General features: G+C 42.6%; 10 protein-coding genes and 1 pseudogene across 22 annotated transcripts in view; 3 read left to right on the forward strand and 8 right to left on the reverse strand.

The window, feature by feature from the left end:
• Window positions 1-19,614: 19,614 nt before the first annotated feature.
• On the reverse strand, window positions 19,615-57,870 carry mfsd3 (major facilitator superfamily domain containing 3). Of its 7 annotated transcripts, none has more exons than XM_035735571.2 (6): window positions 57,337-57,870; window positions 52,711-53,476; window positions 35,865-36,012; window positions 30,887-30,987; window positions 29,245-29,354; window positions 19,615-21,070 (listed from the first exon to the last, which is right to left on the reverse strand). In XM_035735571.2, the coding sequence occupies exons 2-6, from the start codon at window positions 53,399-53,401 to the stop codon at window positions 20,801-20,803; spliced, it is 1,320 nt and encodes a 439-aa protein (XP_035591464.1). In that variant the 5' UTR covers window positions 53,402-53,476; window positions 57,337-57,870; the 3' UTR covers window positions 19,615-20,800. The 7 variants fall into 7 exon arrangements, with proteins under 7 accessions (XP_035591464.1, XP_035591465.1, XP_035591466.1 ...); XM_035735572.2 differs by lacking the exon at window positions 57,337-57,870 and adding an exon at window positions 55,749-55,900; XM_035735573.2 differs by lacking the exon at window positions 57,337-57,870 and adding an exon at window positions 54,440-54,576.
• A 1,519-nt stretch (window positions 57,871-59,389) lies between these two features.
• LOC118358105 (annexin A1-like) lies at window positions 59,390-67,754 on the reverse strand. The gene is made up of 13 exons (XM_035735574.2): window positions 67,561-67,754; window positions 66,800-66,871; window positions 66,240-66,330; window positions 65,334-65,428; window positions 65,057-65,170; window positions 63,907-63,997; window positions 63,741-63,820; window positions 63,591-63,647; window positions 63,380-63,473; window positions 62,606-62,701; window positions 60,571-60,629; window positions 60,139-60,261; window positions 59,390-59,771 (listed from the first exon to the last, which is right to left on the reverse strand). Exons 2-13 carry the CDS (start codon window positions 66,857-66,859, stop codon window positions 59,712-59,714), a joined length of 1,020 nt encoding a protein of 339 aa, XP_035591467.1. The 5' UTR covers window positions 66,860-66,871; window positions 67,561-67,754; the 3' UTR covers window positions 59,390-59,711.
• A 26,040-nt stretch (window positions 67,755-93,794) lies between these two features.
• Window positions 93,795-96,912, reverse strand: LOC127911667 (annexin A1-like). The gene is made up of 5 exons (XM_052478588.1): window positions 96,894-96,912; window positions 96,746-96,802; window positions 96,535-96,628; window positions 95,729-95,824; window positions 93,795-93,841 (listed from the first exon to the last, which is right to left on the reverse strand). Exons 2-5 carry the CDS (start codon window positions 96,779-96,781, stop codon window positions 93,810-93,812), a joined length of 258 nt encoding a protein of 85 aa, XP_052334548.1. The 5' UTR covers window positions 96,782-96,802; window positions 96,894-96,912; the 3' UTR covers window positions 93,795-93,809.
• A 13,061-nt stretch (window positions 96,913-109,973) lies between these two features.
• si:dkey-96l17.6 (uncharacterized) lies at window positions 109,974-135,504 on the forward strand. Its single transcript, XM_052479974.1, has 7 exons — window positions 109,974-110,122; window positions 115,767-115,961; window positions 130,223-130,415; window positions 132,001-132,181; window positions 133,964-134,174; window positions 134,567-134,727; window positions 135,045-135,504. The coding sequence occupies exons 1-7, from the start codon at window positions 110,020-110,022 to the stop codon at window positions 135,249-135,251; spliced, it is 1,251 nt and encodes a 416-aa protein (XP_052335934.1). The 5' UTR covers window positions 109,974-110,019; the 3' UTR covers window positions 135,252-135,504.
• A 9,533-nt stretch (window positions 135,505-145,037) lies between these two features.
• On the reverse strand, window positions 145,038-169,141 carry LOC118357829 (cytochrome P450 1A1-like; annotated as a pseudogene).
• A 4,298-nt stretch (window positions 169,142-173,439) lies between these two features.
• On the forward strand, window positions 173,440-181,273 carry LOC118358107 (aldehyde dehydrogenase 1A1-like). Of its 2 annotated transcripts, none has more exons than XM_052478589.1 (14): window positions 173,440-173,547; window positions 175,055-175,194; window positions 176,557-176,661; window positions 176,863-177,003; window positions 177,145-177,274; window positions 177,816-177,877; window positions 178,131-178,259; window positions 179,201-179,314; window positions 179,549-179,651; window positions 179,796-179,980; window positions 180,176-180,340; window positions 180,478-180,635; window positions 180,949-181,023; window positions 181,130-181,273. In XM_052478589.1, exons 1-14 carry the CDS (start codon window positions 173,490-173,492, stop codon window positions 181,200-181,202), a joined length of 1,638 nt encoding a protein of 545 aa, XP_052334549.1. In that variant the 5' UTR covers window positions 173,440-173,489; the 3' UTR covers window positions 181,203-181,273. The 2 variants fall into 2 exon arrangements, with proteins under 2 accessions (XP_052334549.1, XP_052334550.1); XM_052478590.1 differs by having other exon boundaries at window positions 173,445-173,547; window positions 175,058-175,194.
• A 1,456-nt stretch (window positions 181,274-182,729) lies between these two features.
• On the reverse strand, window positions 182,730-204,709 carry LOC118357830 (transmembrane channel-like protein 2-B). The gene is made up of 17 exons (XM_052479985.1): window positions 204,691-204,709; window positions 202,709-203,138; window positions 200,073-200,222; window positions 196,132-196,222; window positions 195,317-195,415; window positions 194,171-194,313; window positions 193,660-193,807; window positions 192,759-192,953; window positions 188,599-188,778; window positions 188,055-188,213; window positions 187,744-187,872; window positions 184,672-184,739; window positions 184,324-184,563; window positions 184,089-184,214; window positions 183,796-183,874; window positions 183,509-183,638; window positions 182,730-183,076 (listed from the first exon to the last, which is right to left on the reverse strand). Exons 1-17 carry the CDS (start codon window positions 204,707-204,709, stop codon window positions 182,847-182,849), a joined length of 2,616 nt encoding a protein of 871 aa, XP_052335945.1. The 3' UTR covers window positions 182,730-182,846.
• Window positions 204,710-208,556: 3,847 nt separating this feature from the next.
• On the reverse strand, window positions 208,557-223,190 carry tmc1 (transmembrane channel-like 1). The gene is made up of 19 exons (XM_052479986.1): window positions 223,169-223,190; window positions 221,943-222,390; window positions 221,195-221,377; window positions 220,245-220,335; window positions 219,979-220,060; window positions 219,567-219,673; window positions 218,980-219,078; window positions 218,677-218,819; window positions 218,219-218,363; window positions 216,605-216,799; window positions 215,732-215,911; window positions 215,259-215,411; window positions 214,940-215,068; window positions 214,276-214,343; window positions 212,696-212,935; window positions 212,463-212,588; window positions 210,678-210,756; window positions 210,007-210,142; window positions 208,557-209,882 (listed from the first exon to the last, which is right to left on the reverse strand). Exons 1-19 carry the CDS (start codon window positions 223,188-223,190, stop codon window positions 209,704-209,706), a joined length of 2,805 nt encoding a protein of 934 aa, XP_052335946.1. The 3' UTR covers window positions 208,557-209,703.
• Window positions 223,191-255,342: 32,152 nt separating this feature from the next.
• Window positions 255,343-263,434, forward strand: LOC118358108 (AN1-type zinc finger protein 5-like). 2 transcript variants are annotated; one of them, XM_035735578.2, is made up of 6 exons: window positions 255,343-255,511; window positions 260,000-260,164; window positions 260,616-260,718; window positions 260,824-260,909; window positions 261,183-261,302; window positions 261,716-263,434. In XM_035735578.2, the coding sequence occupies exons 2-6, from the start codon at window positions 260,002-260,004 to the stop codon at window positions 261,862-261,864; spliced, it is 621 nt and encodes a 206-aa protein (XP_035591471.1). In that variant the 5' UTR covers window positions 255,343-255,511; window positions 260,000-260,001; the 3' UTR covers window positions 261,865-263,434. The 2 variants fall into 2 exon arrangements, with proteins under 2 accessions (XP_035591471.1, XP_035591470.1); XM_035735577.2 differs by having other exon boundaries at window positions 255,351-255,613.
• A 2,083-nt stretch (window positions 263,435-265,517) lies between these two features.
• si:ch211-214j8.12 (uncharacterized protein LOC100000539 homolog) lies at window positions 265,518-270,280 on the reverse strand. Of its 4 annotated transcripts, none has more exons than XM_035735582.2 (6): window positions 270,100-270,280; window positions 269,763-269,873; window positions 269,204-269,557; window positions 268,890-269,056; window positions 266,978-268,131; window positions 265,518-266,667 (listed from the first exon to the last, which is right to left on the reverse strand). In XM_035735582.2, exons 3-6 carry the CDS (start codon window positions 269,436-269,438, stop codon window positions 266,286-266,288), a joined length of 1,938 nt encoding a protein of 645 aa, XP_035591475.1. In that variant the 5' UTR covers window positions 269,439-269,557; window positions 269,763-269,873; window positions 270,100-270,280; the 3' UTR covers window positions 265,518-266,285. The 4 variants fall into 4 exon arrangements, with proteins under 4 accessions (XP_035591475.1, XP_035591474.1, XP_035591473.1 ...); XM_035735581.2 differs by having other exon boundaries at window positions 269,763-269,879; XM_035735580.2 differs by having other exon boundaries at window positions 269,204-269,534; window positions 270,100-270,279.
• Window positions 270,281-273,108: 2,828 nt separating this feature from the next.
• Window positions 273,109-288,358, reverse strand: part of LOC118358111 (guanine deaminase) — a 20,521-nt gene continuing 5,271 nt past the window's right edge. For both annotated transcript variants that reach the window (XM_035735584.2, XM_035735583.2), the window contains 13 exons: window positions 285,277-285,365; window positions 285,019-285,190; window positions 284,249-284,336; window positions 281,798-281,903; window positions 280,105-280,132; window positions 279,812-279,919; window positions 279,554-279,661; window positions 279,097-279,194; window positions 278,692-278,759; window positions 277,999-278,145; window positions 277,471-277,592; window positions 276,995-277,022; window positions 273,109-276,741 (listed from right to left, as the gene is read on the reverse strand). In XM_035735584.2, the coding sequence (XP_035591477.1) occupies window positions 276,671-276,741; window positions 276,995-277,022; window positions 277,471-277,592; window positions 277,999-278,145; window positions 278,692-278,759; window positions 279,097-279,194; window positions 279,554-279,661; window positions 279,812-279,919; window positions 280,105-280,132; window positions 281,798-281,903; window positions 284,249-284,336; window positions 285,019-285,190; window positions 285,277-285,365 (1,233 nt within the window). In that variant the 3' untranslated portion in view covers window positions 273,109-276,670. The remainder of the gene's footprint in view (window positions 276,742-276,994; window positions 277,023-277,470; window positions 277,593-277,998; window positions 278,146-278,691; window positions 278,760-279,096; window positions 279,195-279,553; window positions 279,662-279,811; window positions 279,920-280,104; window positions 280,133-281,797; window positions 281,904-284,248; window positions 284,337-285,018; window positions 285,191-285,276; window positions 285,366-288,358) is intronic.

A 288,358-nucleotide genomic window follows, 5' to 3' on the forward strand; every position in this document is an offset into this window, starting at 1 on the left:
TTTGGGGTACTTCAGATGATCACAGGTGTCTGTAATTATCTCTGGCCCTCTCTCTGGCCTTATCACATGTAAAATATCTGAAATAATTAAAGATAATAGATCAGCTGTTAACCTGTTGCGACGAGCAATCCTGTACCCGGGAGCGTAATTATAGCCTCAAGCTCATTACCATAACGCAACGTAAACTATTCATGAAAATCGCAAATGAAATGAAATAAATATATTGGCTCACAAGCTTGGCCTTTTGTTAACAACACTGTCATCTCAGATTTTCAAAAAATGCTTTTAAACCAAAGCTACACAAGCATTTGTGTAAGAGTATTTTCACAAAAACAAGAAAAGCATTCAAATAAAATAATTTACCTTTGAAGAAATTCGGATGTTTTCAATGAGGAGACTCTCATTTAGATAGCAAATGTTTAGTTTTCCAAAAAGATGATTTGTGTAGGAGAAATCGCTCCGTTTTTTTCATCACGTCTGGCTAAGAAAAAACCCCGTATCCGGGAGCGTAATTATAGCCTCAAGCTCATTACCATAACGCAACGTTAACTATTCATGAAAATCGCAAATGAAATTAAATAAACATATTGGCTCACAAGCTTAGCCTTTTATTAACAACACTGTCATCTCAGATTTTCAAAAAATGCTTTTCAACCATAGCTACACAAGCATTTGTGTAAGAGTATTGATAGCTAGCATAGCATTAAGCCTAGCATTCAGCAAGCAACATTTTCACAAAAACAAGAAAAGCATTCAAATAAAATAATTTACCTTTGAAGAACTTCGGATGTTTTCAATGAGGAGACTCTCAGTTAGATAGCAAATGTTCAGTTTTCCAAAAAGATTATTTGTGTAGGAGAAATCGCTCCGTTTTGTTCATCACGTTTGGCTGAGAAAACCCCCCGAAAATTCAGTCATTAAAACGCGAACTTTTTTCCAAATTAACTCCATAATATTGACAGAAACATGGCAAAACGTTGTTTAGAATCAATCCTCAAGGTGTTTTTCACATATCTATTCGACGATAAGTCACTCGTGGCAGTTTGGTTTCTCCTCTGTTCAAAATGGAAACATGCATGCACATGGAGATTACGCAATAGTTTCGACGGAGGACACCGAGCGGACACCTGGTAAATGTAGTCTCTTAGGGTAAATTTTCCAATGATATGCCTACAAATACGTCACAATGTTGCAAACACCTTGGGGAAACGACAGAAAGTGTAGTCTCTCTCCTTGCGCATTCACAGCCATATAAGGAGACATTGGAACACAGCGCCTCAAAAATCTGGCTCACTTCCTGTATGAAATTTCATCTTGGTTTCGCCTGTAGCATTAGTTCTGTGGCACTCACAGACAATATCTTTGCAGTTTTGGAAATGTCAGAGTGTTGTCTTTCCAAAGCTGTCAATTATATGCATAGTCAAGCATCTTTTCGTGACAAAATATATTGTTTAAAATGGGAAAATTTTTCATCCAAAAATGAAATACTGCCCCCAGAGGTTCAAGAGGTTAAACATTATCCTAAATACAAAACCATCAATTTAGTGAATACCATTGGTATTTAATATGAGGGTTTCAGCATGAAATATTCTTCATTTTATTTTATTACACAATTTTTTTTACACAATTTCAATAATATTTAAATAAATAATTTTACTATGTCAATATATATTTGTTGTCAATGTGTTGGACGAGTTGCAGAGATAATTGAAAATTGTGCCATTGTTAATTAGAAGCATTCTTTTTTCATTAATTAAGCTATTTTCTTTTGAACCAAATGGTCTATCTACTAGAAACTCATGAACAACATGGACACAGATATAAACTAAATTATACTATACTGTATATGAATACGTTTAAAAAAAGTTATTCAAGTATAAATGATCAAAGTTACGATAGTTTGTCATTGATTTTCTGTTAACAAATTTACTGAAGATTCATGCCTCTTTAGTAAATTACTGGTAGCTTTGCAACCCTAATTGTGGGCAGTAATATAGTGTGGTGGTGGTGCGACAGACAGGGGCTCTATCCAGTGAAGTCAGGTTAAAGTGATGTCATATTTCTTAGAGATATCCTCGTACTGTTTTATTATCTGTCAAACGGTCACCATTAATATTACTATCCCCCCAAAGAGTTCAGCAGCTTAGCTGAATGACAAAAAAAACAAAAACAGGGCGTAACAGAGGGTGTTACATTATCTGCAGCATAGTGATAAAGGGCATTTTCATGCTTGCCCATGCTATGTCTAGCACACTCTGAAGTCTGCGTTTTTAAAACAATACCGCCCAATTATGGTTTAATGTATGTGGGCAGAGGAGGGTTGTTTCGGGGGGGGGCTCTCTCCATCTCTCTGTGAAATGACAACACTGCAGCAATCCCAGACAACAGAGAGGAACAGCACAGCCATTTCCTGGTTTCCCAATGTGGTGATGTGATTGAGAGAAACTCGTGCACAGCTCCGCTCGTGCTTAATTAGACGTTTTGATAACATGTGTAACATTGACTTCAATCATGGCTTTTGAAAGAACGCATAAAAATACAGTACCTGTTAAAAGTTTGGACACACGCACTCATTCAAGGGTTTTTCTTTATTTTTACAATTTTTCTACATTGTAGAATAATAGCGAATATATCAAAACTATGAAATAACATCTATGAAATCATGTAGAAACCAAAGAACTGCTAAACAAAAAGATTCTTAAAAGTAGCCACCCTTTGCCTTGACAGCTTTGCACACTCTTGCACATTCTCTCAACCAGCTTCATGGTGTAGTCACCTGCAATGCATTTCAATTAACAGGTGTGCCTTGTTAAAAGTTCATTTGTGGAATTTCTTTCCTTCTTAATGCGTTTGAGCCAGTCAGTTGTGTTGTGACAATGTAGGGGTGGTATACAGAAGATAGCCCTGTTTGGTAAAAGACCAAGTCCATATTAATGGCAATAACAGCTCAAATAAGCAAAGAGAAGCAACAGTTCATCATTACTTTAAGACATGAAGGTCAGTCAATGTGGAACATTTCAAGAATTTTGAAAGTTTCTTCAAGTGCAGTCACAAAAAGCATCAAGAGCTATGATGAAACTGGCTCTCATGAGGACCGCCACAGGAAAGTAAGACGCAGAGTTACCTCTGCTGCAGAGGATAAGTTCATTAGAGTTACTGCACCTCAGATTGCAGCCCAAATAAATGCTTCACATAGTTCAAGTAACAGACATCTCAACATCAAGTGTTCAGAGGAGACTGCTTGAATCATGGTTGAATTGCTGCAAAGAAACCACTACTAAAGGTCACAAATAATAAGAAGAGACTTGCTTGGGCCAAGGAACACGAGCAATGGACATTAGACCGGTGGAAATCTGTCCTTTGGTCTGATAAATCCAAATGTGAGATTCTTGGTTCCAACCACGGTGTCTTTGTGAGACGCAGAGTAGGTGAACGGATTATCTCTGCATGTGTGGTTCCCTCCGTGAAACATGGAGGAGGTGGTGTGATGGTGTGGGGGTTCTTTGCTGGTGACAATGTCAGTGATTTATTTAGAATTCAACGCACATTTAACCAGCATGGCTACCACAGCATTCTTCAGCGATTCTCCATCCCATCTGGTTTGCACTTAGTCCCACTATCATTTGTTTTTCAACAAGCCGTGTAAGGGCTACACCTCCAGGCTGTGTTAGGGCTATTTGACCAATAAGGAGAGTGATGGAGTGCCTGCATCAAATGACCCGGCCTCCACAATCACCCGACCTCAACCCAATTGAGACGGTTTAGGATGAGTTGGACCGCAGAGTGAAGGAAAAGCAGCCAACGAAGGCTGGAGCCAGGGATTTAAAACCCAACCCGTGTCTCCGCACTATCACTTAACCAAACGACAGCACGATAAAGAAGCCAGTTCTTTCCATCACAGAGAGATTGTTAGCACTCAAAGTCACCAGATGAATATCATTTGGAGTGGGAGACATTAAGCTTTGTGAAACATCGTTAATGTTACTATAGGACATCCCTGCCAAACTCAGACCTGACGCGTGAGACTCCGGGATGGAGTCTCGTTGGACACGGAGAGGCGCGGGGAGAGACGAGGCTGTCGCTTCAGCTGTTTGTCTGTCCCTTGCGAGGGAAGCGAGAAGGGCGAAACTGGGTGCCCCTAACGAGCAGGTCCCTGAAGGCCCGCCGATTACCCTAATTAAGCCGTGTCTAATTCAGTTTACGAGGCCCACACTGACACGCCCACTGCACATCACATCACCCCCTCCCAACATAGATACCCCGCACCTTCACACATGTACATACACATTCCCCCTCAGACACACACCCTAGTTCCATTGCAACCCCCACCCTCCAATAGATACAGAACATACACTCGCCCCCTCACCCCCGCCGCCTCCCTAAAGCTCACACAAACACGCCCAACCCTGTTACTCCTCCCATGAAGCAACTCAACTCATTAGAGGTATTGATTTAATGCACCAGGCCTGTCGTTTTGTCTGAAGGACATCATCACACACATAGCCTATACAGTAACCGTGAGGACACACACATACACACATACAGCGTGCTCCTCTAGTCCGTCCTGTCGTCTGGCTGTCACAACCCCATGGCTGGGCCTGCTGCTCAGTCAGACAAGCCCTCTCTGGGCAGATCAAGTTTAGCCAGATTAGAGAACCCACGTCCAGCTGTCTACAAAACACTGCCTCTGTGATCTTTTAACCCGATACGACCCTTTCTCTCTGTCTCCCTCTCTTTCGCTCTCTGTCATCACATCCTGTCTTTATTTTGTGTTGGCTTTACAATAAGAATGTAATTTGGTGCTGGATGTTTGTCGACTGCTGTCAGAGAGGATTTTGCTGCTGAATTAGATGAAGTTAAGGGACTCCCAGAGATCAGTAGGTTTTTCTGTGCACGGCTGTGTAAGCCTTTTTTCCTCTTTCAAAAAGCATTGAAGAACACATACCGTTTTTCATGTAAAGAGAGAGAGATTGATGATCTAAACCTATTTCCCTGTTATGGTAAATAACAGCGTTTGTGCATCTGTGTGTGTGTGTGTGTGTGTGTGTGTGTGTGTGTGTGTGTGTGTGTGTGTGTGTGTGTGTGTGTGTGTGTGTGTGTGTGTGTGTGTGTGTGTGTGTGTGTGTGTGTGTGTGTGTGTGTGTGTGTGTGTGTGTGTGTGTGTGTGTGTGTGTGTGCTTATGCATGTACCTGAGCATGTTTGTGTCAGTATGTGTGTGTTGGTGTATGCCTCATGCTTGCCTATAATAAAACGTTTTTCCCAACCCACAAACTGTAAATGTACCATAAATATCTAATTATCTCTGCTTGTTTCTGTTTACATAAGACCACTTCCCCGTTGGAGCCAGAATTAAATCATTTTTTAACAGGTTACTATCCTCGGGTACTGCCGAATGGGAATGAGCCTCCTGTCAAAAGCCAAAAAGGCTGCCGTCTGTGCTGGTGAATGAAACAGATCCCCCCTGTCAGGGAAGTGTGTGATGGCTGAGGGCTATTCTAGTAAATGGAGCGAATCCCCCTTGCTTAAACCTTTGTCACAGTACCCCTCCTCCATAGAGTTCTAATGGCACAACAAGCGCTCTAAAGGGGGATTAGAGGTGCTTATAGTACATGGGCGCTCAATAGACCTCCACTTTGCACCCCCCTGTCGTTATCTGCCTGTATGTATAGCAGGTGAAGAGATGGGGGAGGAGGGAAGCTTATAGGCCCCATGCTCCCTCCTCAGAGAGGAAGAGAGTGACAGAGTGCAGAGCGACAGGTCTGTGCAGGTTGAGCCCATTGAAAAGACGACGACATGAATAAAACACAGCCCTATGTAAGGCAGCATATGCATTTCTCTGCTGGAAATGTATGTTGGTAGTTTGTTTTCTCTCTTACTGTGTTGTTATTTACCTCACATGACTAGTAGGCATATCCAAGATGACACAACTTACTTTTCATGAGGCAGAACATGGCACACACACACACACACACACACACACACACACACACACACACACACACACACACACACACACACACACACACACACACACACACACACACACACACACACACACACACACACACACACACACACACACACACACACACACACACACACACACACACACAAGCCTCCCAGGCTTTCTCAGAAAGAATGTTTTGATTTTCAGCCTGAAGTGAGAGGGAGTGAATGTGGTGAGAGAAGCAGAGGAGGGAAGGAGAGAAAAAAAAGGTATGGACGAGTGGTCTGCACCCTCCAGTGCTGTTGAGAGAGAGACCTCCCACTGCGGGCGCCAGATTGGCAGGATATTCCCTGCAGAGGGGAGTGCCTCTACGGAGAGACACTCCTGCCACGGTTACCATTGTTGTGACTAATGTATGGATCTCTATCTCCTTGTCCTGACACACTTAGTCACACTTAAATACAGTGCATTCGGAAAGTATTCATACCCCTTCTCCACATTTTGTTACATTACAGCCTTATTCTAAAATGGATTTTTTTTAAACAACTCATCAATCTACACACAATACCCCATAAAGACACTCTAGAGTTCCTCTGTGGAGATGGGGGAACCTTGCAGAAGGACAACCATCTCTGCAGCACTCCACCAATCAGGCCTTTATGGTGGTGGCCAGACGGAAACCACTCCTCAGTAAAAGGCACATGACAGCCCGCTTGGAGTTTGCCAAAGGGCACCTAAAGGACTCTCAGACCATGAGAAACATCATGGCCTCCAGGTCACCCTGAGCCTCCACACACATACAGTACTTCAGATAGAGAACAACATCATGGCCTCCTGGTCACCCTGAGCCTCCACACACATACAGTACTTCAGATAGAGAACGACATCATGGCCTCCAGGTCACCCTGAGCCTGCACACACATACAGTACTTCAGATAGAGAACGACATCATGGCCTCCTGGTCACCCTGAGCCTCCACACACATACAGTACTTCAGATAGAGAACGACATCATGGCCTCCTGGTCACCCTGAGCCTCCACACACATACAGTACTTCAGATAGAGAACAACATCATGGCCTCCTGGTCACCCTGAGCCTCCACACACATACAGTACTACAGATAGAGAACAACATCATGGCCTCCTGGTCACCCTGAGCCTCCACACACATACAGTACTTCAGATAGAGAACAACATCATGGCCTCCTGGTCACCCTGAGCCTCCACACACATACAGTACTACAGATAGAGAACAACATCATGGCCTCCTGGTCTCCCTGAGCCTCCACGCACATACAGTACTTCAGATAGAGAAAGGCATCATGGCCTCCTGGTCACCCTGAGCCTCCACACACATACAGTACTACAGATAGAGAACAACATCATGGCCTCCTGGTCACCCTGAGCCTCCACACACATACAGTACTTCAGATAGAGAACGACATCATGGCCTCCAGGTCACCCTGAGCCTCCACACACATACAGTACTTCAGATAGAGAACGGCATCATGGCCTCCAGGTCACCCTGAGCCTCTACACACATACAGTACTTCAGATAGAGAACGACATCATGGCCATCAGGTCACCCTGAGCCTCCACACACATACAGTACTTCAGATAGAAAACAACATCATGGCCTCCTGGTCACCCTGAGCCTCCACACACATACAGTACTTCAGATAGAGAACAACATCATGGCCTCCAGGTCACCCTGAGCCTCCACACACATACAGTGCTTCAGATAGAGAACAACATCATGGCCTCCAGGTCACCCTGAGCCTCTACACACATACAGTACTTCAGATAGAGAACGACATCATGGCCTCCAGGTCACCCTGAGCCTCCACACACATACAGTACTTCAGATAGAGAACAACATCATGGCCTCCAGGTCACCCTGAGCCTGCACACACATACAGTACTTCAGATAGAGAACGACATCATGGCCTCCTGGTCACCCTGAGCCCGCACACACATACAGTACTTCAGATAGAGAACAACATCATGGCCTCCAGGTCACCCTGAGCCTCCACACACATACAGTACTTCAGATAGAGAACCGCATCATGGCCTCCAGGTCACCCTGAGCCTCTACACACATACAGTACTTCAGATAGAGAACGACATCATGGCCATCAGGTCACCCTGAGCCCGCACACACATACAGTGCTTCAGATAGAGAATGGCATCATGGCCATCAGGTCACCCTGAGCCTCTACACACATACAGTACTTCAGATAGAGAACGGCATCATGGCCTCCTGGTCACCCTGAGCCTCCACACACATACAGTACTACAGATAGAGAACGACATCATGGCCTCCTGGTCACCCTGAGCCTCCACACACATACAGTACTACAGATAGAGAACAACATCATGGCCTCCAGGTCACCCTGAGCCTCCACACACATACAGTACTTCAGATAGAGAACGACATCATGGCCTCCAGGTCACCCTGAGCCTCTACACACATACAGTACTTCAGATAGAGAACAACATCATGGCCTCCTGGTCACCCTGAGCCTCTACACACATACAGTGCTTCAGATAGAGAACGGCATCATGGCCTCCAGGTCACCCTGAGCCTCTACACACATACAGTACTTCAGATAGAGAACAACATCATGGCCTCCTGGTCACCCTGAGCCTCTACACACATACAGTGCTTCAGATAGAGAACGGCATCATGGCCTCCTGGTCACCCTGAGCCTCCACACACATACAGTACTTCAGATAGAGAACGACATCATGGCCTCCAGGTCACCCTGAGCCCGCACACACATACAGTGCTTCAGATAGAGAACAACATCATGGCCTCCAGGTCACCCTGAGCCCGCACACACATACAGGTGCTTCAGATAGAGAACGACATCATGGCCATCAGGTCACCCTGAGCCTCTACACACATACAGTGCTTCAGATAGAGAACAACATCATGGCCTCCAGGTCACCCTGAGCCTCTACACACATACAGTGCTTCAGATAGAGAACAACATCATGGCCTCCTGGTCACCCTGAGCCTCTACACACATACAGTACTTCAGATAGAGAACGGCATCATGGCCATCAGGTCACCCTGAGCCCGCACACACATACAGTGCTTCAGATAGAGAACGACATCATGGCCATCAGGTCACCCTGAGCCTCTACACACATACAGTACTTCAGATAGAGAACAACATCATGGCCTCCAGGTCACCCTGAGCCCGCACACACATACAGTGCTTCAGATAGAGAACAACATCATGGCCTCCTGGTCACCCTGAGCCCGCACACACATACAGTGCTTCAGATAGAGAACAACATCATGGCCTCCTGGTCACCCTGAGCCTCCACACACATACAGTGCTTCAGATAGAGAACGACATCATGGCCTCCTGGTCACCCTGAGCCTCTACACACATACAGTACTTCAGATAGAGAACGATATCATGGCCTCCAGGTCACCCTGAGCCCGCACACACATACAGTACTTCAGATAGAGAACGGCATCATGGCCTCCAGGTCACCCTGAGCCTCCACACATATACAGTACTTCAGATAGAGAACAACATCATGGCCTCCTGGTCACCCTGAGCCTCCACGCACATACAGTACTTCAGATAGAGAACAACATCATGGCCTCCAGGTCACCCTGAGCCTCTACACACATACAGTACTTCAGATAGAGAACGGCATCATGGCCTCCAGGTCACCCTGAGCCTCTACACACATACAGTACTTCAGATAGAGAACAACATCATGGCCTCCTGGTCACCCTGAGCCTCCACACACATACAGTACTTCAGATAGAGAACAACATCATGGCCTCCTGGTCACCCTGAGCCTCCACACACATACAGTACTTCAGATAGAGAACAACATCATGGCCTCCTGGTCACCCTGAGCCTCTACACACATACAGTGCTTCAGATAGAGAACAACATCATGGCCTCCTGGTCACCCTGAGCCTCCACACACATACAGTACTTCAGATAGAGAACCGCATCATGGCCTCCAGGTCACCCTGAGCCTCTACACACATACAGTACTTCAGATAGAGAACGACATCATGGCCATCAGGTCACCCTGAGCCCGCACACACATACAGTGCTTCAGATAGAGAATGGCATCATGGCCTCCAGGTCACCCTGAGCCTCCACACACATACAGTGCTTCAGATAGAGAACGACATCATGGCCTCCAGGTCACCCTGAGCCTCTACACACATACAGTACTTCAGATAGAGAACAACATCATGGCCTCCTGGTCACCCTGAGCCTCTACACACATACAGTGCTTCAGATAGAGAACGGCATCATGGCCTCCAGGTCACCCTGAGCCTCTACACACATACAGTACTTCAGATAGAGAACAACATCATGGCCTCCTGGTCACCCTGAGCCTCTACACACATACAGTGCTTCAGATAGAGAACGACATCATGGCCATCAGGTCACCCTGAGCCTCTACACACATACAGTGCTTCAGATAGAGAACAACATCATGGCCATCAGGTCACCCTGAGCCCGCACACACATACAGTGCTTCAGATAGAGAACGGCATCATGGCCTCCAGGTCACCCTGAGCCTCTACACACATACAGTACTTCAGATAGAGAACAACATCATGGCCTCCTGGTCACCCTGAGCCTCTACACACATACAGTGCTTCAGATAGAGAACGGCATCATGGCCTCCTGGTCACCCTGAGCCTCCACACACATACAGTACTTCAGATAGAGAACGACATCATGGCCTCCAGGTCACCCTGAGCCTCCACACACATACAGTACTTCAGATAGAGAACAACATCATGGCCTCCAGGTCACCCTGAGCCTCCACACACATACAGTACTTCAGATAGAGAACGACATCATGGCCTCCAGGTCACCCTGAGCCTCCACACACATACAGTACTTCAGATAGAGAACGACATCATGGCCTCCAGGTCACCCTGAGCCTCCACACACATACAGTACTTCAGATAGAGAACGACATCATGGCCTCCAGGTCACCCTGAGCCTCCACACACATACAGTACTTCAGATAGAGAACGACATCATGGCCTCCTGGTCACCCTGAGCCTCTACACACATACAGTACTTCAGATAGAGAACAACATCATGGCCTCCTGGTCACCCTGAGCCTCCACGCACATACAGTACTTCAGATAGAGAACAACATCATGGCCTCCAGGTCACCCTGAGCCTCTACACACATACAGTACTTCAGATAGAGAACGACATCATGGCCTCCAGGTCACCCTGAGCCTCTACACACATACAGTACTTCAGATAGAGAACGGCATCATGGCCTCCAGGTCACCCTGAGCCTCCACACACATACAGTACTTCAGATAGAGAACGACATCATGGCCTCCAGGTCACCCTGAGCCTCCACACACATACAGTCGTTCAGATAGAGAACGACATCATGGCCTCCAGGTCACCCTGAGCCTCTACACACATACAGTACTTCAGATAGAGAACGACATCATGGCCATCAGGTCACCCTGAGCCTCTACACACATACAGTACTTCAGATAGAGAACGGCATCATGGCCTCCAGGTCACCCTGAGCCTCTACACACATACAGTACTTCAGATAGAGAACAACATCATGGCCTCCTGGTCACCCTGAGCCTCCACGCACATACAGTACTTCAGATAGAGAACGGCATCATGGCCTCCAGGTCACCCTGAGCCTCTACACACATACAGTACTTCAGATAGAGAACAACATCATGGCCTCCTGGTCACCCTGAGCCTCCACACACATACAGTACTTCAGATAGAGAACAACATCATGGCCTCCTGGTCACCCTGAGCCTCTACACACATACAGTACTTCAGATAGAGAACAACATCATGGCCTCCTGGTCACCCTGAGCCTCCACACACATACAGTACTTCAGATAGAGAACAACATTATGGCCTCCTGGTCACCCTGAGCCTCCACACACATACAGTACTACAGATAGAGAACGGCATCATGGCCTCCAGGTCACCCTGAGCCTCCACACACATACAGTGCTTCAGATAGAGAACGACATCATGGCCTCCTGGTCACCCTGAGCCTCTACACACATACAGTACTTCAGATAGAGAACGACATCATGGCCTCCAGGTCACCCTGAGCCTCTACACACATACAGTACTTCAGATAGAGAACGATATCATGGCCTCCAGGTCACCCTGAGCCCGCACACACATACAGTACTTCAGATAGAGAACGGCATCATGGCCTCCAGGTCACCCTGAGCCTCTACACACATACAGTACTTGCTCACACACAAACACAAAGAAAATGTATCATACAGTCACATGGCCTCCACGTCATTGACTTCCTCAAGTCATTACCATCTCCTGCTAAGAGTTATTAAATAGTCCCCCGCCATCCCAGCTGAGCCTCCTTGACATAACCTTAACCAAGGCTGTCGCATAAATAATAGAGAAATGAACCGGCAATGCAATCCAAAGCTGAGTAACTCCTTTTAATATAAAGGACATGGATCGGCACCGACGTGTATGTCCTAACACCTTTCGTAGTTCCTAAAGGGAAACCTAAAGATAGAATGTTCCCATTGGGAAAGTTTTTCCTTTATTAATCAGAAGAATTACATCTCAACTTGGGAAGGAGGAAGAAGATGATGGTGAGGATGAGGGGGAAGAGGAGTAAAACAAAGCAGGAGACAGAGTACAGGATACAGTAGTGCAGTAGCTATAGCGTGTGGAAGACGTATCAGATCGGGAGAGGTATCCATGTCTCTTATTATTCTACAAACAAACATAAAGTCATCACCGGGAGAGGAAACACTCCAACACCTGATGCTCTGGCTCGTCCCTTACCTCCCAGCTTAGGTTACCCAGCAGGCCATTCTGCTGTCCGCGAGACAATAGCCGCGCAAAAAGACGACACCTCTTCCCCCTCTGGGTGTTCCGAGGTGCCAAAAAAAGAAGAAGCAACACTATTGTTTGCGGAGATTAAAACATGTCGCAGTCTCTACCTCCCTGTTCTTTCCCCGGTGGTAACTGGATCTGGCGAGAGATGAAAAACAGTCGGTGAACTCGCTCTCTCTCTTTCTGTTCATGCTTTTTTTATTTTTTATGAATGTGATTTTTTTTTATTTATCCCGTTGACTTTTGTTTTGGGGTGTTATTGTGTCCGTGTGTCTCGCGACGGTACGCTTAGCGGCTTAGTGCCTTAGTAGCTTGGCTCAGGCTGAATGGGGTAGCCTGTCCTTTCCCTGCATGTCTATGTAATACAGGTATAAGGTTGGTGTTATGACCACCTCTGTGTCCCATCTCGATTGTTACTGTGTGAAAAGAAATAGCTTCAAGTTATAAAAGAATCACGGGTGTCCCTTCCTTGTGAACCTACACTGGGAAACCTTATGTGGACGATATCATGCTGTGGGGATGTTTTTCAGCTGCAGGGACTGGGAGACTAGTCAGGTTTGAGGGAAAGATGAACGCAGCAAAGTACAGAGAGATCCTTGATGAAAACCTGCTCCAGAGAGCTCAGGACCTCAGACTGGTGTGAAGGTTCACCTTCCAACAGGACAATGATCCTAAGCACACAGCCAAAACAACACAGGATTGGCTTCGGGACAAGTCTCAGAATGTCATTGAGTGGCCCAGCCAGAGCCCGGACTTGAACCCGATCTAATATCTCGATAGAGACCTGAAAATATTTGTGCTGCAACACTCTCCATCCAACCTGACAGAGCTTGAGAGGATCTGCAGAGAAGAATTCGAAAAACTCCCCAAATACAGGTGTGCCAAACTTGTAGCATCATACCCAAGAAGACTCGAGGCTGTAATCGCTGCTAAAGGTGCTTCAACAAAGTACTGAGTAAAGGGTGAAAATACTTATGTAAATGTGATATTTCGGTTCTAAAAATGTTTTTGCTTTGTCATTCTGGGATATTGTGTGTATATTGATGAAGGAAAAAAAACATTTTAAGCAATTTTAGAATAAGGCTGTAACGTAACAAAATGTGGAAAAACTGAAGGTGTCTGAATACTTTCTGAATGCACTGTATAATACTAAAAGCATAACAACTGGTTATAAAGTGGCAGAATTGTCCTTAAATCAGCCCATCTCTATTTCACATCAGTTTCTTCTGGGTCCACTGGCCCTGACTGCTGTCTCCTACAGAATCTAGATGTACAGATTCAGGCCTAGATTCAATCAGATCAAGCGTTAACCTTCGATAGTCGACTCCCACATAGCTGATGTTTTGGCGATGTTGGATGTATAACTGAGTTGGAGCTGTCAAATTGGTGAGCAACTATTCTTGACCATTGTCACAAAGCCACACCCGTAACACTTGCGTTAGAAGTCGATAAAAAGAAAGTGTAGGCTATATAGAAACAATGATGCTCAAATTTAAAATGATTGAATAAATTAATGAGGATTTCTATCAGCCTAATCGAGGTGTAGATTAAGTCTCACATTCCAGTCTTTGAACTTGTAAACAAGGCTGCATGGGACTTCTCTTAGGGCGCTAATTCAGTCTGTAACGCTGAAGAGTTCCAGATTCCGTTATAGAACGTTTAAAGGTAATTTCTGATTGAGCCGACATATTACCGGAAATGCAGTCTACGCCAAAGCGGGAACATTGCCTTTAAATTTCAATAACACTGTAAACATGAACTTCCGCGATGCGGATTGACTAGGAACCTTAATGCAGGAGCCGCTTCCAGGAGCCGCTTGTGGATTTGACAGCTCTAACCCAGTTCCCACCCGACACTGCGGCTAAAGAGGATCTGATTGAATAGAGCCCCTAAAAATCCAGAGACAGGACTGTCACAGGTGTGACTTATTTTCATGTTTAACCTATCTAACAGTCCTATTGGTTCATTTTTGTCTTCTAGGCAGCTGCCCACAGGAAGTGAATGCAGTCCGGAGGCATGGCACTTCTGCTCGGATGTTGCATGCATCAACTAATGGTTGCGTGCCATGTCATCGACAGTGCCGCCGGATTGATAACATATGATGTGCATTAATACCTATCCAGGCGTTGTAAGATCTGGCATGTGTCAGCAACGCCTGGGCACAGGAAGGCATCCTTTTTCTGAGCATGCAGCGGCTTCGCTTGGTGAGAGCAAATGGCGTTTGTGCTAAATGGAGATCTTGAAAAAACGGAAGCCTGCCCCCTGGGCTGCACCACTTCCGGTGCCACGTTTCTTTCATTTTAACTATGATGGTTTTTAAAGTTACAAATGTACCCACCATAAATTCATGCCCTATTAAAATATGTTGTTTGTTGAAAGTGTTGTCTTCGTCTACTTCACTAAGCCTTCTCAATCCAGATCACTTTTCCACCTCGTGACAGGTCCGCCACAAACTTGAGGTACAGCATACAGAGAATGTGAGCACACCAGGGCAGATGATGGCCAATTAGGCTTCAACGCTGCAACCACTGGTTGTATTTGTTTCCCATTCATCATGAACAAGATCACGGCTTACTGTACACATCATTACAATGAGTGGGGGCTTGAGGTGCCTGGATAAACCTTTTATATCCCTCAAATTCAAATCTGGACCTCGGCAGACCTGGGACACCAGGTGGGTGCAATTAATTATCAGGTAAAATAGAAAACCAGTACTCCGGACCTCATATTGTAAAAAGGGCAGCAGGTAGCATAGCGGTTAGAGAGTTGGGCCAATAACAGAAAGGTCTCTAGTTCAAATCCCTGAGCTGACTAGGTGAAAAATCTGTTGATGTGCCCTTGAGGAAAGCACTTAACCCTAATTGCTCCAGGGTTGCTGTTGATAATGGCTGGCAGTGACCCCACTCTCTCTTTTTACCTTTATTTAACTATTTAAGTCAGTGAAGAACAAATTCTTATTTTCAAGGACAGCCTAGGAACAGTGGGTTAAATGCCATGTTCGGGGACAGAACGACAGATTTTTACCTTGTCAGCTCAGGGATTCAATCTAGCAACCTTTCGGTTACTAGTCCAACACTCTAACCACTGGGCTACCTGCCACCCCACAAAAAATTCACACGTGTAGAAAACACACTTGTGAAATAGTCCAAATATAAGCACCCACCAAATCATTATAAGACTTAAATACCCCTGCTTTATATAACACATTTTATGGACCCTGCTATTGACTTTCGAAAGCGAGAAAAGTTTCACATTTACCTTTTAAGGTGTATTCATTTGAAAAACAATAGTTATACTGAAATGAAGAGGGACCTGGACAAAACAATGTCTGCAAAGTGAGTAACAATAACTTGTTACCACACTATTACCAAGTTAGTATCGTGCTGTAGCGTAAAGTGCTACCATTTTAAGAATGCAGAATGCCACCGTGGCTGTTACCTTATCTTGACGAACAATCACTGCACTCCTATGCGCTAATCAGTGGAACCCATGCACTCAGGAAACCTTGACAGTGTATAGAGCTGAGACGGCAGATACTGTGACTGTGAGAACCAGAATCACAATGGCTGATCGGGATGTAATAGGGTTGGAGCCTGCCTTGCAGAACAGAGGCAGGAGCCACAGCAGGGCTCAGATTCTCATTAGCTAAGGCCTGAGGAGTAACCCTAGCCGTGGGGATGGATAAATACTGTAGCAGCAGTGGTGTCTTCCCTTCCCTCTGAGTTGGCTCTCTTACCATGTGGATGACAGTACATACAGTATGCAGCACAGATCACATGACTGTAGCGCCGATCTCAACATCATGTACATTCCGTTACTCGCCTCTCCAGCTAGGGTGATATCTCTTCTGGTGAGAGACAAGTGGTCCATGGAGGTCATCGAAGACAGACATCTCAGAATTGGGAGCATCACAGGATGGTCTAGTTCTACTGTTCACTGCTCACCCTCATTTTGGTAGCGCAGGCCTAGCCAACGCTTTCTTCTTCTTATTATATCTGACCATGTTCCATTTCAACTCTGCTACTTTACTGGAGGAATTTAAAGAGATTGATGCACAAAGTAAACAGCAGTATCGCTCCGACTTCCGCAACAACTAAGGGATGGATTCAATCGGTATCGCAGATCCGAAGATCCGGGTTATACCTCTATTGAAAAATAAAGGCAATGGCCCTGCGTTCCATGGAGACTGGATTCACGGCAAATGCTGCATATGTCGGCTCAATGGGAATTGACCCTACATTTGAATGCATTTCAGAGACACGGACTGAATCCAGCCCGAAGAGCACAAAACGAAACTTCTTGGCTTTTGTTGACTTGCAGTTATCACGTTGCAGCAGAGGTGAACCTGTGCACACGCGCAAATACTCTGTGTGAGTCAGTGGAGGCTGGTGGGAGGAGCTATAGGAGGACGGGCTCATTGTAGTGGCTGGAATGCAAGAAATGGAACGGAGTGAAACGTGGTTTGATATCGTTCCATGAATTCCATTCCAGCCACTGCGATGAGACCGTCCTCCTATAGCTCCTCCCACCAGCCTTCACTAGTGTGAGTGCATCGTCGTGCATCGTCGTGCATCGCGCTCACCTGCAATATCTTTGGTTCCTCCTGATGATTGTAGCAACATCATCACGCTGAGTTTCAGTTTAATCTTCAATTCACAAATTGGAATTGACCCATATTGGTTTCAATGAGTTGAAATCAGATTGTACAGACCCCGGTATCTGTCCAGTAAGTACAGCTGAACATATGCATTCAAGTAGAGTCCTAAATTCCATAGTCATTCCACTTGAACAGTAGTAATTTTCATAAATAATCTGTACTCCCTGACAACATAATCAGTAAACTGTTTTTAGAGGCTGACTCTAATGTGGCATGAATATCCCATTGAGAGACAAAATATAGCAGTGTGTCGACGATAGCACCATACCTTCAAGTGTGCGTTTGTGTGCGACTCGTCATTCCACCAATGCACTTACGAAACAATACAAAAGGGAGACATGCTTGGTCTATGGTGATGTGTTCAGTACTGGGAGCTAGTACGTATAGTGAAGTACTACTGTAAAAAGTGATGGAAGCTGGTCTGTAGGGACAAATCCAATAAAGAGGGGCCTATAGAGTCCTTTCTGATGGGTGGAGATGTGACAAGCTGCCAGCTCATATGCTGTTGTGGTTGAGTCACTTCACTGTGGGTCGCGGGTCCCTCTCGCCCCCATCCCTGGCCTCACCCCACTTCGCTCACAGCCTCGTTTGAGCCATTAGGGCCATGGCAGAAGACGCCCCATGTTTCATCCCACTGCTCCACTCGCCCAAACCCCCACCCGCCTCTTCCCTCTGCGTCTTATAGACAACCTGCCATGACACGTTGGCTGAGGGTTAACTGCACCACGCCACGGTGTTTAGGGTGTGTTGTGAAGAGCCCTCCCTGACAATGTCATGATTACATGTCTGTCCATCAGCCAGCGCGGTAGCAGCTCCACGGCTCTACGAAGACACACCAGGAATTTGAAGGGGTTCGCTGCATTTGCACGAGTGATTGAACTGAAGTGATTCATCAGGAAACTCAGCCTCACATTGATAAAGCTCAAGGGAGTCGAATGAATAAGCGTCTGTGAGTCGTGTCTTTGTGTTGTGCAACTTTGATGTATCCGTTTCAGTTTCAATACTTCCCAGAGAATCTAATATTTGATGGTGTTATGCCATGCCCTTTAAGCTGGCAAGGAAACAACATTTCTTGGCTGGTAGGACTGTTTTGTCTGGACTTTCTGCCTGCTTACCTACAATGCAGAGGCAGACAAGTGTTGGGTTCCCCCCATATCTGGTAAATAACACCTGCAGGAAATACAAGGATTACAACTGGTTTGAAACAGCCAAATTAGGCCTTGTAACGCTCCAACAGTGTTGTAATCCTGCAGGAAACCTGAACACGGCACATGTAGTGATACCATTGCTCAAAGTTGAGTTTGACTTTAAAAGGGTATTTTGTTTAGATGGTCATTCACTTAGTTCTTGTTCTCAACACCTGTGTTTTCATTCTTCGACAGCGAGAGCCCAACAGAATCAATGTGGGTTGTCTATACCACCTGTGCTTTCTGAGAAATATCAATGCTGTAGCTAGAATGTGATGAGTGTGTTTCATGAAACAAGGGGAGCGGTATAGGAGAAGAGAGATGCAGGTTGACTTGGCGGAGGATTCACCCTTAGGGCAGATGTGCTAATGGGAGACGATGGAGTCTCTCTCTCGAACACACACACACACACACACCAGAGCTATGGTTATCAGGAGGGCCCAGATGTAATGAGATCGTGATCCAAAGTGATATAGGGTGGATATATGGGAGGCGTGTGTAAGGAATTCATAATTGTGTCCCAAGATTTGGCATGGTGAAATGGTTAGCCTAAATCCCATTCAGTCACTGGATATAAATGGGTATGATATACCGGTGTTACGTTGATATTAAAGCTAGACTCGGCAAGGCGATGCCGCACGCGCAAAGTAACAGTGTCAATTTGTTGAAGCAGAGCTAAGCGCCGCAGCTGTTTTGGCCCCACAGCTACGTTGTAGCAGCGTGAAACACACCCATGCACATCGCGGTCATCTAAACGGCATAGTCTACCTTAAATGTTATGCTTCCATCTTTACAGTTTACAGGTATTGACTGTGATTTCTTTTTAGACTGATGCCAAAGTAATGGTATTAAAAATGGGTAGGTTCAGGTAGAATATATATATTTTTTTCACAGGATATGACATTACTACAGTGACAAGCAGACACACACGGCGGCACGTAGACATTTGGGTAGCAGCTTTATTTTTGTGCAAGTCTCTCAGCACGTGTCAGAGACGGGGGTGTGCTTTGCAACAAATGCTTTACATTAGAGTGGGCTTGGCTGCATTGGTCAAAGTGACCATCGCTATTCATGCCAATTCATAACATGGCTGCTCTGGTTCTATGTCCCCATCTGAAACTGCCTAGGTCCCGTGTCACCTCCCTGACCTCTCATCCCTGTGACTATCTGTTATTTATCATTCAGCCATCACAATGAGAGATATGGTCATCAAAAGACAGACGGTATTCGAACGGTGTGAGGCATTGGCTGAGTATTTGCGTTGCTTTCCCAGTAGATGCCTCTCGCCAGTCCAATGAACCGTTCGTAAACAAAAAGCAGGCACCACAATGTAAGTTGCTTCAGCAGGTGTATGTTTCAAGCCCACTAAAAAGTGATTCGATAAGGTGTGTGTAATTTTTTATAACTTTACACATAACAGAAACAAGTACTATCAGCAGGTAGTTGAAAAACAAGCAGCAGTAGTCTATGTAACATTAACAAAAAATGTGTTTTTCCCCCTCAAGAATCCATAAAAACAATACCCGAATCCATAAAAATAAAAAAATCCATCCAATCCTTAATAACTTGCCACCATGCATTATGTAAGGCTTTAGTTCCCTAATTGCGCTAACAAACCTAGACTAGATGACGCTGTGTAATGGTTTAAGCTAGCTATCTCTAATCAAAATCGTACTCAAGCTAGCAAATGTTGTACTATACAGCTCACTAGGCTTCTGCATGTCTTACAGTGTTAAACAGAGGTAGTAGGGATTGGTAAACGTCGCCACAGAACTAGTGCAATGGCAAAGTATTACTGCTGGCTTAAGTTTTATTGGTGGCTTGGCATATATGAAAACGGCTCAGATGGTATGTCCTCCAATAACCCCTGAACAGCTTTCCCCTATATTGCTCTCCCTATCCCTTATGCTACTGATCCAATCCTCCAACTCCATACAACTACTCATCGGTGTCCTGGAAAAATCTCCAAACCCACACCCACCTTGTTAAATGACTCAACTGATCATCGACACCTTGAATAGCTTGATCAGACATGTTAGCACTGGGCAATTAAAAATGCACACAGTATTACTCTCAAAGACCAGGGGGTTGGGGACCACTGAGTGAGAGGGATTGTGTTGGCATGGATCATCGCTGGTTTGGATGGGGGGGTGCTAAAGCAGTTACATAAGGGATGGTTGAGCTGTTGGGGAAGAGCTTGGGCTGTTCTTTCCGCTGTTCCCTGAGGGCCCCGGTATCCGTGGCCCTCCAGACGTGGAGGGCTGTACCGGCCGAGAGAACCAGGAAGAGGAGGAAGGCGGTGGGGTAACCCACCCAGTCCACCAGACCCCCCGCCAGGGCACTGAACATCAGCTTCCCCAGTACCTCCAGGGTGGACAAGAAACTGTAGTGGGTGGCCTGTCGGGAGAAGAGGAGAGGGTTAAGTAGGGGTGAGGGCAGAGAGAGAGAGAAGAAAAAAAACTGGACTCGGGTGATATTTCTGTCTCGGGGTTATGTGGTCATCGCTTGTCTTTTAACTGGTGTTTGCAAGAAAAATCAGTGGGGAGACAAACTCCCCCCAAAAAAGGAGGGGGGACAGGAGACAGAGAAAATGAAGGAAATACTACAGAAGAAGGAACCAAAAGAAGAATTGAAGAGGGAGCCAGAATGATAAAGCTTGAGATTTGTGTCTCCAATGTGTGGATGGAGGCCAGCTGGTGAGGGGTATCTGGGTTCAGGCCTGCAGGCTCTTAGAGGGACAGAGGAGAAAGAGAGAAATAGTGCGAGAAAGAGCAAGAGAGAGAGACAAGACCAACACAGATTACCTAACATCCCAGACTCTACCTCTCAGGCCCACTAACACAGATTCGTGGGTCTCCACCCTCTACTGACACCTACACACGGTGCAACCCTATTCCATACACTCATGTGTTTACGCCAACAGACATACAGACTTCAAGTGTGCCAATGTTGGTATTTCAAACCATTATTAGTATTTTCAAAAGTGTAAAAAAAAGAAAGAATTTTAACCACTTTAAAAGTGGACATACAGCAACAATTGCAAAGCTTACAACATTAAATTACACAATTTAAAAAGCCCATTTCATTGAGAATGTCACAAACTGGACTATCTTTAGCAACTTACTTGGAGGAGATGGTGATTGGGTCTAAATAGCTGTATGTTGTTTGGTAGTCTAGAGGTTAAGAGCATTGGGCCAGTAACCAAAAGGTTGATGGTTCGAATCCCTAGCAGACGAGGTGAAAAATCTGTTGATCTGCCCTTGAGCAAGGCACTTAAACCCTAATTACTCCTATAAGTCGCTCTGGATAAGAGTGTGTACTACAATATAAATTCAGTAAATTCAGTGGAATTTCTCCCAAAAGTCAGACTCTTTTCACGTACAAAGACAATTTTCTCAGATACATCTGCATTCACCACATTTAGCGTGGTTATCCTTAGATATATTCTCCGTAATTGTTGATATTTTGTCAATTTTTTATTCTAGATAACATTTTCTTTGAAAACATGCACTTCAGCATTAAACAGATAGAAAGATGAAAAAAGTATTTTTGGACAGGTGTTAACAGAATGAAACAAAAATATTTAGGCATACTTCATCCAATGTCCAAATGTTTTTTTTTTTGTGCGATATGCAAATATGTGCATATTTAATGAGACATTGCCTCATTTGCATATCTTAATAAAATATTTCAGAAAAAATGCAAATACAAAAAAAGTATTGGTGTTTGTACATTCAACCGGTAAAAGTTGATTGTGATATCATTAAGGGTAAACAAGTACCCTACGAGTGTGGTGCCTGGCCTTAAACCACCTCCACAAACGAAACTATGCAAACTACTAACCACTTAACAAAATTGATTTATTTCAGCACAAAAACACTAAAGCATCTGCTGTGGCATGCAGTGCCAGCTACGCCTAAATCCACATGATCAAAGTGAAAGGAACCTAACTCAATGAGAGGAGTAGGTTCCCGTGGAAAACATTGTTGAATGATTACGGTGAGCAGATGACTTAGATTATTAAAACTTTGTGCGGTGAAAAGGCCTTCGTTCGTTGTGCCTTTGACGCTGTGTAATATAGCTCCTGTGTGGCTATGAGAAACTTAGCCAGTTACCCGACTCGGAGAAATGTCACTGGTGGCAAAATGGGAGAGCTGTAAAGGAGACATTTCCCAGGCATCTTTGCTGGGTCTCAGTAGAGTCCAGTGCTGGGTTGAACCGGGTTCACACAGCCGGAGCGCCTGTAGACCCAAGTTAAGTGAAGTGCTTTTATTCGAGCAAACTTGTTTAAGGGATTCCGTTTCTCTCTCCTGGGCCCTCGACAAGCACTCATGGTATCAGCTTTCCGTCACTGGATATGACCTTAAAATAACAGGCAGCTATATGTGTCATGAGAACATTTCAAATTAACCCCGGAGGTTATCGCCTGCCTTTATCATCAAGGATTTGTGATGAGCTTTGTTTCATTAGCTTTTTCTTCCTTAATTGCTCAGACACAGCCCTGTATCCTCCTTGGTGTAGCTTTCCTAGTCGCCGACTCCTTGGTAGAACCGAGGCAACTCATCACCTTCAGAATTGATTGAGTGATGTTTGAGAGGCTGCAAACGGATCACCTCCAGGCAGCGATGGCCCAGTTTGAGTGGGACAAAAAAAAAGTTATGTCAAAGAAGAGGGGGAGAGAGAGAGATGGAAAAAGGAGAGAATGAGACAGAAAAAGGGAGAGAGGGAGTGAAAAAGAAAAGGGCTTGTCAGTCCCAGATGACAGGTGGGTGTTGTTGCTTTGAGGAGGGCTACCTGTCCTGCCTGTTGACACCACAGGATGTGACCTAACTCCATAGAAGGAGCACTTTAAAAAAGAGAACAGTGGGGAAAGCAGAGAGGGAACAGAACAGAGCAGGTTAGCCTGGTCTCTTTGTTGCGTTTGTTCACAGCCAGGAGTTTCTGTTTCGATGGCTTACATAACAGAGCACCCCTGTGGCCGCGACGGGGTTCGGACAAACCCTCGTCTTCTTAGTTAGAAGCCTCTCCTCCAAGCTGAGGTAAATGGCTGAGAGCTCCACTCTGTAAATGTGTGCATGACCTTCAAAATGTGGGGCACCAACAAAAATGTAAACAATGGAGCAAATGCATCCCTACGACATTTAAAAATTCCATGAGAATATCTTTATGTATTAAAACATGATGTCAAGCTGAATATAATTTGTTTCTCACACCTAGGACCTGACTTGGCCATGGGAAATGATGTTCTAGGTGTTACTTTTCTTTACATCTGAACGGTGTAGCTGGGAACAAACGCGTTACATTCATTTCTGGAACATGGGGATCTTTTATGCATTTTCTTTAAAGATTCCACCTACGCCTCTGTGAAAATGTCACCTTTCATCTAAACCAGGTTTGGCAAGGACTAAAGCATGAATATTCTATTGTTGTCCAACACCAAACTTGTCCTTGTCGTTATGAAAAAGTATAAACACAAAAACGACAGTCTGCATGACATCGCAGCAGCCTGGTCCAAATAGCATAGCTACCGGCTCCATCTTTTCACCCCCCCAAAAAAACAACTTGAGTTTAAAAATGTCAATCTACCAAGCAAGGCAACTAAAAATAGGCAGAGCAAACCTGTTTTGGTTATTTCTGGTACACTATATGACCAAAAGCATGTAGACACTTGCTTGTCGAACATCTCATTGCAAAATCATTGGCATTAATATGGAGTTGGTCCCCCCTTTGTTGCTATAACAGCCTCCACTCGTCTGGGAAGACTTTCCACTAGATGTTGGAAAACTGCTGCGGGGACTTGCTTCTATATAGCCACAAGAACGTTATGCTTGGTTCGCAGTCGGCGTTCCAATTCATCCAAAGGGTGTTTGATGGGGTGGAGGTCAGGGCTCTGTGCAGGCCAGTCAAGTTCTTCCACACCGATCTCGACCAACCATTTCTTTATGAACCTTGCACATGGGAGTATTGTCATGCTGAAACAAGAAAGGTCCTTCCACAAACTGTTGCCACAAAGTTGGAAGCACAGAATCTTCGAGAATGTATGCTGTAGCGTTAAGATTTTCCTTCACTGGAACTAAGGGGCCTAGCCAGAACCATGAAAAGCAGTCCCATAGCACTATTCCTCCTCCACCAAACTTTACAGTTGGCACTACGCATTGGGGCAGATCTTGTTCTGTGGCATCCACCAGAACCCAGATTAGTCCGTCAGACTGCCAGATGGTAAAGCTTGATTCATCACTCAAGAGAACGCATTTCCACTGCTCCAGAGTCCAATGGCGGCGAGCTTTACACCACTCCAGCGTCGCTCGGCATTGCGCATGGTGATCTTAGGCTTGTGTGCGGCTGCTCGGACATGGAAACCCATTTCATGAAGCTCCCGCCGAACAGTTCTTGTGCTGACGTTGCTTCTCGAGACAGTTTGGAACTCTGTAGTGAGTGTTGCAACGGAGGACAGACGATTGTTACACGTGTTTCAGTACTCGGTGGTCCGTTCTGTGAGCTTGTGTGGCATATCACTTCGCAGCTGTACGGTTGTTGCTCCTAGATGTTTCCACTTCACAATAACAGCACTTAAATTTGACCGGGGCAGCTCTAGCAGGGAAGAAATTTGACAAACTGACCTGTTGGAAAGGTAGCATCCTATTACGGTGCCACATTTAAAGTCACTGAGCTCTTCAGTAAGGCCATTCTAATGCCAATGTTTGTCTATGGAGATTTGCATGGCTGTGTGTTCAATTGTATATACCTGTCAGCAACGGGTGTGGCTGAAATAGCCATAGGATATCACCAGTGTCAACGGTTGGCTCCTATTTAAGTGAGAGTTTAACTGTCAAGTCCGCTTATTGGTGTGTGGTCAGCGACTTTTATGGAGAGATCGTCCCAAATTACACGTACCGGGGCCTCCCGGGTGGTGCAGTGGTTAAGGGCGCTGTACTGCAGCACCAGCTGTGCCATCAGAGTCCCTGGCCCATGCTCTGTCGTAACCTGCCGCGACGGGGAGGTCCGTGGGGCGACGCACAATTGGCCTAGCGTCGCTCGGGTTAGGGAGGGCTTGGTCGGTAGGGGTGTCCTTGTCTCATCGCGCACCACAGACTCCTGTGGCGGGCTGGGCGCAGTGTGCGCTAGCCAAGGTGGCCAGGTGCACGGTGTTTCCTCCGACACATTGGTGCAGCTGGCTTCCGGGTTGGATGCGCGCTGTGTTAAGAAGCAGTGCGGCTTGGTTGGGTTGTGTATCGGAGGACGCATGACTTTCAACCTTCGTCTCTCCCGAGCCCGTATGGGAGTTGTAGCGATGAGACAAGATAGTAGCTACTACAACAATTGGATACCATGAAATTGGGGAGAAAAAGGGGTAAAAAAATAAAAATAAAAATTACACGTACAGTTTGTGAAAGAAAAGGAAAAGTCCTGTGACCCCCAGCTAATATGACAGAAATCAGCATTACAAAACCAAAGATATTGGTCTGTTTTAAGCTACGGAACTTGTGTCATCGTGCTGACTATAAACTTTTATACTAACATGACCAATCTGAGGTAAAAAGGATGTGGTTAAGACGTCAGCTTGTGTAATGTAGTAACACATACTGTCCACATGGAAAGCAGCGTCATTTACATGAATTAGACATGGCCAAATATTTCAATGTCTTAATTTAAGATCGTAAATTAAGCAAATTCACATTTGTTCACTGATCAAAGATTTCTCACTAGTTTAACCATTGAGAGAAAAAAAAAATACTCACAACTAAACCAGGCGCTCTAGACTAGAGCATCCATAGGATCTGTGCAGCAGCCAGAACCTTTGACGTCCCTACTACATTTTAAGCAACTTTCTATCTAGACAATGTTTTGGTTCGGATTAAATGGATTAAATTGCGATTTTGTGCCACTGGTCTACACACAATACCGGACAATGTCAAAGTATTTAGGCATTTCTTACAAATATATATATATAAAAAAAGCTGAAATGTCTTGAGTCAAGAAGTATTCAAACCCTTTGTTATGGCAATCCTAAATACATTCAGGAGAAAATTACTGTGCATTCGGGAAAGCATTCAGACCCGTTGACTTTTTTCACATTTTGTTACGTTACAGCCTTATTCTAAAATTGATTATTTTTAAATACACCCTTCTGAATCTACACACAACACTCCATAATGACAAAGCAAAACCTGGCTAAGAAATATTTGTAAATGTACAACAAATATTACATTTACTCAGTACTTTGTTGAAGCATCTTTGGCAGTGATTAGTGCCTTGAGTCTTCTTGGGTATGACGCTACAAACGTGGCACACGTGTATTTGGGGAGTTTCTCACATTCTTCTCTGCAGATCCTTTCAAGCTCTGTCAGGTTGGATGGGGAGCGTCGCTGCACAGCTATTTTAAGTCTCTCCAGAGATGTTTGATCGCGTTCAAGTCCAGGCTTTGGCTGGGCCACTCAAGGACATTCAGAGACATGTCCCAAAGCCACTCCTGCATTGTCTTGGTTCGGTGCTTTGGGTCGTTGTCCTGTTGGAAGGTTAACCTTCGCCCCAGTATGAGATCCTGAGCGCTCTGGAGCAGGTTTTCATCAAGGATCTCTGTACTTTGCTCCGTTCATCTTTCCCTTGACCCTGACTAGTCTCCCAGTCCACGCTTCACTGTAAGGACGGTATTGGCCAGGTGATGAGCAGTGCCTGGTTTCCTCCAGACGTGACGCTTGGCATTCAGTCCAAAGAGTTCAATCTTGGTTTCATCAGACCAGATAATCTTGTTTCTCATGGTCTGAGAATCCTTTAGGTGCTCTTTGGCAAACTCCAAGCGGGCTGTCATGTGCCTTTTATTGAGGAGTGGCTTCTGTCTGGCCACTACCATAAAGGCCTGATTGATGGAGTGCTGTAGAAATGGTTGTCCTTCTGGAAGTTTCCTCACCTCCCTGACCAAGGCCCTTCTGCCACGATTGCTCAGTTTGGCTGGGCAGCCAGCTATTGGAAAAGTCTTGGTGGTTCCAAACTTCTTCCATTTAAGGATTATGGAAGCCACTGTGTTCTTGGGGACTTTCAATGCTGCAGACATTTTTTGTACCCTTCCCTAGATCTGTGCCATGGTACAATCCTGTCTCAGAGAATTCCTTCGACCTCACAGCTTGGTTTTCGCTCTGACATGCACTGTCCACTGTGGGGCCTTACATAGACAGGTAGATGTCTTTCAAAATCATGTCCAATCAATTGAATTGACCACAGGTAGACTCCAATCCAGTTGTAGAAACATCAAGGATGTTCAATGTCTCAAAGCAAAGGGTCTGAATACTTTAAAAAAAAGGTATCTGTTTTTAATACATTTGCTAACATCTCTAAAAACCTGTTTTCGCTTTGTTATTACGGGGTATTGTGTGTAGATTGATGAGGATTTTTAAAAATGTATTCCATTTTAGAAAAAGGCTGTAACGTAACAAAATGTGGAAGTCAATGGGTCTGAATATCCCTTTGAGCATGGTGAAGTTATTACACTTTGGATGGTGTCTCAATACACCCAGTCTCTACAAAGATGCAGGCGTCCTTCCTAACTCAGTTGCCAGAGAGGAAGGAAACCGCTCCAGGATTTCATCATGAGGCCAATGGTAACTTTAATACAGTTACAGAGTTTAATGTCTGTGATAGGAGAAAACTGAGACTGGATCAACAACATTGTTGTTACTCCACAATACTAACCTAAATAACAGTGAAAAGAAGGAAGCCTGTACAGAATAAAAATATTCCAAAACATGCATCCCGTTTGCAATAAGGCACTAAAGTAAAACTGTAGTAAATGTGGCAAAAAGATGAATTTTATGTCCTGAATACAAAGCATTATGTTTAGGGCAAATCCAACAGAACTAAATCACCGAGTACCACTCTTCATATTTCCAAGCATGGTGGGGGCTGCATCATGTTATGGGTATGCTTGTCATCGGCAAGGACGGGAGTTTTTTTAGGATAAAAGGAAACAGACAAGCACAGGCAAAAATCCTAGAGGAAAACCTGGTTCAGTTGGCTTTCCAACAGACACTGGAAGACAAAATTACCTTTCCACAGGACAATAACCTAAAACACAAGGCCAAATATACACTGGAGTTGCTTACCAAGATGACATTGAATGTTCCGGAGTGGCCTAGTTACAGTTTTGACTAAAAATTGTCTTGAAAATCTATGGCAAGATTTGAAAACGGCTGTCTACCAGTGATCAACACCCAACTTGATGTGAAATTACCATATTGTACAATCCAGGTTAGAAAATCTCTTAAGAGATTTACCCAGAAAGACTCACAGCTGTAATCGCTGCCATGTATTGACTCAGGGATGTGAATACTTATGTAAATGAGATATTTCTGTATTACATTTTTCAATAAATTTGCAAAAAAACTAATAAAAACGTGTTTACACTTTGTCATGGGGTATTGTGTGTAGATAGAATAGATTATATATGTTTTTTAACCTATCCATTTTGAATTCAATCTAACAACAAATTTTTGTGGAATAAGTCAAGGGGTATGATGAATACTTTCTGAAGGCACTGTAGGTACTGTATTGACAGGTGTGTAGAGAGTGGCTCTTACCTGTACACTCTCCTCCGCTCTCTGTGTGCAGTGCATCATGGTCGTGAAGGTGAGCGTGGTGATGAGGCCGCCCAGGAAGTGCTGAACGCTCAAACTCAACACAGCCATAACTGAGGGGCACAAACACAGCCTGAGAAACTTGACACGTCTCAATGTGAACACCGTAGCACAATGCTGGGAGACATTACGGCACATCCGGTTCTACGTTAGCGCCATTTAAAATCTCCCTTTTCGCTCAGAAATTGGATGGTGTGAGGAGACTGATTTGTTGCTGAACAAAGGTAGAAGTGGGGGGGCGTCTCCTCGCGTTCCCCCAATCAAGTCGTTCCCTCTCAGGAGAAGAGAGCAGAACGCAGGCAAAACAGAGCATCTCTCAGCTCCCACTGACGGTGAATTATTCACCACAGATGACGAGTTTTGCTGAATAAGACTTCTCCATTTCATAAGATTCAGAGAGCGAGACACCAAACTCAGCTCATCAGAGTGAGAGAAGGGGGCACTCATGTAATATTAAGAATTTTGCAGCAAAACATTGTCACATTTTTGGATCTTTGACATCACAAGTGGGAGGCCTCCACTTCGAGGTTTCCAGAGTGAACAGCTCAACAAAGGTTCAAACAGGTCACACAGACAGCTTCTGTTCTTCATTCAGCTTTCCTTCATTTGCATGAAATTAAAACGGAGAGAGCAGAGAGGGGGGGATCTGAGATTTGTAGATCTACAAAGATATTCTAGTGTATCCTAGCAGTGAATCCCTTTCATTCTTTTTTGACAACAATAATTATTTGAACCCCCTTTCTGCTTGGCTGGGGAGCACGCATGGCTTATGCAACATACTGAATGGACTTTGGGATGGCAGGTAGCCTAGTGGTTAGAGCGTTGGGCCAGTAACCGAAAGGTTGCTGGATCGAATCCCCGAGCTGACAAGGTAAAAATCTGTTGTTCTGCCCCTGAACAAGGCAGAGCTCTGGAACACCCGATAGTCCGGCATTGTAAATAATCATTTGTTCTTAACTGACTTGCCTAGTTAAATAAAGGTTCAATAAAAAACAATATATAAAAAAAATTGAGTATCAAATTTGATGGTCGCACATGACACAACGTGTTATTTGTTTCGCCATGGGGACAGGGGGCATGTGGGGTTAGGAGGACGCAACCTGGACATCCATGAATCGACAAAACAACGGTCGGACATCTTGGACGCAGTCCCCAGTTCTGTATACCCCGGTGGGTTAGAAGTGTCGCAGTTGTGGACGCATGTATGGGTATCCGGTAAAGTCCACCCAGTGCAGCTTTCATGTCCAAAAGCGGATCGATTTGGGAGCCCTGTGGGTCTGTATATTCTGTGGGTCTAATATCTAATATGTATATTGTGTGGGTCTAATATTCATAGCTACCTGTATGAGTCAGTGAGGCCTTCATTCATCAGTCCCACAGTCACCTGCTCCCACATCATAAAAGATATCGAGCTACGGATGGACAAATAGATGTGGCTAGAGGGGGACTAGGGACGCGCGTAAGTCGAGATTAGTGGCTAAGGACAGGCTGGTTAGAGTCAATGATGTACTTGTATGTCCATGGTTAAGTGGGTGAACTGATGCCTATGCTGCCTAGTAAAGAGTGCGGTCAGGTCTTCTCTCACCTTTCATGAGTGGGGAGGGTTCCAACACAGTCAGGAGGGAGCTCTGGAACACCATGCTGACCGTCCGCATTACAAACACCCGCCTCATCAGAGAGCCAATACTGTGGAGACACACAAGACAAACAACGAGTCACACTCTTAAAAATAAAAAGGTTCCAAAAGGGTTATTTGGATGTCCCCAAAGAGGAAACCTTTTTGTTTCCTGGTAAAAAAAAAACATTTTTGGCTTTGTGTGTGGAAAGGGTTGTACATGGAACCAACAAGGGGTCTCCTATGGGGACAGCTGGAGAACCCTCTTATGTTCTAGATAAAAACAATTGTGCTAAGAGGAGACAAATGCAATTTGACACACACACGGATAAAGAATACTGTGAAGTATGTGCATGCTAACAAAAACAAACACAATATTTCCCCTCTACAGTTGCTCACACGAGTGAGCGCATGCACACACACGGCGTGTCGCCAGACGCTAATCGATTCCCTGATAGTCTAAGAGCTTTGTCTCCCGGTGGGCATGGCTCATGTGGTAATCAATAACCTAAGAACCTCCCCAGCGTGGAAGTGAATTAATGACCATCAGGACACTCTTAGAGCAGTGTGCGTTGTGTGTGTGTGTGTGTGTCACCTAGGGATTACCACTGTGGCAATCATTCTCCAAAAAGGTCCCTGTCAATCAGACGAACCTGGCCCGTGTCACTGTCTGATATCTGAAATCTATTCAACCCATCTGACATTGACCTTACCACAGCTTAGTTTGAACTCAGGCTAATGTGAGCATACAGTCGGTTTCATAAGAATTCACCCCCCTTGGATTACAAAGTGGGATTAAAATGGATTTAAATTGTCTTTTTTTTGTCTACAAAAATACTTTGAAACTAACATGTCGTAAAAATGTAGGTAAAATGAAACACTAATATAGTTTGATGAGATAAGTATTCACACCCCTGCGTCAATACAAGTTAGAATCACCTTTGGCAGTGATTACAGCTGTGAGTCTTCTTGGGTAAAGACTAAGAGCTGTCCACACCTGGACTGTGCAATATTAGCCTATTATTATTTACAAAACTCTTCAAGCTCTGTCAAGGTGTTGGGTGTCACGGCTAGAAAGTCACTTTCACGTCAAGCCATGGATCTTCAAGCAGATTTACGTCAAAACTGTAACTTGGCCACTCAGGAACATTCGTTATGTTATAGGTTATTGTCCTGCTGAATGGTGTATTCCTCTACCAATGTCTGATTAAAAGTAGGTTTTCCTTGAGGATCTTGCCTGTGCTTAGCGCCATCTTGGTTTATTTTTGTCTAGCATCTACCAATCACTATCCTTCTTCATGAGGCTTTCGAAATGCTCCCTGTTTTTTTTGTTTGTTGAATCTGTGCTGTATGTATGGGGGACAGAGGAAGGGGTAGTCATTAAAAATCATGTTATTTCACACAAAGTGAGTCCATGTAACTTATGTGATTAGTTAGGCAAAATGTTACTCCTGAACTAGTTTAGGCTTGCCTAAACAAAGGGTATGAATAATTATACTATATTACAGTCATTTCATTTTTATTAAATTTGTAAACGTTTTGTAGAATTTTCTTTTCACTTTGACATCATGGAGTATTTTTCTGTAGATCAACGGGGGGAAGCACAATTAAATCAATTTCTATACCACTTCGTAATGCAACAAAATGTTAAAAAAGAAAGAAAAAAAGGGACAGACCTACAAACTATCCCAAAATGGTATATCAAATAGAATCTGTCTCCTTCTGTCCATTCTCAGTCTGTAAGCCTACAGGACCTACAGGGTCCTTCCAACCTGAAAAACAATCTGCTATCATTCACATGCTAAAGACATTCTTTCCCTTCGTTCATTATTCCCTCCCTTCTCAATGACACTCTTTGAAATCTGGCTCTCTGGGGAGTTGCCGTAGTGATGGGGCGAGAGAGGAGAACCTGCCTCGCCACTGACACCTCACACTGGCTAGGCCCCGATACCATATAGGCTCTCAGGTTGCCGATGGCGATCTGTGTAAGGGGGTCAGTCTCTGGCCACTCAAGCGTTTCTGATGGGGCCCAGGATAAGCGTCCAAATGAGCTTTTAGAGCATTGAAACGGCCTGGTGGATAGGCTTTGTGTAATATGTGTGTGTGTGTGTGTGTGTGTGTGTGTGTGTGTGTGTGTGTGTGTGTGTGTGTGTGTGTGTGTGTGTGTGTGTGTGTGTGTGTGTGTGTGTGTGTGTGTGTGTGTGTGTGTGTGTGTGTGTGTGTGTGTGTGTGTGTGTGTGTGTGTGTGTGTTGGGACATGGGGGGAGAGGGATGGGAATTACTCTGTGGGAATCTGGACTGAGTGTACAGTGTCAGGTGAACGCACCTCCGTTTGTGAAAATGTGACAATTCTGCCGGAGTCCTTTACAAGAAAGAAAGGCCGAGGGAGAAAGACAGACAGAAAAGAAGTACCCTCAAAAATATGAGAGAACTTTGGTGAAAGAGATTTCAAACAAAAAGTATTTGGACTTATTTTACAGGTAGTAAAGGTTAAAAAAAAAACTCAGAGCAAGCTGTGCAGACTTCTTAATACAAAGACAATATATTGGTATTCTCTTCATATAGGGCATATTTCAGATCGACGCTAATGGTAGTATTAAGCAATAAGGCCAGAGGAGGTGTGGTATAGGGCCAATATACCACAGCCAAGGGCTGTTCTTAGGCACGACACAACGAGCAATGTTCACTGGAGTGATGAATCACGCTTCACCATCTGGCAGTCTGATGGACGAATCTAGGTTTGGCAGATGCCAGGAGAACGCTACCTGCCCCAATGCAGTGCCAACTGTAAAGTTTGGTGGAGGAGGTATATTGGTCTGGGTCTGTTTTTCATAGTTCAGGGGAGGCCCTTAAGTTCCAATGAAGGAAAATCTTAAAAACTACAGCATACAATGACATTCTAGACGATTCTGTGCTTCCAACTTTGTGGCAAAAGTTTTGGGAAATCCCTTTCTTTTTTCAGCATGACAATACCCCCCGTGCACAAAGTGAGGTCTGTATACAAATTGTTTGTTGAGATCAGTGTGGAAGAACTCTGGCCTGCACAGAGCCCTGACCTCAACCCCATCGGACACCTTTGAGATGAATTGGAACACAGACTGCGACCCAAGCGCAACACCTAAGCTCGCAACATCAGTGCCCGACCTCACTAATGCTGTTGCGGCTGCATGGAAACAAGTCCCAGCAGCAATGTTCCAACATCTAGTAGAAAACCTTCCCAGATGTAGAATGATAGTGAAGACATCACAACGATGAAATAACACATATGGAATAATGTAGTAACCAAAAAAAAGTGCTAAACATTTCAAAATATATCTTATTTTTGAGATTTTTTGCCTTGATGACAGCTTTGCACACTCTTGGCATTCTCTCAACCAGCTTCACCTGGAATGCTTCTCCAATAGTCTTGAAGGAGTTCCCACATATGCTGAGCACTTGTTGGCTGCTTTTCCTTCACTCCACGATCCAACTCATCCCAAACCATCTCAAATGGGTTGAGGTCGGGTGATTGTGGAGGCAAGGTCATCTGATGCAGCACTCCATCACTCTCCTTCTTGGTCAAATAGCCCTTACACAGCCTGGAGGTGTGTTGAGTCATCGTCCTCTTGAAAAACAAATGATAGTCCCACTAAGAGCAAACCAGATGGGGTGGCGTATCGCTGCAGAATAATGTGGTAGCCATGCTGGTTAAGTGTGCCTTGAATACTAAATAAATCACAGACAGTGTCAAAAGCAAAGCACCTCTCCTCCATGCTTCACAGTGGGAACCACACATCTGGAACCAAAAATCTCACATTTGGACTCATCAGAACAAAGGACAGATTTCCACCGGTCTAATGTCCATTTGCTTGTGTTTCTTGACCTAAGCAAGTCTCTTCTTATTATTGGTGTCCTTTAGTAGTGGTTTCTTTGCAGGAATTTGATCAGAATCCTGGAAAGTTTTGTAGTCTAGTCAGATCTGCTTGTGTGGAATCAGAACCTTAGGTCCTGCGGTATGTGGACTGCTATACAGGGCATTCTGCCTGATTCATGCAGTCTTCTCTGAATAGTTCATGTTGAGATGTGTTTGTTACTTGAACTCTGTGAAGCATTTATTTGGGCTGCAATTTCTGAGGTGCAGTTAACTCAAGGCAAATGGTTGCTACTTTGAAGAATCTAAAATATATTTTGATTTATTTCATAGTTTTGATGTCTTCACTATTATTCTACAATGTAGATCAAATAAAATAAATAAATAATAATAAATCCTTGAATGAGTAGGTGTGTCCAAACTTGTGACTGAACTTCAAGCTATTGGGAGAAAAAAAAAGATGAGGCCAAAGAGAGTTCAACTTACACTGAGTGACATTTTGCACAGTATAAAAAACAAAAATCTATGAGTTTTTGATCTATGATCTCTTTAAATAAAAAAAATAAAAAAGACAATTTCTATTGACCTAAACAGAAGTTGTTGATTATTGTTGGATGGTTTTGCATTATCAGATGTAGAAGTTACAGGGCCTAGTGTTTCTGTTGGGGCCTGTCTCCTTACCTCTCTAAGAAATATTGGAGGCTACACAGCATCTCCCCATGCTGCCATCATACCACACATCTCACACTGGGGGGCCACACACAGAGACAGAGAGAGAAAGAGAACGAGAGAGAGGGGCTACACAGCTCTGAGGGCTGTGTTCACTTCCATTGAAACACACATATACATCCCAGTGTGTGAAGTGGAGGTGATGCGATATCTGTGCCACAGAAAGGGATGCTTCTGAGACATGTGAAGCTGAAATGGGCACTGTAGATAACAGACAGATGATTTGAAAACAGCTGGTGAGTATTTCAAATGAGTTACAAAACAAGTCATGGAAGCATGTGAGTTAGGTAAAGCTGAAATCAGAGTGTTGCCTCTGAACGCTACCTGAACTGGAAACGCCTCCAGGGGCGTGTTGCCCCTGAACACTACCTGAACTGGGAGAGCAGCAGGCCGCCGAGGGAGGAGCCACAGATGGAGAAGCCCATGGCGATCACGCCGTTCCAGAACCCCAGCTCGCGTGCAGTCATGTGATTGTCTAACAGGAAAAGAGGGAACATGGTCACCGCTCCCTGCTCACCTATGGGTGGAGAGAGAGAAAGAGAGAGAGGGGACACCAGTTAGAGTTAAGGTTAGACAAGCGAGAGGCTTGTCGCAAATCAGTTCATCTGTAATTCTATCTACAACACAGTCCTGTGTCAACTACAATGGATTAGCCATTGTAGGGGGGGAAAAAAACACACACAAACATCTACAATCCACCTTCCTGTGACAGAGCTATTCAAACGATAAGAGGAAGAAGACAATGGTGTATTCCTTCCATGTGAATGTAAGACAACTCCAATGTTCTTGAACACGGTGACAGTGCACAAAGTAGTTAACCTGCTTAATAGACTGACTGGACACTGTTATAGTAGTGCTAATGTCTTTTCTAAATGAAACAGCACACACTATTCCTAGATAGTGTCAATAATAGATGTTCAACAGGAAAAATAATATCCTCTGCCTTTTCTAGGGGGCGACGACAGAAAAATGTAAAACTTCCTCACACAACACAAGTCTCAGTCACAAGAGCTCTCGGTTGAAATAAAAGTTTTGCCAGGCAGACAATTGTCTTTCTGTCGCTGTGTGGCGTCAAAGATGGGATAATGTACTGCCGAGCGACAGCGTAAAATATTCAGCAACACCGCCATTATTAATGGAGAGTGACTTCACAGAGACAGGAAGACAGAGCGCTGAGTGACAGCTCAGAGACTACTGTCAAAGAGACGACACACACAGCCACAACTTGGCCAGGAGAAAAACAAAAATAGACAGACAGACAGACAGACAGAGAGAGAGAGAGAGAGAGAGAGAGAGAGAGAGAGAGAGAGAAAGCCCATCACATGAAATGGAGAAGGAAATCAAAGAGTTCAGAGAAGCTGCTGAAAACCTCCCGGCGCGCGGGAACGCTGCGACGACGCACGCGTAAACGTTCTGACAATGCTGTGTGACAGCCCAGCTAAATGTGTGTCAGGAGAATGAGTGGGATAAACAGAGGTTGCGAAGATGACATATTCATCACATTCAGCATCTACATCTCCTGTGTCTGTCTCTACGAGGCAGATCTAAGATCAACAGCTATTCATCTACATCTCCTGTGTCTGTCTCTACGAGGCAGATCTAACATCAACAGCTATTCATCTACATCTCCTGTGTCTGTCTCTACGAGGCAGATCTAACAACAGCTATTCATCTACATCTCCTATGTGTCTCTACGAGGCAGATCTAACAACAGCTATTCATCTACATCTCCTGTGTGTCTCTACGAGGCAGATCTAACATCAACAGCTATTCATCTACATCTCCTGTGTCTGTCTCTACGAGGCAGATCTAAGATCAACAGCTATTCATCTACATCTCCTATGTGTCTCTACGAGGCAGATCTAACATCAACAGCTATTCATCTACATCTCCTGTGTGTCTCTACGAGGCAGATCTAAGATCAACAGCTATTGATCTACATCTCCTGTGTGTCTCTACGAGGCAGATCTAACATCAACAGCTATTCATCTACATCTCCTGTGTGTCTCTACGAGGCAGATCTAAGATCAACAGCTATTCATCTACATCTCCTGTGTGTCTCTACGAGGCAGATCTAAGATCAACAGCTATTCATCTACATCTCCTGTGTGTCTCTACAAGGCAGATCTAACATCAACAGCTATTCACCTCCACCTCTACGCAGACGACACCATTCTGTATACTTCTGGCCCTTCCTTGGACACTGTGCTATCTAACCTCCAAACGAGCTTCAATGCCATACAACACTCCTTCCGTGGCCTCCAACTGCTCTTAAACACTAGTAAAAACAAATGCATACTTTCAACCGTTCGCTGCCTGCACCCGCACGCCCGACGAGCATCACCACCCTGGATGGTGCCGACCTAGAATATGTGGACATCTAGAAGTACCTAGGTGTCTGGCTAGACTGCAAACTCTTCTTCCAGACTCATATCAAACATCTCCAATCTAAAATCAAATCTAGAGTCGGCTTTCTATTCCGCAACAAAGCCTCCTTCACTCACGCCGCCAAACTTACCCTAGTAAAACTGACTATCCTACCGATCCTCGACTTCGGCGATGTCATCTACAAAATAGCTTCCAATACTCTACACAGCAAACTGGATGCAGTTTATCACAGTGCCATCCGTTTTGTTACTAAAGCACCTTATACCACCCACCACTGATGACCTGTATGCTCTAGTCGGCTGGTCCTCGCTACATATTCGTCGCCAGACCCACTGACTACAGGTCATCTACAAGTCCATGCTAGGTAAAGCTCCGCCTTATCTCAGTTCACTGGTCACGATGGCAACACCCACCCGTAGCATGCGCTCCAGCAGGTGTATCTCACTGACCATCCCTAAAGCCAATACCTCATTTGTCTTCCTTTCCTTCCAGTTCTCTGCTGCCTGTGACTGGAACGAATTGCAAAAATCTCTCAAGTTGGAGACTTTTATCTCCCTCACCAACTTTAAACATATGCTATCTGAGCAGCTAACCGATCGCTGCAGCTGTACATAGTCCATCGGTAAATAGCCCACCCAATTTACCTACCTCATCACCACTGTTTTTATTTATTTACTTTTCTGCTCTTTTGCACACCAGTATCTCTACCTGCACATGACCATTTGATCATTTCACTCCAGTGTTAATTTGCTAAATTGTAATTATTCGCCTACCTCCTCATGCCTTTTGCACACAATGAATATAGACTTTTTTTTTTCCTACTGTGCTATTGACTTGTTTATTGTTTACTCCATGTGTAACTCTGTGTTGTTGTCTGTTCACACTGCTATGCTTTATCTTGGCCAGGTCACAGTTGTAAATGAGAACTTGTTCTCAACTAGCCTACCTGGTTAAATAAAGGTGAAATAAATAAATACAATTTTAAAAGAATCTACATCTCCTATGTCTGGTCTCTACGAGGCAGCTCTAACAACAACAGCTATTCATCTACATCTCCTGTCTGTCTCTACGAGACAGATCTAACATCAACAGCTATTCATCTACATCTCCTATGTCTGTCTCTACGAGACAGCTCTAACATCAACAGCTATTCATCTACATCTCCTATGTCTGTCTCTATGAGACAGCTCTAACATCAACAGCTATTCATCTACATCTCCTATGTCTGTCTCTACGAGACAGCTCTAACATCAACAGCTATTCATCTACATCTCCTATGTCGGTCTCTACGATGCAGATCTAACATCAACAGCTATTCATCTACATCTCCTATGTCGGTCTCTACGATGCAGATCTAACATCAACAGCTATTCATCTACATCTCCTATGTCTGTCTCTACGAGACAGATCTAACATCAACAGCTATTCATCTACATCTCCTATGTCTGTCTCTACGAGACAGATCTAACATCAACAGCTATTCATCTACATCTCCTATGTCGGTCTCTACGAGACAGATCTAACATCAACAGCTATTCATCTACATCTCCTATGTCTGTCTCTACGAGGCAGCTCTAACATCAACAGCTATTCATCTACATCTCCTATGTCTGTCTCTACGAGGCAGCTCTAACATCAACAGCTATTCATCTACTCTACTACTCACCATCATCAGTTTAAACCTGGGAAACGTTTTAACATCCAACGGTGTAGGTAGTTTGACCATTTGTAATTACGGCAAGACTTCACATAAAATGGTCAGTCTGTGATTTCCACATTCATTTTTTGACTTGTAAATGATTGATATACACCCATTGATTGCTGAAGAATATAATTTATAACTCATGGGCTTAGTTCAATTGTCGTACCCCATCAGATCCCAAAATATAAGCTTGATTGACTTCTTTGTTTGTAGGCAATGTAGGTCTTCAACACTGTTTAGCCTCAAAATATGGTTATAATTATAAATGTGGAACTCATGGATGGTCAGTCCTTGTAATTCTATACATTTGAGAGCGACTACATTTCGCCAACCCCATCGCTCAGCTATTTAACAAAACACTGACGGGGTGAACGCTTTACTGTTAATGGAACTGCAGATTGCCCTTCAAGAGCCTGCAGGTATAATGGTTTAAAAACCCATTATAAGCACTATAAGCCTTTATAATGTCTAATAAACCACAGACTACTGTTGCAGTTCATACTTCCTACACCCATGTCTTGATTCTGTGGTTCGGTCTTCACAGTGTTCAGTGCTGAAAATCCATGCAGACAAACACAACAAGGCTGATTATTCATTTATATAAATACTCTCAAAGCAACAATTGTCATTTTCAGAGGATATTTCATTAGGCATCCACAAAGAAGAAACTAGTTGAGAGGGGGACAGACAGACAGACGGACAGACGGACAGACGGACGGACGGACGGACGGACGAGACCAGACAGACAGAGAAAGAGCAAGAGAGAGGGTAAGGGAGAAAGGGGGTAAGGGAGAAACATGGACAAACAGAGAGAAGGGGTAAGGGAGAGAAACAGACGTGGTTTGAGAAAGGAAAGGGAGAAATAAAGAGCGAGAGAGGGTGAGGAATTTGGTGCAGGGGGGCAGGCAGAGGAGGGCTGACAAGTTGCTGATGGAAAATGAGAGGTGTTTGTGTGTGTACGAGCGAGCGAGAGAGAGAGAGAGAGAGAGAGAGGAGAGGAAACTGAGCTGCACTTCCTAACCTCCTGCCCAATGTATGACCATATTAGAGAGACATATTTCCCTCAGATTACACAGATCCACAAATAATTTGAAAACAAATCCAATTTTGATAAACTCCCACATCTACTGGGTGAAATTCCAGTGTTCCATCACAGCAGCAACATTTGTGACCTGTTGCCACAAGAAAAGAGCAACCAGTGAAGAACAAACACCATTGTAAATACAACCCATATTTATACTTATTTATTTTCCCTTGTTTACTTGAACCATTTGTACATTGTTACAACACACACACACATATATATATATATGACATTTGTAATGTCTTTATTGTTTTGAAACTTCTGTGTGTAATGTTTACTGTTCATTTTTATTGTTTATTTCACTTTTGTATATTATCTTCCTCACATGCTTTGGCAATGTTAACACATGTTTCCCATGCAAATAAAGCCCCTTGATTTGAATTGAGAGAAGAGGAGGGGGATCAGCATGAGAGGGGAGGGGGGTTGAAGGGTCAATGAGGACACAGAAGGATCACAGAGTGGTCACATGAAGCTCAGACAGAAGAGGCCAGGATCAGAGGGGATCACAGACACTTGGGAGAAAACAAGACACAACACACCCTGGGGACACGATACAGATAGAACCAGTAAACACACAAAATCTACAGTACATAAACCATCCATAGGGAAGAGAGACCACACACACTCGCCTGAACAGCCCTACTGACACACTAACAGCTATCCCTACAGGTGTGCAGGGTGTCAGAGTTTGTTGACCCCCTAAAGGACTAGGGTGAAGCATGGGGAAAAAATACTGTGTGTGTGGCTATTGACCAAGGGTAAAAGCAAGGCAACTTGAACCCCAACCCCCAGATGGGTCACTTTGCTGCAATGCTCTTATGTTACCAACTATGTTTTACTCCCATAACTACATGAACTATAACCAAATGTTCCCTCTCATTTTCTTCAGCACGGGGCCAAATTTCAGGTCTGCTGAAAGCAAACTTGAACTTCATGAAAATGTTGTGCCACTTCCGGTGGGCATTTACTGTGAACACTGAGGCTGTACCCGCTTTAAGTTATACGTTTTAACAGTGGCCAAGTAGGCTATTGATCATAATGTAGGCCGACCAGAGAGGCCTACCATAAAAAAACAAGAGAAAATGCATCCCATAACATTTTAACCTGGAAATAGCTGTTCTATCATTCAGCCTACAGTAATATAATAATAATAATATATGCCATTTAGCAGACGCTTTTATCCAAAGCGACTTACAGTCATGTGTGCATACATTCTACGTATGGGTGGTCCCGGGAATCGAACCCACTACCCTGGCGTTACAAGCGCCATGCTCTACCAACTGAGCTACAGAAGTAGCAGCCAATGTGTGTTGTTCAATGTAGGCCTACAATCTACTTAGGGCTTGACAATTGCCAGTTCGCAGTTGTAAATGAGAACTTGTTCTCAACTAGCCTACCTGGTTAAATAAAGGTCAAATTAAATGTAAAAAAAAAAAAACCTGTTTATCCACTTAAGTTTCAGACAAGGTGACTGGAAATGTGTTTGATGCAAAACACCACTTTACAAAATAAAATGCATTATTATTCCCGTACCATTGTTACAGAGAATCAGACAAATGACAAAGAAAAAACAGGTTTTTAGCATTTTTGCAAATGTATTAAATAGAAAAATTAAATATCACATTTACAAAAGTATTCAGACCCTTGACTTAGTACTTTGTTGAAGCACATTTGGCAGTGATTAAAGCCTTGGGTCTTCTTGGGTATGACGCTACAAGCCTGGCACACCTGTATTTGGGGAGTTTCTCCCATTCTTCTCTGCAGATCCTCTCAAGCGCTGTCAGGTTGGATTCAAGCCCGGGCTCTGGCTGGGCCACTCAAGGACATTGAGACTTGTCTCAAAGTCACTCCTGCATTGTTTTGGCTGTGTGCTTATGGTTGTTGTCCTGTTGAAAGTTGAACCTTCGCCCCAGTGTGAGGTCCTGAGCGCTCTGGAGCAGGTTTTCATCAAAGATCTCTGTACTTTGCTCCATTCATCTTTCCCTCAATCCTGACTAGTCTCCCAGTCCCTGCCGCTGAAAAACATCCCCACAGCATGATGCTGCCACCACCATGCTTCACCGTAGGGATGGTGACAGGTTTCCTCCAGATGTGACGCTTGGCATTCAGGCCAAAGAGTTCAATCCTGACCAGAAAATATTTCTCTCCATGGTCGGAGTACTTTAGATGGAGTTTGGCAAACTCCAAGTGGGCTGTCATGTGCATTTTACTGAGGAGTGGCTTCCGTCGGGCCACTCTACAATTAAAAGGCCTGATTGGTGGAGTGCTGCAGAAATGGTTGTCCTTCTGGAAGGTTCTCCCATCTCCACAGAGGAAGTCTGGAGCTCTTGTCAAAGTGACCAACAGGTTGTCGTCACCTCCCTGACCAGGCCCTTCTCCCCTGATTGCTCAGTTTGGCCGGGCGGCCAGCTCTAGAAATAGTCTTGGTGGTTCCAAACTTCTTCCCTTTAAGAATGGAGGAGGGCACTGTGTTCTTGGGGACCTTGAATACTGCAGAAATATTTTGGTATAATTCCCCAGATCTTTGCCTCGACCCAATCCTGTCTCGGAGCTCCGTGGACAATTCCGTCGATCGCCATGGCTTGGTTTTTACTCTGACATGCACTGTCAACTGTGGGACCTTATATAGACAGGTGTGTGCCTTTCCAAATCATGTCCAATCAATTGAATTTACCACAAGTGAACTCCAATCAAGTTGTAGAAACATCTCAAGGATGATCAAAGGAAACAGGATGCACTAAATTTCGAGTCTCACAGCAAAGGGTCTGAATACTTATGCAAATAAGGTATTAGTTTTTAATACATTTGAAAAAATGTCTAAAAACCTGTTTTCTTTGTCATGATGGGGTATTGTGTGTAGATGGAATTATAAAAAATAAAACGTCAATTTTAGAGTAAGGCCGCACGCAACAAAATGTGGAAAAAGTGAAGGGGTCTGAATACTTTCCAAATGCACTGTATATATGGCAATGGCTATTTACATATAGGCTTACTTGAGCTCTGATTGGTTATGGCGCACAGGTCTGTGTAGAGTACGGGTCTGAGTCATGCCTGTCGATGCAATAGAACCCTACTCCAATGTCAAATTGGGTGTCAAATGAAAGCTAAGAGACTATATTTTTGAGAAATTAAGGCATATAGTATATACATTTTTAAACCATTTTCATACCCAAAAATGTGTAATAAGCAATGGCTTTGATTTATGGTAAAACAGATGGAAAAGGGGTCTTGGACAAAATCTACCAGAAAAAGGTATTATAAATACATACATGTTTAGAACCCCTGCCAACTAATATCAACACTTAGATTTAGTTCTGTAGAAATGATTTGCTTTTGGTAAGTTTAGTTAACATTGCCATGTGCCTTGTAATTCTGTTTAAAGACGTTTTTCCTATTTCTCTCCCTCATGAGGAGGAAGTATAATGAAAGTTCACAGAAGTAAAAGGTAAACCTACCGATGAGTTGTGTTTTTACTGATAACAAGTGTGTTGATGAAGTGATTCAAAAGTAATAATTGTTAATAAAAAAACAAACCAGTAACGGAATTACTGCAATTGAATTGGCTACAATGGGACAGAGTAGTCACAAACCACAGTTGGGTCACCTGCTACAGTCCTCCCTTCCACTGGCATACTGGTATGTTCAGCTCATTACCGGTTTCTTTTCGCTTTTTGTCATCTGGTGGTCAAAGCATGTCACCACTCCCGGCTCTTACTGATACCATGACACCTACCACCCATCCTCTTTCCATTTCTTGTAACAAGCATCCTCACCCACTGAGTAGCGACTGACACGGACGTTGAAAAGTAGTTGACATTTGGTCAGTCCACCCTGGGGGACCAATCATAGACGTCGGTGTTTCACAAGTTAGGACAGCACAGTAATGTACAGTATTATACAACGGGTGGTTCTAATCCTGAATGCCGATGGGTAAAAACCGCATTCCAGCCGGTGTCTATTCCACAAGTTAATACCAGCTAAATCGATTACATTAAAAAGACTGTTTACTCGGTTTCATCTGACTGCGCAATCCATTGTCTCATCAGGCCAGCCAGACACTTTATAAAATTGGTCTCCACTATAAAAAGCATCTAGACATTATCTCTTTTCTTTTAGAGTAACATTTGGTTTTCAACAGTGGAGATTTGTATAAACGTTGCTGTCGGTCTGTCCGACGTTTGCAACATGGTTTCAAAATTCTAGATGGATCTCCAGGTGTCCCATAGTAATGAATGTTTCGGGAGTCGGGACGAGACAGGCAGGCAGATTTTCTCAGCCAGTCGGAATCAGCACAGCTAGTTTGCGGTGTTTCCAGCTTCCGTTTGATGCGATTGTGTTCGTTGTGTTGTTAGCAAGCTCCTCTTAACAAAAGTGTCCTGACGAGTAAACACATTTTCTATGCTGGGCTAACTATCTCATTATTATGGATGTATCCAAATAAATGTCACTAGAAAACAGCTTAAACAAATGCAAATATTGTTGTTATTCTGTCTGCACTGTTTGACGTGACTGTAAGTTAGCCGTAGTTGGCTAGCTAGCAACCAAGGGATAAGAACATTGCCAGCCAGCGTGGCAATGGAACATTTAGAACAAACGACTGGGTCGCGTCCACAGATACAGAACAAAAAGAAAACGACAGGGTCGCGTCTGTGGCAAACGGACAAACGACCAGTAGGCTTAGGAAGCAACCCTAGATGTGTCGGGACTATACCTTGTGGAAGGATGACATATATTTATTCATACTATCAAATGAACGTTCATTAAAATGTCTAGTCATTATTTGAACATGTTGGTAACCCGTTGTATAAAAGTGATAATAGCCTCCAAGCCGGTGTTTGGAGGAGATATTGGCAAGGTTTGCCGACCCGAGACAACCCCATTGCCAATATATCCTCCAAACACCAGCTTCTCGGGCATTGAGGCCACATGCTGCGCTTTCTCTCAAACCCCCTTCATATAAAAACAGTCATTTTATTCCATCTTGCATTGCATTAGTGAACTCTCACTCCACTTCCTACACATTGAGCCCATTTATCCCTTTGATTGGCCAACATAAGCAACAAGCTGCACACATCCACTGGTCGGCTACTGATTTTTATTTATTTAAATGGGGCGCACTGTGCACGTCATAAAAACTACAATGAAGTTTTTTTATTAAATCAAATAATTTGAAATGTCATGGTATATCTTTGTGTGTAACAATGTCACATGGATGTTTTGATTTAGAAAAAGCCTTCGCAGTGTTAAAAATAGGCCTAGAATTGTTTTTTTCTTGCAAAAATTAACTCGTAAGTATTGGAACACAAATGCCTGTTTGATATTCGACTAACCGTGCCCATCCCGTAGTATAATGTACTGTATTGTACTGTAAAGTACACATCTACTTTACTGTACTGAACTCCACTGTGATGTCCAAACTTGTGAAACACTTGTGAAACACAGTACGTCTATGATTGTTTCAGATTTGATCTGGTCCGGACCAACCAAAAGCCAGTGAGTATAATAGTCAAATATGCAAAATAAGGATATTGCCGAATTCTACCTTTGTGTACCTATTCAGGATACATCACCATGAAGAGAATGATATTCATAATTATGCATTTCTATAAAGTACAGATCAGAGACCCATGATGTAATTCCATTACCGGATGTAAATCCACTTCACCTACTGCAGTTCAATAACTAAAACAAAAAAATATCAAATTCGAAGTGTCATAGCTTATTCTTTCTGCAGGCATTTTTTCAATCTTAATTCAGAGCAGATGGATAACAGTTCTGGAAACGTGGTCGCATAAACGGAGGGAGGCATTACTGTAATTCTGTAATCAAACATTGCATCTGCAAAGTTCTTACAGTAAATGTGTAAATTGTTCAACGTAATCTTTGTGCATAGAGTTGTATGGTTTGTTAAACTTTGAAATCAATGGTTTTTGTTTGGCAGCCCTACTAATGTACTGACCAATGATGTACAGTACCAGTCAAGTTTTTTTTAATTTTTTTAAAAAAAACTATTTTCTACATTGTAGAATAATAATGAACACATCAAAACTATGAAATAACACACAAGGAATCTATGTCCCTAGAATTTCTAAGCAAACAGCTGGAGGCAGGGCTTTTCTCCTAGAGCTCAATTTTTATGGAATGGTCTGCCTACCCATGTGAGAGACGCAGACTCTGTCTCAACCTTTAAGTCTTAACTGAAGACACATCTCTTCAGTGGGTCATATGATTGAGTGTAGTCTGGCCCAGGAGTGTGAAGGTGAACGGAATGGCTCTGGAGCAACAAACTGCCGTTGCTGTCTCTGCCTGGCCAGTTCCTCTCTCTCCACTGGGATTCTCTGAGTCACTGGCTTACTGGTGCTCTTCCATGCCGTCCCTATGAGGGGTGCATCACTTGAGTGGGTTGAGTCACTGACGTGATCTTCCTGTCTGGGTTGGCGCCCCCCCTCTTACAATCTCCACCCGGCACAGCCAGAAGAGGACTGGCCACCCCTCATAGCCTGGTTCCTCTAACGGTTCCTTTCTAGAGAGTTTTTCCTAGCCACAGTGCTTCTACACCTGCATTGCTTGCTATATGGGGTTTTAGGCTGGGTTTCTGTACAGAACTTTGAGATAGCAGCTGATGTAAGAAGGGCTATATAAATACATTTGATTTGATGTAGTAACCGAAAAAAAAAAAGTTAAACAAATCAAAATATGTTTTATATTTGAGATTCTTCAAAGTAGCCACCCTTTGCCTTGATGACAGCTTTGCACACCCTTGGCATTATCAACCAGCTTCATGAGGTCGTCACTTAGAATGAATTTCAATTAACAGGTGTGCCTTGTTAAAAGTTAATTTGTGGCATTTCTTTCCTTCTTAAATGTGTTTGAGCCAATCAGTTGTGTTGTGACAAGGTAGGGGTGGTATACAAGTCCATATTATGGCAAGAACAGGTAAAATAAGCAAAGGGACATCATTACTTTAAAACATGAAGGTCAGTCAATGTGGAAAATCTCAAGAACTTTCTTCAGGTGCAGTCGCAAAAACCATCAAGCGCTATGATGAAACTGGCTCTCATGAGGACTGCCACGGGAAAGGAAGACCCAGAGTTACCTCTGCTGCAGAGGATAAGTTCATTAGAGTTAAATGCACCTAAGAAATTGCAGCCCAAATAAATGCTTCACAGGGTTCAAGTAACAAACACATCTCAACATCAACTGTTCAGAGGAGAATGTGTGAATCAGGCCTTCGCGGTCTAATTCCTGCAAAGAAACGACTACTAAAGGACACCAATAAGAAGAGACTTGCTTGGGCAAAGAAACACGAGCAATGGACATTAGATCGGTGGAAATCTGTCCTTGGTCTGATGAAACCAAATTTGTGATTTTTGGTTCCAACCGCCGTGTCTTTGTGAGACGCAAAGTAGGTGAACAGATTATCTCCACGTGTGGTTCACACAGTGAAGCATGGAGGAGGTGGTGTGGGGGTGCTTTGCTCGTGACACTGTCTATGATTTATTTAGAATTCAAGCAATATTAAACCAGCATGGCTACCACAGCATTCTGCAGCGATACACCATCCCATCTGGTTTGCTCGTAGTGGGACTATCATTTGTTTTTCAACAGGACAATGACACAACACACCTTCAGGCTGTGTAAGGGCTATTTGACCAAGAAGGAGATTGTTGGAGTGCTGCATCAGATGACCTGGCCTCCACAATTGGTTACTACATGATTCCATATGTGTTATTTCACAGTTTTGATGTATTCACTATTATTCTACAATGTTGAAAATAGTAACAATAAAGAAAAACCCTTGAATGAGTAGGTGTGTCCAAACTTTTGACTGGTATTGTCAACAAGTTGGGTTGACAAAGCAAGCGAACACTGAAAAGGCAATCCAGGGGAGCAGTGTTATGGACAACCAAACATGGCCACTGGTGGGTTTGCTTTACAAATAAAACCTCTGGGGGAACCCCACCCACAGTATTGGAAAAGTAATGTTATACCATCCTAATACTGTCCTCTCTCTTTTAGGCCTCTTTGCCTTTATCCACCCCTTTCTATGCATCTCTGGGCACCATGTGGTGGTTCTTCATTAATTCATCGCCCCCTCCAGCCTCCCTGCAGTCCTCTTTCTCTCTGGAAATTAAACCCCACACCCTGCACTACTCTCTCCCCCCACTTACCAACCTCAAACCCTCCTCTTGCCCCCTCATCACGCTCTGCCATCATCTCTCCTGTGTCACACAGGCGATCCTCCTAATCCAACCTACGGCTGTGTATGGCGGGGAGAGGACAGGACGGGGGCAGTCTCATCTAATCCCACCCCCCACCCCATCCACCCGGTCACTTCCCAGAGGAATCGCCCATGCTGTCTTCTCACAGACACACGCAAAAGACTGATTCCCTGACCTATCAATGTTTTTAATTTGCTGATTTTGATTTTGTTATACTCTTGTGAATTCTATGGTTTTTACTAGATTACTTGTAGTTTTTCATGTTGTTTGTGTGTAATTTTTGTAATGACTTGGTGCTGCCTAAATCCCAATGAGCCAATCCCGGTTAAATAAAGAAAAAACACAATATCTCCTCATGCCATCCCAACACCAGTCCTGCCTCCACACTACAACATCCATCCACAGAAAACTCACTGTGTTCATTAAGAGTGTGTGGGAGAGGGGTCTGAGAGGTGTGTGTGTGTTGGGGGGTGCATGTAGTTAGACACACGAACACACCCTTGCACATACGTAATACCATCTCACGTTCACACGCATTGTCGAGTCTCACCCGAAAGTCGCACACAAACGCAAACAGTCTGACCTTTCAGTCTGAATAGAAGAGCGAACAACTAAACTAATATGATGATTACTAGGGCTGTGACGATACCAATATCACAATATTTTTTCCACGGCTAAACATTGAAATACGAAGCAGACCAAATTCTTTGAACCTGCGTGATTTAAAATATGTGCTACAGCTTGTAAAATAAATACATGTGACTCTGGATGACAACATGATGTTTGTTTCCAACATTAGAGCTGTTTTCCTAAAGAAGTTAAATACGCTTCGTGTTTTGTTTCCATGACACGATACTAACGAGTATTGCGATGATGGTATCATCCTGGGCCTAATGATGATGTTAACGATAATGGCATTGATTGCGATGGAGAAGGTGACAGTGGTGATAACGATGATATGGAAATGATGCTGGTGAACCCTCATATGGATTAGTGTCATGGAGGGGTCCTGTCTAGGGTCTGCCTGGGCACATCTGATTACCATGACAACCCTACCACACTCTCTCAAACACACACACACACACACACACACACACAGGAAAAACAAAAATTGCACACACAAGCAAATGTAAAATAGCATGTTTTCCCACCACCCACACAAACACCAGTGTGATGCTGCGTCTTCCATTTCATTTTCCGTGAAAAAAAAAAAGAGCCACAGACACAAAGACACTCCAGGCCTAATCCTTACATAATCTCCTTCTGTTACCAAACACCAAACTCTGTTTACCATAAATATTTGTATCTTGCAAATATTAACTACAAAACAACTGGTTTAAAAAGGACAACATTCCTAACATCTCACTAGGCCTAATACATACCTGTTGATTTCTACATAAATGCTATTCACACAGCTCAAAGTGTCATATTTTCTAAGAACGGGACTTTTAGTAGGTTCTGGACTCACTACCAAATCCCTGGTAATAACCCCATTCCCTTCATTCATCAACAAGATGAGCAGGGCTCTCTAGTCTATGGTATGGAAACAGAGACATCTGGTGTTTAGAAATGAGACCACAGCCGAATGGAGAAAAGGCCTCTCTCAAGTCTTCCTTACCTCACAAAAGCGGCTATGGGACTGCGTAGTGTTCATTTAGGCACCAAACTGTAGAAAACTGACTGAAACAGCGAGGGGATTACTTGGATTGGACCAATATAAAACGCATAATTGTGTTCATCATTGCAAACCGTCTAAAAATGTGTTCTGTTGCCTGCCTTAGTAAATACTACACAGGACGGGATTATCAGAGCTTGTCCAATAAGAAATGCTTGTTCTGTTTTCAGTTGCAAAAGGCTTTGCGACGTAGTGCACTAATGAATACAACCCGGAAGGTTTTGTCATGTTCTCTCATAGAACTCAAACAGATACTGCCCAATCAATACGCTCCAATCCCCAATTACCTAGAGAATGAGTTGAGAATGTGTTAAGTCATTTAAATGAAAAAATGTCATCCTTAAATGGTATGAAACTTTGGCTATACTATATTCAGTAAAGCTTTTCAAAGTGGAGATAGATTATGACGTGACAGGACTATTCAACATAGATATAGTAAAACAATACATTCTGAACAGAAATAAATACAACATATAAAGTGTTGGTCCCATGTTTCATGAGCTGAAATAAAAGATTACAGACATTTTCCATATGCACAAAAAGTTTCTCTCTCAAATGTTGTGCAAAAATTGGTTTACATCCCTGTTAGTGAGCATCTCAAGAAGTGAGCATCTCTGATTAAGCAGCATGATTATTACACAGGTGCACCTTGTGCCGGGGACAGTAAAAAGCCACTAAAATGTCACGCAACACAATCTCACAGATGACTCAAGTTGAGGGAGTGTGCACTTGGCATGCTGACTGCAGGAGTGTTCACTAGAGCTGTTGCCAGAGAATTGAATGTTCACTTCTCTACCATAAGCCGCCTCCAACATCGTTTTAGAGAATTTGGCAGGACGCCCAACCGGCCTCACAACTGCAGACCACGTGTAACTATACCAGCCTAGGACGTCCACATCCGGCTTCTTCATCTGCGGGATCGTCTGAGACCAGCCACCTGGACAGCTGATGAAACTGGGGGTTTGCACAACTGAAGAATTTCTGCACAAACTGTCAGAAGAGGTCTCTGGGAACCTCATATGCATGCTCGTCGTCCTCACCAGGGTCTTGACCTGACTGAAGTTCGGCGTCGTACCAGACTTCAGTGGGCAAATGCTCACCTTCGATGGCCACTGGCACCCTGGAGAAGTGTGCTCTTCACAGATGAATCCCGGTTTCAACTGTACCGGGCAGATGGCGTGTGGGCGAGCGGTGTGCAGATATCAACGTGGTGAACAGAGTGCCCCATGGTAGTGGTGGGGTTATGGTATGGGTAGGCTTAAGTTATGGACAATGAATACATTTGCATTTTATCGATGCCAATTTTAATGCACAGAGATACCGTGACCTGATCCTGAGGCTCATTGTCGTGTCATTCATCCACCGCCATCACCTCATGTTTCAACATGATAATGTATTATTATTATTATTATTATTATAATGCATGGTCCCATGTTACACGGATCTGTACACAATTCCTGGGAGCTGAACATGTCCCAGTTCTTTCATGGCCTGCATACTCACCAGACGTGTCACCAATTGATCATGTTCGGGATGCTCTGGATCGACATGTAAAAGAGCGTGTTCCAGTTCCTGCCAATATCCAGCAAATTCACACAGCCATTGAAGAGGAGCGGGACAACATTCTACAGGCCACAATCAACAGCCTGATCAACTCCATGCGAAGGAGATGTGTTGCGATGCATGAGGCAAATGGTGGTCACACCAGATACTGACTGGTTCTCTCATCCACACCCCTGCCTTTTTAGGCATTTTTATTCCCAGTCATGTGAAATCCAAAGATCAGGGCCTAAAGAATTTATTTCAATTGACTGATTTCCTTATATGAACTTTAACTCAGTAAAATCATAAAAATGTTTGCATGATGCGTTTATATTTTTGTTCAATGTAGATTTATCTCTGTGCTTTTCAACACAGGCACCGCACATCAATGAGATGGTAGCCTAGATCTCTTGGACAACTACGAGAAAACATGTTTTGGCATACGGTCTAGTCATTTATGACATAGTGGGTTTCTTATGCATGTAGTAGCCTCACAGTGGATTAGGCTGAGAGTTGAGGTTTAGTGTTAGGACTTTTAGCTACTTCTCCAATTGGTACAATAGGCAAGTGTGCATGGCTGTCAGACAGACTAGCAGACTTACCCAGTTTGTATGTGAGAACATAGATTATGGTCCAGGGCGTCCCAGGTACTGACAGCAGCTTCCGCCACACCCTCCAGGGATGCACAGCGTCCGACTGGACACCCCTCCTCCCCTCTGCCTGGCCCCTCAACAGCTCATCATCCAGCACGGGGGCCCCCCACACAAACAGCGCCACACCGAAGTACACAAAGGCCAACAGCATGAACATAGGGCCCCACCCGACCACATCAATCACAGCCAGGAGCCCACCCCCGGCAAACACCGAGCCGGCCTTGTAGCCCACCACCTGGGCCGTGTTGCCCAGGCCCAGCTCGCTACGGCCCTTCAGCAGTCCCACAGCGGCCCCGTCCACTGCGATGTCCTGAACCGACGCCAGGGCATTCATGGCCAGTAGTGTCCCCGCCACGCCCCAGATGTGGGCCTCTGGGGACAGGGTGGCACTGGAGAGGCAGGTGAATGCCAGGCCTGAGACAGTAGCCACAAGCCAGAGCCGCTTGGTGCCCACACGGTCCACCAGAGGCGCCCAGAGGACTTTGAGCACCCAGGGGAAGTAGAGGATTTTGGTCAGGCCGATGCGTGTGAGGGAATGGCCCGCCCCACGGAGGTAGACGGGGAGCAGCGAGGACTGGAGCCCATAGGGGATTCCCTGGACAAAGTACAGGAGGCCCAGGAAAACCAGCTTGTCATTCATGATTCAATGGGAACAGGACAGTTCTTCAAGTCATGACGATGGTCCGGCAGGAGCTGATCGAATGGGTCGATCAGGCTAGGAGAGATGGGGAAGAGAGAGAGGGGATCATTTCACTGACAAAAAGTTCACAAACATAAGCAAATTGGTGCCGGAGTCTGGTGTAGTAGTAGAACTGCTGACTCCAGACCACACATGCCACCTGGAAATGGGGTTACAAATCCCACCTCGTTCCCTACTCTCTGTATCTCCTTCTCTACCTGTCACTATATCCTTAAAATAATACAAAAAAGATACGTATTTATTTTTAAAACATGAGCAAACGGAATTGAACTCGCAAGAAACATAGCTTGGGGCTTTATTATGCAAAGTGAAATAAACACATTATTGATTATTGTAGACTGATGCATCAGACAGCTGTCGAACGTTTGCTTTTTCACCAGCAGGAATGAACTTTAACTAGTTAATTTTCCTTTTGAACTAAATGTATGACATAATGGGACAATGTCTAGATACAACTTTACAGCCCAAACATGACCTTTAGATAGTAGCAAGCTAAAGGTAGTAGCAAGCTAATCTAACAATGTCTCGGTAAATAGGCTAGACATACCACTTACAAACAATACGCATGCATGGCCAATAATCAAGATAACGCTGTGATACCAAATCCAATTCAGAACAAGTATCAGCGCGTGCCAGTAGCTAGCAATTTCGGTCGTAATTTTTCAAATATTATAAAACGTTTGTCTCACTGCAATCTGTTTTCAACGTTGTGTTGTTACATACTGGAATAGGTGAATCTGTTAGACGAAGCCGATCCGCTTCCGCCCTGCCCTTGAAAAAATACTTCCGGGGCGTTTGGCTCTGTTGACCTAAAATAGCCGCTCATTTGACTCCCAAACGGCTAGTAGTGCTTAAAAACTATGCAATATATAACATTTCTACCGTAAAACCGAAAAGGTTGCCTACCACTATGTCCACTAGATCTTTTACATTAATACTCTCTTCTCACTATCTATTGCCCATGCAGTGCGGAATTACCTTCTTCAGAGAATGTTTTTTTTTTAAGAACTTTACTTATCTCCAGATAATCATTGTATTGAGCTCAAAAAGCAGTAGCTGCAGTATACAAATCTGGGAGCGAAATTAATGTTTTTTTCACAGATTCTTCTTCTTTGGAATATTGACGATTGCAGAATTTAGTGTGCATTCCCGCCACCTACTGTGTGGGATGGAAACAGGATTCCCCAAAATATATATAGAAAAAACGACCAAGCTACCAAAACCAAAATAAATAAACTAAATCAAACAACTTTTCTGTTATAAAAAACTATAATAAAACAGATCTGATCCCTACACATGCGCAAGGGGAACCTGGGAGGGCGGGTCTTCCGGCGGCAGTACCCCTTGTAAGTATTCACATGTAAAATCCTTAAGTCACAAACACTTTTCTGCCGCAGCCACAATGATGTCAATTGTCTTTGATTTATTTGAGACCTGTGCCGTACAATTTATAACTGTGGCAATGAACGCCACAAATCCACATGATATCTTTTGACTGGGAGCAAACATTTACTACAGGGTGCGTCCACTACCATAACTTCACTAGTTTTCTCAATTATTTGAATCGCCTCCGCATAGGAGATTCGATTGACCACTAACTTTTGCCACCTGAATCTCCTTCACCCTTACAGGGCACTCCAGGAACTCGGGATCATGATCGGCACCACAAATGCAACACTGTCGTCCTTCTACACACCATTCTTCAATATACTCTGTCCATCTGTACACACTTGAAACATGGCCAAATTCTTTTAAATTCTTACACTGCAATGGTTTCGGGACAAAAGCTCTTACAGCATATATTACATAACCAAGCTTCACATGCGTTGGTATTTGCTCTTTACCAAAAAACAACAGGACCCGACAGACTTTCTTATTTTTGCCCATTCACCCAGCGGGGCACCAACCACACCAGGAATTATATTCAGGGGTTCCATCGTCACCCCTGAGAGAACTCCTTTGACGGGTGCTCTACTCCAAAGTTCAAAACACAAGACTTATGTTGTCCAGATTCTTTTTAGGCTCACTGAAATCTTCATCTGTTCTTCAGAAATACAATTAATCAAAATAAGACCACACCTGGTCACTCTGACAGACTCCACTTTTCCCATCGCATACTTCACCATTTTCGACACATAAATAAACATGTCTCCCACATATGCATCCCAATAAGAAGTGATTCATTATCATTCATACACATATCCTCCACTCCAATTTTAGACTATTTTCTTTTTGTTCCAGTTTTCAATACTGCTGTTGCCCATTCTGAACATTCGTCTTCACCAACTTTTTTCGACGCGCTGCTGGATTCGAACTCATCATCCACTTCCGCCATCTTTCCCAAGCACCACCACAGTTGCGATTCGGCCACAACGCTTCTTCTTATATATTATTACGGCGGTCCGCAAACATTCGTTAGAGGTGCATGCCGCCACCTATTGTGTGGGCTGTGTCTACCTACTGTTCTGTAGTGTGAATTCATTACATTTTGTGACACAAAGAGGGAAAAGAAAAGAGGAGAAAAATTGCCCTACCAACTAGCCCTACACCCATTACAACCTCACCGCTATTCCACTACTTGGCCGCCGGCAGCCTCGGAGAACAGGACACTATATCGTTCAACTGCAGCTGCCACCACAACATCTATTTTCTGTGATTTCTGCGGTACAATTAATAACCATTGCTATGAATGTTAAGAAGTCAACCTTAACAAATCACAAGATTTTCCAATCACTCTCTACTGGCCTCGACCTACTTATAGGAAGCCTCTTAGGATCTCTCGCCCTGGATCCATCTTCCTCTACTACTCTCTTCACTGCCTCAGCATACGACACCTTCTGTACTACTCTGATCCTGTCAACCTCAACCTGCCATTCTCTCACCATACACTTCTGATCTCCAACACTATGGGTACCCTTACAGTTAACAAACACAGCTTTTTCCAGGGATACTGCACGTTCCTTTGTCTCATGCCCTCCTGCACACTTCTCACATTAAGGCATCTCCTTCCTACACACTGCTGCAACATGACCACAAGCTTGGCACCTAAAACACTGTAATGAGTTCGGGACAAAAGCTCTCAGACTCTGCATCAAAACTCAGCAGGACATAGTGGGCGTGTTCGAGCTGATCACTTTTGTCAAGTCAGTGACCATCATTGGTCACCACCTTTCAAAGTGTGTTGCATCATGGTGATAAAAATTGTCAGACTTGCGCCTAAATTACTTTATAAAAATCATGTGATCACAGTTAATGAAGTTTTGACTGCAGTCGATTGCAAGTTTCAGCAGTTCCTCTTCAACAATTTCGTCCTGCGGCCATCGCCTGCCTGCATTGTGGGAGGCTTTATTGTCAACCAATGATTAAGGTGTTTTTGTGTCAAACAGGAACTAACTTTGCTGTAATTCACGTAGGCCTTTACAGTGGATATGTAAAAATGAAGTGATATTTGAGGCTCTCTCACCAAATTATTGTAAAATGTACACACTTATTTTGGCCACCCCTCAGAGCCTGGTTCCTCTCTATGTTTCTTCCTAGGTTCCTGCCTTTCTAGTGAGTTTTCCTAGCCTGCGTACTTCTACATCTGCATTGCTTGCTGTTTGGTGTTTTCGGCTGGGTTTCTGTACAAGCACTTTGTGACATCTACTGATGTAAAAAGGGCTTTATAAATCAATTTGATTGATAGATTTTCAGTTTTTGATATCGAGGTTGGAGACATTTTTATTTCAACATTATAAAGAACAACTTTTATAAGCAATGGCAACACTGGCATGTTGCACTGAGCCTTGCTGTTGGAAAACCACAAGTTTTCGCAGATGCACCTCCCCCGACTTCAATCCTCAACTTTTGTCTACAGTCGGTTGCATTCGCCTTACCACTCAAACGACCTCAGTGTCTTCTCTATTTCAGCAGGCTCTCCACCAGGTCTGTGTGGCACCAAACCATGGGTGTCGCAGACACTGGGAATCTTCAATTTCAGATGATCCCTCTTAACACATAGTTCCACCCCAGTTATTACTCCTTTCAATGGCGCCCTGCTCCGGAGAGCAAAGCAAGTCACGTCTTGTCCCGAGGCGTGTGGTACGGAGCGCCCTGTCCCTCTGGGCAGAAGACACACCAAAAAAATCATCACAAGTCCACTTCGAGTGACTTTTACCGATTCAACAGTCCCCAACCTCTTCTCCACCCAACCTGACACCACATTTGGATTAGCCAGAAGGCAAGGGTCCATTCTCTCCAAAAATCTCACTCCCACTGGACGAGGCTCAAACTCGACGGTCTTCACTGCACCTGCCACCACAGGTACTGTAATTCATCCTCAGTCTCATCAGGGTACATTTCTGAACTACTGGAGTACGTTATTATTTTTTGTTGTTGTACTTAACGCCTATCTTCCTCACCACACTGCTTCCCTCTACACTCAGCTCCTTTCCTTCTTCCTAGCGGTCCATTTCCACATCTCCACGCTCTTTCCTGTCCTTCAAACGCTGTAGAAGAAAGCTGTTCAAATGATTCTTCCCATTGGGCACAAACTCTTTGAATCAATGTTTTTTCAATTTCATTTGTCAACGTATTGTGATGTGAAATCTGTGGAAAATGAATTGGATTTCAAAAAAATCATGGTCTCCCATCCAGGGTTTTAATCAACCCTAACCCCTAACCCTAACCCCAACCCCAACCCCTAACCCCTAACCCTGACCCCCAGTCCTACTTAGCTTTGATATGTCACTGACTACTACCAATGTGCTATTGTGAGAAGTCTGTTGATAACTAAATATATTCATTGTTGCTAGCGAAGTGAATCCAGGAAAATATTTACAGAAGTTTTTTTTTAAGTATATAAAAATTGGAACTCAAAATAACGAGGCTATTTACAGGGGGTACAACAGTACCGAGTCAATGTACGGGATACAGATTAGTCAAGGTAATTTGTACATGTACAGTGGGGCAAAAAATTTAGTAAGCTACCAATTGTGCAAGTTCTCCCACTTAAGATGAGGCCTGTAATTTACACTTCAACTATGACAGACAAAATGAGGGGAAAAAAATTATCCAGAAAATCACATTGTAGGATTTTTAATGAATTTGCAAATTATGGTGGAAAGTAAGTATTTGGTCAATAACGAAAGTTTCTCAATACTTTGTTATATACCCTTTGTTGGCAATGACAGAGGTCAAATGTTTTCTGTAAGTCTTCACACACCGTTGCTGGTATTTTGGCCCATTCCTCCATGCAGATCTCCTCTAGAGCAGTGATGTTTTGGGGCTGTTGCTGGCAAACACACACTTTCAACTTGAAAGGAACAATGCTTAACTGTAGTTAACAGCATACACACGTAGATGTTCCTCTTGTCCAGATGTGTTACGGCTGTGTGAAAAATCAATGTAAACAGTATATTCCATGAATCTGTTGGAGTGGGTCCAGTGTGCCTGGCCTGCTGGCCTTAATGTGGGCCATGACCAGCCTTCAAAGAGCTTCATGATGACCGAGGTGAGCACTTTATTGAAATTAGGCCTGCCTTACAATATGGTCGTATTGTAATGGATAGAATAAGTGGAACGGCGTCAAACATGTGGTTTTTGTATGCTTGATACTGTGTCCTTTATTACATTGAGCCCATCCTCCAAAAACTCCCACCCCCACCAGCCTCTTCTGCTTTACATGCACTAACATCACATGACCATCTTAGCTACTGTAAATTTAATACAATTAAAGCCATTTACAAATCGAGAGCGAGATCCTTAATTTGTATTAATCACACATATCATGTCTGCCTGTGTTTTACAATGTTGTGAATTGAGCTCACGGCATGGTCTTAAGTTGATTCTCAAATTAAACCTTAAGCTATATGCTGCATTTTGAAAATAATAAACATGCCATGTTGCAGAGACTTAAAAATACACACACACACAGATCAAGTCAGACAATTTGGAGCCACAAAACACTTTATTTGCACAAAGGACCAGTTATCCAGGCCACTGCATATTCTTGCCACACAAAATGGTGTCTGGTATATTGCACTATAGATCCTCAAGTCTGCTGAAGCTTGGCTAAATATTTGTCAATGCTGCTTACCATGTTTACTGTGCTCATTGCTGTTAGCAGGTAGAGAACAATGCATCATGACTGCCATTTCAGTTGTCATGAACCATAATATTTTGCATTTGGGAGTGGAACATTTATGTACATTATTCTCCATTGGCACTCATGCACTGTGGTAATTGGCTCCAGGTGAGATCTGAGAGAAAGTTAGTTGTCACTTCCACACAGGGCCAGTAGGATCTTCTCATAGTCTCCCTTGGTGTCATCCTAAGGAGGTAAGAGAGAACACAGAGTTACTCTGCAAAATGTAAAGGTCAATCATGTTTAGACATGTCACACCATTATACAATTTTAGTTAAATTATCTTCAGATGCCATATTTCCCAAATGGTTTGTCTTTTGTCCAAATGCCGAGTGGACCTAGTAATCAGAATGCCTTATACAATGTGATGCATTACTTAACTCGGAGGGGGTGGTGTCAGTTCCCCAGACCCAGATTAAGTGTAGTCCTGGATATAAAACATTCTCAATGGAGGATCTGTTTAATTAGATTTTTAATCCAGTACTATGCTTAATCTTTGAAAACAGTAACTTGTCTATTATTGCCACTAAAGAAAGTGGAGATGTTTGCTCACCAGAATTTCCTGGGAGAGGGTTTTCCCAAACGTCTTCTTGTACTCCTGTTTAATCCGGGCCAGGTCGACTTCAGACCTGCTCACCATGACCCGGGTCAGAATATTGGTCCTGGTTCCTTTACCCTGGGGTATGGCACAGACACACAAACTGAAGATGTATAACCGGATAGTGGAAGCTCCTTACCCTAAATCCAGATCTGTTTGTGCTGTCTTGTACAGTATGTGCATAACCAGTGTTCTTGTGTAGAATGTCACATCTTAAAACAAGTAGAAAAATGTACTAAACAGGGAGAAACTACCAGGATTTTTCCAACAAGAAATGCTCATTTTTGTTTTTAAATATGCATTTCTGTTACGTACCATAATGATCAGGACCCAGAGCAACCTCTCATCTGGTACATAAAACCTAACAATGTTTAACAGTTAACACACCTTCATTGCCAAGTTGAGCTTCTCAGCAAAGAAAGCAGGCTTGCTTCCAGCACACTTCACTGAAAGACAAAGGAAAAACAGTCAAGTGACATCATCGACAAGGGGCATTCTCCAAAACTGTCTCAAGGTAGGGACTTGCTTAAGGCCCCCAAAAGGCTAAGACTGGACAAGCGGGATAGGTAGAGGGGATTCAATCAAATGTTAATTACACATGCTTTGTAAACAGGTGTAGACAGTGAAATGTTTACTCACAGGCCCTTCCCAACGACGCAGAGAAAAATAGACAAGGAATAAAAACAATGAGTAGCAATAACTTGGCTATATACATGGGGTACAAGGACTGCGGCGATGTGCAGTGGTATGAGGTAGATATGTACATACAAGTATGGGTAAAGTGACTCGGCAACAGGATAGATATGCCTCTAATATCTATGTGAGGAGTCAGAAGAGTTTGTGCAAAAAGGGTCAATGCAGTTAACCAAATAGCTACCCCGGACTAACTATTTAGCAGGCTTACAGCTTAGGGGTAGAAGCTGCAGAGGATCCTGTTGGTTCCAGACTTTGTGCATCAGTAACGCTTTCCGTGTGGTAGCAGAGAGAACAGTCTATGACTTGGGTGTCTGATGTCATTAACAATTTGTAGAGCCTTCCTCTGACACAGCTTGGCATAGAGGTCCTGGATGGCAGGGACCTCTGCCTCAGTGATGTACTGGGCCGTACACACTACTCTGTGGCGCCTTGCGGTCAGATGCCAAGCAGTTGCCATACCAAGTCAAGACATTCGATGGTACAGCTGTAGAACTTTGAGGATCTGAGGGCCCATGCCAAATCTTTTTAGCCTCTTAAGGGGGAAGAAGCATTGTTGTGCCTTTTAACAACTGTTGGTGTGTGTGGACAATGACAATTCCTTAGCGACGTGGACATAACTTGAAGCTCTCAATCCGCTCAACTACAGCCCCGTTGATGTAGCTGGAGGCGTGCTCCGCCCTCTGTTTCCTGTAGTCCACAATCCTTTGCCTTGCTGACGTTGAGGAGAGGTTGTCCTGGCATCACACTGCCAGGCCTCTAACCTCCCTATAGGCTGTCTCATCATCGTAGGTGATCAGGCCTACCACAGTTGGGTTGTCAGCAAAGTTAACAATGGTGTTGGAGTCGTGAGCGGCCACGTAGCCGTGGGTGAACAGGGAGTACAGGAGGGAACTAAGCACGCATCCCTGAGGGGCCCCCGTGTTGAGGGTCAGTGTGGCGGATGTATCGTCTACCCTCACCACCTGGAGGCGGCCCTTCCGGAAGTCCAGGACCCAGTTGCAGAGGGAGGTGTTTAGTCCCAAGGTCCTGAGATTAGTGATGACTGTTGAGGGCACTATGGTGTTGAACACTGAGCTGTAGTCAATGAATAGCATTCTCACATAGGTGTTCCTTTTGTCCAGGTGGGAAAGGGCAGTGTTAAGTGCAAAAAAGACAGCATCTGTGGATCCTTTGGGGTGGTATGCAAATTGGAGTGGGTCCGGGGTGTCTGGGATGGTGGTGATGTGAGCCATGACCAGCCTTGCAAAGCATTTCATGGCTACAGATGCCATTTAGACGGGTTACCTTGACATTCTTGGGCACAGTGAGTATTTTGGTCTGCTTGAAACATGTAGGCATTATAGACTGGGTCAGGGAGAGGTTGAAAATGTCAGCTAAGAGACTTTCCAGCTGTTCCTATGGTCTTTTCTTAACCTCTTAGTCAGACAGAGCTCCATTGTCCACACAAAACAGAAGAGGAATGAAATGACAGGCATTTGCAATCAGTAATTGGATAATATGAAACCACATTTATATATAAAAAAAAGACAATTATTTTAGTCTCAAGACTTATTTTGCTCAGTGTGGCCTTATTTGAATGAAGAAAATGGAGCCCATGATGTAATGTTACAGGACTAAGGCCGAGTGAAGGGTGTGATGCAGCAGAAGACATGGATTGAGGGTGATGTCCTCAAATAATCTGTGTATTGGAATATTACTAGGCTTGGACCTGGCTATGTTCACTCACCTACGGCAGTCAGACAGTTCTCAATGTCTCCCTTCAGTTCCAGGTCAATAGCCTTTGCCACATCCACCTTACTGTACTTGGTGTACCTCTCAAACGCTGAGAGGAAGAGAGAGTGGGAAAGGATTATGTACTTGAAATTATTATCAACCATGTGTGCTTGTACATGCAGTGTATGAAAAAAACACATCTAGATTCTATTAGTATTTGTGGTGTTGACCAAAATTAACATTTTTTATTTTATCATTGAAGTCCACACTCAGGTATTTGCAGTGAAAAGAAATGTATGAAGTGTCTAAAATAAATTCTGGACAAATGTGTCACTTGACTTCAACAGAAGGGTGTCAGACTAATTTTGCGGGCTGCAGTCGGTCTTCACTGAGGTTCGGAGGGCCACACTTAAAATGTACTATACATCTTGGCAGTAAAAATAAGGTCCCATGTCACTTCCAATGCTCCCTGACTGTTAGCTTTCGTTTCAATGTAGGTCCATTATCATTTGTAGTTTTGATTTAGTTGGTCATTTAAAATGTTGACTGAATATATAAAATAAATAAACCCCCCACCCACCCCTACCAAAGCACCCGCAGGCAGGATTGAATGTGCTCGTGGGCCATATGTTTGACACCCCTGGTCTAACTGATGACAGAAACAAAATCACACTATAGAGCTACGACATAATGAACAGGTGGTGAGAAAATAATTAGTGTAAGGTTATTGGGCAATGTCTTCTTTACCAAATGTGTGTATACATGTGCAGTTTGTGTGTATATTCACCTTGGCGGAGCTGAGGAGCACTTCTGGTGGTCAGAATGTCAATGAAGACAGAGCAGTCTGTTCCCTTCCTCTTCTCTCCAGCCTCATACAGGGCCTAGACAGATACAGTAGGCACAGGCATCACACACACTGGGTTCGCATTACACATTGACTCTTTGAGGTGCCCAAACTTGATTCTGACACACATTCACTCTCTTCCTCTCCTCCATACCCTGGCATCACTGTCAGCAAGTTCCTGGTTCACCATGGTGTCCTCATTCCTAGTAGCCTACAGTAATCGAGTGAGAGGGTGAGTGATGTTTAAAGCTAAATATTTTGGCACAATTAACAAACTATAAAACACACAAAGAATAAAACACACCTTGCAGAGCGAGAGCAGAGCATTCCTGAAGTCTGCGCCTGTGTCAGATTTGATGTCATCCTCTAGCTCTTTTTTGTATTCTAGCAATGAAAATGCCATGATTGGTTAATTGTAAATATCACATACAGGACATTTACATAGACATATTTACATATTGCGGACACACCTCCCTTATAGACTTTCTTTATCTCTCTGATCTCCTTATTGGTCCTGGAGGCCAGAATCTCAACCAGAGTATCCTCGTCTGTGCCCAATCCCTGAGAGAGAAGTCGAGAGGGGAGAGGTGTGAACAGTCAACAAGGACAAAAGGGTCAGGTCACATCAGTCGTAAAGCTAAGAAAAGTCCAGGATCTGATAACACAAACAGAAAGTGCAGGGTAGTGTTAATTATGCCCCAAACACAAAACATGGAGGGACTACCTGCACTTGTTCAATAATAGCTCATTTTTGAGTCTACCGCTATACCAGACACATCACACATCATGAAATCTAAAGTACAGTAGATACTCGTCAGCACCATCTCCTCACATATTAAAACAGTCCCACCAGTTGTAAAAGTCACATTTTTTTGCCTCACAACAGTGTAATAATACATCAGAATGAGTCACTCTGGGCTGAATGTGAGGAAGTGAGTGGGTGTGTGTGACTAAGCAGCAGACCAAGAATACTGAATGACGACATCGCATCTCCTTCTTTAGAACAGATTCATTACTCAGTGGTGTAAAGTACTTAAGTATTACTTTGAAGTACTTTTACTGAAGTCGTTTTTGGGGGTATTTATATTTGACAACTTGTACTATTACTTCCCTAAAGAAAAATATATATTTTTTAATCCATACATTTCCCCTGACACCCAAAAGTACTCGTTACATTTTGAATGCTTAGCAGGGCAGGAAAATGGTCCAATTCACGCACTTATCAACAGAACACAAACCCTGGTCATCCCTACTGCCTTTCATCTGGCAGACTCACTAAACACAGGCTTCGTTTGTAAATTATGTCTGAATGTTAGTGTGCCCCTGGCTATCCATAAATAAAAGTGCCATCTGATTTGATTAATAAAATTATTTATACTTCAATACATTTTAAACCAAATACTTTCACTCAAGTAGAATTTCACTGGATGTCTTACTCGAGTCCTTTTCTATTGAGGTATCTTTACGGTTACTCTTCCCCACCACTGATTACTCTTTAAATATTTGTATTCTGTTACAGTCTCTAGGCTTACCCAAACAAGAGGGAATCTGCACAGTTGTTTGTAATCTAAGTAGTAGTATATTCAGAGTTAGTGAGTGACTAGCTGCGTGCACGTTTACCTTCATGGCCAGTTTGAGCTGTTGGGCGTCATATTGGGCTGGGGTCTTGAGCAGAGCCAGAACCACATCCTCCAGGTCTCCCTTTAGGGCAGACTTCAGGGCAGTCTCCAGAGGCTGCAGAGAGAGGGGTGACACGCTTCCACAGTCATACAAGTGTGTGTGTTAGGCTGGAGTTTGCACAATTTCTATCATTCCATCGGTTCTAAAGTGCAAACTCCACCCACCCGCTGCATATCCTAAACCAAACTACTGTGTTGGTAAGTGTGTCACAGCTTACCTTGCCACTAGCCTTCTCATAGGTAGCTTTGATCTGCTGTCTCTGGGCGTTGCTCCTCCTCACCAGCACATCAATGATGGTGTTCTCATCCACACCTACATCACAAGATGACCTTGTTCAATAAGAAAGGCTGTTGCGTATGTTGCCTAATCCATGAGCCTTTTTTTTACTAATACAAAATCTGAATGGCCCTGGCCAAATGGTGAAGCAACCCTGACTACTCACCAGCAAGAAACAATGAACACTGACCCGGACATGCTCACACTAGTGTTGTCATGATACTCAATTTTGTACTTTGCTACCAGGCTTAGTATCACGATATTCAATACAGAAACGATACTCGTATGGCTCAGTTGGTAGAGCATGGCGCTTGCAACGCCAGGGTTGTGAGTTTGAAAAAAATGTCACTACTGTAAGTTCTTATTTACAGAGGGTATACACATTTGTTAAGGCACACGAAAGTTCACATGTTCCAGAAGGCATTTCTACCAAAAAACAATTATAAAAAATAAAAAAAATAGTTTACATTCAAATGGCTCTCCTGTAAGTAGGTACACGAGACATACACTTAGTGTCCTAACACGAGTAACATATTTCCAACTTGACAGAGTGAATGGGGTGATTAAGGAAATGTGTGTGATTGATATATATCAATGTGTAAGGTGCTGTTAAACAAATTCTGTGCTCGTCTCAGCCAAAGCTGGAAATATCTAACAATTAATGATAGTGTTGTTTAATTATATTATTTATGTCTGCTACATGTGAATTGTTTTGTTTGACTGAAACAAAAAGGTAATAAAACTTTAAATTGAAAACAAAAAGTGCATGGAGAGACATTTGTGGTACGGGACCTAGCTAGGGGTGAAAGTAGATATGTAACAGACATATAGAATATGTCAATCTCACCTTTGGCCTTGATGGCCTTATCCAAGATGCCTACATCCCCATCGACACTGAAATGCGGGTCAGGAGTCACAGTGCCCTGATTGGGTAAGGTCTGAGAGATTCGAGAGAGAACACTTAGTTTCCATGCAGTGAATTAATGTATATCTTCACAAAATACAGAACAATGATATAGAAGCAAAGAAATGAACAGCCCATACCACATAGAGTATGTTAACAATCATACAAAGAATATGTTACTGACAGGGGAAAGTGCAGGAATTGTGCAGTTTTCCCCCGGTTTCAACTGTTTCTGAAGGGAAGGGCTCCTAAATTCCTTTTTATGAGTCACAAGTATGCTCCTCCCATTATTTTGCATCTCAGACTCTGACCCCCTTTCTTTATCTTTAACAGCCATCCCTTTTGGTCTGACTTCTCTGTCCTACCTCCCCGGTCCCCCTCCTTTCAATCCAGCTAAAAATATACAAACACTGCCTGGTAACTTTCCACACATGCATACCACAAGGGGGGGAAAAAAAAGCTGATTTGGGAAGTTCCCTCTAGAAAGTGGAGCAGAACCTTACCGAGTCATCGGGCAGGCCCAGATAGACGGTCTGCTGCAAGAAGGCTGCGATGAAGGACATGGTGGTATGGGTCTGAAGAGAGAGGACAAGGGTGATTCAATAATAACCACAGTATTAATAACATCCTTTGTATTGAACACCAAGGCCTTTTGCATTTCTGAGTGTTAAATGGAGGGATGAAAGGCTCTTTGTTTCCAGAATATGCTACAGTACAAGACCAATTTGGTCAAATTACATTTCAGTGGACTCATCCAACAACCTCGTACACTTTATGACTCATTGAATCTGGTACAAAATAAAATATTTGGCTATGACTGCCACTTAGATAGGATACATCATTACAGAGTAAAATTAAACATGCCTATAACATGTGGATATAATTCGTGTTTATGCACAAATTATGCATTTGTCACCGCAGAACAAATTGCCCCCATCTATTTCACAATGGTATGGCAAAAGTCGTGTGATGACCACGCCTAGAATTAGAATCATGTAGAACTCGCCCAAAACATTAACCGTTTCGTCAATTAGTTCAATGGTTTTCAAGAAATAACAGGATCCCCTATATAAAAGTATTCTTCAAAAATAATGAAAAAGTCACTACTACGCCAGCCACGCACACACGCCTACCTAAACGACAAACAAACAAGGATGTAGGTAAAGTACAGTAAAGTTCCTTGACAACGTAGCCGTATTTAGAATGTAGGCTAGCGGGGAAGTTACTTTCCCAGTTTAACACAGTTCAAACAAATTACTGTTACCTGGGCTCGATGTCGCGGTGTTCAAGTTCCTGGAGTAGGTTTATCGAATCAAAAATAGGATATTTTACCGGCTGCCCAAAGATAGGGACTGGAAAACTTTCTCAGACTGAGCTTGCAGAGACGTTGTGAAGTTGCGCTCATGTATTTATACAGCCACACGATAAACCCCACCTAGCAATGTGCATCCCACAATTGCGCTTCACTACCATGACTGGTACTACGGAAAAGTTTCCATGCAGTCCAATAAGGAAAATTGAAAATCCTGACACAATTTGGTTAAATGAAAACAGATGTGGAATGTTCAATTGCCCTCTTGAGTTGATGTTAACAAATTACATATTTAATATATACACTACAAATTGAGAGGTAAAAATAGATTTCTTAAACCACGTTTCCATTCCAGTTTTGTATGTGAGTAAATCAAAACAGCGCTGATGGAAACAGGAAGTTAAGGTAAAATGTTAGAAATGCCGACAAAATCAATTGTTTGTTCAACATTGTGGGATCTGTTTGTGTCAGTAAAATGAATTATGCGAGAAATGTCGGTGGAAAGGACTTGATGCGCAACTATAAATAATATCAAAATAAACTTGGAGTCACGAGATTATATGGTGTGTGGTCCTTCCACGAGGACTCGAGAAACCATGAGGTTTATTAGGCTACAAATGAAACAAGTTATGATGAACATTGGAGGCTGCTGGTGGGAGGATAATAATGGCTTGAATGCAGCAAATTGAATGGCATCCAACACGTGGAAATAATGTGTTTGATGTATGTGATACCATTCCACTTATTCCGCTCAAGCCGTTACCATGAGCCCGTCCTCCCCAATTAAGGTGCCACCAACCTCCTGGTGAAAGTGCAGAGTGATCTTAATGCGCCTTTCTAATAAACATCAATGATCTACTTCTGGTGACATGATGCTTGATTGCTGTTTGAGAAATACAAGTATTATCGCTCTTATCAATAATAATCTCATCATCTAGACTCGTCTATCCCATATGCACTACACAGGACGCACTGCAACTGCCTCTGCAACGCAATGCAGCAAGGCAAACCCAGCGTTCTATTGGAAATGTATGTACTTCGGGGCCCAGATTCACAAAACACTTCTTACGCAAAAATGTAAGAAGCTTCTTAAGAAAAAAATGAAGAAGTTCATAAAATGCTTCGTGAATCCAATTACTCAACAATATCTCAAGATTTAATGATTTTCTTCTCAAAAATCTTATTACAAATATTATTAAGATATTTGTTGCCAGGCAACCGTTTTTGCTAGCTATCTAGCTAAACATGTTCAATTGCTTTCAATTGCTTTTTCTCTCACTGACCTGAGTTCAAGACAACGGTTTAGCTGTCTTGGAATTAAGAACATTTCCAATAACTTTATTTTCAAGAATCTAATTTCTTCTTAATTTTTTGCTTAAGAAGAAACATAAGACATTTGCTTAACTTTCTTCTTTAGGAAAAATGGCAGTTAAGAAGACATTTCTTCTTAAGAAGGTTTTGTGAATCTGGTCCCAGGTGTACCAAAATGAAATAACTACAAAGATTTTTTATAACTAAACCAAGATAGACCACAACAAACAATAAATGAGTCATAGTGGGCAGAACAAGCAAGGAAGTGGGCATAGCCAAGCACGAACTAGCAAGATCCAATTGACGCGTTCTAGCGTGCATCCGCATATTTCCGTCAGGGAACGCCACATCTGTGAAGTGCACGTGTGCAATAACTCCATTCGCCTTTGTTCTCCTTCTAAACAACGTGCTTTTTAAAATATTTTGCAAAGGGTAAAGTATACAAAACGTAGTCCAGTTTGTTGATAACTGTATTGAGATCAAATGTGTCATCAGTGAGAAAATCTGCAGAATGTCTGCCCAAATTCACTCCCACAGCTGGCCAGTAGGCTTCCTCTCACTACCATGTTTGGTATATTTGGTAGTGAGTGGATGCGGTGAAATAACTGTCTCATTGTTCTATCTGCGAAGCCAATGTTTGTGTGATCGAGGCGTTAGGCTATGAAAGTTTTGCCTCTGGGAGTGTAATTGAGCCAAAAGGGGTTCCCTTAAAGGTGCAATATGCAGAAATCACTACACCATTTCCTGGTTGCTAACATAGTTAGTCTACTTTCCGTTTATTTGACAAAACAAGCAATATATTGTGTAAGTAATCATTGTCCCATCCAAACCACTGTGAAATATATTTTCAATAAACAAAAATATGGTATTTAAAGCTGGTGTACAAAACTGAAAGTAAAAGACCCAAAAAACGAAACATAAGAATGGGAAGCATAGAAATTATGCACATACAGTTGAACATATCTACTGCTTCTTAGACTTGCTTTCAATGAAAATGACATATCTATAACACACATTTCTATGTGAATTTGGTCAGATCGCCCAAAAAGTTACATATTGCAGCTTTCAGAGGTTGAAACAGCAGCTGCCATAGAGAGAGAGAGAGAGAGTCAAAAACAGCAGGTTAGCACAAACTCCCCCTGACATGTGGGAGCTGTTTCCGGATAGGTTGTTAGGGGGCCGGACATCTGCTCATCCTCTTGACCATACAGGTCACACAATACTTGCAGTCTCCCCCAAGCAGTGGTAGAAAGCAACATCTTTGTCTGCCCATCAACAACTGGACTCACTCATATCGCTGGACTTCTAGGATGGTGTGCGTGCCCAAAGTGAGTTGTGTGAAGTGTAGATTGTTCTTAACAGTTAGTTGTTACTAATGTTTTATGCTGCCTTGGTGTATAGCTGTATTGCAATATGTGCAGGTAGAAGAAGCGGGGGTCCTGGGCTACATGGTTACATGTGGTCTGCGGTTGTGAGGCCAGTTGGGCATACTGCCAAATTCTCTAGAACGACATTGGAGGCGGCTTATGGTATAGAATGGAACATTCAATTCTATGGTAACAGCTCTGGTGGACATTCCTTCAATCAGCATGTCAATTGCACGCTCCCTCAAATCTTGAGACATCTGCGGCATTGTGTTGTGTGACAAAACTGCACATTTTAGAGTTGCCTTTTATTGTCCTCAGCCCAAGGTGTACCTGTGTAGTGATAATGCTGTTTAATCAGCTAATTGATATGACACACCTGTCAAGTGGATGGATTATCTTGACAAAGGAGAACTGCTCACTAACAAATATGTAAACAAATTTGTGCCCAACATTTGAGAGAAATAGAACATTTCTGGGATCTTTTACTTCAGCTCATGAAACATGGGACCAACTGTCATGTCTAGTCCCACTCCTCCCCTCCGACATTCGACGTCGCTGGTCAACTAACCACTGGTCCTGGCAACCCATATTTACACACACCTGGCAACCCATATTTACACACACCTGGCAACCACCATTACGCATACCTGCGTCTCATCATCACTCACACCTGGACCTCATTACTCCCTGATTACTTACCCTTCTTATATCACTCTTTTATCATTAGTTTTCAGGTAGTATTGCACACTGTTTTCATGTCAGGTGCTGCTCTTGTTTTGGGCCATGTTATTGAACTCACTAACTGCGTCCTGATTACCTGTGTCTACGTTACAAAATACTACCTCACCAAATGGAATCAGCGGTTAAGTTACGCAGGACATCTCCCAGATGGTCAGCAAATAGACACTTACTTCTCCAACACCACGACCAGCTGGCACAACTGGGGATGGCTATGGAAGAGGTCCTCCTTGTTCTTTGACATTTCCAGAGGGGTGTCACCTCCAACCACCGGAGGATTCTCCACCACGGGTCGAGCCAGCACCCCAGCCTGTCCAATAGTCTGCCCATGTCAACGATGCCCGTTTGTCCCTCCCAGACAAATATGATGGGTCTCCATCCAAATCACGTGGCTTCCTACTCCAGTGCTCCCTCTTTCACTCATCAGATGAGAGCCCACACCACTGAGAGGTCTAAGGTTGCCACGGTTATTTCCCTGCAGACCAGGTGAGTGTTGGAGTGGGCTACGGTTGTCTGGCGGATCTTGGTTCCTATGAGGGGTTCAGCGGGGTCTTCGACCATCCACCAAAGGGGGGTGAGCGCCTACTCCAACTACGGCAGGAAGGCCAGACCACGGTGGCATAAGCACTCACCTTTCAGACAGTAGCAGCATCCAGCGGATGGAATGAACCGGCTTGCGCGAAGAAGTCAAGCTGCAGTTGGCATGCTGAGATGACACTTTAACCTTCGACTCACTCAATCCAATGGTCATCCGTCTGGATAACCTTTGGGAGCGTCTGTAGCCCCATTGCCTCTCTCCCTCCTTGTTGACCATTCTGAATCCGAACCTGAACCCCATGGAGGTAGGGGCAACATCTCTCCGTGGCATCGCCAGAGACAGCTGGGGCTCTGTCCCTATTGCGGCCAGGAGGGTTACCGGTGTCAGTGGTGTCCGGTACGCCCGAACCTCCATGGTTAGGGCATCCACCGGTATGTTCCACTAGTGCAGAGGGGCGGACACGTGACCTTCCATATCCCAGGGTTGGCATGAGTATTCCATTTTCATTGTTTTCTGCCAAACCCTTTACGGTTCCTATTTCGCTGGCTGTTGTATCTAGCTCTAGTGGAACTTCATTGACCAGGTCCTCGCCTCCTCCCTGAACTTAACCTCATACCCGTTCTCCTCTCCTTTTCCTATCCAAGCTCTGGACACAGAACCTTTGGGATTCAGCTCAGTGATACACATCACAGCACCCTCACGTGGGACCTATGCACCAGAAAAGCCTTCCCTCCGCACCTGTACACAAGGTAATCCTTGATCTCCCGTGGCTCCAACATCACATGGTCAAGTAGGAAAATTACCGCTCGGTGATCAGGATGTCAGAGGACCTGCTTTTCCGTATCCTGTGGTTCCATGCCGGTTGAGAGCCCTGTGAGTGTCCACCAGCCAATCAATTGGTCCTGCCATATTTTTGGCCCTGTGTGTTGGGATGTAGATGTGGACATCCGCCAGGCTCTGGAGTGAAACCCACTCCTGCCACCTGCCCTCCAGAGTGCAGCTATGTTCCCACAGGGGTGAGCGTTCGGCTGTTGGCCTGGGTACACACATCCCTCGCCACTGGACACTCTATCACCCACACTATTAATCCCTTTCTGATAAATACTAGTGGCCCACTTTGGCGCAGGACGTAGCCCACTGAGCACAATCTGAACCTGAATTGACAATCCAAATCCCCCCGCAACAGTACAACTCCTTCCTGTGCCTCAGCGTCCGTGGTCTCGTCAGTCCATTGACTTTGGTACTGATCTCCCCTCTTTTGATGGTTTTACCATAATTTTGCTGATAGTGGACAGATTCTCTAAATCATGCTGTTTCATCCCTGTCTGGGCTCCCTACCGCTCTCCAGGTCACTGAGGCACTGTTCCAGCAGGTCTTCTGGCACTATGGCCTTCTGGAGGCCCACAATTCACATCACGGGTATGGAAAGGCTTCATGGAAAAGCTGGGGGTCACAGTCAGCCTCACCTCCAGGTACTGTCCTCAGCCGAACAGGCAGGTGGAGAGAACCTGGAGCTGGGGAGGTTCCTGAGGAGTCACTGCCAGGACCGGCAGGTGGAGTGGGCCTGTCATGCCAAATAGTGTCCCCTCTGCGCCACAATGGGATTCGACGAGTTCTAGCTTCTGTTGCTAGGGCTGTTGCGAGAACATTCTGACCGGATTACAAAATGAACCAAAGCGTCCATTGCTATGCTGGTTGCTTGGCTCTATTTTACTTCATAGCGCTCGTGAAGGAAGGAGATTGCAGGCAGTTCTATTTCACCGCATAAACACTCGCGCAGTCCACGCAAAGTTATTTCCTCAGAATTGCTCTCCATGGATGGTGTCTTTGATGGTGACAACCTGACTACCTGCTGCTTCAGAGGACTGGAAAGAGAACACACTTTCCTTACCATGTCTTTATATAATAATTTCATCTGTGTTTAGATTGATGTTACTAGCTACTGTACTTATTTACCTCAGCCTGCCTAGCCATTTACAGTGGCTGTTTTATTTAACTCTAGCTAACTACTGTTATTGTAGCTTGCACTTCAATGGCATCCCTCCGATTTTTCTTTTATCTTTCCAAACAGGCGAAGTACTATGAAGAAACCACTGATCTCGACAACCATTCAGGGTAACGTTAAGCTTCTATTAGATAACTGGGCGTATGTAGCTATGTACAACCATTTTCCATCTTGCTAGCTATACCTATTGTTCAGTGGAGGCTGCTGAGGGGAGGATGGCTCATAATGTCTGGAATGGTATCCAACACGTGGTTTCCATGTGGTTGATATCATTCAATTGACTCCATTCGAATCCCCCTCAGCAGCCTCGACTGATGTTATGTCTGTCATATTGAGGTGTCTAGCTATAAGGTAAACCTGATTAATCAAATGGATAGGTGTAAGCAATTATGGTAACTCCAAATGACCTTAACTAGGTCTCTTCGCTAGACAGACAGAGGGGAGGGGAGGTGTCCCATCCACCGGAACCAGTGCGTTCAGATCACTCTGATTCTTTGTGCTCTGAGTCGGAGGGGGACCAGCCTGAGGTAAGCTATACCTTCCAAAAGTGTTAAAGTACATATCTCCCATTTCTAACACAGCACTAATCATCACATTTTCTCACAGTAAAGTGTAACCTGTGTGTTTGTCTCGGTCTCCTACCTGTTCCCTCTAAATTCTGCTCCTGTTCTCCAGGAGCTAGGGGTTCTGCCTAACACCCAGACCTGGATATACCTGATGTCCTCCATTACCAACTACATAACATCAGATACTGTTGTCATTATCTGTTAAGTTTTCTTGCTTTATCATAATGTGAGACCCAGATAAAAAATAAAACGGATTTGCATATGAATGGAGTGGAGACTTACTTACTTCGTAGAGTAAGTAACTTTAATGTGTCACGCAGATTACACTTTGTTTGCCAGTAACGTAGCGATGTTTAAGACATGGATTTCATGTTGTAATGTTAACAAGGTACCCAAAAGTAGTTTGAATTAATGTTTTAATTTGATTAGTTAAGCAACTTGTTCAAACAGTGAAATTGTGGTCGGAATGCTGCCTTGTTAGCATAGCGACGATGAAAAGAATGTAATTTAGGTGGTAATCTCAAACTCTAATCATTGGGTCATCACACCGTTGATACAGCAACTGACGCTAATAGTTTATAGAATCCCATTGTGACGCAGAGGACACTATTTGTCATGACAGGCCCGATTCTTTCCTTGGGTGGAGTATGCCCAGAATTAGTTGTCATTCATCCACTGGGCTGACTACCTTCCAGTGTGTTCTGGGTTACCAGTCAGCCCTGGCCCCATGGACTCCAAGCCAGACCGACGCGCCATCCGCCTCAAGGAGCAGGCGGTTCATCACAGCAGTGAGGTGTCGTGGATATTCTAATCCATAATGAGGAGAGACATGAACCACTAACAATCAGATATTCTTTATTCAAAAAGTATTAATAAGAGAGCAAGTCACCATACACACAGTGTGATTAGAGCGAGCTCAGAGATTCTGATTTGGGGCTTGCTTTATAAAGCCCAACCTTGTTACTTCTCCTTAATCCACCACAACTGTCTCAATGTGTCGAACGAACTGATCTCTACTGGATGAGGTGGCCAAATATTCTGAGTCCTCTGTGTTCTCTTGTGAGTTAAGAACTGGTTGGTCTTAGAATAGAGGATTTTTATTTTTTTTATTCCACCTTTATTTAACCAGGTAGGCAAGTTGAACAAGTTCTCATTTACAATTGCGACCTGGCAATAAGGATAAGGAGAGACTTTGTTCAGAACGGAGAAGCCTCATTTCGAACATGCAAGTTTCAGAATAGAGGGTGGGGTTAAGAACAGGAGCTGTGCACAGCCTTAGTGGATTCGGTACAGAGTTCGGTGAAAACAGCAATTTACACAACCAGTGTACATAACTATCATTTAAAGGGGGGGGGTTGTTGTACACTATCATGTTTCCTCCCCTTCGACATCACCGGTCTACTAACTACTGGTCCTGGCAACCCATCTTCACGCACACCTGCATCTCATCAGTCACAACTGGACCTCATTGCTCCCTGCTTATTTACCCTTCTAATAGCACTCTTTTGTTACTAGTTTTCAGGTAGTGTTGTTTGTTTCTGTGTCAGATGCTTCTCTTGTTTTGCATCATTCCAGGTTCATTGATATTAAACTCACTAACTGCACCTGCTTCCTGCGTCTACGTTACACCTTATGTTGCGTTTTATATTTTTGTTCAGTATACATTCCCATACTCATCTTCCTTGTGTGTTTAAATAAAGTTCCTTTGTAACACTACGGCTGCTTTATTCCCCTCTAACTGGGGGCGGTGTCAATTGGGCACAAACCAGTCAAATGCGTAGAGCATTTTATTTCACTCAGAAGTGTTTCCATACTTGAGGGGTGTGTCTATACACTACCGTTCAAAAGTTTGGGGTCACTTAAATGTCCTTGTTTTTTTGGGGGGAAAAAAGCTTTATTGGGCCATTAAAATAACATAATTTTGATCAGAAATACAGTGTAGACATTGTTAATGTTGTGAAATACTATCGTAGCTGGAAACGGCAGATTTTATTTATGGAATATCTAGAGGCCCATTATCAGCAACCATCCCTCCAGTGTTCCAATGGCACGTTGTGTTAGCTAATCCAAGTTTATCATGTTAAAAGGCTAATTGATCATTAGAAAACCCTTTTGCAATTATGTTAGCACAGCTGAAAACTGTTGTGGTTAATAAGCAATAAAACTGGCTTCCTTTAGACTCGTTGAGTATCTGGAGAATCAGCATTTGTAGGTTCGATTACAGGCTCAAAATGGCCAGAAACAAAGAACTTTCTTCTGAAACTCGTCAGTCTATTCTTGTTCTGAGAAATGAAGGCTATTCCATGTGAGAAATTACCAAGAAACTGAAGATCTCGTACAACGCTGTGTACTACTCCCTTCACAGAACTGTCTCTATCCAGAATAGAAAGGAGAGGGAGGCCCTGGTGCACAACTGAGCAAGAGGACAAGTACATTAGCGTGTCTAGTTTGAGAAACAGACGCCTCACAAGTCCTCAACTGGCAACTCCATTAAATAGTACACGCAAAACACCAGTCTCAATGTCAACAGTGAAGAGGTGGATGCTGGCCTTTTGTACTTTTTTTTGTAACACTTTTGTAACTGCAGTAGCCTAGTGCAGGGCCACCGTGTCCCCCCCTGCCGCCCCACAGTTTAGGAACCACTGACCTAGTGCAGTCATTTTGTAGTTCAACTGTAGTTTATTTTGCAATTACTGCGTCCAAATTAACACTCTTCATTTTTGTAAGGATAGGTAGATAACAAGGATTGCCCATGTTGTGCAATTGCAATGTGCAATGTTTTTTTTGAGTGTAGCATATTTGTTTGCTTTATAGATCAGTGAGATAGAACCTCCCTTTACACTGCTCTTGGCGGACCATAATTGAAAACACCTCACATTCCTGCGCATGATGAATGAGGGGATTGCATTCGTTTATTAGGGCTGTCACAATTACGTATAACTGCGTAACAGACTGTTATGGATGAAAATAACCTTCATAACTGTTTATATTTTTAGCAAAAATATTTTGTGGAATGAATAGCTGACTTTATGGGATGGTAGGGCAATCATGTGTTTGAGTCCTTTTCAGCTGTCACACGGACTCACAAAGTTTTTAAACCCAAAGGCGCAACATCGCAAGACTTCCTGGAACGCTTGCGAAACAGACTAAACAGTTTGAGAAGTCAATGAGAGAAGTGAAAGATTCCTCCTTAGTTGTTAATTTCCTCAAAATCTAGTCAATGTCTTAAGTAGCTGAACATGTTATTACTCACATCTTGTGAAAGTGACAAACAGTCACGTTTTCATTTTTGTCAAAAACTTCTTCATATCAAAGGACTGCCTTTGATTTGAAGGCCTGCATACGCACAGTTCGCCACGAGATGACCGTTGGACCCGATAATGTGTTTCTACACAAGCTTAGCTAGCCATTGGTTCCCAAACTGTGGGATCTAAGGGGAACTCAGTCCAGCTTTCAACTTACTCTTGAAAGCTGCAACAGTAGAATGCACAAGGTGCAATTTTGAAATGAGGTAGTGCATGATCAGTTTTCCTCTTGTCATGTCACTCATTGCAAACCTTAGAGCTATTTATAACTTGTCAGAAATGTCCAGATGAACTAGCCCATGCCAGCTAAGAATTTTTATCCCATATATTTTGTTGCAATGTTTGAGTTGCTCAAATATCACATGAATACACATTAGCCATGGTAAAATGTATAGAATTGCAATAACATTAGCTAAAAAACGGCAAAATGTTCTCTGCACCCCATGACAAAATGTGGAGAATTGCATGAAATAAGCTTTAAACCTACAACATTTTCTCTCCGCCAACAAGAGGGGTGTGAACAGTTGGTGTTACAGTGCTTGTGCCCATTGAAATAGATGTGCAGGAGGGCACGGGATGTTCCCCAATGCTGGAAGGGGGCCTGAGTGAAAAAGTTTGGGAACCCCTGAGCTAGCAATCTTCTGAACCTATCTTCATACTGTACTGTCTTTGATGAAACTGTTGCTCCCTGCTGAAACAAGCAAAAGAGTCTATGGTTCCCTAGGCAACGTCCCTCAAAATGCAGCAGCAGCACACAGAAATAGAATGAATATATAATTTTTTTAAATATAATTATTAACCTTTATTTAACTAGGCAAGTCAGCTAAGAACACATTTATATTTACAATGACGACCTACCAAAAGGCAAAAGGCCTTCTGCGGGGAGGAAAAAACACACATCACAACACTACATAAAGAGAGCCCTAAGACAACAACATAGCATGGCAGCCACACATGACAACACAGCATGGTAGCAACACAACATGACAACAACAAGATAGCAACACAACATGGTAGCAGCACAACATTGTAGCAGCACAAAACATGGCACAAACATTATTGGGCACAGACAACAGCACAAAGGGCAAGAAGGTAGAGACAACAATACATCATGTGAAGCAGCCAAAACTGTCAGTAAGAGTGTCCATGATTGAGTCTTTGAATGAAGAGATGGAGATACAACTGTCCAGTTTGACTGTTTGTTTCAGCTCGTTACAGTCACTAGCTGCAGAGACGAGCCACCCAGGGATGTGTGTGCTTTGGGGACCTTTAACAGAATGTGACTGTCAGAACGGGTGTTGTATGTGGAGGATGAGGGCTGCAGTATATATCTCAGATAGAGGGGAGTGAGGCCTAAGAGGGTTTTGTAAATAAGCATCAACCAGTGGGTCTTGCGACGGCTATACAGAGATGACCAGTTTACAGAGGAGTTTATAGAGTGCAGTGACGTGTCCTATTGATAAGGGAATTATATGCTTAACTTCTTTGTGACTAGGGGGCAGTATTGAGTAGCTTGGATTAACAAGGTGCCCAGAGTAAACTGACTGCTACTCAGCCATAAAAGCTAGAATATGCATATATAGATAGAAAACACTCTGAAGTTTCTAAAACTGTTTGAATGATGTCTGTGAGTATAACAGAACTAATATGGCAGGCCGAAAATCGGAGAAAAATCCAACCAGGAAGTGGGAAATCTGAGGTTTGTGGTTTTTCAACTCATTGCCATTCCAATATACCGTGTCTGTGGGGTCATTTTGCACTTCCTAAGGCTTCCACTAGATGTCAACAGTCTTTAGAACCTTGTTTGATGCTTCTACTGTGAAGGGGGGCCGAATGAGAGGGGATTGAGTCAGAGGTCTGGCAGATTGCCATGAGCTCGTGACGCGCGGTCATGTGAAAGTTAGCTTGCATTCCATTGCTTTTCTACAGGCAAAGGAATTCTCTGGTTGGAACATCATTGAAGATTTATGATAAAAACATCCTAAAGATTGATTCTATACTTTGTTTGACATGTTTCTGCAACCTGTAATATAACTTTTTGGATTTTTCATCCGACCTTTCCGCTGGACTTGCACGCGCGTTTAGATTTGTTTACCAAACGACCTAACACAAGGAGGTATTTGGACATAAATTATGAACTTTATCAAACAAATCAAACTTTAATTGTGGAACTGGGATTCCTGGGAGTGCATTCTGATGAAGATCCTCAAAGGTAAGTGAATATTTATAATGCTATTTCTGACTAATGTTGACTCCACAACATGGTGGATATCTTGTTGGCTGTTTTGGTCTCTGAGCGCCGTACTCAGATTATTGCATGGTATGCTTTTTCCGTAAAGTTTAAAAAAAATCTGACAGAGCGGTTGTATTAAGGAGAAGTTCATCTAAAGTTCAATGTATAATAGTTGTATCTTTTATCAATGTTTATTATGAGTATTTCTGTAAATTGATGTGGCTCTCTGCAAAATCACTGCATGTTTTGGAACTACTGAACATAACACGCCAATGAAAATGAGAGTTTTGGATATAAATATGCCCTTTATCAAACAAAACATACATGTATTGTGTAACACGAAGTCTATGAGTGTCATCTGATGAAGATCATCAAAGGTTAGTGATTCATTATATCTCTATTTGTACTTTTTGTGACACCTCTCGTTGTTTGGAAAAATTGCTGTGTTTTTCTGTGACTTGGTGGTGACCTAACACAATCGTTTGTGGTGCTTTCGCTGTAAAGCTTTTTTGAAATCAGACACCGTGGCTGGATTAACGAGAATTGTATCTTTAAAATGGTGTAAAATACTTGTATGCTTGAGGAATGTTAATTATGAGATTTTTGTTGTTTTGAATTTGGCGCCCTGCACTTTCACTGGCTGTTGGCGGGGTGGGACGCTACAGTCCCGAATATCTCAGAGGGTTTAATGATAATGACTAAAAATATTCCACCCTGAAACCATATAATTTTATGAAATATATTAGTATCATAAAACTATAATCTGATGATGTGTGTAGTTTTAGTCAGAATTAGAACAAGGGCCTTTTGTTCCTTTTTAGTATGTAAGCAGGGTGCAAGTGTGAAACAAATGATAAGAGGAGCTATTGACAGACAAGCTGGACTACCGTGTTCCTTACAGGACATTCTGTCTCCACCCTTGGAGGGGAGAAACTGTTAGGCTTGCAGAAAATTATGAAACATGTTGCAGATTAAAGAAACTATGTGTCTGTGTAGTGGAAAAACACTGACTGTCTGAGCAAGGCGTAGCTTAAGATTTGAACTTGTTTGAGTGTTATAAAGACTGTGTTTGCAGTCTTGACTTTAGAACGTTCTCGTGAATAAACTGTACTAGCCTTTTGCATAAAATGAGTCTTTGCCAAATTATTATTAAACCCATGGTCTTACAAACCTCGGGGGATGGTCAAAGCTATTGATTGTTAGTGATTATCATTGGAATTGAAAATTCTTGTGACACCTATAAGGAGCATTGGTGGCAAATCTGATGGCCGAATAGTAAAGAACAACTAGCCCCTCTATAAATTACGTCTCCGTAATCTAGCATAGGTACGATGGTCAGCTGAATCAGGGTTAGTTTGGCAGCTGAGCGATTACGATAGAGGAAATCAAGTCAAGATTTAACTTTAGCCTTCAGATTTGATATGTGCTGAGAGAAGGACAGTGTACTGTCTAGCCAAACTCTAAAACCTCAGAGGTAGTAATCCCACCTGTGGAAAGAGGGGCATTCTTCTTACCAAACCACATTAAGTTTGTTTTGGAGGTGCTCAGAACAAGGTTAAGGGCAGAGAAACCTTGTTGGATACTAAAGAAAGCTTTGTTGTAGAGCGTTTAACACAAAATCTGGGGAGGGGCCAGCTGACTATAAGGCTGTATCATCTGAATATAAATGGATGAGAGAGCTTCCTACTGCCTGAGCTATGTTGTTGATGTAAATTGAGAAGAGCTTGGGGCCTACGATTGAGCCTTGAGGTACTCCCTTGGTGACAGGCAGTGGCTGAGACAGCAAACCAGGCTAAAGACCCCTCAGAGCCACCAATACTCCTTAGCTGGCCAACAAGAATGGAATGGTCTTCTGTATCAAAAGCTTTGGCCAAATCAATAAAAATAGCGGCACAACATTGTTTAGAATCAAGTGCAATGATGACATCATTGAGGACCTTTATAGTTGCAGTGACACATCCATAACCTGAGCGGAAACCAGGTTACATACCAGAGAGAATATTATAGACATCAAGAAAGCCAGTCAGTTGATTATTGACAAAGTTTTTCCAACACTTTTGATAAACAGGGCAACATAGAAATTGGCCTATAACAGTTACTTTAGGAATCGCTTGATCTCCTCCTTTAAATAAAAGTTGCAGCGTGGCTGCCTTCCAAGCAATGGGAACCTCACCAGAGAGGAGAGACAGGTTAAAAAGATCAGAGATAGGTTTGGCAATGATAGGGGCATCAACCTTAAAGAAGAAAGGGTCTAAACCATCTGACCCAGATGTTTCTTTTGGGGTCAAGTTTAAGGAGCTCCTTTAGCACCTCGGACTCAGTGACCACCTGCAGGGAGAAACTTTGTAGCGGGGCAGGGGGAAAACAGGGACTAGGGGCTAGTCGCATTAGAATGTGTGGGAGATTAGGAAATGTTGGACGGGCAAGGAGGCATCCTTGTCAGTAACAACCACATGATCAACATTAAGGGAAATGGGCAGCTGTGAGGAGGAGGGTTTATTCTCCAGGTCTTTAACCTTTTCCAGAACTTCTTGGGGTTAGACCCACAGAGAGAGAACTGCTCCTTAAAGTAACTAACTTTAGCTTTCCGGATAGCCTGAATGCACATGAATGCACATCAAGAGCCAGTCAGCTTGAGTATGCGTGTGACGAGCCTTTCGCAAAATGGAATTCTTGAGGTGGAGTAACTCTGCTTGATCACGGTCAAACCAGAGGCTGAACCCGTCTTTAATTCTCATTTTCTTTATGGGGGTATGTTTTGTTAACAATACCACTGAAAATGTAAAAAAAGAAGGTCCAAGCGTCTTTGACAGGGATCAAGCTGATTCTATACCAATTTACCAAGGTCAGGTCATGAGGCGGCAGGGTAGCCTAGTGGTTAGAGCGTTGGACTAGTAACCGAAAGGTTGCAAGTTCAAATCCCCGAGCTGACAAGGTACAAATCTGTTGTTCTGCCCCTGAACAGGCAGTTAACCCACTGTTCCTAGGCTGTCATTGAACATAAGAATTTGTTCTTAACTCACTTGCCTGGTAAAATATATATTTTTTTTTTAAATGAAGGAAGGCTTGTTTGTTAAAGTTTTTTAGAAAGCGTCTATGACAAATCAGGACAGGTCATTTCACTGAGCAGCAATTACGAACACAGGCTGTAAAACAGTTATCACTAAAGTCATTACAGAAAACACCAGACTGATACCAATCAGGATTATTTGTGAGGATAACATTGAGGAGAGTAGCATTTTCTGGGTCTTTGGAGTCATACCTTGTGGGATTGGTAATAATTTGAGAAAGATTTAAGGAGCCCCATAAGCTTTTGGACTTGGTAAGATGGTTTAAGCATGTCCCAGTTCAGGTCACCTAGCAGGACAAGTTCAGATTTAGTTTAAGTGGCCAGGAGAAAGCTAAGGGCAGGTAGGGTACAGGCTGGTGCTGATAGAGGACGATAAAACCCAGCAACAGTCAACAAATAGCTATTTGAAAGTTTAATTCTGAAAACCAGCTAATCAAATTGTTTGGGGACAGACTTGGTGGAGACAACCGAGCACTGAAGGTGATCCTTGGTAAAGATTGCCACCACCCAAGATTGCCACCAGCTTTAGAATAGGATGGGAGGCCAATAGTCTGTGTAACCAATAGAGAGTCAGAGTCCCGAGTGTGGGAACAAACATAGTCTGTCCCACGGTTGGGTGAACAAGAAAGTTCATAGTCAACAAAGCATGCAGGAGTCATGAGGCAAATAGCATAAAGCTCAATAAAAAAATATAACGACTTGTGTTTGTGCTGGAGGCGAGCGAAAGCTCGTGAGAGAGGGGGGAGTGTGGCGAGGGTATCTGTACCAGACAGGGGGGGACAGGCCAGGGAAGGACGAACAGATCACCAGGTTCAATCCAAGCAGCAGTGCAGCAGGCAACGGGAGTAGGTGTCACACCCACTTGGGAGAAACATTTTTCTGGAGGCAGACATATTGTAGAAAATGCCAGTGGATGGTTTCTGAACAGCCTTAAGGGGGCTTCAAGGGCATCTGGATTTGTGTGGGGTATGCTGTGAAACTTTCCTGCCATTGTTGGGCTCAAAGTAGATTTTAACCTACTAACAACCTATTAATTTAGGCTGTGGAGCAAATCTACTATTTCCTTGTTGTATAGTGCAAACTATTTTGTTTTGCTGGTGTTAAGATTGCGGGTCTCCCTCAACTCGGATACATTTTTCTTTCTCGCTATTTTCACTTCTTTACTTGAAGTATACCAAAGTAACCCTCTCTCTGGCTGGCCTGGGTTCTATCCTCAGCTTTCCCTCCGTGGAGTGTCTAGTCCAAGCTGCATCAACCCCCACACCGAATCTACTCACATGCGCACACACTCACATACAGACATACATACACATAGTCCCTCTCTCCCCTTACCTTTCCTTGGCCTCTATTTTTTACATCTCTCAGAGAAGATGACCATTTTTGTGGTATTGCTTTGTACACTGACTTTATGGACCTATGGAGAAATCTAACATTGTAGCTGGGTGAGTACATCTGACACTGTGCTCTCCCGTCCATTAGATATTTTTCACTCGGTCCACTCTTACAAGGGCTGATGCATTTGTGGCATGATGTGAACAGTACGAACTTGTGTCACTACCAAAGTCTAATGGTTTTAAATGACTATTTTGTATTGTCTGGAAACTCACTTGTACAATTCGCTTGCAGTAGGTCTCTTAAAAAAAGAGAAGCCGTGCAAGGTTATTAAACAAAGGTGTCTATTTTCTTCTTTTGTTGATATCAGGTAACGTGCAACCTAACCGTGGCCCTGATATGCAATGTCTCCAACACCCCCTCTGATTTTAAATCTAGATCTGTTTTTTTGTATTTTTCATTTAAATGTACGCAGCCTGTTGTCAGAAATGTATGGGGTTAGGATTTGGGCGAAATCAACTGATGCTGATGTACTTGTGTTTTCTGAAACCTGGCTCAGCAAGTCTGTTCTTGATAAGGATATTTGTATAAATGTGTATCGCACTGATTGAGTTAAGAAAGGTGGGGGTGTGGCTATATATGTCAAGTCTAAATTCCTTGTAAATGTGGCAAAGTCTGAAACTATTTGTAAACAGAATTTCTTGCTTTGAATCTTGAGGTTTCAAAGGGTCTCTCTATAACTGTGATTGGCTGTTATAGACCTCCCCCCTCTGCATTTTCTTCTCTGATGCACCTTATGTCTAAACTTCTTTACGGTGAAATGGTCTTGATTCGTGATCTCAACTGGTGTTGGTTAAAGCCGGTGTCTGATGATTTTCAAATGTTTTGTCATTCTATGAATCTTACCCAGTTGATTAACTCATCCACTCGCCCAAATCTCAAATGTCCAGAGAAATTTACCCTGATTGATTTGATATTGACAAATGTTCCACATAAATACTCTGCGGTTGGTGTTTTTTGTAATGATTTAAGTGACCATTGTGCTGTTGTTGCTGTTAGAAATACTGAAGTTCCTAAAACAAAACCATGCTTTATTCGTAAGAGAAACGTTAGGAGTTTTAATGAGCAGGCTTTCTTTCTTTCATTATTTGTTTTATTTTGACTGGAGCAAGATTGAGTTTATTCCTGATGTGGAAATGGCCTGTAAGTTCTTTCATTATGTTGTTTTCCAAATAGTAAACAAACATGCCCCATTCCACAGGTTCAGGGTTAAAGGGCGGGATAATCTATGGATTTCTGCTGAGCTGTCTTGTATTATTCACGACCGTAATCTAGCCTGGGCTAAAGCAAGGAAATCATGTTCTGATGCTGATTGGCTACGAAACAAGTGTTATTTTCTTCTCAGGAAGGCCAAGTCTGAATATTTTATGTCTGTTACCACTGATAACCTGAATGACCCTAGAAAGTTTTGGAAGGCTATTAAGTCTATGTCTGGTAACAGTAATGTTAATGAATTATCATTGTGTATTTAAGGACTCAATATGACAAAACTGAAACGCTGAATTGTTTCAATGAGCACTTGAAAAACTTGAAACCCTTGTTAGTGAACAGCTAAAAGAGTTTTTATATACTAACTTTATTTTATCAATGTACCAATCGGGCTTCAGGAAGAAGCATAGAACAATTACAGCAGCCATGAAGGTTTTAAATGATATCACTGAAGCCCTTGACAGAAAACAGCACTGTGTCTCACTTTTTATTGATCTCTCCAAGGCTTTTGATACAGCTGATCATGCTATACTAAGGCAGAGATTGTTAAGCATAGGTCTTTCGGAGCATGCAGTTGCATGGTTTGCTAACTATCTGTCTGATAGAACTCAGTGCACTCAATTTGATGTGCTCATGTCTGTTAAATTGTCTGTCTGTAATGATGTGCCCCATGGCTCTGTACTTGGTCCCCTCTTATTCACTATTTATATAAATAATTTAGACAAAAATGTGCAAAATGCGCAACTTCACTTTTATTCTGATGATACTGTTATTTATTGTTGTGCCTCGTCTCTCACAAAAGCTTTACAGAACTTGCAAATTGCTGTTCAACATACCTTGTGTCAATTGAAGCGTATCCTCAATATTGACAAAACTAAACTAATGGTGTTTTCTAAAGCAAGAAAGAGACCTCTGAACCTTTCACCTATTACAACCTGTCAGGGCAAGGAGATTTTAATCTCATATAAATATCTTGGAATTTTAATTGATGACAGCCTCTCTTTTAAACTGCATATTCAACAACTTACAACATTTTTTAAGCTGAAGTTGTTTTTCTTTTGAAGCCAGAAAGAGGCTAGTATCAGCTACAGTTTTGTTTTTACTAGACTATGGAGATATTTTATATATGAACATATATGTTTGAGATCAATTGACACCCTTTACCATGGAGCATTGAGATTTATTTTATACTGCAAAACCCTTACGCACCACTGCACTTTATATACAAGGGTTGGCTGGCCTTCTCTAGGCTCAGTCACCGGTATACTTTTATTTACAAAGCCATTTTGGGTTTACTAGCATTTTTAGTTGTGCATTTTTATTGTTCAGAAATGTGGTGGGTACTCTCTTCGTTCACAGGACTTTATCTTGCTAACTGTTCCACATGTCCAAACTGAATTTGGTAAAAGGGCTTTTATGTGCTCTGCGCCATCAGCTCTGAACACCTTACAAAATACTTTTAAACTGGAAGAACTTGATCTACCCCAGCCTACCTGGCCACAACTGTTATGTCATCTCAGGTCTATGGTGTATAGAAAACCAAACACGCCAGGTTATCTTTTCTGTATTATCCTTGACTATGTGAGCAGTGATTCCTCAATAGATCCTCCTTTGAGGCTGGCAGTAAAGACAGTAAAGAGTGCCTCTAAGCCTAGGGTGTGGTTTGCTAGTTACCTCCTGCAGTTGTCAAGGCAACATGACTGTCTGGGTCCTGACGCTACCTTTTTACTAGAATAGTATAGAATAAAAATGTATTGTCCATCCAGGATATACATTTTTCTTTGGCATCACCTTCCATTAAAATAATCACAAACACATACATTCTCACATCATACACATTTAAACTAGTCAGTCCATCATGTCGCAAACACGAAAAACAAAGAGGACGTTGCAAACACTAACAACATAGAGGACGTTAATACATTCACTCACAAATGACCACTGTCCCAACTGCACTAGATAGATACAGTTAATGTCGGAAGTTTACATACACTTAGGTTGGAGTCATTAAAACTTGTTTTTTAACCACTCCACAAATTTCTTGTTAACAAACTATAGTTTTGGCAAGTCGGTTAGGACATCTACTTTGTGCATGACACAAGTCATTTTTCCAACAATTGTTTACAGACAGATTATTTCATGTATAATTCACTGTATCACAATTCCAGTGGGTCAGAAGTTTACATACACTAAGTTTAAACAGCTTGGAAAATTCCAGAAAATTATGTCATGGCTTTAGAAGCGTCTGATAGGCCAATTGACATCATTTGAGTCAATTGGAGGTATTTCAGGGCTTACCTTCAAACTCAGTGCCTCTTTGCTTGACATCATGGGAAAATCAAAAGAAATCGACCAAGGAATCAGAAAAACAAATGTAGACCTCCACAAGTCTGGTTCATCCTTGGGAGCAATTTCCAAACGCTTGAAGGGTACCACGTTCATCTATACATACAAACAATAGTACACAAGTATTAACACCATGGGACCACGCAGCCGTCATACCACTCAGGAAGGAGTTGCGTTCTGTCTCCTAGAGATGAACGTATTTTGGTGCAAAAAGTGCAAATCAATCCCAGAACATTAGCAAAGGACCTTGTGAAGATGCTGGAGGAAACAGGTCCAAAAGTATTTATATCCACAGTAAAACAATTCCTATATCGACATAACCTGAAAGGCCGCTCAGCAAGGAAGAAGCCACTGCTCCAAAACCGCCATAAAAATCCAGACTACGGTTTGCAACTGTACATGGGGACAAAGATCGTACTTTTTGGAGAAATGTCTTCTGGTCTGATGAAACAAAAATAGAACTGTTTGGCCATAATGACCATCGTTATGTTTGGCGGGAAAAGGGTGGAGGCTTGCAAGCCGAAGAACACCATCCCAACCGTGAAGCACAGGGGTAACAGCATCATGTTGTGGGGGTGCTTTGCTGCAGGAGGGACTGGTGCACTTCACAATATACAATATACATGAGGAAGGAAAATTATATGGATATAGTGAAGCAACATCTCAAGACATCAGTCAGGAAGTTAAAGTTTGGTCGCAAATTGGTCTTCCAACTCAACAATGATGCCAAGTGTACTTCCAAATTTGTTGAAAAATGGCTTAAGGACCACAAAGTTAAGATATTGGAGCTGCCATCACAAAGCCCTGACCTCAATCCTATATTGGTGGGCAGAAATTGTGTGGGCAGAACTGAAAAAACTTGTGTGAGCAACGAGGCCTGCAAATCTGACTCAGTTACACCAGCTCTGTCAGGAGGAATGGGCCAAAATTCACCCAACTTATTGTGGGAGAAACGTTTGACCCAAGTTAAACAATTTAAAGGCAATGCTACAAAATACTAATTGAGTGTATGTAAACTTCTGACCCACTGGGAATGTGGGTCAAAAACTGAAATAAATCATTCTTTCTACTCTTATTCTACTCTTATACTCTTTCACATTCTTAAAATAAAGTGGTGATCCTAATTGACTTAAGACAGGGAATTTGTACAAGGATTAAATGTCAGGAATTGTGAAAAACTGAGTTTAAATGTATTTTGCTGTATGTAAAACCTCCGACTTCAACTGAATATTGAACACCGTCTTAACGGAGTGTGTGCACAATTTCTTAATACATAATATCAGGAGTAATACAGCCATGGAAACTATCATATTTAAATGTGGAGGGGTCAGTCACATTAATTTGCACTACGTTGGAGATCGATTTGCTCTAAACTTGGCAGGTAGTGCTGCCATTATTTAGCTTAGCTACTTCCGTTTCATTCCAGACCGTTTTATTCAGACAAGGGTTACATTTAACCCCATACCCATGTACGCATGATGAAAAATTATAACCCTTGCTGATGAGGATCTTCTCCATGAACACATCTGTGGTTTGGTTAAACCACCACACATACCCTGATTCATTCAGTCTAATAGCCTACTCCTCTAGTTTCCAACTTTCACCAAAAACATCCTTTCTAAAAGTGACGTTTACGAACGACCATAGAGGAAAAGGCGATGCGTGTCACGCCCTGGCCATAGAGAGGTTTTCATTCTCTGTTTTGGTTAGACCAGGGTGTGACTAGGGTGGGCATTCTATGTTCATTTTCTATGTTTTGGATTTCTTTGTTGTTTGGCCGGTGTGGTTCTCAATCAGAGGCAGCTGTCTATCGTTGTCTCTGATTGAGAACCATACATAGGTAGCCTTTTCCCACCTGAGTTTTGTGGGTAGTTATTTTCTGTTTTGTACCTGACGAAGTTGTTTTGGGTGCGCGGTTGTTACTGGTTGTATTTAGTGGTCAGTGTCATAAATAACATGAACACGTGCTGCGCTATGGTCCTCACCTTCTTCCACCAATGGCAGTTACAGAACCACCCACCACCAACGGACCAAGCAGATTGGTAAAAGGAGATATGGACATGGGAGAACATCCTGAACGACAAGGGATCCTACACATGGGAGGAGATCCTGGCTGGAAGGGATTGCCTCCCATGGGAACAGGTGGAGGCAGCCAGGAGAGCGGAGGCAGCAGGAGAAGGGAACCAGCGTTACGAGGGAACACAGCTGGCGAGGAAGCCCCCTAAAAAATGTTTTTGGGGGGGCACACGGGGAGTGTGGCAGTCAGGTTGGAGACCTGAGCCCGCTTACCGGGGCGAGCATGTGACTGAGCAGGCCCCCGTGCTATGGGGTGATGCGCACTGTGTCTCGGCCGAGCATTCACAGGCCGGTGTGCCTGGTGCCAGCGTCCCGCATTTGCCAGGTGGAAGCTGGCATCCAGCCAGAAAGGGTGGGGCCAGCTATGCGGTCGAGACCGCCAGTGTGCCTCCACGGCCCTGTGTAGAGGCTGCCTGTATGTCTCCCCAGCCTGGTGAGTCCTGTGCCTGTTCCCAGAACCGGGTCTCTTGTGTCTCCCTTCAGCCCGGAGCTGCCGGAGTCTCCCGCCTGTCCGGCGTCCGCTGCGAGGGTCCCCAGTCGTGAAGGCCCACCCGGACCGTCCCCTTTAAAGTCAGGTTTTGCAGCCGGGGGGTTACTGTCATGCCCTGGCCATAGAGGTTTTTATTCTCTATTTTGGTTAGACCAGGGTGTGACTAGGGTGGGCATTCTATGTTCATTTTCTATGTTTTGTGATGTCTTTGTTGTTTGGCCGGGTGTGGTCGTCAATCAGAGGCAGCTGTCTATCGTTGTCTCTGAGAACAATACTTAGGTAGCCTTTTCCCACCTGAGTTTTGTGGGTAGTTAATTCCTGTTTTGCACCTGACGGAGCTGTTTCGGTTGTTCTTTTGTTACTTGTTGTAGTTAGTATTCAGTTTAATAAATAACATGAACACGTACCACGCTGCGCTTTGGTCCTCACCTTCTTCCACCAACGGCCATTACAATGAGTGTCTACTCCGCCCACAATCTGTCTGCATGAAAATACGTATTAAGCAGACCAAGAAGTTTATTTTATTGGGGACAATAAGATAAAACTTAATTGCTATTTTGATACGTAACGCTTATTTTATCAAAGAAGTTTTATAATGCTTAGGTTTTATGAGTGTACTGATTTAGTTGTATGTACGGGATATTCATGATATACTGTACATCGTCCAACGAAATGCTTCCTTGCAGGTTCCTTCACAACAACAAGAAATAATTAAAGATAAGAATACAAAGAACGGCTGTAGAATAGTATAATACATTTTAGCATAATACAGGAAGGCACAATTTATAGTCCAGTCTTTACACTTGTATTGGGGGATGGGTGGCAAGTATGTAAATTGAGCAGTATAGAAGGCTGGTGGACAAAGTACTCAATTCTCATACTTGAGTAAAAGTAAAGATACCATAATAGAAAATGACTCAAGTGAAAGTCATCCAATAATATAATAATATAATATATGCCATTTAGCTGACGCTTTTATCCAAAGCGACTTACAGTCATGTGTGCATACATTCTACGTATGGGTGGTCCCGGGAATCGAACCCACTACCCTGGCGTTACAAGCGCCATGCTCTACCAACTGAGCCACAGAAGGACCATCCAATAAAATACTACTTGAGTAGAAGTCTAAAAGTTTGGTTTTGAAGACTTAAGTATTAAAAGTATAAATAGTTTAAAAATCCTTAGATGAAGCAAACCAGACGGCACAATTTTCTTATTTATTTTAAAAATGTATGGTTAGGCAGGGTTAGACATTTAGACATGATGTTTAATGAGTCCGCCAGATCCGAGGCAGTAGGGATGACCAGGGTCAAGCGTTCTGTTTATAAGTGCATGAATTGGACCATTTTCCTGTGCTGCTAAGCATTTTTATTTATTTAATTTAACTAGGCAATTCAGTTAAGAACAAATTCTTATTCACAATGATGGCCTACCCTGGCCAAACCTTAACCTGGACGAGGCTAGGCTAATTGTGCGCCGTGCTAAGGGACTCCCAATCACGGCCGGTTGTGATACAGCCTGGAATCGAACGAGGGTCTGTAGTGGCGCCTCTAGCACTGAGATGAAAGAAATACTTTTGGTGTCAGGGAAAATGTATGGAGTAAAAAGTACTATATTTTCTTAACGAATGTAGTTCAATAAAAGTCAAAAATATAAATAGTGAAGTTAAGTACATATAGCCCCAAAAACGACTTAAGTACTTTTACTTAAGTAGTTTACACTACTGGGTAGCAGCAGTTGTGATGTGTGTGTAGCATGTATGTATGTCTGTGTGGGTGGGTGTGTGCATGATTGAGTGCATGTGTGCTAAGGTACGGAGAATCAGAGCAGGTGGTCAGTCCAGTTCAAGTGTTCAGCAGTCTGATGGCTTGTATAGACTGTTGGTTTCAGACCTCATGCTCCGATATCGTCTGCCCAAAGGTAAGGGAAAGAACAGCTTGTGTGTGGGGTCCTTGATGATACTGTGTGCCTCCCTCAGGCACTGCTTCGAGTAGATGTACTGGATTGGTGGGAGTGTGGTCCCAGTGACGTACCTTCGGCCGTGTGAATAGCGATGTAAATGGCATCTTCCGTGGATCTGTTGGAGCAGTAGGTAAATTGGAGTGGGACCAGTGTGCCTGGCATGCTGGCCTTGATGTGTGCCATGACTGGCCTTTTGAAGCACTTCATAATGACCAAGGTGAGCGCGACGGGCCGATAGACAAGTTTTGTTGAAATTTAAATTAACTGCTTGTTCAGGGGTAGAAGGACAGCTTTGTACCTTGTTAGCTCTGGGATTTGAACTTGCAACCTTTCGGTAACTAGTCCAATGCTCTAACCACTAGGCTACCCTGGACAGGTACATTATTATGGATGGAATGGGATTAATGGAACGAAGTCAAACGTGGTTTCCATATGTTTGATACCATTTCCTTTATTCTATTACAGCCTTAACAATGAGCCCATCCTCCAATAGATCCTCCCACCAGCCTCCTCTGCCTTATATGTAGCATAGCTGAAGTCTCACATGACCATCCTTCCAAATCCCATCTAGCTACTGTAGATTTAATACAATGAAGTCCATTTAAAATTGAGGGCGAGATCCTTCATTTGCATTAATTACACATACCATGTCTGTCTGTGTTTTACAACTGAGTCTTTTGTGAATATATTTCATGACAGGTCTTAAGGGGTTCATTGTTGGCGGGTCATTCTCAAATTAGACCTCATGGGCTATAGGCAAACATGCAAACATGCAATGTTGGATAGAATAAAAAATATACACACAGATCAATAAAGACAATTTGAAGCAACATAAAAAGCTTTATTTGCACAAAGGACCAGTTATCCAGGCCACTGCATATTCTTGCCACACAAATGGTGTCTGGTATATTCCACTATAGATCCTCAAGTCTGCTGTAGCTTGGCTAAATATATGTCAATGTTGCTTACCATGTTTACTGTGCTCATTGCTGTTAGCAGGTAGAGAAAATACATCATGACTGCCATTTCACAGTTGTCATGAACCATCATGGGATGGCATCATGGAATCTGGGAAAACAGTAACTTGTCTATTATTGCCACTAAAGAAAGTGGAGATGTTTGCTCACCAGAATTTCCTGGGAGAGGGTTTTCCCAAACGTCTTCTTGTACTCCTGTTTAATCCGGGCCAGGTCGACTTCAGACCTGCTCACCATGACCCGGGTCAGAATATTGGTCCTGGTTCCTTTACCCTGGGGTATGGCACAGACACACAAACTGAAGATGTATAACCGGATAGTGGAAGCTCCTTACCCTAAATCCAGATCTGTTTGTGCTGTCTTGTACAGTATGTGCATAACCAGTGTTCTTGTGTAGAATGTCACATCTTATAACAGGGTCATATTCATTAAGCAGAAAATGGACTGAAACAGGGAAGAACTACCAGGATTTGTCCAATAAGAAATGCAAATGTTATTTTTTAAAATATCTTTGTTGTGTACCCTAATGATCAGGACCCAGAGCAACCTCTCATCTGGTACATAACATGTAACAATGTTTAACAGTTAACACACCTTCATTGCCAAGTTTAGCTTCTCAGCAAAGAAAATAGCTTCCAGCACACTTCACTGAAAGACAGAAAAGAAAAACAGTCAGGTGACAGCATCGACAAGAAGGGGGTGGGGGGGGGGGGGGGGGGGGGGATTCAATCAAATGTTATTGTGTAGACTAATTGTGTAGTGAAATGCTTACGGCTCTTCCCAATAACGCAGAGAGAGAAATTTAATTAAAAAGAACAGGAATAAATACATAATGAGTAACAATAACTTGGGTATATACACGGGGTACCAATACCAAGTCGATGTGCAGGGGTACTAGGTAGTCGAGGTAAATATGTACATATAGGCAACAGGATAGGTAATAAACAGTAGCAGTGTAGGTGATGAGTCAAAAGAGTTAGTGCAAAAAGGGTCAATGCAGATAGTCCGGGTAGCTATTTGGTTAACTATTCAGCAGTTTTATGGCTTGGCGTTAGAAGCTGTAGAGGATCCTGTTGGTTCCAGACTTGGCGTATTGGTACCGCTTTCCGTGTGAAACCAGAGAGAACAGTCTAGGACTTGGGTGTCTGAAGTCTTTGACAATTTGTAGAGCCTTCCTCTGACAACTCTTTGTAAAGAGGTCCTGGATGGCAGGGACCTCGGGGCCCCAGTGATGTACTGGGCCGTACGCACTACTCTTTGTAGCGCCTTGCGGTTGGATGCCAAGCAGTTGCCACACCAAGTGGTGATGCAGCCAGTCAAGATATGGTGCAGCTTTAGAACTTTTTGAGGATCGGAGGGCCCATGCCAAATCTTTTCAGCCTTGTGAGGGGGAAGAGGTGTTGTTGTGCCTTCTTCACGATTGTGTTCATCTGTGTGGACCATTTGAATTCCTTAGTGATGTGGACACTGAGGAATTTAAGCTCTCAACCTGCCCCACTACAGCCCTGTTGATTTAGATGGGGGGCGTGCTCGGTCCTCCTGTTTCCTGTCGTCCACGGTCAGTTCCTTTGTCTTGCTGTTGTTAAGGGAGTGGTTGTTGTTCTGGCACCATACTGCCAGGTCCCTGACCTCCTCCCTATAGGCTGTTTCTACATGTAGGTTATCGGGCCTACCAACGTCGTAAAGTCTGCAAAGTTAATGATGGTGTTGGAGTCGTGTGCGGTCATGTAGTCGTGGGTGAACAGGGAGTACATGAGGGAACTATGCATGCCCCCACGATGAGGATGTGTTGCTGCCTACCCTCTCCACCTGGAGGTGGCCGGTCCGGAAGTTCAGGATCCAGGGTACTGAGCTTAGTGATGAGCTTGGTGTTGAATGCTGAGCTATAGCTGCTGAACAGCATTCTTACATAGGTATTCCTCTTGTCCAGATGGGAGAGGGCAGTGTGGAGAGCAGTAGAGATCGAGTCATCTGTGGATCTGTTGGGGTGGTATGAGGATTGGAGTGGGTCTTGGGTGTCTGGGATGGTGGTGATGTGAGCCATGACCAGCCTTGCAAAGCATTTCATGGCTACAGATGCCGATTAGACAGGTTACCTTGGTGTTCTTGGGCAGAGGGACTATGTTGGTCTGCTTGAAACATGCAGGTATTACAGACTGGGTCAGAGAGAGGTTGAAAATGTCAGATAAGACACTTGCCAGCTGGTACCGTGGTATTTTCTTAAATCAGACATAGTGCTCCATTGTCCTCACACAAAACAAAATGTCCATGAAATGATAAACAGGCATTTGCAATCAATAATTGGATAATATGAATATGCCTTGGGTAATGTGCCATCACATCTATTTATAAAAAAAAGTGATGATTGTTTTAGTCTCGAGAGACTAATGTTATTTTGCTCAGTTACAGGACTAAGGCCGAGTGAAGGGTGTGATGCAGCAGAAGACATTTATTGAGGGTGATGCAGAGATTATTTGAGGACATTGGAACATGTGTGCAACGTTACTAAGCTTGGACCTGGCTATGTTCTCTCACCTACGGCAGTCAGACAGTTCTCAATGTCTCCCTTCAGTTCCAGGTCAATAGCCTTTGCCACATCCACCTTACTGTACTTGGTGTACCTCTCAAACGCTGAGAGGAAGAGAGAGTGGGAAAGGATTATGTACTTGAAATGATTATACAGTATCAACCATGTGTGCTTGTACATGCAGTGTATGAAAAAGGAAAAAGCCCCCACACACACATCTAGATTCTATTAGTATTTGTGGTGCGTTGACCAAAAGTAACATTCTATGATTAAAAAAGAAGGTCCACACTCAGGTATTTGCAGTGAAAAAAATGTATGAAGTGTCTAAAATAAATTCTGGACAAATGTTGCTTCGCCCGACTTCATCAAAATGTGCGGTCTTCAAATGGAATAAATGTCCTCGCAGTCCCCCAAAATATGGTCCTATCTATCACGTTTAGAATTTCCGATGCTCCCTGACTGTTATGCTTTCGTTTCAATGACTGTTAGTAAGCTGGACAGAGTGAAGGGACTATGAATGTAGGTCCATTATCATTTGTAGTTTTGATTTAGTTGGTCATTTAAAATGTTGACTGAATATATAAAATAAATAAACCCCCCCACCCACCCCTACCAAAGCACCCGCAGGCAGGATTGAATGTGCTCGTGGGCCACATGTTTGACACCCCTGGTCTAACTGATGACAGAAACAAAATCACACTATAGGGCTACAACATAATGAACAGGTGGTGAGAAAATAAATAGTGTAAGCTTATTGGGCAATGTCTTCTTTACCAAATGTGTGTATACATGTGCAGTTTGTGTGTATATTCACCTTGGCGGAGCTGAGGAGCACTTCTGGTGGTCAGAATGTCAATGAAGACAGAGCAGTCTGTTCCCTTCCTCTTCTCTCCAGCCTCATACAGGGCCTAGACAGATACAGTAGGCACGGGCATCACACACACAGGGTTCGCATTACACATTGACTCTTTGAGGTGCCCAAACTTGATTCTGACACACATTCACTCTCTTCCTCTCCTCCATACCCTGGCATCACTGTCAGCAAGTTCCTGGTTCACCATGGTGTCCTCATTCCTAGTAGCCTACAGTATGCGAGTGAGAGAGAGGGGGAGTGTTAATTGTGCCAAACTATGTATCTTTAAACATGTTTAAACAAACTGTAAATAAACACACCTTGCAGAGCGAGAGCAGAGCATTGAAGCACTGAAGTCTGCGCTTGTGTCAGATTTGATGTCATCCTCTAGCTCCTTTTTGTTTTCTAGCAAAGAAAATGCCACGATTATTGGTATGTTGGAAATATCACATACAGGACATTTACATACATATTTACATATTGCGGACACACCTCCCTTATAGACTTTCTTTAACTCTCTGATCTCCTTATTGGTCCTGGAGGCCAGAATCTCAACCAGAGTATCCTCGTCTGTGCCCAATCCCTGAGAGAGAAATCGAGAGGGGAGAGGTGTGAACAGTCAACAAGGACAAAAGGGTCAGGTCACATCAGTCGTAAAGCTAAGAAAAGTCCAGGATCGGATAACACAAACAGAAAGTGCAGGGTAGTGTTAATTATGCCCCAAACACAACAAAACATGGAGGGACTACTTGCACTTGTTCAATAATAGCTCATTTTCGAGTCTACCGCTATACCAGACACATCACACACACTGCACATCTTGAAATCTAAAGTACAGTAGATACTCGTCAGCACCGTCTCCTCACATATTAAAACAGTCCCACCAGTTGTAAAAGTCCCACCTTTTGCCTCTATTCTGAGTTATAGTGAGTGACTAGCTGCGTGCATGTTTACATTCATGGCCTGTTTGAGCTGTTGGGCGTCATATTGGGCTGGTGTCTTGAGCAGAGCCAGAACCACATCCTCCAGGTCTCCCTTTAGGGCTGACTTCAGGGCAGTCTCCAGAGGCTGCAGAGAGAGGGGTGACACACTCTTCCACAGTCATACACAAGTGTGTGTTTACACGTGTTGCATCATTCCATCGGTCCTAAAGTGCAAACTCCACCCACCCGCCGCCAGCCGCACATGCTAAACCAAACACAACTAGTGTGTTGGTAAGTGTGCATGTGTCACATCTTACCTTGCCGCTAGCCTTCTCATAGGTAGCTTTGATCTGCTGTCTCTGGGCGTTGCTCCTCCTCACCAGCACATCAAATGATGGTGTTCTCATCCACACCTACATCACAAGATGGAGGGACTTGTTCAATAAGAAACACTGTTGCGTATTTTGCCTAATCCATGTGCCCTCATCCGTTTTTTTACTAATACGTGTGACCTTACGGTGAGGCAACCCTGACTACTCACCAGCAACAAACAATGAAAAAACGGACATGTTCACACGTGTTTTTTTTACCAATACCAGGTTTAGTATCATGATACTTGATACCGAAATGATACTCAATACCAAAACGATACTCAACACCACAGATAACCGCGTGGCTCCGTTGGAAGAGCATAGCAGTCGCTACGCCAGGGATGTGTGTTCTATTCCCACAGAAGACCAGAAAGGGGGAATGAAGTTTGAAAATGTGTGCAACGTTGAATAATAAATGGTAAAACTAAAATAACAGATGGAATATCTTCTGTATGCAATGTCTTATTAAAGTAAATAACAGAAGAATATCTGGTCTTTATTTTTTGATACACAGTGTTAATTTGCTCATCTAGGCCCATAATATTGGGTCAAATGACATTCGTGAGACATATGATTCATTATAGCATAATCAATTAATGTATTAAACTAATAGTTTAGTTTAAAAATAGACATAAAAAACACCGAAGCTCATTTCGAAAGCTTCTATATTGCAATAGTCTATTACACACCACAGAAATATAATGAATTTTACACAGCAAACTACGATTCCCAGAGTGCATTTCACTTCCCATGGTGCAATACTCCGCCCAGGGTTGCTGGCTGTAGTAGTCTAAATATATTGCTGTCAATATGAGTGCGTTTCACATTACTTTTGGGTTGTAATCATATATTACAATGCTCACATGAATGCCATGCTGAATATATGTTCATGTTATTGTTACTCAAATGATTCCAATTTAGTTGCTAGTAGACTAACGTTAGAATGTAAAAGTCATGTTTAATATAGTTTTTTTAATGTTTTGGAACTAAACCTCCCTTGCACTGCAATGCTTTGTAAGACCTTTTTCTTAGTTGTTTCAGTAGGCTGGCCCTCATCTGCTCTATAAGCAAAGTCTTCCAATAGTTTGCTTCTGCAGACAGTTTTGTCAACAAACTGCAGGCGTGGAGGTATGATGTTTCTGTTATAAGTAGCCATGCTGTCAGCATTTTCTCTTTCCCCCTTGTTTTCTTCTCAAAAGTGGCTCACACTCTGTCAGCTGCATGCGCAAGTAGCCTGGTTAGCTACTGCCCCCTTGAGAAGTTTCAGACAAATTACAAGATGGACAATCTGTATATAACGTGAGACACATTTGACAGTACTGAAAGAAACAAACATTCTAGTACCAAACTAGTATCGAAAAAGTCGAGTGGTTTAAGGGGAAACATTTAAATGTCTTGGAATGGCCCAGTCAAAGCCCAGACCTCAATCCAATTGAGAATCTGTGGTATGACTTAAGGATTGCTGTACACCAGCGGAACCCATCCAAAATGATGGAGCTGGAGCAGTTTTGCCTTGAATAACGGGCATAAATCCCAGTGGCTAGAGGTGCCAAGCTTATAGAGACAAACCCCAAGAGACTTGCAGCTGTAATTGCTACAAAAGGTGTCTCTACAAAGTATTGACTTTGGGGGTGAATAGTTATGCACGCTCAAGTTTTCTGTTTTTTTTTTGGTGTTATTTCTTGTTAGTTTCACAATATTTTATTTTGCATCATCAAAGTGGTAGGCATGTTGTGTAAATCAAATGACACCCCCCCCCAAATTAATTTTAATTCCAGGTTGTAAGGCAACAAAATAGCAAAAATGCCAAGTGGGGTGAATACTTTCGCAAGCCACTGTAGTACGCAACCCAGACTTGCCAAAAGCCCTGAGTGATGTCAACGTTCATGTAGGAATCGGGTCCTTTTCAAACCTGTTTCATCAGAACACAACTACACTCAAATCCTTTCAAGAGGCTCTGCAGTGAATTCAATGTGACAAGATCAATTGCATATTCAAATTAGACACGTAATTTCCTCATTCACTTCCAAGGGGAGGTTTATAGTTCAGCTCAATGAAGCTGAGATCCTTCTTGCAACAGCACAGTCCATCAAAGGCTAAATCTCCCATATCTATAGGCTCTTATCTGAGAATGTGGGCTCCTCCTTTAATCCTTTGAAAATAATCTGGGAAAGGACCTTTGTCTGACTAACAGTGATGAATTATGGGTGGATGTTTGCGACAGGGTATACTGCTCCTCTCTAACATGAAAATTAAATAATCGAATTACACATTTTTGTACATATTATATTATACTCCAGTGAGACTCCATAGAATTAATACTTTAAAATACTTTCAATTTAAGAAAAAAAGTTTCCTGGTACGGGAACCTCCTGTCTACTTTCACCCGTAGCTATGTATCACACACATGTACTTTGTTGAGTACATGCATGTGTGTGTATGTCAATCTCACCCTTGGCCTTGATGGCCTTATCCAAGATGAGTACATCCCTATCGACATTGAAATCGGGGTCAGGAGTCACAGTCCCCTGACTGGGTAAGGTCTGAGGAAGAGACAGAGAGAGAGAGAGAGAACACTTAGCTGCCATGCAGTTAATTAATGAATATACCTTCACAAAATCCAGAACAATAGTATAGAAGCAAAGGAAGGAACAGCACATACAAAGAATATGATAACAGGAGGAAAGAGCAGGTTTCAACCGTTTCTGAAGGGAAGGGCTCCTACTCCTGAATTCCTTCTATGAGTCACAAGACTACCATTATTTTGTATCTCAGACTCTTTCTTTATCCTCAACAGCCATCACTCTTCTCTGTCCTCCCTCCCCGTCCTGTTTATCCGGCTACGAATGTACAAACACCACCTGGTAAGTTTTTACACACATTTCAATATTTTTTTTACATTTTGTATTTAACCTTTATTTAACTAGGCAAGTCAGTTAAGAACAAATTCTTATTTACGATTACGGCCTACACCAGCCAAACCCGGACGTCGCTGGGCCAATTGTGCCCTGCCCTATGGGACTCCCAATCACGGCCATTTCTGATACAGCCTGGATTCTAACAAAGGTGTCTGTAGTGACGCCTCTAGCACTGAGATGCAGTGCCTTAGACCTCTGCACTACTCGGGAGCCCATGAAATACCACAAGATGGGAAAAAAGAGCAGATTTGAGGCGTTCCCTCTAGAAAGTGGAACAGAACCCTACCGAGTCATCGGGCTGGCCCAGTGTTAGTGGAATTTCTAAATTCCTGTATGTTTTGTAGCCAAAACCAAATTTGCAATCATTCTAATTCATTAATGATTTGTAAGTTCATTAATTATGCATGAAGTAGATTGAGACCAGTCTTAAAAGCCAAAGGTAACAGTATTTACCTCCAGGAGTACTGCCATCAGGCCCATAATTCCAAACAAGGTTATAAACTGAAAATGACATCCGTTTTCTAAACGTTCTATCTATTTCACCACTGAGGAAGCTACAGTTCGCGTTATCAGCCCAGTCAAAACTGTCGTATGCTCTGGCCCCCAATGGTGGAACAAACTCCTCACGACCTGGAGATTGTACAAATGTCAATCAGGAACAGACCTTCATTGTTACTAAACACCTGAAACCCCACCTCTTTTGGGAATGGGAGCATAGGAAAAGTAATCCTTCATTATAGCATTTAAAAGATTTAGATGCACTATTGTAATTTGGCTGTTCCACTCTAATGTCAGATAGGTGAATGAATTTGAAGGACATGGTGGCACGGGTCTGAATAAAAGGTCAGGGTGATTCTAAAACCACAGTATTAATTATTTTTATTGAACATTATTTTGCATTTCTGAGTGTTAAATGGAGGGGTGAAAGACTCTTTCTTTGTTTCCAGAAAATGCTACAGTACAAGACCAGGGCACCATATTTGGTCAAATGACATTTTAGTAGACTCACCCCCAACACAACCTCATTCAATGTGGTTCAAACATTTTGTTATTTTCCTATCACTGCCACTTACACAGGATAATCATCATGACATAGAGTAAAATTAAACATGTCTAGAACAAGGGGATATGATTCCTGTTTATGATGCTGCACAGATTATTTATTTATTTAACTTGAACCGTTTCATCACTTTTGCTCAACTAGTTCACAATGGTTCTCAAGGCATGACAGGATCAGCTACATAAAATAATTAATCAAAATAATAATGAAATGTCACTACTACGCCCAGTCACACACACACATATGCTAAAGTTCCTTGGTAACTGGGCTGTATTTCAGAATGTAGGCTATTCATACAGTGGGAAGTTTAGTTTCCCAGTTTTAACAAGGTTCAAACTCCCGAAAAATAGAGAAATTAACAAATGACTGTTACCTAGGTTCCCCCGGTGCTCAATTTCCAGGAGTAGGTTCAATGAAGGGACTGGGAAACTTCTTCAGACTGAGTTTGCAGGGGCATTGTGAAGTTGCGCTCATGTATTATATAGCTACACAATAAATCCCACCTAGCAACCGTGCATCCCACACTTGCTCTATGCTACCATTTGATTGGCACTTGCCATTTGATTGGCACCCAGGGTGGTGAAAGTGCATGGTGATCTTGATGCTCGTTTCTAATAAATACCAAGGGTCTTATTCTGGTGACATGATGATCGATGCTTGACTGCCATTTGACAAATACAAATATTCTCGCTCTTATCAATAATAAGCTCATCATGTAGACTAGCCTACAGGCACAGCCTACCCCGTATGCACCACACAGAACACACTGCAACTGCCTCTGCAATGCAATGCTATGAAAGCCAAGCAGTGTTGAAACTGCAGTAAAGTGCAGTAACTGCAATTGACTGTGAAGTGTTGGAAACATGAATTGCAGGTTAACTGCAGCGTACTGCAGTTGAGCTGCAGTTATACTGCAATGACAAAGCAAAAACAGGTTTTTAGACATTTTAGTAAATGTATAAAAAAAAAGAAATATCACATTTACATTCATTAGTATTCAGACCCTTTACTCAGTACTTTGTTTAAGCACCTTTGGCAGCGTTTACAGCCTCGAGTCTTCTTCAGTATGACGCTACAAGCTTGGCACACCTGTATTTGGGGATTTTCTCCCATTTTTCTCTGCAGATCCAAGCTCTGTCAGGTTGAATGGGGAGTGTCGCTGCATAGCTATTTTCAGGTCTCTTCAGAGATGTTAGATCGGGTTCAAGTCTAGGCTCTGGCTGGGTCACTCAAGGACATTCAGAGACTTGTCCCGAAGCCACTCCAGCGTTGTCTTGGCTGTGTGCCATTGCCCTGTTGGAAGGTGAACCATCGCCCTCGCTCTAGAGCAGGTTTTCATCAAGGATCTCTCTGTACTTTGCTCTGTTCATCTTTCCCTCGATCCTGACTAGTCTCCTAGTCCCTGCCGCTAAAAAACATCCCCACAGCATGATGCTGCCACCACCATGCTTCACAGTAGGGATGGTGTCAGGTTTACTTCAGACATTTAAATAACGTTCCTGTGTGTTAACTCTTGGGCTGCTTTATTCCCCTCTAACCGGGGGCGATGTCGGTTGGTCATAAAACCAGTAAAATACGTAGAGCCAGGTCACTCTCTTTCAGAAATGTAGCCATTGTTACTTGAAGAATATAACCTAGAAATACTTCATGAGCTTAGTTCAACTGTCCTGCCTTTCAACAAACACTGTAAAGCTTTAGAGCATGGTTAAACTATCATTTTGATTTCATGGATGGTCAGGTCTTGCATTCATAGCTCTGTCTATGAATTTGAAAGTGGATACATTTATCCAGCCCCATCCTTCAGCCGTTTCCCAAAGAAGTGGCGGGGTGCCAGTTTTATTGTTGTTTAAATCCCAGATTCAAATCTTTTTAGATTGCCCCTTTAACGGAAAGAGATATTTTCAAAAAATGGCATTGGACAGAATATGGGGCACACCACCCCATGCCCATAAGCAAAAACTCAATTAACATTGTATTATTACTGCATCCTCACTTTTGTAACTGCAGTAGCCTAGTGCAGGGCCACCACGCCCCACCGAACAACGCATGCAAGCACCCACATATAAAGGGGGTTCTACAGTAACTAGTCATAAGTATAGTGATGATCCTTCTTGTAATTTGTAGTTGTTTGGATCCTTGGTGAGGAGTGTCGTGGAAATTCTACACATTAAAGTGAAAGCAAGAGAGACTGCAAGTTTCCTCAAACAACAAAGTTCTTTATTAGTAAGATTTGCGAAAATGGAGCTGGTTAGCGGAGACCCAAAATGTTGCACAGCTAAGAGCCCCCGAACGAACACATTCAGACTCTGTCATTTATAGCCATCCTCAGTGTCTGTCTTTGCCAGATAACCTACAGCTGGCAAAGATACATATGTCCTTATATGGTCACTTATGTTAGAGTTTCGCTAAGCATGTCATAGTCATCTCATACCTTGAGAAAACAGGAACCGTATCCCAGATAGGAACACTTGAAACGGGTCAGACAAGTCTGCAGAAACCAGTCGTCCCCCGCTATCTCACAGCTAAGATTAACAACAGAATCAGATTTATTCTCATATAAATCTTTAAGCATGCTATGTCAAAGTAATTGAGTATGCACAATATTTCTCCCATAGGAGGTACGTTAATATCGTAATAGACTAGAATAACTTTCTTTTTCCACGCAAGGAAATTTCTTTTTGGAGATAGTGAGGTCATGATGTCATGACTGATGTTCACAAGATGGCACTGACAGAGATGGTCTCCACGCTTCAGGTCCTTAGGAAATATGCAGTTATTATTTTTTTTCATGCATTATTTTATGTATTATTTCTTACATTGTTTGCCCAGGAAATCTCAAGGGTTATTACATACAGCCGGGAAGAACTGTTGGATATAAAAGCGATGACAACTTACCAACATTACGACCAGGAATACGTCTTTCCCGAAGTGGATCCTTTGTTCGGACCTCCACCCTGGACATGGGATCTTATCCCAGAGGCCGACCCAAAACAACACAGTTGCCACAGGAGAGACAGACAGAGCGGCCTACTGGTCAGACTCAGAAGGCGAGCACACCATCCACATATAGCATATTACTCTCCAATGTCCGATCTCTAGATAACAATGTGGACGAAATCAGAGCTTGAGTTGCCTTCCAGAGAGACATCAGAGATTGCAACATTTTCTGTTTCACGGTAACATGGCTCACTTGGGAAACGTTGTCAAAGTCGATACAGCCACCCGGTTTCTTCATGCATCGCGCCAACAGAAATAAACATCTCTCTCGTAAGAAGAAGGGCGGGGGTGTATGCCTTATGATTAACGACTCATGGTGTAATCACAACAACATACAGGAACTTAAGTTGTTTTTTCACCTGACCTAGATGCCGACCGCAATATCTTCCAAGAGAATTATCTTCGATTATAGTAACAGCCGTGTATATCCCCCCAAGCAGATACCTCGTCAGCCCTGAAAGCATTTCACTGGACTCTATGTAAACTGGAAACCATACATCCTGAGGCTGCATTTATTGTAGGCAGGGATTTTAACAGAGCTAATCCGAGAACGAGACTTCCTAAATTCTATCAGTATATCGAATGCGTGACACGGGCTGCTAGCATTCTGGATCATTGCTACTCTAACTTCCGCGATGCATACAAAGCCCTCCCCCGCCCTGCCTTCGGCAAATCTGACCGTGACTCCATTTTGTTGCTCCCAGCCTATAGACAGAAACTAAAACAGGAAACGCCCATGCTAAGATTTTTCCAACACTGGTCGACCAATCGGATTCCACGCTTCAGGATTGTTTCAATCACATGGACTGGGATATGTTCCGGATAGCCTCAGACAACAACATTGATGTATACGCTGACTCGGTGAGCGAGTTTATTAGCAAGTGCATCGGAGATGTCGTACCCACTGTGACTATTAAAACATTTTCTAACCAGAAACCATGGATTGATGGCAGCATTCACACAAAACTGAAAGCGTGAACCACCGCTTTCAATCATGGCAAGGTGACTGGAAACATGACCAAATACAAACAGTGCAGCTATTCCCTCCGCAAGGCAATCAAACAAGCAAAGCATCAGTATAGAGACAAAGTAGAGTCGCAATTCAACGGCTCAAACACGAGACGTTTGTGGCATTGTCTACAGTCAATCACGGATTACAAAATGAAAACCAGCCCAGTCGCGGACATCAACGTCTTGCTCCCAGACAAATTAAACAATTTCTTTGCTCGCTTTGATGACAAAATAGTGCCATTGACACGGCCCGGTACCAAAGCCTGTGGGCTCTCCTTCTCTGTGGCCAACGTGAGTAAAACATTTAAACGTGTTAACCCTCGCAGGGCTACCTGGGCTACCGGCCCAGACGGCATCCCTAGCCGCGTCCTCAGAGCATGCTCAGACCAGCTGGCTGGTATGTTTACTGATATATTCAATAAATCCTTATCCAAGTCTGTTGTCCCCACATGCTTCAAGATGGCCACCATTGTTCCTGTTCCCAGGAAAGCTAAGGTAACTGAACTAAATGACCATTGCACTCACTTCTATCATCATGAAGTGCTTTGAGAGACTAGTCAAGGAGCAAATCACCTCCACCCTACCTGATACCCTAGACCCATTCCAATTTGCTTAATGCCCCAATAGGTAAACTACCTGCCCTCCAGGACACCTACAACCCCCGATGTCACAGGAAGGCCAAAAATATATTTTTTTCATTTTATTTACCTTTATTCAACTAGGCAAGTCAGTTAAGAACAAATTATTTCTTTCCATTTTTATTTTCAATTACGGATACCGCTCAGCCTTTTCTCAGTTTACTGGTCACGATAACAACACCCACAAGTAGCACGCGCTCCAGCAGGAATATCTAACTGGTCATCCCCAAAGCCAACACCTCCTTTGGCCGCCTTTCCTTCCAGTTCTCCGCTGCCAGTGACTGGAACGAATTGCAAAAATCGCTGAAGCTGGAGACAGCTATCTGAGCTGGAGGCTCTCACTCTATCTCACCTGCGGGAGTGGGGCGACACGCCTCCTTCTTATAATACCATTTTTTTTTAAATGACACCTTGATTGATTATTGATTTTGCCTCTCCTCATTATTAGTTAATGGTAGAATTTCCACCACACGTTCAACATGGGCAATAGTTAGCAAACGTTGGCTAATGTTAGCTAACATTTTTCCATTTGTTTTATGTTTGCTGCGACCGTTCACTAACGTTAGCTAACAGTTTGAGAAGATAGTGTGGGGTGAACGTACATGTCTGTTTCGGGTCTAAACTGCCGCTAAAAATAATCAAGTGGCCATGTAGAATTTCTACTATATTTAGTAGGAATTGCTAAGTCATTTTCAGTTCGAATATTGTCGCTAAAAAGCCACCGTAATCCTTACAAAAGTAGCTGTTTGACGATTCACCAATGTTCATTCAAATAGTTCAGCTGAAATTGTTACTCTGGCAACATGTCCGCTGCAGACCGAAGAAGCTTGTTGAACTCGCCACTGGTATTGTGATGTAATAATTTCCATGGTAATGTAGAATGAGAATTCAAATGATGTTAACTTACGGGGCTCATGCAATGGAATGTATTTTTTGTAATGTCATTTGAGCTGAATCAACAAATCACAGCACATATTTTAGTTCCTGCTTTGCTCCTATGGGTACACTCACAATGGCCGCCAGTCCTCCCATTATGCCATCATTAACTTGAATGGGGATCCATGTTCTATTAATTATATTTCTATGGCAGCACAAGCAGTCAGGAGAAAAGGAGAGCAGTACAGATTGAACATGTTGCTATTCAAACGGCTATTAAGGTGACCCCGGTCATTTTTCTGGTGGGTGATGTGGGTTAAGCACGTGGAGTAAAGAGTAGGATTCTTTGTTTTCACATGCAAAAGTGATTGATTTTGATACAAACGCTTTATCTGTCTTCCCAATGAAAACTAGTTTGAAAATTCTAACATATGCATGTATGATGCATCATTGTTCACACTATGACCACCTGGTGCAGATTACTGTTCGCTTTGAGCAGGGTGCGCATCCCACTGGCTTCACCCGGTCACGTGACGGGCCATAGCCTAGTGCAACGCAGGGCAGCTTAATCGAATCCCCTGTTTGGCTGTCCATCATCCATGACTCTAGCCGGCAACCTTCAGACACCGCCCACTGATCTACTCCAGCCTACTGAGTAACAAGAATGCATCAGAGATAAAGTGAAATAATTTTCACAGGCAGTTAAAAAATCAAAGAGGATAAAACTAAGATTGCAGAGGCAGCCAGGCTGATGATGGCCAAACGCCACGCCCCTCAGTTGTGACCTCTTTAGCTGTAACTCGCCCGGCCCCTGGAGAGTATTGTGCCACCCTTACCTGCATGACCCTGGCATATGCATGGAATGTCAACTGTGAGTGACTTACTGACAGGTCTGTCTGTATGCCAGGCTATGGATGTCCTATGGGCAATCTGGGTTGTGGAAGCGGAAGCATGCTATTGGTCGTTTCCTGCTGAGTCAGGATGTTCATTAAAAGGCCTCAAGATGGATGTACGGGTTATAACACATGCTTTGCTGGTGCGAGCTTACCCTTTGTGCCTTCTAATTCAGATTAGTCGGAGCATGGGTGGTTTCATAAATGTTTCCTGACCATGTGACCTGACCAGAAACACTCTGGGCCCTAGGTATAGCATGTACACTTGATTAACTGAAATCTTACAGATGATGGCTTTAAAGTGATTCACTACCGATCATCTAACTTTCCTGTTAGTCTGGTTTCACTCTGTTTGTTTCTGCTCTGGATATATTCTGTTGTTGTTTGGCATGACGACCACCACAACAACAACGACAAAGCTGGCTAAAGCAGAAACCAAATGGCATCCAGGCTAGCTGAACATACTGCACAGCAGTTACTACGATCACTCTGTGTAAGGTCCCCCAATTATCCCACCACTACCTTTCTCATGCACCCTTGAATACGGGTGACCTACTGTACAATACACCCTCACCTCCACCTGAGAAGAGAAGGGTCACATTGGACAACGCTGATCATAGACCTTGGCCCGTGTTCATAAAGCATCTCAGACTGAGTAAGCTCTAGGATCAGTTTAGCCTTTTAGAGTACACTGAATGAGAATAGATGGACATGGGGGACCTGATCCTAGATCAGAACTCACTACTCTGAGGCACTTGTGAATACAAGCCCTGATCCAATCTAGACAATGGTGGTGATGTATGGGGTCTCATGGACTAGAGAGACAGCATCTAGTTGCAATCTCTATCTCACACACTGGAAACCCGATGAGTGTTTGGAGCTCTTCCTCCACAGCGAACAGGGCAAACTAATACCCAAGTGGCGAAACCCCATCTCTGAAGTTTAATATTTAAAGAGTGTTGAGAGTTTGGTTACCCTGAAAAGCAAGCAGCAATCCAGCTATTCCCTATCCGTACCTGGACAGCAGCAGGTCTCCGACATCGCTTTGCCACAGCAGGGATCGGATCTGAAAAAAGGTGCTCATTTATAATCAATCCAATATTTGATTTGATTGTTCTTTGTTTGGGGTGGGGGGCACATGTCATTGATAAGCTACACGTGTGAACGAATCTCATCCTGTAGTTGAGTGAGAGTGCAAGTTCAGATCAAACCGGTTGCTGTGTGTAGGTTATTGATAATAATGTTTGAAAATGTTCAATTCATAGTGTTACAAAGTGAATCAGTTCAAGGTCTAGACCAACCTCTGTGGAAAGTAGCTTAGGATAGCTGGTGAGATAGACGTGCACCTTCCAGAATGCTCTTTGTTTGATAAAGATGAGATGCTATTTCCGTTTTTCTGCATAGACAAACAGTTAGTGTGAAATCCTGTTTTGCAAAGCACACACACACACACACACACACACACACACACACACACACACACACACACACACACACACACACACACACACACACACACACACACACACACACACACACACACACACACACACACACACACACACATGGACAGCTGCAATGGTTATTAAGGCATGAGTGTCTCATGTGCCATCAAATGAGAAAGTCTTTATTTAAGAGTTCTGTGGTTTTGTCACTACTCTACTCTTGTCACGACTCTACATGTATCCCTGTTTTGCAGCTTTATGACCCGGTCCAAGCAGTCATACATGCACAAACACAAACACTCATCTCAGACATCATGTACGTGAGTTCCTCGGGAACTGAGAATGTGTCCCTGTCTCTTTCGTTTCTGGGGAAGACAGTAGGGAGGCACTGCTCTGTTGCCCCTTCATCAAAACAACGTGAGTATGGCACCAACTCCCAAACACTGGTGCACGCACGCATGCACGAACAACGCATGCAAGCACGCACATACAACTAGATGCTGTCACCCTGGTAACTCTACTTGCAAATCATCATCTGCACATACATCACTCCAGTATTAATGCTAAATTGTAATTATTTCTCCTCTATGGCCTATTTATTCCGTACCTCCCTACTCTTCTACATTTGCACACTGTACATAGATTTGTCTATTTTTCGTTTCTATTGTGTTATTGACTGTACGTTTGTTTATGTGTAACTCTGTGTTGTTGTTTTTGTCCCGCTGCTTTGCTTTATCTTGGCCAGGTCGCAGTTGTAAATAACAACTTGTTCTCAACTGGCCTACCTGGTTAAATAAATGTGAAATAAAATAAAATAAAAATATAGAGGAGGTTCTCACTAGTCATAAGTATAGTGCGGATCCTTCTTGTAATTTGTAGTTGTTTGGATCCTTGGTGAGGAGTGTCGTGTAAATTCTACACATTAAAGGGAAAGCAAGAGAGGCTGCAAGTTTCCTCAAACAACAAAGTTATTTATTAGTAAGATTTGCAAAAATTGAGCTGGTTAGCGGAGACCCAAACGGGTGCACAGCTAAGAGCCCCCGAACACATTCAGACTCTGTCATTTATAGCCATCCTCAGTGTCTGTCTTTGCCAGATAACCTACAGCTGGCAACGAGCCATATGTCCTTATATGGTCCCTTATGTTGGAGTTTCCAAGAACCGTATCCCAGATAGGCAAACTTGAAGTCAACATAAGGTGTTTTGTGCTTTCTCAGGGCATAGCATACAGCTAAGATTAACAACAGAAAAAGATGTATGCCTATATAAATCTTTCAGCGTTCAATGTCAAAGTAATAGAGTATTCACAACATTTCTCCCATAGGAGGTACGTTAATACCTTAATAGAATAGAATAACTTTATTGTTCCCGTTTGGAGATAGTGAGGTCATGAGGGAGGATTCTAGGTATGACCCAGACTGTGAGGTGCTGGTTTGTGTGTGTCTGGGAAGCTCCTCGGTTCTTCTCAGAGGAATGTGTTGGGTGTAGACATGTGAAGACAGAAGAGGTTTAAATATTTCAGCTGCTTGGTTGGGTCCATTTACAGGCAGCAGAGCAATCAAATCATATTGTATTTGTCACATGCTTCGTAGACAACAAGGTCTAGATTAACAGTGAAAAAATTACTTACGGGTCCTTTTCCAACAATGCAGTTAAAGTTAAAGTGAAGAGTACATTTTTTTGTGTGCATGTTATTTGTATGTGGGCTTATGAGGTGTATGTGTGTGTGTGTTTAGGTCTGTGTTGGGTACCTGTGAAATTGCCTAGGTTTCAACAGCAAATGTTATTTTTCTGGAAAATAATATTCAAGCACAATTTTTCCCCCAACAAAACATTGATTTGGAATAATAGAGATATTAAAACTTCTTAGGGCTAGGCCCCCTTTTTTTCTCCACTTCCTGCCTGATTGACGTGCCAAAGTAAACTACCTGTTGCTCAGGCCTTGAAGCCATGATATGCATATAATTGGTACAATTGGAAAGAAAACACTTTGCCATTTGTAGAAATGTTAAAATAAGGTAGGATAATATAACACAATAGATATGGAAGGAGGAAATCCAAAGATAAACCAACCAGATTTTTTTTGAGAGAGAGACCATCCTCTTAGAAATGCAAGAGAAAAGTCATTTGGAAATTAGCTCCCTGGATGCAATTCCTACGGCTTCCACAGGGTGTCAGCAGTCTATGTTCAAGGTTTCAGGCGTGTAACTTCAAAAACTAATAAGAAATAACAGTTTTAGTAAAAGGACAAAGTCTTGTAAATTTGTGTTTGCGTGCGCCATGAAGACATTACGCACCTGGTAAAATCGGTTTCCTATTGAACATATTTCTTTCCGAAGATTTAAGCGAATATTTATTAAGTAAGTGGATATTTAATCTGTATATGTGAATGTATGAAACCTGTGCCGATGGGAAAATATTTTGATGTGGGGCACCGTCCTCAAACAATCGCAGGGCATGTTTTTGCTGTAATAGCTACTGTAAATCAGACAGTGCAGTTAGATTTACAAGAATTTAAACCTTCAGCTGATATAAGGCGCTTATATGTACCTAAATGTTTAAATTCCATAATATTTATGATTATTTATTTGAATTGCGCACCCTCCAGTTTCAATGGAAGTCGTCCCGCTAGCGGGACACCGATCCTTAATGAATAGGAAACCCACTTTCAAAGACCTTTGGTTTAACAAGGGTATTCATTTTGTATTTGATTTGGTAGATGACACTGAGGAGTTTTTGCCGTTTGATGAGTTCATTAGTAAATTTCAGGTTAATATTACTCAGAGAATATATGAAGATTTGCAATGCAATTCCACATTCTTTATTTTAACTTATTAATAACACTTTGTTATATTATGAGGTTGTTCTCTCTTTTCCAAGTTGACAAAATAATGACTTGAAGCTTTTGGATAAAAAAAATACAACAATAAGTGGACACGATTGGCAGTTAATGAAGTCATTTTGTGTGATTATAATTCAATATATTGCTATGGAAGTGACCAACCCATGCTATGGTCAAAAGAAACTACATTTTATCTTACTTGTCTAGTTATCCCAAAAGGTAAAGAAACTCGTTTTAAAATATGTTATTTGATCTACCCTGTTAATGACTTCTTGCACGAAAGATTCAATTTTGACAAAATTCCTCGTGTTTTTTTCTCCCCCGATTCCGAATCAATAGAGCTTTTTTTTTCTTCATGCCGCCATTCTCGTGGATTATGGATTGAAATTCATGGATGGCTGTGTATAAAATCTCTAGAACTGCCTATGGTTACCTTTGATGATGTTAAATGGCATTATGCTTATCCTTGTAATTCCAATCATAACTATTTCATTAACATTATTATTCTCTTGGCCAAATATTATATTCACAAATGTGAATGGTGTGGAAAAATTCCTTATTTTGTAGTTTTTTTTCATTGAACTGTTACAACTGTATAAATCCCTCAAACTTGTGAAACTTAAAAAGTTGGAAAAATTATTAGAAGTCATGTCTCTGAATGTCTGTTAATGTCTCATTGCCTTGTCACATATTCATGTCCTGAATCGCCCGGGGTTCTATTATTTAATTTTTTTCATTGTATTCACAGGAATGTCCTTGTATTGATGTGTAATATTCTTTATTATTGTTGCAATAAAAAATGTCTGTGTTGGGGTGTAAGTACAGGTGGGGCAAAAAAGTATTTGGTCAGCCACCAATTGTGCAAGTTCTCCCACTTAAAAAGATGAGAGAGGCCTGTAATTTTCATCACAGGTACACTTCAACTATGACAGACAAAATGAGAAAAAACATCCAGAAAATCACATTGTAGGATTTTTTATGAATTTATTTGCAAATTATGGTGTAAAATAAGTATTTGGTCAATAACAAAACTTTATCGCAATACTTTGTTGTACCTTTTGTTGGCAATGACAGAGGTCAAACATTTTCTGTAAGTCTTCACAAGGTTTTCACACACTGTTGCTGGTATTTTGGCCCATTCCTCCATGCAAATCTCCTATAGAGCAGTGGTGTTTTGGGGCTGTTGCTGGGCAACATAGACTTTCAACTGCCTCCAAAGATTTTCTATGGGGTTGAGATCTGGAGACTGGCTAGGCCACTCCAGGACCTCGAAATGCTTCTTACGAAGCCACTCCTTCGTTGCCCGGGCGGTGTGTTTGGGATCATTGTCATGCTGAAAGATCCAGTAACGTTTCATCTTCAATGCTCTTGCTGATGGAAGGAGGTTTTCACTCAAAATCTCCCGATACATGGCCCCATTCATTCTTTCCTTTACACGGATCAGTCGTCCTGGTGCCTTTGCAGAAAAACAGCCCCAAAGCATGATGTTTCCACCCCCATGCTTCACAGTAGGTATGGTGTTCTTTGGATGCAACTCAGCATTCTTTGTCCTCCAAACACGACGAGTTGAGTTTTTACCACAAAGTTCTATTTTGGTTTCATCTGACCATATGACATTCTCCCAATATTCTTCTGGATCGTCCAAATGCTCTCTAGCAAACTTCAGACGGGCCTGGACATGTACTGGCTTAAGCAGGGGGACACGTCTGAAACTGCAGGATTTGAGTCCCTGGCGGCGTAGTGTGTTACTGTTGGTAGGCTTTGTTACTTTGGTCCCAGCTCTCTGCAGGTCATTCACTAGGACCCCCCGTGTGGTTCTGGGATTTTTGCTCACCGTTCTTGTGATCATTTTGACCCCACGGGGTGAGATCTTGCATGGAGCCCCAGATCGAGGGAGATTATCAGTGGTCTTGTATGTCTTCCATTTCCTAATAATTGCTCCCACAGTTGATTTCTTCAAACCAAGCTGCTTACCTATTGCAGATTCAGTCTTCCCAGCCTGGTGGAGGTCTACAATTTTGTTTCTGGTGTCCTTTGACAACTCTTTGGTCTTGGCCATAGTGGAGTTTGGAGTGTGACTGTTTGAGGTTGTGGACAGGTGTCTTTTATACTGATAACAAGTTCAAACAGGTGCCATTAATACAGGTAACGAGTGGAGGACAGAGGAGCCTCTTAAAGAAGAAGTTACAGGTCTGTGAGAGTCAGAAATGTTGCTTGTTTGTAGGTGACCAAATACTTATTTTCCACCATAATTTGCTAATTAATTCATTAAAAATCCTACAATGTGATTTTCTGGATTTCTTTTCTCATTTTGTCTGTCATAGTTGAAGTGTACCTATGATGAAAAGTAGGAGTAGGAGAACTTGCACAATTGGTGTCTGACTAAACACTTTTTTGCTCCACTGTATGTGTGAGTGTGTGCGTAGAGTCCAGTCTGTGTGAAAAGAATCTGTCCAAGAGAGTTAGTGCAAAAAAAGTGTCACTACAGGTAGTCCATTTAGCCATTTGATTAGCGACTGCAGTCTTGCCGGGAGCCGGGCCCGCAGTGATGTATTGGGCCGTAGGCACTACCCTCTCTAGTGCCTCGCGGTCGGATGCCAAGTAGTTTCCATACCAAGCAGTGATGCAGCCAGTCAAGATGCTCTCGATGGTGCACGTGTCAAACTTTTGAGGAACTGAGGGCCAATGCAAAATCTTTTCAGCCTCCTGAGGGGAAAGAGGCATTGTCGTGCCCACTTCATGACTGTGTTGGTGTGTTTGGACCATGGTCCTTTGTGATATGGACACAGAGGAACTTGAAGCTCTCGACCCGCTTCACTACATCCCCATCCATTTCCTGTAGTTCACAATCAACTCCTTTGCCTTACTGACATTGAATCTGTCCGTCAGTGGCATTCCTATGTTTGGACCAGAGCCATTGAGAGCCTATGTGTGTAGTGTGTGTGCGTGCATGTGCGTGTGCTTGTAAGCGTGTGTTAGCCCGTGTGCATCTATTCCTATTCTCTAGTTTAGCAAACCTGTAGGCTGTCCTCACTGCCAGACAGGCTGATGTGCTCCAGCTGCCAGCTGCACCGTCTTCTGTCCTGATGTCCTGTTTAAATCAATTACCTTCTCTGTCTGCTTTATCCCAGTCATGAGGCATCTCTCTGTCCTCACATATCTTCTTCTTCCAGTCTCTATTCTCATAGTGACGTATATCCTGTGTTGTATTTTGCTCAGGCGCTTGGGAGACGACCACCCGGTCGCCATATCCTGAGGTGACAGTGAGGTCCTCGCGGGTGGACAACGCCCCCTTGGCAGTGTCAGTTCTGGAGGAGTTACCTGGGAGTGTCCCTGACCTGAGGGAGGAGGCCAAGCACCACCAGCCATGCCCGGTAGTACACAGCACACACCTGGACCAAGAGCTGGACACAGGTCAGCACAAGCAGAAACCCTGTCATGACACCATAAACCGGAAAACTTTAGCCATAACTGTGTCAGGAGAGTAAATATTGTTCCAAATCCATTATAACGCTAAAGCCTAAATAACTATAAACTTGAACAACAGTCTCCAACAATAACCATGAATCCTACCTAAACACAGGCCCTAACACATGTAGGCCAAATGGACTATGATTAATCACAGAATGCAGCAAGCTTGTATACTGACTCTTAACCTTTCAGAGAAATAATTATTTACCCTGATTCATAACATAATTTCTCTCCACAAAAAGGTGTTTCTGGGAAGAGAGTTACCGGTCATAACCATTCTTCTTCGGTGTAAAAGAGGCAGGAAGAGAGAAGGGGCGGGGATGAAAGACAGAATGAAGAAAGTATTCAAAGGCGACCATCTCAAGCAATGAACTGTGTTGCTGGTTCTTTAGCCATGTTGCTGATATCGTTTCCTAAATCATGATAATAACGAACTAACCTTTACATAAATACTGCATAGAAATAGAAAATATATTGTGGAAAACATACACCGTTAAACATATATGTTCTGTAGAATACACCTTTAAAAATATATGTTCTGTAGATCATCGTAATAACAAAACATAAGTGCATCTGTGTAACTATACAAAGTGTTAAACTATTATTATGAGAGCAACGTGGTCTCAGAGCATTTCATATTATTCTGTACGTAAATCCGAGACACTCCATTTAGTATGATATTTAAAGTATTTAAAGTATCTTATGGTATTAATTTGTGGATGTCCATAATCCATTTCGTACAATACGTTACAAATTGCAATTTGTACAATATGTTACGAATTTGCAATTGTATTACAAATTCCAATTTGTTGTGGCTAATGTTAGCTAGGTGGCTAGGTTGCTAACGCTAACTTTAAGGTTAGGGTTAAGGTTAGGAGTTAGGTTAAAGGGTTAAGGCTAGGAGTTAGGTTAAAGGGTTAAGGCTTGGGTTAGAGTTAGGAGAAGGGGAGTATTTGGGGTTAGTATTTGGGGAAGGGTTAGCCAACATGTTAAGTAGTTGCATAGTAGCTAAAAAGTAGTAAGTAGTTACAAAGCTGCGAATTAGCTAAAATGTTAGTTGTTTGTGATGACATTCGAACATACAACCTTTGGGCTGCTAGATGTTTGCGTTATCTGCCCACCCATCCACCCCATGTTATACGCACACACATCCACCCCGACCAACCACCCTTCTTTAGTTTTTGCCCTAAGTAACCTTCTATCTCATGTAACAATACCAAACGTAACATATCATACTAATTTGAATGTCTCTGATTTACATGTAATATGTTACACCTAGTCTATGAGACCAGTCTGATCAGAAACATGTAAACCGTGTTTTAAACTAAATGAATAAAAGATAAACTTGACTCAAAACAATGCTGTAGTGTGTGTGTGTGTGTGCGCGTGCGTAAAAATATCCAGGCCAGCACAGTACAAATCAGTTCGGCCCTATGTTTGTTCGACAATGATAAAATTGCAGTTCTCAACAGACAAATCTTGGCCATATATCTCTAACCTTCAGCCATGACCTCAATCTGAACCGCAACCATTTTTTACTTTTTAAGTGGTGGTTGAACACAAAGCATTGTGGTTGAAGAGGTGGGCTGCATTTCGACGCTGGATTGGAGCTGACCACAGAAAAGAGCCTGGAGGCGGGTCCGTGGAGCAAGGTGCTGTATACAGACAGGAGAGAAGGATGGGAGATTCAGATTTTTGTCGGGATGGCAGATAGTTCAAGCAGGGTGGTTGGTAAATAAATCAGATTGCCGAAAACATCGGACGCCGTTTCGGGTCACGAAGCCTCAGCCTAAATAAAATGACTGAAACAGAAATTGTTTAATTGTTAAGCACAATATTTGCTGCTGAACTTCCTGCTTTTCCTTCCTTGCATGGGTACACTCAATATGGCAGCAGGTTCATCCATCACAGAATATGACTTGAATGGAAATGTCCATTGGAGTCACTCTATATGGGAGTGGCAAAGGGAGCGTGTTAGTATTGGACAGAAGAGAGAGATTGGTATGTTTGGGCGATTCAGTGCAACGATAATTAGGGAGCGTGTGGGTGGAACTTAAACTATGCCATTATCTAGAATGGTTAGGAAAGGCTTGACTTAGGGTCAGGAAGAGGAAGAGAATGGGTTCCCACTGGGCACAAACTGGTTAAATCAACGTTGTTTCCACATCATTTCAACAACAAAAATCAATATGATGATGTCGAATCAATTTGGGAAACTGATTGGATTTGCAAAAAGTCATCAACTTAAAGGAATTCCGTGAATATTTGACTTTTTTTCCACCCAGCTTTGAACCTAAATCTAATTAAATTGTTGTTTTGGCACTGTACTCCAACACTTTGGGTTTGAAATGATACAATGACTATAAGGTTTAAGTGCAGACTGCGAGCTTACATTTGAGGGTATTTTCATCCATATCAGGGGAACAGATTAAAATGTCAGCACTTTTTGTACGTAGTCCCTCCATTTTAAGGGACCAAAAGTATTGGGACAAATTCACTTGAATGTTTATTAAAGTAGCAGAAAGTTAAGTATTTGGTCCCATATTCATAGCACGCAATGATTACATTAAGCTTCTGACACCACAAATTTGTTGGATGCATTTTCTGTTTGTTTTTGTTTATTTTTCAAATTATTTTGTGCCCAATAGAAATGAATGGTAAATAATGTATTGTGTCACTTGGAGTCACTTTTGTTGTAAATAAGAATAGAATATGTTTCTAAACACTTCTAAATAAATGTAGATGCTACCACGGTTACAGATAATCCTGAATGGATCGTGAATGATGATGAGTGAGAAAAATATATATTGTTATTGCAATAGCAATGTAATGGTGAGAGGTTAGCATGTCTTGGGGTGTGATATTTGTGTGTAACTTTTTCACGAATCATTGTTCACGATTCATTCAGGTTTATCCGTAATCATGGTAGCATCTACATTCATCTGGAAATGTTTAGAAACGTCTTCTATTCTTAGTTACAATAAAAGTGACTCCAAAATGTAACAATACATTATTTACCAATTATTCAAATTTTTTTTAGATTGTGTGTGTTATCCTTACCTCCCGTAGGCATCTCTGAATCTCTGCCCTCAAATGAGAGAGGGAAGCACCAGGAGTTGAAAGTAGAGGGGGCCATGGACGTCAAGCTCTACATCCCCTACGAGTCAGCTGAACTCTACATTACGCAGGTACACATCCATAAGTCATACAAGATCTGGGAAAAGTATTTTAGAGTATTTTAGCATAGTATTCCGTGTCTTTAGAAAGTATGTTACACATTTTGTTGTGTTCCAGCCTGAATTTAAATGGATTCAATTAAGAATTTGGGTCACTGGCCTACACACAATACCCCATAATGTCGAAGGGGAATTATGTTTTTACAAATTAATGAAAACTTAAAAGATGACATTTCTTGAGTCAATAAGAATTCAACCCCTGCCTCTAGTTATGGCAAGCCTAAATAAGTTCAGGAGTAAAAATGTGCAATAATAGTGTTTAACATGATTTTTGAAGGACTACTTCATCTCTGTACCTCACACATACAATCAATTATCTGCAAGATCCCTCGGTAGAGCAGTGAATTTCAAACACAGATTCAACCACAAAGACCAGGGAGGTTTTCCAATGACTCGCAAAGAAGGGCACCTACTGGTAGATGGGTAAAAAAAGAAGCAACATTTGAATATCCCGTTGAGCACGGTGAAGTTATTAATGACATTGTGGATGGTGTAACAATACACCCAGTCACCTCAAACTTAGGTACTGGAGGGGAAGGAAACTGCTCAGGGATTTCACCATGAGGCCAATGGTGACTTTGAAACAGTTACATAGTTTAATGGCTGTGATAAGAGAAAACTGAAGATTGCAGTTACTCCACAATACTAACCTTAATGACAGAGTGAAAAGCTGGAAGCTTGCACAGAAAAAATTATATGGAAAATAAATAAATAAATAAATATTTGCAACAAGGCACTACAGTACACTGAGTACTGAGTACCATCCTTCATATTTTCAAGCATGGAGGTGGTGCATCATGTTATGGGTATGCTTGTCATTGATAAGGATCTAAAAGAAATAGATATAAAAAGAAAGGAAAATCCTGGAGGACAACCTTGTTCAGTCTTCTTTCCAACAGACACTCAGCAGGACAATAACCTAAAACACAAGGCCAAATATACACTGGAATTGCTTACCAAGATGACATTGAATGTTCCTGGGTGGCCTAGTTACAGTCTTCACTTAAATCTACTTGAACATCTATGACAAGACTTGAAAATGGCTGGCTAGCAAGGATCAACAACAAACCTGACAGAGCTTGAATAATTTTTTATTTTGCAAATATTCTACAATCGGTGTGAGCAAAATTCTTAGAGACTTACCCAGAAAGACTCACAGCTGTAATCGCTGCCAAAGGTGATTCTAACATGTATTGACTCAGGAGTGTGAATACTTATGTCAATTAGTTATTTATGTATTTCATTTTCAATACATTTTCAAAAATGTATAAAAACATTTTTTTCATTATGGGGTATTGTGTGCAGATGGGTGAGAGAAAAAAAACTATATTTAAGCCATTTTGAATTCAGTCTGTAAGACAGCAAAACGTGGAATAAGTCAAGGGTTATGAATGCTTTCTGAAGTGACTGTACGTTTAGAGTTTCTGTGAAGTCACATAGTACTCATTATGAAATGTACAGAGAAGGAATGGGTTAAGATAGTCAGACGTGTGACTAAGGGACAAACCCGATGTTGATCGTTGTGAAAAGAAGCACACAGTGAGCTCATTGTTAGAGATCATGTTGTGTTTTCCTCTTTACTCACATGTCTGCCATTCCTTCTGCCTGGAATAGGCTTTATTGTGTGTGTCTGTGTGTGTGTGTGTGTGTGTGTGCGCATGCCTGCGCTTGTGTCTGTGCAGGATCAGAAGACCAGAGGCCTTTGATTTTTCAGTCTTTATCTCTATTTAATTGTTAGGCTATCACGCTGCTGTGCATTCTGTGTGTGTATAGTATATGAGTCATTAACCTCTGTCATGGCATGTTATCAGCTGACTGACTGATGATCTTTTTAAGCAGTCACTGTGAATTTATTGTGTCAATATTAAGACGCCATTGCATCATTTCTTGTGGCAACAGATAGCTGAGGACATGCAGACTATGAAAAGTAGACATCTGGAGATGGTGCAAGAGCTAGAGGAAAACTTTCAGATCGCATCACGAGAGAACCAGGTGATCTGTGTGTGCGTGCGTGTGTGTCATTGATCAGGTGTCACTACAAGTTGAATTCAACACTTATCTGTGCTAGTAGGAGAGGACAATACAGAAGATCCGATCTCACTACCAGAACAAGCTGAATGCACTGAAGAGAATCTTAGACCTTTACCAAGAGAAGGTAGAAAAGAAGAACACACACTGGGAGGAGAGAATCACAGTGAGTTCCCTCTTATACCGACCAACCATCACCACCCCTCATCTGGGGACAACTTTGTCACTATGCTATATTCTATTTAGTTCAGTAGACCTTTATTGTCCCCAGAGGCCTTGTTGAGTGTAACATAACAATAAGTAAAAACATTAAAAACATACAAAACATGAAACCATACCGTATGATACATTAAGATCGAAATTGGGTTTGCCTCTTCATCAACAAGAAATGGTGTGTTGACTCTAGCGTAGTGGAAGTCTCGCCCTTCTTGGAATGCCTGATGGACAAATGCTGACACTTCTAACCCCCGAGAAAGTTGTCAGCTGTTATCGTGACTGCTGTATACATTACAACTCAGGAAAAGAAAAATAAGAAGCTGGAACTTAACAAACTGTACGAGGCTATAAACAAACAGGAAAACTTGCACCCGGAGGCTGCTTTCCTTGTTGCCTTGCTAGTGATGATGGTAATATGTTCCGAGACTCCGCCGATAACATCAATGAGCTAACCACCTCCGTCGCCGGCTTCCTTACGAAATGCATCGGCGACGTTGTCCCCACAGTGAAGGTTCACTGCTTCTCCGATCAAAAGCCCTGGATTAACACCGAAGTTGGCGCTAAGCTAAAGGACAGGGCTACCGCACACAGTGCTATCGCAGGTAACCCCTAGGCTATGGCTGAAGACAGGAACAAGTACAAGAAGTCCCGCAAAAGGACAATATAGGGATTAGGTGGAATCATATTACACAGGCTCTGACGCCTGCCACATGTGGCAGGGGCTGTTGTCCATTACGCGTTACAAAGAAAGACCCGGCCGTGATCTGCCCAACAATGCCTCTCTACCAGACCATCTCAATGCATTATATGCAAAACTTCTAACACTGCGAGGGCCCCCACTGACCCAGAGGACTGGTTGATCTCGTACCTACGCGAGTAAGGTCTTTAATCAGATCAACACTCTCAAGGCCGCTGGGCCTGACGTTATTCCAGTGCTCGTTCTCAGACCATGCGCAGAACAGCTGGCAGGCAAATTCATGGTCATTTTCAGCCTCTCCTGGTCCCAGTCTGTGATCCCCACGTCTTACGCTGACCACCATCATTCCTGTTTCAAAGAACTCTAAGGCTTCATGTCACCCTGGAGCACTCGCATCTGTAATCATGAAGTGCTTTGAAAGGCCGGTTATGGCACATGTTAACTCCATCTTCCCAGACACCCTACATTAGACCCACTCCAATTTACATACCTCCCCAACAGATCCATAGACAACGTAATCTCAATTGCACTCCACTCTTGCCTCGCCCACCTAGATAAGAAGAATATCTATGTGAGAATGCTGTTCATTGACTACAGCTTAGCGTTCAACACCATTGTTCCCTCCAAGCTTTTCACCAAGCTTTGGAACCTGGGATTGAACACTTCCCTCTCCAACTCGATCCACGACCCCAGGAGGTGAGGGTAGGCAACATCACCTCTGCTACTCTGCCACTCAACACAGGGGCCTCACAGGGGTGTGTTCTTAGCCCCTCCTGTACTCCCTGTTCACCCACAACTTCGTGGCCCCACACGACTCCAACACCATCTTCAAGTTTGCTGACGACATGACTGTGGTAGGCCTGATCACCAGACCAAGGAGAGCTTCAAATTGCTTGTTGTCCAAATCACGAAGGACTTGAAATGGTCCACACACACAGTTGTGAAGAAGGCGCGACAGCCCATCACTGGGCCTGAACTCCCTGCCACCCAGGACCTTTATATCAGGTGGTGTGAAAGGAAGGCCCAGAAAATCATTAAAGACTCCAACCACCCAAGCCATAGAGTTTTCTCTCTGCTTCCGCATGGCAAGCGGTACTGGTGCATCAAGTCTGACACCAACAGGCTCCTGAACAGATTCTATCCCCAAGCCAATCAGACTGATATATAGCTAAAAAATGGCTACACGGACTATCTGCGTTGACCATTTAATTTAATTTAATTTCTTATTTGTAGTCTCTATGCACACTCCCAGGACTCTACACACTCACCGACACGCCAACACACACACACACACACACACACACACACACACACACATACATACATTCACTTAATTTGCTCACACACATAACATGTGCACACATTTACACTGACTCTACATACAAACACACAAACTCACATAAAATCATCATATACGCTGCGGCTACTGGTTATGATATATCCTGATGCCCCTATACATACAGTATCTACCTCTATCACAGTATCCCTGCGCATTGTTAACATGGTATTGGAACTGACCCTGTATATCGCTTACCTTCTCTTGTTCTTCTTATTTTTTATTTATCTTGTGTTTTTGTTCTACCTTATGTTATTTTTAGCACTACATTGACATTGATTACCGCATCGTTGGGTTTAGAGCTTGAACGAAAAGTATTTCACCATACTTGTGAATGTGATGGTGGCGGTCGGTGAGGGAGGATTTTTTTCTTCTTCATGATCACGGCCTTATTTCTATCACAGCATATTTGTCACGATTGTTATAAGGAGTGGACCAAAGCGCAGCGTGGAAGGCGCACATTTTCCTTTATTAAATGAACACCGAACAAAAACAACAAAATACCAAATGAAACGTGATGCTAAATAATAGTGCTAACAGGCAACTATCCATAGTCATGATCCCACAAAGCACAAAAGGGGAAATGGCTGCCTAATTATGATCCCCAATCAGAGACAACAATAAACAGCTGCCTCTGATTGGGAATCATACCAGGGCAACATAGATATATAATTTCCTAGATGACCCACCCTAGTCACACCCTGACCTAACCAGCATAGAGAATAACAGGCTCTCTATGGTCAGGGCGTGACAATATTGGATGACTGTCATTCACATTCCATTCACCCAGTTCAATGTAACAGCGATAGGTTTAGGCTACTACACTACAGGTCAAACGTTTTAGAACGCCTACTCAGTCAAGGGTTTTTCTTTATTTTTTACAATTTTCTACATTGTAGAATAATAGCGAAGACATCAAAACTATGAAGTAACACACATGGAATCATGTAGTAACCAAAAAAGTGTTGGACAAATAAAAATATAATTTATATTTGAGATTCTTCAAAGTAGCCACCCATTGCCTTGATGACAGCTTTGCACTCTCTTGGCATTCTCTCAACCAGCTTCATGAAGTAGTCACCTGGAATGCATCTCAATAAACAGGTGTGCCTTCTTAAATGTTAATTTGTGGAATTTTTTTTCTTCTTAATGTGTTTGAGCCAATCAGTTATGTTGTGACAAGGTAGGGAGGTATACAGAGGATAGCCTTACTTGGTAAAAGACAAAGTCCATATTATGGCAAGAACAGCTCAAATAAGCAAAGAGAAACGACAGTCCATCATTTCTTGAAGACGTGAAGGTCAGTCAATAAGGAAAATGTCAAGAACTTTGAAGGTTTCTTCAAGTACAGTCACAAAATCCAGTTCTGGATCCTTGCTTGACAACCATTTTCAAGTCTTGGCATAGATTTTCAAGTCGATATAAGTCAAAGCTGTAACTCGTCCACCCAGGAACATTCACAGTCTTCTTGGTAAGCAACTCCAGTGTACTGTAGATTTGGCCTTGTGTTTAAGGTTATTGTCCTGTGTCTGACGATGGATCAACAACATTGTAGTTACTCCACAATACTAACCTAATTGACAGAGTGAAAAGAAGGAAGCTTGTACAGAATACAAAATGTGGGAAGAGCCTAAATTAATTGCACAGCCTGTTCATGTTGCAAATACGATAAGGTAGTGCAATTAGGAGTTGCAGAGTTGTTATGCATAATACAAGTAAAATAGATATCAAGAGAGCAGCAAAAGCTTAACCCAACATAGCATTCACTCCACTTTTGGCCTTGGGGTTACATGACCCTTGTGCCCAAGAAGTACTCTGTACCGATGCCCTGAAGAGGGCAAGAGTTCAAATTCATACGTACAGTGGGTCAGATACATTTCCTTATCAAATATGGAGGAAATGTAAACGTTATGACATGATCCTTGTACAGTACAGAAAGGCGATCCTAGAGCAGTACCATGAACTTACACATCATAGTCTACCCTTCAATTCAGAGGTTTTCCTCATCTCAGTTGTCTCACTAACCATCCCATGTATTCATTTGACATAAGTTCAAATCACAATGTCCATCGGGGTCGCAATTTCTGTCTCATATGTTTGTCCTCTTCCATTCAGAGTGTGAGCCGGCAGAATGAGAGGCTGCAGGAAGAGCAGATCGCGGAGAGGAGGAGGAGTAGAGAGGAGGCCCTGCAGTGGCAGAGAGAGAAGGTCTGACCATACAGAGGCTAAAAGAGGTTCTGATTCTCTGCTTTGTTTGTGAGTCTCGTAGTGTGAGCCATGGTCACCCTCTTATGGCCACAGCGGCAACAGAGGCTCTGCTACAGCAGCATTGGCTATACTACTTATTGTACAGTAATACACTGTTTCTGAACTGACATTGAGTTGCATGGCGAAGACACATGACTTTTGTGACATGAAACAACATGACAGGGCAGGGATTTTTCCTCTCTCGAAATGATAGTGGAGCTCAGACTGATGATACTTGTCTCTGCTTAGATAACCTCAACATGGTTCTTCTTCCCAACAGAATAAAATGATGGAGCTTTTCTCCACCAGACTAGACCTCCTCCACAGCCACCAGGCATCCAGTGAGTTGGTGTGCTTATGTTTGTGTACATGTGTGTGTTTCTGACTGTTATAAATGGTGTACAATGGTGAATAGCACTACAGGAGCTGCAGATGGCCAGGCAGGAGGTGGGGAAAGTCCAGGAGATTCTCAGGACATCCCCACAGGAGAAGGGGCAACAGGAAGCCCCTCCTACTGATGCTGGTGACATATTAGAGAATGACAACGGTCCCGTCCAGCAAACTGAGGTGGGTGTAGGTGTGTTTTTGCCCCAAATCACGGAGACTGGGTCAGACTGCTTTCATTGCCCTAATTGCTAAGGTAAAGATTGGGGGTTAGAGTAATCTGATCCTCGTTCTGTAATTAATGGCATTTTCAGCCATGAACATTGGTCAGTGTTGTGGGGTTGTGACAGTGAGCACTGAGCAGGGCTTTGCTGTCCATAGGGGTGCAGTGGCACAGAGATGCCACTGGAGGGGGCCCAAGCTCGCCTGGAGGAGTTGAAGGAGAGTCTGTATAAAAGGGAGAGAGAGATTACTGAGCTCCTGGAGGCAGAGCAGACACCCATCCCACCTATCCCGGTGGCACAGCCCCCCTGTGCTGTCCTGCTCCGCATTGTCGTTGAGAAGGTGAGGTGTTTAAGTGTCTAATTGAAACACATTGGAACACATTGGAACTAAATGCTGAGACACCTAAACGATGCCTCACTGCAGGGCCAGCCCTTGCCTTTTGGGAGCCCTAAGCGAAATTTGGTTATGTGGCCCCCCCACCTCGCGGGCAAAACATTTTAGAGTCAGAGAGAACATTTTTAAGTTTTAACGTACATTTCCTGCAATTCTACACATTTTGCCATGGAGCAGAGAGAATATTTTCATACCAGGTCGGTCATTTGGCCATGATTAATACAAGTTTAGATAGCTGGCTAGACTAATTTACCAATCTGGACTAATTGAGTAACTGTCAGTGGCTGACATAGGAAAACTGCTGATGCACAACCACATTTCGAAATTGCACTTTGTGTATTCTACTATTCTCACTCTTGACTGAGTAAAAAATGTGCTTATGCCCAGGGCCGGCCCTGCCTAACTGAAATTGTTAAACTATTTCACAGCTATGACTCTAATGATCAGTGAATCACACCGTTCAAACAGTAAAACAGCCACATTATTGAAATAATTTGTCTTAGGCCCATGATATCTGTAGCGAAGTGATTGAGGCGAGGCTCCTTGTTGACCACATGTTCGAGGAGAACCATGTGGCCTTGGCCCAAGCAAGAGAAAAACTTATGTCACAGATGACCGCAGATGATGACAACAGCAAAGACGAGGTCAACTCTGCCCCAGAATGGTCAGTATACGAACTACAAAGCAAATTTCTTTCTGTAGCTTCCTTTTCTGCCATATAACTGGAGGGTCCCATCCTTCAGCTTTAGGTGGAGTTTTACTTATTGAATCTTGGTCTGAGGGCATCTCTGCCTCGAATCCTAATTGATTAGGGAAAGGGTTGAGGCAAGGATTAGGGTTTAACCAAATATATAGACATGAAGGTAGGGTTAGGGGTTAGGGGTTAGGGTTAGGTTTGAGGCTAGGGTTAGAGTTGAACCAGGATATGGACATGAAGCCAGGGGTTAGGGTTAGAGTTGAACCAGGATATGGACATGAAGCTAGGGGTTTAGGTTAGGTTTGAGGCTAGGGTTAGATTCGAACCAGGATATGGGCATGAAGCTAAGGGTTAGGGTAAGGAGTTAAATGTAGAAAATGTATGGGATTGGTTAGGTTCAGGATTGGGCTAAGGGTTGGGGTGAGTTTTGAACCAGCTGGCTTTTGTATGGAAGCACTGAAGAGACCATAGAGACCCTATTTTACATAGTGTCCTTTTCATATGGGTCAAACAAAATTATCACCCCTCTTGTTATTGAGTGAATAATGTTATGTACCACAGGTTGGACTCTTCCGATGAGTATGCTTCTAATGTGCTGTTGCTACAAGAGACACTGAGGGAATGTGAGATTACCCAGATGGCTCTGGACTGTATCAGAGTCGGGGCCAGGCCTTCTCTCTCTGGTAATGTAATGTTGTGTGTGTGCGGGCATGCGCGTTGCTGCTACTACGTATGTTTACCCATGTGTGTCTGTTTCTATTTGTGTGACTGAACATTGTAGTGGGATTGAGGGTCTAAATTGCATTAAATGTTGTATTGACCTGGATATGTGTTGTGTAATCACGTGACATGTACAGTGGGTATCATGAGTATCCACCACTGTCACGCCTTGGTCATTGTATTTTGTGTTTTCGTTATATTATTTGGTCAGGCCAGGGTGTGACATGGGTTTATGTTATTGTATTTTCGTATTGGGGTTTGTAGTATTTGGGATCGCAACTGATTAGGGGTGTTGTATAGGCTTGGCTGCCTGAGGCGGTTCTCAATCAGTCAGGTGATTCTCGTTGTCTCTGATTGGGAACCGTATTTAGGGAGCCTGAGTTTCGCTTTGTATTTCGTGGGTGATTGTTCCTGTCTCTGTGTAAAAAAATGTTTTTTAAATAAATGTTGAAAAAACAAATCAATTTTTATTTGGCGTACCCTCAACGGCATTGCGCGTACCGTACCACAGTTTGGGAATACCTGGTCCACATTAATGACAAAAAAATAAATAAATAATAATAAATCCCACTTTATAATTCTTTTTTTTTTACTCAACGGGAGGGGAATACTTATGATACCCACTGTTAACTGCATATCTTTCATTAGTTTGATGCACTACAGCAGGGTTGGGGTCAATTTGAATAGAAGTCTGTCAATTCAGGAAGTAATCTGAAATTCCAACTCAATAAATAAAATAAAAAAGCGTTTTATTCTCAGTAGCTATGTTTCCATTAACTTGTCCAGCAATTTCTTTTGTTGACATTTAGAAAGTTTGTATAGAAAATATATTTGACAATTGCCTGTCATGGTGCGTTTCCATTTAACTATCTTGTGTCAATAAAAACAGCTGGACGTAATGACATCACACCTTATAACCCACATTTTCCCACAAGTTTATAATATTTAGGCAAATTGCACATAATTGGCGACCGCCTGTATGCCCTCCCACCTATCTGTTTCATGTCTCAGGTAGCCCGCAAAAGCCAGCATGGATAGAATGCAGGAATTGACTCATATATGCCATATTCTAATAATTCTCACGTGCCAACATATCTCCACAGTCTGTGCCATGACAAAACTTGTAATTGGAGGGTGAAACTTGCATCCAGCCAAATTGAAAAGCAAGTCGAAGCAATTCAGCCATTCTTGAAAGTCAGGATGAGAATCCTGCAAAGAAACATTATAGTTGGAAAATAAATTTAGCAGACAGTTGGCATTTAGAGTTAAATCTATATTTGCCACTTCCATTACACGTCACAAAGAGTTTTGGGGTGACATTGCTTTTGTCGAATAAACCTGGATTAATGGAAACCTGCCTATAGACTTCTTCAAATCGACTTGACCCCAACCCTGCACCACAGTACCCATACTGTGCTTTCCTCTCCACTCTCTCAGACTGTGACACAACTCCAGAGCTGGATGAGATTTTGAGGAAAGGTGAGGGAGGGAAAAGCGTTGGCCAGCAACTTTTACTGCTGCAAGACCAGGTGAGATGTCCAAACAGGGACCTGGATGTGATGTGACTAACTAGCCTATAGCTAGCCAGCTAAGACATGAAGTATAACCTTCAGTGCGCACAATCAGCATTTCTCAATGCTAAGGGCCTTGACGGGACAACCATGTTTGTAGTTGATGTTTTCAGAGGGGTTCTCATCCACTCTACTCTTGGTTGTCTTACTGTTCGTAGTCTCAGTTGTACTGTCTCTTCTATCCCCTGTTGGCAGCTGAAACAAGTGAGAGAGGAGAATAGGAAGGTCGTAGAGAACTACACTTCAGAGAGGACCATGAGAAAGAAGTACTACAACATGGTCGAGGACATGAAAGGTAGTTATCTATCTATGTAATTGACTAGGTTTGAATGCGGGTCTTCTGCATGCCACAAGACTATTTTAGCTGAGCTAGCATAGGTGCAAATTCAGTACTGTACAGTTTGGGGTCAGTGGCGTCGCTTGACCTTTGCAGTGGTTTTGTCGTGTGGTGCAGGTAAAATTCGGGTGTTCTGCCGGATAAGGCCCATGAGCCTCACCGAGGCAGCTCAGGGAGGGGCCATCGCAGTGGGGCGTCTGGACGATTACTCTGTTACCGTGGAAACCTCAAGGGGGCCGAGAGAGTTCCAGTTCGACCGGGTATTCAGTGGCGAGAGTTCCCAGGAAGATGTGTTCCAAGACACCAACAGGTGATGCTGCCAATCTTAACATCCTTTTATTGGCTCAAATGGTTCATTTTGATTTGATTTAGGAAGCCGAAATGTTCATGTCTAAACCAAAGGAAACAGGAAAGGAGGTATCTTCCCCTTTCAAAACTTCTGCCAAAGCCCATCCTTAGACCCTATTACCCCTATGTCAGATTCAATAGGTCTGTCACGAAATACAGTACAGAGCACTGTGATTGGTTTGGTGGAGGTGGGGGAACTGGAAATGTACTCAAAGGTCTTTTGTAAATTTAGAGTTTTGTGCTTATTGTACGCAACATTGCAACTAGGGTTGCAAAGGGAGGCTATATTACTGGAAACTTTCAAAGTTTACCAGTAAACTACCAGAATTTTTGTGAACAATTATTTATTCATTTTTCTTGCATGTCTTAGGCAATTACAGTTTCAAGATATTAATATGTACAGTTCAATAGGGGCTAAATCTATCATAAATTATCTAGTGGCCCTTTTGAGTACTTCAGATTATTACAGGTGTCTGTAATTATCTCTGGCCTTATCATATGTAAAATATATGAAATAATTATAAAATATGTTTTAAAATAAAAAGCTAGAATGACAAAGCTGAAAAACATTATCCTAAATACAAACCATTAGCTTAGTGAATGCCATTGGTGTTTAATATGAGGGTGTCAGCATGAAATATCCTTTCTATTATTATTTGATACATTTATTTTACTATATCTATATGTATATATTGTAAATGTTTTGGCATCAAACTGATGAATAGTTGAACGAGTTGCAGAGGCAATTGAAAATAGTGCCATTGTTGATTAGATGCTTTTCTCATTAATTAGGCTATTTCCACTTGAACCATACGGTCTGTGTACTAGAAACTCATGGATAATATAAACAGATATACAAAAATGAATACTATACAGTGCAGTATTAAGACCCCTCCCCTTTTTCACATTTTGGTACATTACAGCCTTATTTCGAAAATGGATTAAATAAAAAAAATCCTCACCAATCTGCACACAATAACCATAATGACAAAGTGAAAACAGGTTTTTAGAAAGTTTTGCGAATGTGTGTATTTTTGTAACTTTATTTACATAAGTATTCAGACCCCTTGCTATGAGACTCAAAATTGAGCTCAGGTGCATCCTGTTTCCATTGATCATCCTTGAGATGTTTATACAACTTGATTGGAGTCCACCCGTGGTAAATTCAATTGATTGGACATGATTTGGAAAGGCAACCTGTCTATATAAAGTCCCACAGCATGGTACAGGGTGTATGAGTTGATATATAAAACAACGCAAGATTCAAGACTTCGTGCTTTTCAGCTAAAATGATTATATATAATTCTTGCCACCAACAAAATGTTGAATATTTGGGGTATAAAATAATCTAAACTCTGCAGATTTTTTTGTGAGGATACAGAATCAATAGACCATTTATTTTGGTATTGCCAAGACGTTGGTTTCACCCTCGTTAGACCCAGGATCATATCCCATGTGTTACAATGACATGCCTCAGGTTCCTGTAAAAACATTTCTGACCTCACAGTGTCTTTCAGAATCCCTGTTTGAACCAGTCTCTTTTCCAGGCTGATCCAGTCAGCCATCGACGGCTTCAACGTGTGTATCTTCGCGTACGGTCAGACAGGCTCCGGAAAGACCTTCACCATGGTGGGTGACAGAGACCAGAGAAGCCCAGGCATCATGCCTAGAGCGTTCAATGCCGTATTTGACATCCTCCAGGAGAATGCCACCAAGTTTGACTTCAAGGTGAGGGATGCGAAGACTTTCTGAGCGATAAGAAACAATTTCCTATTGTATACAGTGAGGGGGAAAAGTATTTGATCCCCTGCTGATTTTTGTACATTTGCCCACTGACAAAGAAATGATCAGTCTATAATTTTAATGGTAGGTTTATTTGGACAATGAGAGACAGAATAACAACAAAAAAATCCTGAAAAACGCATGTCAAAAATGTTATAAATTGATGTGCATTTTAATGAGGGAAATATGTATTTGACCCCCTCTGCAAAACATGACTTAGTACTTGGTGGCAAAACCCATGTTGGCAATCAGAGGTCAGACATTTCTTGTAGTTGGCCACCAGGTTTGCACACATCTCAGGAGGGATTTTGTCCCACTCCTCTCTGCAGATCTTCTCCAAGTCATTAAGGTTTCGAGGCTGACGTTTGGCAACTCGAACCTTCAGCTCCCTCCACAGATTTTCTATGGGATTAAGGTCTGGAGACTGCCTAGGCCACTCCAGGACCTTACTTTGCTTAATCTTGAGCCACTCCTTTGTTGCCTTGGCCATGTGTTTTGGATCATTGTCATGCTGGAATACCCATCCATGACCCATTTTCAATGCACTGGCTGAGGGAATGAGGTTCTCACCCAAGATTTGACGGTACATGGCCCTGTCCATCGTCCCTTTGATGTGGTGAAGTTGTCCTGTCCCCTTAACAGAAAAACACCCCCAAAGCATAATGTTTCCACCTCCATGTTTGACGGTGGGGATGGTATTCTTGGGGTCATAGGCAGCATTCCTCCTCCTCCAAACACGGCGAGTTGAGTTGATGCCAAAGAGCTCTATTTTGGTCTCATCTGACGACAACACTTTCACCCAGTTGTCCTGAATCATTCAGATGTTCATTGGCAAACTTCAGACGGGCATGTATATGTGCTTTCTTGAGCAGGGGGACCTTACTGGCACTGCAGGATTTCAGTCCTTCACGGCGTAGTGTGTTACCAATTGTTTTCTTGGTGACTATGATCCCAGCTGACTTGAGATCATTGACAAGATCCTCCCGTGTAGTTCTGGGCTGATTCCTCACCGTTCTCATGATCATTGCAACTCCAAGAGGTGAGATCTTGCATGGAGCCCCAGGCCGAGGGAGATTGACAGTTCTTTTGTGTTTCTTCCATTTGCAAATAATCGCACCAACTGTTGTCATCATCTCACCAAGCTGCTTGGCGATGGTCTTGTAGCCCATTCCAGCCTTGTGTAGGTCTACAATCTTGTCCCTGACATCCTTGGAGAGCTCTTTGGTCTTGGCCATGGTGGAGAGTTTGGAATCTGATTGATTGATTGCTTCTGTGGACAGGTGTCTTTTATATAGGTAACAAACTGAGATTAGGAGCACTACCTTTTAAGAGTGTGCCCCTAATCTCAGCTCATTACCTGTATAAAAGACAACTGGGATCCAGAAATCTTTCTGATTGAGAGGGGGTCAAATACTTATTTCCTTCATTAAAATGCAAATCAATTTATAACATTTTTGACAAGCATTTTTCTGGATTTTTTTGTTGTTATTCTGTCTCTCACTGTTCAAATAAACCTACCATTAAAATTATAGACTGATCATTTCTTTTGTCCGTGGGCAAACGTACAAAATCAGCAGGGGATCAAATACTTTTTTCCCTCACTGTATCAGCAACAAGAAGCAAATATACAGTAAACATAAAATGACTCTCCTCTCCTCCGTCCTGTCCTTTTTGCTCCTCTCATCTCTCCTTTCCTCTCATCTCTTCTCTGTGTTACTCTCTTCCTAGGTCTCGGTCTATATGTTGGAACTGTATAATGACCGGCTCCAGGACCTCTTTGTGAGCGGGGCCGAGGCCCAGAGCAGGCGGGTGGAGATTAAAAGGAACAGAAAGGGGCTTGTGTTTGCCCAGGGAGCAGAGACAAAGGAGGCCTCCAGCGCCGGGGAGCTCTTCGCCATGTTTCAGCAGGCTTGCGCCAACCGCCATAACGCAGCCACCAGTATGCCCAAACGCCCGCTCCCCATTTCAAAAGCACCCTGTTAAATGGTTTTGATTTATTGGTTTAGTCACAGTCAGATTGAGTGGATGGTAGGTACATCATTACAGAACTGGGCTCAGAGAGAGAGAGAGAGCTGCTAAGCAAGGCACATGTAAAAAGGAGATATTGAGGTCTTAACTGAATCACTGGCTCTTTCATTTACTTCAGGGGTTAACGTGACAACCATGAAACCATACTTCACAATTCTACCTCATGTCATAATGCTGTTTCTCTGACAAAATATGATACAATCAGAAAATAGGAATAAAGTAAACAGGAAATAAATCTATATACAGACATTTTAGGTGTTGATTTAAAAGGCTTACTTCTTTTCCTCTGTGTGGTTGATGCAGAGATGAACGTGGAGAGCTCTCGTTCCCACCTGATCATTGGGATCATGGTGGAGAGCAGGAATCTGACCAATGGGAGTGTGAGCTTTGGGAAGTTGAGTCTGGTGGATCTGGCAGGGAGCGAGAGAGCAGCCAAGACTGGGGCAAAAGACGACCAGCTCAAGGTTATTAGGTTACCCTGTTAGAATTCAGGCATAAAGCTTTATATATTAGTCATTTATGTGGGCGGGCTGTTTTACAACTAACAGTTTGCATTTTTTCCCATGGATATCATTGTTGAATAATCCTCCCTCTCGTTCTCTCTCTCTCTGTCAATTCAATTTGCTTTACTGGCATGACGTAACAATGTACATATTGCCAAAGCATACTTTGGATATTTACAATATGAAAATAATAAGAATCAAAATTGTCAATGGGACAACGGTAACAACAATAACCATGGCTCTCTCTCTTTCTCTCTCCCTTCCTCCTCTTTCTATAGGAGGCTAACTCCATTAACAAGTCTTTGAGTGCTCTGGGAGATGTGATCTCTGCCCTGTCCTCGGACTTGCCACATATCCCCTACAGGAACAGCAAGCTCACCCAGATCATGCAGGACTCGCTGGGCGGCAATGCCAAGACGCTCATGATCGTTAACGTCTCGCCTTCTGACTGCAACCTGGACGAGACGCTCACCTCTCTTATGTGAGAGTTTTCCCATCAAACGTACCCCATAAAACACACAACTCAAACACCTAAACACCCGGCCCCCAACCGACAAACACTTCTAACAAACTCTGCTATAAGAAGAGAAACTCATGTCCAATTGACCCATGCCTATAGTAAAACGAAATGCTGAAATCACATCCCTACATCCTTACCAGGCTGGAGCTCCAGGAAATGGTTAAAACTGTAGTACTAAGCCCCCAAGATGCACCCTCCAAAATTGCACCCTTGTGCCATTTCAGTTGCCCTTGCTTGGGTTGTTCTTGTTTGTGTGTAACGTACCATGTATGTGACACGTACCATCTCTGTAACACGTATGTAAATCGTACCATATTTTAACACACACCATCTCTGTAACACGTATGTAAATCGTACCATATTTTAACACACACCATCTCTGTAACATGTATGTATATCGTAGCATAATTTAACACGTACCATCTCTGTAACACATACCATCTCTCTGTTTCATATTATTTATCCTCTAGTTATGCCACTCGAGTGAAGACCATAACCAACATTGCACAAAGAAACCTGGAGAGTAAAGAGATAGCCCAGCTCAAAGAGGTAAGGTTAATTTTCTTCACACTACCCGGACTTTTTTGCAGAATGTAGATAAAACTCCTCTTCTTGAGGATGTGATGTCTGGGATATAAATTGACTAATGGCCCAAGATGACTAACATACAGAGCAATACATTGGCAAACTGAGGAACCTGAGGCATGCCATTGTAACACATGGGATATGATCCTGGGTCTAACGAGGGGGAAGCCAACGTCGACCATTAGACCAAGAGGAAATTCCCTCTTGGCCCAAGGGCCGACACGGATTTTGTGACCATGAGCAACCATGGCCGACTCATGTCCACTACACCATCACGCATGCACACGCACACATACACACACCAGTTTTAATCTGACAATGAGGAATTCTCTGTCAAAACAAATGTACGGAGTACAAGCCCCACTCATGACCCTTCTCTCTCGTTTACTCCTTTCTTTCTCTATTTCTGGCAGGTGATCATGAAGTTGAGGTCAGGACAGTCAGTGGAGGATGAGGAGGTCTAATTCCAGGCTGTGGGAATTGGATCTACAGTGCTTTCAGAAAGTATTCATACTCCTTGACTTATTCCACATTTTGTTGTTACAGCCTGAGTTCAAAATTGATTAAATAGATTTTATTTTATCTCAGACATCTAGACACAATACCACATAATGACAAGGTAAAAACATGTTTTAAGAAATGTTTTGAAATGTATTGAAAATGAAATACAGAAATATCTCATTTCCAGAAGTATTCACACTCCTGAGTCAATACATGATAAAATCACATTTGGCAGTGATTACAGCTGTGAGTCTTTCTGGGTAAGTCTATAAGAGCTTTGCACATCTGGGTTGTACAATATTTGAACATTATTCTGTCAAGTTGGTTGTTGATCATTACCAGACAGCCATTTCAAATCAAATCAAAGATTATTTGTCACGTGCGCTGAATACAACAGGTGTAGGTAGACCTTGCAGTGAAATGCTTATTTACAGGCTCTAACGAATAGTGCAAAAAAGGTATGTGTGTGTGTGTGTGTGTGTAAGTAAAGAAATAAAACAACAGTAAAAAGACATTTGAAAATAAGAGTAGCAAGGCTATATTCCCTCTTGGCCCAAGGGCCGACACGGCTCCCTATAGGCTGTCTCGTCGTTGTCGGTGATCAGGCCGAACACTGTTGTGTCGTCTGCAAACTTAATGATGGTGTTGGAGTCGTGCCTGGCCATGCAGTCGTGGGTGAACAGGGAGTACAGGAGGGGACTAAGCACGCACCCCTGGGGAGCTCCAGTGTTGAGGATCAGCGTGGCAGATGTGTTGCTACCAACCCTCACCACCTGGGGGCGGCCCGTCAGGAAGTCCAGGATCCAGTTGCAGAGGGGGGTGTTTAGTCCCAGGTTCCTTAGCTTAGTGATGAGCTTTGAGGGTACTATGGTTTTGAACGCTGAGCTGTAGTCAATGAATAGCATTCTCACATAGGTGTTCCTTTTGTCCAGGTGGGAAAGGGCAGTGTGGAGAGCAATAGAGATTGCATCATCTGTGGATCTGTTTGGGCGGTATGCAAATTGGAGTGGGTCTAGGGTTTCTGGGATAATGGTGTTGATGTGAGCTATTACCAGCCTTTCAAAGCACTTCATGGCTACGGACGTGAGTGCTACGGGTCTGTAGTCATTAAGGCATGTTGCCTTTGCTTTCCTGGGCACAGGGACTATGGTGGTCTGCTTGAAGCATGTTGGTATTACAGACTCAGTCAGGGACATGATGAAAATGTCAGTGAAGACACCTGCCAGTTGGTCAGCACATGCCCGGAGCACACGTCCTGGTAATCCGTCTGGCCCCCACAGCCTTGTGTATGTTGACCTGTTTAAAGGTCTTACTCATCGGCTACGGAGAGCGTGATCACACAGTCGTTCAGAAGAGCTCATGCATGCCTCAGTGTTGCTTGCCTCGTAAGCGAGCATAGAAGTGGTTTAGCTCCTCTAGTAGGCTTGTGTCACTGGGCAGCTCGCGGCTGTGCTTCCCTTTGTAGTCTGTAATAGTTTGCAAGCCCTGCCACATCCATTTTCTAGTCTTGCCATAGATTTTCAAGACGATTTAAGTCAAAACTGTAACTAGACCACTCAATAAAATACAATGTAATCTTGGTAAGCAACTCCAGTGTATATTTGGTCTTGTGTTTTAGGTTATTGCCCTGCTGAAAGGTGAATTTGTTTCCCAGTGTCTGTTGGAAAGCAGACTGAACCAGGTTTTCCTCTAGGATTTTGCCTGTGCTTAGCTCTATTCGGTACATTTTTATCCTAAAACAACTTTCTTGCCAATGACAAGCATACCTATAACATAATGCAGCCACCACCATACTTGAAAATATGAAGAGTGGTATATGAAGAGTGATGTGTTCTCTTGGATTTGCCCCAAACATAACCCTTTGTATTGAGGACATGCGGTTAATTTCTTTACCACCTTATTTTGCAGTTTTACTTTAGTGACTTATTGCAAACAAGATGTATGTTTTGGAATATTTGTTATTATGTACAGGTTTCATTCTTTTCACTCTGTTATTTAGGTTAGTATTGTGGAGTAATTACAATGTTGTTGATACATCCTCAGTTTTCCCTATCACAGACATGAACCGTTTTAAAGTCACCATTTGCCTCATAGTGAAATCCCTGAGCGGTTTCCTTCCTCTCCGGCAACTGAGTTAGGAAGGACGACTGTATCTTTGTAGTGACTGGGTGGATTGATACACCATCCACAGTGTAATTAATAACTTCACCATGTTTTTACATGTTCACCCATCTATCAATAGGTGCCCTTCTTTGTGAGGCATTGGAAAACATCCCTGGTCTTTATGGTTGAATCTATGTTTGAAATTCACTGCTCGACTGAGGGACCTTACAGATATTTGTATATGTGGGGTACAGAGGTGAGGTTGTCATTAAAAAAACATATTAAAACACTATTGCAAATAGAGGGAGTCCATGCAAATTATCATGTGACTTCTTAAGCAAATGTTTAGTAACAACCTTATTTTGGCTTACCATAACAAAGGGGTTGAATACGTATTGACTCAAGACATTTCAGCTTTTCATATTTAATTAATTTGTTGAAAAACTGGCACTTTAACTGGCACTTTCTAAAAACTGTGTCATTACTGGTGAGGTTGATTCCACTGGTTTTCCCTTCCACTTGTTTCCCTTTCAGCAATGTCTTACTTTTTCTGGTGTTAAATGTGTTGAATATACAGTACAGTGTGTCCCAGCAGGTGTCAATAAAAAATATATATTTTAAATACAAATTCAGATCCAAAATGTGCTTCTCTGCTGTTGAGTGTGAGAAGGTAATTTTGTTATGAACAATTGTTATGCTTGTATTCTATTTTGATACAGTGTGATCTTAGAGTGGACTGGGTCAATCAGGTCACTTTAGGGGTTATTCTTCTAAATTAATATTCTACTGGTGTCGTTGCTTTATTATTTTATCACTTTATTATTTTATCATCATTTTTGGTTATTGGTCTTGTTTTATTTCTCAAATAAATATAAATCTGTCGTGTCATCTGAGTTTAGCAGAGCTGGTACAAGAAAATATGACGATCAAGACTAGAATGGTTATGTCCCATGAGCCCGTTGGTGCTACGTGTTCTGTTTTCTTCTTCTCCATTCTTCTCAGTCCTCCATATGTTGTTCTGCTCCGCTAATTCTTTTAGAAGTGTTGAAAATATCACCGTATGTTCTCTATTTCAAACTGTATTAATTGAGTCAGAGTTCTGGTAGTTTTAGAATGTTTTAGAATGTTCACTGTAATGTTGAGCACGAGCTGCTAGTTCTTAGTGTCGTTTTTTTGCATTGTGCTAGGACCATTATGCTAGCTTTGTATCCTAGCTAGCATGTTAGTATTTCAACAATCGCTATTCTGTTATTTTACTATGCATTGTGCTCTCACTGTTGAGGCACAAAGCGTTATTGCTTTACTCAGTCCCTCCAGGATTGTGCAGCATTTTTTTGTGATAGTTTCATGCCATAATGATTGATTTTGCTGCAGCATAATTACATTTTGCATGGCAATTTGCAATGATATTGTCCAATTTGTCGCGATAATTCACCGACGGGGGAAAAGGTTTGTTGACATGTTGCATGATTGAACCATTTTTGTGGTTAAAGCGCGGTGATTGGTTAAAATGTGCATTCCCTCACATTATGTGTGAGTTAGTTAATTTTGCTAAAAATTTTGCTATTCAGAATAGTGAAATCCTGGGGGGACTGTTTACTGTCCAACAGGCATGGATGCAGTTGATAGATATTGAACTGAATACCTCTGTTCCTATAGCTAAATCTCTATACATGTATGGTATCTTATTATGTGAGAATGAAACATGTTTTTATAATTGTGTTTTTAAATTATAATATGCTACTGTATGGTGTATCTAAATTGTGGAGCCACGTGCATTGTATATGCGTGTGATTCTGCTACACTCTTAGAAAAAAAGGTGCTATCTAGAACCTAAAACAGTTCTTCAGCTGCCCCCATAGGAGAACTCTTTCAAAAAAAATGTTTTTGTTCCAGGTAGAACCCTTTTGGTTCCAGGTAGAACCCTTTCTAGCATCCCGGAGTCGCTACTTCATTGTTGATGTTGAGACGGGTGTTTTGCGGGTACTATTTAATGAAGCTGCCAGTTGAGGACTTGTGAGGCATCTGTTTCTCAAACTAGACACTCTAATGTACTTGTTCTCTTGCTCAGTTGTGCACCGGGGCCTCCCACTCCTCTTTCTATTCTGGTTAGAGACAGTTTTCTCTGTTCTGTGAAGGGAGTACGACACAGCGTTGTACGAGATCTTCAGTTTCTTGGCAATGTCTCGCATGGAATAGCCTTCATTTCTCAGAACAAGAGTAGACTAACAAGTTGAAGAAAGTTCTTTGTTTCTGGCCATTTTGAGCCTGTAATCAAACCCACAAATGCTGATGCTCCAGATACTCAACTAGACTAAAGGCCCGTTTTATTGCTTATTTAATCAGACAACAGTTTTCAGCTATGCTAACATAATTGTGAAAGGTTTTTTTTTTATTATAAACTTGGATTAGCTAACACAACGTGCCATTGGAGCACAGGAGTGATGGTTGCTGATAATGCGCCTCTGTAAGCCTATGTAGATATTCCATAAAAAAATGTGTCTGTTCCTAGCTACAATAGTCATTTACAACATTAACAATGTCTACACTGTATTTCTGATCAATTTGATGTTATTTTAATGGAAACATTTATTTGATTATTTTCAAAAACAAGGACATTTCTAAGTGACCCAAAACTTTTGAATGGTACTTCAGCCCCCTGTCACTCAAGGAGTGCATTTGTTATTGCTTGACCACTTTCAGTATTCAGTCTCCAAGGTCAATGCAACACAAGCAACAATCTTGATGACAACGATGCTGTTTTCACTGCTTCTTAATATAAATCAACTAGCATTCTTTAATTCCACTGTTAGTCTGTGTTTCTTACATCCGTGAAACCGCTGGTTTGTTTTTTTCTTTGCAAGTTGGACCTAAATCGTGTCAAATGCTAAACCAAATAAATGTACTGAGTCAGAGCAAACGTAACTAGCTATACAGCCTGATAATACCAGTGATGGTGTAGACCTAAATCAGCATGTTGTTTGCGCAACAGTAACTTCTACATAAAATAGGAATACACAAAGCATGAATAACACTTATCAACACTTTGGTTCCTACCCTGTCATAACTCCTCAATGGCATTTTAATTCATTGTCATGTCATGCCCACCATTATGTTCTAACTATATAATTAGAAAAATCATTATATTTTCATGATTCCATGTAACTTCCAGGGCACGTTCACAGAGCACGCGCAAAACAGCTGGCAGGCATACTCACGGTAATTGATAAAATCTCCTTGTCCCAGTCTGTAATTTCCACGTTTTAAAATGACTACCATCATTCCTGTCCCCAATAACTCCAAGGCTTCATGCCACAATGACTACCGCCCTGTAGCCCTCACTTCTGTAATCATGAAGTGCTTTGAGAGGCTGGTTATGGCGCACATTAACTCTGCCATCCCAGCCCCCCTAGACCCACCACAATTTGCCTACTGCCACAACAGATTCATAGATGACGAAATCTCAATTGTTCTCCACACTGCCCTCACCCTCCTAGATAAGAGGAATACCTATGTGAGAATGCTGTTCAATGACTACAGCTCAGCGTTCAACACCATTGTCCCCTCCAAACTCGTCACCAAGCTTAGGACTCTGTGTCTGAACACCTCCCTCTGCAACTGGATCCTGGACTTCCTGATAGGCCAACCCCAGGTAGTGAGGGTAGGCAACATCACCTCTGCCACGATGACCCTCAACACAAGGGCCCCACAGTCCCCTCCTGTAATCCCTGTTCATCCATGACTGCGTGGCCACGCATAACTCCATCACCATCGTCAAGTTTGCTGACGACACTAGGCCTGATGGTAGGCCTGATCACCGGCGACGATGAGTCAGCCTACAGGGTGTACTGGTTAGTAGTGGTTCTTTGCAGCAATTCCGACCATGAAGGCCTGATTCACGCAGCCTCCTCTGAACAGTTGATGTTGAGATGTGTCTGTTACTTGAACTCTGTGATGCATTTATTTGAGCTTCAATTTCTGAGGCGGGTAATTCTAATTAACTTATCCTCTGCAGCAGAGGTAACGTTGGGTCTCCCGTTCCTGTGGTAGTCCTCCTGAGAACAGGTTTCATGATAACGCTTGAAGATTTTTGCGACTGCACTTGAAGAAACCTTCAAAGTTCTTGAAATTTTCCGTATTGACTGACTTTCATGTCTTAAAGTAATGATGGACTGTCGTATCTCTTTGCTTATTTGAGCTGTTCTTGCCATAATATGGACTTAGGTCTTTTACCAAATAGGGATATCTTCTGTATACCACCCCTACCTTGTCAAAACACAACTGATTGGCTCAAATGCATTAAGGAAAGAAATTCACACACCTGTTAATTGAAATACATTCCATGTTACTACCTCATGAAGATAGTTTGAGAGAATTCTAAGAGTGTGCAAAGCTGTCATCAAGGCAAAGGGTGGCTACTTTGAAGAATTTCAAATATAAAATATATTTTGATTTGTTTAAACTTTTTTGGTTACTACATGATTTCATGTGTTATTTCATAGTTTTGATGTATTCACTATTATTCTACAAGAAAAAAATAATAATAAAGAAAAACCCTTGAATGAGTAGGTGTGTCCAAACTTTTAACTGGTACTGTACACTGAACAAAAATAGAAACAACATGTAAAGTGTTGGTCCCATGATTTTTATGAGCTGAAATAAAAGATCCCAGACATTTTACATACTCACAAAAACGGTATTTCTCTCAAATGTTGTGCAGAAATTACTTGACATCCCGGAAGTATTTCTTCTTTGCTAAAATAATCCATCTGCAATCTCCATAGACAAACATTGACAGTGGAATGGCCTTACTGAAGAGCTCAGTGACTTTCAACGTGGCACCGTCATAGGATGCCACCTTTCCAACAAGTCAGTTCATCAAATTTCAGCCCTGCTAGAGCTTCCCCGGTCAACTATAAGTGCTGTTATTGTGAAGTGGAAACGTCTAGGGGCAATAACGGCTCAACCATGAAGTGGTAGGCCACACAAGCTCATATAATGGGACCGCCGAGTGCTAATGCGCGCAGTGCGTAAAAATAGTCTGTCCTCGGTTGCAACTCTCACTAGCCAATTCCAAACGGCCTCTGGAAGCAACTTCAGCAAAATAACTGTTTGTCGGAAGCTTCATTAGATGGGTTTCCATGACTGAGCAGCCGCACACAAGCCTAAGATCACCATGCGCAATTCCAAGCATCGGCTGGAGTGGTGTAAAGCTCACTGCCATTGGACTGCCAGTGAAAACGCGTTCTCTGGAGTGATGAATCGCACTTCACCATCTGGCAGTCGGACGGACAAATCTGGGTTTGGCAGAAGCCAGGAGAACACTAGCTTCCTTCTGGAAGTTTCTCCCATCTACACAGAGAAACTCTAGAGCTCAGTCAGAGTGATCATCAAGTTCTTGGTCACCTCCCTGACCAAGGCCTTTCTCCCCTGATTGCTCAGTCTGGCCGAGCAACCAGCTCTAGAAGATTCTTGGTGGTTCCAAACTTCTTCTATTTAAGAATGATGGAAGCAACTGTGTTGCTGCAGACATTTTCTGGTACCCTTCCCCAGATCTTTGCCTCAACACAATCCTGTCTCTGAGCTCTACGGACTATTCCTTCGACCTCATGGCTTTGTTTTTTGCTCTGACATGCACTGTCAACTGTGGGACCTTATATAGACAGGTGTGTGCCTTTCCAAATAATGTTTAATCAATTGAATTTACCACAGGCGGAATCCAATCAATTTGTAGAAACATCTCAAGGATGATCAATGGAAACAGGTCACACCTGCTCAAAATTGAGTCTCATGGCAAAGGGTCTGAATACTTGAATATACTGAATACTATTTCTATTTTTTTGGGGGGGGGGGGGCAGTCTTGATACAACATTTTGAACATAAATACAATGGTTCATTGGATCAGTCTAAAACTGTGCACATACACTACTGCCATCTAGTGGCAAAATGTTTAATTGCAGTTGGGCTGGAATAGTACATTATGGCCTTTCTCTTGCATTTCAAAGATGATGGTACAAAAAAGTACATAAGAATGGTTGTTTTTTTCCTTTGTATTATATTTGACCAGATCTATTGTGTTATATTCTTCTACATTCCTTTCACATTTCCACAAACTTCAATTTAATCCATTTTAGAATAAGGTTGTAACTTAAAGTGTGGAAAAAGTCAAGGGGTCTGGATACTTTCCGAAGGCACTGTAAAAACATTTTTGACTGCACAGGGCCTTTAAGCATCCCTGTTCGAACCATTCTCTTTTCCAGGCTGATCCAGTCAGCCATTGACGGCTTCAAATCAAACCAAATCAAATGTTATTTGTCACATGCACCGAATACAATAGGTGTAGACCTTACAGTGAAATGCTTACTTACGAGCCCCTAAATGTGTGTATCTTTGCGTACGGTCAGATGGTCTCCGGAAAGACCTAAGGCTGTAACGTAACAAAATGTTGGAAAAAGTCAAGGGGTCTGAATACTTTCTGAATGCACTGTACCTCTCGAGCGTTTCTTTCTACACACCTTTTAACCGGCTGAAGCAATCCTCTCCTCGCATGACGATACGTTGTCTATTTCTCCATCTCTTTTTTTGCTCTTTTCTGTTCAGCCTCCATTGCTGCCACAAACAAAAATGAAAAGGACGGCACAAAATAGCCTAACTGTACCAGCACGTCTCCCTCCTCCATACTTAAAAATGCCAGTCACCAAAGATCACAACAGTGTCACTGTCAAAACATTTGCAGTTTTTCCCACATATTTAACATAGTCATGTTACCAGTTCCACGGCAAATTAAAAAACAACCAAGAACGAACAAGTCAAGTTCGTGCTGGTTGCATTTCGGCCCAGCACGGTTTGGTTCCTCTCGTAGAAATGCACAAAAACAGTCACATAAATAAAAGCTCAATGAAATAACTTGACCAATTTAAAAATGGGCAATGTTTTAAAAATAGTTACATAGCCTATATCTATATGGATATAACATGTTTACCTGTAGAATGGAATAGGTTATAAGACGTGATTCATTTCATTTTGACAGTTCTACCACCTCAACATTGCCCATTTTTTAAACACAGTTAATATCAAGTTATAGTAAAGTTCCGTTTCAGTCCACATGGGGGCCCTGTGTCACTGTTAGAAGAAGGTGCTTCAATCAGAAAAACTTTCTCTCAACTCAGCTAGCGAGCCAGCCAATAGCTACCGAAGTGGCTTCCAACCAAGCTAGCTACAGAAATGAAACCCATCAAAAACACAAACTCCCTGGAAATAAACACTTTTCCAAATATCATGACTTATATCAACATCCTTACCTTGCCCATTCAATAAATATACTATTAAATAACTCTGACTGACACCGAGTAGCATAAGGATGCTGAGCACTACCACTAGCTAGTTAGCTACCACCAACCCTGCACAAACCAGTGGCTAACTTTGCTATTGCTGCTGCACCTCGACTTTCTGGCTGTTCTGCCTTCTCCACCTCATTCACTGCGGACCGCTCATGCTCAACCTGTTCACTTTCTTCCCTCTTTTTTCGGAAGAAGTTCCAAATATCCACATTTGCTCTGTGCTATACTGAGCAGAGCGACAGGCGTTTTGCTGAATGATGATATTGACATCATTACCGTTGCTGTAGGGGTGGGGAGCGTTCAAGGGACGTGAGCAGCCCACTGAGTTTTGATATCTTGACCAATCACAGCAGCTACTGCTTCACTCCAGGGGCTTCTTGCAGTGTCTTCTATTGGGTTTCTACTAGATAACACGGCCACAAAATCAGATTGCACAGCCACAAAGGCTACGAGAATGAGCCTTTTGGTCTTAATTCAAGGTTAGGATTAGGCATAAGGTTAGCAGTGTGGTTAAGGTTAGGGTTAGGTTTAAAATCATACATTAAGAAGAGAAAGTGTAGAAATGGGTGGGTTTTAACCAGAATAATGACTTTATGGCTGTGTTAACTAGTGACAACCCTATACTGGCTAGCGCAGTAAATTGTATCAAATCAAATACAATTGTACTAGTCGCACACATATTTAGCAGATGTTATTGCAGATGTAGAGAAATTATTGTGTTCCTGGCTCCAACAGTGTAGTAGTATCTAACAATACAGAAATATACACACAAATCTAAACCTTAGAATGGAATTAATAAATATAGAAATATAGAAATGTGTGTGTGTGAGGGGATGTATAGACATTATGGACAGCATGTGGATAGAATATGTAGAATATCTGAAGAATACGTGGATAGAATAGTGTATGTGCAAGAATAGTTGAATAGGATGGCCTTGACTAGAATACAGTATAAACATATGAAATGGATAAAACAGTATCTAAGTGTAGCCGATGTGAAATGGCTAGCTAGTTAGCAGTGGTGCGCGCTAGTGGCGTTTCAATTGGTGACGTCACTTGCGCCGCAGCTTTTGTGGAGCGATGGGTAACGATGCTTCGAGGGTGACTGTTGAAGTGTGCAGAGCGTCCCTGGTTCGCGCCCATGTTGGGGCGAGGGGACGGACGTAAAGTCTATACTGTTACATAAACATTGGACGTAAAGTCTATACTGTTACATAAACATTATTAAAGTGACCAGTGTTCCATTTCTATGTACAGTACATAGGGCAGCAGCCTCTAAGGTGCAGGGATGAGTAGCCAGGTGGTAGCCGGCTCGTGACAGTGACTAAGTACAGGGCAGGGTACCGGGTGGAGGCCAGCTAGTGATGGCTATTTAACAGTCTGATGGCCTTGAGATAGAAGCTGTTTTTCAGTCTCTCAGTCCCAGCTTTGATGCACCTTGCCTTCTGGATGATAGCGGTGTGAACAGGCCATGGCTCGGGTGGCTGAGGTCCTTGATGATCTTCTTGGCCTCACTTTGACACCAGGTGCTGTAGATGTCCTGAATGGCAGGCAGTGTGCTCCCGGTGATCTGTTGAGCTGACCGCAACACCCTCTGGAGAGCTTTGCGGTTGCGGACGATGCAGTTGCTGTACCATGCGGTGATACAGCCCGACAGGATGCTCTCAATGGGGCATCTGTAACATTTTGTGAGGGTCTTATATTTTATTGTTTATTTTTGACATAAAAATATGTCTGTAAAATATGTATTTTCTATTCTGCATAGCACAAGTGAATTGTGGTTATGGAAACTCAAATCAAACAAAAACAATTGTATTTTTATTATAATTATTTGACCATCTAAAGGTTCAGGGCTGGATCAAAAACATCCGGGGCTGAAGCCCCAGAAGCCCAGGCCTAACGATGCCACTGCCTGGGCTTGCTTTAAGGTTATGTCCTGGGCAGAGCCAAAACAGCCTTATGGCTAGCGGAACCCCTCGACAACATTCCGCTATAAAGGCAGTGTGCAAAATTCAATTTTTTTTTTTTTTTTAATATGTAACTTTCATACATGAACAAGTGCAATACACCAAATGAAAGATATACTTCTTGTTAATCTACCCATCGTGTCCGATTTCAAAAAGGCTTTACAGTGAAAACACAACTTATGATTATATTAGGTCAGAGCCTAGTCACAAAAACACACACAGCCATTTTCCAGCCAAAGAGAGGAGTCACAAAAAGCAGAAATAGGGATAAAATGAATCACAAGCCTTTGATGGTCTTCATCAGATGACACTCATAGGACTTCATGTTACACAATACATGTATGTTTTGTTCGAAAAAGTGCATATTTATATCCAAAAATCTCAGTTTACATTGGCGTGTTATGTTCAGTAATGTTTTGCTTCCAAAACATCCGGTGATTTTGCAGAGAGCCACATCAATTTACAGAAATAGTGTTCATAAACCTTAAAATAAGATACAAGTGTTATTCACAGAATTAGAGATATACTTCTCCTTAATGCAACCGCTATGTCAGATTTCAAAATCACTTTACGGAAAAAAGCAAACCATGCAATAATCTGAGTATGGCGCTCAGACAACAAATTAAGCCATACAGATATCCGCCATGTTGGAGTCAACAGAACTCAGAAATAGCATTATAAATATTCAATTACCTTTGATGATCTTCATCAGAATGCACTCCCAGGAATCCCAGTTCCACAATAAAAGTATGATTTGTTCGATAAAGTTCATCTTTATGTCCAAATACATCTTTTTGTTTGCGCGTTTAGCCCAGTAATCCAAATACTCAATGCGCTTAGTTCAGACGAAAAGTCAAACATTTCCGTTACAGTCCATAGAAACATGTCAAACGAAGTATAGAATCAATCTTCAGGATGTTTTTCTCATAAATCTTCAATAATGTTCCAACCGGAGAATTCCTTTGTCTTCAGAAATTAAATGGAACTCAAGCTAACTCTCATGTGAATGCGCGTGACCAGCTCGTGGCACTTTGACAGACCACTGACTCAATCCCCTCTCAAACGCCCATCCTTTACAGTAGAAGCATCAAACGAGGCTCTAAATACTGTTAACATCTAGTGGAAGCCTTAGGAAGTGCAATATGATCCCATAGACACTGTATATTCAATAGGCCAAGAGTTGAAAAACTACACACCTCAGATTTCCCACCTCCTGGTTGGATTTTTCTCAGGTTTTCGCCTGCTATTTCTCCTGTTATACTCACAGACATCATTAAAACAGTTTTAGAAACTTCAGAGTGTTTTCTATCCAGATCTACTAACAATATGCATATATTAGCAGGCTGTTTACTCTGGGGATGCTTTTCATCCAAACGTGAAAATGCTGCCCCCTATCCCAAACAGGTTTTAAGCTAGTGCTACAGTGCTTTAGGAGGAGAGCACTAGTGCTAACACAGCCTCTATTATTACAGTGTTTATCCCTGGTCAAAACATTGCCTGAAACAGTATAGTGTAAGAAGAACATGTGGCGACCTGTCATTCCGTGCAGAGAACCACCTGATTAAGTAAAAAATATACATACAGTACCAGTATCAAAAAATGTGGACACACCTACTCATTCAAGGGCTTTTCTTCATTTTTGCTATGTTCTATATTGTAGAATAATAGTGAAGACATCCAAAATATGAAAAGACAATCATGTAGAAAATCATGTAATCATGTCAAGAACTTTGAAAGTCTCTTCGAGTGCAGTCAAAAAACCATCAAGTGCTATGATGAAACTGGCCCACATGAGGACCACCACAGGAAAGAAAGACCCAGATGTTACCTCTGTTGCAGAGGATAAGTTCATTAGAGTTACCAGCCTCAGAAATTACAGTCCAAATAAATGCTTCACAGAGTTCAAGTAACAGAGGAGACTGTGTGAATCAGGCCTTCATGGTCGAATTGCTGCAAAGAAACCACTACTAAAGGACACCAATAAGAAGAAGAGACTTGCTTGGGCCAAGAAACAGGAGCAATGGACATTAGAAAGGGGGAAATCTGTCCTTTGGTCTGAGATCTTTGGTTCCAATCGCAGTGTCTTTGTGAGACGCAGAGTAGGTGAATCTCCACACAGGTGGATCTCCACATGTGTTGTTCCCACCATGAAGCATGGAGGAGGAGGTGTGATGGTGTGGGGGTGCTTTGCTGGTGACACTGTTGGTGATTTATTTTGAATTCCAGGCACACCTAACCAGCATGGCTACCACAGCATACTGCAGCGATACGCCATCCCATCTGGTTTGCACTTATTGGGACTATCATTTGTTTTTCAGCAGGACAATGACCAAACACACCTCCAGGCTTTGTAAGGGCTAGTTGACCAATAAGGAGAGTGACGGAGTGCTGCATCAGATGACCTGGCCTCCACAATCTTCCGACCTCAACCCAATGGAGATGGTTTGGGATGAGTTGAAATGCAGAGTGAAGGAAACGCAGCCAGCAAGTGCTCAGCATATGTGGGAACTCCTTCAAGACTGTTGGAAAAGCATTCCAGGTGATGCTGGTTGAGAGAATACCAAGAGTGTGCAAAGCTGTCAAGGGAAAGGGTGGCTACATTGAATAATACATGTTTTGGTTACTACATGATTCCATGTGTGTAATTTCATAGTTCTGATGTCTTCACTTTTACAATGTAGAAATTGTAAAAATAAATAAAAACCCTTGAATGAGTAGGTGTGTCTAACCTTTTGACTGGTACTGTATATATATATATATATATATATATATCTTTGCTGGTTTTGCATGTTAATTTATATCAGTTTGTAAAAAACTTGTTGAGTTAAATAAGTGGCATACAAACTTGGTCTCTTTTTTTCTTGAGTGAGTGAGGCAGCTCCAAAACGCATGTTTCAGCCTAGTTTAGTGCTTTCTGTGGAGGTGGATCCGCCAGGTGAAAATACGGAGCGTAGAGGTTGGTAAATGTTTTCTAGTTGCACATTGATTGTCTCAGTGTTCTGTCACTCATGTGGACACTACGTCACAGCAAAATCTTGGGGGAGTGCTCGGAAATTCAAGCCCCTTGGGTGCTGCCATAGAGTTACATTAGAAGTGCCCATTCAAGAAGGCTCAAGGTCATTGGCCACAGATAAAATTACGCCAAATCACGTTGTATTTACAGTAGCTTTGATTGGACTGATCATGTCAACGTCATACTTTCAAAATCCTAGTTAGCATGCTAGGAGTCATTAACATAAATCAAGTCGACAATCTACTGGCAAATCCTTTTCAATATTTGTCATATGAAGATAAATTCTGAAGAGAAATTATTATAGATTATAGATAAAACGTATCGGTGCTCATCAACCATTGGACGTAAACATTACACAACAAGTTGGAAATCGCAAATTCAACAGAGTGGCTTGGAAGGAATCAGAGGCTAACTGCATGCATTGCAGAGCAATCACTATCCTGCTATTCAGTGGAGTGGATGTGTGGTCCAAGTCTGGGATTAAGGGTCTCTTTTCCAAAAGGGACCAATATATATATAATTTTTTTTTGCTCTGCCCCACCTGCCCTGAATGATGAGTCACCACTGCTCAGTAGCCTATTGGGCAACAGAACCACTTCTTACCTTGAAATCATCTCGCTGTTCTTGTTGAATATATGAGTCTGTCAAGCAAGCTGCTAAATCGTTAATTTTACATCTTGCCTACTGTAGGCTATCTGAAATTAGATGTAGGCCTATCCGTAGCTATAGGCTACCTGCATCTAGCTAACCATACCATGGCAAAGTTGAATTGCAATCAAGAACCCAGATTTTAGTCAGCAGGCCTCGCCTATGGCTATTGAAATGACAAGTCAATCTTGTAAATAGGCCATTTATAACGGTTTGTAGTCTTACCATCTTGTACATAATACCACATAATTTGCTCAATTACATTCTGGAAAACTCCTTTCTTGCTGTGAAAAAAAACAAGACATTTTTGGGCTGGTTTTCAGACCTTGTGGCAGGGTTTTGAGTAGTCATTGGGCTAGACATTTTAGATAGACCTGGCAACCCTGCATGAGGCCACCATTCTCAAAGTATGATAGGGCTGACTACTGCCCCCTTTGGAGGAATTGCGTGCCCATAGTAAACAGAAAAGAAATCTGTCAAAAATTGCTAATATATGCATATAATAATTATTATTGAATAGAAAACACTCTAAAGCTTCTAAAACCATTTAAATTATGTCTGTATGTAAAGCAGAACTCTCAGGGCAGCCATTCTCCCAAACTCTCTCTTGTCATCCGAAAAGTTGGCCCAACTTTGACGTCATCCCCCCACCCTTCCCAAGCAGCTACAGACCCAGGAACAGTTTCTCTGTCTTCAGCGTGATGTCTGCTTTCAATGGGGCTTCTCATTGTGAGAATCGCACGCTCACGAGACTTTTGGCGGGCTGAAACTCCAGTGCTCTCTTTCTTCCAGGATTGACTAAACGATGTGTGTGTTTCTGTTCGTGCTTAGGATTGTTGTCCACCTTTATAACATGCTAAAGCTTGATTCTGAACTAAGTTTGACCAGTTTAGTCGACATATAATATGTAATTTTGACGTTTTGGTGCGCATCCACTTGAATTTTGGCTGCATTTCAACCGAAATATGTCGCCGTTTGATAACCTAAAGACACAGACTTCAAAACTAAACACTGGTTTTGGTAAGTATAATTCCTTCCAGGTCTTCTGATGGAAGAAAATCAAAGGTAAGGGAATATTTCTGTGGTAAATTTGGGTTTCTGTGGACTCCAAGATAGAGGAGACATAATGCTAATTTCTGAGCGCCGTCTCATGTTATAGCCTAGTGAACGAATTCTGTAACGTTAAAAATAAATGTAACACAGCGATTGCATTTAGAAGAAGTGTATCTTTCTATATATATGTAGAACAAGTATATTTAGTCAAAGTTTATGATGTGTATTGCTTGTTATCTGACGTTATCTGCCGGAGCTATTGTCATTTCTCAGGACATTTGAGTAGCATTTTTTGAACAATGCGTCATTGTAAACAGAGATTTATGAATATATAGCATATTATTGAAAAAAACATAAATGTACTGTGTAACATGTTCTATTACTGTCATCTGATGAAGATTTTCAAAAGGTTAGTGCATTATTTTTCTTTTAATCCTGCGTTTGTTGATTGCATATTTTGTTCAACTTGGCTATGCAAATTAGCTGTGTCTTCGGTGGTGGTTTGACATAAATATGTGCTATGTTTTCGCCGTAAAACATTTTAGAAATCTGACTTGCTGGGTAGATGAACAAGGTGTTTATCTTTCATTTGAGCTATTGGACTTGTTAATGTGTGGAGGTTAAATATTTCTAAGAATATTTTTGCGTTCCATGCGCCACCTTCCAGCTGAACGTGGGGGGGGGGGGTCGTTCCCAAATGGGAACCCTAACCCGTCAACAGGTCATTAGTAGCCTGCCAAACTTTTGAACTGTTCCCCTTAAGGGTTTACCTTAAAAACTTATGCGGGATCGGTGTTCCTTCCACGGGATGGTTGAACTAACGTAGGCTAATGTGATTAGCATGAGGTTGTAAGTAACAATACAATTTTTTCCTTTGTATTATCTTTTCCTAGATCTATTGTGTTATATTCTCCTACATTCCTTTCACATTTCCACAGACTTCAAAGTGTTTCCTTTCAAATGGTACCAAGAATATGCATATCCTTGCTTCAGAGCAGTTAGATTTGGGTATGTCATTTTAGGCAAAAAATTGAGAGGTTTTTAAGGATTAATTTCCCTTGCCAAAGAGAATTGTTTTAAGGGTGAGTCAAACATTTCCATAGAGACAACCTGATTCACATCTCGTCAAAGAGATCGCATTTATTTTGGAGGATCACAAAATAGAACTTCTATATTCAAGAGAGGAAAAACAAATTGATTCAGAAAATAATAAAACACGTTTCTTTTAGTTACTTTTTTCTCAACTTGTTTTTATTACTTTCAAGCACGTCAAGCTAATTTACAGAGTAGGTAGCTTGTTAGCCAGCTAGCTTTGTATCCCTGAATAATGCACCTTCCATTGTTTAGCTAAGTTGCTAGCTTGCTACTAGCTAGTTGGTGGATATTTTCCTTTTGAATCCAGGGCAGAGGAAAGCAACAGTCACCTCCACAAATGCTGTTTACATTGATATCCATACTGAATGAAGCACTTAAGGGACTTCATGGGCACCCTTAACTTTTTCCACTTAATTTAAGGGGGAAATTTGCCCTAAAATGTTTTGTGAAACTTACTTAAAGGAAAGATGAGGCTCAAATTAACTTAAGATGTTTTATGCAACTGGGCCCTGGTACTCAGCACTCTCTTGTCCCTCTAATCACACTGACATCAATGCAAATGTGTATCAAATCAAACACTTCATGAGAGCCCATGAGCTCATGTTTCACTACATTTCTATAGGCTATGCTATTAAAAATAGGAGGATCCCATCAGCTTAATATAGGCTAGGCCTACTATATTTATTTCTCAACTTTCCTAATATTAAGCACATTGCTTTGCTTAAAAACAGGATTATAGGCTACGTGTCTGGCATGAAAATGAACCGTGGGAAAAGCTTCCTCTATTCGCTATTTACTGTAAGTGGATAGACATGTATTTTGTTTCCCCTGCCCCTGTTCCGAGACAGGTGCATGATCATGGTCAATTCTAAATCAAAACAAATTTCACACTTATATTATTTAGTATATGTAAAAACAAGATTAAATTAAGAATAGTCTAATATTAGTATTAGCCACTTGTGAATGATGTATTATCACTTGTGAATGATGCCCAGCTTGTGTGCAGTAAGGCAAGAAACAGTACATGCCTTTTTTAACCTGTTGTGGCGAAAACACAACATATATTTGTTAGACCACCACCAGATCAAAGGAAAAACGCAGCCATTTTTTTCCAGCCAAAGATAAAATCACAAAAGCAGAATGAGAGATAAAATGAATCACTAACCTTTTGAAAATCTTCATCAGATGACAGTCATATGACATGTTACACAGTACATTTATGTTTTGTTCGATAACATGCATTTTTATATCCACAAATCTCGGTTTACATTGACGCCATGTTCAGAAATTCCTCCAAAATATCCGGAGGAATTATAGAAAGCTATGCCAGATAACAGAAATACTCATCATAAACTTTGACTAAAGATACATGTTCTACATAAAATTAAAGATACACTGGTTCTTAATGCAACCGCTGTGTCAGATTTTTTTTTTAAACGTTACGGAAAAAGTCTAACGTTGCAATAATCTGAGACGGCACTCAGACGTAACAGTATTTCTCCGCCATGTTAGAGTCAACAGAAATACGAAATTACAACATAAATATTCCCTTACCTTTGATGATATTTCATCAGAATGTAGTGCAAGGAGTCCTAGTTCCACAATAAATTGTTGTTTTGTTCCATAATGTCCAATACTAGTGTCCATGTAGCTGCATTTGCTATCAGTTTCAGCTCACGTGCCCAAAAACTGACTGCTGGTCCAAGATAACTCGCACGAAAACTTCCAAAAGATATATTCCAGGTCGAATAAACTGGTCAAACTAAGTAGAGAATCAATCTTCAGGATGTTATTATCATATATATCCAATAACGTTCCAACCGGATCATACGTTTTCATCTGGAGCCTAATAGAACAGCGGTAGCACCCACAGAGAAATACGCCACAGGAAAATGGCTGACTATTTCCCCTCCCATTAGGTCAAAGTTCACAGCAAATGCTCCATTCCACTTTCTACTGAATGAGGACATCTAATGGAAGGCGTAGGAAGTGCTCCATATCCAGATCCATATCTTGTTGGAAAAGGAGGGGGCGATGACATCAAAGTTGTCCCAACTTTCAGAATTTCACTTCTTGTTTAGAAGATTGCCTGCCCAATGAGTTCTGTTATACTCACAAACATAATTCAAACAGTTTTAGAAACTTGTGTTGTGTTTTCTATCAAATAGTAATAATAATATGCATCTATTAGCAATCTAGGACAGAGTTTGATGCATTTCACTATGGGCACGCAATTCATCCAAAGTGAAAATACGGCCCCCTATCCTGAACAAGTTTTAAGACTTTTTGAAATCATAGTCGCAAACCTCATGTAGCCTAGGCCTTAGGTCTATATGTTTTGATAAGGTTTGTATCACAACTAAAGTGGCCCAATAACTTCTCAAAATTAAGCACATTAATCCACTTTACAACCTGTGTAGAGCCTAACTGACGTACGCGGCTCATGAGTTTCAAGTTTGGGGAAGATCATATTCACCACAAATGCACCTTTATAGTAAAGCATTACATGCATAACTGCATTCCCACTAATTGATTGCAATTTGGAACATTCACGCTTATAGCCTGCTAGCGTGTGCGCGTTTCCGCGCTTATAATGTTAAGAAATACCCTAATGGTTTTTCAGCATTTTAAGCTAAACATTCTGATCTGTTGCATCAACCTTATTGCTTTTAAAAGGTCTTTGAAGCGAGTGGTTATTTGATGCGAGTGGCATCCCACAACTGTCCCAGAGTGTGTTTGGAATATTTATTTCTCGCACAGAAGGACAAGTTCACCAATAGAATAGGTCAACTTTTGTACTAAGGGGGATAGTAGATTGACATAGGCTAGTGCTTCTGCTGTGTGTTAGTAAACATCTTGTTGACTGACGAAAAGTAAATGTGGACAGTTCTTTTAACATCTTGCTATGCGCAGTAGCATCCTCAATGTGGCTGTCTTCACTTGGCTGTCTTCACTCATACTCTACTTCAGGGCTGAGAAGGACCCAATCACATGACTGCATTGGCTAATAAGAATTGAGATATCTGAGAGAGCCATGTGAGTAAGAGGTGCTTCGGTGCACGGCTGCAGGGAGAGGGGAATTATAATTATTATACTTTGGCTGCAAAAGGCCTGGATTTTTAAGGGGGTATTATGGCCACACAAGGGGGATGCCGCAGGAAATTCGAGGCCTGGTAAGAAATGTATGAAGTGCTTGTCAAATTGTGAATGAGAGACTGATGAAGTGTGTGTAGTCTTCACAATGAAACAAAGCAGAGCTCATGCCTTTCATGCGGCTTAGAATGTATTAAAAATCAAAACACAGACCAACGTTTCTATCACAACTAAAGTTGCATAAATAACTCTAAATTAAGCATATAGGAGGACCTGCATCTTTGTTAACACAGAAAAGCCGCATTCCCTCAGGAATTGTTCTATTTTATTCAGTTAGGTTCTGTTGTATTCTTAATACTATAAAATAATTTAAGATAATGCTATGGAATTCTAAACAAATCTTGTCAGCTTAATGAACTAGTTTAGCCCACAGCCACAATGGCATAGCCAGATCAGGGCCTAACATAAGGACAACTCAGAATATACTATTCTGTTCTTCTGAAAATAGACTACTTTTTCTTCATATCATGTTTCTTTAGACCTGTGTAAAATAACTAATGGATTTATTGTGATGGTGTGGGCTATATTAAATGGATTTATTAGACTTTTTCAAATGTAGATGTTCCAAAGTGGCTTGTAGACTATGCACGGAAATCAGGAGATGCTAAATGTGTTTATGTTAATAAGTTGTTCCGATGATTAAAAATCAGAGGGTGAACATATCTTGAAAGACTTTGGTTACAAGCAGGACTAATTCCGCGTGCACATGCTAGTTCACATGCTAGGAACTCGGAAACTCTGAGAATCTGACATTTCAGAGTTTCCTAGTTCCGATTACATTGTGAGTGAGGCATAACTTAATGCCGACGTAATCTTTTAGGGAGAGGTAACCAATCATGTTTGCAATTGAGATCAACTGTGCAGGTGAATTTATTGCGTATTGATGGTTTAATATGACATCATATGGCGATAATCCAGTGCCATCTATGGTTGCAATAGGCCCATTATTATTTGATTATATTCCAATGCAAACTGTAGGCTGTAAAGTCCATGGAGAACAAGAGCACCTCCTCCCAGCTGCCCACTGCACTGAGGCTAGGTAACACGGTCACCACTGATAAATCCATGATAATCGAACATTTAAGCATTATAAGCATTATAAGCAATAACCATGCCTTCCTTCTGGCTACTCCAACCCCGGGCCAAAGGCCTGAAGCGGTCATCCACCACGTTCAATGGGGGTGACACCCTAGACCCAAACTGTTACAGACCTGCCCTGCCTATCTAAAGTCTTCGAAAGCCAAGTTAATAAACAGATCACTGACCATTTTGAATCCCACCGTACCTTCTCCGCTGTGCAATCCGGCTTCCGAGCCGGTCATGGGTGCACCTCAGCCACGTTCAAGGTACTAAACGATATCATAACCGCCATCAACAAAAGACAGTACTGTGCAGCCGTCTTCATCAACCTAGCCAAGTGTTTTGACTCTGTCAATCACCGTATTCTTATCGGCAGACTCAATAGCCTTGGTTTTTCTAATGACTGCCTCGCCTGGTTCACCAACTACTTTGCAGACAGAGTTCAGTGTGTCAAATCTATGGGGGTACCACAGGGTTCAATTCTCGGGCCGACTCTTTTCTCTGTATATATCAAAGATTTCACTCTTGCTGCGGGCGATTCCCTGATCCACCTCTACGCAGGCGACACCATTCTGTATACTTCCGGCCCTTCCTTGGACACTGTGCCCGCACCCGCCCGCCTGACTAGCATCACCACCCTGGACAGTTACGACCTAGGATATGTGGACAACTATAAATAGCTAGGTGTCTGGCTAGACTGTAAACTCTCCTTCCAGACTCATATTAAACATCTCCAATCAAAAATCTAATCTAGAATCGGCTTTCTATTTCGCAACAAAGCCTCCTTCACTCACGCCACCAAACTTACCCTAGTAAAAGTGACTATCCTACAGCGATGTCATCTGCAAATAGCTTCCAACACTCTACTCAGCAAACTGGATGCAGTCTATCACAGTACCATCCGTTTTGTTACCAAATCACCTTATTCCACCCACCACTGCGACCTGTATGCTCTAGTCGGCTGGCCCTCGCTACATATTCGTCGCCAGACCCACTGATTCCAGGTCAACTATAAGGTGGAGCTTTACCTAGCATAGACTTATCTCAGTTCACTGGTCACAATAACAACACCCACCCGTAGCACACGTTCCAGCAGGTATATCTCACTGATCATCCCCAAAACCAACACCTCATTTGGTCGCCTTTCCTTCCAGTTCTCTGCTGCCAGTGACTGGAACGTATTGCAAAAATCGCTGAAGTTACAAACCCATACCTACGCTGTTATATGTGTGCTGAGGTCAGCAGCTGTAACCGCTGTAGCACACAGGTAATGAGGCCAGCAATAATGAATTCTGCTTATTGCTTTCTTGAACATATAACAGGGTCCCCCTCCTTTGATTTAAATAAGATGTGTAGTGCTAAAGCAAAAACAAAAATGTGCACCACTTTGGGTCCCGACAGGACAAATTAATGAGTGTGGTGCCATGACTACAATGGTTCATGCCCAGGACGACACAAAACTGGGTATGGAACTGAACTGGCAGCTGGAAGGCTCCCATGTACCATCTCCTGACATTGTGTCCTTGAGCAAGGCACTTAACCCCCTCAGAATTGCTCTCCACCTAGGGTTGCTGCACTGCAGGGTGTTGGGAAAAGCAGAAGACACATTTCCTTTCTAACCCATGAACAAAAAAGTATCTATTCTCTCCATGTTCTTGTCACAAGAGGACTCTTTCCATATCTCTACACCGACACCGCTGTTAACTATATTGCACCACTGTACAAGTATTCCTGGTATTCTACTACACTGCCATTACTGTATGTAGGGCTACTATTTAATTGTGCAATTTAAACTATCCTGTACTATGCATATTTAAATATTCCACACTGTGAAAGACTAATGTCTCTCTTACTATGCCTACTTTGAATATTGTTGTGAATGACTTGTTCATGGTGAAATATCATGATATTGTGACATACTAATACGTCACATTATAACATGTTTACTTTGCCATCAAATGAGAGAGCTGAAATGAGAGGGTTAAAACCATACCTTTGAACTTGAGATGGGTTAAATGGAATAATAACTGAAATATGAACACTGACAGGACTGTAACATCTCTCATGTTACCTTATATGAAATTAACTTCTGCAGAATTAAGTATTTCTTGCAGTACAATGATACACCAAGTGTTATTTATTTGTCTCGGAAAAAGGAGTGGAGCAATATGGTAAGATGTATTTCTTTCAGTATCTCGAGCAAATGCGAATACTTCAGAGGACGTGGGCTACTTGGCCTGGAAGGTGGTGAAAAGCAGCGGGCTGTTGTAATGTGATATATTCGTTTCTCACAATATCACAATCTTTCACAATAAACAAGTCATTCACAATATACTAAAAGTATGCATTGTAATAGAGACATTGTTCTTCACAGTGTGAAATATTTAAGTAGGCATATGTGAGTGTCTTATTCAGTGATTGATCATTTTACATAACAGCTGACAATATTTCAACCACGTAAAATATGCATCAGAAACATGGATTTTCACTGGTTTTAATCTGAAAATGTTTGCAAGGGAAGAATATGTAGGCTACCCTTTTAGAGCCCATTTGTTTTCTCCCCGGGCCCATTGAGAGGAGTAACATTGAAAGAGAAAGCTTTACAGGTGTCAGCTAGATGATTGACGCGTTCATTCTAGTATTATCATTCATTTGTCTTCTAAGTCAAGAAGTTATGAGGGAAGAGAAGCTGCAGGCCTAGTGTAGGCATATTTGACTAGACAAGATGACTAAAATAGCCTGTCAAATTTTGGAATTTATAAGCAGATAAATATAAAAATGTGGCTTCGGAGTACATTTTTTCCCTACGGCCCTGTGAAAACAAATAGTACTTTGCTGCTTGTAACATGCACTTGGCAGCGAGCTAGCCGGAGGTAGAGTGGGGCCATGCATTCTAAATGAGTTTGTTATTTTTGACCTTCCCAAAAAGGTCTATAGCTTAACTCAGCTGCCCCCTGGCGGCGATTCTAAATATGAAATATTTATTAAAATCCTTCTGCTAAAGGATAATTTTCCTCCGGTGGTGAAATGGGTCAAATTTAGATCCGACATCTGTAGACCTCCCTTTGTCTTCAATGGGGCGATCCTAATGGCTCAGTATTTTAACCACACTGTACCCCTCAAGTGTTTTCTGCCACATTAGCCTTCTGATTCACTTTGTGCCTTCCTGCTGTATTGGCCCAATCAGATCAGAGCTGCTTCTACACATGCTCACCCTAGTTTGTTATTCTTAATAACTCCAGAGTTTAATAGATACTAGGAGCTCTGCTGACTAGAACTAAGTGAGAGACAAATGGGTTGATCAGAGAGCAGAGGGAACAGGCAGAGAAATTGGGTGAGAGTAGGGGGGGGTCGCGTTCCCTGGAGAGTATGGCAGCTATTTTGCTGATTAACAACTCTTATTTCACCCGCCCAAACGATCTCTATAACAGACATAGTTGGAGTCTCCTATGACAGCACAGAGGCAAATTAATTATCCTATGGCTTTAACATTTAACAGGATTTATCATGGAGAAGATAGCATGGAGCCTGAACATGAAACCAGTTCAACTTTGAGTTTCTTGAATAATATTATTTATAGATTATACAGCTGTATTGAAGCTACAGACTGGGTTTTGAAAAACAACAAAACGGCCACCCCGCCACTTGTTTTGGTAAACCAGGAACTGTAGTGATGCCTCTTGCACTGAGATGCAGTGCCACTGCGCCACTCGTGAGCCCCAAAATGGCTTCACTGCTGTGACATCCGTGAATTATTCTCTAAACATATACTGGAAATCAGATACTCATCTTATTCAAATGTATTGTCATGGCTTTTCAGTTCTAGTTTTATCTAAAAATATATATATATTAAAATAGAACATCACATGATCCAAATTTGAATTTCTCAGACGTGTGTCTTCTGTCCTCTTAACCTCCCTGGAATAAGTCTGATAGATCCAAAGACTGTGTCTAATCGGTCTGTTGGAGAGACGGGAGAGCATTTGGGAAAAAGGCGATTCTACTCTATCTATGAGTAGCCCCGGAAACTACTTCAGATGGGGATTGGGGAGAGAAAGGGAGATAGAGAGATCTCTTTAAACCCCGGAGTTACAGATGAAGAGGAGGGGAAGAGTGAGATGGGTAGGAATGAACCCTGAGTGAACGCTGCGTGGTGCCCAAGGCTCTTATCTAAAACAACACTCCCCGTCTTCCTAAGCATTTAGTTGTGATTAATAACCAGATAGGGGTTTAAATAAAAGGCATTTCTAAACTCATTCCACTTGATGAAGGTAGAAGGACCAATCACCATCCCTAATAGTGAAAATAATACTGGGGATGACCCTGTACAATACTCTTTTCCAAATCTTGGAATGCATAGATATTCTTTCATTGTATTCAGATATCATAAAAGTTATATATAGAATAGGCTGATCTTAAACCACTAAAATAGCACATAACATGCTTCTAGGTAAATATCAATATCAATCAATTGTATTACCAATGAGGAAATGACTCTGGACAAATCCTTGGATATGGCTGCTCACTGTGTATCGGCTCAACTCTGTCTTGACTCTGACAGCTTGCAACTGTGTTTGCATTACAGGGATAATGACGCCACTGCCACTGACGGTCAAAACCAGTTGGAGTAAAACGACAACCAACCAGTGATGACCACCACAAGAGAGTTGTGTTCATTAGGGCACACAACGGAAAAATGTTTTGCAACTTGGAAACAGAAATTCACATTTCTTATATTTTTATTTACTCCTTTTTCTCCCCAATTTCTTGGTATCCAATTGGTAGTTACAGTCTTGTCTCATCGCTGCAAGTGACACGCATACAGATAACACTCACGTGTCATGATCAACTTGATACGGATTGACGAAGACAAGTGTCCTTAGGAATGAAGTATGCATTGAGTGTGACGTTTTCTGTGGGAGGAAAAGAAGGACAAAAGAGACCAACTGAGTGAATAGCAACATTCCATTCCCAGAGCTAACACTTTGATCTGCACATACTAGCAGACAGGCACCATGCAGAAATATACATTACAAGTTGTTATTGTGAGTGTTATCAGAGCCTCACCCGTGTGGCATGGTGAAGAGGACGTAGGATGTGTGAGGGAACACCTTGTATATGAAGGCGTCGGGTAAAAGACATCTTGGTCTTGTCCACAAACTGTGGGAGTCTGGCAGGGCCAATGTGGTCGCCTAAACCATACAAAGGCAACATACTAAATGTCTCGGGTGAAGACAACAAGATACTGTACCTGAAAGTGAAAATGCAGAGAAAAGGATCAGATACATTGCCAAGTCGTTCAGAAAAAGTGAGACCCAAGAAGAAAGAAAGACTGTTGGATTATTGCCATCTATTCTGGAGTTCCCATCTTCAAATAAAGGGATGATTTGTGTGACTGTGATTCACGTACGGTGCAATACCCCTGTGTGTGATCCCCTTTGAGTCTGTCTGAGTAGACTGTCCAAGTATCCAAAATCTCTCTCTCTCTCTCTCTCTCTCTCTCTCTGAATGCATCGTGCCTACTGAACAGACTGGACCAGTTTTCTCAGTCCACATCAAAACTAGCTTGGGCTTTAATCAAATTAGAGTGACCTTTTACGTGTCACCCTGGCAAGCAATGGTCTCTAGCCATTGAGGACAGGACAGAAGGGGGGGGGGGGATCTGTCTATGAAAGATTAGATAATTGTATGGAACTGCACGGACGGCCCATCTACACCATCAAACTGGGCGGTACTGCAGCTCATCAGGACATGCTGTTTGTCAGGAATGACCGTTCATTCCTAGAACAGCTGAACTCCCAACCATTTTTTTATAAAACAAAGGAATGATTCTTAGCAGGTAAAGTAGCAGGTAAAGCAGACACCCAAGCAGACGTACAAAGAGACAAGGTATGAGGAGACAATAAGACCATATAGCGCTATAAGGGCATAAGGTATTCAAGTTTTCTAGAAGGAGTGCTGTTCAGTCAGGAGGAGTGAGGAGGTGGGAGGTGTGGTTCCTATACAGGAGGATCTCCTGTGTGTTGCAAACCTGGATGTCAGGAAACTTGATGTGGTAAAAGAGGCTCCACTGCAAACCAGCTATGATGGTATCGAGTCCTGAAAAGTAAAAACTGTAACATCAGTTACAATCCTCTTTATTACCATCATCGTATCCATGGTATGATGAGCGCCATCTTAACGAGATTTCCGCAGTGCTGGTCTGTTCAAAGGCATTCTTTAACTCATCCCTGCCAGGCATAGAGATCCTCCAGAAGAAAATGAACTCATCTGGATTTGAGGGAGTTGGACAGCACTGCTGTGTCCTCATCCTCCTGCCCGCCGCTCCTCACAGAGTGCAACCAGAGCATCTGTGATGTCACGGATACAGTCCTGGAAACACACATATCATCAAAACGTTACTTAACACTTTACTTTACACTCTACTTAATGCCTGCAGCTATTAAGATTCAGATGAAATGCGCAGGACGAGTCCTAACCTTGCCACGCCAGGTTATATCCGGGTCCTATATACATCCATTACATTTCCATATACACTCACAATCAAATGTAATCCTTTCAAAACTTTAGCACACGACCCACTAATCAAATGTACCCTCAAATTGTGAGAGTGAGACTGTAAGTGAGAAATCTTCCAGAAAACATGTGAGCTTCCACCAGATTAATAATTCCTAATTAAAGAGTATGCGCGGGTGTTTTAGACACTGTGCACAAGAACAAAGCCTCGTTCGTTATATATTAGCCTGGTCTGTCCTGTCCTAGAGTATAGGTCTCTTATACTGTAGCTTCGATTTCAGCTTCCAACTATTTCCATTTTTCACATATACAAGCCGAAGAGGCAAAATCACAAGCAAAAATACGCTTTCCAAAAAGTAACCTTGCTTTTTCCTCATGTACCTCTCCTCAAACTATCTCTCCCTCCCTCTCTCTCATCTCTTCCTTTCTTTTACCCCTGCGTTAGTCCTTTACTCTCTGTGTATCCCCCCCCAGCAAAATCTATCCCTCTGAAAACAAATCCCTCAATGGCTGACTGGTTTTCTGTGCCTCTGTACCAGCATCTGATAGCACTGATCATATCTCATCTAACTGTTTACTAATCTACCAAGTTCAGCCTCAAAGTCGCACATGAAAGCTGAGATGTCTCTCCAGGTTGAGATGTCTGCAAAAACTATCCTCGTCAATTTGTTTTTTTTTCACTGTATACACATGATAGATTATACGCCTCTAGCCCATAGTTTCAATAGCATATCTATCAACATTTCCTACCCCTGACTCCAGCTGTAACAGTAGAATGGCTAAATCCCGTCAGATATGTTACCATACATAAATATTGCGATATATCATACTGTCTGTGGTCAGGGTCTGTTCATCCCCAAAACGTTTATTTTAATATATAACAAGTATACTTAAATATACAAAATATTAAAATAATATACTTTAAATACGAGAGGTATTTTTGTAGTATATCTTAAGTATACTATACATTTCATATCTTTACACTTCAACACACTTATTAAAGTTAACTTTATATTTATAGTTGTTTCAGTCTTTTAGTTTACTATAAATATACTATCATCTACCTTTACTACACTTATTAAAAGTGTACTTTAAATTAATTGTTTTTCAGGCTTTAAGTTCACTATCATTAAATTATTGGGAGAAAACTGAGGATGGATCAATAACATTGTTGTGATAAAGTAATACTGCAAAAAAAACTTTTGGGGCCTAAATACAAAGCTATATGTTTGGGCCAAATCTAACACAACACATCACTGAGTAACCGCCTCCTTCTTTCAATCATAGTGGTGGCTGCATTATGGTATGGGTATGCTTTTTTCTGGGATAAAACGACACTGGATGGAGTTAAGCACAGGCAAAATCCTAGAGGAAACCCTGCTTCAGACACTGGGAGAGGAATTCACCTTTCAGCAGGACAACCTAAAACACAAGGCCAAATCTACACTGGAGTTGCTTACCAAGAAGACAGACTGTTCCTGAGTGGCCAAGTTACAGTTTTGACTTAAATTTGCATGAAAATCTATGGTAAGATTTGAAAATTGGTGTATAGCCATGAACACCAACATATTGACAGAGCTCGAATCATTAGGAAAATAATAACGGGCTAATGTTTCATCATCCAGGTGTGTAAAACTCTTAGAGACTTACCCAAAAAGACGCTGTAATTGCTGCCAACAGTGTTTCTAGCATATTAACTCATGGAGCTGAAAACTTATGCAACGACTATATTTTAGTTATTTCATTTCTATCAATCTTTTTGAAAACAAATAAATATAAATCTTCCACTTTGACATTATAGCATTTTGTGTAGATTGTTGTCAAAAAATGACCAATTACAATTACAAATCCATTTTAATCTCACTTTGTAACAACAAAATGTGAATAAATCCAAGGGGTATGAGTACTTTTACAAGGCACTGTAGTTTCAGTGCCAATAATGAGTTTTGAAGTACTTTCTGAAATTCTGTTCAGAAAAGTGCAAAGTTGACAATGATAACGATTGTTTATTGCACATGCTTCCTGAGAGTATAGTTTTTCATATTACAAAAAAATATACTTATACTTTCAAAAAGTATATTTAGCTTAAATGTCCACAAAATATATTTCAAGTATACTTTCAAAAATGCATTAACACAGAAATGTGCATATCCCCCAGCATCCTTTTCTGTTGAAATTTAGATTTATAATATGATATTGTTCCTCATATTTATCTCATTCAAATGTAACACATTACACATTTTATTTAAATGTTCATTTATTACCATTATGCGAACAACTAAAGTGTGAAATGTGAATGGTGCACAGTTCTTAAATGGGTTACAAAGCAGTTGTGTGCTCCAGCCACAGAGAGAAGATGCCTTGGTCAATCAAGGTAACCTTTACATGGCTAATTACAATAACTAATGTGGTTAATGAGTAGCAGTGTATTTGTAAAAGTAAATTATAAATACACTTTTTTGTAAAGAAAATACAGGAATTCTAATTCAAAATACCATTTTGGTATATTTATAATTTATGAGAAATATAAATAAAATATCCTTAAGGTGTATTCAACATATATTTGTTTTGCTCTTTATCTAATATACTAAAATATACTGAAGTACAAAAAAGTGTCCCAATTTAGATATCTTTACATTTATTTAATATATTTAAATGGCAATAAAAAAAATAATAAACTGGACATTAAATGTATTCAAAATTGTTCCAATTTAGATCATTTAAATGATTTAAGCATATTTACATTTAAAAAATTCCCCGCTTTTTTCTGTTTTAAACTATTTCTGTGGCGTGCTCTAATTTGCATGACCCAGGTGTGGTTCATACCTTTTCAAATGTCTACAGGTGCTCCTCGATGTTGTGTTCCACATTCTCTTGATGTGCTCGACCATCTTCCTCAGAGACGGGCTCGGCAGGTAGCGGAACACAGGAAAGAAGTAGGCCAGGATTCCTGCAGCGAAGATCCGCAACACCTCGTTGTTGATGTGCACAATAGTCAGGAAGTCAGTGTCATTGTAGTCATTCCTCTTCCCGAAACACAGGGCACACACCACATTTGCCACCGAAGTGACCAGCGGGACCACAGGGTCCAGAACTAACCCCTCGCTCCCCTCTGAGCGCTCCCAAATGACCTCCACCATACCAGCCGCCTCGGCACACGTGCTCCTTTAGCAGACAGATGGTGCCAGGGTCCCGCGGCTCTGCCTGCAAGAAGGAGCCGCTTCCTGTGAAGCGCACAGGCAGCACTGTACTCACTGAAGGTCATGCTGGTGCCATTGGCCCACGGCGGAGAAGGTGAAGAGGTCAGGGTGTCTGGCAAAAGCCTCCCCATGCCGTACCAGCGCCTGTTTAATGGTGGCATAGCCTTGCAGCACCACCACCACAAGGAAGCCCACATGCATTTGGAAGACATCTCCGTACTGCAGACGGAGAAACGTCAGTGACAGGTGGATCTGGAACAGGTTACCCACCAGGGCAACGGGGTCGGCCCTGAAGGGCAGAGTGCCTTTTGGGGCCGCTCCCGCCTTCTCGCTTTCAGCCGCTGAGAGCCACTAGGAGCAGGGTGAGGGTACAGAGAGCCAAGGTGATTCCAGTGAAGGTTATACAGGAGCCATACTTTGGGAATATCCCAAACGTCAGCCTCATATTGCAGTCTCAGAGCGCCCCAAGCCAGGATACTGTATGTTACTCACCGGATTCCAGGAGTGGAAGTTCTCTGAAGTTGGAGACTGGTCTAATGAGTGCAGTTTGACCTCCAGCTAAGCAAATTGCCGCAGGGTCTGATGACTGGATACACTCTGCGAGAAGACTGGCACTAGGCAGGTCCAAGTACCATGAGAGGCAGTGACATATCAGCCTGTTTTAGCATAGACTGCAAACCAGCGGGCGGTCGATTGAACAGCTTCATAGAGCTTGATCTAGCATTCCATTTTCTTCATGTTCTTTGCGTTGTTTTAACAGGATGAGACATTATTGTGCGTGCTCAATATGCGTATCAGGTGCTAACTGTGTGGTCCGCGGTAGCTTAATTCTCTCATCATTTTGTGTACAAGCGGCTGCAGACCGCACACATTTGGCCGTGGCCAAACATACACAATCATTGTAAATTCGTGTTTGGATTTCCTCACTCTAAAAATGTATGGACTGTCTGACTAACTGCAATCTAGCCTGCCCAACATGAAGAGAGAAAATAACATGATTCATCTAAACATCAAACTTTTGATATTTCAATTCATAACAATTTAATTCCAGAAAACAAAAAATGAATATAATTTGACAAACGAATGAATATTTTATAGCACACCATGGAACAGAGGGCCCAGGTGTTAATGAAATTCATTAAGTCACATACTGTTACTACTGTACATGCCACAAGATGGCAGACTCAAAGTACGTATTGACTAGCACTTGCATTTCACCACTCCACACTAGCTTTCCCCTCGTTTGGCTGCTTGCAAGCTAGCAAGCATGTTAGGTTCTGCTAGGTATCCCCAATCAATCCAGTAGGGTCTGGAAGCTATAGTGAGCTTTGATTGGTCAATAGCGCAGCAATGTCACAGTGTATTTGCATAAAATTCTGCTTTCCCCAACTTTGGTCACGCCCTGTTCACGTCCCTCGCCCGTGCTCACGTCCCTCGCCCGTGCTCACGTTCCTCGCCCGTGCTCACGTCCCTCGCCCGTGCTCACGTCCCTCGCCCGTGCTCACGTCCCTCGCCCGTGCTCACGTCCCTCGCCCGTGCTCACGTCCCTCGCCTGTGCTCACATTGCCCAACAGTCCCCCTGCGCACTTCACTTCTTCCATTGTAAATGAATGCTTTCCCAAGTTTCATCGCCTATGTCGTCTTCAGTTAATATGTTCTGTAAGTCAGTGAGATTCAGCTGTGTAGTAGTAGGCAATGACAGAGCCAGTAGTTTCAACCATTGGTTGGTTTCGAGCCTACATGGCCCTAAGAGCTGGTCCAGCTCATGTAACTAATCCCGTGACACTGAGCAAGTGTGCAAAGTGAGTGTTGCAATCCATCGTTTTGGATTTAAAAAAATATTTACACACAATCTCTGCCAAAATTGCATCAAGGGAGCCGCAGAACAACCCAGGAAGTTGAGCTTACATAGCTTCCTGCTCCACTGGGGGTGTAGCAAAAGAGGAGATACTATAATGACATTGCTGACCTGCAAAAAAAGACTAACCACAATCTAAACGGATCCTTACCCTAATCCTAACCTTAACCAAACCCTTAACCCTATCCCTATCCCTGACCCTTACCCTTACCCGACACCCCTAACTGTGGAAAAGGTCCCTGTTGATTGACAATGTTCTGTGTGTTGTGTAATACACAGACACATGCATACAAACACATGATAACATACGCACTATACACACAGGTACTTCCAGACTCACATCAAACATCTCCAATCGAAAACCAAATCAAGAGTCGGCTTTCTATTCCGCAACAAAGCCTCCTTCACTCACGCTGCCAAGCTTTCCCTAGTAAAACTGACTATCCTACCGATCCTCGACTTCGGCGATGTCATCTACAAAATGGCTTCCAACACTCTACTCAGCAAACTGGATGCAGTCTATCACAGTGCCATCCGTTTTGTCACTAAAGCACCTTATACCACCCACCACTGCGACTTGTATGCTCTAGTCGGCTGGCCCTCACTACATATTCGTCGCCAGACCCACTGGCTCCAGGTCATCTACAAGTCCATGCTAGGTAAAGCTCCACCTTATCTCAGTTCACTGGTCACGATGGCAACACCCATCCGTAGCACGCGCTCCAGCAGGTGTATCTCACTGATCATCCCTAAAGCCAACACCTCATTTGGCCGCCTTTCGTTCCAGTACTCTGCTGCCTGTGACTGGAACGAATTGCAAAAATCGCTGAAGTTGGAGACTTTTATCTCCCTCACCAACTTCAAACATCAGCTATCCGAGCAGCTAACCGATCGCTGCAGCTGTACATAGTCTATAGGTAAATAGCCCACCCATTTTCACCTACCTCATTCCCATACTGTTTTTATACTGTTTTTATTTATTTACTTTTCTGCTCTTTTGCACACCAATATATGCCTGTACATGACCATCTGTACATTTATCACTCCAGTGTTAATCTGCAAAATTGTATTATTCGCCTACCTCCTCATGCCTTTTGCACACATTGTACATAGACTGCCCATTTTTTCTACTGTGTTATTGACTTGCTAATTGTTTACTCCATGTGTAACTCTGTGTTGTCTGTTCACACTGCTATGCTTTATCTTGGCCAGGTCGCAGTTGCAAATGAGAACTTGTTCTCAACTAGCCTACCTGGTTAAATAACGGTGAAATAAAAAAAGGTACACATGGATTTTGTGTTGTAGATATGTGGCAGTAGAGTAGTGGCCTGGGGGCACACACTTAATCTGTTGTGAAATCTGTTGTAATGTTTAACTGCCTTAATTTGCTGAACCACAGGGAGAGTAGCTGCTACCTTGGCAAATACAAATATCTATGCTATGTGTTTTGTTTATCATACCTGCTTTTCATTGCTCTTGTAAACGGTTGTTTCCTCCTTCAGAAGTAAAACAAGAGAAATGAAATATTAACTTAGCTGGCAGATCTGTATAATGTCAACCTAAACAACAAGCTGAAAGACTAAATGGGTTAAAATGTCAAGAGTTACCATGAAAAGAGTGGGTCTGGGATCAAATGATTCAGTGACAGCAGCATATATGACCCTGGACTGAGTCTTGCAGCTTAGAAACAACTTTACATTCTTGTAGGGGTCAATACATTTTTAGTTAGGGCAAATCAAGCCTTAAATGTTTGTGGAAAGTATAAACTTTAGAAGCCTTTTTAAACCTTGAATACATTACGTTTCTATGTCCAGCTGTACAGGACATTTCCTGCAACAACAGGGTGATCAAATTAAGATCCTACATCTGTATGTTCCTCTGGTAAGTCTCAGGATCCTTGGAGTTGGAATATAATGTGTTGACCTTGAACCAAAGTTTTTGGTTCAGAAACAATAAGGAATTATCTTAGACGAACATACACTACCTTTCAAAAGTTAAGGGTCAATTAGAAATGCCATTGTTTTGAAAGAAAAACAAATTTTTTGTCCATTCAAATAACCTGAAATTGATCAGAAATACAGTGTAGACATTGTTAGTGTTGTAAATGACTATTGTAGCTGGAAACTGCTGATTTTTAATGGTATATCTACTTACATATATCTAAGGACAGTTTTATTGCTTCTTTAATCAGACAACATATTTCAGCTGGGCTAACATCATTGCAAAAAAATGTTTAATGATCAATTACCCTTTTAAAATGATAAACTTGGATTAGCTAACACAACGTGCCATTGGAACACAGGAGTGATGGTTGCTGTTAATGGGCCTCTGTACACCTATGTAGATATTCCATTAAAAATCAGCCGTTTGCAGCTACAATAGTCATTTACAACATTAACACTGTCTACACTGTATTTCTGATCAATTTGATGTTATTTGAATGGACAAAAACATTAGCTTTTCTTTCAAAAACAAGGACATTTATAAGTGACCCCAAACATTTGAACGGTAGTGTATATAATATCATACAAGGAAGCCAGCCTACACAAGATAATGCAAAGAGGAAGACTTGTACAGGATTGACTATTTTCTATTTCATGATAGAGTATCAACATTGAAAGCAGGCCACCAATCCAGACTCTCTCATTTTGTCTCTATGCTGCATGTTTACTTTAATTGTAACTCTGACTTGCCCTGCTTTCTCTATGTTTCTGGCGTCTGTGCAAATCCTCTCTCTCCATATCCCTCCATATCCCTCTCTTCCTCTCTCCAATGGGTCGTCGGTTCCACTCAGGCTCAATTGTGGGACACCCGGTGCTGTCAGGCTGCGACGCCTCCTTTGACCGACCTAGGCCCAGTCCCAGTCCCAGTCCAGGCTGAGTGATCCGGCAGTCCCGCCACTCCTCCTCCCTCCCGTCATTAGCACAGCCACTGGGGCAACACGTGTCATGGAACCATGGCGACAACCAACACAGACTAGACTCACTGGAGACACCACCAAGGACCCTCCCAGGACCCTACCATACACACAGGCACGCACACACAAACACATACATTACAACACACAGCAAATACAGATGCACACATACTCACACACACATGCATGCACTCATCACATACGGAGAGCTGATTAAATGTCTATTGGGTTGGGATGCGGTCATTAGTTGCAAATAGCACTGATGGGGCTTTTGTTCCTTCTTTCTGGCATACAGATGTTCAGTTTTATAAGACACCATCGAGCCTAATTTCCTTGACAAGGATATCATCCTCATCCTCATCCTCATCCTCATCGCCACTGCAATTGGCTCAAAGAATCAGCCTTCTAAGTGAGTCCAAAATGTGCTCTGAGTTTGCGACAAAGAGAAAAATGCATCAGCGTATGGCTCTTTTTCACGGCACATTACAAAACTCCAAAACGCAGCTCCGCTGTGCTTTTCATTATTTAACTAGGGTTAATTACGAAGGTTATGTTGTCTAAGCCCAGGGGTCATTTTCAAAGGACTTTGCGTCTTTCCAGACAGGCTACACCAAAATAGAGCCGCACCAGACACAGTTATGCGATGGTATTGTTCCTGGGAGACAGCGGGCCAGCAGGGGGCCCTTATCAAAGCTAAAATCTTCCCAATTATTACGTTCACCGCCTCCAAATCGGGCGTGCAATATCCCAAAGTGGTGTAAAACTAGTCCCTTTTTTAAATTTCCCTTTCAGCAGAGATAAGTGGTTTGGACCAATGCAAAGGTGACGGGGAAAGACAAGAGGTGGCTCTCACGTCAAAAAATGACATGCTGCATTTCACGGTCATGGAAGCTGAGCGGTATGCGTGCTTGCCTCGCGGCCAGTGTACAACAAGCGTGGTGTATAAAGTGGAAAATAGGGATTGGTTCTGTTTGAACAGTGATTAAGCGTATGGGCCCAAAGGCGTGGGTCCCTGGTGGGTGCGACAGCTACGTGATTCTCTGTTGGTCCCAGTAAGAAGTGGGTAATTTTTTTTTTTTACCAGTGAGTGCAACTATATAAGAAGGGTGGTGGGTCTGCGTTGGGTACTTTTGCCTTTCTCAAATTTGGGGCTGCAGTGAAGAGAGTTGAAGACATGCCGGTGATTGGAGTTGAGAACGTTCAATCTGCAGGTGCACCATCTGCATGCACAGGTAAGACAGCCAAACTCAGGTCCATTGCGTCCAGTCATTTATTTGTTTCTCACAGTCTGCTAATGCCATACGTCACAAGTCAAGGTTAATTAAGTTATAATAACTGTACATTATTCTTGTGTAAATAACCTGTTTTTCTTGACATACCATAATTATGTTTGGTATAAAGTTTGGATTTAGAAACTATTTGGATTTCATTTTAAAATTAAACTAAAAATACTTTTCACATCAAGTGAAGACAGTAAAATAACTTTAACTTTTTTTCTTCAGGAGTACATGAAAATGGATACATTTTCTGTAAATGTGACTTTGATTTTATAAGAATGTCAGCTGATTACGAAAACGACTGCTGTGAAATATTATCCATGAAATATAATAGGCTAATACATTTTGAATTCTGTCTTTCTCAAGTAGTGCTTCAAAATGCAGAGTCAGTTACAATCAGTCACATCAGAGTAATGTTCATGCAAACACAATGTCAATATGATGCATTGTTTCTAAAGTATTTTTTCCCAAGTAAACTTTTTTAAGACACAAATTTAACTAATTGTTCAATTGAACATGTTACACACATGACTAGCAATGAAATCCTGGGTCACTAAAATAGTCCAATTTTATTGTCATAAAAAAATGTGGGTCACAAAAAAAACAGCTCTATCAACATATTTGCCAACTACTGTCCGACAAGAAACATTTGTCATTCGTGTCCAATAACTAAACAGTTTTGTGTTCATTAGGAGACACAACAGGTAGTCCCTCCCTGTTTCAGTCCATGTGATGCCAAAAGTGACACGATAATGATGGTTGAAAAAGTGGACCGAAAACTTTTTGCAATGGAAAACAAAAATCAGCATTTTATCCAGGTAGTTCCTCCATGTTTCACTCTGTTTTGTTTAATTTAGTGCCTAATAAACATGACCCTGCTGTCCTCAGGTTCCCTCTGTAGCCTAATGAGATGAGATCAGGGCTCTGGAGCCAGCACCGCCAGCCCCGACTTTATGGTGCCAGTCGCGACCTCTGACCCCTTAGTGTGAGGCAGTAGCAGATGCCAATATCTCATTTGGCAGAATTTTCATATGGTATATTCTGTAGGAAAGACAATTATATAGGGATGACAACGTTTGCACACTTGCTCTTGCGAGTACTATGCGCGCTCACACGGGCACACACATTGCTTGTATTGCTTTTAGTAGATTTTACTGTGTTATTTTTACTTTAGTGTGTTGTCTTTCTCTTTTCGTAGTTTGGAAACTTGATTGGTCGGCTTGATTTACTTAAATGTCCACCAACCACGTCTCTTTGATAGAACCCGTCACTGTGAAGTTCTCACAGGTTCTCACCATCCCTCCAATCAGGTTGAACAATGCAAATCACCCCCTTCCACAGGTTTGCCTATTGTCCAATCAGTGCCTCTCAATGAGAGGAAGGGGCAGGAGACGGTAGGTGGGATGGGAGAGGGGCATGTGTTCAGCCCAGTGTCATACAATTTCACCTTTTGCTGTCCCAGTAGGAAAACAGGGCAACATGAGCTCCGAGCCAGGAAACTGCCAGAACCACCAGGACCATGATCCGGACCACGGAGACGCCGGGCCAGCCAAACAGACCATGCCCATGCCCGTCCCTAACCTGGAGGTCCAGTACACTAAGGTCAGCTGGAACAATCTAATGTAGTATGTCATTATGTTTGTGTAGGTTAGGTATTCTCTTTTGCTTTTTGTTTTAAGTGTTGAATTTTGTGGAGTACTAAAATCATCTATGCATCATTAGTTTTAGGAGTATTTTGTAGTATATTGGGTGGTGAAAAAGCTTTTGCTACAGTGAATATCACACAGTATGTTGTGAAGTCCAGTCTTTTTCCAGATGTCCCCTCTCTAAATCGTCAGCTACAAAATGCCGTCTAAACATCTCCATGCGCTGATGCATTTTATTCATAATTAATTTCATTAATAGTTCTTCATGATTACTTTGTGTGTGTGTGTGTGTGTGTGTGTGTGTGTGTGTTGTGTGTGTGTGTGTGTGTGTGTGTGTGTGTGTGTGTGTGTGTGTGTGTGTGTGTGTGTGTGTGTGTGTGTGTGCGTGTGTGTGTGTCTATTGGAGATGTAGTAGAATAAGTGTGGTATTTACATCCCCTTGGCAAGACGGTTCCCAGGAGCAGAGGAAGTCAGTAAACTGTTTACTGTGATCTTATCAGAAAATTTATTACAGTAGAGTTACCACGATTTATTATTTTAATATATTGACTTACCAACAACACTCAGATGCATCTAATCAAGTGAAAGGATTTAATCAAAGGTTAATCTTCCTTATACATTAAACAGAGATCTGGTCAGGACAAAGCTATAAAACATGCTCTACTGAGGATAAAAATCTAACTCATTGTTATGGAGTCTGTTCCCTGAAATGGAAAACTATGCTCTCTGCCAGAGGCCCGTGGTCATGGATGACAGGAGGGAGGGCGTTCTTTAGCCTGGTCCCAGATCTGTTTTCTCTATATAGCCAACTCCCATGGTCACTGTTTTGTTATGTTTTGGCATGTCAATTCCTATAATTGGCAAGACAATGCAAACAGATCTAGGATCAGATTAGGAGTTCATTGACACAGGAGTGTTTGTGTGTAGTGTACAGTATACACTGAGTGTACAAAACATTAAGGACACCTGCTCTTTCCGTGACATTGGCTGACCAGGTGAATCCAAGTGAAAGCTATGAGCACTTACTTATGTCACTTGTTAAATCCACTTCAATCAGTGTAGATGACGGGGAGGAGATCAGCATAAAGAATGATTTTTAAGTGTGACATGGGTCGTTTATGCGTGCCATTCAGAGGGTGAATGGACAAAGGGGAGGTGCAACTCAATATTAGGAAGGTGTCCTTAATGTTTTGTACACTCAGTGTACAGCACCAGCTTGGGGTTTGTTGGGTCTGTGTGCAAGGCCTTTTCATTAGTGAGGTTTTTACTAACGTCATCTGTTTTGCTGTTGTGTCTTTCTGTGATTTGGGGAGATCAGATATTCATTGATAACGAGTGGCATGATTCCTGCAGCGGACGGAAGATGCCAGTTCACAACCCTGCCACTGGAGACCTGCTGTGTGAGGTAGAGGAGGCAGACACCGTGAGTGACATTGTCAATTAGTCAAACAATCAATCAATACATTATTTTGAGTGTGTGGTTCTTTGAGTACGGTTGAGAAAGAGAGAGAGAGAGTAAGAGGATGTGTGTTCGTGCGCTTGTGTCTGTTTGCGTGCCTGTGTGACTTTCGTAAGTGTGCCTGTCTGTGTGGATGTGTGTGCCTAACTTTCCTTTCGTACCCAGGAGGATGTGGACAAGGCGGTCCAGAGTGCTAGGGCAGCTTTCCAGCTGGGGTCTCCATGGCGATGCATGGATGCGTCCGACAGAGGACTGTTGCTCAACAGGCTGGCTGACCTGGTGGAGAGGGATCGCCTCCGGCTGGCTGTGAGGAACACACACACACACAGTCTAACACTGCAAGTGCTCAACAACCATATGTCCCACATGTCCCATACCTGGGCTCAATATTTGTTATGCATTTGCTAGATGTTGCTGAGGAGTTCTGTTTAATGTATATGTACTCAGACGTTGGAGGCTCTTGACTCAGGGAAGATCTTCCTCATGGCGTACTTTGTGGATCTAATGGCCACTGTTAAAACCCTGCGTTATTATGGAGGATGGGCCGACAAGATACAAGGCAAAACCATTCCTGTAGGTGAGTTAATCCGCAATTTGACCATCTCCCAAATATGAGATCATATCCACCCGATTGACATGAATTTACTGTATGTATATATCTATATCTATATATCTATTGTATTAAATGATGTGTATCAACAATTGTATTTACATACCGTACCAGTCAAAAGTTTGGACACACCAACTCATTCAAGGGTGTTTCTTTATTACTATTTTCTACATTGTAGAATAATAGTGAAGACATCAAAACTATGAAATAACACATATGGAGTCATGTAATAACCAAACAAGTGATAAACAAATCAAAATATATTTTAGATTTTAGTTTCTTCAAAGTAGCCACCCTTCACCCTTTGATGACAGCTTTGCACACTTGGCATTCTCTCAACCATGTTTTCACTATTATTCTACAGTGTACAAAATAGTAAAAATAAAGAAAAATCCTTTGAGTAGGTGTGTCCAAACCTTTGACTGGTACTGTAACAATTATGAAATCGTTTCAAAGGACAGAACAGCAGACTTACTGCCCAGATTCCTTTACATGTCATTGTCTTCAGATGGAGAGTATTTTACCTACACACGACACGAGCCCATAGGGGTGTGTGGACAAATCATTCCAGTAAGTAAATCCCCTTTGTGTGTGTGTGTGTGTGTGTGTGTGTGTGTGTGTGTGTGTGTGTGTGTGTGTGTGTGTGTGTGTGTGTGTGTGTGTGTGTGTGTGTGTGTGTGTGTGTGTGTGTGTGTGTGTGTGTGTGTGTGTGTGTGTGTGTGTGCGTGTGTGTGTGTGTGTGTGTGTGTGTGTGTGCATGTGTGCGCATGCACGTGTGTCCTCAGCTCTCATATAACCCATACCTTTACTCCTCTGAACGCAGTGGAATTTCCCTGTGATGATGTTTGCCTGGAAGATCGCTCCAGCTCTGTGCTGTGGGAACACTGTAATCATCAAACCAGCTGAACAGACACCACTAACAGCCCTGCACATGGCCTGCCTTATCAAAGAGGTAGACAACACACATGTGAACACGCACATCCACCTCAAATACTTCAGAGGTATTCTCACAACACATTAGCCGCACCCTCAAGATATGTTGTGCTTAACTCAACGACTATTACTCACCCTCAACCTCAAGGACGAAGTGTGTTTTTTCCCCCCGTTTTAATCTGGCTCTGCTCTTTACCCTTTTGTGAAACCTTTGAAGTTACGCCTAACCCTAGAGGCTCCTGCGGTCATTGCGGTCATTGCCTTGACGAGCTCAGCCAGGTCCCCCATTATGTCAGTCAGTATTCGACGTCCATCCATGTCTGAGGACGTTGGGAGTTGACGTGGAAACCGGCCACTAGGGGCAACAGTGAGCTCTGTTATCTTCGAGTAGTTTTCGGCGGATGGACATAAGCATCTGCCTCTGATTCCAAAGGTTGCACGTTTCAATCAAATGATAGAAAGTTGTTTTTGATATCCCAAACCAAACCTTAAACCTTACCGTAACCATTCTGAGTTAATGCCTAACCTAAAACATTTCCAGTTCATGTCTGAACTTAACCCTAACCTTCAAAATAATGCCTAAACTTAACCTTAAACACTTTGAAATGTGACATTTGGTAGAACTTTGGAATTAGACGATTGAGAAACATGGATGAACATCTAATTCTGAAGTGAGACTATGAGAACTAGCTAATGGCATAATGTTGTTGAGGCACGTCCATAATTAATGATTCCTAAATCAAACATTTAAAAAAATATAGACCTGAGTTAATAAGATCATGTTGTGTTGGTCTCTTTCATTCTGTCTGTGTATGTGTGTGTGTGTGTGTGTGTGTGTGTGTGTGTGTGTGTGTGTGTGTGTGTGTGTGTGTGTGTGTGTGTGTGTGTGTGTGTGTGTGTGTGTGTGTGTGTGTGTGTGTGTGTGTGTGTGTGTGTGTGTGTGTGTGTCTGTGTGTCCAGGCTGGTTTTCCCCCGGGCGTGGTGAACGTGTTGCCAGGATACGGTCCAACAGCAGGCAATGCCATTGCTCATCATATGGACATTGACAAAATAGCATTCACTGGATCAACTGCTGTATGTATTCAGAGAATGACCCATTCACTTTCAATCATGACACATGTCACTGATCACCCAAACCTTAGTTCACAATATCCTTTCTGTTTGGTCCAGATTCTGACGTAATCTGCTATCTCCTAAACCAATAGCCCAGTGCCCTCCCCATTTGGTGTGAATGGTTGCCAGATAGGATGGGGGTTTTGGTATTAGTTATGTTGTAAATTGAGCATTTTTTCCTGCGGGGATTTCCAGGTAGGGAAACTCATCCAGAAGGCTGCTGGTGACAGCAACCTGAAACGTGTCACTCTGGAGCTGGGCGGCAAGAACCCCAATATTGTCTTTGCAGACTGTGACTGTAAGTGTGAGTGTGTGCGTGTGTGTGTGTGTGTTTGTGCATACGTATGCTTGTCTGTGTGTGTTTATGTGTATATGTTTTTGGGATGCGTTGAGTTTGTGTCTGTGTTCATGAACATAACATGAGTGTGTATGTGTGTTGTAGTGGAGTATGCGGTGGAGCAGGCCCACAGTGGTCTCTTCTTCAACCAGGGTCAGTGCTGTCTGGCTGGCTCCAGGGTGTTTGTGGAGGACTCCATCTATGAGGAGTTTGTTTGTCGTAGCGCGGAAAAGGCCCGTAACAAGGTCCTGGGAAACCCACTGGTACCAGGAGTGGACCAGGGACCACAGGTAAGGTATTGTGGTAGAACACACTGTTATTCCTCAAATGGATAACAATAGCAGTACAGTCGAGTGAGTTCAGGACAGTCGAGTGAGTTTTAATATCAATGTCGCAAGATGTGAGGCTTTCATATTAACACTTTTAGAATGACAGTCAAAGCTTGTGTGGTGATGATTTGTCGGATGTTCTCCTTGTTGGTGCAGATAGATCAGAAGCAGTTTGATAAGATCCTGGAGCTAATCGAGAGTGGGAAGAAGGAAGGGGCCACACTGGAGTGTGGGGGTGGGCCCTGGAACCGGAACAGCCTCTTCATCCAGCCCACTGTCTTCTCTAACGTCACTGACGACATGCGTATTGCCAGAGAAGAGGTAAACACACACACACACACAACATACTCTTTCTCGCACACACACACATACATACGTGCACGCATGAGAATGCACAAATGATCTGTCTCACTCTCTTTCTCTCCCCCTCCTCTCTTTCTCTCTCTTCTCTCGCTCAGATCTTTGGACCGGTGCAGCAGATCATGCGTTTCCGCACCGTGAATGAGGTAATTCAGAGGGCCAACGCCACCCATTACGGCCTGGCTGCCGGAGTTTTCACCAATGACATCGACAAAGCCCTCACCGTGTCCTCAGCTTTACAGGCCGGCATGGTGTGGTATGTATGGACACCGCCAAAAGCTTTTGACCATTTCGGGCAACATTTTCATCTGGCAAAAGAGCACGGATCTGTGCAAATTCTGTAAACCTCATTATAATCTGGCAGCGTGATTTCATATGAAACACCTCTTCAACACTGTAGATTATAAGGACGTGATTAGTTATGGATTATTCAGTTTACTCAAATCTAGTTCAATAATCACATCCGTATAACGCACATTGTTGAAGGAATGTTTCGAATGAATTTACGCTGCCAGATTTTGTATTTCAAAGGTATTTGAACTGGGCCTTTGATTTCCTCTTTATCATAGGGTGAACTGCTACAATGCCATGAGTACCCAATGTCCCTTCGGAGGGTTTAAGATGTCCGGGAATGGGAGAGAACTGTGAGTGATTCCAGATTTCCAGATTTCTAGAATAAGACCAACATTCATTTATTCAATTAGTTTATCTTAGTTTCCTTATTGTTTGCACCATGTGTCTGGGTTTCAGAGGGGAGTATGCCCTCCAGGAGTACACAGAGGTCAAGGCTGTAACTATCAAAATCTCCCAGAAGAACTCCTAAGATTTGCTGTATGGTACCATTCAAGTATTTCAGTAGGACTTCCACCGAAATTCTCTATGGACCGACTGGGAATTCTCAGCAACGACTCACAGACTATTGTATGCTATTAGACAAAACAGGGAGTCACTTTCTGTTTAAAACAGCTCTCACAGTGCTCAAGGTTGCCCAAAATTATCATCACCATTTAGACGGGACAGCACCTAATCCGAAACAAGTTTGCATGCACAATCGGTTAACTTTGTCATCAATTGGAATCATTGATTTATCATATAAACTGCATCCCACTGGTTATTCTAGTCTAATTCGACAGAAAGACAATGTTCTTGGTATAATCTATCATTTGTACACTGTATGTGATCTATGTGAACAGTCCAGTAGTTTGAGATCCGTTGGAATGCTAATTGTGTGGTTTATAGTACATACTGTCTTGTCGTTGTCATTGCCAATGGATAGTGACGGTGTATTTCTGTAAATGTGTGTGTTTGCTTTTGTAAATCTCCCATAGGTAAGCATATAAAACCTGATTCATCTGGCATAGAGATTCGTAGACATATGTTGTAACTCTTGTATTTTATTGGTTGTAATAGCAAAACGGTAGCTCTTTATACCTTCCAGGTTGGTGAAAACAGCCCAATAACACGGCATCCAACCCTTTTCTAACTAGCTAATGGTTTTGTATCTGGAAACAGAGATGGTAGTTTCTATGTAATAACGCTGAATCCGTGCAAGGAAAATGCCACCCATTTCTCTTTAGTTCTACTATTATATACATTCAGCGTAAACGTGTCATGTGGCCTTATTTTGTGTAAAGTGACACCAAATTGCCGACCAATAGCTCAATAACTCAGTCTTTGAGCCGTCTTTTTCCTTTTTAGTTAAGTTAGAGCACGTCACCGAATGTCACTTGTCAAATCTTGTGCATATATTTTTTATCAATAAAAGAAACCTGTGATTAAGAACTGGGCTTTGTTTTGTCACTTGAACACTTTAAGACACTTTACACTAAATAAGGCCACGTGTGAATTTCATGGGGAATGGATTCAACAGTACAGAACTAAAGACGAACAGGTAATGTGGCATTTTCCAGCACTGATTCGGCGTTCTTACATAGAAGGTTCCATCTTCCGATTAACAAACCATGGGCTAATTGGGATGACAGGAAAGGATTGGGGGGGAAACTTCATTGGTAACTACTACTGTAGTTAAAACATAGTTATTACCCTGTTATTACCGAGTGTGAATGTAAAGTGCTGGAACAAAAAAAAAGTACTACAAATGCATATCTTACAAACTATTAACATACGATTTCAGACTGAAATGAGTAGAAGTTTAGATCTCTGCTGAGACGAATATAAATAAATAAACATTCCCTAAATTGGTCACAGAAAATCTCCTCATGTTGGGATTTTGGGTGCTGTTATGTCATGATTGTGAGGGTGTTACAAATACTACCTACAGGCTTTAGATCTTTGGCCAGATTCCCAAACTTTTTCCAATGGAAAACAAGGAAATTTTCTTATTGGAGTTTCGGTCTGTTTTCTTACGTTTGGTACCTAATGAACACAACCCTGCTCTTCCCCTGCTTGTCTACAGCCTGATTTGTCAGGGTGGTATTGACATCCTAGCACCCTGGTTTTCACCTGTTTAGCGTCTAGAGGGAGGTGTCCCCCTCCCTCTGCCTCTCGCCGGCCCTGGGGGTGGTCCTCTGGTGTTTCCAGATGGCCCCCTTGGGCCTGGGGGATGGGTCACAGCTGCTTTGGGGTTTGGTGCAGCCAACGATACATCCTTCTGAATATTAACCCCCTTGCCATTGGCTGCTGCTCCTGGACGTTTTGACACTTTGGGAGATTTGCTTCCCTTCTCGCGCACTCTCTCTGAAAAGGCGAAAAACAAAAAAGAAAGTGGATGTGCATGTACACCTATATACATGTAGCTCTGCTGAGGGTCGATATTATGATACAATTCACTCAAAACAAACTGTTTCTTAAGTTATGTTCATTAAGTGGGTCCACCGTTTTTTGTGCATTCCCAAAAAACATCCAGACACTAGGTGGCACTGAGTGGAGACGGTAGGTAGGTAGGTAGGTAGGTAGGTAGGGTAGGTAGGTAGGTAGGTAGGTAGGTAGGTAGGTAGGTAGGTAGGTAGGTAGGTAGGTAGGTAGGTAGGTAGGTAGGTAGGTAGGTAGGTAGGTAGGTAGGTAGGTAGGTAGGTAGATAGATAGATAGATAGATAGGTAGGTAGGTAGGTAGGTAGGTAGGTAGGTAGGTAGGTAGGTAGGTAGGTAGAGTAGGCTATGTGAACTGACCTGGTGGGGGCTTCTCCTCCTCCGCAGCAGGTGGGAGCAGAGAGCGGTTGGGCAGGAGGTCCTCCAGGTCCTGCATCACCTGGTTGGTGTTCTCCTTGTTGTTCCTCCTGTTCTTCTCCTCATCTCTAGCCTAACCACAACACAGATAATACTGTTGCTGTTTCTGCAATCCCCACATCAGCATTGTGTGCATGCATTGACCAACACGTACTTAATAGCATTACATTGTTTACAGTAAATATTTCAAGGCTTGAGAGAGAGCAGTTTAGGTGATCATGCTCATCTACCATTTGCATCTTCTTCTTCAGTTCCAGGTTGGCATTTTGATAGTTTTTAGAGGTCGCATTCAGATAGTAGATGGCCAACCTGCCACAGGATCATAGAAAACTATTTAACCTGTTTTAAACATGGCATGTATTATGATGATTATGATATTTTAATATGACCATATCTGTGTTGCTGTAGTGTGTGTGTGTGTGTGTGTGTGTGTGTGTGTGTGTGTGTGTGTGTGTGTGTGTGTGTGTGTGTGTGTGTGTGTGTGTGTGTGTGTGTGTGTGTGTGTGTGTGTGCGTGTGCATACACCATCAGCAGCACTGCTGGTAAGATCAGCCCAGGATTAGTTGCGTAGGTGAAGATATTCCCAATGAATGCTGGTAGGTCGTTCTCTATAGTCTCCATGACGACATGATACATTTGCTCCCTTCCGCTGGTAGACAAGAGATCAGCATTAGATGTGTGCCTAGTGTGTGTGTGTGTGTGTGTGTGTGTGTGTGTGTGTGTGTGTGTGTGTGTCTGTGCGTGTGTATGAGAGACACCTGAAGGGGCCACAGTCGAAGGAGGGCGGCAGGGTCATTATGGTGTAAACCACAGGCAGAAGGCTGAGGAAGAGCACCAGGAGGAGCAGGCCCATGTAGAAGTTGTTAGATTTAGAGGCCTTGAAGACCCTCTCATGGGGAACGTTACAGCTCATCACTGCCCAGCACTGGTAATACATGGAGGTGAGGAGACGCAGGACGTTCAACCCTACCAGGCCAGGGGCGTAGAACGCACCCATCCTGAAACAAACACAAATACAGAAATGTGACTCTTATCGCAGATCAACACAACTTACAGGGTTTGTGGAAATGTGTTGCTGGTTTATGTGGTGTCTCATATTTACTCACCAAATCATTCCTTGATTGAATATTAATCCAAGCACGTTGCCACTGATGTCAAACTCTCCATACGACGGCTAGAATCACATACAAAAAATATTGCAAATCGTGTTAAATAATGTAAACGTAATTCTATTCTCTCTCCCTCTTTCTCTCCCATAGTAATTAACTTAACAGGGCAGTGTCCTGTGTCACTACGTGAAGGATCACCTATCTTGCCGGATGTCACTGTGTGGTATCACTGTTAATTTTGTCAGCATTTTTTTGTTGTTTTAGTCTTAGTCGTTTGACTAAAATAGCTTTTATTCTCAGTCCCATTTTAGCCCTTACATGCTTCATAGTTTTAGTTTATCAGTCAATTAAAACTCTGGACTATTTTAGTCTTGTTTAAGTAAAATCTTACTCTGTGCATTTTTTTCCGTTAAATAATTCATATTTACCTCTAATTTCCTTCACGTGCACAAGGCCTTGTCCAACTAGGCATAATATCCCCTCATATTGCTGTTGTGGCAGATTTTAAACAAAGCCAGCCATGATTTACTATACTGTATAGGCTACAAAGCCTTGGCTACAGGTTAAACAATTTAGGCCTATAGCTCTGATTTTCTCCCCATCATAACCTTGTGATGGGGGCAAATAACAGTGATTCCCTTAAAATGGGGAATCTAAGCTTTCCAACAATGCCAGAATTATTACTGTACTCCTCATATTCAGCAAATAACAGTAGCCTTTCCTATAGCCGACCACGAGAGCGGCAACACAGATTAACAAAAGCGCACATAGTAATTGGGCTTCTGATGTGATCAAAGCAAAAAATAGCCTATATGAAAGTAAGAAAGAGTAAACATCATTTTTTTCTAGTTGAGGTTAGTTACAATCTGCATCCGTTCAAAGGCAAGACGAGTGACTGCCTGGTAGCTTTGTGTGTGGAGGAGGGCCAGGCAGATCAGCTAATGCAGCCCGTGCAACTGAAAGACCAATGAGAGGATTGTATTATATTCTGCAAAGGCATGGTTATGATTGGACAAAACAGATCAAAAGGAGCTTCATGTGCAATTGAATGTCCATTAGTCTCACATGGAAGTCCCGTCTCGTTACATTGTCATCAACTAAAATGAAAAGTAATTTGTGTAATAGTTGTATTTTATTTCAGGGCATCTTGTCTCGTTATCGTCATTAGTTTTCATAGTTTTCAGGAAAAATAGGTTGTTGCTGAATATTTTCTGTCATAATTAGTGTTGATGAAATGAACACTGAGGTATCAAGTTTACTTGGAACCAACACATAATGTTCTCCCACTTGCAATAAGCAAAGAAAAACACTAGTATTGAGTATTTACATATGTGGTGTATAACGTTGAAACAAGAATATAATTACACACAAATGAAGGGGTAACTGTGAAGAATGATGTATTGATATTGAGTAACTCTACCCTGTTACCATACTATTACCATGTTATTACCACTTTATCCCATATTGTAATGTAAAAGGAGGCAGGTAGCCTAGCTGGTTCAAATCCCCAAGCCAACTAGTTGAAAAATCTGTCGATATGCCCTTGAGCAAGGCACTGAACCCTAATTAAGTATCTGCTAAATGACTAAAATGTAAAAAATGTAATGCTACTGTGGGATTCTGTGTTTTACATTATAGCCATTACCATATATATGATTAAATATTATCTGATGTTGGTTGTTTGAAGTATCTGCATTTGTGCACTTGAGCATCATCATGAGATTAAACAACTGCTTGCTACATCTACTTGCCTGTTTGTGTGTGTGACAAGAACTGAGTAACATGGTGTGACCTGCATGTTGCAAAACTGTAGATAACAGCCCAGCAGATGCTTTGTCCTTGTGTTTGTATGTGACAATATTGAGCACATGGTGTGACTTGCTGTATCTTACAAAGTTGTGGTTAATCAGATATAGGGAGGGGTGGTCATCACGAGGTTTAACTGAGATGGAAAAATACTGAACAACACAATAGCAGGAACTGAGCAACTGTTATAACTAGGGGGTGATACCAGAACAGTGAGAATCTATACATCGACAGAGGGTGGAAGTCCAAGAAGCGCCAAGTGGCGGGACCAGCCTGAGCGCCTGCGATAGGCTGAGCAAGTCTAAACCACGCTCAGCCTCTACTGTGATAGACATAGTTCCAACCCGTCTGTTGGCCTATCACAGTATATGAACAGCTGTCTGTTCCTAACAACAATGCAGCGCAGGTCCTAATCCAGGCACTTGTCATCTCCCGTCTGGATTACTGCAACTCGCTGTTGGCTGGGCTCCCTGCCTGTGCCATTAAACCCCTACAACTCATCCAGAACGCCGCAGCCCGTCTGGTGTTCAACCTTCCCAAGTTCTCTCACGTCACCCCGCTCCTCCGCTCTCTCCACTGGCTTCCAGTTGAAGCTCGCATCCGCTACAAGACCATGGTGCTTGCCTACGGAGCTGTGAGGGGAACGGCACCTCAGTACCTCCAGGCTCTGATCAGGCCCTACACCCAAACAAGGGCACTGCGTTCATCCACCTCTGGCCTGCTCGCCTCCCTACCACTGAGGAAGTACAGTTCCCGCTCAGCCCAGTCAAAACTGTTCGCTGCTCTGGCTCCCCAATGGTGGAACACACTCCCTCACGACGCCAGGACAGCGGAGTCAATTTGCCTTTAAGGAATACCTAGGATAGGATAAAGTAATCCTTCTCACCCCCCTTAAAAGATTTAGATGCACTATTGTAAAGTGGCTGTTCCACTGGATGTCATAAGGTGAATGCACCAATTTGTAAGTCGCTCTGGATAAGAGCGTCTGCTAAATGACTTAAATGTAAATGTAATGTAATGTAATGTTCCCTGTTCTGCCCTGCGTGGTATTACAGTGAGCCCGTATATACGAAAGTTGCATTTGCCATTTATTGCTTAGCTAATCAAATTACATAGAGTACAATCAGTGACTCAGTGTTATAACTTGTTCTGATACCAGATTCGAATTGACGCAACCCTAACACTACCAAAAATGATTACAATAAAATGGGAACACACACACACATACAGTGGTCTGTAATGCTTTGATAGCCTAGCACGTACAAATCCAGCCTCCAGGTCCCAGCACCAGCAGTAGTTGAGGAAACGCACGATCATGGCTCGCAGGAAGTCACCAATCAGGATGGTCATATACGTCACCTGGATGTCAGAGACGGTGAGCTTCACAAACTCCTAGAGATACAGCACAGAAAGAAAACTAAACAGGAAACACCCGGCATGTCACAGACAGCCTCAGTCATATCACTGATGCACAATGAAGGGAACTTTTTCCTGCTCAGGCAGGTGGAGGAAAAACCAGGATGAAAAACTCATTGACGAAGGGAAAACGGAGGAAGAACGCATGGAAGCCTCACTATGCCAACGGCGGTCTCCCAGCACGGCCCTCTGATGACATCAGCAGGGTGGATGTCTGGAGGGGGGATGTCAGTAGTGTTGTGGTAGGAGCTATAGTTGGAATAGTACTCATTCAGTCCCCAGATAGTGGCATTCCTAATAGACTTCTCCTTTTCCAACTGTACACGTGTTAACGCACAAAGACAGGTTCAGGTGAGTAAGTCAAATACACATGCATACAATATGTACTGAACACACCATCACACACACAGTGGCAGTTCTAGCTTGTATGGCTAGAACCGCCTGCCTAGCTCACAAACTAGAATCTGGGCGCCCACTCCGACAAGGTTAATTGACCCACAGTCCCACACGGTGACATGATATCATTGACGTGATGTGCAAATGAGCGATAGAAAACCAATTGCGCAAGATGCCGCCCTGGGTGGGAGCCCATGTTGCCTATTCCTAAATCCGCCACTGCACACACACACATACATATATACAGGTGAATAAACACACACATACGCATTTGCAGGTACATGCCACTGACATACTGTCTGGTACCTTTGCGTTGACTTCGTCAAAAAGGGCGAACAGAAAGGTGTAGAGGTTCCCGAGGAACAGGGCGAAGATGCGGCCCAGTTGCCACTTGAGGGCGATACGAGGGTGGTACTCCTCCAGCTCAGCGATGGTCTCAAAGAGAGGGGGGCACACCAGCCCCAGCAGTGACATCACAAACTCCACCTGGAAGGTAACACACAACCAATCACCGGGATGAAGGCTAGAAAAACAATTTATTTGTAAAGAGATATTTGCATTCATTATCATTTTAAGCTTTTAAATTCATTAACATTTATAACATAACCTATATCATTTAATGTATAAAGTATGTATAACATTTATATAAACATGTACAATCATTTCAATGGCTTATTCATGAAAGTTATTAAGTGAAACCGAAGTGTGGTAATACTTTACAGCGTAAAACTTCATTTTAAGTGGTCCTTATTTCAGTGTAATTACATGTGTAATTTGAAATGCAATGACATTTCCCTAATCCCCGCCCAGAGTGCACTCACAGATAGGTAATTAGAGCCTATTGAGCCTCCAACTTTAGTAATCTCGATCATCTAGCACATCTGTCCACGAGAGATGTACAACCTTGTGACAGTTTTTACTGAATCGGATGCAGCTGAGAAGAAGCGAAACATTGAATTGGTAAATTTAGTGGAAACGTGCACATATGTAACAAGCACAGTAACAAGCATTTGTTGTTACAGGTCTGTAATTACAGACTCCATTTACCACCAGTTAAATGTTTTTATTAGAGTGTAACTTTGATTTATTACAATTTACTACAATACTTGTTATTATAATTGCACAAATTAAATCTAGAATCGGCTTACTATTTCGCAACAAAGCATCCTTCACTCATGCTGCCAAACATACCCTCGTAAAACTGACTATCCTACCGATCCTTGACTTCGGCGATGTCATTTACAAAATAGCCTCCAGCACTCTACTCAGCAAATTGGATGCAATCTATCCCAGTGCCATCCATTTTGTCACCAAAGCCCCATATACTTCCCACCACTGCGACGTGTATGCTCTCGTTGGCTGGCCCTCGCTTCATATTCGTCGCCAGACCCACTGGCTCCAGGTCATCTATAAGTCTTTGCTAGGTAAAGTCCAGTGGGTCTGGCGTAGCAGCACCCACCTGTAGCACACGCACCAGCAGGTATATTTCAATGGTCACCCCCAAAGTCAATTCATCCTTTGGCTGCCTTTCCTTCCAGTTCTCTGCTGCCAATGACTAGAACGAATTGGAAACATGTATGAAAACATACCGCCCTCTCTAAATTTAAGCACCAGCTGTCAGAGCAGCTCACAGATCACTGCACCTGTACATAGCCCATCTGTAAATAGCCCATCCGTAAATAGCCCATCCAACTACCTCCTCCCCATAGTGTTATTTTTTTTCTCTTTTGCACCCAAGTATCTTTACTTGCACATTCATCTTCTGCACATCTATCACTCCGGTGTTTAATTGCTAAATTGTAATTATTTCACCACTACGGCCTATTTATTGCCTTACCTCCCTTATCTTACCTCATTACCACACACTGTATATATACTTTTCTATTGTGTTATTGACTGTATGTTTGTTTATTCCATGTGGAACTCTGTGATGTTGTTTGTGCCGCACTGCTTTGCTTTATCTTGGCCAGGTTGCAGTTGTAAATGAGAACTTGTTCTCAAATGGCCTAACTGGTTAAATCAAGGCGAAATTAAAAGTGTTAAAATAAAAATTACACTGTAATAAGGACCACATAAAATGAAGCGTTGCCCTTTACGTTACGATATATTTTGAATCTTGTGTTCTGAAAGGGTTTTCATCTGTTCCCATAGTTGAACCCTTTTTGGTTCCAGGTAGAACCCTGGGGTTATTCAAAGGTTTCACCAATGTGTTCTAAATAGCACTTTTTTTTCTCATACTGAAGAAAACAGGACAAACACAAATGTACATTTCCAGCTCACTACATTTGATGAGATTAACCATAACACAGCATGTACAGTGCTTGCAAATGTATTCAGATAACTTGGATTTCTTCACATTTTATAGTGTTACAAAGTGGTATAAAAATTGATTGTAATTGTTTTGTCAACAATCTACACTAAATACACTGTAATGTCAAAGTGGAAGAAAAATTCCTGTGCTTAGCTCCACCGCGTTTTCGGAAAAACTCCTTTGTGTTTGCCAATGTCAAGTACACCCATAATGCAGCCACCACCATACTTGAAAATAAGGAGGCAGTTACTCAGTGATGTGTTGTGTTGGATTTGCATTTATGACAAAAGGTGTATTCCTTTGCTTTGATATTTTGCAGTATTACTTTAGTGCCTTTTGGAATATTTGTATTCTTCTTTTCACTCATTTAGGTCATTTTTGTGGAGTCACTACAATGTTGTTGAATAATTATGCTGTGGATGATGTGGATGATGTATCTGTTTTAAAATCATCAATGCCCTCATGGTAGCATCCTCGAGCAATTTCATTCCTGTCCTGTCCTGCAGCTCAGTTCAGAAGGACGGCTGTATCTATGATGTGTCTGGGTGGTTTAATACATCATCCACAGCATAATTATTCAATTGACCATGCTTAAAGAGATATTCCATGTCTGATTTGTTATTGTTACCCATTGGGGCGGCAGGGTAGCCTAGTGGTTAAATCTACCAATCACTGCGCTTCTTTATGAGGGTTTCAGAAAGCTCCCTGGTCTTTGTAGTTGAATCTGTGATTGAAATGCAATACTTGACTGAGGGACCTTACAGATGTGGTATGTATGGGGGACAGAGGAAAGGTTAGTCATTAAAAATCATGTCAACCACTATTATGTCACACAGAGTGAGTCCACGTAACTATCTGGATTTCTGCAAAAATTGGTCTTTAAAGTCACAACAAGAGACAAACACGGTCTGCTTAAACTAATAACACAGCCATTATTGTATTTTTCAGGTCTATATTGAATGCATCATTTAAAGATTCGCAGTGTAGGTTGGAAAAAGTATGTGAACCCCTAGGCTAATGACTTCTCCAAAAGATAATTGGAGTCAAGAGCTAGTTAACCTGGAGTACAATCATTGAGACGAGATTGGAGATGTTGGTTAGAGCTGCCCTGCCCTATAAAAAACACTCACAAAATGTGGGTTTGCTATTCAAAAGAAGCATTGCCTGATGTGAACCATGCCTCAAACAAAAGAGATCTCAGACGTGTTGACTAGCATAAAGCTGGAAAGGGTTACAAAAGTATCTCTAAAAGCCTTGATGTTCATCAGTTCACAGTAAGACAAATTGTCTATAAATGGAGAAAGTTCAATACTGCTGCTACTCTCCCTAGGAGTTGCTCTCCTGCAAAGATGACTGCAAGAGCACAGCGCAGAATGCTCAATGAGCTTAAGAAGAATCCTAGAGTGTTAGCTAAAGACGTACAGAAATCTCTAGAACTTGCTAACATCTGTTGTCGAGTCTACGATACATACAACGCTAAGCAAGAATGGTGTTCATGGGAGGACACCACGGAACAAGCCACTGTTGTCCAAAAACTTTTGCTGCACGTCTGAAGTTCGCCAAAGTGCATCTGGATGTTCCACAGCGATACTGGCAAAATATTCTGTGGACAGATTAAGCTACAGTTCAGTTGTTAGGAAGGAACACACAACACTATGTGTGGAGTTAATTGTATAATTGTTTGTGTGTAATTAGTTTAAGCAGACTGTGTTGTCTATTGTTGTGACTTCGATCACCACCTTCCGGAGACACCTGAAACCCCACCTCTTCAAGGAATACCTAGGATAGGGTAAGTAAGGGTAAGTAATCCTTCTCACCCCCCCCCCCAAAAAAAGATTTAGATGCAAGTGGCTGTTCCACTGGATGCCATAAGGTGTATGCACCAATTTGTAAGTCGCTCTGGATAAGAGCGTCTGCTAAATGACTTAAATGTAATGTAAATGTTGTGACTTCGATTAAGATCAGATAAAATGTTATGTCCAATTTATGCAGAAATCCAGGTAATTCCAGGGTTCACATTCTTTTTCTTGCCACTGTATGTGATTTGTTAAGCCACATTTAGCTTCTGAACTAATTTAGACTTGCCTAAACAAACAGGCTGAATACTTTTATACTTTTGCAAAGCACTGTATCTGATCAAAACAACTGTACCTGCCTCATTCTTTTCAAACCAGGAAAGCTCATCCTGATCTAGGTTGGCAAACTCCTGAGACCTCTTGACCACAAAATAGATGAGGAAGCCGCTGCCCCCCAGGCTGCAGAGGATTAAAAAGTTGGCTAGAACCCGCAGGAACCTTCGCAAGTGGATGTTCTCATCCTTCTGGTTCTCCTGTTCGTCTACTATGGATTCCTACCAAGAACAGTTCGGTCAGTGAGAAACACAGAGAATACTTTGGTTTGAAGATAGTAAGTGTGTAGGCTCATACGTGTAGTACCTTTTTACGTGCATATGATTCTTGGGAGATTGAAGATAAGAGCAGGAGAACGGATATTTGCAGAACAATGTTATGGGATTCCATGCCAGGACATCAGCCCAAAAATATTTTAGGTACCTCAGATTGTTCTGGCAATTTTCACATATAAACATCAATGCAGGAAGATGTTTGACATAATTTTTACATTTGTATCAAGAGTCATATTTCAGAAAATAATGATAAAAGTATCCATTTTAGGCCCTTTTCAGACCTATACATGCCTCCTGTAAGACCCTATGATCTGTGATCCGTACATGATACAGACAACGTCGTGGTGCCATTGTTCTCCTTATAGTGTGCTCTAACATATGGAGTATGTCTAGATTCTGAAATACAATTATTCACATTCTAAAAAGGGCTTAAAATGCACACTTTGATCATGATCCCCCCCCCAAAAGAAAGTGTGATAACAATGTAAATAACATATCTAAGATCCTTCCTCCCAATGAAGTTTCTATGTGAGAATTATAACAATGTGAGATAGACAAAATATTTCCAGGCTGTCCTGGTGTAGAATCGTCCTATGTCATAAACAACAGGACCTACTAGCTATGGATAAGAATTAGCTTCTGCTGTGATTACCTTAAAGCTGGTGGTGATTGAGGCGTACTTGTTGTCTGCTGTCTCTGGGTTGCCAATGAGGTAATCCCAGCTGGTGAACATCTTAAATGCGAAGGTGAACTGTCCGTCATCCCCACCGTCTCCTCCCTCGTCCGAATTACGGGCCATCCTGAGGAACACAGAAGATGGATGTGACATACAGTGCACTATACTGGGGGGGGGGGGTTGATTTTAGAGATGTAGGCAAGTAACTGGAGGGTTGCTGTTCGAATCCAAGTGCTGACTGGAAAAATGCGGAGGGAGTGAGCTGGCAATGGGAGGGTTGCTAGCATCAATATTTTAGATACGGGGTGTGAATGTGGATTATAATTTACTGTGTGTGTGTGTGCGTGTGTGTGTGTGTGTGTGTGTGTGTGTGTGTGTGTGTGTGTGTGTGTGTGTGTGTGTGTGTGTGTGTGTGTGTGTGTGTGTGTGTGTGTGTGTGTGTGTGTGTGTGTGTGTGTGTGTGTGTGTGTGTGTGCGTTTTACCCACGTTCTAATGACCACCATCAGGCTGTAGCCGAAGATGCCTACACCAACTAGTAGGTAGGAGAGAGGCAGTCTGAACTGGAGGACTCCGATGGTGCGCTCGTCATTATAGAAACCATAGAACAGAATAGAGTACTTGCAGTAACCCTGTTGGAATGAACCAAAATAATCATGGATGTGTGAAAGCAATCCATCTCGAAGAAAGCGGATGTAGATGCAAAATGATAGTGACAGGTTCTTGTGCCTAGGGCCAGCCCTGCCGAACACATTACACACCAGCAAACCAAGCACATAGGCATGTGACAAACCCAATCAAAGAATGGCAGGATCAGATGGCGATACAGTGGTCTATGTATAGTTAGCAGGACCCCGCTATTGTGTGGTGGATGTGACTGGATTCCTTTCATCAACTGCAGGGCATAACATTGTGCTTAATATTCGAATCAGCAAAACCTCTGTCATTACCAGCCGACAGAGATCTGAAATACAGGGAGAACACAAGCAACCATATTGCCTGCAAAACCCATCCCGCTGAATAACTTATCAAGGGTCCATCAGAAAAGAGTCAAATACAGAGTTGCGTTCATTTGGACAACTTCCTCGACTTACTTTTCACTGCTGCCTGTTGTCAGTCGATGTTACCGGCACTAAGATAAGTTAGCAATTAACATTAAGACTGGGCAGGGTCTTGGCAGTTACCCTGACATGGTCCATTGTAGCTCAGTTAGTATAACATGGTGCTTGTTACGCCAGGGTAGTGGGTTTGATTCCCAGGACCACCACTATGTAAATGTATGCCGCATGACTGCAAGTTGCTTTCGATAATAGTGTCTGTGAAATGGCATACATTCTTACTGAAAATGTGTAACACTTCACTTAAAGCCTGCAAGTACAATGCATTATCATGCAGTTATTCATGAACATGTATGACAGCTTATGTCTTAAAATCACATTTTTACCTGTATTTTAAAAGTACTGTATGACATCACATTGTATGTATGTTTTTTCATAGGTATAATCATATCAAGTAAACCTGAACCTGAAGTAGTTTAAGTCTGAACAAGGTTTCTACATGTGACATCACAAGGCAATTGCTTGGAAGGAAGTGTGTCACTCCAAAGGAAGTAGTAAGTCACTCCAAGATCCTCACACCAAAATCAAGGAGGACAGAGATGTCCATGGCTCTGTCCTGCTCTGCTCTGGGAACAGTTTTTCTGGGAATAGACCCATACGGAAGACCCATCATCACCTCCGGACAGTAGGAAAAGAGGAACAAAAAGAGAGGGAAGTGGGGATTGGGAGAATGAGACAGTGAGTCCTCCTTCGATATCTCTCCATATACTGACCAAATGTACTACAACAGTATTGCAAAACAATGGACTCTGCGCTGAAGGTAAAAAGCTGCTCACCTCTGGGAGAACCACAAGACCAAACATGAACGCAAACAGGACCAAGTTTAAACCGTACATCCACCGCAAGAAGATGAAGTAGGAAGCCACAGATGACCCAAAGTGACCTGAGGGTTAGAGGTCAAACTCCAAAAGTTACATGATGAATAGATAAAACTACAATGACATGAACAAGATAGTAACTCAAATAGCTTTAAATGACGGTACCCACTTTCAACCTCTTTTATCTTTCTTTCCCACGGAATACAGGCTGTTTTGAAATTGTCAAAGTCACGGTTGAACTTGATCATTTTCTGAAGAAAACAAAAAGGTTAAGAGAGAATATTTGAAAAGACAAGTTCATCACAGAAGTATAGTTCCTGACTAACATATCAGGTTGTCACTGATGTGGGCAACAAACATTCTGCTAATGATATTATGGTCATGACAAATCATGAAGCTAATGATGAACTTATGATTAAAAGTTGTAAATGGAAGCACGTTATATATATCTTATATATCTTAAAGTATATAAATGCATAATTGCGTGAAGTATGTGTGGACTGAGAAAGGTTACCTTAGCCATCATGACTTTGTAGGCATAGAGCTTCCTCCCTTTGCCCTTTCCCAGAGCCCCCTCGAACTCCTCCACAAACGACTGGCATTCTCTACAATTTCAACCCATAAAAAAGGATGACCCGTCAACCAACAAAAAAAACATGTCAATCACTGGCTTGAAGAACCGCCAACCAATGAATCAACTTTTCAAATTTATAACAGGTCAATTTTATTGACCTTTATTTAACTAGGCAAGTCAGTTAAGAACACGTTCTTATTTTCAATGATGGCCTAGGAACAGTGGGTTAACTGCCTTATTCAGGGGCAGAACAACAGATTTTTACCTTGTCAGCTCAGGGATTCAATCTTGCAACCTTTTGGTTACTAGTCCAACGCTCTAACCACTTGGCTACCTGCCGCCCCAATCATGAATTAGTCACGATTAAATGAAGTAGATGAGAAAACAACCAATCCATCAATCATCACTGTGAATTACTAGTCAGGGAAATTTGGAGGAGGCCATGTGATGAAAGATTATCAACCTGGAAAGACCAGTGATGAGAGGGAATTGGCAAGCTACAGGCAGCTACAACTGCATGCATATTAGACAGTGTTGAGCTCATGAAAAAGTCAAGGCGTCTCATCTGTCTTAATACTGTACAGTGCTTGTGTCCTGACCTGTAAGTGACTGTCAGCTCACAACCCTGGCTGGAATTCAGTGTTTTTTCAACACAGGTCCCATTTTTTAAAATGTAACCCAACACCGTTAGAAACAAAAAAAGTTCTAAAATGGTTTTAATGTTAATTAAGTTAAAAGGATCTACCTGGAACCATAAAAGGGATCTTCTACTGGGACAAACTGAATAACTTTAAATGGTTCTGGGTAGAACCCTTTTAAGAGTGAATGATAGGTGAATACTGGTCAGTGGAGATACACTCAAGTTGTGGAGATACAAGTGAGACACTGTCTAAAAAAAAACAATTCAAAGAACATCAATCAGCATAGCCAATTCACGAAACTCATAAATAGTTCAAAAGTAGTGATAATGGTGCATGAGGAGATGGCTGCCATTTTACGATCCCCGAACCAGTTGTGCTACTGTGTGTGTTGTATTGCGTTATTTAAAACTTATTTTGTACGTAATGTTTCTGCCACCATCTCTTATGATAGAAAAGAGCTTCTAGATATCAGGACAGCGATTACTCACCCCATACAGGAAGATTTGTTTTGTTTTCCTTAACGAGTCTGACGCAAAAGATTTACTCCAGACACCCGACAAGGCCCTCGTCCCCGTCATTAGCAGGAGAAAGAGACAGAGATATCGGGGAGGTAGGTCTCTGACGACGAGTGGGTAATCTGCCTTTACCATCGATCCTATTAGCCAACGTACAGTCATTGGATTATAAAATAGACGAGCTACAAGCACGTATATCCTACCAACGGGACATTAAAAACTGTAATATCTTATGCTTCACCGAGTCATGGCTGAACGACAACATAAATAACATACAGTTGGCAGCTTTATTAAAGCATTTTCGGCAGGATAGAACAAGACAAGGGGTGGCGGTCTATGTATATTTGTAAACAACAGCTGGTGCACGAAATCTAAGGAAGTCTCAAGGTTTTGCTTGCCTGAGGTAGAGTATCTCAAGATAAGCTGTAGACCACACTATTTACCAAGAGAGTTTTATATTCTTATTAGCTGTCTATTTACAACCACAAACCAATGCTGACACTAAGACAAGACTCAATGAGCTGTATACGGCCATAAGCAAACAGGAAAACGCTCATCCAGAGGCGGAGCTCCTAGTGGCCGAGGACTTTAATCCAGGGAAACTAACATTCGTTTTGCTAACACAGACTGGAATATGTTCCGCGATTCTTCCGATGGAATTGAGAAGTACACCACATCAGTCACTGGCCTCATCAATAAGTGCTTTGATGATGTCCCCACAGTGACTGTACGTACATATACCAACTAGAAGCCATGGATTACAGGCAACATCCGCACTGAGCTAAAGGGTAGAGCTGCCACTCTCAAGGAGCGGAACTCTAATCCGGAAGCTTATAAGAAATCCTGCTATGCCCTCCGACAAACCATCAAACAGGCAAAGTGTCAATACAGGACTAAGATTGAATCGTACCACACTGGCTCCGACGCTTGACGGATGTGGAAGAGCTTACAAACTGTTACAGGCTACAAATGGAAGAACAGCCGCGAGCTGCCCAGTGACACGAACCTACCAGATGAGCTAAATTACTTCTATGCTTGCTTCGAGGGAAGTAATACTGAAACATGCATAAGAGCATCAGCTGTTCCGTATGACTGTGTGATCACGCCCTCCGTAGCCGATGTGAGTAAGTCCTTTAAACAGGTCAACATTCAGAAGGCCGCAGGGCCAGACGGTTTTACCAGGACTTGTACTTCGAGCATGCGCTGACCCACTGGCAAGTATCTTCACTGACATTTTCAACCTGTCCCTGACTAAGTCTGTAATACCAACATGTTTCAAGCAGACCACCATAGTCCCTGTGCCCAAGAACACTAAGGTCACCTGCCTAAATGACTACCGACCTGTAGCACTCACGTCTGTAGCCATGCAGTGCTTTGAAAGGCTGGTCATGGCTCACATCAAAACCATTATCCCAGAAATCCTAGACCCACTCCAATTTGCATACCGCCCTAACAGATCCACAGATGATGCAATTGTTATTGCACTCCACACTGCCCTTTTCCACCTGGACAAAAGGAACACCTATGTGAGAATGCTATTCATTGACTACAGCTCAGTGTTCAACACCATAGTGCCCTCGAAGCTCATCACTAAGCTAAGAACCTTGGGACTAAACACCTCCCTCTGCAACTGGATCCTGGACTACCTGACAGGCCGCCCCCAGGTGGTAAGGGTAGGTAACAACACATCCGTCATGCTGATCCTCAACACGGGGGCCCCTCAGTGGTGCGTGCTCAGTCCTCTGCTGTTCTCCCTGTTCACTCAGGACTGCATGGCCAGGCACGACACCGACACCATCATTAAGTTTACCGATGACACAACAGTGGTAGGCCTGATCACTGACAACGATGAGACAGCCTATAGGGAGGAGGTCAGAGACCTGGCCGTATGGTGCCAGGACAGCAACCTCTCCCTCAACGTGATCAAGACAAAGGAGATGATTGTGGACTACAGGAAAAGGAGGACTGAGCACGCCCCCATTCTCATCGACGGGGCTGTAGTGGAGTAGGTTGAGAGCTTCAAGTTCCTTGGTGTCCACATCACCAACAAACTATCATGGTCCAAACACACCAAGACAGTTGTGAAGATGGCACGAATAAGCCTATTCCCCCTCAGTAAACTGAGAAGATTTGGCATGGGTCCTGAGATCCTCAAAAAGTTCTACAGCTGCACCATCGAGAGTATCCTGACTGGTTGCATCACTGCCTGGTATGGCAACTGCTCTGCCTCTGACTTCAAGGCACTACAGAGGGTATTGCATCCGGCCCAGAACATCACTGGGGCCAAGCTTCCTGGCATCCAGGACCTCTATACCAGGCAGTGTCAGAGTAAGGCCCTGAAATTTGTCAAAGACTCCAGCCATCCTAGTTACAGACTGTTCTCTCTGCTAACACACTGCAAGCGGTACCGGAGTACCAAGTCTAGGTCCAAAAGACTTCTTAACACTTATTTTCCTTAAAACTGCATTGTTGATTTAGGGCTTGTAAATAAGCATTTCACAACTGTTGTATTTGGCACATGTGACAAATACAATTGGATTTGTTTTGATTTGAATTGACATGTGTGCCAAGTGACAGTATAAACCTTCAGGAATGTGTAAAGTATTATAGGAAAGAGAAAAACAGCACAGCAAGAGCAAGTCCCTATGAGTCATGAAGGCAATCAGCCAATGGGAAATTGGCAGAGGAATGCACATGTCATGTGAAATGCGTCCATTTTGTTTACTTGAGGAGTTTGAGCCTCCTCTTCATGCGCCACGGTTTGTTCCTGAGCGTGGCTATCAGCTTCTTCTTCTCCTCCACCTCCTCCTTCAGAGAAGCCATCTCCCCTTCCGACAGAGAATCCTCGTCCCCTGACTCGCCTGAAGAAGAAGAGCTGTCAGAAGAAAGAGCTGTCACCAAGTGCCAGGGGTCAAGTCAGGGTCAATCATGTGTCAACCAGAGTAGAGTTCTAGTTGAGGTGGCCAGTGGCTTTACACAGTGCCGCATTATCATGGTACAAACTCAGAAGGACTTTGGACTTGTCACATAATGTTGAAAAGCATCTGGAAGACCAACAGAAAATTAAAAAATAGAACAGAGCGAGAAATTAGGTGACAAGAGGGGGTATACAGTATGCAAATCAAATGACAGACATCCTAGAATTATCCAGTAAGCATGTCCATCCATTGAAACTACCAGGCTAGAATCTTTAGTTGCTACAACGATTTTTGGACTTATAAATGAATGATGCTTACCCACTGATTCTTGAAGAATATAACTTATATACAGTGCATTCCGAAAGTATTCAGACCCCTTGACTTTTTCCAAATGTTGTTACGTTACCGCTTTATTCTAAAATGGATTAAATTGTTTTTCCCCCTCATCAATCTATATACAAAACCCCATAATGACAAAGCAAAAACAGTTTTTTAGAAATGTTTGCAATCGGAAATATTACATTTACATAAGTATTCAGACCCTTTACTCAGAACTTTGTTGAAACACTTTTGGCAGTGATTACAGAGTCTTCTTGGGTATGACGCTACAAGCTTGGAACACCTGTATTTGAGGAGTTTCTCACATTCTTCTCTGCAGATCCTCTCAAGCTCTGTCAGGTTGGATGTGGAGCGTCGCTGCACAGCTATTTTCAGGTCTCTCCAGAGATGTCCGATCGAGTTCAAGTCCGGGTGCTGGCTTGGCCACTCGTGGACATAGAGAGACTTGTCCCGAAGGAACTCCTGCGTTGTCTTGGCTGTGTGCTTAGGGTCGTTGTCCTGTTGGAAGGTGAACCTTCGCCCCAGTCTGAGGTCCTGGGCGCTCTGGAGCAGGTTTTCATCAAGGATCTCTCTGTACTTTGCTCCGTTCATCTTTCCCTCGATCCTGACTAGTCTCCCATTCCCCGCCGCTGAAGGACATTCTCACAGCATGATGCTGCCACCACCATGTTTCACCGTAGGGATGGTGCCATGTTTCCTTCAGACTTGACTCTTGGCACTCAGGCCAAAGAGTTTAATCTTGGATTCATCAGATCAGAGAATCTTGTTTCTCATGGTCTTAGAGTCTTTAGGTGCCTTTTGGCAAACTCCAATCGGGCTGTCATGCGCCTTTTACTGAGGAGTAGCTTCCGTCTGGCCACGCTACAATGAAGGCCTGATTGGTAGAGTGCTGCAGAGATGGTTGTCCTTCTGGAAGGTTCTCTTATCGCCACAGAGGAACTCTGGAGCCCTACCAAGGCCCTTCTCCCCCGATTGCTCAGTTTGGCCGGGCGGCCAGCTCTAGGAAGAACCTTGGTGGTTCAAAACTTCTTCCATTTTTGAATGATGGAGGCCATTGTGTTTTTGGGAGCCTCCAATGATGCGGTACCCTTCCCCAGAACTGTGCCTCAACACAATCCTGTCTCGGAGCTCTACGGATAATTCGTTCCACCTCATGGCTTGGCTTTTTGCTCTGACATGTACTCTCAACTGTGGGGCGTTATACAGACAGGTGTGTGCCTTTCCAAATCATGTCCAATCAATTGAATTTACCATAGGTGGACTCCAATCAAGGTGTAGAAACATCTGAAGGATGGTCAATGGAAACAGGACGCACCTGAGCTCAATTTCAAGTCTCATAGCAAAGGGTCTGAATACTTTTATAAATAAGGTATTTCTGCTTTTTATTTTTTTATACATTTGCAAACATTTCTAAAAACCTGTGTTCACTTTGTCATTGTGCGATATTGTGTGTCGAGTGATGAAGATTTTCTTAATACATTTTAGAATAAGGCTGTAATGTAACAAAATGTGTCAAATACTTTCAGAATGCACTGTAAATACCCCATGAGCTTAGGTCAACTGTCATACCCCATCAGAACACAACATATACCCTTGTTTTTACCACTACAACCTAACTCTATTCTGGTAACAAATTCTGGTTGCCTGTCCCTTTCCAAAACTTTAGTTGTGACATTTTGATAATGTTGTTATAATGTTCTTATAACAATTACAGCATGTCCTACTAATGTTTATCAAATACTGTTTTCCGGGGACATTTAAGGAATATGTCAGGGACGTTGTCATGCTAATGTTAGCGGCAAACCATTGGACTCAATCAGGACTCAATCGAAACGTTACCTGATGTTATAGGATCGTTCACTGTGTGAAATGTGTTTTTTTTTTGCAGAGTGCCAAATAGTGAGCTTGGGTCATTGTCGTAGTATTTTGGAACACTTTAGCGCAACCCCATAGCCCAATTTCATAATTCAACTCCCTGAAGCTATAACTCAATACAATGAAGGGGCATATACCAACAGAGTCTGTCAGAGTCCTCCCTCATACATGAGGGTGCGTGGAGTGTGGAGATACGCGAGAGAGAGGGCCCTCTCAAAGGATACTGCACCTGCTGTACTTTCCATTCTTCTTTTTCTTGTCTTTCCCGTTCCCTTTCTCCTTCCCTCCTTTGCCTTTGGCATCGCCCTTCTTTTCCTTGTTCTGCTCGTCTTTCTGCTTCTTGATAGTCACTTTTCCGCCTTTCTTTTTCTTCCCTCGTTCCTCCTCCTCCTCCTCCTCCTCCTCACTCTCCTCCTTGACTGCCTTTTTCTTTCTGCCCGCAGCCTTTGTGCCCTTCCGCTTGACGCTTCTGTCGTCTTCCTCCTCCTCTTCCTCGCTGTCCTGGGCACTGGCTTTCTTCTTACGAGCCCTCTTCCTCGGTGCCTCGTCCTGATCCTCCTCTTCCTCTTCGTCCTCAGTGGTGGCCGGTTTGCCGTTCCGTCCCCCGGCTCGTGGAGAGGCTTTGGCTTTCCTGTTTCTGTCCCTCCACCTGGCCTCATCTGATACACACACACACTCACGTATATATCTCACACAAATATTAACAGACAGACAAAGGCTTCATAGATCCATAGATTGCATTCAAACCTGAACAATTAAACAAACATATAAATCATGCAGGTTGGCCTCCCACTTCCTTTTTTGATGTTTGTTCCATAATTTTGACAACTAAATGTCATAATTATGACGAGGTGTGTCTCCCCTTTTGGAATGTCATATTTTTCAAAGTGAGCTTGACTGTACATACAACCACTCGCAGGAAGTAAGCAAACTCACAGAAACACGCACATCAAATACTTTCTCCATCTTATGACTTACCCTCACTCCCACTGTCTAACTCTCCATCGATTTCGATTCCCACTATAAAATAAAAAACAACATTGTGATGCAACACCACAGGCATCCAGAATATCCACAAATATTGTATTTAGTCTTTGAACCAACACAAATATCATAATCTTACTGTTCCTTTATGGTTTAACAGTATGGATTCTGTTACATGTCATAGATCACCTAGTAGTACATCTATGTACTACCTCCATATTTCCCACGAGCACCTCAAAGAAAGTGAAGAGCAGAATATTCTTCAGCATTCAAGAGAAATCCAAAATAAGAAAGAGGAACCGAATAAATCCAACCCACCGTCTTCCATTCTAATTGCAATGTCATTTTTCTTCTGAGAAGGCATTTTGGCTGAGTGTTGTCCTCTTGCTATCTTCTTTGGGTCAGCCTGCTCTCTCCCTCTCAGGCCATGGAGACCTCAGCTAAGCAGATAGCCATCACACCTGTGCAGGCACTCACATACTCTGACAGTTACACCTGTGTTTGGGCTACTAGACTGGCTGTTTCCCTGACAACCACCAATGATATTGCCCAAGAGATGATCATCTTTAAACCTGAAGGAGAAAGACAAAATCTAAAGGGACAATAAAGGGGTACAAAGGAGATGTCAATAAAAAAAACGTCAGTTGATATGACTTACAGCATGCGTGTAGACACACAGATACAGTACACACACACCCACACACCCACACACATCAATTCCAACTGAATGCCTTCATGGGTGCATTATAACCATTATTCACCTGTTTTGCAGCTATACTTTGTTTTGAACAACAGTTGGAAAACTCACACCAATATATTCCATCATGTACTGTACGTAATTCGAAACCATTGCACAAATGCTGAAATAAAGGACAGTTCTCATTAAAATTCAATGAACTCTTAAGTACTGTAAGCTTGAGGGGAAAGTGAGACAACAAGCAGCCTCCATGACATGATTGTGCTATACAAATACTATCATGGGCTCTTGACATGGTAATATCGATGGAAGATTGTTGCCAATAAGTCCATTCAGAACACCTACTCGAAACGGTGCCTGAGGAAGGCAGGCAGCATCATCATGGACCCCACACACCCCAGCCACGAACTGTTCTCCCACTTACCGTCAGACAGACGTTGCAGAGCATGAGGTCTGATACCAACAGGCTCAGAGTCCGTCTCTGTCTACAAGCCATCAGACTGCTGAACACTTGAACTGGACTGACCAACCTGCACTGATTCTCCACATCTTAGCACACATGCACTCACTCATGCCCCCCCCATACACACACACACACACACAGTATATACATTCATGCTACACACACATCTCAACTGCTGCTACCAGACTGCTATTATACTGCTCAATTTATACACGTGCCCCATCCCCCAATACACATGTATATATTGGACTATAAATAGTGCCTTCCTGTATTATACCTACACTAAAATGTTTATTCTATTCTACTGAGCCATTTACTTTATCTTCATATTGTTATATTTTATTATTTATTATTGTTGTTGCATTGTCAAGAAGGAAGTAAGCAAGTAAGCATTTCGTTGGATAATGTATACCATGCGTATCCCATACATACGACTAAAAAACTTGAAATAGAAAAATTGAAACTAAACAAAGAATACACAATGCACTCGCGCATTAAGCTTCATCCTTCACTGTTAATAAGAATAGCTTGTGTGCTTATGGTGACATGTCAGGGATGACCTGGTGAATAATGCATGGCAACCGGAGACATGTAGCGAAAGCAGCTAACGCAACTCTTCCTGTGATTATGTGGGAATTAATAGGGCATGATGCTGAAACCTAAGCCCCGCTGTATCCCTCCTTCTCTGGGTAACTCTTCTTCTCCCATCCCCATCCTCCTTCTCAAGTTCCCGGCGAGACGCGCCACTGTAGATGGACAGTACAAACCATACAGTGAGCCCTTTAAGATCAAAAGAGGAATGTAAGGCTGCTGCATAAATGACTTAATATGCCAGGGAGATATGTATACTGTGGCTAAGAAAGTAATACTAATGTAACGTCTGCTTCCAACTCACACCCTCAACCACGGAGATCCCCTGAACGCAGCTCACTTTCCAGCCCACTTTCCATCTCACACTCTCAAACACCTCGATCCCCGAACGCTGTTCACTCTCCAGAACCCAATCACCTGAATTCTAATCACCTGTTCACACATTAGTGTGTCAGAAATAATTTTGCACGCCCAATTTTTCAGTTTTTGATTTGTTAAAAAAGTTTGAAATATCCAATAAATGTCATTCCACTTCATGATTGTGTCCCACTTGTTGTTGATTCTTCACAAAAAAATACAGTTTTATATCTTTATGTTTGAAGCCTGAAATGTGGCAAAAGGTCGCAAAGTTCAAGGGGGGCGAATACTGTCGCAAGGCACTGTAGTTCTGAAAATAAAGCTCTGCTGTTGGGACCGATTTATGAAGGCCCTAACAGTTTGTGGGCACCGTTTGGCACCATTATAGTGCAATTAATGTATTGTTTAGTGGTGTGTTGTGTAGTGTAGTGGCTTTGCTGGCATGCATCAAAAAAATTGGGGAAGTTTCCCCTACCAAGATTGACATGCTAAAATCGCCACTGGCCTAAAGTTACTACATAGGACACAATAAAGGAAATCAATTACTGGTCAAAATCTAAATACTGCTCCTAGCATTGATCATAGCTCAGAACACTTATATTCTTGATCTGACTGAGTTCTAATCGCGTTTGCCTCTTTGTGAACCAGTTGAATCAGGAACAATGGTTTGTTAGTTATGTTCGCCAAAGTTTCCTCCTGGATTTGCCTTTTTAGCAGCACATTCACCACTCTCTCAAACGGCTAACTCCGATCGCTCGCGGCTCAAGCTGAGGGCCTACGTGAAACAAACTACCCCAGCTCGTAGTTGGTTCAAAAAGGCAACTAAAGATCCTGCTGACAGTGTGTCTACAGACATGACCAAAACAAACAAAAAACGTCTCGGAGAATGACTGCACAACTGGTAAATAGTCACTTATAGATAATATGTCAGTCAGTCAGGTTGCTAGTTGCCTGCAGAGACTTCTATTGCGAGTAAAGTTCAGGAGTACTTCTGTCTGTAATAAAGAAATGTTGTGTGGGAAAACTCATTCTGATTGGCTGGGCCTGGCTCCCCAGTGGGTCGGTCTATGCCCCCCAATGCCCACCCATGACCACACCCCTGCCCATTCATGTGAAATCCATAGAGGAAGCAGAGGAGAAAAAGAGCGAGAAAGAGGTTAGTACAGTGGTTCCCAAACTTGTGGCCCATGTAGCATCCCCTGAGAAAATCTGTACTTATTTTATGAAAAAAGTTAGGGGGGAAAAAAACGACGTTTCAATATGAACATCTCCATGTGGCCTATCTTCCCTATAGGCCGACATTAAAATGCAATCAACATGCAAACAATACAGTTCTAAAAATGTCATAGGTTTTTGTTAAGCCGCTGATGCTACTGTACGTGTCAGTGAATCATTTCTCATATTTCCCGCCTTTCAGGAGTATGACATCACAATTGTATAGCTAATAGGCTAAGTGTTTATAGATGGACTGAGTGGAATGAACCTACAGCAGCCAAGGTGATAATGGCTGGGGACACTTCTGGACCTCACTAAAACTCAAACCCTGGTTACAGCCCTGAAAGGACCGTATCTATCAAGTCAGGAGGAGGAGGAGGAGGATGATGAGCGCGAAACTAAGTAAGGTGTTTGCTAGTGTTTATCGAAGTCTGAGGATTAAGTGGTTCAGTATAAGTGGTGTAAAAAACCTTGCATAGGTAGGCTTGTTACAATTACCCCCTTAACCCTTATTGGAGCAGTAGTTAGCAGGTCTGGAGAAGATGAGGTGGCCATGATGGTATGAGCAGCAAATTGGGAATTTAGCCAGGACACCAGGGTTAACACCCCTACTCTTACGATAAGTGCCATGGGACCTTTATTGACCACAGAGAGTCAGGACACCCATTTTAACGTCCCATCCGAAAGACGGCACCCTTCGAAGGGCAATGTCCCCCTCACTACCCTGGGGCATAGGGATCTCAGACCAGAGGGACGAGTTCCTCCTATGGGACCTCCAACACCCCTTCCAGTAACATCTGGTATCCCATCCAGGGGACCGACCAGGACCGACCCGGCTAACTTCAAAGGCAAGCCAGCAATTGGATGCAGGGTGATTTCTGTTCAACATTTTTTCCTGGACCAGTTGATCTGGGCATCATGGTTCCATTTACTAAAAGTTCTTAACTACTGTTTATAGACCTGTTGAGTTATGCACCTTTTGAGAATGGATGAAATTCTGCACACAACCTCTGACATCTAATTGGACAAGAAAATAAAGTAGACAGGAGGCCAGGTGGGAGAGAGAAATCAGTGCCTGTGATGCTCTGACGTTTCACTCTGCCCTTCATTACCGGTTGTACTATAACATTGAGATATCTGGTAATCTAGAACCATGCGGTCATGGTTCAGATATCCTGCCCATTGTACAAACATGGCGGGAGACTGGGAGGTAGCCAAACAGAGCAAGGTTGGGTTGAGACAGCGGGCACAATGGTAGCTGATTACCCATATTGGGGGTAAGGTAACTGTGCCTTTGGATGATCCAGAATATACTATACTAACCTTGCGAATGAGCTCAAGAAATCCATGAACCACGCTTGTGTCTTCTGTTGGGACGGAAGACAAATGTTTCTTCACCAAAGAAACCAACCGGACCACCAATCATTTAAACGTTTGTGTGGGAAAAATGGAGCATAAAGGCCCTGCGCTTTCTTAAGATCTCAAATAACTCAAATGAATACTTAATGATAACCGTCTATAAATTGAACATGAGCATTTGCAATGTTAATGGATTGTATTATGCGCCAGTTCTGGAATGAATAAATGTTAATGACATTATAGGATTGATTTCTCATGGCTCCTTTGAATTGGTTGAGTTGGGGATGATACTAAAATAAGTCGAAGAAGCAATGCACAATAGGTTTGTGTTTGACGACTGTTTGGGATAGAGATCAACAGCTTCAAATGAAGGTTTTATTAAAGCCATGCAAGCTACAGTAATTAGATGTTGGTAGCTATATTACCCCAGATCTCACAGAGGAGGAATGACAGGATGATTAACAGATAAAAAACCAGTGTCCAATCAGTGCACCAGAGTTAAGATATTGGGACACTCGGTATGTAGATCTGAGGACAGGGACACTCAAGGAGTATGTGAAGCTTGGATTACTACAGAGATACTTGTTCAGGCCAAGGATCTTTGGTAAAGTTAACTGCGGTGCATGTCCAACGCGTCAATTTGTGGGAATTGGGTCCTTGTTTCCTTAATAGGTTTGCTTGATGGGAGCTGTCTCTCATTACCAAGTCACTGAAAACAGTCAGCATTTCAAGTTGATCATTGTATCCTGTTTTGAATATGAATGTACAAAGGGACATATATTGAATGATATTCTCCCTATGATGTAACCCTGCAGTTAAAATCAGAATTGGCAGAGGGGGAATTATTCCTATAATCTGCTCACAGACAACTTCTAAAACTGCTGGCCAACCAAGAACATTCCCTGAATTGATGGTCTTTCAGTGTTTAGTGCAGATCTTCCCAAACTGAGTCCTGGGGACCCCAAGGAGTGCACGTTTAGTTTTTTTGCCCTAACAGCTCACAGCTGATTCAAATTAACCAAGCTTGATGAGTAATTGATCATTTAGATCAGCTGTGTAGTGCTAAGCCAAAAACCAAGATGTGCACCCTTGGGGTTCCGAGGACAGAGTTGGGGAAACCCTAGTTTAGTGCTTTAATAACTCTCCACAATGTCAGGTCCTCGTAAAACCGGATAATGTAATAACACAGGATATTATGTATGAACTCATCAGGTCCTGTCAATGCCAAATACATGTTATGTTGCTTGGTGTGCAGAATAGTTAGTACAAATTAATAAGAAATTAGATAGTATACATTAATCTATCACCAATTCAAAAAGTTACATTTTTACAGTCACAATTCACATAACACTGTTTGAATAAAGGTCCATTAGAACTGTAATGTACAGCCTGGTAATAAGGAATCAACTATTTCCGGTCACCTCTGGTGTTAAAGTCACTTCAGCAATATTTTACTTTCAGTCTGCCTCTGAAATCAGAGTGACGTTTGTATATTCAGGGAGGTCTGTGTCTGTCTATAAAGTGCTTGCCATTTCCACATCTGTGACAGCAGTCATACTCAGTGTCTCTGGGAGTTTTGGACCCTCTGAACACTGGGTGCTGGTTGCCACTGGTTACCTGGTAGGGGCCCAGGGATTCTGTGGCCCCTCGGGGCCGGGGGGCTGGTGGCGGAAGGGGGAATTTGATGGTCGCTCTTTCCTTGATGTGCTCTGTGTTCCCCACCCTTCTTTTCTCTATCTTCTTAGAAAGGGACAAGGGGAGAGGAGAGGTATGATCACATAACTTGGTGCGAATCTAATTTTCAGATACTAAACAAAAACAAAACTGCTAACTAAATGTCCTGTCACAGGATTCTTCTCACCCGTATAAGATTGCTGAGAGGCATTGTTGTTTCTCTGTTGCCGTGGTGCTTCTGAACGAGCTTTTTGAGCCTCCTCTAAATCCATGGCAGCTTTCAGTGCTGCCATTTTAGTCTTCTTCTTGTTCTCTTCATTTTGCTGGAAGTAAAGAAGCAGCTACTATACAGGAACGGCCCCAAACTTTCTGATCGAGATTACAGGGATCACGGATTGTTTAGTTTAAGCAGTGTGGATGTGGATCCATAACTGCCTCTAATTCCCCACCTGAAAAAATATATGACTGGCCTCTCTGTCTCCTGCTGATGTTTGTGATATTTGAAATATTGTATCTTAAAATATACTCTCATATCCTAAATAACTGACACTTCCCTGTAACATTTTGAAATATTTATTGAAATCGCAGCTAAATGGGCTGTCCATCAGATGATGTAACCTCATCTGCATGCAGGTTGGCTGTGGGACCCTTGTTATTGACAAGTGAGTGTGTAGATTTCATCAGTTTAGAGAAATGATATACTCTGGCAATTGCTGCTCTCTGCTGGACAGACTATGTCAGTGCAAGTACCACACAGGGAGTGCTCTCTGGTGGACAGACTATGTCAGTGCAAGTACCACACAGGGAATATAATAGATACTGTATCAGCATCAGAACCTTATTGATGGTACGACTTACGGTTTGAAGTTTCTTCTTTAACTCCAGGTTGGCTTGCTTGTAGCTTTTGGATGTAGACTGCAAGTAATAAATGGCCAAACTGTGGGCGGGGGGGGAACAAATACCAAATATTTTATTTTACATTGTTAGCTTGTACAGTGTGGCAAAAAAGTATTTAGTCAGCCACCAATTGTGCAAGTTCTCCCACTTAAAAAGATGAGAGGCCTGTAATTTTCATCATAGGTACACTTCAACTATGACAGACAAAATGAGGAGAAAAAATCCAGAAAATCACATTGTAGGATTTTTTATGAATTTATTTGCGAATTATGGTGGAAAATAAGTATTTGGTCACCTACAAACAAGCAAGATTTCTAGCTCTCACAGACCTGTAACTTCTTCTTTAAGAGGCTCCTCTGTCCTCCACTCGTTACCTGTATTAATGGCACCTGTTTGAACTTTTTATCAGTATAAAAGACACCTGTCCTCAACCTCAAACAGTCACACTCCAAACTCCACTATGGCCAAGACCAAAGAGCTGTCAAAGGACACCAGAAATAAAAGTGTAGACCTGCACCAGGCTGGGAAGACTGAATCTGCAATAGGTAAGCAGCTTGGTTTGAAGAAATCAACTGTGGGAGCAATTATTAGGAAATGGAAGACATACAAGACCACTGATAATCTCCCTCGATCTGGGGCTCCACGCAAGATCTCAACCCGTGGGGTCAAAATGATCACAAGAACGGTGAGCAAAAATCCCAGAACCACACGGGGGGACCTAGTGAATGACCTGCAGAGAGCTGGGACCAAAGTAACAAAGCCTACCATCAGTAACACACTACGCCGCCAGGAACTCAAATCCTGCAGTGCCAGACGTGTCCCCCTGCTTAAGCCAGTACATGTCCAGGCCCGTCTGAAGTTTGCTAGAGAGCATGTGGATGATCCAGAAGAAGATTAGGAGAATGTCATATGGTTAGATGAAACCAAAATATAACTTTTTGGTAAAAACTCAACTCATCGTGTTTGGAGGACAAAGAATGCTGAGTTGCATCCAAATAACACCATACCTACTGGGAAGCATGGGGGTAGAAACATCATGCTTTGGGGCTGTTTTTCTGCAAAGGGACCAGGACGACTGATCCGTGTAAAGGAAAGAATGAATGGGGCCATGTATCGTGAGATTTTGAGTGAAAACCTCCTTCCATCAGCAAGGCCATTGAAGATGAAATGTGGCTGGGTCTTTCAGCATGACAATGATCCCAAACACACCACCCGGGCAACGAAGGAGTGGCTTCGTAAGAAGCATTTCAAGGTCTTGGAGTGGCCGAGCCAGTCTCCAGATCTCAACCCCATAGAAAATCTTTGTAGGGTGTTGAAAGTCAGTGTTGCCCAGCAACAGCCCCAAAACATCACTGCTCTAGAGGAGATCTGCATGGAGGAATGGGCCAAAATAACAGCAACAGTGTGTGAAAACCTTGTGAAGACTTACAGAAAACGTTTGACCTCTGTCACTGCCAACAAGGGGTATATAACAAAGTATTGAGATAAACTTTTGTTATTGACCAAATACTTATTTTCCACCATAATTTGCTAATAAATTCATTAAAAATCCTACAATGTGATTTTCTGGATTTTTTTTCTCATTTTGTCTGTCATAGTTGAAGTGTACCTATGATGAAAATTGCAGGCCTCTCTCATCTTTTTAAGTGGGAGAACTTGCACAATTGGTGGCTGACTAAATACTTTTTTGCCCCACTGTATATAGTCTGGGGACTGCCCTGTGGATCATTAACCCTGACTACTCACACCATCAGCAGTAGGAAAGGCAGCACCAGGCCAGGGTTGGAGGCGTAGCTGAACACCTTCCCAAACCAGGCAGGGAAATCAGATTCCAGCGTCTCCTGGATCACATCAAACATGCGGCTCTTCCCACTGCAGTGGAGCAATCAGAGATGAGAAACTGTCATCAAACAACTGGAGTGTGTGTGTGTTTACATGCATGTCTTGTCACATACAGAATGCAGGTGTTTTTCTGTTACCTGAAGGGGCCACAGTCGAAGGAGGGGGGGATAGTGACTATGGTGTAGATGGCGGGCAGCGTTGAGAGGAAAAGGATGACCAGTAGCATAGCCATGTAGAAGTTGTTGGAGCCTGAGGCCTTGAACACCCTCTCCTGAGGAACATTACAGCACATGACCGCCCAGCACTGCAGGTACATTGACACATGCAGTCTCAGCACGTTCAGAGCAGGCAGGCAGGGCGCATAGAACGCACCCATCCTAGCAGAGAGAGAAAGGAGGGAGTTAATCCTTAAAGGGGGAGGGGGGTCTGCTAAACATATGGAGTTGTTTTAAGATGGTCATTACCAAGGATCATTTTAGCTATTTGATTGTGAACTTTAGGATCCTTTAAGTATCCACCAAAAAAAGATTTGATGAAACACTGAATTTGGCCTTACTGCTATTAGCCCATAGAAACACATTTTATTACAGATTCAGAAATGGAAAAACAGATAATAACATTTTTATCAAAAGGAAGCTTGTTTTAAAGATACAAGACGTGTATTATTATCATTATTAAGATCATGATCCAAATGATTCATTTTTAACCATTATAAAAATAGATTCCATACCAGATGCCATTCCACTTCCATACTTCCATTCATTTGTTCAACTGGTACCGGACTAACTAGACGAGTTATTCGTTTGTAGGCCAAACCGTTCGGACGCTGCAGACGTTTCTGTGAGAAGGTCGATTATCCGGATGTCTCATTGTCTGACAAACATCGCTGTAGCTCGGCCACCTTCCACCGCAGATGCGGCAGGTCGGCATTGGCGGATGCGGTAGATTGAGATGCGGGCAAAACTAGATATCTCTAACTTAAACAGACATATTTTTTATGGGGATTTTTGTATTATGCTTATTAGATATATGCGGGGCACATCGACTCTAGGGGGTTTAAACAAGCATATGATAGCGATGGACTGTCACGTAGAGCAGGTGTGTTGGAATGTGATATCGCACACTGCTTAATTGCAAGTTTCATTTATTTATTAAAATGCCAACATTTTGGACCACTGCTCTGACCAGCACCGGCCAAAAAGTTAATTCCCCTGAAATATCTAGTCTATCATGGGCTACTGTTACAAGTTAGAGCACACACATTATAACTAATAGAATGGACAGTCCCCTTTAAACAAACACAAAATGTATAGCTTACATTAAACCTTCATAAGCAGCTTCACAAATCATCTATACACTTGCTTCTCAACCCCAGCGGGCAGACTTTGAGTATGTGACCGCAGAGCGCAGAAGCTAGAAGGCATAAACGTATGGCGCTTTGCCGTCACAAGGCAAAACTGCTGCCAAATGTCCTATAATGCCTTCAAATGCATAACCAGGTTGCCTAAATGTAAGGCACATTTGCAGCCCCTAAGTTGTTGCTGAGAAGCTCTTGCCTTGTTTTTAAATGAATAAATATCTTTCTATTTTTGTACATCCGCCCCTGTATCTGATCATTTAATTCTACATACCAGTGGGACACCTAGCCTTACTTTACTATCAGAAGGCCTCTCATACGTGGAGGTACCACAATGAGATTACAGCAGCTACCGCCTACCATATCATGCCTTGGTTGAAGATCAGGCCCAGGACATTCCCACTGACATCGAACTCTGAGTAGGAGGGCTTACACAAAGGAAAACAAGAATAGTCCATGTCGGTGCAATTCATCAAATCAATGACCAAATCAGTAACACTTGAAGGGGCTATACATAAAGGCATTATAAACTGGGTGGTTCGAGCCCTGAATACTGATTGGCTGAAAGCCGTGGAAAATCAGACTGTATACCACGATGTATGACAAAACATTTATTTTTACGGTTCTAATTAAGTTTATAATAGCAATAAGGCACCTCAGGGGTTTGTGGTATATGGCCAATATACCACAGCTAAGGGCTGTATCCAGGCACTCTGCGTTGTGTCGTGTTTAAGAACAGCCCTTAGCCGTGGTATATTGGCCATATACCACACCCCCTCTGGCCTTATTGCTTAATTATAACACATCTCTGAAACCAGTCATGGCACCTTTATGTGTTTTGCAGTATCATTCATAACAACCTTCATCCCACATTTATTCAACATCATTCAACAGACCAGACTTGAAGTCAAGTCTTACCCCAAAAGCAATATCAATGCAATGACAAAACGGACTTGAAGTGTGGCTGAAACAGATTTCAAGCCTAAATACAGAGTAGAGCAAAGTAGTCAATCCAGAGACTCACAAATCCAGCCTCCAAGTCCCAACACCAGCAGTAGTTGAGGAAACGCACCAGCACAGCACGCAAGAAGTCCCCGATCAGGAGCGTGATGTAGGTTGTCATAGTATCCGACACAATGAGTCGGACAAATTCCTACATATATACCAAAGTATATTAAATGGCAAATAATACACACGTCATCCCAGTACATTTACGCTGTAAAAAACGATACTAAATATACACACAAGAATCATGAATGCATGCCCCCCTTCCAATTCACCCAAACAATAAGCTATTTATCATTACCAGACCTGGATTCAAATAGTATTTAACCATTCATTACCTGTCCCACCATGGTTTCCCAGCAGGGTCCTCGTGGGATGTCGGCAGGGTGGACGGTGATGGGAGGAGCTGTGCTATTCGCTCCCAGGGTCCCATTATACAGACTGGCCTCCCATATAGTCATATTAAGCTTCAGCACCTCCTCCTCCTCCCGCTTAAATCAACAAAAAAACTAACATTTAGTGCTCAATTTAAAGACAGGTGTCGTATGAGCCTGTTTCCCCATCTACAGTAATAGTGGGTCGATACTTGCATATGGAAACCTCAGGTTTAAACCAGATGTTTAACCCAGCTGCAGGTTAAGACTAGTAACTCATTTGTTTCCTTTGTGGGGGAGAATTGTTAAAAACCCTTTACAAAGTGTTCAAGGAACCCTAGAGGGTTGTTGGTAGAACCAATGGAAGATAAAAGCATGTTAGGTAGAACCCTTCATGGGGTTACGTGGTATAACTAGCCACAGGCTTCCAGATTTACTTTGAGGTTGATCTCATCCATGAGTGCGATGATGAAGGTGTAGAGGTTCCCCAGGAATAGGGCGAAGATGCGTCCCAGCTGCCACTGTAGAGCAATGCGGGGGTGATAGTTCTCTAGTGCACTGATCACATCAAACAGCATGGGACAGAACATCCCCAGGAGGGACATCACCATGTTCACCTGACAGACAATAACACGCATACAATACAGTATACTGTTATTCACACCTATGAATAAATGAATATAAACTCAATCACACAGACACGCAAGAGCATACAGATCGCACAAATAAACATAATTAATCAAGGTACTGATTGCAAACACATGTAAATCAGAAAAGGCTGGTGGGAGGAGCTATATGAGGACTGGAGCTATATGAGGACTGGAGCTATATGAGGACAGGAGCTATATGAGGACTGGAGCTATATGAGGACTGGAGCTATATGAGGACTGGAGCTATATGAGGACAGGAGCTATATGAGGACAGGAGCTATATGAGGACTGGAGCTATTTGAGGACAGGAGCTATATGAGGACTGGAGCTATATGAGGACTGGAGCTATATGAGGACTGGAGCTATATGAGGACGGGCTCATTGTAATGGCTGGAATGGAATTGATGAAACGGAATAAAACAGGTGGTTTCCATATCTTTGATGTGCATGATACTGTTCCATTTATACCATTCCAGCCTTTAAAATGAGCCCATCCACCCTCCCACCAGCCTCCTCTAAGTCAAACACACACACACACACACACACACACACACACACACACACACACACACACACACACACACACACACACACACACACACACACACACACACACACACACACACACACACACACACACACACACACTGACACTTGTACCTCATTCCTCTCCCACCAGCTATGGCTCTCCAGTCCCTCTAAAGCAAACTTCTGGGAGCGACGCACCACAAAGTAGATGAGATATCCACTTCCTGCTAGACAACACAGCACCAGGAAGTTGGCCAGAACCCGCAGAAAACGAGTCAAGTGGATGTTGTCATCCTTCCTGCTCTCCTGTTCCTCCAGAATGGCCTCCTAGGAAGTTGGCATCACAAGGGCAGAGAACACACACACATATACACAGACACACATGCACAAACACACACAGACACACACACAGAGAGACAACCAATCAAACATTACCATACATAAACTAATGTAAAACAGGGTGGAGGTGCCTTTAGTAAAGTATACAGAGTTGTCATGTGAAATGTGTATGCTTTCCTATTGGTCCGTTTGAATTAATTGCTTGTGTGCTCTGATTTGTGGCAGGAGTGGCTCTGGAGAATGCACATCTACCTGTTCCTACAAGATGGTACTGCCTTTCCTGAAAAGGATAGAACTGCTGTAGTCTCCGAGTCCCACACCAGGTAGCTGCAAACTGACATTCATTCACAGTTGACAAATCTTCTGTCCAGTCTCTGTGTTGTGTGCGTGTTCGTTGTAAAAGGGTCTATCAGAGTACCAAACGTGTACGCGTACGCAGCAGTGTTCTAGAACATTGGATGGCTCCTACCTTCGATTTATCATCGCAGCTCAAGAGATGTCTGTCAACCACATTCAAATGAATAGAGGATGCGTCCTGGGAGACTCAGATGTGGGACTCTTACTAGATGTGTTGGGTGAGGTTTGCTGTACTTAGACTTGTTATCCTGATATGTGCTGCACCTGAGCTACACTACTTGAGAATTGCACATTGCAGGTTACACGGAAATGATTATATCTGCCTTTTGATTGCCACTTTAAGCCCGTCAGCCTGTACAGCTTAGAAAACTATTTTAACCTCAGTTGTTTGTAATAAACAACATTTTTGATAATCCTGTGTTGTGTGAATTCCATACCGGTACCCAGTTTAGAGGGGTATCCCATGAAGCAAGCTAGATCTACTCAGGGAAGGGCCAGACTACCACATTTGGGGTGTGTTTATTAATGTACAAGCACATTTGTCCCACGCCTATCACTATTTGTATTTTATTAAGTCATTCAAAAGTTACATTGCGTGAAGTTTAAAGTGCATTATTTCATTACTAAATGTGTCATGTGATATTTTAGCATGACTATTTTTAACACACAACAAAAAACATTTAATAAAATATTTAATCAGTCGTCTTCCTCAAACGAAGGGGATGATGACACAATCTTAGCGAGAGGGACTGAGAAAGGGAATCTGATCTCATTGGTCCTCTACTCGCAGCTCCGTCATTTCATTCAGGGTAAGTGGAGTCAGCTGTGAGTTAGCCTGCTGTGAGCAGTTAGTTCTGAGGGATTCGTTGCCATAGAAATGTACATGGCTAAAAGGTGAGCCACTCTTGTATGACTGGTTATCCCGAGTTGAACTCAAAAGTTGACCAAAGTTACCTCGCTAACTCCTAAACCCTGTTTCGTATGATATCCCCCTAGGTCTCTATTGACCCTATCATAGTCCCTGTGGTTCTTACACTAACATGTGTTTACCTTAAAGCTGGTGGTGATGGAGGCAAACTTGTTGTCAGCTGTCTCAGGGTTGCCGATGAGGTAATCCCAGCTGGTGAACATCTTCCAGCTGAAATTGAAGCTGTTGTTGTCACCGCCCCCGTCCTCATTAGCATTCCGGGCCATACTTTAACACGTTTCATAATAAATAGAAGAAGTGTCAAACAATAACATCATCAGAAATCATCAGATTTGACCGGGACTCTATCTGTTTCTCACTGGATATGTGATCAATGTGTCACAATTGGCAGAAAGTGCACACACCAGGGTCATTTTGATTAGGCACCAAATGGAATACAACAGACTGAAACAGAGAAGGACCTGGACTTGTCCAATACGAAACGAAACGCTCATTTTAATTTCCTGTTTTTGCACAACCTTGTCAAAGTCCCCTGGTGTGTGGCGGAGGGGGGGGGACCAGTAAACATACAGGTACTCACGTCCTTATCACCACCATATAGCTATAGGCCACAGTTCCCACGCCAACCAGGAAGTAGGAGAGGGGCATGCGGAACTTGAGCCAGCCAATGGCGCGCTGGCTGTTGTAGTAGCCATAAAAGAGGACAGAATACTGGGCGTAGCCCTGGGACACACACATGATTCAGATTTCATTCAGTATTAACAACTTCTTGACAACTTTAAAAACACCACGCACGCTGTGCGGCGCACACGCACATAGAGAGTCATGTTAGTGGTAACATTACACACTGGTCACATTACACATATAAACAATTAGTAATGACCCCAAAGTCCCATAGGACAGCAAAGTCCATGGCGTTGGCTTCGTCAGCTCTAGGGACAGTCTTTCTGGGCATGCTACCATACGGCCTGCCCATCAGAGCCTAGACAGAGATAAAGAGTTAAAGCATCTGTAGGTCCTTGAGATGCTACTAGAGCCTGCCCACTAAGACATCATTTCAACGTTTAGTTTTGATTTACATTTGGTTGAGGAGTCAACTAACATGAATACAACCTGAAATCAACAACAAAAATGTCACCATGTCATTGGGTTTTAGGTGAAAAGTTGGGAGGAAATCACATGAAATGTCCTTGCGTTGATGACTTTTTGCAAATCCAATCCGTTTTCTGCATTGATTCAATGTCATCTCATTGAATTGTTTTATTGAAATGATGTGGAAACAACGTTGATTCAACCAGTTTTTGCTCAGTGAGTGGGGCCTCCCTTATAAATAAATACAAATTCTTCATTTTCATATAAAATTACTGTATTTGAGGAAATGTGAATTATACCATGTCTACACCGAAGTCACAAAATTCAGGCCTTAAATTCTGGCCCCAATTCTGATTTGAAGATCAAATGGCCCCCTACCTCTGGCACCATGACCAGACCAAACGTCAGCCCAAAGAGGATCATGTTGATGCCATACATCCACCTCAGGAATATGAAGTAGGAGGCAACCGAGGAGCCAAAATGGCCTGTAGGAGGCACAAAGCACAGTCATACATGGTACTGTGTTTCATCACACTGAGGAGAATTACATAAATCAGTCGATCACAGAGTGACTTCCAAGGACTCCAAGGGGGTAGGCAAGAGGGCCCCCAGGGGTCCTCAAAAATGTGATACACAAATTAGAGAAACAGCAAAGTCCATGGCAAAGTCCATGGTAAGGAACAGAGGTAGCTAGCTGTGTGCTAATCCAGGTTGAAAAATAAAAGACAACCAGGAAGCACCAACAAAACCGTGCAGGGATACAAAAGGAAGAGGTAAGAGACATACTTACTCTCAATCTCTTTGATTTTCATCTCCCATGGAACGCAAGCAGTTTTGAAGTTTTCAAAGTCCCTCTGAAACTTCATCCATTTCTAACAGCAAAACCAGCAGTGTCATGGAATAGATCCCACATGGGCTTTCTGACTATACTTGTGTTGTAAAGGATCATAGATAACTGGTAGCATAAACATGACACAATAAAGAACACATAAAAACACTGGTCCAAGTATCGACAAATCAATGCCTGTGTCACCTATAACAGATGACTGTCCTCACCTTCAACATCATGACTTTATATGCATACAGTTTTCTGCTCTTTCCTTTCCCAAGAGCTCCCTCATATTTCTCCACAAACTCATGGGACTCCCTGTGAAATATGAGGCAGGATTAGTTACTGGTACCGATACTGGTAAAAAATAAATATAATCATATTGCACCATACTCCATGCTATGGCCACTCGGTGCTCCTCCAACGTGCTAAACAAGCTTCCTGGTTCCATTACATACCAACAGCTACATTTATACCCATTTCACACTACTGAGCCGAGCCAAACAAAGCCGGGCTGTAATGTGCTGGCCTGGCTATGCATCGACTGTAATTGCAGGGACCATGCTGGAAAGGACAATGTGACAGGGAAATATCGGAGACCACAAAATATGTTTTCGGAATCGAGACATATTGTAGAGATGGATGGATTTGCCACAAAGCCTGTTTTAGCATGGACAGTGCCATGGAAGGCTTTCAACATTCTACATTAGTCAACTGGGTGAGACTTTCCATGGGTTAAGGAAGGATCACTCAATTCCATCCAGGTCAGCGGGAGAGATCAGCCAATGAATCATACTCCTGGGCAACCATCCCAGCATTGCAGGTGGCAGTAAATTACTAAACCAGGCTTTATGCCTGTTCAGACTATGGCCTTTTCTCAATTGCATGCTCCTCGCATCCTCTCTCCTCACCTCTTTCTCAAAGTCCATTGGATGAGAAAGACAGATGTCCCTTTCAGTTTGTTTATTAACCGCCAATTAATCCACAGAAGTAGAAGAAATGGACAACATTAAAAAGGCGATAGCACTCAATGGCACTGCCCACCGAGGTGTCTAATGGCAAAGATAGGTGTACCCTCTCTCAATTTTCATGGGTCAACTCGACACAATAGTGTGAAAGGGGTAATAGTTTAGGGGCTGGGGAAATGCATTTGCTTTAGAGTTGGGGTTCTCAGCACCGTAGAGTTAGCAGTTTCTTCCTCATGGGCCAAGGCTTTCCTCTTAGGGTCGAGATAAGTTTCTTCCTCTCATCCACTTCCTCCTTCAGCTTCTCCAACTCCTCGGGAGACAAGACCTCTGTTTTCTCCTCTCCCACTTTCTCTTCCTCATCCTCCTCTTCCTCTGATGACTCATGCTCCGCACTGAGACAGCAAGAAAAGTCGTTTTGTTTTTGTTTGTAAGGTTGGTGTAAGGTAGAGGGCAACATTTTTGTCATACAAAAGATAATTATAGAGATTCTTATCTGCAATCCGCAATTTAATGTGAAACTTCTTTAAACAACGTGCATCATGATGAGCCGATTATTTAACCATGAAGAGTTTAGTACCCTGCACAAGGAATGTCATGATTCACATGTGATGATGGGTTGTGAGCTGTATATAAACGTTCAATGGATAACTCCAGAGTGGCTCAATGGTCTAAGGCACTGCATCTCAGTGCTAGAGGAGTCATTACAGACCATTTCGATTCCAGGCTGTATCGCAACCAGCCGTGATTGGGAGTCCCATAGGGCTGCGCACAATTGACCCAGCATCGTCCGGGTTACTGTTTGGCCGGGGTAGGCCATCATTGTAAATAAGAATTTGTTCTTAACTGAATTGCCTGGTTAAATTTGAAAAACTTCACTGCCTTTTGCTCATACAAAATGTTAACCACAATGTTTTGAAATGTAAAATGCAATGCAAGATTGTACACACAGGACCTTACCTTGTCTCAACCCTTTTTTTATTTTGTTTCTTCTCAACTGTCTCTCCTCTTCCATTGTCCTCCTTTTTCCCGCCTTTTTCTGAGCGTCCATTTTTCCTCTTCTCCTCGGTATCCCCATCCTCCTCTCCTACAACCTCTATCTCTTTTTGCTCCAGTTTTCTGGTATTTTCATTGCTGAAATTCTTTTGAGTTTTAGCAACCGTGTCATTCTTCACTTCTTCCTGCCTCTCATCCTCTCCCCCTTTCCCTTTCCCCTCCTTATCCCTTTTTTTTCGTCCTCTCCTCTCCTCTCTTCCTGGTCTGTCCTCCAATTCCTTTCCTTCTTTTCTTGCACTGGAAGCTCTTCTTGCTACATTTCTTCTTCTCTTTCTGTCCCTCTCTTTCTTTCTCTCCTTCTCTTTTGCCCTCTCCTGCCTCCCATCAGAGTCAATAACTGTGTCCTCTTCATCTGCGGTAAAAAAATTTAAAAAAACAGAGACATGGCAGTCGTCATACTAATATTTTAACCAAACAATAATATTAGAATGAAACAACACAAAACAGGAAACAAATGAAGGGGTATCTCCTGCCTCCTAAAGTTTCTTTGAAAACACATTCACTGCTAGAATAAGGTGAAAGAGAGGGAAAGGAGATAGACATGCCAGTAGGTGACAGATAACCAACCCCAAAAATGACCCCTAGCCCTGTGAGATCTGAGTGGAATTTAGATGTTCATTTTATTTTAGCTCCACCTTGCCCTCTGATAGGCTTTTACCTGCCAATATCTCTCAGATCTCCACAATTTCATAGAGTTAGGGTCTTCACTTCTGAAATGGAAGATTGTTTTGTGATTTGTTGAGGGACAGGCACAGGCAGCATTTCAGTTTAGTAGGTATTCGCACTCAATCAAACCATAAAAAGGAACAAAAACGGCTCATTTTTTTTGTTCAGCTTTTTTAGCACTTTGCACTGTCACCTTTTGTATTATTTCGGGCAGGGAATTCCATTTAAGTATATTTTCGCATCTCGGCCTCCTTGTTTTTTTTCTTTCATTTGATGGTTTGAGTGCAAGTACCTACAGAACTCCACAGATATTTTTTCCCTCACACACCAGCCCCCATTCAGTCCTAGCCTGAGCACAGACCTTCATACTGGCTTTTCCAGCCACGTTTCATACACAGGATACTGTATATTATCAACCGTGACTCCTGTCCATGTTGGTCACTTTACTCTATTCCTTAACATACCATCCACTCTGCTCTCTTCCATCCTTTTTGCCCTCCCTCCCTCCGATGCAGGCTGTTGCCAGAGAGCACTATTAATCCGGTGGTAATTGGGGGGACAGGCCGTGAGAGGGGGGACTGAGGAGTGCACAGGGTCGTGTGACAAGGATTTAGACCGTAAGAGTGGGGAGCAGAGAAGAAGAGTGTTTCCTGACTTGGACACAATGCCACATGTCAACACCTCCAGCAGGTCCTCTCTAGTATTCTCCAGCCAACCCAGCCCCTGATAAAATACTGTGAGAGCTTGTATACTTGACATAGAAATAGAATGACTAGAAGTTTGTGTAAACCAGAGGGATTGACATGTCTTGCCAAATCAGGTGACCTTCACTGGGGCAGAAGAGGAGAGACTGGGTGGAATTCAACCGTAAAGCATTTCCATTAAGGCCAACAAATCTCTGTGCACACTGCTTTGTATTGCATCCCTGTCCATGACATCTCGCCAATCTTTTTCAATTTGTCATTCGAATTCAACAGTTGTACAGGGCAGGTATGCCAAGTGTACATTTTGTAGGCTTGAAAATGCCATTTGTTTATTCTCCTCCAGCCTTAGTGACGTGAAAGCTATGACATCATTTTACTGGCCTTGCTGAAGCAGAGAGTAAAGGCATGCTGCTGCATGTGACTGACAGTTGAAAGAAGGTATCAACAAGCGCCCAGCCCAAGGATCTACTCGCCTGCATCCTCCAAGCCAATGCTGACTGTGGGTTGAAGAGAAACAGTCATTCAAAACAGTTGTGTATCTCATATGTTATATTAATGGACATGGTGGAGATGATAAAGACGAGGATATCTAAACAACTGAATCCCTTGCAAACATTCACAGTTCAGTGCTCCCCCTGTATCATTTTACCTACCACTTATTGATGACCTCAATAAGGGACAGGTGAAGTGATGTCAACTGGAGGAGAGGGCTCAAGCTTGTATTCATAAAGCGTCTCGGGGTATAGGAGTGCTTATCTAGGATCAGTTGTAAGAACAGGGAGGACCTGATCCTCAATCAGCACTCTTACTCTGAAACATGTTGTGAATATGGGCCCAGGAGAATCTGGATCAGACGAGAAAGCTGCTGACGTTCGACAGGATTCAGGCTGCCTGTCCCCCTCCAGGCGGAGGTGTGTCTTTGCAGAGAAGAGGACCTAGACCAGACTGCCTGTCACCCTCCAGGCTGAGGTGTGTTACTGCAGAGTGCCTGTTCCCCTCCAGGCTAACGTGTGTTTCTGCAGAGTGCCTGTTCCCCTCCAGGCTAACGTGTGTTTCTGCAGAGTGCCTGTCACCCTCCAGGCTGAGATGTGTTACTACAGAGTGCCTGTCACCCTCCAGGCTGAGGTGTGTTACTGCAGAGTGCCTGTTCCCCTCCAGGCTAACGTGTGTTTCTGCAGAGTGCCTGTCACCCTCCAGGCTGAGATGTGTTACTACAGAGTGCCTGTCACCCTCCAGGCTGGGGTGTGTTACTGCAGAGTGCCTGTCACCCTCCAGGCTGAGGTGTGTTCCTGCAGAGTGCCTGTCACCCTCCAGGCTGAGATGTGTTACTGCAGAGAGTGCCTGTCACCCTCTAGGCTGACATGTGTTACTGCAGAGAGTGCCTGTCACCCTCCAGGCTGAGGTGTGTTACTGCAGAGAGTGCCTGTCACCCTCCAGGCTGAGGTGTGTTCCTGCAGAGTGCCTGTCACCTTCCAGGCTGACATGTGTTACTGCAGAGAGTGCCTGTCACCCTCCAGGTTGAGGTGTGTTACTGCAAAGAGTGCCTGTCACCCTCCAGGCTGACATGTGTTACTGCAGAGAGTGCCTGTCACCCTCCAGGCTGAGGTGTGTTACTGCAGAGAGTGCCTGTCACCCTCCAGGCTGAGGTGTGTTACTGCAGAGAGTACCTGTCACCCTCCAGGCTGACATGTGTTACTGCAGAGAGTGCCTGTCACCCTCCAGGCTGAGGTGTGTTACTGCAGAGAGTGCCTGTCACCCTCCAGGCTGAGGTGTGTTACTGCAGAGTGCCTGTCACCTTCCAGGCTGAGATGTGTTACTGCAGAGAGTGCCTGTCACCCTCCAGGCTGAGGTGTGTTACTGCAGAGTGCCTGTCACCCTCCAGGCTGAGATGTGTTACTGCAGAGAGTGCCTGTCACCCTCCAGGCTGAGGTGTGTTACTGCAGAGAGTGCCTGTCACCCTCCAGGCTGAGGTGTGTTCCTGCAGAGTGCCTGTCACCCTCCAGGCTGAGATGTGTTACTGCAGAGAGTGCCTGTCACCCTCTAGGCTGAGGTGTGTTACTGCAGAGAGTGCCTGTCACCCTCCAGGCTGAGGTGTGTTCCTGCAGAGTGCCTGTCACCTTCCAGGCTGACATGCATGTGTTACTGCAGAGAGTGCCTGTCACCCTCCAGGCTGAGGTGTGTTACTGCAGAGAGTACCTGTCACCCTCCAGGCTGACATGTGTTACTGCAGAGAGTGCCTGTCACCCTCCAGGCTGAGGTGTGTTACTGCAGAGAGTGCCTGTCACCCTCCAGGCTGAGGTGTGTTACTGCAGAGTGCCTGTCGCCCTCCAGGCTGACATGTGTTACTGCAGAGAGTGCCTGTCACCCTCCAGGCTGAGGTGTGTTACTGCAGAGGGTGCCTGTCACCCTCCAGGCTGAGGTGTGTTTCTGCAGAGAGTGTCTGTCCCCCTACAGGCTGAGGTGTGTTTCTGCAGAGTGCCTGTCCCCCTACAGGCTGAGGTGTGTTACCTCAGAGTGCCTGTCCCCCTGCAGAGAGACCCTCCAGGATCCTCATGACTGACTTAAAAGAGGAGCTAAATATCTGACTTAAAAGCCCGCTGAGTCGATCATGGGCAGAGAGGTGTATGGTCTTCCACCCCTGAAGATAGCTTCCCACCTTACCAGAGGAGGGGGCACTGCCCAGCTAAGGAAGCCAATACGTAATGTTAGAATAATTGACTGAAGGGGTGGGCAACATCGAGGCTCTAAGCTGTTAATGTTCAACGTTCCTTTGGTCGAAGGTATACAAAATAAAACATAGTCAAGCATCAAAGCTAGAATCCTTAGTTGCTACATTCTTTTTTGGACTTATAAATGTATTAGATTTACCCATTGATTCTTAAAGAATAGAACTTATGTCTCATGAGCTTAGTTCAACGGTCTTAACCCGTCAGAACCCAGAATATAAGCTTGTTTTACTCCAATGTTCGTAAAACAAAGTACATGTAAACAAACACTGTTTTCGCATCAAAACATGGTTAAAACTATAGTGATGATATCATGGATAATCAGTCCCTGCATCCATAGTGGTACATTCATTTGAGAGTGGTTACATTTCTTCAGGCCCATCACTCAGCTTTTCACCAAAACAGTTATGGATTTTAGCATTAAATGTTGATTGTTCGCATGGTCATTGTCCTATACTGTATTGTTCTGGGGGATAGATAAAGGGGACCTCTGACAGGGTGAACAGATGTCACTGGACAGCCTTTATTTCATTTGTATGTGTGTCCGCGGAGTAACCGGAGTGGCGAGCGATACAGGGGTCATTACAGACATACAGAGCACATAAACACAAAGGACCCAATGAAGCCTAATGATGCATAGCCTGCGGCAAAAGCAGTCCAGGAGAGAAGGGGAGCAACTAGGGGTCAGGGGGCATTACGCCACCTGCCCTAAATTCAGCCTCATCACCTCTCTCTCTGTGTGTGTGTGTGTGTGTGTGTGTGTGTGTGTGTGTGTGTGTGTGTGTGTGTGTGTGTGTAAGGATAAGCCTCTGATCCTCTTCTAGTCTTCAGCTTACTGCAAAAGGTGATCACATTCTGAGGACTGAATGAATTGTTTTTGTCATTGCTCATGACTCGATGTGATCGTGCAAATGATCATAAAACGGGATCTTATAATATGAGCTGGTTTTCATTGTAAAATCGAAGTTTAAAAAAAAAACAATAACATGATACTGACATTCAACAATATAGGGCCATAGGCATCATTATAGACAACATATTCCACAAACGCAAATGGACCCACGTTTTTAAGCATATAAATCGCCTTAATGTTTTACCGTTTGAGTAAGCTCAGAAATAGTACATATCATTACAAATGTCCCCTGGGTCCAGGTGACACGCAGTCTGAAAAATATGAACAGAAACAAAAATCGGGAAATCTTACTGTCACTCTCTGAGGTGATTAGACTCTCCCGTGGCATCCTCTTTTTGCTCCTCTTCCTCCTCCTCCTCCTTAGTGGTCTAGTACGACTGTAGCTCAGTGTGTGTCCCACATGTACCTCTCTACACCTACCTTCTGGTGCCTCAGGCCCACCCTGACCCAACCCAAACTGGGAGGGGAGTGAGGAAGAGGGGGGGGGGGGCATGATAAGGCATCTCGCATGAGGAGTTCACTTTTCCCCCGCCACTCAGCAACCCAAGGCGGGGACAATACAAGGCCCGAAACCCTAGAGCCACGCAATTTCACTACCTGTGAATAATTCATACATGAGTTATGACTGCCTTTATACAGGGAAGGAGAAGGGAGATGCTTTAAAAAGGGTTGCCGATGGAACACTGTGGGACGTGTTGATGGGAGTCACAGATTCCATTATGCATTGCTCTGCTCCATTCTCAAACGCAGCCAAATTCATAGATCTGTCCGAATATCCATGTGACAGTATTTTCCCTATTTTTATTCCCTCTGGACATTTCCACCTGCAACTCACACCAGATGTCAAATACATACTTTACCAGTAGTAGCAAAGGAATAGAAAGCCAAAGTGAAACATACTTTTTAGAACACAGCGCAACCTGCTAATTACCGTTTTGACCTCTAACTGGCCCTTTTATGCTTTTCTAAGCAGTGTCCATCAAAAAAAAAACATGAAGAAATCAAATGTATGGGTTTCATGTTGCTCCTTAGTATATCAATTCACAATCACCTCTGTAATAGATGGCTCTCAGACACAGCATATGTTAAAATATGTGTGAAACCGGGTCACCTGGGCCCAGTTTTTCAAAACGTTTCTGCTCGGATTTCAGCAATCGGATTGAATTAAATCTTATTGGGTATTTCAAAACTGAAACAAGAACATCTGATCACCCGTTTTGGGATTCGGTTTGGTATTCAAATTTGACCTTTAAATGAGATTACATTTTTTTTCAAAACTCAAGCGTAGTGATTAGGATAGTTCTGATGCCGAAAATCGGGATAATCTTGATCCCTTTGGAAGCATGGATTCTGGGTGGATTTAGAGAGGTGAAAGGGATGTTTAAAAAAAAAAAAACACTGAAAGCCAAAGGTTAATTATGTTAAATTGACTGCAGTACAGGTGTGTGATCATTTATTTCATTGAGAATGCTTGAACTTATAATTGATATGCAGTCTCTATATTTATTTATACTGTATTATACTGAACAAAACTAAATATGCAACATGTAAAGTGTTGGTCCCATGTTTCATATGTTCCATAAGCACAAATAGCAGAATTCTTTCAAATTTCTCAATTCCACACAAATGTGTTTAAATCCCTGTTAGTGAGCATTTCTCATTTGTCAAAATAATCCATCCACTTGACAAGTGTGGCATATGAAGAATCTGGTTAAACAGCATGATCATTACAGAGGTGCACCTTGTGCTGGGGACAATATTAGGCTGCACCAAAATGTGCAGTTTTGTCACACAACACAATGTCACAGATGTCTCAAGTTGACACAGCATGCAATTGCCATGCTGACTACAGAACTGTCCACCAGAGCCATTGCCAGAGACTTGAATGTTAAGTTCTCCACCATAAGGTGAGCATCTGCCCACTGAAGTCGGTTACGAAACTGAACTGCAGTCGGGTCAAGACCCTGGTGAGGACGACGAGCATGCAGATGAGCTTCCCTGAGACAGTTTGTGCAGAAATTCTTCAGTTGTACAAACCCACCGTTTCATCAGCTGTCTGGATGGCTGGTCTCAGACAATCCCGCAGATGAAGAAGCTGGATGTAGAGGTCCTGGGATAGTAAGGTTATATGTGGGCTGCAGTTGTGGATGTACTACTAAAACGTTATAGAGAATTTGGCAAGACGTCCACAACCTGTCTCAGGGAAGCTCATCTGCATGCTTGTCGTGCTCAACAGGGACACTTGACGTGACTGCAGTTCGGTTTCGGAACCGACTTCAGTGGGCAGATGCTCACCTTTGATGGCCATTGGCGTGCTGGAAAAGTGTGCTCTTCATGGATGAATCCCAGGCAGAATAGTCAGGCAGGTGGGTACAGAATCCAGAACAGGCAAGGGTCAAACCCGGGAGGACTAGAAAAAGGTGAAAAGGCAAAGCAGGAAAACACAGGGATAAATACACTGGGGAAAACAAGCGACACCTGGAGGGGTGGAGACAATAATTAGGGCAGGTGAAATAGATCAGGGTGTGACACGTTGTGAAAAGAATGCCAGATGGTGGCAGTGTGTTTATGGTATGGGCAGGCATAAGCTATAGACAACAAATCCAATTGTATTTTATGGATTGCAATTTGAATGCACATGAAGGCCCATTGCCGTGCCATTCATACACCGTCCTCACCTCATGGGTCAGTACAAAATTCTGCTGAAACGGTCTCAGTTCTTTCATGGCCTGCATACTCACCAGACATGTCACCCATTGAGCATGTTTAGGATGCTCTGGATCAACGTGTATGACAGTGTGTTCCAGTTCACGCCAATATCCAGCAACTTCACACAGCCATTAATTAGGATTGGGACAAAATCCCACAGACCACAATCAACAGCCTGATCAACTCCATGCAAAGGAGATGTATCGCGCTGCATGAGGCAAATGGTGGTCACACCAGATACTGACTGGTTTTCTGATCCACACCCCTACATTTTTCTGTAAGGTATATTTGACCAACAGATGCTGCTTTAGTGTTTTTAGATATTTTTTGTCAGATGTTAGTATGGAATACTGAAGTATAATTACAAGCATTTCATAAATGTCAAAGGCTTTTATTGACAATTACATGAAGTTGATGCAAAGGGTCAATATTTGCAGTGTTGACCCTTCTGTTTCAAGACCTCTGCAGTTCGCCCTGGCATGCTGTCAATTAACTTCCTGGCCACATCCTGACTGATGGGAGCCCATTCTTGAATAATCAATGTTTGGAGTTTGTCAGAATTTGTGGGTTTTTGTTTGTCCACCTGCCTCTTGAGGTTTGACCAGAAGTTCTCAATGGGATTAAGGTCTGATGAGTTTCCTGGCCATGGACCCAAAATATCAATGTTTTGTTCCCCAAGCCACTTAGTGGTGCTGGAAAAGGCATTGTTCGTCACCAAACTGTTCCTGGATGGTTGGGAGAAGTTTCTCTCGGAGGATGTGTTGGTACCATTCTTTATTCATGGCTGTGTTCTTAGGCAAAATTGTGATTGAGCCCACTCCCTTGGCTGAGAAGCAACCCCACACATGAATGGTCTCAGGATGTTTTACTGTTGGCATGACACAGGACTGATGGTAGCGCTCACCTTGTCTTGTCTGGTCAAGCTTTTTCCGGATGCCCCAAACAATCAGAAAGGGGATTCATCAGAGAAAATGACTTTACCCCAGTCCTCAGCAGTCCAATCCCTGTACCTTTTGCAGAATACCAGTCTGTCCCTGATGTTTTTCCTGGAGGTAAGTGGCTTCTTTGCTGCCCTTCTTGGCACCAGGCCATCCTCAAAGTCTTCGCCTCACTGTGTGTGCAGATGCACTCACAGCTGCCTGCTGCCATTCCTGAGCAAGCTCTGTACTGGTGTTGCCCCGATCCCGCAGCTGAATCAACGTTAGGAGACGGTCCTGGCGCTTGCAGGACTTTCTTGGGTACCCTGATGCTTTTTTCACACCAATTGAACCACTCTCCTTGAAGTTCTTGATGATCTGATAAATGGTTGATTTAGGTGCAATCTTACTGGCAGTAATATCCTTGCCTGTGAAGCCCTTTTTGTGCAAAGCAATGATGACGGCACGTGTTTCCTTGCAAGTAACCATAGTTGACAGAGGAAGAACAATGATTTAAAGCACCACCATCCTTTTGAAGCTTCCAGTCTATTATTCGAACTCAATCAGCATGACAGAGTGATCTCCAGCCTTGTCCTCGTCAACACTCACACCTGTGTTAACGAGAGAATCACAGACATGATGTCAGCTGGTCCTTTTGCGGCAGGGCTGAAATGCAGTGGAAATGTTTTTGGGGGATTCATTTCATTTGTATGGCAAAGAGGGACTTTGCAATTCATTTCAATTAATCTGATCACTCTTCATAACATTCTGGAGTATATGCAAATTGCCATCATACAAACTTAGGCAGCAGACTTTGTGAAAATTAATATTTGTGTAATTCTCAAAACTTTTGGCCACGACTGTATATATATATATATATATATATATATATATATATATATATATATATATAATGTGTGTCCAAATTGTCCATGAGTTTCTAGTGGCTATACTTTATGATTCAAGAGAAAATAGCCTAATGAAAGAAAAAATTGCAACTATTGTCTTATTTCACAAGTGCCACCAGTTTTGCCTCCAAACATGTACAACAAAGACATATTGACATAGTCAAATAAATAAAAGCATGTAAAAAAATATATAAAGGATGTTTCATGCTGAAACTCATTAAACACTTATGGTATTCACTAAATGTATGGCTTATACTGTATTTAGGAGAAACGTTGCCTGTCTCTCATCTCTCTCGCACACACACAAGAGAGAATAAGGAAGGAAAGAGGGAGAGTGGGGGAGGGAGAGAGATAGAGTAATAGGCAGGGAGGAATGAGGAGAGATAGCTAGATAGATGGGAAGGAAGGAGAGGACCACTGGCTGATAATTGCCCTCGGCAATCACTACCAGTCATTCGCACGCACGCACACACACGCACACACACACAGTTAATTAGTTATGTAAAAAGTACAGATGCTCATAAATGCCCATTTAAATAATGGTTGCATTTAAATATATATATATATATATATATATATTTTTTTTAAATAGGCCTGTATTCTTTGCACTTGTTGAATTTCAGTTGCTCATTATGTTTTCGATTGTTTGATATTAATAGGCCTGTATTCTTGCCATGTTTAAAAACCCAGAGAGTCTGTTGACGCACCGGTGCATCAATCTAAGTAACATAATAATTAAATCCCCATCAAAATGTGTCAGTTTAAGCTAGATATTTGCATGGGCTGTGTGTCAATCCATCGCATCCACCTATGGGGTCCTTCTGCAACTCACAAAAACGTTTGTAGAGCCCGAAACGGTTTGGGACACAAACTACAAACATGACAACTCTATGGAAAAATGAGACTCACGAACACGACAGTGTTCTCCGACCCCCACAAGTGTCACTGGACTCGTCTAAAGTCAGTACCGTCGATGTGCCAACATCTGTTTGTAGCATCTGAACCATTTGTGCTACAAACTAATGTGACCCAACTGTGGAAAGGGGAGATTCCCACGAATACGAGGGTGTTCTTTGTTTTGTTACCTGGGACTCGTCTGAGTATTTTTTTATTTTTTATATGGAACTATGTAGGTAGTTTTGTGCATATCCAAAAAAGGGGGTTAAATACGTGTATGATAAAAACATGTACTGTATTTTTTGACATTTATGAATGAGTTATTAGTTTCTATGAGCTATAATAGTAAAGGCCAGATTCAATATTTTATCCTAAAATTCAAAATCAAATAGCTAAATGATCCATGGCATTAACATAAAAACAATTCCAAATGTCAGCTTAGAACTAAGAGTATGTGGAGTTGAATTACAGAAGTGTTCATCTGTTCCACGCACACTAAAACCCTAATAGTATTACTTCTGGTTAGTTCAGTAGCATATGTGTGTGACTAATTGCATTTGTAGTTTAAAGTAAATAATTTAGGTGGAAAAAGACTCATCTGTCAATGATTTATTGTGTCCACATGAAATATGTGCATAAATTAACATTGAACGTGTCAAATTCTGACCTTTGTTCCTTTGTTTTTGTCTTTGTTTAGTAGGGTCAGGGCATGAGTTGGGTGGGCAGTCTGTGTTTGTTTTTCTATGTTGGGTTTTTGTGTTTAGTCTATTATGGTTCTCAATCAGAGGCAGGTGTCGTTAGTTGTCTCTGATTGAGAATCATACATAGGTGGCCTTTTTCCACTTGTGTTTCGTGGGTGTTTGTTTCCGTGTGAGTGTTTGGGCCACACGGTACTGTTTCGGTTTTCGTTTGGTAACATCGTTTTGTATTCCAGTGTTCAGTTCATCATGAACACTTACCACGCTGCGCTTTGGTCCGATCCTTCTTCCACCTCTGAATGCCGTTACAGAATGTGCATATTATTAACTTTCAACTTGCATATGTATATTTCATTCTATTTAGTTTTAACATGCTCATATTATTGTATAACCTCTGAATATGTCATGACATTCCGATCTTGAGATAGATTAACAAACAGAAACTAAACTTAGTCAATATTTGTAATTTCGGTGCCATTTTTGGAAAAGGCATTTCCATTGACCTGTGCATTTTCTCCTGCGACCTTTTGACCCAGAATTCGGACACACAAATTGTAATATTTCACTAATGGTAAGGCTTACTGACATGAAACAAATTGCACTGGGCTTGTGAGCGTCTGATGTTTCAGTTCAGCTTTTAAATTCAATGTTTATTTTACCCCCCCCCCCAACACCTTACACTAGGTCTACTTACCACTATGTTTATCCAACTGTACAAAGTTTCTACTGGTAGCTTGCAAAGTAAACATTATCAGCTTATAGTACATCGGCAAATATGCCCTTCTGCTGCTTGACAGGCAGGGCCCGCAAAGGATGGGGAAATCAATCATAGTATAACCAATAGAGAGATATCTTGAGGCTACCTTCACATATCTGAAATGACATGATTGATGTTTAATGATCATGAGAAGCATGCAGTTACTTGCCGTACAACTCTGATGATAGAGATAAATGTGCGCAAATGTTTTGCATGGATGAATCAGAAATGTGTAGTTCTGACTATGCTCTTCGAGGTAATTAAGTTACAACCAAGTAGTCATTTATTTAACAATCCAATCAAAGGCGCACAGTTGTCAATGGTTTTAGCAGAGCTGGGGTTCTCCTAGCAAATAAACGCTCTGCACCTTGTGACGTTTTGTTGATAAAGACCTAACACTTTCTTGAATATGGCTTCATGACAATGATCGCAAGAGCAGGTGCTCACGGCGACAAACACAGTTCCATCCCGAAACCACCCAAACATCCGTGGTTAATGCTTGATCTCATTGAATCTAGGCCTTAGTGGTCAGTTTGAGAGTAAGCACCTTCCCGTTATCTTCTATCCCTGGCTTCAACAAAGATCTGTCAAACTCCATGTCACAATATTTTGTTCCATCGACACTTACTTAAAGTAGGTTCTACCTCGGGCTCAGCGCGCACAGTCCCCAGACACCAACTATGCCTAGGTTACATCATAGGCTACCTATTGTAAGAAAAAGCTTACCAACACTTATAAGGCTTAAGAACAATAACTGAGATAAAGATTCAAAATGACTTCATTCATTTTAAAAGTGGCAGAGCAAGTAAAACCATTGACGGTAAATACATCACCTTGCTTGGAGGACCCACGAACACACGTTCCTTCATTAGGAAAAACCATGTACCCATGTCTCAGTCTGCCAGCATAAAATGAAACAACAAATCAGAACACAGAAATGGAGGAAAGAAGGCGGGGGCATTGTTTGAGTCGGATGGCGCGTTCTCAAGTTAATGGAAATGAGCGAAGTTGTAGCATTGAAGAACGGAGAAAAACGGGCTAAAGTTGTTAATGAAGATAGGCCTCAGTCTAAAAATGCCTTGTTCCTTGTTGGAGTACATTTCATAGACAAGGATGTGTTTTTGAGAGATCCATTTGTCGTCAAGTACCCACTGTATATAGTCTCGCTATTGTTATTTTACTGCTGCTCTTTAACTACTTGTTACTTGAATTCTTATTCTTATTCATATTTTTTAACTGCATTGTTGGTTAGGGGCTTGTCAGTAATAATTTCACTGTAAGGTCTACTACACCTGTTGTATTTGGCGCATGTGACTAAAACAATTTGATTTGATTTGAATGTGACTTTCCCGAATTGGATCCCTTGTTCGTACCCCCCAGTGCAATTTAACTTATCCCAGAGAATGCTCCAAGACGCCTCCTGTGGAGAAAAGGTATTCTGAGTGGACTTCTAGTCCGTCTCAGGATGCGCTTCCGAGTATATTACTCACTAAGGAGCTCAGGGCGAGCTCAGGGTGAGCTCAGGGTGAGGATCTTCTTCTAGAGAGACATCGAAGACTGTAACATACTCTGTTTCATGGAATTATGGCTCTCTCCGGATATACTTTCCTCATCCAAACAGCCAGCTGGTTTCTCAGTACATTGCGCAGACAAGAATAAATAACTCTACTGGAAGAAGAAATGTGGTGATGTATGTTTCATGATTAACTACTCATGGTGTGATTGTGATAACATACAGAAACTCAAGTCATTTTGTTCACCCTACCTAGAATACCTCACAATCAAATGCAGACCGTATTACCTCCAAAGTGAATTATCTTCGGTTATAGTCACAGCCGTGTATATTCCCCCTCAAGCCGATACCACGAGGGCCCTCAAGGAACTACACTGACCGTTGTGCAAACTGGATACCACATAGAGCGAGCATTGCATTGAGGGTTTTGTAGTCGACTTAAGCTGCCAACAGATTTCCACATGTTGCTCCCAAATTTATTAAAATGACAAAATGATACATTTGTTCACAAAAATATTCTCTCATATTAGTCTTATTTAACACCATAAATTATAGCAATTAGTTGGTTTTGGGTGGATTTTTCCTTTTTTCATTGTTAGATCTATTGAGCTCATTGGTTCTAACGATGAACTTAGCCTTAAGATGCTTGTGGAAAACCGGGTACAGATCTGTTATAGGAAACAATTTGCCCTGTAGACATTTAAGTGTTTGTTGAGGAGATGAATCTCAGAGGAAGCTCTTGGTTGAAAAAAATAATGTAATATCGATTCCATGGTGGGGGGGAGAAAATGTTCCCATGTGCAGAACTTAGAACTATCTTACTGACTTTCTCTGATGTGGGTTGAATAAACTAACAGAAAAGGGAGGTGTGTGTGGTGTACACGGATTGCAAGAAAACTGTGTTGCATTCATTAGGGCACACAACAGAAAACTTTGGAAACATTTTGCCAATGAAAACGAAAATGAGCATCTCTTGGATATTTTCAAATAGACCCTCCCTGTTTCAGTCTATTTTCTTCCGTTTGGCGCCTTTACAGCAAAGTGGTGGGGCTGATGTTGAACTGAAATGTAAATGAAGGATTGCACTTATGTCTGTTTCTGTGTACATGCATGTGTGGGTCTGTGTGTCTGCCTGTGTTTCTTTGTGTGTGGGGAGCTCATAACCAGTGACCTTTTATTGTGCAATAGTGCTAAAGAGTTGTTGACACTAAATATGAAGAAGCAGGGAGGGTTTCAGCCTGGGGGAAAACTCTGCTGTTTGTTTCGGGAGACAAGTTCAGTGAACGGTAAAGGTGTCTCAGGTGGGGGAAGGGGTTTGGGTGGGGGTTGAGTTTCAGGCACGGTGCACATTTTTCCCCAGGGCTCCACACATACTGCTCTTGTAAGAAGTCAGAACAATTGATGTGTTGTTTCAGCATGACATAATTTATTTTCCTCTACAGACAGTTGCAAAGAGTCATTGTGGCTATTATGGGCTTGGCAATACATTTTTATTTCATTTGGTATTTTATTTAACTAGGCAAGTCAGTAAAGAACAAATTATTATTTACAATGACGGCCTACCCCGGCCAACTCTGGGCCAATTGTGCAGTGAATACATACAGATAGGAACTTACTGAAAGCCACTGTTAATATGTCTATTATTAATGATAACTTAGTAGCGCAGTTGTTTTGGTATTTCAGTCTCTCCAGGATTTCACCGGAAAAATTTGCTGATATTTACGGGGAAAATTGCTTGACTGTGCTGCAGCAATTCTGACATTTTGCATGGGACTAAGCAATGATTTTGTCCAATTTGACATAGAAATCACTAACAAGGGAAAAGGTTGGAAAATGTGCGGTGATTGTTTGAAAGTGGGAGCCCACTTTTTGTGCCACGGTGATGCTCAATTACAAAATTACATTGGTGTCTTTACCCTGTAAGCAGTCTATAGATAAGGAATGACAACAACCCACGCTTTGGTTTTGTTTACCTGGCCACTGTTTCAAATGCTAACTTTTTAGCATTTGTGGCACAAATCCAACGCAAGTAATATAGGTACCATTGACTTGCATTGGATTTGTGCCACAAATTCAAAAAAGTGCATTTGAAACAGTGGCAAACATTGGGGGGGTTCTAACTTGTTTCACCTAGTAGCGGCAACGGCACCATCTAGTGGTCAGAACCTGGTAATATCAGGACGTAGTATGGGACATAAACCTAACAACTTTAATGACTAATTTCTCTGAATGGGGGAATCAACAAATTCACTGGGAATACATCACACAGGATGAAGAAACAATACTCTGAGCTATAGCTCCATACTATTGATAAAATGGTGCCGGAGAAGAAGGAAGACGTTTTACGTGCCCCCAACCAATTGTGTTTTTTTGTTGGTAACTTATTTGTTTACTTATTTTGTACATACTGTTGCCGCTACCGTCTCTTATAACCGAAAACAACTTCTAGATATCAGGACTGTGATTACTCATCATGGACTGGCAGAATCCTTTTTTACCTTTAACGAGTCTGATGAGCCCGACGCGAACAATATACTGCTTTCTCGGGAACAGGTCCACATCCCCATGATTTGCGTGAAGAGGAGGCGTAGAAAAAGGGGCCGGAGGGCGTGCTGCCTTCGGAGAATTCATAGGCGATCGAATGAACCCCCACTTCCTTCCATTCTGCTAGCAAACGTGCAATCTTTGGACAATAAAATAGATGACCTACACAAAAGGTTAAACTACCAACAGGACATTCAAAACTGTACTATCTTATGCTTCACCGAGTCATGGCTGAACGACAACACTATCAACACACAGCTGTCTGGTTATATAATGCACCGGCAGGATAGAACAGCGGTGTCTGGTAAGACAAGGGGCGGCGAACTATGTACTTTTGTAAATAACAGCTGGTGCACGATATACAAGGAAGTCTTGAGCTATTGCTCACCTGAGGTAGAGTATCCCATGATAAGCTGTAGACCACACTATCTACCTAGAGAGTTTTAATTTTTATTTTTCGTAGCTGTTTAAATACCACCACAGTCAGAGGCTGGCACAAAGACAGCATTGAATGAGCTGTATTCCGCCATAATGTAACGGCCGTTGTTGGTGAAAGAAGGTGAGGACAAAAGTGCAGCGTGGTATGTGTTAATGATGTTAATATTTAATGAATCAAACTAAACACTGGAATACAAAACAACAACGTGAACGAAAGAAACCGAAACAGTTCTGTCTGGTGCATTATACAAACACTCAACAGAAAATAATCACCCCACTCAAGGGTGAAAACAGGCTACCCAAGTATGGTTCTCAATCAGGGACAACGATAGACAGCTGCCTCTGATTGAGAACCATACCAGGCTAAACGCAGAAATCCCAAATCATAGAAAAAAGAACATAGACTGTCCACCCCAACTCACGCCCTGACCATACTAAAACTAAGACAAAACAAAGGAACTAAGGTCAGAACGTGATACATAAGTTAACAAGAAAACACTCACCCAGAGGCGGCGCTCCTAGTAGCTGGGGACTTTAATGCAGGGACAATTAAATCAGTTTTACCAAATCAGCATGTTAAATGTGCAACCTTTACTCCACACACAGAGACGCATACAAAGCTCTCCCTCGCCCTCCATTTGGCAAATCTGACGATAATTATATCCTCCTGAATCCTGCTTACAAGCAAAAATGAAAGCAGGAAGCACTAGTGACCTGATCAATAAAGAAAGTGGTCAGATAAAGCAGATGCTAAGCTACAGGACTGTTTTGCTAGTACATACTGGAATATGTTCCGGGATTCCTCCAATGGCATTGAGAAGTACACCACATCAGTCATTAGCTTCATCAATAAGTGAATTGATGACATCGTCCCCACAGTGACCATATGTACATACCCCAACCAGAAGCCATGGATTACACGCAACATCCGCACTGAGCTAGAGCTTTCAAGGAGCGGGACTCTAACCCGGAAGCTTATAAGAAATCCCGCTATTCCCTCCGACAAACCATCAAACAGGCAAAGCGTCAATACAGGACTAAGATCAGATCGTACTACACCGGGTCTGATGCTCGTCGGATGTGGTATGGCTTGCAAACCATTACAGACTACAAAGGGAAGCACAGCCGAGAGCTGCCCAGTGACGTAAGCCTACCAGATTAGCTAAATCACTTCTATGCTCGCTTCAAGGCAAATAACACTGAAACATGCATTAGAGCACCAGCTGTTCCGGAAGACTGTGTGATCACGCTCTCCGCAGCCGATGTGGGTAAGACCTTTAAACAGGTCAACATTCACAAGGCCGCAGGGCCAGACGGATTACCAGGATGTGTACTGCGAGCATGAGCTGACCAACTGGCAAGGGTCTTCACTGACATTTTCAACATCTCCCTGTTCAAATCTGCAATACCAACATGTTTTAAGCAGACCACCATAGTGCCTGTGCCCAAGAACACTAAGGTCACCTGCATATATGACTACCGACCCGTAGCACTCACGTCTGTAGCCATGAAGTGCTTTGAAAGGCTGGTCATGGCTCACATCAACACCATTATGCCAGAAACCCTAGACCCACTCCAATTTACATAGAGCCCCAGCAGATCCACAGATGATGCAATCTCTATTGCACTCCACACTGCCCGTTCCCACCTGGACAAAAGGAACACCTATGTGAGAATGCTATTCATTGACTACAGCTCAGTGTTCAACACCATAGTTACCTCAACTAACCAGTGCCCCCGTACATTGACTCTGTACCGGTACCCGCCTGTATATAGTCTCGCTATTGTTATTTTAACTGCTGCTTTTTAATTACTTGTTTCTTTTATTTCTTATTCTTATCCGTAAATTTTTTAAACTGCATTGTTGGTTAGGGGCTCGTAAGTAAGCATTTCACTGTAAGGTACAAGATACAATTTGATTTGATATGATACTACTAGAGAGCTTGGGGTGGCAGGGTAGCCTAGTGGTTAGAGCGTTGGACTAGTAACCGGAAGGTTGCAAGTTCAAATCCCCAAGCTGACAAGGTACAAAGCTGTCATTCTGCCCCAAAAGCAAGGCAGTTAACCCACTGTTCCTAGGCTGTCATTGAAAATAAGAATTTGTTCTTAACTGACTTGCCTAGTAAGATAAAATAACTGATACTGTACACTTGTTGTTGGATTGGCATGGGGGGTCCATGGGTGCCTTTTCATCATTCCTTTGAATTCCTCATGTCTAACTCATTGTTAGAAAACAGTTTGGTCCAAATTGGTCGTTAGGTACTATATTTATTTAATATTATATGAATCCCATACATTAAAATGGCAAATTTTGATGCAATCAATTAGCTTAATTTCTCAGATCAAATTATATTTCAACAAAATAGTGTTGCATGAATATTAATCTTATGTTTCTAACAACATAAACGATTTCAGAACAATCTGAGATGTTGGGAGTTAAAATCCTCTTTCTTGTGCTTTTTGAGGTGGAACGACCCTGTAGTTATGATTGACTGGAGAGAGCGAGAGAGAGAATGGGTGCAACTTATTCAAAGCTTTCTCTTCTAGGTAGACATGTGCATAATAGAAGTTTGCAGTCTGGAAGAGCAGGGGGGAACTTAGAGGGAGCAGAGACTACTATGTTTCACCAGAGAACTAAGAAACATCACGACAGGTCCCCTAAGACAGAGAGCTGTGTTTACAGAGAGCTAGAGAAGGGGGAAGGGAAGGCCTGCAGAAGAGAGAGAGGCTTTGTGTGAGCATGTGATTGTAAGTCCAACTGGTCAGTGTGTGTGTGTGTGTGTGTGTGTGTGTGTGTGTGTGTGTGTGTGTGTGTGTGTGTGTGTGTGTGTGTGTGTGTGTGTGTGTGTGTGTGTGTGTGTGTGCGTGCGTGCGTGCGTGCGTGCGTGCGTGTGTGCGAGAGAGGTAACAAGATAGTAAGAGGGTGGGATTAGGGGTGGAGATTGAGCACTCTGATTGACAGCTCACACACCGATGGAGGCGGAGCAACACTCAGCAGACACAGATGCACGTGGCCAGCCCCGTCTGCATGAGGGAGCAGCAACAAAGACCAGCCAGTCTGGAGAACAGAGGACATCTGCTGCCATCACAGATGCACACGTGTACACACACACACACACACACACACACACACATACATACACACTCATATTGTGCACAATACCAGGCACCAAAAAATTACACTATAATACTAACACTTAATTTCATTACTTCTATTATATTGCACTGAAATATAATTCATGATACAAACATTAGGTACACATCAATTGTAAATCAATTCTTCACCAACACTATCAACAGTGTTACTACACTGACTGTAGACAGACATGCTGTGTGTCTTCCTCTAGACGTGTCTCTCTCTCTCTCTCCCTTTGTGTGTGTAAATAGAATAGAACCCGAACGTGTTTTTGAACATCATACATATCAAAAACAGCAGGTCTAGCACACCGTATATATAAATAGAGGACGTTGACATGCTCACTCAGGGGCTGAACAGGCAGGCAGTTCCAGATATCCATACAGAAACACACACTGTATGTTGCTGTTGTCATGACAACGCTGTCACCTACTGTATACCCCACAGATTCTCACATATAGGGGATGCTACACATGACAGTGTTCGGGGATGGGGTAGGATATGTTATATACCTTACCCATGAACCTTCACAAACAAAATCCCTTGTAAATCACTTCTGAGGCTGAGAATGTTCCTGCTTCTGCCCTCTCACACGTATGTCCCCGGCACACACATAAACAGGGCTTAACCCTTGTGTAGTCTTAAAATTCTGTATACTCCCATTGTCCAAAGGGCAGAAAATGACCCTCCTTCACTAAACTCCTGAAATAAAGCAGCTTAATTGAATTTTAAACCCCAGATCTATTTTGCATGAAAGAAACTTTGTGTCAATCATCACAAACTTTGTGAATATCTGTGTTTTCCCTCTTCACAATGCTGAAAGACTGCATTTAATCAGTGGACACCACTCGTTTTTATTACAACACACCTATCATAATTGTTTATTTACTAAAATAAAACTTTATTATTATTATTATTGCTAAAGGTACTGCATAGGTGTAAACATTATTTTTTTTAGCAAGAGATAGCACTTGTATAGCCTAAGAAAGTAGCAGAAATGTGCAGAAAGTAGTTTTGAATGCATTTTATTGAAGGGAAACAATAACAGTCTTGAACATTTTTGGCAACATAGTGATATATTCTTATATATTGTACAATGAGAAATTAAACTACAAAATACTAGTCTTCTCCCATTTTTTAACCATTGCCCCCACCCACAAGGTGTATAAACAACAACAATAAATACGAATAAAATAAGATAATAGATACAAAACAAAAATGTGAAGAACATAATTCAATCAATTCAATATGCAGCACATATTATTTGTTTTACAGTACTTCTTTGGGGGGCATAATTGGTATCTCCTCCTCTTGCCTACCTCAGCTGCAGCCTCAGGTGGATCAGGACAAGATTCAGCCCCATGAACAGCTTTCACAAGCGCTGCAGAGGCTGCTGTGCAGGGGAGTCGCTCCCTTCTTTGAATGTGTGGGGTTACAAGTGCCTTTCGCAGCTGCTCCAAGAACACCTTCCTCTTGTTCCGCTTATCAGGCATCCAGGTGGGGTTGATCTTGTTCCATATCATGAAGCCATTGTATGAGGAAACATCAATGATGTGATGGAAGACGAAGGCAGCCCCAACACTTCAAAGGCAGCCCCAACACTTCACACACTGCACACAGCCCCCCCCCAGGACCTACACATAGAAGACCCACGACGAGAGGACCTACATTCAGACCACAACACCACCAGCCACATCCACATCCACATCCACACCCCCACCCCCAACCCAACCAAGCAACACCCCCCCAAGTCAACCATGCCCACACCCCATTTAGGCCCCCTCAGATCAGACCTATGCCCCTCCTGCCCACCCCATGCCCCCCACTCCCGCAAAGAGGGCTCTCGACGTGAAAGTCACACATATGTCCAGGCCGTGAGCAGGCAAACAGGCCCAACCCCCACTCTTACACTAGCCCAAGACAATGGCATGTACCAGATGCTCAGAAGGCTCTGCTCACACTTACTTGTCTCAGGCCAAACCACACGACTAACAACATTGGACACTTTATGGAACACAAGGCCTTTGTTCTCATCCTGGAATATCTAAGGCCTGAGGTCATCTGCCTTTGGCCTAAAGAGCAGGGACCTGGACTTCATCAAAGAAAACAGACATTGTCATCCTACAAGAAACATGGTATAGAGGAGATGGTCCCACTGGTTGCCCCCTGGGTTACAGAGAGCTGGTAGTCTCATTCACCAAACTACCAGGTGTGAAACAGGCAAGTGACTCAGGGGGTATGCTCATATGGTATAGAGCAGACTTAACTCCCTCTATTAACTTATTGATGCTACCCATCCCTTTAGCGGGATAATTGTCATCAACAACCGCTGAATTGCATAGCGCCACATTCAAATAATATTACTAAAAATATTTATATTCATATAATCACAAGTGCAATATAGCAAAACACACGCCTTTTGTTAATCCACCTGGCATGCCACGTTTTTGATAATCAATCCTCAGGTTGTTTTTGGAATATATATTCGATAATATTATTAGTAGTATTGGATAGAAAACACTCTAAAGTTTCCAAAACTGTCAAAATATTGTCTGCGAGTATAGCAGAACTGATATTGCAGGCGAAACCCTGAGGAAAATCGAACCAGGAAGTGGCTTTTATTTAGAAATCTCCATGTTCCATAGCCTGCCTTTGCTCCATTTAAAGGGATATCAACCAGATTCCTTTTCCTTTAGCTTCCTCAAGGTGTCAACAGTCTTTAGACATTGTTTCAGGCTTTTATTTTGAAAAATGAGCAAGAACGATAACATCGCGTCATTGTATGGCCGGGTGCCAGCAGCTTTTGTATGCGTAACAGAGTTTGGGCTGTCATTGCCTTTCCCTCTCCTGCTGATAAAGATAGTTGCGGTTGATATATTATCGATTATATATTTTAAAAACAACCTGAGGATTGATTATAAAAAACGTTTGACATGTTTCTGTGGACATTACGGATACTATTTGGAATTTGTCTGCGTTGTCATGACTGCTCTTTACTGTGGATTTTTGAACATAATGGGCCAAACAAACGGAGGTATTTTGGATATAAAAATAATCTTTATGGAACAAAAGGAACATTTATTGTGTAACTGGGAGTCTCGTGAGTGCAAACATCCGAAGATCATCAAAGGTAAGCGAATTAATCTATTGCTTTTCTGACTTTCGTGACCAATCTACTTGGCTGCCAGGTGTTTGTAATATTTTGTCTACTGAGAGAGATGTTCTTACATAAACGCTTGTTATGCTTTCGCCGAAAAGATGTATTGAAATCTGACATGCCAGGTGGGTTAACAACAAGCTAAGCTGTGTTTTGCTATATTGCACTTGTGATTTCATTCAAATGAAATATTTGTATTAATTTAGTTTGAATTTGGCTCTCTGCAATTCAGCAGGTGTTGATGAAAATTATCCCGCTAACGGGATGGGTGCATCAAGAAGTTAATAAACCTATCTCACACGCACATAATTTTTCCCCTGCTGATATCCTTCTTGAAACTTCTCTCTCTCTCTCTCTCTCTCTCTCTCTCTCTCTCTCTCTCTCTCTCTCTCTCTCCCTTAATAACTTTCTTCTTCTTTCTTTACACTTGCCTTCTTGCCTTCTTTTCCGGGCTTCAGACAGCCACATCCTGGCTTTATCTAACCCTTGACCTGCTGTTTCCCTTGATTATTATGCTTGTTCTCACAATCCATGTGTGTGCTCTTACTGTTATTATACTTCATCTCACTTACTGCCGTTAGTCCTAGACTAACGTAACTTACTTAGTTTATTTTTGGATTGGCCTCAACTACCCTGAGTCATTTCGAATCCAAACTTACTTACTTCTAAATTTCTTACTGAGATCTGTGACCCAGTGCCGCCAACTCTAACATAGATACTTTTGTCTTAAACTTTCTCTACATTAGATTGTATGGACGGTATACCTGATACAAATCTTAATTGCTGTTATTTTTACAGTTAAAATCCTCCCTCACATTTATCTTTACCAATGCTTTATAGGAATTTAATCCAGTCCATTCAAAGTCAGTTATTAGTAAGTTTAGAATTTAACTCCAAACGAATGAATAAAGATTACTGATCTTATCTTGCAGCTGAGATTTCAATATAGGTTGGATCTCGTCACCGCCTCTGTCGTGTACCAGTTCGCCACCGGCCTGAAATGGACTCTCAATTTCAGAGGTCAGGTCTTTATCTTACGGATCTCTGATCCACCCGTGCACGGTTTTTAGCAGTTCCTTGGGACGACAGAAGCAGCTATTGAGATCCGGCTCGAAGGACCAAGTTGTCACGAGAATTTTTATCCCAATGGTTGAACTCAACTATCACTATAGCTTTGACCAATTCACAGAAGTTTGTAAGACCCTGGTTAATGAAGAATTAGACAAAGCCCCCAGTCTGCAATTGATCAATCCTTTATTCAGAGAGTACTCTGACGTAAAAAATGAGAACACAGTCATTTTATAACTCCCATACCCCCCCACACACACACATGCACACACACATACACATACACATACACACCACACACATACACACACACACACACACACACACACACACACACACAAACACACACACACACACATCAGTAGAAACTCCACCTCCTTTTAGGTGGGCTGTATTTTTCCACAATACTGACACATAATTTATCATTATCTTCTACAAGCCTTTCCTAACAGTTACTCCCCCTACCTAAGTTGGGGAGTCCTCTTTTCTGTTATTTTGTTTCAGAGTTATCACAAGTCGACAGTTCAGTTAGCCTTGAATGTCTCAACTCTACCCAGCTCATATTGCGAATTATTACTCTAACACATTTCATACAATTATATGATTTCAGGGTGGAATCCTTTAGTCATTACTTTAAACATATAAAATCCTTTATCAGCACTATAGTCAGTGTTCACAGTATGCCTGAAAATCAGTCACATTTGATTTGTCACATGCTTTGTAAACAACAAGTGTAAACTAACAGTGAAATGCTTACAGGTCCTTTTCCAACAATGCAGTTACAGATAAAAAAAAATATATATATAGACATATACTGAACAAGAATATAAACGCAACGTGTAAAGTGATGGTCCAATGTTTCATGAGCTGAAATAAAAGATACATATGCACAAAAAGCTTATTTCTCTCAAATGCTGTGCACAAATGTCTTTACATTCCTGCTAGTGAGCATTTCTCCTTTGCCAAGATAATTAATCCACCTGACAGGTGTGGCATATTATATTAAAAAGCATGATCATTACATAGGTGCACCTTGTGCTGCGGACAATAAAAGGCCACTCTAAAATGTGCAGTTTTTTCACACAACACAATGCCCCAGATGAGGGAGTTGAGGGAGCATTCAATTGGCAAGCTGACTGCAGGAATGACCATCAGCGCTGTTGCCAGACAACTGAATGTTCATTTCTATACCATAAGTGGCCTCCAACATCATTTTAGAGGCAGTACATCCAACCAGCCTCAAAACCTCAGACCTGACATAACCACGCCAGCCCATGACCTCCACATCTGTCTTCTTCATCTGAGGGATCACCTGAGACCAGCCAGGGAAACTCATCTGCATGCTCATCATCCTCAACAGGTCTTGACCTGACTGGAGTTTGGCATCATAATCGACTTCAGTGGGCAAATGGCCACTGTCATGCTGGAGAAGTGTGCTCTTCACAGATTAATCCCGGTTTCAACTGTACCGGGCAGATGGTGTCATGTGGGCGAGCAGTTTTCTGATGTTAATGTTGTGAACACTGCCCCATGGTAGCGCTGGGGTTATGGTATAGGCAGACATAAGCTACAGACAATGAACACAATTGCATTTTATTTATGGCAAGCTGAATGCACAGTGATACAGTGGCGAGATCCTGAGGCCCACTGTCGGGCCATTCATCCGCTGCCATCAATTCATGTTTCAGCATGATAATACATGGCCCCATGTCGCAAGGATCTGTAGACAATTCCTGGAAGCTGAAAATGTCCCAGTTCTTCCATGGCCTGCATATATCACCAGACATGTCACTCATTGAGCATGTTTGGGATGCTCTGGATCTACGTGTACGACAGCGTGTTGCAGTTCTTGCAACTTCGCACAGCCATTGAAGAGGAGTGGGACAACATTCCACATGCCACAATCAACAGCCTGATCAACTCTATGTGAAGGACATGTGTCGTGCTGCATGAGGCAAATGGTGGTCACAACAGATACTGACTGGTTTTCTGATCCACGCCCCTACAGATACATATCTGTATTTCCAGTCATGTGAAATCCATAGATTAGGGCCTAATTAATTTATTTCAAATGACTGATTTCCTTACATGAACTGTAACTCAGTAAAATGTTTGAAATTGTTGCATGCTATATTTATATTTGTGTTCAGTGTATGTACATATAGGTAGGGCTTAGATAAATGAGTAGGTAAAATGATAGATAAGACAGTAGCAGCAGAGTACAGTGCCTTCAGAATGTATTCACACCCTTGACTTTTTCCAGATTTTTCTTGTGTTACAATGTGGGATTAAATTGACTTTTTTGTCAATGACCTACACAAAATACTTTCATGTCTAAGTGGAAGTCAAATTTTAACATTTGTAAAAAAATATATATATATTAAAAAAATATGTTACAAATAAAACCCTAATATATCTTGATTACATACACTACTTGTCAAAAGTTTAAGAACACCTACTCATTCAAGGTTTTTTTTATTTTTACTATTTTCTACATTGTAGAATAATAGTGAAGACACCAAAAATATTAAATAACACATGGAATCATGTAGAAACCAAAAAAGTGTTAAACAAATCAAAATATATTTTATATTTGAGATTCTTCAAATGGCCACCTGTTCCCATGATGACAGCTTTGAACACTCTTGGCATTCTCTCAACCAGCTTCATGAGGTAGTCCCCTGGAATGCATTTCAATTAACAGGTGTGCCTTTTTAAAAGTTAATTTATGGAATTTCTTTCCTATTTAATGCATTTGAGCCAATCAGTGTGTTGTGACAAGGTAGGGGTGGTATACAGAAGATAGCCCTATTTGGTAAACGACCAAGTCCATATTACAGTTCTAGTCAAGATTCTAGCAGCCGTGCTTAGCACTAACTGAAGTTTATTTAGTGTTTTATCTGGGTAGCCGGAAAGTAGAGCATTGCAGTAGTCTAATATAGAAGTGACAAAAGCATGGATACATTTTTCAGCATAATTTTTGGACAGAAAGTTTCTGATTTTTGCAATGTTACGTAGATGGGGGAAAAAACTGTCCTTGAAACAGTCTTGATAAGTTCATCAAAAGAGAGATCAGGGTCCAGAGTAACGCCGAGGTCCTTCACAATTTTATTTGAGACAACTGTACAACCGTCAAGATTAATTGTCAGATCCAACAGAAGATTTCTTTGTTTCTTGGGACCTAGAACTAGCATCTCTATTTTGTCAGAGTTTAAAAGTAAAACATTTGCTGCCATCCAGTTCATTATGTCTGAAACACAGGTTTCTAGCGAGGGCAATTTTCGGGCTTCACCATGTTTCATTGAAATGTACAGCTGTGTATCGTCCACATAGAAGTGAAAGTTAACATTATGTTTCAGAATGACAATACCAAGAGGTAAAATATATAGTAAAAACAATAGTTGTCCTAAAATGGAACCTTGAGGAACACTGAAATGTACAGTTGATTTGTCAGAGGGCAAACCATCCACAGAGACAAACTGATATCTTTCCGACAGATAAGATCTAAACCAGGCCAGAACTTGTCCGAGTAGACCAATTTGGGTTTCCAATCTCTCCAAAAGAATGTAGTGATCAATGATATCAAAAGCAGCACTATGGTCTAGGAGCACGAGGACAGATGCAGAGCCTTGGTCTGACGACATTAAAAGGTAATTTACCACCTTCACGCGTGCAGTCTCAGTGCTATGATGGGGCCTAAAACCAGACTGAAGCATTTCGTATCCATTGTTTGTCTTCAGGAAGGCAGTGAATTGCTGGGCAACGGCTTTTTAAATGTTTTTTGAGAGGAGATTCGATTTAAGCCGATAGTTTTTTATATTTTCTGGGTCAAGGTTTGGCTTTTTCCTCAGAGGCTTTATTACTGCCACTTTTAGTGAGTTTGGTACACATCTGGTGGATAGGGAGGCATTTATTATGTTCCACATAGGAGGGCCAAGCACAGGAAGCAGCTCTTTCAGTAGTTTAGTTGGAATAGGTTCCAGTAAGCAGCTTGAAGGTTTAGAGGCCATGACTATTTTCATCAATGTGTCAAGATATATAGTATTAAAAACTTGAGGGTCTCCCTTGATCCTAGGTCCTGGCAGTGTTGTGCAGACTCAGGACAACTGAGCTTTGGAAAAATACGCAGATTTAAAGAGGAGTCCGTAATTTGCTTTCTAATGATCATGATGTTTTCGTCAAAGAAGTTCATGAATTTATCACTGCTGAAGTGAAAGCCATCCTCTCTTGGGGAATGCTGCTTTTTAGTTAGCTTTGCGACAGTATCAAAAATACATTTCGGGTTGTTCTTATTCTCTTCAATTAAGTTGGAAAAATAGAATGATCGAGCAGCAGTAAGGGCTCTTCGATACTGTGCTGTACTGTCTTTCCAAGCTAGTCGGAAGACTTCCAGTTTGGTGTAGCGCCATTTCCGTTCCAATTTTCTGGAAGCTTGCTTCAGGGCTTGGGTATTTTCTGTATACCAGGGAGCTAGTTTCTTATGACAAATGTTTTTTGTTTTTAGAGGTGCGACTGCATCTAGGGTATAACGCAAGGTTACATGTAGTTCCTCAGTTAGGTGGTTAACCGATTTTTGTACTCTGATGTCCTTGGGTAGGTGGAGTGAGTCTGGAAGGGCATCTAGGAATATAGAATTTATAGCACGGATTTTGATGCTCCTTGGTTGGGATCTGAGCAGATTTGTTGCGATTGCAAACGTAACTGGGTGTATTCATACACCATCTAAAGTAGTGGTGCAACGAATAAAAAAACTCACAGTTTGGATCGGATCACAGTTTTGAGTGCGGATTGGATCATTTTTCGGGTCAGCAAAAAAAAAGAGAGACAAAAATAACTTTGCTTTCCATGTATTACTTAAAGAACACTTAAAGCAAGGAACTTTTCAATGTTTAAATAAAATCTTAAAATATTCAATTGTTAAATTAAAGTGCAATATGAACAATAGGGAATGAACAAATTGCCTGTGTCAAAAAAAAGTTCAAAGTTAAGAAAGCAAAGCAGACCTGTGTTTTTAAAAATATGAGGATATCTACATTGTGTGGGGAGAGGGTAGACCTCTTTGCAATCTCTATGTCCCCTGCCGTGGAGAACACCCTCTCGCTAGGAACTGAAGTGACAGGCACAGCCATGTAGCGTCTTGCCATCATGGCAATGTGAGGGTATTTACACTCATTGCTTTTCCACCATGTTAGTGGATCACCATCCAGTGGAACGCCACTTGCTGCCTTGTAGGATGCCACCTCCTAGTTGATGGTGTTGGCAAACGTCTTGCCTGTGTCCTTGCTTGCAAATGTATCCCCGAAAAGCTCCTTCATGACCAAATTATTTTGTGGAGGAGATGCCTCTGGGTCTACTCCTGTCGGCTCTGTGTCTTGACCCTGCAGAAAATGAAATGATCTATTAAACTAATGATTTAGTTTCATATTTCATAGAACTATAATTGTGGCAACATTTAATAAAAGCCATTATTATTCCAAATAAAAAAATGGATGATTCTAATAGCAATAGCATAGACTAAGATTATACTGCAATATATTTATTATTTAAGTCATTCACTCTTATTTTTGGACGTCTTCAGTGGCCACAATCTCAGTGGTGAGATCACTGTATGTCATCTGGCGTGGGGCAGGGTCTCGCTGAGACAGGGACTTGAACCTTGGATCCAGTGCAGTAGATCTATGAAGGTAGTCCTGTACATTAGGAGGGTATCCTGGGTTCAGGTTCTCTCTAATGGCAGCCTTGACATCTCTAGCGATGGTGCTGCCTTCCTCACTTGGGGCCATGGATTGTAGAATCTTTGTTTTCAGAGGTAGGATCATGGACACAGAAGGTGCAGTTTCAGTGCTCAATGCGCGAGGGGATTTCCTAGCGTGGCTCAAGCACTTTCATCATATTTTTAAACCCTTTGTTTTCCACAACAGAGTATGGCCTCATGTCTGCAGCGATAAACATCCCAATAGATTTGGTGATGGCTTCAGCCCGGTCTGATTCTGCTGCAAAGGGCTGCTTAAATGCCGCGGTGAGAAGTTGTTTCTTGGCTGAGTTTGCTCCCGTCACTGACACACCAAGGTGATGACGCTTTAAATGTGTGCTCTATGTTTTTTTTTTCATGATCATATGGCTTTCTTGTGTTCACAATGCCTACACACCGTAATGGTGGTGGTGTCCACCACCCTTCTTCCGTCATCATATTTGACAGGGAAGCCAAAATGCTCCCATACATGAGACTTAGATGAAGCAGGAGGCTTTTCCAGTTCTTCAGCTCCCCTGCCAGCCGTGGCTGTCACTACTCTTTTGTCTTCTTTAATTTTTGCAAAGCGAGCATCAAGGACTGATTCCTTGGGATTCAACATGCTCTGTTCACATGAACAGTGCACACAACTGTTTTTTTTAAATAATCAAAATCAACCTTCAGGCTTCAGAGTAAAACACAACACGGATTCTGTCTTGTATTTATCTTTCCACTGCAACTCTGCATCGAGATTTAGTAAATTATTACTTTAACAAGTAACAGAGGCAGTAAAACTGTATTTCACACTATGATGGTTAAAATGTACAATTAATCGGCGGTTCACATGCGTGCCGAACCATAGGAGGTGATCTGTACGGATCACGGCTCAACTACGGTCCGTTACACCACTAAACTAAAGTGTAATTAATAACGTCAACATGCTAAAAGGGATATTCAAAGTCTTATTTTTTTTGGTTTGTACCCATCTACCAATAGGTGCCCTTCTTTGTGAGGCATTGGAAAACGTCCCTGGTCTTTGTGGTTGAATCTGTGTTTGAAATTCACAGCACGCTTGGAGTTTGCCAAAAGGCACCTAAAGAGAAAAGGCACCATGAGAAAAGGCACCATGAGACACCATGAGATTCTCCGTTCTGATGAAACCAAGATTGAAGAGTTTGGCCTGAATGCCAAGCGTCACGTCTGGAGGAAACCTGGCAAAATCCCTGCGGTGAAGCATGGTGGTGGCAGCATCATGCTGTGAGGATGTTTTTCAGCAACGGGACTGGGAGACTAGTCAGGATCTAGGGAAAGAAGAACAGAGCAAAATGTTCGTCCTTCATGAAAACCTAATACAGAGCGCTCAGGACCTCAGACTTTGGCAAACGTACACCTTCCAAAAGGACTACGACCCTAAGCAGACAGCCAAGACAACATAGGAGTGGCTTCAGGACAAGTCTCTGAATGTCCTTGAGTGGCCCAGCCAGAGCCCATACTTGAACTCAAACGAACATCTCTGGAGGGACCTGAAAATAGCAATGCAGCGACGTTCCCCATCCAACCTGACAGAGCTTGAGAGGATCTGCAGAGAAGAATGAGAGAAACTCCCCAAATACAGGTGTGCCAAGCTTGTAGCGTCATACCTAAGAAGACTCGAGGCTGTAATCGCTGCCAAAGGAGCTTCAACAAATCAGTGAGTAAAGGGTCTGAATACTTATGTAAATGTGATATTTCCCATTTTTGATTTTTCATTATTGGGAATTGTGTGTAGATTGATGAGAAAAAACAACAATTTGATCTATGTTAGAATAAGGCTGTAATTTAACAAAATTTGGAAAAAGTCAAGGAGTCTGAATACTTTCTTAATGTACCGTATATATAGACGTAGTTAGTGTCAAAAAAGGGGTTAAATATGGGTTAAAAGAAATACAATCATTTCCTGATCTTTCTTATATCGCTCAGATATTGGACAGATGCGTTTCTACGGGCTAATTGCAATTCAATGTTTCATCAAATAATGTTTAATATTTTGGGGGATACCAAAAGGGGTCCTAAAATTCAAAATAAAATAGCTAAATGATGCTTGGTATGACCATCTTAAAACATTTCTATATGTTTGATTAGTAGAACCCCCCATCAGACCGTTTCCGCATTGAGCACTGGTACTTTCTGTTTGAGTTTTTGCTTGTAAGCAGGAAGCAGGAGGATAGAATTATGGTCAAGGGGAGTCCCAACATGAGAAAGGCAACCAGCCAGATAACAGTTCGGTACAGATCTGAACTAGAATAAACAGGTTGTCTATCCCACCCTTCAATAACACCTCCCACTTCCTCCTTGTGATTCACGTCTTGGGGGAACACGTTCACCTTACCACCAATAAATGCCACAATCTAGGGGTCCCAACAAAGAGCCCCTAACACACACACACACACACAAAATATACCCCACCCCAATGTGTATCTTTAGCCCAGGATGTCCTGTATGGTGAAAGGAGTGACGTTATGGTTGAGGGGGGCGTGTAGGGACTTTTATGTATACCCACACGGCAAACACACTGAATGTTCAGTGTTTATTCCCCATGTTCAAATACACACCCACTGAAACCACAAACATGTTTTCAACATAGGGTGCAAAGTGGCACATTTAATGTGTGAAGATATTTGAGGGTGTTGTGCTGTTTTTGGTGTATAATGGTCTACAATTTATTTTTAGAGTTTCCAGACTATAGGATCTCGATCACCTTCGCAACATTATCTCACTCCACAAAGATGTTTCTGTTACAACAACACCTGCCGGTCAAGTTTCTCATGAAAGAGCAGAGGAGTCTGTACCTATTGACAAACAGTAGCTGTGTGTCTGATAGGTATGTCACCCAGTGCCGCCTCTAGCCCACGTGGGGCCCTGAGCAAGATTTGGTTTGGGTGCCCCACTCTGCGAATAGGCCCCCTCTACATACAGGGGGCCCCCTCTACATAAAAGCAAAGCACTGCTGACATGGGCAAATTGTGTGACTGTCAACCAGGCTTCCATCCAACATTTTTATGTGAGTAAAGTACATGTCAGATAAAATGTCACCACAGGCCTGAAGGAAATAGCAAATTTTGTCGGTAAACTTTCCAATAAACAAAACAAAACCCTAGACAAGTTGAGACTGTTACTAGCCGGCTACCACCAGGTACTCTACCTTAGAGACTGCATCTTAGAGACTGCTGCCATATGTGCATAGTCATTGAACACTGGTCACTTGAATAATGTTTACATCATATTTTTTGTTCTGAAATAGTTTCTGTAGTTAGATACATAGCTCACTCTAATATAGCTATGCTGTACACATCATTCTCAGTATCTTGAGTAAATTCACCAAGTGTATACGTATAGACTACATTTGGATCACTGACTGCTATCTGGGTTTTTAATTATATTCGTTTCGACATTTGATCTTTAAAAAATATATATATTATTTACATTTTACTGCATTGTTAGGAGCCAGTTACATTTCCCTGCACCTGCTATAACATCTGCTAAACTGTGTGCGCATCCAATGAACTTCGATTTATGTATATATAGACCATCATATCGAAGTAAACTTGCAGTCACGGGAAGATATGTTGTGTGGTCCTCCCACTACGACTCGAGATTAAGAATCATCGTATGGCTCGATATTCAAACTGTGGGTGGAATGGATGACAAATGAATGTGCAATAAATACCGTATACTCACCACACCTCCCCCATGCTATTACACGCGCTCCGGGGCTTCTACCGTAGCGAATCACTGTACGGTATTTTCACCGTGACATCATTTGCCACTCCTCTTACTAAAGTAGGAAACAAACACCGCTCGACAGAGCAGAGGCGGGAGGGGGGGTGTAGAGAAAGAGAAGACATTTACACCTCTCACAGCCTCCGTCAAAGAAAAACAGCGAGAAAAGACATTTGGGGGACAGTACTCAACCAGACCATACATCGTGTGTACGTTTGATCAAATTGTGCAGGTGAGAATCGACATTTGAAACGGTTGGGTTGTCGTGGTGTATGGTTGAAGACCGAAAAAGGACACCGAAAATTGGATCAACATCAACTTAATATGGAATTTCGTAAGGAACCATTTTTATCAGAGCATCAATGAACTAGAAATATGTGTTGTCTTGTGGGGGGGAAGGTCGTATGTATCCTTGGTCGTTAGCCTCTGGTAAACAAGGTATAGCGAGCAAAAGCTGTCACCACCGCCTCGCTGAAAATATCACAAGCCTTCGAACGTGACCAGTCTGGCTGGGCCTGGGGGAAAAAAGTCAGGGAGGGAGGGTCGCTAGCTAGCCATGTATGCTATAGTATCGGTTTTCGAGACAACGGGTAAAATAGCGACATATAAGCTAATTCTCTGTGGTTGTACTTTATCTGGAAAAAGTCATTTAAAACGATACTAGTTAACAGCTAGTTGCAATTGCTAACCAGTTTTTGAGAACTGATAGCATGTTAGTTGATGCTGGTTGATTTCAATGAGTTTCATTTGAACGCGTAAGGAAATGTTAACATTGAATTCGGACATGCACAAAAAGAATTAGGGTGCCAGCCTAGGTGCAAAGATTCATTTGAGTAATGGAGGCGCTAACGTTATCAAAACACGGCCAAACAACAGGAAGAGATGGTTAGCAGACAAAGAAAGCACAAAAGAACAAGGGTCAAAACATGGCCTGTATCTAATTCACTGATCTAGTTTACAGAACATTGTTAGTTCAATTGTTGTGGTGTTCATTTGTTCTAGACGAGTGTGCGACAAAAGCACTATTATTGCCTTTGCTCTCGACTATGTTGCTTGTCTTTCAAACCTACGTTAGTTAGCTGGCTAACTCTTGTCTCGTACTTAGCACTTTTTAACTGTAGCGTGACTCGGTGGTTTTGGGCCAAATCAATCTATTTCATGTTGTTCTTTGTCTGACCAAGACCATGTATAGTAGCTAGGACACCCCGCAGCAATGTTCCAACATCTAACGTTAGTGGAAAGCCTTCCCAGAAGAGTGGGCAACTCTATATTAATGCTAATGATTTTAGAATGTGATGTTCGACGAGCAGGTGTCCACGTAATGTTGGCCATTTAGTCCATCTGTAGGCTAGTTTTAGAGTAATTTCTTTAAATGTATGGTATATCTAGGTAAATCTGTCGTGAATAACATTGTGCCAATTAATAAGCCACCCCCAAGGGTGTGCTTAGGCTACAGTCAGACACATTAATGCGTGTTTTGTTTCGTGTTGATTGCATTAATTAGTTTAAACAAATTAGCCTAGCTAATAGTCACCACAGGCTCTGGAGTGGTGGACGCATGTGGAGCACATTGATTGACGTCGCCTCATAGACCCTGCTGCTCCCCGACAGATGTCAATGACAGTGAAGCAAAAATACTCACTATTTTGTGTTTCCAGGAAAATGGATGATTGCTTGCAAATGCTATTTATTTCTCTTTGAGAAAGCGATGAATGAGAGCATTTGTGTTACATGCATATCCAGGTGGCAAACAGGTTGTCGTGCAGTACCGCCCGTGACAATCGAACATTTTGGCCCAGGCAACATGTTCTTCACCACAAAGTCATAAAAACACCACCTGTTTATACAATTTCGCTTTTGGAGGAAAAAGTAAATAAATATTGACCTTGTGGCTGTGGTAACTAGTGTAAACTAGGCAACGTCAACAATTGTGGTGCTTGCAGGGGGCTTTGCAGTCAGCAGGCAGACACGTGATACAGTCGAAGAGGCTTTTCTAAGGAAATCCTTACGTGACAGGCCACCTTGGTGGAGGTTGGGGCCTACACTATGGGGTTGGAGAGTGCAAAGGGCTGTCAGAATTTTATGTTTGTCCTTCGCATCTTTGCAGGGCCATGACACTGACATCTCTGAATGTTCTGAGCAGGCTGCTGTGGCCCCTTCCTGGCAGAGCATTTTTTTTTATGTTATCGTCATCTATAATGTAAATCTGTTTATTTCTCTTGCAAAATTACCCGTTCAATACCTGGAACTTAAAGACATGCTCCTGAACTTTGGCCCCTAAGTATTTCTTTTACCTCCAACTTTGGGCTGGATGTGTCTGTGTAGTTCGTACATGCAGAATTACTGTTTTACCTTAATTAGCTATGTAATCCCAAATTTGAAAACATGGGCCAGCTCCCGAGCAATTCAAGTTCAACCAATGAGTTTCAGCCCCTCAGCATTTGAGTGACACCAAGCAAGAGGCACACATTGCAGAGCGAGAGAGATGGCAATGAGGTGGTGCCCAAGTCTGCACATGCAGTACCTTCGCAAAGTATTCAGACCCCTAGACTTTTCCCACATTTTGTTATTCTACTTATTCTAAAAATGTTTTTTTTGTTCTCTCAACAATCTACACACAATAACCCGTAATGACAAATGAAGAAATTTTAACTAATTTATAATAAAATAAACAATACCTTGTTTACATAAGTATTCTGACCCTTTGCTATGAGACTTGAAATTGAGCGCCGGTTCCATTGATCATCCTTGAGATGTTTCTACAACTTGATTAGAGTTCACCTGTGGTAAATTAAATTGATTGGACATGATTTGGAAACACTTGTCCATATAAGGTTCCACAGTTGACAGCGCATGTCAGAGCAAAAACCAAGTCATAAGGTCGAAGGAATTGCCCGTAGCTCAGAGCTCAGAGAGGATTGGGTCGAGGCACAGATATGAGGAAGGGTACCAAAACATTTCTGCAGCATTGAAGGTCACCAATAACACATTGGCCTCCATTATTCTTAAAATGAGAAGTTTGGAACCACTAAGACTCTTCCTAGAGCTGGCCCCCCGGCCAAACTGACCAAGAACCCGATGATCACTCTGACAGAGCTCCAGAGTTCCTCTGTGGAGATGGGAGAACCTTCCAGAAGGACAACCATCTCTGCAGCACTCCACCAATCAGACCGTTATGGTAGAGTGGCCAGACATAAGCCACTCCTCATAAAAAGCACATGACAGCCCGCTTGGAGTTTGCCAAAAAGGCACCTAAAGGACTCTGACCATGAGAAACAAGATTCTCTGGTATGATGAAACCAAGATTCAACTCTTTGGCCTGAATGCCAAGCATCACATCTGGAGGAAACCTGTCCCCATCCCTATGCTGAAGCATGATGGTGGCAGCATCATGCTGTGGGGATGTTTTTCAGCAGCAGGGACTTGGAGACTAGTCCGTATCGGGGCAAAGATGAACAGAGCAAAGTACGGAGAGATCCTTGATGAAATCCTGCTCCAGAGCGCTCAGGACCTCTGACTGGGGTGAAGGTTCACCTTCCAACAGGACAACAACCTTAAGCAGACAGCCAGGACAACACAATAATGGCTTTGGGACAAGTCTCAATGTCGTTGAGTGGCCCGACCAGAGCCTGGACTTGAACCCAATTGAACATTTCTGGAGAAACCTGAAAATAGCTGTGCAGCAACGCTCCCCATCCAACCTGACAGAGTTTGAGAGGATCTGCAGAGAAGAATGGGAGAAACTTCCCAAATACAGGTGTGCCAAGCTTGTAGCGTCATACTCAAGGTTGTAATCGCTGCCACGGTGCTTCAACAAAGTACTGAGTAAGGGTCTGTATACTTATGTAAATGTGATATTTCAGTTTTTATTTATTTTAATAAATTTGTTAACATTTATAAAAATCTGTTTTATAGCTTTGTCATTATGGGGTATTGTGTGTAGATTGATGAGGACATTTTATTTCAATCATTTTTACAATAAGGCTGTAACGTATCAAAATGAGGAAAAAGCCAAGGGTTCGGAATACTTTCCAAATGCACTGTATGTGACATAGTAAACAGTGATCACTTTTGGCTTATGAGCACTGCTTTGACAACTACTGGCTAAAAAGTATACAAAAGTTCCAGAGAATCTCTGTCTTGCTACAGCACCTTCGAGGGTTAATGACAATCCAACGCGGCACGTTGTTTGACGAAAACTGATCAGCAAATGTGACTCCTCGGTCTATTCTCCCCCTATTGGCACTATTCTGTCCTTGTCACACACAGGCGGTGAACATTGTAAATAAATATCAATCAACATGTGCTTAATCGTGACAAGCTGGAGGAGGAACAGCTGACACTATTATAGGCCTAGTCATTTATTGTAATGACACATCCTCGTCCTGACTCCTGTTGACGTGAGCAGCTCCTGCCAAGGAGTGGAGCTGAAAGTCTTAGGCCTAATTCGACTCGCTGTTCGTTCTGTTTTCTTGTGCACAACGAGGAATTTCAACCCTCTAACTTAGGTAGTAGAATTCTTGCTTCAATGGATGTATTTTTTTATTTACCCCCCCCCTCGTTTCTTCATTAGTTTTAAGGTTCCTTCCTAGTATGTTATTTTCAAATGTATGTGCCTAACCACCACCTACATTTGGTCACCTAAGACACACTGTTACGCATGCAGACACACACACATACTCCCACACTAACAAGGCACCTTGCTCCCATTTGTTGACAGCGATGGCCCAAGAGACGAACCCGAGCCTGACGCCTGTGCTTTGTGCCACTGGCTGTGGTTTCTATGGCAACCCCAGAAACAACGGCATGTGCTCGGTCTGCTACAAGGAGCATCTGAACCGACAGCAGAGTAGTGACTGCAGCTTAAGCCAACTTAGCCCAATGGGTAAGTTCCCCCTCCACCCTCTCTCTTACTGACCACACAAATCTACTTCAAACAATGCGCCCCCCTCCCCTCCACCTCCTAAAAATCACTATTTGCATTAGGATTGTCACGATACCAGTATTGCGATACCAAGATACTATTTGGTCCTTTTTAAAAAAAACTACTGTATGAAACATTATGTGCTATTGCTTGGAAAGGAAACGTGATTCTGGGTGAGGCTGGGTGAGGCTGCTTGTTTCCAACAATAGGACTGTTTTTCTCAGGAAATCAAGCCCACTTCATGTTTTGTTTCATTGCCAAGATACCTCGGAGTATTGCGATTCTGGTATCGCGATAACGCTAATTTGCATACACGTTATGGACCAGCTGCACTCTTGAGTGGAAACCGTTGAACCAAAATTGAGTTTCGTCTCCCATCTGAGGTTGATGTTTTGCTTTTGCTGTGTCACAGGAGCAGTCGGTAGTCCTACCTCTGAGGCCTCAGCCATCCAGAGGCTAGAGGCCAGTCTTGCCAAAGTAGACCCTTCATCCGGCTCTGCTACAGACATGGCTAGGTAAGGTGTGCTTGTTTGTCCGCATGTGCTACAATGGATGTCTTATTGCTTTATGCGCTCTCATATCTGTAACTTATAATTTTCTTTCATTCGCCCCCTCTGCAGAACTATTCAAGGCTCTCTTCCAGTGACTCAACAAATGACCGAGATGAGCATCTCAAGAGAGGATAACCCAGATTCCCTAGAGCCTGGTAAAACACACACTTCTAGAGGGAAACATTGCTCTGTTCGACCCACTTTAGCATTGGCTATTTCGATGCACCCTGACTTGTATACTTTGCAATCAACTGTGGTTTTACATACAGCCTCAAACACGGAGGCTGCCTAAAATAAACCAGATTAAAAATACCCTTGTATGTGAGTGCTGAGACTGCCTCAGAAAATAACACAGGAACAGTTCTATTTGAATCCGAAGACTGAAAGATATATATTTAAGTGCTTTTCTCCTCTGTTTTCTACTTCAGTTGTGAGTCAGCCTACTGCGTCTAGCCCCGTCACGGCCAGCGGCGACGAGGCCAAGGAAGACAACCCCAAGCCCAAGAAGAATAAGTGCTTCATGTGCCGCAAGAGGGTGGGCCTCACAGGTGAGCGTGCCACAGCAGGACGTGGTGCTTCTCAAATGAAGTGGGATGACAGGGTTGAGCAATGCATACGACGTCATGCCTTCTTGCGAAAGAGGTTGACCATGTTCCAGGCCACCTACACTGCAGTTACACAAATAGTCAAGTCATACTGATGGCATTTCTGCAATGTAAAACACTACTTCCGCATTTGTGATTGGCCTCAGATCTCTACTATGCATAAATGGTGTGTAACACGCAGGAACCCCATCAATATCACTTATTTATCTGGTCATCTGCGCAATGCGACTGCATCGTAGGTGGTTTGGAATGTAACCCTAGTCTTCCTGTGTGTTTGGTCTTAACAGAGGTTAATTCTTATTGAGTTGGTGTTTGGTTCATACTGTGGTTCCCCTCTAATCTCTACTCTACTCCAGGGTTCGACTGTCGCTGTGGGAACCTGTTCTGTGGTGTCCATCGGTACTCCGACAAGCACAACTGTCCTTACGACTACAAGGCTGAGGCAGCTGCCAAGATCCGCAAGGAGAACCCTGTTGTGGTCGCTGACAAGATCCAGAGAATATAGGGTTAAGAACCATCCACACAGAGACTAGAGTATGATGTCGAACCCTTGACATGAACACTGGCACGAGTGGCAAAAGGATGTCATTTTTAAAGTCACAACCTTGAGAAAGGACAGAGATCCTGCCCGTTGGGGAGATGCATGAACGGTCACTTTTTTTGTTACGTTTATTATTATTTTTTTCCCTCTTTGCTGATATTCTGTATATATTAAAAAAAAAAAGATTTTAAAAGAGCAGCCCAGGGTAACTTTCCAGGAGAGACGTGCCTGTTCTGCAGAACCTATATCTGGACGTTCTATCCCAAATATGGCCCCTGAGCTGTTTGGCCACTTTGTTGTCAAATAGCCAACAGCTATTCTTTTCTAAAGTTGTGTGCACATGCAGTATCCCGACGGGTTCAGTTGAATCTCCATTTCTACGTTCCGTTCCCATTAGTGTCAGTCGGGTCAGTTGTCCGATAGGTATGACTATCTCCCAAAATGCTCTCCCAAAATGCAGGTGGGCTTTTATACCCCAGACTGTGACCTGCCTACCTCACAGCAGCAGGTCATGTTTCTCCTCATCACAATGTCCACGTGAAGCTTTTTCCTAATCGTCTCCCCTTACAATCACTTCATTATTTCCAGAGGAAGGGGTTACCTCTGACATTTTTAAAGCAGTCCTTAGGCACCATTTCTGTTTGATCACCTGAACGCCGTGGCCCGTCTTTATGGTCATTGTAAGAGGTGTGAGAAGGAGTACAAAAACACATTTTTACCAACTATCATGTGGGACAGGACTTTTAGTCAAGGAGATCCTAGACTAATCTAAGGTCAGAATCTCCCAACTGTGGTCTCGGCAGAGGCTTGCGTGCATTGACCCTGGTGCAGTTCTCTGGGTGAGACTTAGGCACTACCCATCTGTTTTATTGGCTATATGGGGGGGGTGAATGGGAGAGCAACCCCATGCAGTAATATCTTAAATCATGTAAAATATCTGAATGAATTGCTAGGTCATTATTGTATCTGCTGAGAGACATGTTTAATCCCTGTTTTTTATATACATTAACATAGTACTGATATTAGCACATGTATTCAGTGCAGTTGTGAAGTTAGGGTATATGAGACAGCCTTGCTTTGTGTTGATTTTGGTGTGCGTGTTCAGTGAGTTTGAGTGAACACATGGGTGTCAGATTGTGTGAAGCAATATATCCCGTAGCTCTGCACATGTTTCCAAGGCTACAGGAGCATGGCAGAACTGAGATTTTGATAACTAGATTCCAGAGTTGGATTCCAACGGATCTTTTCAGCTTTCTTTCCCTTATTGGTCTGTGTAACTGATCTAGAGCAGCGCGTGTGTGTGTGAGACTTTCCTTGGCTGTGTGAAACATTGATAAAAGTGTGTCCTGTGTAGATTTTTCTTCTCCCATAGGGATGAGGTTTTTACCCTTAAAACAAAGGTATCCATTTCAGTTTTTTCCTTTTAGTTATGCAAATTTGTACAAAAAAACCTGATATTTATGAATGACATAATCTTGCTACCCAGCATTACAGCATAATTGTATCATGTAAATAAAGACTGTGTACAGAGACATTGCAAGGCCTGGTTGTTTACATTATAGGAGTAAATATGTGGGCAAGTCAGACTGTTAGGAAGCACAGTTTTCAACCCCAGTGTTTTCTTGCACACCTGTCACAGGCTTGGGGTGGGGGAGTGCGTCGGCAGAAGGAGTCATGCTGGCAGCTGCTCAGACAGTGCAGGCCCGGGAGAGAGCACGAGAGGGAGACTGCAAAGATGACTACTCTGCTCTACACCCCCGGTGCCATTCCTCCCTGCCTCTGTGAATGGAGGAAAAAAAGAGGACTGCTGATGTGGGACATGTGCCAGGGGATCATAGAACCAATGTGTTCTGTTCAACCTGACCCATGAACAGCTGGGGAGGTCCTGTAGCCTCCCTCTAGGGGTTGGGACAGACACACATTCCTACCCCCCCTAGCGGACAGACCCTTAATTTCTTATGGGTGTCTGTATTTCACTTGCCATTTGTGTATTTCTGGAAAGCTGGTTCAGTGTTTGACATCACAGTGACAGATGTGGATATGACATGAATGCACCTCTGTCTACTGTGGGGAGTTGGGAAGGAACACTGAGCTAGGGGAACTAAGGTAAGAAAGGAGATTGTTTCTGAATTCCAAATTGACCTCTAGCCCCAACACCCGAGCCACTAATGTAGATCTGAGAGGATTGGATAAGTGTTACGGTAATAGCTTCTTTCCTTTAGATTGACAACATTTCCCCCCAGCCATACAGGAGGGGCTTGGGGTTGGTTTTGGATTCAGGGAACGAGAGCACGCTCACAAGTAGGGCCATCGGGGAAAGTGGGAGTGTTTTGAGAGAATTGGGCGAGTTCACGGTGAACATGGGAAATGGACAGGCTTGAGATTATGAAGGGGTGACCTGAGGTAGCGTCACTAAGCTCTCGGAGCGTAACCAGATTAGACCAGTCCGAGCCCGGTCCCAACGATCAGACGCACTCCCTTACCATACAGAACACTCTAAACACAGACACCTTTTCCATTCCTTTTGACCTGTTCTCTGCTTCTCCATCCTTAACAATCCTTCTGACATGTGTTCCTCTCTTTTGCCCAGACTAAATGGATAAAGAGAAAAAGAGTGTGGGAGAGAGGGAGACAGGTTCGCAGGCTTGCCCTTGTTCTAGGTTTAACATTAAGTGTCAGTAGCCATCAAGGAAGCTCCTTTGAATCACTGAGATTTGAGTCATTGAAAGGGAACCGGGGAGGGGTAGTGGGAGAAAAGGGTTAGTTGGTTAGTGATAGTGAGTGATGGGGGGAAAAAGGTAATTTATTGTGAAAGTCAAGTGTTTCATTAACATGACTAAGGCCTTTAGATAGGTCAAGAGGTCACAACTTTTGAGTGATTGGGACAAAGCAAACATGCTATTTGTCTTGACCTAGTTTTACATTACTGTGTTTGAAACTGCTAACCACCTGCTGGTGACAAGCATTAGAGGATATTGTGACAAAGGACCTGCCCGGGGACACTTTAGGCATTCCAGAAATTCTTGGAGGCAACGCAGCAGCCAGAGTCAGGTAAACTACAAATTCAGCAACTTTAGGTGAATAATATATTGAAAAGAGATCTATTGAGTGCAGTATAATTTTATGTAATTTTATACAATACAAAAGTCATTAAAAAGCTTTTGACAAATTATTCTTGTTATAAGAATGTTTTGTCTTTTTTTGTCTATAATGATAATATATATTAGAAAGTTGGTGGTTCGAGCCCTGAATGCTGATTGACTGAAAGCCATGGTATATCAGACTGTATACCATGGGTATGACAAAGCATTTATTTTTACTGCTCTAATTATGTTGGTAACCAGTTTATAATAGCAATAAGGCTCCTCAGGGGTTTGTGATATATAGCCAATATACCACGGCTAAGGCCTGTGTCCAGGCACTGCGTTGCATCGTGCATAAGAACAGCCCTTAGCCATGGTATTTGGCCGTATACCACACCCCCTCGGGCCTTATTGCTTAATTCTACAACAGGGGCAGACACCTAGATTCAGCCGCAGGCCGATCCTTGTCGAAGTGGATGGTCAGGAGGCCGGAACATAATGATAATAATTTGTACACTGCAAATTGACCACAACTAAGCCCAAAAAGATTGTATTTGAAAATAAATAAATTCACACTTTGATTACATTGAGACACGATCACATGCAGTGCCTTCAGAAAATATTCATACTCCTTGACTTATTCAACATTTTGTTGTTACAGTCTGAATTCAAAATGTTTTTTTTATATTTTTATCTCACCCTTCTACACACAATACCCTTAAATGAAAAAGTTCATGTTTTTAGAAATGTTTGCAAATGTATTAAATACAGAACTCTCATTTACATAAGTCTTCAAACCCCTGAGTCAATTCATGTTAGAATCATCTTTGGCAGCGATTACAGCGGTGAGTCTTTCTGGGGAGGTCTCTAGAAGCTTTGCACAATATTTGCACATTGTTCTTGAAGAAAAATATTCAAGCTCTGTCAAGTTGGTTGTTGATCATTGCTAGACAGCCATTGTCAAGCTGACTTAAATCAAAACTCTAACTAGGCCACTCCAGTGTATATTTGGCCTTATGTTTTAGGTTATTGTCCTGCTTAAAGGTGATGTCGTCTCCCAGTGTCTGTTGGAAAGCAGACTGAACCAGGTTATCCTCTAGGATTTTGACTGTGCTTAGCTCTATTCTGTTTATAAAAATAAAAAAACGTCCTAGTTTTTGCCGATGACAAGCATACATATAACATGATGCAGCCACCACCATGTTTGAAAATATCAAGAGTGGTACTAAGTGATGTGTTGGATTTGCCCCAAACACAGTATGTGTAAATGAGGGTGCCCCTGCCTGGCAGATGTAAAGCACATCATGTCCAGGTGATAGTGATACAACGTTGCCTCCTGGTGGCTGTCCTCTGCAGCTGCCTCATGTTGTCCAGGCTCACTGCCCAGCAGCCTCTCAGGTCCAGGCTGCTCAGACGCCTGTTGATGGTCATCAGGCCCGACGCCGTCTCCATGGAAACGTCACTGCGGACAAGGCTGAGGTGGCATAGTTGTTGTAGTGGAGGGCTGTTGGGTCGGGCGGCGGGGCGCTTCAGAAGCTTCTGGAACACAGGCTCCAGCGGACAAGGCACTGCCACCAGAGAGACCCTCTCCAGGAGGGGAGAGCCGGATAGTACGCTCCACAGCGCCCTCCCCAGAGACCTCCAGGACATGACGGTCTTCATCTGGCGCTGGTCATAGGAGAAGCTGGAGGAGAGAGAGACAGATGAGCACTGAACAGGATATCACAACTTCAATGGGAAGAGATATACAGAAGCTTAAACAATGGTGCAACACCATAGCGGGAGCGGGCGGGGTGCTTACATCCTGGGGAAGTCAACACTAAATACAGATATCCAGAGGTTTCAGGGGATCGCATGACCCACTCACCAAGACAGGACCTGTGGAGAAAATGACTGGGGATTCCCAGCTGTCATGTGGCCCATTGAGTCGTACCTATGACGCCCTACAGAGAGAGCATAGCGAGTTAACTGTATTTGTACAGCAGTTGACCTACTTTAGGGAGAGAGAGCACAGTTGTGGTAGACAGGGTAGATCCCTGTCCTCGTCCTCCTCGTCCTCCTCTTCCTCCTGGGGGGCTAAAGGAGGCTCAGCGTGGATGACGAGGCTCCTCAGCCTGGGACAGGCGTGGAGGAGCTCCAGCATGGCTGTCTGAGAGCTGGTTCTTACCCCTTCCAGGGTGAGAGAAACCAGGGAGCCCTTCATAGCACGCAGGGCAGGTAGCAGCTCATCCAGGGGCCCTGTGAAGCGCACAGAGAGTCCCCTCAGCTGGCCTGCCCACCTGGCCAGGCCTGCAGCCAGACAAGACCCCTGGCTAGGCCCACCCTCCTCACAGTCCAGTGATATAGAGCGCAGCTCGGGGCAAAGCTGACTTACAGCCTCCAGAGTCCCACCAGACATGCCCTGCGCCTCCCTTAGACGTAAAGTAAAGCCCTCACCCCCTGCCCCCTCCACTCCCTCTTCTCTTCCTTTCTCAACACTGTCTTCTTCTATTTCCTTCCTTGTTCTCATCTGGGCGTCACCTCTTCCACCTCCAACTCCCCTTGTCTCCTCACCTGTACCCTCATCCTCACTCTCACCCTCACTCGCCCACGAGAAACGGTTGTCATTTTCCTCCTCTTCAATTTCCTCCACATCCGCTCCTGATATCTCGCCTGTGTCTGTGGCCCTCCCACTCTGCCTCCTCTCCCTCCACACCTCCCAGAGACTGGGCAGCCCCTCATTGGTCGTGAGCTCCTCAGTCCCTCCGAACCCCCTGCTGTGTATGAGGCCACAGGCCTCCCCCAGGCCCTCCATTGCCACTCTCTCCAGCCACGGCAGGGAGAGCAGGAGGAAGGCCACGGCAGCCACCCCGTCTCCATCCCCCTCCCCAAAGCCCACATCCAGAGCCAGCAGGCTGCTGAGGTGGGGTGGGGAGGTGCAGGAGGAACCTCTCAGGCAGAGCAGGCCTGCGGGGGGCAGGAAGTGGCAGCGGGACACGTCGAGGTGGCGCAGCGCGGGGCAATGGCGGGCAACCACCTCCACAACCTGTCTGTCACAAGGGGTGCCAGCCAGAGAGAGGGAGCGCAGGGAAGGCAGACAACCCAGCAGGTCACACTGGACATGGGCAGACACCTGCTGGGCTCCAGAGAGGTCCATGGAATGCAGGCTCTGAGGGAGATAGGGAGAACCCATGCATACAGTGAGCTCCAAAAGTATTGGGACAGTGACACATTTAATGTTGTTTTGGTTCTGTACTCCAGCACTGAGTGACGATGAGTGAGAAAGTTAGAGGGATACATTTCATACTCTCCCAGAAACGCTAACCTCCCCTGTTATTGTCATGGTGAGAGGTTAGCAGCATGTCTTAGGGTTATGATATTTGTGCGTCTAACTTTCTCACTCATCATTATTTACGATTAATTCAGGATTATCCGTAATCATGGTAGCATCCAAATTAATGTAGAAGTGTTGCTAAATATTATATTCTTACTTACAATATAAGTGACTGCAAAATGACAATAGATTATTTACAATTAATTTCTATTGGGCACAAAATAATCTGAAGCACAACCAAAACAAACAGCAAATGCATCCAACAAGTTTGTAGAGTCACAAGCTTGATGTAATCATTGCGTGCTAGGAATATGGGACCAAATACTACATTTTTGTCCCAATACTTTTAGTCCCATAAAATCGGGGGACTATATACAAAGTGCTGTCTTTTCTAAATGGTTTACCCGATATTGATGAAAATACCCCCAAATTAAAGTTGACAGTCTGTACTTTAACCTCCGTAATTATATAATTTCAAGTCCAAGGTGCTGGAGTACAGAGCCAAAACAAAAAATGTGTCACTGTCCCAATACTTTAGGAGCTTACTGTAACACATACTATAAATTATAAGGGGGACCAAAGCCTGTCCTAACCTGGCAGCGAATCCCGATGAGGGTGCAGAGGCTGGGGGTGACCAGAGCAGAGTGGCCCCCAAGAGATAGGATTCTGAGCTGAGGGATCAACAGGAGGTGTAGTGCCGCACGGGACAACTCACACCTGGAGGACAGGACAGACAGGAGCTCCTCTACCAGCTCAGCCGCTAGAGAAAGAGACAGACAGAGAGGGGACACAGACACACACACACTTTTACCAGTAACTAGTGGACTAATCATATGCACATTTACAAATGACCAGCAATGGCATCATATACATACACAATCCCTTCCAGTTCCTATGACAGACTCACGCAGCAGGGTGAAGGGGCCCATGACATATCTGAAGAAGTACTGATCCATGTATTTGTCAGCGTAGTCTTTGACCCACACTTCCTTCATGTTCTCCGCCAAGTTCCACAGACAAAGCTGGGTCAGTCGGGGAGGATGATCATCATCCTCCTCCCATCTTCCTCGTCCTCTAATCTTCCTCTTTCTCACTACCAGTTTCACAGCCCTGGGCTCCACCATGGAACGGAATAGAGGCATCTCCAACTCTCAGCTGGCGTCTCGCTGGTTCATGGATCAATGTAGTCTACAGTACTGGCACCATTGTGTCCTTGCAGGTATGGAAAATATATGCAGCTGAAGGGCAGAGAATAATAACACTGTAATAAAGAGAGTAATAACATTGTAATAAAGAGTTATAACATTGTAATAAAGAGAGTAATAACATTGCAATAAAGAGAGCAATAACATCGTAATAAAGCTACAGTCTACAGTTCACACACAGTAAAAATAAAGGTTAATTACAAAAATTAAATGTTTCACATATTTGAAATATAATAAAACTTAGGAGTTCGGCTGACATACATTTTTCTCAGCAACCCTTGAGCCAGGGGGAGGCGAAGGGGGACATCCGTATTGTTGAAAGTACCAAGTAGGTCGGACCTACTGTTGAATTTACCTTAAAAGGTTTATCAGCTGTACCTTAAAATAACAACCTTTGATTTAGGGGTGTCGTTGCCAACAAACTGCACATGAACACAACATAGACCAAACGTACTATCGCCATTAACAGTTTATTTGTGGGTGCGAAATTGGATGCAACACTGTCAGATCTACTTTATTGTTTACTTAGACAACAGCTTAACTCGCACTATTTTTTTTTAAGCTGAAAACAGGCAATACAATATTCTTTCCAATTTACCGTTTATTTCCTGGTGTTAGAATCCGACTGTAGGTGTTCGGGTCCGGGGCGTTGACATCGGGTGAGGAATTATGGGGAACGTTCAAGAAACCCAACCGTTAGTGTATAAAACGGATGTTGATGCGTCTAGCTCAGTCTATAATCTATCACACATATACATACATTTGTATGTTGCATAAGAAGAACATTTATTTATAGTGACGTCCTATGTTTATTTGTTATTGTACACACAAATAGGTATAGAGGCTACATTTATCCTAGTTCCTAAGTACGCTTCATACCTCTTTATCTTGAGGAATTGGTACAAAATAATTTAAATATAAATGGTATAACATCCAATGTTGATAGGTATTAGGATGTTAAAAACTCTAAGTGTATTTCAAAATACTGTATGTAGGCCTATAGGAGATTATATTTACATTGAAATAATCAAACTAGTCCCAGCAGTTGTAATCAAAATGTTATGTGCTTGATTTCCTCTCTGGATCAATGAGCTCAGTCCCTCGATCAGCAGAACGGAGCGGTATCGTGTGTAAAGGGGGTTAAATTCACATCTCATTTTATTTGTCACATGCGCCGAATACCGAATTTACAGTGAAATGTTTACAAAAACACAATAGCACAATTGGTTACGGGATCGTAAACCGGCTGTCATCTCCTTCATCGCCATTCTTCTTCAAGTTAACCTCCACTGTACGATTGCCCCATACTGGTCTCAACCAGTGATCCTCTGCTTCGCACTGATAACATGTACAGCATGTGCCAACATGTACAAAAATTAAATAGAAATGCCATGTGTAACGGACTTATGAACATATCGTGACAGCCCTCTTTGACAACTTTCCAACGGGTTGAGCCACCCAAACGGTACCAATTGGACTGCTCCATCCGTGACATTTCAAGCTTGTTGTGGAGTGAGCTTACGATATGTTCTTAACTCCGTTAAACGTTTTATTTTGGAACATATTCTGCACATGTTATCAGTCACATAAAGCCTACCTAACAGGTAAGGTACATACACTGACAATCAGTGCTTAAATGTGCAAATCGGGAGGCTACGGAACAAAAAGTGAGCGCGAAAGGGGTGTGACCTGGGGAGCTGAAGTACTCGTAGGCAAGGCATACATTATTATATATATTTTTTAACATCGCATTACCGTAGTGGCATAGAGCAGTAGAGGCACTTACAAAACTTGCGTACATGGGTAACATTTTTTAGTAGCCTAGGGGTCCGGGAAAAATGTGGCCTTTTATAAACGCATTTCATGCAATTATATATAATTTTACAACCGAGGTAAAACCAGTTTCAGGTTGGATATTCGCCTGTAGTTTTACTTACGTCTAACAACAGCAGTTAGGTACCGTCAACATAGTGACAAATCAAATTTTTCTCATTTCAATAGCTCTTTAACCATTACTCCTAAAACTTTAAAAACTGGTTCTTGATAACCCGATGGCATACACATTTTGCACACACTTTTTTAATGTCTCGCACTATTTAAAATTATTTATTTACATTTTTGAATTTCAATAGTTCTTTGGTCATGACCTACTGACTTCAACAAGGTTCAGAATGTACACTCAGTGGGCCTACATATTGCACACCCTTTAGTTTGTCCATTTTCATCTCACACGTTTTTACATGAATTTTTCAAACAAACATTCTAATTTCAAGAGCTCCTTGGTCATGTGACCTACTGACTTCAAACAAAGTTCAGAATGTCCACTGACTACTCTTGTATAGTCAATGTACTATAGTTATTCCATTGTACTGGATCTAATACATAAACATTTTACATCCATTCATACTTGTATATTTTTTTATGAAATACTATGAAAAACTCTCTTGGCTGCAAGAGAGTAATCCAAAAGGCACATACACACCTCTTGACTTTCAATTGGCACCCTTGACCTGTATGTATTCTCTCCTGATTGGTCTCCGTGGTGCTTAGTCAATGGAACTCCTTTGCCGGCCCCATCGTAAAGTTTTTACACAGTCTGACTAAGTGCCAGAGGTATGAGGAGAGACATCCTCCTTTGTATGTATGGGAACAAATATTTCCTAACACGTAGGATCCTATTCTTGGACAGTTTTACTAATTACTGTCCATGAGTAACCTCAACCTTGTGGGTCTGTGGGTGTTTGAGCCAACTCAATTCTACCACTGACTAGTCTCTCATGCCCCTATGAACAAGGACACAGGGAAATAGTTTTTAATCTAAACCAACCCTTTTTTACTGGAGTACACTAACCCCTAACAGCAGTTTACCAGATACCAAGTCAAGAAGATAAAAAATGAGATGGTTGTAAGGGTGTATTACGTCGTGTGCTGGCCCCATTGTCATATCCTTTCTGGATTCTGAGTGGGAAAATCATAGCTGAAAAATGCCTCTGTGGAAATGTATTATGTCCGTCCTACATGTCGTGTTGGTACATGGAATAATCTTCAACTGCATATATCATAAATTGCTATTGCAAATACAAGTATTCTGTTCAACAACTGAAATTCTCAGATATTATTTTGACGAACACACTTTGGTGCTTACAATTCATTCTCTATCGTCATAGACTTGATGGGCACTGTCATCTGTGATCTTTGCGATATGACTTTCTTTAAGCACGTACTGATGAAACTGTCACTTAATATTTTTTTTTCTTAAAGTCTACAAACACTCTACATGTATTCACTCTGTCATAGGGTTGGATCCTATATGCTACTTTCATTATTGTCCTGTAAATGGTTCAGTGCCTATAATTTAGGCTGTGTGTAGAATGGTGGCATAAAATAAATGACCTCTACTAGATTATAGTGATAAGGAAATCAGCATACAGTTTTGGCCTGTGTATTCATTTGCCTATAACAAATCAGAATTCCATTAGGTTTACATAAAAAGAGAACACTTCAATATGAGAAGATCCTGCCATGGAAAAGAAGACTGGGCGGACATAAAGTGGAAAGGAGGGGAAATAATAGTAGATAGTTAGATTTTCAATAATGAATGGTTAGCTGTTATGCGACCATTAGGTCAAAAACTATATTTTATTTATTGGTGTAGATGGCCAAGGAAGATGCACAGAACTTCCCCAACATGATATAGAACCTTCACAAAACCACATGGAGCAAGTGCAAAAAGAAACGTCTGGTATGTAATGACATTTAATTAAAAGTACATTCTTTATTTTGATGTAGTTGTGTGGGACAGCCATATGTTCAGTTCATGGCTATGATTTCAGAGTTCAACAAAGCCAACAACTGCTTCATGTGTGCCACTGATAAAGAACCTTCACTGTATATAGACTTTTTTTTTTTTTTGTGTTATTGAATGTACATTTGTTTATCCCATGTCTAACTGCATTGTTGTTTTTGTCACACTGCTTTGCTTTATCTTGGCCAGATCAGTTTTAAATGAGAACTTGTTCTCAACTGGCCTGCCTGGTTAAATAAAGGTGAAATAAAAAATTCATTAAAAAAAAACTGGATGTGGCTCAGACTGACTGGGTTAGTAACGTTATTTAACATGTTTCTGACAACAGTGATGGCATGTAAGACAATTTATGATATAACACAATGGATGGCTAATTCGTCGTACTGCGTTGGTTCCACGTGCTGTAACTAGGTATGAAGACTAAAGAGTTCAACAGAGTAAAGAACACAAACTGGAAGTGCAGTCTTTGTTGTTGAAAATGTATGCTATACCCCATACACACTGAAGAGGCTCTGACATGTACAGCCAGGGATAGAGTTAACACTGTGAAATGTTTTGTACTTATGTGAAGTAAAGTGTCTCTTGACATGTTGGAGAAGATTAAAGATCTACATTTTGTTTAATTTGTCAATATAACATTTTTATTCGTTGATTTTCTGGCCACCATTACTGTGGTTACATGTTCAGTATATATATGTATTGCCCAGCAAACCCACTGCAGCCTACCTCAATAGCTCACTCTCCATTCCTGCTTTGGACAATGACTCTCGTACTTTGCCATTTTCCTTTATGGTTGATATTAACGATGAAATATCTGTCTCTCTCCTAATGTGTACCGCTGTTAAATACTGTGGCAAAATAAAAACAGGGAAAATAAGTACTTAGAACTACCAATAATTATAGATAGATATTAAAGAAAAGGGTAAACACAACACTGGACTGAACCCCCTAATTGTCAAACTAATATTAATTTACAATATAGAAGATACATGACTAGAGGTTATGCGATATGGGTGTATACTCACTGCACAATTCTTAGGTGTGTAATTGACATGACCAAGGAGCTATTGAAATGTTAAACTATGAAAAATGTACGTTACACTGCGTGATTTTACAGTACAAACAAGAATGTGCAATATACAAGGCTAGTCCGTGGACATTCTGAAGTTCGTTTGAGTCCAGTAGGTCACATGACCAAGGAGCTATTGAAGTTTTAAATTCTGAAAAATTAATTTAAAATCAAGTGAGATGAAAATGGACAAACTAAAGGGTGTACAATGCTGCTCATCGTGAATTTTAACATTTCAATAGCTCCTTGATCATGTGACCTACTGACTTCAAACAAGGTTCAGAATGTACACTCAGTGGGCCTACACACCCTTTAGTTTGTCCATTTTCATCTCACTCGATTTTACATGAATTTTTCAGAATTTAAAACTTCAATAGCTCCTTGGTCATGTGACCTACTGGACTCAAACGAACTTCAGAATGTCCACGTGTGAGATGAAAATGAACCAACCAAAGGGTGTGCAATAATAGTAGGGTAGTCAGTGGACAATCTGAACCTTGTTTGAGTCAAGTAGGTCACATGACCAAGGAGCTTTTGAAATTCAAATGTAAACTGTTTACACTCCCTAACTAATTCAACTAGGAATACAAAAAAATCCTGCTCACATTTCCACGTTTTTTTAAAGCTTTGGAAAACGAATTAAAATGTCCAAATCGTGAAAATAAGACCTGCGCAATGTGTGCAATATTTCCAACATCATGACACTTATTTGGAATCTGTGGCTCAAGTGGTTTGAAAGCTATTGAGGTTTGAAAGCGTGAATATCTGTCGAATATCCAACTTGAAACTTTACCTCAGTCATTTTACACAACTGGAGACTTTGGCAGAATCTGTTTTAATACCGCATAAATGATCGTAATGACAGGCTACTTTGACATTTTGTATTTTAATCATTGCCATCCAGCCAAATAGGTTCCAGAACGAAACAGTCCCAAAACGGTTTTGTGTGTTGCTCTAGGTTCATTGGTGACCTCTTGAAGAAGGAAGGTAACACTCCTGTTCCAGCAGTATCCGGCTCAAATTAAACACAGCTTGACAATTATGATAAATAATGGGATGTGTTTGCTGTGGACCAGAAACTCTAATCTCTGTAAGTCTTTATAGTGGACCTGTCTATGACAGACATCCCACATTGTGCTATGGTAGGCTGTCAAATGGACATGGTCACTTCTAGCTTGTCATCTGTCACACACAGATGGGTCTACAGTGCAGTAGATCTGTGTGTTATAGTGAGACGGGGAAAATATCTGGCTTGGAGGAATGTTTGCTTTAACAAAATAATTTAAAAGCTATTCTGTTTGCAGTGTTCAGCCTCTATACTTTCATATAACCCTACACTTTATCCTGGAACCACTATCAATAATGTGTTAAAACCTTTGCCTCCAGGTGTGAAAACTCGAAAAATTTTACAAACAAAAAGAGACACATTTTCACTTAAAATCATGCAGATACTCTGTAGCTTTTTCTGCTAAACTCAGCACTGTAGCATGGAACAGCAGTTGCATAATAATGACCGTTAAGTGCTAATGCCAGAGAAACCGGTGTTTGGAGGATATATTGGCACTTGTGTTGTTAGGCCCGAGACGAAATCAAGGATGCTGTAAAATCCGGACAAATGCAAAGCTACAGATACAATAGGGGGAACAAATAGCTTTGGACCTTACACACGGAGATAAGTTTTGGACCAGTACAACTCCCTTTTCCCTCCTGGCGCAGAGATACATAGATCTCTGGCATACAAAGTCTAAGAGAGCAGCTTCTAGTTTTGTGCCATCATCCATCAAACTCTTCAACCCTTGACATTTTTATTTGTGTTTGTATATAGCCTATGATTGCATCTAATCTATTATACTGCACATGTGTTCGTGTTCTATGTTGCTGTGTTGTTATATATCTTGTTAATATCAAGCCGTCACCATAGATGAAGTTCCCTCTCAGGAAATACAAGTTACTTGAATTGAATAAACCTACATTCATAAACACACACATTTCCCTCGACTTTGAAATAACAAAAACAACAGACAATGATGTTCTTTGGGTTACGACATAAGTATGACAACATAGGATTCACTCTGAACTTCACGATGAGCAGCAATATCATCCATTGAATTTAACTGTATGTAATTACACTAGATGATTGAAAACACACACACTGTATATAGAGTAATAATCCCTCTCGTTGAATACATTTTCCTCATCACCTCCTGTCCTGTTACAACAGCAGTCAGGTAAACTGGTAGAGGGTTCAGACAGATGGTAACAAGATTGACAACAATCCAGCAACCAAACCCAAATCTATGTTGTTTCCACGAATGGGACCACTCTCTTCCCTGCCACGTACACCTCCGCAATGTTCCGATCATCCCCTGAAAGGAGGAAGGGAAAGGGGGAACAAAGAAGGAGAAAAAAAAGAACCTGAACATACTTGAGAGATTTTACAACACCTAGTGATGACCTCAAGAGTTTTGGACCTCTTGGCTGACAGCTGCAAGGACCCAGGTTTGAGTCCCTGTTGTGGCTATCAGTGAATTCGCCACAATACTTTCATGGCACGTAAAGGGCCCATCCACCAAAGTCTGAAAACATGTTGTGTGAGAGAGACAGAAACGAAACTCTTACCCAAATTCAAGAACTTCTCCAGGAGCACCTGAAATCAAATGGAACCAAGATGAATGTTATGTATTGGGAGACAGAATGACTCAACAGGTAACAGGGGTTTCCCATTTTCTTTGACCCCCCCCATTTTGTTTGCAAAAAAATTATAATATTTTAATATTAAAAAATATATATATATTTCTTTGGGACATAAGACAGTAGGAACACAGGCAAATCAGCTCAAAGTGATTTTAATTTTGGAAATCTGTTCCAGTGTATTCCCACCCATAACAGAGAGATATACAGGTATGTGATCATATACAAATGAAAGCAAGGTGTGAAATAAATATATCCGTTTGGGCTTCTTGTGATCAATTTGCAATCTACAAATGATTTGTTATTATGTTCCAGCCCCCTGACCATCCGCTCAAGAAAGAATTGGCCCATAGTTGAATCTAGTTGATGATCCCTGCTCTATGTATTGGGAGACTGGTTCCTACCGTAGGCCCCTCTCCGTGGTTGATGAGATCAATGGGTCCTCCTGCTATGGCCGTGTTCACCCGCAGAGCATCAAAGTCTTTCCCTACCTGAAAGTTTCCTGTATGCTCATCCAGGGACAGGGCTACAAACCAAACAATCAACCCATATCAATCAATTATTCATCAATCAAGGACTCAATAAACAAATACACAGATGTACAGTTGGGTTCATTAAACGGTTTTTGACTGTAGTGCAGGTCAAAAACATGTGCTGCAAAGTGGATATACCTGTACAGTCAGTGGATTATATTTCAGAAATGTCACCTATGTATTTCATTGACGTTTAGGTGATTGCAAATAAACTTGTTGGCTTGGCATCACTCTGTGAGAACGTTTGTGCTGTGAGCAACGTATCGATGCTGCAGCACAGGCGTTTTGAAAAGTAACATCTGAGCGCATGAATCTGTATCAATTCATAAATCATCATGTATCAAATCATTCATACTGATTGATGTATTGATGTAATAATAGTGGTGACGATGACCCCACCTTGGCTGCCTCCCAGTGTGGCCAGTCTGAAGACCTCCTCGAAGGTGAGCGTTTGGTACTGGGGGTCCTGGATGGTCAAGGCTTTAGAGGTATCCAACGTTCTCCGCACCGCATCCAGCATAGAGGGAGAGTAGCCTCCTGCCACATCTGCAAGGCCGGAAACACAGACACAATGTGCAGACACAAACAAATGTGTTAATGCGTTAAGCACAGAGCCAATTGCAACAACAAAAAAGCACTGGTTTTCTAAAAACTATACTAACGGGAAATAACATGCACCTGTGTGATAAAATAAACCAGCAGATCAGCTTATCTCATGTTGCTACGGTGTCAAGACAGTTTGATACCGGACAGGGAACCTAGAAGAAAGTTGCCTCTATTGCCAGCCTCAATGAAAAAACAGGATCATCCCAAATCGTAATGAATGTAAAAATAACTATTCTAAGAAATAATATTGTCAGTGCCATTTGAAATAACTTCATTCGACTTTAATTTGATCAAAAATATATAGATTATTATATAACTCAATCACGATTGCCTTGATTTAGTTATACATTTAAAATATGGACAACTCAGGGATAGTAAATTTGTTTTTTTTTCATACAGCACACATGGGCTAAAAACGATACAGAACACAGTGCGCTCTGGTAAAAGGAAGATGATCTGCTTTGTAGTGTGTTGTCATGGACTCACCTGTGCCCAGCCCCAGCTTTACTTTGTGGTTCAGAACCCTGCGGGCATCTAGCATACCACTGCACAACCTAAAGAGGGAATTGAGTGAGAGAGAGGGGAAAATGAGAGAGAGGGAAATGAGAGAGAGAGAGAAATAGAGAGAGGAGAGAAATATGGAGAGGAGAGAGAGAGAAATAGAGAGAGGAGAGAGAGAGAACATGGGCAGGTTCTATCTTGAGTGCTGATATGATATCTAGTATCACTGCTGTGTTTGAAAAGAATAGGGTATGATATAAAAATAAGAATCGGGATTTATTTCTAAATCCTAAGACATGGTCTTTCCTTTCACATCTTCCATCAATGACCCTTGGGAAAACACAGGCGTAGTCAGGGAACGTGAACTGTAGGGTAATGAGAAACACTTACGAGATGTTGGAATTGGGACAGTGAGCGACGGACGCCCCTTTCTCTCTGAACAGCTTCAGCTCTTCATCGGTTAGGTGACAACCGTGAGCCATCACAGTCTGTGAACCATCACCATCATCATACTTACTACCATTACCACCACTATCATTATAATCATACTTACTACCATTACCACCGCTATCATTATAATCATCATCATACTTACTACCATTACCACCGCTATCATTATAATAATCATCAGCATACTTACTACCATTACCACCGCTATCATTATAATCATCATCATACTTACTACCATTACAACCACTATATTTATAATCATCATCATACTTACTACCATTACCACCGCTATCATGATAATCATCAGCATACTTACTACCACTATCATCATAAATCAGCAATATGATTTTCATTATCCATAGAATGTCCTTGTACTGTGTGTGTGTGTTGGGCTAACCTTGTCAGTGAGAAGGTTGTGTTTGTGGTAGACGTCTGTGTAGGAGTCATAGTCTGGAAACAGTTCCTTCACCAGCTTCACCTCCTCCTTCGTCTCACTGATGTGACTCTGGGGATCAGAGACGGTCAATGTATTTTTAAAATCTTCAGGTGATTATCAATGTGTATGAATTCAAGAGAGAGAGAGAGAATGGAAGGGAGATAAATACAGATAAATAAATGATTATCCTCAAAGCACATTCCCATAGGCAAAGCTCACCTGGATGTGCAGGTGGTTATTCTTGGCGATCTCTCCCAGGTGACCCAGCAGGGTAGCAGAGCAAGACAGGGCGAAGCGCGGGGTCACCACTGGCATTACAAGAGGGTACTGCCCCAAACAAGACAGAAAGACACCTAGTGAGCAATATCCTAAAAAGCTCCTTTCACAGATTCTGATCACAAATGTTTTTTTTCTTTTTTTTTTTGGGGGGGGGTACAATCCCTACATTGCTACTGACTTGTACATGTACCCTTAGAACCCCCCCCTGTGCTAGCAGGGATAAGGAGTCTTACCTTCTTCTTCAACATCTCATTAATGAACCTAGAGCAACACAAGACAATAATCACATTTGTATTTTTTCCTTCAAAATAATTTTGAAAACAAATTTCTATCAGGTAGGTCCTTCTCCGATTCATTCCATTTCCTTCTGTTTGGTTCCTAATTAATACTCCTCAGATGTGTGTTGGGCAAGATGTGAGTGTAAGGAAGGACTGAATCCTGTTTTTCATACTGCAGCAACTGGCTCAGAGACAATGATTTCCTCACTAATTTCTCCTTTCAGATTTGCTGAGGATTCATTTGATGAGTTTTGTTTTCTGATTGCCATACTTGTTATGTATGTTGAAATATGACAAATGTTGTGAGAGATATTGTGAGGCTAGAGCAGAAGTTCTAAAACTTGGGACTGGATATGAAAATAGGGTGGCGCGAGAATATCCAAAATCCCGAGGGGGAAAAAAAATACAGAAAAAAATATATGCCTTTGTGTCTCAAAATCATCGTAATGTGGTTAGCCTTAAAAATAAAAATGATTCAAATCTAAATGATCAAATTCAACCACAAAGCACCCGTAGATCATGGGAAAAGGCTGCACTTGACCGTTGCATTTGAAATCATTCCCATGGTGAAAGGCTAGGCCCGCTATGAAACCACACACTAATGCAGATACTTTGATATTATCGGCCGCAATTGATATGGTGAAAAATATGTGTGGGGAGGCATAGACACAGAAACTCACATCAATACCCTTGTCAGATAACACAGAATGTAAACTATTTCTAGTAATCAAGAGGAAACTGACTAAATTACTCAAAAACGCCCCAACTTATGCTCTCCAAGTGGACGTTAGCTGTGAGGGCCGAGATGCCCATGTTCGCTATACATGTTGGGGGATTCTATTCACGAGGACATATTTTGCATTTAAGACAACTGGGCACCCCGAAAAAATCACCGACTGCGAAAAATTGTTTTGAACGGTCACCCAACTCGGGCCTCTTTCTAAAGCTACGACTTACTGACCTAGTATTTTCAGAGTTCCCGGTCTTGAAAGCACCATAAAACTCATGGGACCCGTCGCCAGCTCATGTCTGTGTGAAGCTGGATTCAGTGCGCTCATCTGCATTAAAACCCCTGACTTTGAGAAGCTCTGACGTGACATGCATCAAGCACACCCATCCAACTAGTGGTGATGAGACAAGATACATTATGTCAGACTCATTTGCAATTGACTGTCATAGCCCCACATTAAAAGCATGTGACGTGGTGCTGAGAAGACAATCAGAAATACTGTTAGAATGTCTTTCAATTGACTGCCATAGCCCCAAATAAAAATGAAACAGTCACCGTTAGTTAATGCCATAATTTTTCCCACATGGTTGGGGTCCAGATATCAAAATGGGGCGGGACAAAAAGATATGGGAACCCCTGTGCTGGAAGGTCCCATTAAGTCATGTAAAGTCTAGAATGACATGTCTGTTCCCATTGGTTCTTGCTGCACAAGCCAGTCATGACTCAATATGATGATGCTTTTCTTAGTCATTACTCTATCCTCCTCCAAGGAAATTCTTTTCCATGTGACCTTACGGTCTAGAGGCATGAAAAGCCATTGTGAGAGCCCATAAACCCCTCCTGTGCAAAGCACCTGCTCTAATCATTTAAATCTTTATTATGTATACAGCCTTGACCCCTCTTCTGTCAATTACCTACCTGTTGGTTTCGTCACGGGACTCGTCTGGCGTCTCTCTGTAATGTGGGACAAAGTTGTTTGTATCCATACACACCTTGCCCACAAGGGCACGCTGTCCAAAATCATCTGGAATGACAAGAAACATTGGAAAAGGTCACCAAACTGGTGAAATCGCCCATCAGGGGAGCTGCATTTGGTGTGATTAGAGTAGCACTCTGTCGAGACCGTATCAGACTGGAGTCAAAAGGGACATTTGTAACGTTGCTCATCAGCATCCTGGAATAACCTTAATAAACTAAAGCTAACATTAAATCTCATAAACCAAAAGGTGGGAGCGCTGTTGGTTGTGGTGAAACAATTCTGGTGTCCTACAAACTCTGGACGGTTTAGGAGGAGTAATGCAACCACCAAAGGACAAACATTCCATGCATGCAGTAAGTAGATGTGAAAGTGACAGATTCCTCTACATACAAAACCCTATGTTCATGTCTTGTTCTAAGATGGTGTTGGTGAAAATCATTTTCATTACAGTGGGAAACCAAAAGGATGGAATGGAGCAAATTAAGATGTTCATGCACAGCCAATCCCTGTACCTGAAACTCAATACTTTCATTACCTGCTATCCCTGCCCTCATTTAACCTCACACTGAAGTGTTTTATCATTTTATTTTCAGGACAACAAGTAGAACACAAAAATAAAACACAGTTACATTCATATGTTTTATTGACAAATGTCAATGAATAAAAAGGTCTGGTAAGCAATAACCTCATGTTTTTATTGCAGAAATTGTTTCCGTGGTGGGAAATTATTATACAACTAGTCAGTGACAACTGCGTGGAGTTTGGACTTTGTGACAGCAACTATGCGATCTTATTACAGTATTATAGACATAAATCCCGGGGCAGAAATTGAACTTGGCGAAATAAACTTGAACATCCACAGGATAATTCTGAAGTGGATCTGAGAGATATAGCAAAGCTTAGGAAAACATCAGGGACGATCCCAATGCAATAATTGTGTATGATTTTCTATGTAGAAGAACCCTTACCTTCTAACGACTCTTGTGCGGAGTGAGTGTCAGAGCAAAACAGTCTCAGCTTTTCATAGTGGGGTCATAATGCTTTTTGTAGCTCAAACCGCTTGGACGTCACAGACGTTTTTTTTGTGTGAAGAACAGTTTTCGGGATCCGCCCGATCAGCCTTGGTCTCACAAACACCGTTCTAGTTCAGCCCCCATCAACACACAGGTTAATCGTCGGGCAGATGCAGAAGACAGAGGAACCCAACGCAAAAACAAACAAAAAAATGTTTAAGAGAATTCGGAACAGAACAACAGACCCATCTTATTGAAGCCACAGGAGTTCAAGGCCAACTGCGATACTGCAGGCGTTGCTTGCAGAAAACAGGATCCCCATTATAGTGAATGGGAAAAATTGCCATTTTTGTGGTCAATCTTCATGTAAATAAAATACAAATTCGAAGACAATCATGGTACCAATAATTGCTTCTAATACACCATATGCAAGTCCTTCAAACGATAATGTTGTAAAAATAAATCACAGAAGTTATAAGGACAATTTAGTTGCTAAAGGCAGCCTGCAGTACCCCGGCCAGCCTTCAATTTGAGTTACTCATTGAGAGGAGGCAGCACTGAGCTAGCCTGCAACACCACTTCCTGAATTAGCTCAAACTGCGCATGTTATGTATCCATGAGATGCTATCTTAACCGACTTCATTTGGCTTCAATGTGCTATTGAGTCTTCACATAGAAATGAATGGTGTCACGTGATCGATGGCTTTGTCCATTCCTATACCGTCATTGGTATAGAAGCACAAAAATATTTCCGATTACAGCCTGGGACTCAAAGCGTTAACAAAACATTTACACACTAGACTCCCCCCACAATGACGTTTGCACTGTGAAATAACAAATGTAACATGGTCAACATAACCCAACTACATAGCGAGAGACTGGGTGCCTGAGGCTGGCCTAGCAGTCAACACAGCTGTCTCCAGACCACTTGTATCGTGTCCCCCGGCAGCGAGGTTATAATCCCCACACAACCACTTTTAATACCGTCTATCCCCTGGTGTCCGTCTCCCTACTTTCCTGTCTAAATAAATAGAACACATTTGAAAGAGTGGAGTCCCAATCCCCCTTTAAAAAAAAAAGAGCCTGATTGATAAGTTGTTGCATAACAACTTACTCAGTGGGGGCGTGTGTGTGTGTCTATTCCAGGTAGTTGTACATTGTGACTGAGGTTAATGTTTACAGCCAGTCAAATAATGTCCCGTGCTCTTTTATCACAGAGCATGTTCTTCCCTTCCTCCGTCATTAGTACTTATGTAATAAACAAGAGTTAAACAGGCGAGAAGAACACTGGGAACAGGTCAAAGTACAATGTTTCAATGTTAAGCCATTGTGCAAGTGAGCGGTAGAGTGTGTGCAGGTTTGTGTCTGTTTTCTCACTTGCGATTTGGCCCAGCAGGAGAGAAGCGTCGGTGTGTATGGTGGCAAAGTAACAAGCCGTAGTGGTACCGTTTCTCAGGGTTCTTTTCTGAAATAGACAAGAGATTGTTTTAGTATTCAGGCCCGATTGTTCATAAACACCACTCCATCAATGCAAATATCACATGCCCTAGCCTGCTATGTGTTACAATGTATCCAGATTTCATCAGATTTTCTATGCTACTGTCACTCTGTGAGCTTTCCTTACAGTAGCCAAGGAAGCAACCTAAATACTTCACATTTGTATTGTTTTTTGCTACACTGCAGGTCATTTAAAATAAGCTAAAGCTTCACATACTTAAACTCTCTCTTTAACCTTTATTAAAATGGCCATAGCAGCCTGCTATTGGCCCTCCTTTGGCATCCCTATCCCTGCCCAGCAGTGAATTCCGAAAAACGAGAGAAAATAGACACAAGGGAAATTAAAGACGGCAACCAAAGTTGCTGCTCCCGAGTGTCCATTATCATTGCAATATTAACCTCTGCAACACAAGGCTTTAAATAAGTATAACAGACGATTTAGAATAGAAAATAAGGATAAGAATGGTCTATAAAATCCTCTATGCAATTGTGGGACAGATTCATTCAGGTGCGCAACGGCATATATTTTAAAACATTGTGTGTTTCTTATTAGACAAGTCCAGGTCTGTTTCTTCCATTTGGTGCCTGATGAACACGACCCTGATGACTTCTATAGGCTGAGGTTTGTTAGTTTGGCCCAGACCGCTCACCACGACATGGGTGTAGACGTTGCGGGCGAACTCCAAGTCTTTGTAGCAGGCCTCCACTGGGAAGGTGTACGTGTTGAGCCACTGTAGCAGGGGCAGGTCCAGGGCTGTGCCTGCATAGCTGTACTGAGACGCGTGGATGTGGGTGTCCACCATCCCTGGCATGAAGAACTCACTACAGACAACAAAATGGACTTCAGTCACAAATAGATTAGGAATTAGGAATCAGTGTTACTCTCATAGGATGGACTCTTCACTCACTACTGTCCAAGCTGTGTAACAGCCAAGGCCTCAAACCCCCACTTCTGTGACAGACTGTCGACTTCCTGCCCACTCCCAATGAAGGCAATCTGTCAACATGAGAAGCAACCAAAAACAAGGTGCTGATTAGCGCAAGAGAGAGACAATCAGAGCCTGACTCAACAAGGTGTTCATTCATTTAAATATAATTTATCCATGCATTGATAATTGATCTACTGTAAAACATTAAGGCATAGTCAGATGACACAGACACCCTCAACAAACAGTACATTCGGGAAGTATTCAGACCTATCCACATTGTTACATTACAGCCTTATTCTAAAATGGATTAAATAAAAACATTTCCTCATCAATCTACACACAATGACAAAGCAAAAACAGGTTTGTGAAAAAAAAAAAAAATGAAACAACTTATTGTACAGAAGTATTCAGACTCTTTGCTATGATCAAATGTATTTATAAAGCCCTTTTCACATCAGCCGATGTCACAAAGTGCTATACAGAAACCCAGCCTGAAACCCCAAACAGCAAGCAATGCAAAACCACGGTGGTGTGGAAAACCTCCATAGAAAGGACAGAACCTAGGAAGAAACCTAGAGAGGAACCAGGCTCTGAGGGGTGGCCAGTCCTCTTCTAGCTGTGCCGGGTTGAGATTATAACAGTACATGGCCAAGATGTTCAAACGTTCATAGATGACCAACAGGGTCAAAATATAATAATCACAGTGTTTGAGAGGGTGCAACAGGTTTGCAGGTCTATCATTCAGAGACAGCAGGTGCGGTAGAGAAAGAGAGTCGAAAACAGCAGGTCCGGGATAAGGTAGCATGTCTGGGGAACAGGTCAGGTTTCCTTAGCCGTAGGCAGAACAGATGAAATGGGAGCAGCAGCATGACCAGGTGTACTGGGGACAGCAACTAGTCATCAGGCCAGGTAGTCCTGAGGCATGGTCCTAGGGCTCAGGTCCTCCGAGAGAAATTCACACAGGACAAGGCAGGAGAAATACTCCAGATATAACATACTGACCCTAGCCATAAACTATTGCAGCATAATTACTGGAGGCTAAGACAGGAGGGGTCGGGACACACTGTGGCCCCGTCCGACGATACCACCAGACATGGCCAACCAGGCAGGATATAACCCCACCGATTTTGCCAAAGCACAGTCTCCACACCACTAGAGGGTTATCTTCAAACCACCAACTTACTGCTCTGAGACAGGGCCGTGTATAGCCCACGAAGATCTCCCCCACGGCATGAACCCCGACAGGAAGATCACGTCAGTGACTCAACCCACTCAAGTGACGCACCCCTCCTAGAGACGGCATGGAAGAGCACCAGTAAGCCAGTGACTCATCCCCCATAATAAGGTTTGAGACAGAGAATCCCAGTGGAGAGAGGGGAACCGCCAGGCAGACAGGAAGGGCGGTTTGTCGCTCCAGTGCCTTTCCGTTCACCTTCACACTCCTGGGCCAGACTACACTCAAACATAGGACCTACTGAAGAGATAAGTCTTCAGTAAAGACTTAAAAGGTTGAGACCGAGTCTGTGTTCCTCACATGGATAGGCAGACCATTCCATACAAATGGAGTCTTGTGACCGTAGGGTACGTGTAGGTACGTACGGCAGGACCAATGTAATGCTTTGTAGGTTAGCAGTAAAACCTTGAAATCAGCCCTCGCCTTAACAGGAAGCCAGTTTAGAGAGGCTAACCCTGGAGTAATATGATCAATTTTTTTTGGTTTTTTGGTTCTAGTCAAGATTCTAGCAGCCGTATTTAGCACAAACTGAAGTTATTTAATACTTTATTTTGGTATGTGTCATGTAGATGGAAAAAAGCTGTCCTTGAAACAGTCTTGATATGTCCATCAAAAGAGAGATCAGGGTCCAGAGTAAGGTCTAGGTCCTTCGCAGTTTTATTTGCGAAGACTGTACAACCACCAAGACTAATTATCAGATCCAATAGAAGATCTGTGTATTTCATGGGACCTAGAACTAGCATCTCTGTTTTGTCCGGGTTTAAACATAAAACATTTGGCGCCATCCACTTCCAGGGAAGGGAACTGCGACTCGAAATTGAAAAAAAGAAACCATGAGGTCGAAGGAATTTTCCGTAGAGCTCCAAGACAGGATTGTATCGAGGCAAAGATCTAGAAAAGGGTACCAAGAAACGTTTGCAGCATTGAAGGTCCCCAAGAACAGTGGCCTCAATCATTCTTAATGGAAGTTTGGAACCACCACGACTCTTCCTAGAGCTGGCTGCCCAGACAAATTGAGCAGTCGGAAAAGAAGGGCCTTGGTCAGGGAGGTGACTAAGAACCCGATGGTCACACTGACAGAGCTCCTCTGTGAAGATGAGAGAACCTTCCAGAAGTACAACCATATCTGCAGCCTTCCACCAAATCAGGCCTTTATGGTAGGGTGGCCAGACAAAAGCCACCCCTCAGGAAAAAGGCACATGACAGCCCGCTTTGAGTTTGCCAAAAGGCACCTAAAGGACTCTGACCATGTGAAACAAGATTCTCTGGTCTGATGAAAGCAAGATTGAACTTTTTGGCAAGAATGCCAAGCATCACATCTGGAGGAAACTTGGCACCATCCCTACGGGAAAGCATGGTGGTGGCAACAACATGCTGTGGGGATGTTTTTCAGCAGCAGGGACTGGGAGACTAGTCAAGATCAAGGGAAAGATGAACAGAGCAAAGTACAGCGAGATCCTTGATGAAAAACTGTTCCAGAGCACTCAAGACCTCAGACTGGCGTGAAGGGTCACTTCCCAAGAGGACAACAACCCTAAGCACACAGCCAAGACAACACGGGAGTGGCTTTGGGACAAGTCTCTGAATGTCCTTGAGTGGCCCAGCCAGAGCCCGGACTTGAACCCGATCGAACATCTCTGGAGAGACCTTAAAATAGCTGTGCAGACGCTCCCCATCCAACCTAACAGAGCTTGAGAGGCTCTGCAGAGAAGAATGGGAGAAACTTGTGCCAAGCCTGTAGTGTCATACCCAAGATGACTGAAGGCTGTAATTGCTGCCAAAGTTGCTGCCAAAGTTGAGTAAAGGGTCTGAATACTTATGTAAACG

Source organism: Oncorhynchus keta, chromosome 25 (genome assembly GCF_023373465.1).
Source record: "Oncorhynchus keta strain PuntledgeMale-10-30-2019 chromosome 25, Oket_V2, whole genome shotgun sequence".
Taxonomy (NCBI): domain Eukaryota; kingdom Metazoa; phylum Chordata; class Actinopteri; order Salmoniformes; family Salmonidae; genus Oncorhynchus; species Oncorhynchus keta.

What these genes read in the sequence shown, in the direction of transcription:
- si:dkey-96l17.6 (XM_052479974.1), top strand. Translation starts at nt 110,020, where the DNA reads ATGTACGTGAGTTCCTCGGGAACTGAGAATGTGTCCCTGTCTCTTTCG. An exon ending in CCACCAAGTTTGACTTCAAG is followed by an intron (nt 132,182 to 133,963) that starts GTGAGGGATGCG and finishes CTCTCTTCCTAG; the next exon opens with GTCTCGGTCTATATGTTGGA. An exon ending in CAAAAGACGACCAGCTCAAG is followed by an intron (nt 134,728 to 135,044) that starts GTTATTAGGTTA and finishes CTCTTTCTATAG; the next exon opens with GAGGCTAACTCCATTAACAA.
- LOC118358105 (XM_035735574.2), bottom strand. Translation starts at nt 66,859, where the DNA reads ATGTCCTTCATCGCAGCCTTCTTGCAGCAGACCGTCTATCTGGGCCTG. An exon ending in TGGGCCTGCCCGATGACTCG is followed by an intron (nt 66,331 to 66,799) that starts GTAAGGTTCTGC and finishes CGAATCTCTCAG; the next exon opens with ACCTTACCCAATCAGGGCAC. An exon ending in TTGCTGACAGTGATGCCAGG is followed by an intron (nt 63,474 to 63,590) that starts GTATGGAGGAGA and finishes GTATCTGTCTAG; the next exon opens with GCCCTGTATGAGGCTGGAGA.
- si:ch211-214j8.12 (XM_035735582.2), bottom strand. Translation starts at nt 269,438, where the DNA reads ATGCCTCTATTCCGTTCCATGGTGGAGCCCAGGGCTGTGAAACTGGTA. An exon ending in GGGCCCCTTCACCCTGCTGC is followed by an intron (nt 269,057 to 269,203) that starts GTGAGTCTGTCA and finishes CTCTTTCTCTAG; the next exon opens with CGGCTGAGCTGGTAGAGGAG. An exon ending in CTGTGCTCTCTCTCCCTAAA is followed by an intron (nt 266,668 to 266,977) that starts GTAGGTCAACTG and finishes TCTCTCCTCCAG; the next exon opens with CTTCTCCTATGACCAGCGCC.
- mfsd3 (XM_035735571.2), bottom strand. Translation starts at nt 53,401, where the DNA reads ATGAATGACAAGCTGGTTTTCCTGGGCCTCCTGTACTTTGTCCAGGGA. An exon ending in TGTTCTCACATACAAACTGG is followed by an intron (nt 36,013 to 52,710) that starts GTAAGTCTGCTA and finishes CTCCACCCATAG; the next exon opens with GTGAGCAGGGAGCGGTGACC. An exon ending in GAGCGGAGGAGAGTGTACAG is followed by an intron (nt 21,071 to 29,244) that starts GTAAGAGCCACT and finishes TTCTCCCGACAG; the next exon opens with GCCACCCACTACAGTTTCTT.
- LOC118358108 (XM_035735577.2), top strand. An exon ending in TCTGCTACAGACATGGCTAG is followed by an intron (nt 260,719 to 260,823) that starts GTAAGGTGTGCT and finishes CCCCCTCTGCAG; the next exon opens with AACTATTCAAGGCTCTCTTC. An exon ending in CAAGAGGGTGGGCCTCACAG is followed by an intron (nt 261,303 to 261,715) that starts GTGAGCGTGCCA and finishes ACTCTACTCCAG; the next exon opens with GGTTCGACTGTCGCTGTGGG.
- tmc1 (XM_052479986.1), bottom strand. Translation starts at nt 223,190, where the DNA reads ATGGAAGAGAGCAGAGTGGATG. An exon ending in AAAAAAAGGGTTGAGACAAG is followed by an intron (nt 221,378 to 221,942) that starts GTAAGGTCCTGT and finishes TTGCTGTCTCAG; the next exon opens with TGCGGAGCATGAGTCATCAG. An exon ending in CCTTTCCTACTGCTGATGGT is followed by an intron (nt 210,757 to 212,462) that starts GTGAGTAGTCAG and finishes CCCCGCCCACAG; the next exon opens with TTTGGCCATTTATTACTTGC.
- LOC118357830 (XM_052479985.1), bottom strand. An exon ending in AGGAGGCTCAAACTCCTCAA is followed by an intron (nt 196,223 to 200,072) that starts GTAAACAAAATG and finishes TTGAAATTGTAG; the next exon opens with AGAATGCCAGTCGTTTGTGG. An exon ending in TTGACGAAGTCAACGCAAAG is followed by an intron (nt 188,214 to 188,598) that starts GTACCAGACAGT and finishes ACACGTGTACAG; the next exon opens with TTGGAAAAGGAGAAGTCTAT.
- LOC118358107 (XM_052478589.1), top strand. Translation starts at nt 173,490, where the DNA reads ATGCCGGTGATTGGAGTTGAGAACGTTCAATCTGCAGGTGCACCATCT. An exon ending in TGCACCATCTGCATGCACAG is followed by an intron (nt 173,548 to 175,054) that starts GTAAGACAGCCA and finishes TTGCTGTCCCAG; the next exon opens with TAGGAAAACAGGGCAACATG. An exon ending in GAGTGGACCAGGGACCACAG is followed by an intron (nt 179,981 to 180,175) that starts GTAAGGTATTGT and finishes TTGTTGGTGCAG; the next exon opens with ATAGATCAGAAGCAGTTTGA.
- LOC127911667 (XM_052478588.1), bottom strand. Translation starts at nt 96,781, where the DNA reads ATGGTGAACCAGGAACTTGCTGACAGTGATGCCAGG. An exon ending in TTGCTGACAGTGATGCCAGG is followed by an intron (nt 96,629 to 96,745) that starts GTATGGAGGAGA and finishes GTATCTGTCTAG; the next exon opens with GCCCTGTATGAGGCTGGAGA. An exon ending in TGCTCCTCAGCTCCGCCAAG is followed by an intron (nt 95,825 to 96,534) that starts GTGAATATACAC and finishes TCTTCCTCTCAG; the next exon opens with CGTTTGAGAGGTACACCAAG.